The 288358-nt window shown below is 32.2% G+C and overlaps 13 protein-coding genes, 2 long non-coding RNA genes and 1 other non-coding gene across 24 annotated transcripts; 11 read left to right on the forward strand and 5 right to left on the reverse strand.

Moving 5' to 3' along the window:
- The first annotated feature begins 1896 nt into the window (after positions 1–1896).
- On the forward strand, positions 1897–17876 carry LOC111000993 (endo-1,4-beta-xylanase C). Of its 5 annotated transcripts, none has more exons than XM_045631343.1 (6): positions 7747–7832; positions 8596–8663; positions 15763–15897; positions 16107–16613; positions 16734–16839; positions 17749–17876. In XM_045631343.1, the coding sequence occupies exons 1-6, from the start codon at positions 7762–7764 to the stop codon at positions 17801–17803; spliced, it is 942 nt and encodes a 313-aa protein (XP_045487299.1). In that variant the 5' UTR covers positions 7747–7761; the 3' UTR covers positions 17804–17876. The 5 variants fall into 5 exon arrangements, with proteins under 5 accessions (XP_022126327.2, XP_022126328.2, XP_045487299.1 ...); XM_045631342.1 differs by having other exon boundaries at positions 16107–16339; positions 16376–16839; XM_022270635.2 differs by lacking the exon at positions 7747–7832 and adding an exon at positions 1897–1981 and having other exon boundaries at positions 16107–16839.
- LOC123689779 lies at positions 12782–13085 on the forward strand. The gene is made up of 2 exons (XR_006750669.1): positions 12782–12897; positions 12982–13085. It is a non-coding gene; the product is annotated as an uncharacterized LOC123689779 (long non-coding RNA).
- Positions 17877–17927: 51 nt separating the features above from the next.
- On the reverse strand, positions 17928–23293 carry LOC111000996 (lysophospholipid acyltransferase 7). Its single transcript, XM_022270642.2, has 7 exons — positions 22964–23293; positions 22481–22809; positions 22039–22190; positions 20716–20927; positions 20226–20399; positions 19167–19305; positions 17928–18799 (listed from the first exon to the last, which is right to left on the reverse strand). Exons 1-7 carry the CDS (start codon positions 23191–23193, stop codon positions 18593–18595), a joined length of 1443 nt encoding a protein of 480 aa, XP_022126334.2. The 5' UTR covers positions 23194–23293; the 3' UTR covers positions 17928–18592.
- Positions 23294–23628: 335 nt separating this feature from the next.
- LOC111000992 (RAD50-interacting protein 1) lies at positions 23629–34295 on the forward strand. Its single transcript, XM_022270634.2, has 14 exons — positions 23629–23898; positions 24131–24372; positions 24783–24938; positions 25219–25394; positions 25917–26131; positions 27079–27316; positions 27603–27780; positions 28902–29091; positions 29829–29964; positions 30992–31110; positions 31317–31501; positions 32458–32632; positions 33084–33211; positions 33595–34295. The coding sequence occupies exons 1-14, from the start codon at positions 23755–23757 to the stop codon at positions 33803–33805; spliced, it is 2493 nt and encodes an 830-aa protein (XP_022126326.2). The 5' UTR covers positions 23629–23754; the 3' UTR covers positions 33806–34295.
- Positions 34296–34407: 112 nt separating this feature from the next.
- Positions 34408–70045, reverse strand: LOC111000995 (putative inorganic phosphate cotransporter). Of its 2 annotated transcripts, none has more exons than XM_022270639.2 (8): positions 69864–70045; positions 49922–50106; positions 42290–42529; positions 41811–42020; positions 41257–41421; positions 39972–40188; positions 37356–37594; positions 34408–36222 (listed from the first exon to the last, which is right to left on the reverse strand). In XM_022270639.2, exons 1-8 carry the CDS (start codon positions 69982–69984, stop codon positions 36040–36042), a joined length of 1560 nt encoding a protein of 519 aa, XP_022126331.1. In that variant the 5' UTR covers positions 69985–70045; the 3' UTR covers positions 34408–36039. The 2 variants fall into 2 exon arrangements, with proteins under 2 accessions (XP_022126331.1, XP_022126332.1); XM_022270640.2 differs by lacking the exon at positions 69864–70045 and adding an exon at positions 59530–59679.
- Positions 70046–70700: 655 nt separating this feature from the next.
- Positions 70701–89971, forward strand: LOC111000994. The gene is made up of 20 exons (XM_045631517.1): positions 70701–70706; positions 73007–73166; positions 73425–73617; positions 75250–75422; positions 75737–75996; positions 76150–76240; positions 77859–78046; positions 78473–78580; positions 78920–79086; positions 79541–79773; positions 81366–81517; positions 82014–82155; positions 82496–82688; positions 84633–84805; positions 85482–85720; positions 85950–86043; positions 86684–86871; positions 87246–87356; positions 88645–88811; positions 89504–89971. The coding sequence occupies exons 1-20, from the start codon at positions 70701–70703 to the stop codon at positions 89730–89732; spliced, it is 3267 nt and encodes a 1088-aa protein (XP_045487473.1). The 3' UTR covers positions 89733–89971.
- A 1040-nt stretch (positions 89972–91011) lies between these two features.
- LOC111000989 lies at positions 91012–92559 on the forward strand. The gene is made up of 4 exons (XM_022270630.2): positions 91012–91111; positions 91652–91782; positions 92074–92203; positions 92323–92559. The coding sequence occupies exons 1-4, from the start codon at positions 91057–91059 to the stop codon at positions 92481–92483; spliced, it is 477 nt and encodes a 158-aa protein (XP_022126322.2). The 5' UTR covers positions 91012–91056; the 3' UTR covers positions 92484–92559.
- A 329-nt stretch (positions 92560–92888) lies between these two features.
- LOC111000990 (inositol polyphosphate 5-phosphatase E) lies at positions 92889–101694 on the forward strand. The gene is made up of 10 exons (XM_045631437.1): positions 92889–93627; positions 93696–93812; positions 94146–94274; positions 94680–94837; positions 95227–95499; positions 96425–96525; positions 97735–97860; positions 98232–98349; positions 99043–99181; positions 100417–101694. The coding sequence occupies exons 1-10, from the start codon at positions 92972–92974 to the stop codon at positions 100529–100531; spliced, it is 1932 nt and encodes a 643-aa protein (XP_045487393.1). The 5' UTR covers positions 92889–92971; the 3' UTR covers positions 100532–101694.
- Positions 101695–105101: 3407 nt separating this feature from the next.
- LOC110996610 lies at positions 105102–111826 on the reverse strand. The gene is made up of 9 exons (XM_022264367.2): positions 111564–111826; positions 110528–110641; positions 109679–109786; positions 108570–108724; positions 108051–108209; positions 107162–107268; positions 106349–106460; positions 105800–105930; positions 105102–105284 (listed from the first exon to the last, which is right to left on the reverse strand). The coding sequence occupies exons 1-9, from the start codon at positions 111720–111722 to the stop codon at positions 105118–105120; spliced, it is 1212 nt and encodes a 403-aa protein (XP_022120059.2). The 5' UTR covers positions 111723–111826; the 3' UTR covers positions 105102–105117.
- Positions 111827–112338: 512 nt separating this feature from the next.
- LOC110996611 (26S proteasome non-ATPase regulatory subunit 12) lies at positions 112339–118606 on the reverse strand. Its single transcript, XM_022264369.2, has 10 exons — positions 118449–118606; positions 118284–118358; positions 118055–118171; positions 117651–117763; positions 117050–117278; positions 116634–116783; positions 116029–116252; positions 115181–115337; positions 114031–114194; positions 112339–112517 (listed from the first exon to the last, which is right to left on the reverse strand). Exons 2-10 carry the CDS (start codon positions 118341–118343, stop codon positions 112379–112381), a joined length of 1353 nt encoding a protein of 450 aa, XP_022120061.1. The 5' UTR covers positions 118344–118358; positions 118449–118606; the 3' UTR covers positions 112339–112378.
- An 840-nt stretch (positions 118607–119446) lies between these two features.
- On the forward strand, positions 119447–134614 carry LOC110996612 (meiosis regulator and mRNA stability factor 1). Of its 2 annotated transcripts, none has more exons than XM_022264370.2 (17): positions 119447–119856; positions 119989–120146; positions 120502–120645; positions 121133–121293; positions 121973–122090; positions 122354–122541; positions 125405–125573; positions 125758–125890; positions 126694–126884; positions 127053–127633; positions 127790–127959; positions 128510–128630; positions 129272–129377; positions 129603–130635; positions 131009–131190; positions 131853–131955; positions 132774–134614. In XM_022264370.2, exons 1-17 carry the CDS (start codon positions 119706–119708, stop codon positions 132809–132811), a joined length of 3747 nt encoding a protein of 1248 aa, XP_022120062.2. In that variant the 5' UTR covers positions 119447–119705; the 3' UTR covers positions 132812–134614. The 2 variants fall into 2 exon arrangements, with proteins under 2 accessions (XP_022120062.2, XP_022120063.2); XM_022264371.2 differs by having other exon boundaries at positions 127419–127633.
- Positions 134615–134843: 229 nt separating this feature from the next.
- On the reverse strand, positions 134844–135976 carry LOC110996613 (NADH dehydrogenase [ubiquinone] 1 beta subcomplex subunit 10). The gene is made up of 4 exons (XM_022264372.2): positions 135790–135976; positions 135583–135718; positions 135263–135402; positions 134844–135013 (listed from the first exon to the last, which is right to left on the reverse strand). Exons 1-4 carry the CDS (start codon positions 135872–135874, stop codon positions 134907–134909), a joined length of 468 nt encoding a protein of 155 aa, XP_022120064.2. The 5' UTR covers positions 135875–135976; the 3' UTR covers positions 134844–134906.
- Positions 135977–138208: 2232 nt separating this feature from the next.
- LOC110996625 lies at positions 138209–179694 on the forward strand. Its single transcript, XM_022264387.2, has 8 exons — positions 138209–138615; positions 149132–149232; positions 172526–172679; positions 173488–173673; positions 175031–175254; positions 175903–176119; positions 176984–177187; positions 177464–179694. The coding sequence occupies exons 1-8, from the start codon at positions 138442–138444 to the stop codon at positions 177599–177601; spliced, it is 1398 nt and encodes a 465-aa protein (XP_022120079.2). The 5' UTR covers positions 138209–138441; the 3' UTR covers positions 177602–179694.
- A 16613-nt stretch (positions 179695–196307) lies between these two features.
- LOC110996620 (aldo-keto reductase AKR2E4) lies at positions 196308–208561 on the forward strand. Of its 3 annotated transcripts, none has more exons than XM_022264381.2 (7): positions 196308–196418; positions 198309–198401; positions 199001–199183; positions 199686–199802; positions 206297–206464; positions 206840–207037; positions 208082–208561. In XM_022264381.2, the coding sequence occupies exons 1-7, from the start codon at positions 196368–196370 to the stop codon at positions 208319–208321; spliced, it is 1050 nt and encodes a 349-aa protein (XP_022120073.2). In that variant the 5' UTR covers positions 196308–196367; the 3' UTR covers positions 208322–208561. The 3 variants fall into 3 exon arrangements, with proteins under 3 accessions (XP_022120073.2, XP_022120074.2, XP_045487421.1); XM_022264382.2 differs by having other exon boundaries at positions 208069–208316; XM_045631465.1 differs by lacking the exon at positions 206840–207037.
- Positions 204156–204584, forward strand: LOC123689818. Its single transcript, XR_006750697.1, has 2 exons — positions 204156–204216; positions 204336–204584. It is a non-coding gene; the product is annotated as an uncharacterized LOC123689818 (long non-coding RNA).
- Positions 208562–240908: 32347 nt separating the features above from the next.
- Trnak-uuu lies at positions 240909–240981 on the forward strand. The gene has a single exon. It is a non-coding gene; the product is annotated as a tRNA-Lys (tRNA).
- Positions 240982–288358: the final 47377 nt, after the last annotated feature.

The raw sequence follows: 288358 nt of genomic DNA on the forward strand, positions 1-288358 counted from the left end.
GATCCAGCACATGGTCTACAATAACACAATGATAACAAAACTTTTTTTTAATTTGATCGCAGCGCTAACTGTCGGGACAGACTAAAATTAAAATTCGAATATTATTTAAAATTTGACAGTGCGATGGTAGCGCCGTCTGTCGGATCCAATGTAAAACATTCCAAAATCAACAACTACTAATTAATTTAAAAAAACATTGTCCAGCGGACAAAATTGTGAATCTAAACCATTCTCGAATCTCCACGAACACACACAAAAAATTTCATCAAAATTGGTCCAGTCGTTTAGGAGGAGTTCAGTCACATACACACGCACACAAGAAATATATATATTAAGATATATATACTTTTGATGAAAATGAAAAGTATTTTATAGATATTATGTACTAAGAGTTTATTTTTATCCTAGACAATTGGAAAGATGTCCGATCTTTCATTCGGTCATCGTAGATAGTATAGGCGACACTTATAAAGATAGTATGTGTGCTTGGTAAGATGCAAATTATTTTTCCATCAGTATTTTCTTATGACGATATCACGTTCAACTATCGTCAGTAAACCGAGTTTACAGACAACCGTTTTTTTATTATTACAGTACAGTCTTTATAAAAGTGTAATATTCCGCACAACAGAAAAATATAAATTCTTTATTTTAATCTGAATATCCAACAAAAGTTGTTTATTACAGAGACCTCAAGAAAACAGTCTACTAAATATTAGATAGTTTATAAGCACTAAAACAAAGTTTGATCAGCTCTTACTACTATCATAGGATACTATAAACAGACAGAGAATATATCACTAGGTCTCAACTTCCGTGCAATATTACTCACAAACTCCAGTTACAACAACATACATATTACATACATTATATTAATTTCGCAATCTCGCAAGGTTCCGCAGTCGGAGTCTGAAACTTAGGCAATATTCAAGGCACGTTCGCACCAACTATGATAACAGGAGTGGAGGAAAGACTAACGCAACAAAACTTATGATATTTTCTTAGCTGTTTTAAAGAAATTTGTGTTTTATTGGCCCTAGAATTAATATTTTAGTCTTGTTTAGTAAATAGTAGTAGTATTGGCCTAACTTACAAGTGTTAATTTTTAAAACATCCAAAATCTTCAAATCATATTATATATAAATAATAATTATTTAAATTGTAGGCCTCGCTTATTAATTGATTTCATTATACGAGTTATAAGGATAAAAAGTTACCTAGTTGCTATTTCTTGCAGACACGTTAATCGACCTATTTTGAATATACATAATTATATAGGTAGGTATTAATTATCCAACTTCGAGTTGGTTCTCTTTTATGGTGTTATAGGACAATGAAAGAATAATTAATAAGTACAATTTTATTGTTTGTTTACTTTTTATTTATCGTATATAAGTAAGTGTCATATTAGATAACAGTTGTAGTCTAGGGTGAATATATGTATATACACTTTTGTAACGAATAAGACCAAGAAGTTTAACGTGTAACAATTATTGTTTACTTTACAAACGCTGCTTATGAAAAGGAATTAATATCTAAGTAATCGTGAATCGCCGTGTGAATCGTGATACCATTCTATGGGGTAGCCCCAAGCTGGAGCTAGCTGTAGTAAACACCACAAAATCGATGTACCCAGGGGATTAAGCTGATTGTATGAAATTGAGAGTGTGTCGACAAATTTAGTATAATTACAAATAAATATATATACAACACTGTTAAGGCATCTTGACTATGCTCTCAGTTAGAAACGCTCATTTTAGTTTTGAAAGTATAATATTATAAATTGGTTCAAACTCCAGATGAGGAAATATAGCATAGTAGCATAGCTGTGGCAGCAAATAGCAATAATATTAAAAAGTATTGTCAAAACTGACACTAGCAACTATGAGTTGAACTTGACAAATGACAACTGCATGCTCAGCTCACAGTTGTTGCGTATGTTCCATGTTTAGACTGTAGTGTTTACTGTTGAGTGTGAACTGTGAGTAATTAATAATAATTTTAATTTAATTATGTTATAAGTTTTATAAATATCGCGAGCCTTTCACTTGTAATTTTATGTAAGCTTCATTTAGAAAGTACATTAGGAAAATTTATCCAGGACCACGGTTTTGTAAGTGTTTATCTTATATAGTGTAAACAGCTTTTACTACAGAAACCAAAGCATTGATTACAACCACTCTATTGTATCCATGAATACTGACCTTGTAAAATGACTTAGAACTTTTCAGAGTCAAAGGAAACTATGTTTTGACCGTTTATCCTTAAACCCGCTAATTATAAATGAATTTTGTATGTGAAAGAATAATACTTCTTGTTTATTTGATTCAACAGATCATTAAACTTTAGTCATATAAGTATGCAGAAATTCCTTTTAGATGACACAATATAATTTTCCTTTATAAATAATGCGTATTTGAAAAGTATATATTCTGTACTAAAGGAAGTTAAATATTATAATACTAAATTATTGTGTTTCAAACCTTCACACATGGCCTTAAATTTAGAACCTCTTTTTTTAATCCATTGAATCATCAATAAAAACAGAACCCTATAATGTATTTTTAAGAACCATATGTGCATTAATAATATAAAATTAAATCTGTAACTTTATTATATAAGTTATATTGGTCCCATAATATCCTACAGAGGTAAGAGGTCAGGTACATATCTGTTACACTTTTGTTGTTGTAAATAGTCTGTCTTCTGTGTCATATACCATGCTTATTTAATAAACCACCTCTTTACTCATTTTCAAAATCTCATTGATCTCTGTACAAATTTTAATCTTTTTTCAATGTTCAATGGCTATCCATGTTACATTTGACCAGTGACTCATCAAATTACTGAAATAGTTTGTTAAATATGTAAATAGTAGAAAAAAATTCTGTCTGCCTCTAATTACCTTGTATATTTTATAAAGTATCCTTAAAAAATCAATACAAATCATGGTTGTGTAGAACTCTGTTATTACTCATAAGTAATAACAGAGTTGTTATGTTATATATAATCTAGTTTTTTCTCACATAATTTCAAGGATGTTCGTAACATCATAATTTGTTGTGTAACCAGTTCTTTATGGAGTTTTATGTTTTTCTGGGTTCTTGAACTTTAATGCATAAAGGTCTTCTTTAGTGCTTCAAAGTTAATTTCTTGTGTTACTTATTTTTGTGGAATATATTGAGAGAGTGCAGATCAATTTAGCGAAATTATTTTATATTATAATTCAGACGTCTATTGTCTAAAATAAATCTGTTGATCATTTCAGTAAAGTATGTTATACACATCATATTAGTACTAGAAATAAAGATCAAATTCCTCAACTGTCTTGGCCAAACTAGAAACCTTTTATGCCGTACCATGTTTAATGTTACAAAAAAGTACCTCGTGACATAATATTAAAACTAAACTAAACAATATTTAAAACTTTTATTAAAAATACACTTTGTAGACAAGTTACAATTAATCAAAAGTAATACAAATATTTAAAATAAAAATGCTTGTCTGAAATGAATCATGATGCTTTTGCTCCATTGGACAATCAAACTAGATAAAAACACCTGGGTTGCTAATCTAGTTGACTTTCAAAAGTGCCTTTTTTATAAGGCCTGACTGAAATATATTTTTTTATGAATGTGTCTTTTATATAACGATAATTGAAATAAATGCTTTTGACTTTGGTTTGATGGAATTAGTTGCTAATTTATATTTGTTTATATGACTTATTATTGTACCGAATATTGATATATATTCGATATAAATTATTTAAGGGGCTTCTGTTTACGATATTCCTATGTAGATAAAGATTCTGGCATAAACTAGCAAAACAAATATTACGCAGTCACAATGATCTCATTTGAAAATACCCAAGCTTATCTGTAATATTATCAGAAATGCCAAACATCGTTAATGTTGTATTATGCTTGTTTTATTTATCAAAATCATTAGAATTTTTTTAAATATTGTGAATATAAATTTACCATGTATGCAAAAGAAAGCCAATTGAGCAATAGTCGTAGTTATTTGAGATAGAGGAAATCCAATTTTATCCCGACATCGTTCTCTGTGCACGAAGTGTGAACTCTGAAGATTTCGTTCGATATTTAAATCCCCGTAAGTCGTAACCCGACACCGTTGCTTTACGTGGCGCTCTTACGAGAATTCGTAGATCTATGAGCTTTCTGAGATGCATCACGTCTGGAATTCGAATATACGGAATCATATGGAATGCGAATACGTATTTTGTAACCTTATCGCTGCCTTTTATGGAGCTTTGCCATGAAATTTCATGATTTAAATGTAAAATAAAACGGTGTGTAAACGCTCGAAAAATACACAAAGGTTCGTCAAGAGGTATGGTATGTGAAACGGAGTTGACAGGCAGGCCGTTAGCGCTACGGACACGAGTGATATATGGAGCTGCGAAGTGGATATCCGAATTGCAAAAAGATAAAAACGATTTCGAATTTCGAATCGCAAGTGGTCTGCCGGAAATAGCAAATGCCGAGTGTGACTTTTTATGTTGACTCTTTATGGTCGGTGTCATCCATAACCGGAAATTATGTTTGAAAATATATTACCAAAATAAAATCAAAACACATATATATATGTGTGTGTATATATATAATGTTGTTATGTGTAACATAAGAAGACAGTCATAAGTTAAGCTGTATGAGACTAGAACTATTGATTAAATAAATATCAAATTGTTATTGCAATAATATTTTTATAAACAATTTTAAGTCAACGTTTATCGTTTATTGAGTCAGGGTCGGTAATGATTAGAATTTCGTAAGAACCGAATTCATAGTTACAGTGATAATATTTTATAACTCTAAGCATATTATTTCCTACAAACTTAGTAACACCAATTAATTATTAAAACAAACTGAATAACATTATATATATATCAGATTTGTATAATTCGAAATCAAAAAAGCTTAATATATCTTCCATTAGTTTTGATATGTTTATCATCAATACTCCAAACAAGTCGAACGCATCAGGTCATATTTACAAATAAAAGCTGTTTTTAATTCAGTTCGCATTCAGGAATTCGAAATATGTTTTATTTATTTTATTTATTTATTATGTTTATGTTGTTTAATAAAATTCACCTTCACCGCCCGATACGCGAAACAATTAAAGCACAGGCCTTTGTTTTAACAAAGCTCGGACCACCGATCATAAAAACCTTTTTGATTATAATTACTGGTAATATATTATATAATATGAATTAATTCTAGAAATTCATCCGATATATACTTGTTATTTTGCTAAATCAAGCGACGAGAAAATGGTCTTAAAAGGCGTAAGGAAGTCGAGAACAGTATAAGATTATTAATAATCATTTATTTAAGCAGATAATCATAAGTCCATATGTTCTGTCTGTCCTAAATATTTATTTATTTATAAAAATAATGCTGCCTTAACAAGTGACCCTAAATTGACAAGAGTAAACAATTATAAGGATACACACCGTACATCCTAAAATTCATGTTCCTCAAAAATATTATATTAGTAGGCTAGTATTAAAGTATATTCAAACGTAAAATAATTAGAACAACACGAAAATCTTTTTTTTAACGACATACCCCATGAAAGAGCCAACCAGCGTTCCCGCTATTATTGATACCCTCGTTTTGTTTTAAAAGCCCTATGTCCCATCGGAAAGTTGTCGATAGGACGTGCAATAATAAATACTATATGATATTTATTGGTTTAAAATTCTATTCTACTTGCCAAATAGAATATTAAACCGATTTAATATTTTAGCTATCATCGTTATAAGTATTTCTTATTACTGTTGGCTATAGCCTATCCAGTTTAGAAAATTATAAAGGTCCTAGCACTCTTTTAAAATGGCTTCTATTTGTAACGTTTCAACCAGAAAAATAACCATAATTTGTCTTGCTCCATGTCATGATATAAATGACAACGCAGCATCTCGTGGGTTAACTTGCCAAGACTTTTCCGGAAAATGGTTTAATACAATTTTCTCTTTTACAAAGTTTTTAAATATACTTTAGTATGGTTTCGCTGCTTCCGTTCTTATTACTTTCTTATCTTTACTAGTGGTCTGCACCAGCTTCGCACTAGGCACTAATAAATATAGGAAATAAATGATACCACTTTTAAAAATAGTTTAAAATGTTACTATTAAATTACTGTATCGTATATACACGCGACTAAAATTGATACATTAGGGAAGTCCAGCGGATTGTCTAAATGAGATTGTAATTATTATTTATTAACTATGTTGTCCTGTATGATAGTTCAGGATATTAAACAAAGTATGTAAGAACCGAACAGCGCCATCTGCCGGGCTGATTTGTGAACCATCCAGGGCGCAACCCAAACGCATACAAAAACTTCATTTAAATCGCTTTAGCCGTTTATGAGGAGTTCCGTGACATACACACGTACAGTAAAATTATATATACAATTATTAAATATTTCAATAAAGTTATAATGTTGTTATAACGTCTGCTCAGTGTGTAATCTGTATGACAAATGTGTAATTAATTTAGAAGATAAGGTATAATAGAGAACTTAATATTCATAAACTATAACGCAGTGTAAATTATCTAGGGAATTAAGTTGGGTTGAGACATGCTTGGCCTCTCACCTTTGACCTCCTAAACAGAACCTCCCTTAACATGCCATCCGTAAATGGACTAATTTTTGTAATCTTATTACGCAATTATTTCTTGATATCGCTTTGTCTACAATTAAGTTTTAAACTACCTTTTATTACTTAATCGTGTCTTCGGATTTCGGCATTTATAAGCAAATTGCTCATCTTCTGTCGTTTATGTATGAAAAACATTTTCATTTTCGTACGGTTTCTTTCATATTTATCAACATAGTAATTGCGCACGAAACTAGAAAAATAATACTGGGTTCACGTTTCACGACCTCAAGATTAAGAATAGCAATCTTCACCACTAGCCAACGTTGCTTCACATAGTTCCATCTATGTCTCTTCAATGTTGATTATAAATGACGTTTAACGCCCGAACCCAATCCAAAATCTCAAATCTGAGATCAGACCATGACCATCGATCGATCTCCTACGAAGACAATCTAGACAATCAAAATTTTTGGCGACGGATATGATAATCAATATAAACCAAATAAAGTAAATAAAACCGTACAAATAATATTAAAATATACATGTCTATGTTTAAAACATATCAAATAGCTTTTTAATTATTTTAAAATCTGGTGTAAGTTAAAATCTTAAGATATTGCCACAGTTGAACTGTCAATTTCATACAAAGGTTTGTCCACATACACCGAACCGACCTACATGCATAGATTGTATCGACAGAAGGCTATTAGGCTGTCGTTTATTTATTTGCACACTTTTATCAATATTTGGATTAAGCGACGTCTATCTCAGATTGTCAAAAATGGATTGAGATAGGTTATTAGGTTATGGCGTTAATGTGTTGTTATACATGAGTCATATATCTAACCACTCTAGTGAACTCTGTAGAACCGATTTCCATTCATTTGTACCTGGGTACTAAAATATCACCACGTAGTTATTTCAGTATGTACTCAGGAGGTCTCGAAGAATATATAAGTCATCATTTATAATCTTACGACAAACCGTTAAAAGAACACTTCAGTAGAAAGTTGCACCTCAACAAAGTCCACAGTTTTCAATAAATTCAATACTAACTTTTGCTATAATCCCCAAAACGCTCACCTACGCTCCGTAACTAGCTTATTCGGGTGAAATTGCTTTGGGGAATGTTGCTGGATGTCATAAAGTTGAAACTGGTGACGTGCTGTACATGTGTCGAGTTATACCACGCTATACGGTGCGCACTTTAGCTTTATTAAGACGCCGCATTGTTTTAGTTAGTGCTCATTAACAGTGGCAAATGGTTCAGTACTTTTGAAGATTTATTAACATTTTTCTATTTGTATATTAATATTGTCTTTATTTACAACATATAAGTTAAGTCTTCATTACCAGATATAAGTATAATTAAATATTGATAACACGATCAAATAATCGTGGTCATCGAGAATCCACTGATTGGTGAAGTTTTTAAAGAGTTTCATTTAAATATGTTGTGTTTTGTTTTTCTTTGTAGCATTTTCTTAGTGGCATCGATCGGCTCAACTAGCTTTTGAATTAAAACAAACCCATGACTTCCTTTTTTATTTAAGAAATCTAATAATAATAAGAATGATTTTTTATTTTCTTACAAAACTTCATACATGATAAGTTACAACTATTTATTTATGTATAAATAATAATATATAATACTACATTGCGCTTGGTTAACAACCTACATAGAGTCCACATTTGTAGAATGGGAAATGCCTCATGACTAACTGATTATTTGGTCTATTTCGTGGTACTATTAATGCAGTACAGTATTTAAATACATACAGTAAAGGTCGGTATTCAATACGCCTATATGCGTATGGTAAAACATCCAATTTAATGAAGAAACATTTTAATTAAAACTATCTTTTACTATGCTTTAACTTTTAAGGAACAGTGACCGTAATTTGTAAAGCGAAATGTGCTACAGTAAATGTGTGTAGTTTTAACGAGCAATTTCTTTCCAGATTAACTATGGACTGGAGGACGGTTTTAATGACGCTGTCGGTGCTGTACCACGTTGATGGCTTCTCAAGTAAGTTGCATTACTGCAAAGCTACTTTGCAGTAACGTTTCACGTGAGATATTAAGAATTATATATGAAGACGAAAAGTTGCTATGAAATTGAAAATAATTATGAATTTTTGTCTTACCCTCAATTGGCTTAGCTATAAATAAGAATTTGGCAAATTATATAAATGACTGAAATTCTTAATTGTTAACAAGGTGCCTTTGTCTTTGAATAGAAGTTTTTTAGTTCGCAATTATTAATAAAGTCCCTTTCTATCATATAACCTTTAATTTCTAAATTCAAATTGATATGTCGTTTTATAAATTATAACATTTAGCAGCGCTATTATTTCTTGGTAATTACTTAAATATTTCCGAACCAATTCGACTTGACGGGTCCTTCAAGAAAAGAGAGTACCAATTCTTAAAAGGCCGGCAACGCACTCGCGAGCCCTATGACATTGAGAGTGTCCATGGGCGGTGGAATCACATAACATCAGGTGAGCCTCCTGACCGTTTGCCCCCTGTTCTATAAAAAAAATCGGACACAGAAGTGACCACAAAAGCGGAAATAAAATCTATAAATACTACAATGAAAGGAAAATACAACAATTGTACATGCTCACAGCACTGTAAGTGGCAAGAATTTATAATTTCCTGTTATTACGTTTATACAAATTGCGTCTGCTCGTTCAAGATCGGCTTGAATGACCTTTTATGTAACCTTCATGTATTAGCATCCCGTCCCAGCTATATCCGCTACATACCTTAATAAAAAGTAAATACATATTACATAATACATATTATTATATACTAGCTGCCCCCGCGAACTTCGTTTCACAAAATGAATTTAATTTATACTTTAGCCTCAATAACACGTGGTAATCATGATATTGAATTGTAGCTTATACATATAACACGTTTCTCGGTTTACAATAGCAGTGCCATCCATTGATTACTTACTCAATCCAGTCGAGAAGTATCGACATCTGTTAGAATCTTTTGGAGTTAACAGATAATTGTGACTGTCAATTAATTTTAGATAAATAATTTGCAATAAAATAAAATTGCGACTTTAATTAAAGATCTAAGCTATCCTATCTCTTAAGTTGGACCAGACTGCTCACGGTGTGCTAATTGAACTTAAAATCGGTAAAGTAGTGTAGGAGTCCATCGCGGACAAACATCGTGACAGGAGATTTATATATATTAAGATTTGCAGAAAGTGGTATCAGAAACTGCTGCATCGATTTTGAAAATTAATGCCTTCACCATTCCTGGAGTGTCAGTAATCAAATCTTAAAGGCGTATTAACTTTTAATTTCATCCGCAGAACTTTGATAGTTAAACGATTGCCACGGTTCAATTTACACATCTTGTACGAACCAGCGAACTGTGGGATCTTCCCTAGGAGATATGACACCCAATTGTTTAAAAAAATCATATAATACTCTAAAGACTAAATTGCGTCTCGTAGGCTCGTTTGCCTCACTATCCAATAGGATATCAAACATCTTTCTTTTTTAAACTTTTGACTTGTGACATATTGATTATTCGTTTTCTCACATAGACGAAGTCGAGGTGCTATAGCTATAAGTACACGTATAGTCGAAGTATTTTATCTACCAAATTGATATTTGATACATTTTTATTGCAGTCACGGCCATCGCAAGAGACGAATATTTATGTAATATAAATGGACATTACAATACAATTTTATAGCTGTAGTAAATAGTCGTTTTACATGTCATAATTGTTTCGCTGTAAATGAAAAGAAATTTGAACAATGTAAATATCTTCGCAATAATTTTTAATACCGATGTGGGACAGACATACTCGTTAATCGTTTTATTTAAAGTACAGTAGAGCTTTATGCTCGTCGATGTTGGAAGCTTAAATATATATATACTTTATACTGTCACAAATCCCCTGTTTTTATTCATTGTAGAACAAACATTGATTGCTCGCTTATAATGAAATTGTTCACCGCTGGTATCATATAGCTAGGTTGACTCAATCGTGAAAAGCCCTTCAAAAATACAACAAAACAATAAGTTATACTCCTCAAACTTTTATTTCTTTTTATTGCCTCCGAAGAGGCACTTGCCGGGTTGCAAATTATATCCCATACCTACGATTCCTTATTCTTGCACTCTGCTTAAAACATTTTCGTAGTAAAGTATTTGCTTTTTTTACGTCTTTATGAGAATTTTATTACTTACAGCGGGAATATTACTTTGACGGAAAGTTATTATACGTAATGGACTACTTAGAAATATGACTCGTACTTATTGAAATGAAAGTCAGACATGGGCATGTTAATACTAAAGTTATCGATTAGCAAGATACTGTCTTACAGAACAATGTTACGATAGTGGTCTGAATAAAACGTTTTTAGTTAAATACGACTTCAGCTAGTTTTAAGGGAGCTATGTTATTATAAAAGCAAAAAATCTAAATCTAGGTAAATATCTAATGAAAGATGGCCCTAGTAAAATGTAATATAAATATTGTTAGGCGTGTGTGTGTATGAGAGAGTATGGGTGACTGTTTAGTTTCTTTTACATAATTGCTGTTACAAAAAACGTCAAATAAAATTTATATCAACGCATGTTTGTTATATTAAAGTATTTAAGACAGGGTCTTTGATCTAATTTCTTTGTCACCAAATATTCTTGTACTTACTATTAGATAAAGTCATGTATGCAACGTCTATGTTTGTATTTAGATGAAAAATCAATGGGATTATAAGTATAACAATTTTTTTATTTAATGCTTAGGTAAACGTCATGACGATGTCCAAAAAACTTTAATTCCTATTGAATTATATATCACTCGTAAATATGTGCGAGCATTACACGAACTTATGTACACGCGTTAGACGTTATACTTCTTAGACGTAACAAGATAAACTTCTTTATAAAAAATCTTTCGCCTTATTCTACCTTTGTAAAAAAAACGACACTAACGATAGAAAAAAGGTATTAAATACATTGAAAGTGTTAGCACTAACTAGTTTAATAAAGTTTATTTCAATATCAAAAATAAATGTTTACAAAATTACAGAAACGGACATTTTTTTATTTTAAAATGTTGACTAACTTCAGGGTGTCGATTTTGTGTCAGTGAGCGCGCGCAACGTAAATATGTACTGTCATCATATTTCCCTAATGCGCCAAAAGAACTTCAAAAAAACAGTGGTACTACTACTACTTGAACACACAGTTCCTTACGATATTTTCCTGCACCGTATGACCAAATGGGAAATGCACATATAGATTGTCTATTAATGCACTGATCAATAACTAAAATTGTATTATATCCTTTAACCATTTTGAAGAAATATCTATTCTATGTTTCGGTTTGTTATTGATGAAAATATAACGCAGCTACATCAAATTCAAAACAGGCCAAACTTGTTCTTCAAACTTATTGGAAAGTCGAGACTATTCAAAGAAAGGGCACGTGAAAAACAATTTCATAGGAAAACTTTACCACTCGTATATTACGTGTGATACCGAACACAGTGAACCCAATCCAAGTATATTATAATCCTATGTATGTAAATGAGCTATCCCTTTACAAGCGAATTCTTTCTGTCACGCCCGGGTTATAAAAAGGGCACACAAAATATTCATGTGAGCATATATATTTTTTACTAGCTGTCCCCGCGAACTTCGTTTCGTCTTTATATGATTTTTTACTTACCGTTTTAGTAGCTCCCATATTTTCCTATGCTACCTCATAGAAACTGTTCGCTTTCCGAGAATAAAATCCTAATTATTACGAAGACGCGCTAAGCGATTCAAAACATCGGCACCGTGATGTTAGCTATAGTCAACCTTTTTAGGGCCAGTTTTTTGATCCGTAGTAAAAAGTGGTATGACCATTTGTTACTTTAACTATAGTTAAATGACTAACCAGTAGTAAAATCGTAAATGCGTTTTTCAATGTCTATTTTAACTATAGTCAAACTTAACAATTGGTCAATTTATTGCCAGTGCAATGAACAATGACATCCCAATAAAAATGTTTTTTATTTGTGGGGAATATTTATTTTGTATGACAACACTAGACAAACTGAGTGAATGATATCCATTTTTGACATCTTCATTCGTTATTTGTTCTTGAAAAGTTTGAAGTGTCAATTAATCAAAATAAAAATAAAGTTGTTTTTCTCTGTTTTTATACGGTTTACACCTATAACGATACTAAAATATATAAATAACGATGTCAGCAAGCAGCCAACGGGCAAACAAGTAAGTACAAACATATTTTCGTGTTATTTATTCCGGGTTATCTTGTGTTTCGTAAAAAAGTAATACATTTATGTCTTGTTAAAGGGACCGTACTAACTTGGCTCAAAAAGAAACCGCCAAATTGATGATGCTACTCAAGGATTACCCAGTCCTAACCTGAAAAGAAACGGATCACTCCAGCTATCTATGAAAATGAAAAACAAAAAGGGAGATCGTGATTTGCCGAATTATGCTAAGGAAGAGAATCGAAAACATTTGCTGCACAAAGAAGCATAATCTCGTACGGGATTTTACTGTGGGGTCGGGCTGCTGACATTGAATCCATTTTTATTTTTCAAAAGAAAGCTGTCAGAGCCAGTTATAAACTTTGTTGTTACGAATCTGTTAGACATAATTTCATTACTAGAAATAAAGATGAAGTAGCTGAACCATCATTCAGATTAGCCAAAATTCAAACATCATTTATGGGGTATATTGGGTTAAAAGTTACAGTAAAATACCCTGTGACATTAAAACTCCTCAATAAGTGAAAATTTACATTTGTAAACAAGTATATTACAAATTAGAGGATTATATTCAAGATAAGAATGCTGTGAAATATACTGGTCCTGCTTCATAGGATAATCATAGAGCCTTCACAAAATCAACTGGTTGCAGATCTTAATTTACATGTTTAACTTTAATGTATAATATTCTATGGTTTCAATATTTGTAAATATGTGAGGAACATGTATGTATACTAACTACAATAAATACCTGTATAGTGATATTATTTTAGGAGTAAATTGTCTTCACATATAATTATTTAACTTATGTATACAAATATTCTAAATTTTATTTTAAAATAAAGAGTAAATGTGGACTTTCTTGCCCATTCTTCTCCACATGAAACTACCTTTTGGAAGCGGCAACTAGAATAATCTTTATTCAGAAGTGCCATTTTAGGTGGTCTAATTGGAATAAATGATTTGATTTGAAGCCCACCAAAAATCCATGCAAGTGAAATGCAAGAAGAAACAATTAGGTAGAAAATATTAAATTGCTGCTTTAAGGTTTCATGTAAATATTGTATTTTTTTTTTAAATAAAAATTGTTTGTATTTATGTTATAATTAAACATTTTATTAATCTAGTCACATGTTTCATTTAAAATTTCTTGTCATAAAGTAGATTAATGCTAACTCATATATGTAATAGAAAGCCTTGAAGAATATCCTAGGTCGCTAACTAGTGTATAGATGTAGTTCATTGCAAGTATGTAGGTACATGAGTTAATATTATAGGTTTTTAAAGAGATGATGAATTTAATATTATTTATTAATATACTTCATTATTTACTACCGCGGTTCTGTAGCTAGTAATGATTCTAATGCTGTGCTAAAATTCTAGTTATTTCAACTTTTAACCATACACAGTTTACCTTTTCAAACTGCATTACTGGTAACGGTATTGTAATATTGTATTGTTTTTTTTAATAAAAATTGTTTGTATTTATGTTATAATTAAACATTGTATTAATCTAGTCACATGTTCATTTAAAATGTCTTGTAATAAAGTAGATTGATGCTAACTCATATTATATGTAATAGAAAGTACTAAAGAATATCTTAGGTCGCTAACTGTCGTATAGCTGTAGTTCATTGCAAGTATATAGGTACAATGTACCTATGAGTTAATATTATAGGCTTTTAAATACATGATGAATTTTATATTATTTATTAATATACATTCATTATTTACTACCGCGGTTCTGTAGCTAGTAATGATTCTAATGATCTGCTAAATCTCTGCTATGGAAGGTAAAGTGTAGAATTTCCATCGTTTTTGGCAGATATTCCATCTTTTATATAAATATATTATGCAATACACAACAATGATAGCCTGTACATTTTTTAAAGCCACCCTTAATTGTGACCCTATGCAGGGAAACCTTCTTTTCCACACTCTAAATGCTCTTTCCACCACATTTTACTTAATTTTATGCTTTTTCTTATAATAAATGTATTTATCATAGCTTGATTTCTGTGAAAATCAGCTGTTACTTTATGAATAACCAGCGGCCATCTTGTTTAACCCTGCTATACTGAGTAGTTAACTTTTTTGACTAATGGTTAGATATTTGACCATTAGTAACTCTAACCACGGATCAAAAAACGCATTTTGCTGAATTTTAACTATTAGTAACGATATTTAACCAATAGTTGAGTTAACTACGGATCTAAAAACTGGCCCTTAGTTTTTCTATTGTTAGTATCGTTTTTTCTACAATCGTAGAATAAGGCAAAAGATAAAAAAATTATCTTGTTACGCCAAACAAGTATAACTTCTAACGCGTGTACATATGTAAACATACGTTTTCTTCTTTAAAATGTTTCTCTTTATAAAAATGGAATAAATAATTAAAAAATACTCAAACCAGTTGCAGCTCTTCGATTTTAAGCTTAGCAACATATTTTGCTATTCATTTTTATTTATATAGATTTGAACACGTTGACTTGAAAATTAGGTAAGAACTATAAAAAAAGTACATGAACTTCCAAGACGAAGAGTCTTATTATTCGATGAAAAATACTCGTGGTCATAGCGGCCCAATCTCGTTGTCGAGTGTCAAACGACGTCTTCGACTATCTTCGACTAAATTTCAGTGCATAATAAGACCCCTGAAAACCGCCATACTGTCACTATCTCCCGGTCTAAAACACAGCCTAATCGGTCGTACTTTTTTGGATACTTGGAAAGCGAGAGGGGCAGCAGTCATTTTTCTATGAGCATCTATCAAATCCGTCATTACCGACTGATTAATTTGAAATTTAAAACACATTTTTGTAACATTTAGTAAAGATTTGTTATTGAATGATGTTTACAGAATATGGTCGTACATGCAAGGACATCGGATGTCTGAACAGCGAGGTTTGCGTGTTAGCAGAAGATCCCTGTTCATATGGGCACAGCTCCAACTGTGGCACATATCCTACATGCAAGAAGAAGTCCCAAGTGGAAGGTACGTCGGTCTTAAAAAAAATATTGATAGAGATTATTCTATTAGTTCCGTCTCGCTCATGACCTTGACTTGTTATTCTTAACACACGTTTCAAAGATTTTATCAGTACTACAAAACGTGCTGTTTTCTCGGCTATATGTGTTTAGTATATTTGTTACTCTATAATTAGCAACACAATTAAATTAATGATTAAATCAATACTGTTACAGGTTCTCATTCAGAACCAGCAAAACCAGTTATGCCCAGACCGACTCCACAGTCGCCTACTAGAGATTTTGATTCACCACCGCACTATCCGGCTCCTGCACCGCCTTCAAACAACGGTGGAAACTCACATTACGGTGGAAGTTCACCATATGGCGGGAACAACCCTTCTCCCTATGGCGGGAGCAACCCTAGCTCTCCATATGGTGGGAGCAACCCTAGCTCTCCATATGGTGGCAGCTCTCCTTATGGAGGGAACTCTCCTTATGGTGGAAGCTCTCCATACGGAGGAAATTCTCCTTCTGGCGGCAATTCCCCATACGGTGGTAACAACTCTCCCAATGGTGGAAACAGAGGAGGCAGTCCATATGGAGGATCCAATCCTAGCTCCGGCTTTGGTTCTGGCGGAAAGAGCCCTCTAGATAGCATTTACAACACAATAAACAGCTTCGCGAACGGCCAAGGAGGTGCAGGTGGTCAAGGCTTATCAAACATCTTTGGCAATATTCTGGGTAATTTGTCCAAGAGTGGAGGGTTAAACGGCCTCTTCAACACTCGACCGTTGATGGAGAATCCAAATTACTCATCGTACAGCTCAAACTCGCGCTCTAACCCTCAACCTTATCCATCAGGAAACCCAGCTTATCAGACGCCGAACCAAAATAAGCAATATGGCCAAAACACTCGCCATAACGCAGCTACGACGAACAAACCAGTGTCCTATGGGTGGAACATTGGGTAAATATTGACCTATTAGCTTCAGTCGTGTAGTCTATACTCAAAGAATTAACTGAGCATTTACCACTCTCATCACACTTTATCTTCCTTACCAAAGTATTGTATATAAAAATGACCCAAGACTAATCAGAAGTTTCAAAGTTATTTTTAAAATACATAAAACCCCCCTTAAACCCTTAAAACGTTAATACTGTTACAGTAAAACTCATCTTTCTCTTTCTGTCAAATTGTGTTCACTTTGTAATAGAAAGTGATGGACATTCTTTTATAATAGTAAAATAAGGCAGCGTTTAAACTGCCATTTTTGCGCCTTCAAGAAAATCTAATTTGATGAGAGTATGCTCAGTCTTTATTTTCTTAGCCTTTTCACTTAGCTTTTTATAACACTACTTGCACATAATATTTTTTCGCCGTTTTTCTGTATAATTTGCTTTTTTTAGCTAATTAAATAACATATTGGGCCCACGGTTTAACAATCTTGGAATACGATTTACCCAGTGTTCTAATCCATAAATAACTTTATAAAGATTATAACGTGCATGAATAGGCATTTGGTACGTCTTTTTATTTCTTTATGTTAATTGTAGCATTTCACTCAGCATTTTATTATTTAAGCTAAATGTAAATACAAAATAGTTGCCATATTTAGTTTAAGAATGCATGTTTAAAAATTGTGGATCCTTCCCAGATGACATTTTCTATTTTTTAAGCAATTTATTATATTCTAAGCGTATTTATTCCGCGCTTCCAGCTTAGTGTTGTATAAGAAATTACTAAGAATACTCACATATATTACAATAACTCTTTAATATTGTTAGATCTGATAACCATACTAAAAAAAAAAATTAAGTCACTAGATAATCCAGAATTTGTTTTTTTACTTATAAGTCGTTATACTTTTTCTTTCAGTGCTATTATGATGACATACCTGTTACACCAATACATCAACAATGTGATATATTGATATTTAAGACCATTTTAGAATTGGAAATACACTAATCATATGTTTTTCTAATAAATATATATTTTTTTGTTAAGACTGTGTTTTTTCTTAGCCTAAGGCGAAATAAAACGATTGATCAGATCTTTAATTTTATTAACAAACATATACAGAAAAAAATTCTTATAAAGAGATTCAAGTTTCATTTGAATCTGTCAGATACAAAATGTCCTCTAAGATTACAAATATAAATGCAACTGCTAAGAAAGATTACAAAATAACAATTATTACAAGTCAAAATCCTTAACAAACAGATGCTAATAGTACAATTATAGATAAGGCCATAAAACAAAATTAGTAATTACACCATGTCTAAATGTATTTGACTAAGTTTCCAATAGATGGCGCTAAATTATAATTCAGATATTTAAATTTGTTAATTGTTCTGAATATGTATGTATGTATCTTTTATTGCAGTGCATTTTTATTCTACAAATCTGTTAATATACCTCTTGGATTACTTGCTCAAATAATAAATCCAATATTAAAGTAATTATTAAATTGAGATTCTAAATTACAAAATATTTCTAAATAAATTCTTACTTATACATTTAAACCCAATATTTTGCAGATCAAAATTTCATACCAAACTAACCGACTAAAAATCAATGTATCTTATTTAGTTGATATGTACAAAATAATATGAATTCCCAGTACACAAAAAATGTATGGAAATCCACACAATATGATATTCATGAATAAAATGATCCCATCAATAATTGACAAAACTAAAATTACTAAAAAAAACTTAAATTACTCAGTCTTTTTATTCATTTTATGTATTTGGTTCAAAATTATTCCCAATATGAGGAAGACAAGCCATACTCCATACCAATAGAAGTAGACTGATGAATAATAAATCCATATTCTATCAAAGGTGAGTAGCAGGAAGGCAGCGGCCTGATATGACTCTGAATGTGATCGAAGGAACCACATTATGAAACCGATTATCTTTTTTTTCTGAAAATATAACATATTTATTCATTATTAATATAAAAATCAGTTTAGTATATGAGTGCATTAGTAAATGAATAATAATAATCTATGACAAAAACTATGAGAATGATTTAAAGTTTTTGTTTCTGTTTTTGGCAAAGATTTTTTTTATTTTAGTTATAACATGAGACAGGAGGATCAAGCTATGTTAATTGATACTACCGATGGTTGAGATTGGCCTAAGGCTCGCAAGTGCGATGCCGGCCTATTAAGAATTGCTGCGCACTTTTCTTAAAGGTTATTTTAGAATAACGTCGTAAATACGACAGTGTTTTTAAACAAAAGCTAAATTTTAGAATTAAAACAGCGTTTTATTATAATGGAAACTTACCAATCCAGTCGCTTCCTTATAGTACAACTTGTAATAAATGTCTTCAGCCATCAAATAGAACGGACAGAAGTAAATACAGAAGAAATAACCAGCGTGAAAGCCGTGCCATATCACTGATACGAAAAGTGCTGCGTGCACCCTGAAAGTATATTTAAGAAAACAACGAACTTATTATGAGTAGTGTTGGCCTAGTGGCTTGAGCGTGCGACTCTCATACCAAAGGTCGTAGGTTCGATCCCGGCTGTGAACCAATGGACTTTCTTTCTATGTGCGCATTTAACATTTGCTCGAACGGTGAAGGAAAACATCGTGCGGAAACCGACATGTCTTAGACCGAAAAAATCAACGATGTGTATCAGGCATTTGAGGCTGATCACCTACTTGTCTTTTACATTTAAAAATGATCATGAAACAGATTCAGAAATCTGAGGCTAAAACCTAAAGAGGTAGCACCACTGATTTTTTTTTTATGAACTTATTATATATAATTTCTCAGCAGCTTTGTTACTATCTCACGGCTGTGTTCTAGGCCTCGTGTTTGATATAATGGTCTGGTGTTTTAAAATGTTGATTTTAGACAGAAAGAGACGAAGAAGAGACCTTTAATTACATTTTTATGTCAGGTGTTTATCATCTTGGTTTAATTTTCTTAATAACTTTAAGCCTGAGACCACTTGCATAAGGGAACTTTTAAGTATTACGTCACGCAATTTTAGTAATACCATTATTAGGTGAAAATTATATGAATGATCCCTAAATATATTGCATATTTAGGGAACATTCATACTATGATTTCTTGAGTCACACATAAATGACCGAATTTTGTTAACCACCAAGGTGATTATTATTAGGTATTTTTAGCACCTAGCTTTTATAATAAAAGTACAAAAAGTTTAAAACTAAACAAAAAATTTACTCAATTTTTCAATATATAAGCGATTGGTAAGAGACCCTCTTACCAAAAGTCTAGAGTAATTGGAATTAATAAAACAGGTACTATACAATTTATTTGAGAATAGTATATATGTATCTATATCTGTATTAAAATATGACACTCACTTGAGAGGTTTAATAGGAAACCGCTTATAAACAACCATGGCCACCCAATACTGCACAGCTTTGTTCCATACTTTCATTGAGTCCCTTAGAGTCACTACAGACTCACATTGCCATACCTCCATAGACTCTACAGTTATGAAGTCATATTCTGTTGCCTTTGCTTCATCTTCTGACCTACAATATTTTAATGAATTGTTGACAACTACATAATATTATATTCATTTATTTGGCAACATATTTGAAACTAAATTATAACAAACAGTAGCACAACTTGAGTCTTACTGGAATCCAACAACCATATAATCCATAGAGGCTGGCAAAACACCAATATGCGTCACGGAATTGCAGATGTCCATGCCTGGACGTTAGCACTATATTTTAAGAGAACTACATAAATTTTAACTAGCTCATTTTGAGGCTTCCAATAACAAATATTCAGTAAGCATAATACAAAAGGAAAATTTTACACAACACCCAAAATTCAACATACATTTCTTTCAATTGTAAGTACCCAACAGTTGGACCATGTCCGGTCCTATTCTTGCCTTGTATTGGGTATGCCCCAAGGCCTGCAGAAGTGCACACACTCTCAGCTAATGTCATGCCTGCATAAATTCTTTGTCTAAATGCAGCAAATAACACCCATGGATACATCATTCGATAAAGAAAGCTCCTGTTATTATGCTCCTCAGTTAACACATACTGTAAGTCAAATTCGAAGACTAAAATTTATATTGTTACGAAGACGGGTCAACTGCAATGTTTTTAGATTTTTCCACTACTTAGAGAACTTTTTAGGCTGAAATATGATTTATGACCGTTTCGGGAGAGGGTCAATCACATATTAGAAAATCGAAATTTACATAATGTTGCCGTAGTTTTCAGGAGGCTGAAACATTTTTTCAGTCGGTTTCAGAACACGTATAGACGAATGGTACACTTTTCAGCAGACCCGTTTTCAGGCGTTTTCAGGCCTGGTTATAGCCCTTCGATGAAGGAATATTCTAGAACGAATTTTCTAGGTGTGGGACAAGCACTGTTTGATACGCGAAAGAGAGAAAAGATAAGAACCTTCTCGAAGCTAGACCGAGAACTCTAGAACGCCGTACGACAAGCACGTAGCAGTGTGCGAAAGAGATAGCAAGTACGCGCGTTCTAGAATTAGGCGATCGCTACTCAGTAGCGCTCCCGCCTAGAAAGTTCTCGTAAACATCGGAAACATCGTTCGAGATTCTTCCCAGGGATATATAAGCGAGCCAAAACGCGATCACTCAGTTCAGTTTTGAATGCGATTCCAAGCGATAAACAGCGAAGAGAAAAAGTGCGATTAAGTGATACCAGTGATAAAGTACTGAGTGATTTAAGTGATTAGTGACAGTGTTTCATTGTGTGTGTTATTAGTGCTTTTCTGTGCGTAATTTCAAGATATTAGTGTAAACGAATTCCTCGTAGATTTTATTAAAATAAACCCTTGAATTCATCGACGGCAGTTTCTATGCTCGTAACAATATTATATATACTTCTAGTCTTTTATTTGTCGATAGTAACTTACATGATGTCTATAGTTAGTTACTAACTCACATGCAGTTCAATAAAATAGGACAACAAAATGTAAAGCTAAACCCTCAATATATAAAGCATATTCATTTGTATTTTAAATAATAACAATACATATTAGAAATAAAATCGATTATGACAGTGCAAATTAATATATTTTTTGGGCACACAGAGTTTAGATGATATGTTTTTATTTGTATCAATCAACTTCTAGCCAAATATATTTTATAATATCATATAATATTTATATGCTTACCTCCAATGGGCATATATAAGAAAAAGCCAAATATAGTGAGATATACAAAGGTACAGCTTTGAGGGTATATATTGTTGATCCAAAACAATCAGCATGTTTGCTGAATGGCAAGTAGAAATAATCATTAAAGGTGCGATATCTGTAGTATGGACCTGTAAATAACTTGTGTTTCAATAAAAAATACCTGTGATCAATCAATCAGTTAAATATTATATTAATTTAATGGACTCAATCCTGGGTTAGATGGAGATTTCTGTTCTTTTCAAAATCACACAAAGATGACCTAAAACAATATTGTTTTTTTTGCAATATATATTAATAACCTTGTATATACATTGTGTATATTTACAAGAAGGTTTAAGACTTGGCATACTTAATTAGCTACCATTTTAAATTATCTAAAAAAAATAGCTTTAAATTTTTTTGACTCCCTAGTAATTACCTGTTAGTAATCCAATGTAACTGAAGGAATAGTGAATTAAGTCAATAAAATCTGGATTGATTAACTCAAGAAACTCATTATCTCTTTCTTCCTTCTTGCAAGCACCCTCTATGTTTTCAGATTTAACTAATTCATCATTTTTTTTCTTGGCTTTTGCCATTGCTAGCCAGGATCCATTCATTTCAAAGGCAACACCAACAACTCGCAAAACAATGATCATCTCAATTAGATTTGTTTGGCCAGAGGATAAAGAGAACCCAAATTTGTCAGCTAAGCGAAAGAAGAATAAGTAACCAAACATCAAAAAAAAGGTTACAATATGGCAATATCTAGAACAAAAACATTATTATAATAACACTAATATTGGCTTATTAGGTATGTTCATAAAACTTATAAATAGATAAAATTTATAATTAGATAAAAAAATTTTTTAAGATTTATGTGCATTCCGTATTACAGAATATTATTGCAGGTAAGACTTACTTTATAGTTGCAACCTTTATGGCTAATATACCTAAGGAAGCTGATAAAATAGGATGTATAGCACTATACCCAGACACAATAATAATTAAAATTAAACCTAAAATAGTTCCACCCCATTTTTTAGTCTCAACTGTTTTAAGTTTTCTGTAATATGGTCCAATGACAACACTAAATAAAAGGAGTGAGAGATATATGATGTCATTTTTATTTTTTTCTATAAGTGACCACATTATATTGAAATTTCTAATAGAATAACAAGCATTCGCTATTTATTTTTCACTTTTAGGAATTTATATTGCTTTTTTGCTAATACATTATATGAATAAAAATACATTAACATATAACAGACACAGCTGTTTTATGTCGAAAGAACTTTGACATAACAGATAACACATAATAGTAAAATAACATAAATAATTTAGGGATTAGTTATCGTTCTAATTTGTAAACCTTCTAGGTAATCATTATTCTTAACTGTATAATATTTTGACTAAAGAGTTAATTCATTCTTATTGGAATCAAACATTAAAAAAATATATTTAAAAGACGACTTGCTGTTGTTTACATCTCTGTAATAGGCAGATAAAATAAATAAACGTCAACGTTTTAACTTTGTCCTTCGGTTTTTTAGATGTCGGTAATCGAAATGAAATGTGTCAATGTACCGCCTTCGGTTACTGTATTCCTAGTCTGTGATTGCCGATTGGATAAATAAAAATCATACACATAATTTATTGTGAATACAAATTTTAAAACATAATTGTGAAAAAAATATTAATTATAAAAACATAATGAAAGCTAATCTTAAGGATGATACTAAGAAAGAAATATTACAGGACTTAAATATAAAACTTGGTGGTGATATAAATAATTTACAGGCAGCCTTAGATTTACAAAATGAGCTGGCCAATAAAAGAGATCGTCTTGAAAATTCCGTTAGTATACTTACTTATTTTCTTATTTAATATATTACTCTTTTTATAATTTAATATAATATGTTAGGTGTATGGTTATACAATATCTATTTAATATTATTGTTTGGTGTTTAATATGTTAAACTTTTCCTGGTTACATTGTTGTTTGTTGTTTTAGTACAACCTAATTTAAAGTTTACTTTTGATTTAAGATATCAAACATAATTTTAATGTTTATTTTGGTTCTCTTCAGCTGAGTGCTGCTAATGACGAGGTGCCAACAAAGCTAACATCAGCTATTAATAAGGCAGAGCTTAACTCAAAGCAAATTGAAACCCTTAAAATCAAAAGTGATGACTTTAAGAAGAGAGTTGAGGACTTTTTAAGTAGAACACAACCACTGCTCAGTGAATTAGATAAAAGATTTATGGCGATTAGTAAACTGGAAAAAGTTTTGGAGTATTTTAAGTCTTATGCAAAGATTCAAGATTTAAGGTATATGTGTTTATTATAAGAATTATAAGCTTTTACTTATTCAAGCTTCTCTTAATCCACACAATTTTTTATAGTTAAGCAACAAGTTATGTTATGTTTATATTATTTATGTAGTTATGTGTATTACGCTTTCCATGAGAAAGGGTGATTAACAGTTTTAATAAATTAAATTACTTTTACTGAGAGTTCTATAATTTTGAAGTAGAGTCCATTCTATCTCAATTTAAGATATATGTGACTTCACTGCTGAGGAAATTATATATGCCTTAGTACTGACAACAAATAAAGCCTTGATTATATGGACACCTCACATGGTCTTATAGTAGTATATATTTATCACCAAGTTCTGATACTTCAACTATAAATAACCATTACTTGCATTGCTAGATAATATCAATATAAAATTACAGTGAGCAGATGATGAATTGTAAAGATGATGAACAGCTGGTCTTGATGTATAGTGACATGAAAAAAATGTGTCAACAATACAAAAACTCACACCAAGCTAATTATGCTAAAGAATATACACATTATTGGCACAATATCCTTAAGGACAATTTAATAAAGTGTGTATAAAGGTTTTTTTAATGTTTTATTAGTGTAAACAAAATGTAATATTATATAGCCTGAAAAGGAATTTTACATACATATTAAAATTAGTTATGGAAAATATTATTAGCAAACATAATATGTTGTTACTTTCATAACTATTAAATTTAATAAATTGGGTAGTGTGAATATTACATTTAAAAAATAATATAAATTTATAGCATACTATGGCAATCAAAAATTTTATGAATTATTCCCTAATTTATATGTGCCCTCTATATGAATTTATATCTTTAGGCATTATGATGATGTACTCAAATTAATTAAATGGCCACTAACAAGCGGAACTGACATCTCACAAGTTTCAAAAGAGGTTCTAAGCAAATTCAGCAATTTGACAAGAAATCTGTTTCTTATTCAGGAGCCTGAGAATTTGTTAGCTAAAGCTGCCATAACTGGAGATTTTTCAACAGGTATACCTCTAAACATATTGTATAGTTTGAAAATAATTGAGTTACTTTATTTTAGAATTCTTATTTTTTATTCATCTGATAAGTCTAGAAGAGACTAGTCAGAACTAATTATAAAAATATCATAAAAGCTTTTAATAGGCATATTTATGTGTTTATTACCTAATAATAATTATTTCCAAAAATAAATGTATTACAGAACAATTTTCTGATTTTTTTGTTTTTGTTTTGTTTTATTATACTATTGAATTTTCTTCCTTGTAGGTAACTAGATTTCTTATAAACTATAACATGTGCTGTAAAATAAATAAAATATGTTTATTTTGGAACATAATATCATCAATCATCACTTACTCCACACCACTAAATTTGAACCTGTAGGCATCCCTACTCTTTTAAAAAAGCAAATCATGAAACAATACTTATTTGAAATCCAAAACAAAAGCAAAGATGAAAGCTACTCTTCAATTCAAATATTTTAAACTCTTTTCAAAGTGATGCACAATATTTTTATTTAAATTGCAGTACAAGAACCCTCTCTACCAATAAAGGTTTTGCTCCGGCCTCTAAAGAAGCGCTTTGCGTTTCACTTCACTGGTTCTCGGCAAACTGCAAGAATTGATAGACCGGAGTGGTTCCTTACACAAACATTAACCTGGATCAAAGATCATCAGATATTTATCAAGAATAATGTGCAACCAATTGCCGATAAACTTGAATTGAAAAATGTGAATGCTTTGGTAAGTGTATTTGTTATGATCTTAATTGTGTATTTCTGATAAACATCAAGAATCATAATTTTAAAAGATAATTGTCTTATTTTAATACATTATATTATATCATACATTTGTTTTATAATATATCCTTACTTATGTTTCATTATAATATAAGTGTAAAAATCTTTTGGTCCTGGGTGTTGTGAAAGTCTCCTGATTCATTTAAAATGTCTGTTTAATCCAAATAATCCAATCCAATAAATCCCAATATTGGATGACATTGAAAAGACGATTCCACATTGATTCATAATTCTTATAAATTGATCGATTTTAGAATATAAAACATGCCGGTTTCCCAACGATGTTTTCCTATACTCTATGAATAAGTGAATTGCTATCTTAAAAATGTTATATTCTCATAATTAAAATCATTCACACTAACACTGGACAGCATTTAACTCCCGAGAATAATATTAGCCACTACTTCACTAATGCTGCTTAAAGCTCTTCAATACAGGCTGTATTGAAGAGCTTTAAGCAGCCACCAAACGGTTCTTACAAATCAAATCAAATCAAAAAGCATATATTCATATAGGTAACGTAATGTACACTTCTGAACGTCAAAAAAAAGAAATATACAGTAATAGCTTCTAATTTTACATTAACTGCCAGTTCTCAAATCAAGGGTGTAGAACGGAAGAGAAGAACTGGCAATAATCTCTCCGCCACTCTTTTTAATCGCCAAGTTTTTTCTTTTACACAACGTTTGTAAGGAGCTGCAACCATTACACCATGTTCCATATGATATCGTGAGTAATAAAGAATTACGCAGCCCTCAAGCAATCGAATATGGCGGCGTTTAATGTTACCCTTGTGTGTTTATAATTTATAGAAACTTCCCTCAACTAATAAATAAATCAACAAAACAAAACATCATAAAATACTTGATTTAATTAAAATAACAATTACAGGACGAATTCAATGAAGGCCTTGTAGCGTTGGCGGCTGAGAGGTTACACACAGTACTAGGGTTGTATCACAGTCAAAATAATATAGTGGATGTCGATTCAGCATTTGCTCATGCGGTAGATGAGACTCTAGGTTTTCATAAGGAATTAACAGAGATAACGGGGTATGAGTCAAATAGTGTGTTGTCAGTGTTGACCAAGGCGGAGACTTTTGTGCGGTGGTTGGCTGTTGAGAAGAAATGTGAGTTTTTTTTTTAATTTAGGGTCTAGTCTAATCTTTGTTGCTTTCTTATAATCGATACAAATATAATCAAAATTGTTTAACTTGTACTATAAGATTTATTTTTAATTGTAATAAATTTTTTAAAAACAGTTCCCGAGATTGTCAGTACTACTTATTTATTTATATATTAACTATATGTTTATCCAATATTTTAACTGGAAGAAATACTTGGGGAGAGGGTTTTTCTTGAAGCTTGTACATATATAATATAAAGACATTGTTTTATATCCATAATAATTTTCAGATGCCCTTTCAAAGATGGATGAAATGCTAGACAATGAGCAATGGTTTGAGCCAGTGGCAGCCGGCGTAGGGGCAGCAGTGGGATCTTTCGTGTGGGTACCGCGTGGATCTGATTGGTTTGTGGCATTACTGAAAACCATAGAAGAAAGATACGCGATCCTACCACAGCCTGGGCATCGGTAAGACTTTAAAAACAATGCTTTTTTTTTAAATACTTAATTTCAAGCGAAAAGGAAAGAGTAAGTTTTGATAAGTTTTATTTCTCTAGTCAGTTATGATAACCAAATAACTGAATCTTTATTATCTTTCCTAGTAAAATGATAATTTTAATCGATTTTTAAATCATTAGCAGATCTGAAAGACAATGTTTTATTTACATGTCTAAAATAAAAATATAAAAAAAATTACAGAAATTATCCGCATACATTATCCTTACTGACTGCCAATGCGACAATATCTAGATTAAATAATATAAATTCATCTGATTGTAAATCGTAACCATTCTCGAATCTTTGAATACAAACAAATTTTCAGCAAAATCCTGCAAACATTTTCTGACTCCGAGAGGTCAAATGATATCCAGATAGTCTTGTCTTTAGATTTTCTGGGCCAAACTCCTACAAACAACACCGATTGAAAAAACCAATCTCAAATTGGTTTCTTCAAAATCTTTTAGTCGATACCAACTCCGGGGAAATAAATACAGATAACACAACATTTTCTGCAGCTGTAATACTTTTTGACATTTAACACCTTTGTCTTCAGTCACCGTGACCACGCACGCTGTAAAGCACGCGAAACGTCGGTTTAAATTTAAAATTATGTACAAATAATTAAAAAAAAAAAAAAAAAGTATTTTATTGAATCACAAACATTAACATACATGTAAAATTGAGGTAGCCCCAGTAAGTTAAATAATACTTGTGATGGAGCAACCTCGCAACTTCCCTTAAATTATAGATTACAATGTTTGGACCAAAACAACTGAAATATGACTTGACAAACTTAGTTACAAAATATATTATTTTTCTATTTATTTATTTTTGAATTAAAAACTAACTAAATTAAACAAATAATAACGCACGGTCTTTGCGTGCGTGCGTGTGAGTGCGTGCATGTGTGTTTGTGTGTGTGTGTGTGTGTGTGTGTTTGTGTGTGCGTGTGTGTGTGTGTGTGTGTGTGTGTGTGTGAGTGTGTGTGTGTGTGTGTGCGTGCGTGCAATTAATAATTATAAGTTTAAATATAATAATACATATCTATAATCCGTTAAAAAAGTGTTTTTCTTCAAATTGTCTTCCAGAATACAATTCCTTGAGCTACAATTGGAATTGATCGAGGAATGGCGGGTGCGCCTCACCCAAATAATGAGTGCGGCTGTGGACAGTTTGAAACCAGACAGCTTTTTAGTCGCTGGACCTCATCCCCTCATAGCCATCGTCAACACCGCACACCACACCAGGAGCGTATTGCTGCAATGGGCTCATTCTCTGGTAAGTGCTTTATGATCTACTGTCATATGTTTTTTTAAATAATTCATTGGAGATACGCGACTGCTTTTAGAGGATCATTATTTTGTAGGGTCCATGACAATTGATATGCCTTTGTCAGGTATCTTTACCCTTTTTCTTCCACCGTACATGTACTTTGGTAAAACAGTCTTGGGTTTTGAGGTGTTAGCAGTTCTAAATTATTATTTTTATGTTGAAAAAACTGTTATCTCATTGTTCGACAGTAGTCACCTTAATAATATAAAAGAACATATTTCATTATATGGTAAAAGAAATCGTTTCATAGTCTGAGATCGCCCCAATTTTGAATCCTGATGGGTAAGTTTTGAACGTTTTACGCAAACTACTCTTGCGATTTTATTGGATTCAGAAAATTCGAAGGACCATTTTTACTAAACTATAAATGCAATGTATTCTCTTATGTATGCATATTTGGTTTTCCGCTTGTTTTTTATAGTTTTCATTTTCTGTCAAGTAATGTTTAATATACCTAATTTTTTAGTATATCAACTATTTAATTGTATGTAAATAAAAATAACTTGGCTACTGAAAATAACAATTTAAATGTTCTTGTGCTGAATACTCTATTTCGACAATCTACGGCTACAATCACTGCGATGACGTCATATTCTGAATCATGCCAAACTCACTCATGTCAACTTTGTGCTCAACTCAATTCTGTACTCCGAAATTTATTAAAATGTTTTTTTCATATTCAGCATTATCTACAACTATACTACTATAGACGTCAGTTCCATCAATTCACTCAACAACAGCACAGCAGCGGACAAGAGAGTGAGTCGTCAACCAGTTCAGAAGACGAAGATGAGACCGATGAAGAGACGTTCAGAGATGGTAAGCGCTCTTACGTAAAATATTTATTTCTTTTATATAAAATCTACTTTATAATTCAAATTAAATACAGCCAAAATCTGTTATAACGACATCGAACCGGGTCCCGTTTATAGTACTTAGTGCATTTTAAAGTAGTGATAATATTTTTTGTGATAGATATTAGCCATAAGATTATTACGATAATGTTATTATAGCAAAATTTATTAAAATAACAAAATGTTTGCAATTCAACATTATAATTAAATTTACAATTGTTACAAACTTCGAAAGTTAAATACACCAGAATGAATGAGACACTTGAGCTTGAATTTGGAATCCATCCAAATTTGGATTAATTCCACTGATACAAAGACGTAAAGAATTTTCCAAAAAATCGTCCGTGAGTCTCATACGATGTGTTGATTTATGGATTCTCATCAATGAAAAGAACTGTTTGCATTTATAAGTACAGCCAATCGCACAAATCAATCTTCTTGCGAATTTTCTAAGCTGCTGAAAATTGTCTTTTTCTAGGTATTTTTTTATTATTTATTAGACGGATAACAAGCAACAATAACTTAACTAACTTGACATTAAATACAATGAAAGTATATGGAACAATTGTGAGCTTTAAATTTTCTCAACCATATTTTTTATATAATAATAAATAGATTTGAATAAAACTGTAAATTCAGTAAATCTTGGACACTGCGTTTTTTGTAGAAATCTTTTGACGTGTCGCTCGTGAGTATAATGTAATATTTTTTTAATTGGGTTCAAAATGTCCCACGGGTCGAATATTATCTCACAGCGGGCCGGTGGTTGCCCTTATATGTTATAAACGATGTCGTCGTAAGGGGTTTTGACTCTAATTGTATCAGTTTCTTTGACTAAAAACTAGTTTCATGGTGGAATGTCCCGTTGTAGTTATGTAGATTTGCGGACAAGTACTTAACGTTCCTGGGTTTGACTTCAACATATACAACTATACTCCGTTCAACGTTCAAACAAGTAATATTTGACAATAAAGATTCTTAATTTATTTTAGAAAGCGAAAACGAAAAGGAGGGTTCGATATGTCTGGAAGATGTGGAGACACGAGCTAAAGATCTAGCTTTGAAGGAAGTTATTAAACGGCATTCGATCATCGATCCAAATCAATATGATGTAAGTATATTAAAAAAAATATTCTAAAAGGTAACAGAATTTACACTTATGAACGTCAAAAAAAGAAATATACATTAAATGCTTCTAATTTTACATTTACTGCCAGTTCTCAAATCAATGTCGTCGAACGAAAGAGAAGATCGCCATCTGCAACCATTACAGAATGTTCCACATGATATATATATATTTATTTTTGTACCTTACAGGTTAGGCACATAGCAAACCCGGCTGTGGCAGAACCGCTACCAGAAGGTGATGGTGGTGAAGATGGCGGTGTCTTCGGTGATGCACCAGCTCTGTTACATCACCTTCGGCAAGCAGGTCTTACGGCCCTGGTCCAATTCATCGTTGTCGAGTTCAGGGACCATTTACATGATTATAAATCTTTGAAGTACGTATTTTTAGATTTAATTATTTTTAATAATACATGTACAATGCTATTTAATGTAGGCTTTGTCACGGCGCCATGTTTCGTAATTAGTTATAGTCACATGTTTCGTCTGTCTCGCTCTTACCTATCCTACATCCTATGAGGTTTCGCGTATCTCTTTCTAAAGATACCTAGATATATTTCTTTCACATTAATTTATTTTATATTCATATATCACACATCAACTTTTCCGAGTTAAATTTATGGGTCAGTTTCAAAGTAATATTCTGAGTTATTTTATAAATGCGTATATAAGTATGTGTGCAAATGTTTTCAATAAATGAATATAAACTATACACATGTACGTATCTATGTATGTACCATTGCCTGTAATGACTTCCCGATATAATGATGAAATTAGAGTTCCTCCCTCATCGTGGTTATAAGCGAAATCACTGGACTTATTATTAGTGACGTGACAACGTCTTATGATTCGATGGAGCCGGCTGCACGCACGAAAAAACATGACGTATACGGCGTTACCTCGCTCTGAGGCGTTCCACTTAAGGCTTGAAGTGCAAACGAGAGCGCGAAACGAGCGACAAAGAGGCACAATCGGCCTTTCGTTCGGCAGCGTTCGTTCATTAAAAAAATGACATAATTGTATTTATGCGTACAAATAAACGTAACTTGATTAATCCAAATGTGATTTCCATTCACCTCCTCTATATCCATACAAAATATCTATCAAACAATTAAAATTAAAATTGTAGTATTTTCTTATGACTTTGTCACGTTCAACAAAAGACAGTAAACCGAATTTACAGACAATCGATTTTTTTTAACCTTTTTGTAAATATTATCTAATTCATCTTTGCGTCTTTAAGATAATTGTGTTGTATTCTAATTTATATTAGCAATACAAAATAAATAAACTAAATTTTGATGATAAACTTAGCATTTCACGTATATTCCAGATGGCACGCCATGTTAACAGTTGAGCAAAGGGCTCTATCTGTATCCAGTTCTTTGGGCAGGCCATTATCGACGCTATGCACTAGATTGGTCACGTTGACTGAGGCCCTCCCGCCTCATATTAATCAATTGTTCAAAAACGAGTTGGCTTTGCAGCTCGATAACTGCTTGTTTCGGGTGAGTAGAGTTTCCTTCCAAATTCTTCCACTTCTCTCACCTCTTTTCCTTTATTTTGAAAATATTTTATTTGTGGAAGAATTTACAATAAATCGTATCGTTTGATTTGTTTATTCTGATAATGTTAATGCTATGCATTTCTCAACGTAGTATTAATGACGTCGAAGATTGTTCTGAAAATTTAAACATTTTATCATTATTTTAACAGTCAATGCCGAAGGCCAACCAATGGCGATGTGGCAGTTATCCAAGCCAATTCATGTTTTTTTGTATAAGAATAAATTGTCAACTATAATGATGTACAGTGTTGCCAACATAACAAAAAAGAACTAACAAAACTACTCTTTCCGCAAAGATTCAATGACTAAAAAGGCCGTATTTGTATAAATACTATGTAAATATGTATGATGATATTTTTATTTATGATAATAATAAAAGAAATGGTTTTTAGGAGGTGGTATTATGCAACTGGTTCAACACTGGTGGAACTATCCAATTCACGCATGACGTCATGAGAAATATCTTGCCGGCTTTTGCGGGATTCGAGAACAAGATTCTGGAAGGTATTCCTGTGCCGAGGTAAGATGACTAAACAATTTTATATTAAATAATCATTTATTTAATATACAATTACAATACAATATAAACAATTTTAGATTTTTAAAATGAATGATTTTTTTTCCTATGATGTTGAGTGACGTGTTCTTAAAATTTTTCTATTTCATTAAGTTGTGTAGCGCCATTTATGAAACCTTCATTTTACTCTTGTATAATGGTTATGTAATTGTTTTGGGTTCGATCCGGGGAAAAACAATTCTTTCGACCGCAAAATCTTAAGGCGTAAACATCATCGCTTCGTTTTAATGATTGACAACGATAAAATTATCCATGAAAAAGACCGAAAAATGTGTCCAAAAATTTGTGTGTCGCAAAAATTTTGACAAATAATTTATCATCTGCAGATTGGCTGAGTCCTGTATGCTTCTCAACTTGGACTATGATGACGCGCGTCGTATCCGAGCGGGCTTAGCCAAAAATGATCCAGATACGGTGAACGGACTCATCACCATGGGCATCGTCACCATCACCACGGCTGAGGCACTTCAGCTCCTCAACCAAAGGACTGATCTCGCTGACGCGTCATCACCTACTTCGGTGATGGAGCTGTTCTAAAACAAAGGCCGGTCCGCAGTCTCTTAAATATCTTTCACGGTAGATTTTATTTATGGTCGGAGAGAAAAAATATTTATGTTCGGTAGAGAAGCCGTGGTGGTGTAACTACCAAGTTAAAAGACACAATTCTATCAAAATGTAAGAAATATAAAGATACCTAGTGTTTAGGTATATAATATTTATAGAAGTCGTAAAAAAAAATCAGGCATTTGTAAGTCTTAGTGTTAGTAGAACTAAAAAAATTCTACATCTACATGTGCTGAGACTTATGTCTTTATTCTTTCAGACCATTTTTTTTGTAATGTTTGACATATTTGACAGCGCTCAAAGCGAGATTTTAACTTAGACCATAGATAATGATTCAGTGTCAAAACATAGGCATAGGTCCCGAATGTGAAATCCAACGGGTTTCTGATTCTAGTACGCTACTTATTTTATAATTAATTTTATTTATGTTTATTTTACTTAAAATAATATTTAAATGAAGTGTTTATTATAGTCAAGTGTGGTTTTTTTAATTTTAAGTTCATTGTTTTTATGTAAGGAGATTTTATATATATTTTTGTTATATCATTTTTATAATTTTATAATAAAAAAACGTGTTAAATTAAATTATTTATTAAAACAGTATAATACATTCCTTATAACTATTTTCATATAACAACAGATCGTTCAAATGGCACAAATTTTTCAAACTTTGTGTTAATCTAATAAATTTTGTTCACAGCCTTTTCTTGTTTTACTGATATTAACAAAAAAAAATACAGTTAAATTTAACATTACTGTAACATCGTGGTTTAATTGAGACTATCGGTTGATAATTTTGTGTTACATTTTTTCAATTACTATTAACATTTAACTGATGCTATAACAAAATTTTAACAAAGGCATACGGTTAATATTCGCGCCATCTAGTATAACTTTTAAATACTACACTTCCATTCATACCTATTTACAAACACATTCAGTAATGTACAATGCCACATAAAAAAGTTTGAGATGACAACTGTGTTATTATAATAATGTTTCACATATGCATATTTTAAAAAAACAAGTGAACTCATGTTTTTACCTATAATTATAGAAAATCAGTTAAATATGTACAAATTTTACTTGTGTGGCGGGATAATTACCACTTATATAATAGACGAGACAAAAATGTCTTTCCTGTTTCAGAATTATAAAAAGTCATAAACGCTTCAAACTATATATAAAGTATTTCATTACAATTATCGACATTCCAATAAAATCAACAACATTATTCATTGAATTGTCTCTTAATAGTATTTGACAAATGACAACGTCGAATCCGAATTAAAATTGTATAAAAAGAATGATTCAGGAGCGGGGATCTGGGAGTGAGAGACGCGACGCGTCACGTTCCGTGTTCCCGTTTGAACAATCATACGAAATGACTCGTTCGTCTTTTGTTTTATATCCCCTATATTAAACAAAATTCCCATGTAACAATCGCTTTGCAATTTCAATATTATCTATTAGTTTCTATTCATAATTTACTATCACATCACTGGCAGTTGATTCTTACTGAACTCCAAAACGTGACTATCGCTTGGTTTTAATATCTCGTTAAACGTTAATCAACAATCGTAGTTGTTTTCTTTATTATAGCTGCAGTATGTGTAGTAATTGATGATTAATGACTTTATTTGGTGCCTACGTATGGTGAATTACGTTTTGGTATTCAGAAAGAATCAATGTTTAAAATACTTTTTGTACTTTTAACTTCTATTCCAAAGAGTTCAGTTAACAAGACTTATTGATTATTAATTAGCATGATTTTTGTATATTTGTGTAATGTTTGTATAAAATTATAATACATAATGATTGTGAATAATATTTTAACTAGGGATGCAACTCGGTGATACTTTGGGTTTGCCGATATATCAAAATCAAAAATTTTATGTAGACACGCATCTTGTTTGATCTAGTGCGTTGCAAACGAGACATGAATTATAGTAGTAATTTTTCGATACCAAATTAGATACAATACAGAAATACAAAAATCTTGATTTTATTATATTAAATGATTACTCTTAATTCTGAATTTTAATTACGTATACTAAACAAAACTTGATATATTTTACCTGAAATTAATTTTAATTCAATGAGCGTTGGTATCGATATCGGCAATATTTCTGTAACAGCATCGGTATCGGTATAATTTTAACGACAATTTGTTATCTGAACTCTTTGGACACTAACCAATTAAAAAGCTACGCCTGAGCCTTAACGTCAGTATTAACGGAACCGGAAGCCTCTGTCTGCTTTTTCGCTTCTTGAGGTGTGCTGTTCCACCACTGTTCATCGCCGGATGCCCACGCCACGAATACTAAATTCGTAACGATAAATACCGCTAGGGTGATCCAAAATACTAGACGCCATTGTACGAGAGTGCTCTGTAACGACATAAGTGATTGTTATTCATGAGAAGAATATAAGAATGGGTATAAAATATATGATCAAGTAATAGTACGAGATTCGGCTGCAGGATTAGTGCGTTCATCGGTTATTTGCTAAAAACCAAATTTTTATAAGTAGGAGAATATAACTTACCAAGTCGCCTATCAAAATTTCGCTGCTAGTATTTTTATTTTATCTTTGGGATTTTTTTAAAACTTTATGTAAATTCCCGTAATTAAGACAATATTTTATATAAAAAAAGTGAACTAATTTTTTTCCTAAAAATCAATTTCAAATGCTAGCGGTCAAATTTAGATAGGCAACTTGGTAGATATATATAATGATAAATATACATATTTTTTTAAGCAAATAACCGACTACGCACCGAATCTGAGACTATAATAACTGTCTTATACAGCCAATTTTTTAAGAGTAAATCATTATCTAGGTATATACCTAGAATTACTAATAATTAATTGCCGTGACAATACTTTATGGAATTTGCCGAGTTCCTCGAAATTGTTGATAAATTTATATTTATAATTTATATTTTGTTATGTTTACTGAGATTGCTTCCCGGCGTCCGCATCCATGACTTAGTTAATGAAGAAGCAAAGTTCGATTTCAGGTAATACAAAACATTTAGTTTGGAAGGCACGGCTGGTAACTTCAAATACATTTATGGAACTAGCTTGCCCCATTCCTTATTGGTGCCCTTGTAGGGCTTTAAACGACAATAGAATTTGCCAAATGTGAAACGTTGTCTAATCCATGTCCATTGCTAAAGCTGTTTTAAATTGTTTTAAGATTTATTTTTACCTATTCACATACGTGGAGCAATAACATACTCCATTGGTATAGGTTATCATGCATTCATATATTTAAACTTGTTTATCATGCCCTTAATGAGTTTTAAGTTTTCATTTAGTTTATTTATGTTATATTTATTATATATGTATTATTTATAGTTATTGTAATTTTTTTTATCCTTTTGGTTTTATCAATTTTTGATTTTTGATTGTGTTTGTTTTAATTTTCTCCTTTAATAGATAACTTTCATTCTTATATAATTAATGATTTAGAATTTTAAATAAATAAATACTAATTATTTACTGATTGTTATACTTACATCAGGTGTTAACAGTCCAACCAAGAAAGGCGCTATTATTCCTGTAATAGCTCCAATACCGTTCACAATAGCCATTATGGTACCGGCGTAGTTACTGCTAAGATCCAGAGCGTTCACTTTCATTCCTGGATAAAAGGCTCCCATGAGACCCATGGAAGCCGTGAATAATATGACAACTGTCTCAGTATTACAGCCGGAGTATGACGCCAGGATCATGCAGATACCGGGGCCGACAGACGCTGGAAATAAAAATAATAAACAGTTATAAAAACATACTACCAGTGTCATTGAAATGAAATTGTTTTACAAGTTTAAAGTATAATTAGTTCATAAGCTATCCTAATGTATTGTTGATTGAATGTTGTACTATTCTTAATGAGAAATAAATGTCTTAAACCTTGCCACAGTGCCTTTTTTACTACAAATACTTCGTCAACTTTATGGTATAAGACAGTAACCCCAATAAAAATTTGGTTTTAAGCAAATAACAATATTTATTTCGTTTGTTAATATCGTTTGTCACATCCTGATTTGACAACCTGAACTAGAATGTATTCTATGCTATTATAACTAAGGAAGGAACTATTTCCTCAGGTATAATTACTTAGGTTATGGTATAAATACTTAGGCAACATCTTAAGAAACTTAGCTGGACCGAAGAGTTATTAACCTTGTAGGCTAGACAATTTGCTCTTCGGTTTATTAATAACAAATAACTATGCATCAGTGAAGACAGCTTTAGACTTTAATTACATATATGGGCGCATTTAACAATCGCTCGAACGGTGAAAGATGCCCATACAGTCGACGTCGTGTGTCAGAAACAGGAGACTGATCACCTTCTTGCTTTATTAGATTGACATAATATGATCATGATACAGAAATCGAAAGAAAATAAGGTTCAGACCAAAAAGGTTTTAGCGCCACTTATTTATTTACGGCAATGATTTAAAATATTATGAGTTGGAAACGTTAATGCTTTGTACTTTAAAAAATAAAATCTTCCCTAAAACATATTTTCGGTCTTGACACAATAAGTAAGTCTATGAAGCTGTTAGCTGAATTTCTTTTCACAGTTCAGTGGCGTAGAAAAGTGGGGGAGGCGGGGGCGGCCCGCACCGGGTGCCACTTTTTAAGGGGTGACACCCACCAGGTCTCTCAAATTTAAGAACAACGTTCAAAGAATAAAAAAAATCGCTAGCATATACATTTCTTATTTACAGACTAGCTATCTTTTAATAAATGATCCATGTCCTTTCTCATATACCTAAAATTTATTGCTTTTTACTTTCGATGCGGTGACACCACCAACTTCCTCACCGGGTGCCACCCAAAGTAGCTACGCCACTGACAGTGTTCGACCTTTTAAATGTCAGAAAATTTTCCATATTATTTAAGTTTTGAATAAAGTATTAATTATTATTTGATAATAATGTGGTTCGTTACAATTAATATCTAATTGAACTGCATTCTTGTGGTGTCAATTAATTGAATCCGCCGGAATATACCACGTGTCCATCGCTTTTCCTTTTATCATAATTATTCTCATAAGTAATGCGGATCTTAGTTTTACAATCGAAAATCATGTGAGTTTATCGGAAATTTAAAGTATATTTACAGTGTAAATAACGTTAAAAGACATCATTATTAGATCGTACGATCTGTACATTGATCGCGAGCCATGCTTGCTTCAACCTCAATTTAAAATTTACATAAATAATTACTAATATAAAATTGAAAAAGAAGTGAAATTAAAAGTAATCAATGCAGGGTTCGCTACTATATATTTTATTAAATAAATAGTACCCGTTAGAAAATACCACTTTAAAAATTTATTGGTTAGTTATTTCATATGTATAGCATACAGTTCGTAGAACCTGAAGACTACGCCATCAAATTAAAAATATTTGCTTTGGATTGAAAGACACTAGTCACCTATGTTTACATCGTAACTCAATATTATAGAACGTGTTACGCTAAACAAAAATCTATATCTGCAAAGTTGTTTGCTTATATCTACGTCAAAGTGTAGAAGTAATACAAATAAAATATATTTAACCAGATGTGATCCGGGTAAAGATTAGAGAAAATTTCCATTATACCTTAACAGTTGAATTACATTATTGCAATATTATTTACTCTTTTCTCGGTTAATACAAATAAGAATAACTTTCTTTATAATGCTATAAATATAATTTGTGCCCTATGTAATTATTTATTTTTTCAATTTAATTTACAATTAACAATATATTATTAAGTTATTAGTCACATATACTCTCACACTCATAAACACATAAATACACACAGTCACAACAATAGGTATTATACTTTAGTAGGGTTGACCATTCATGTTCATATTAATTACTATACATTTGGTTTGTACCTTTGGTTGCTACCTTAATAAAAAAAAATTCAATGGATATCTATAAAATATTGACATTAAATCCAGCAGTTATACAGTGAAAGTTATTTAATTCTTGCCCTTGAAATAAAATACGTGGAAACGTATCGCATCAAACATTAAAATTGAACATAAATCACTAGTCCAAAATTATTTCAAAAACACATGAAGCGCCTGCCTGAAAGACGGAAAACAAAACACATATCAAAACTTACCGATTGTCGTAAAAGTCTTTCTAGCATTAGTGACAGTCATCCATTGCCTCTTCACAATCTTATCACACAGCCAGCCGAATATGATTGAACTTATCCACATCACAATATAAGGCAACGCAGCCAACGTTCCCGTTCTGTGGATGTCGAATTTCAGGACGCCGGTCATATACTTTGGTAAGTCCGTCACCATTGTGAAGTAGCCGTAATCATGGCCAATCTGAAAGTTATTATATATGAGTAATGCAGTGTGGGACGAACCATGAGGCCGTCAACCCTGGCTGCAGCAATCTAGCTAATATCGATAACGTATATCAGGTACAGAAAGCCTGTTAAGAAAAGTAAATGGGGATGGAACTGAACAAAATATTATTATTAGAAGACCTAAGGATTTGCCCAACATATTCATGTTGTGGGATCACACAAAACAAAATATGGTGCCTTGATCTACAAGGTTCAAGAAATTGTTGGTACTAAATTAATCTTTATTCTATTAAAATACGTCAGAAAAATCATCAGTGACGACTTCCGAAAACGTGTTCCTATGGATGCTTACTCCTAACTATAAAATTGTTCAAATTGTAGTGTGTAGTGTACAACTTATACCTTTTAAATTATTGCTATTACTGGAACAAAATATTTGGATTTCGTCATCCAAGGAAATGAATATAGACTGACAATACAATTCATTATTGACAACATTCACGGTTCAATGAGGAAGTACCAATTGATTTGTATTTACTATTAATAAAATTTACCTATTTGTTTATTTATTGCTTGCTAGGAACGTGTATTTTACGTTAGCAATATTTCAAAAGTGAGGAATACAAGACGGGCGTGTTTTGTTACTGTCAATTAGAAAAACAAATGAATAATTATTAATTTATGTAAAAATAGAATATGCTTTTGTCTCTTTAATAATGCTATTCATATACATATTATTATAACATTCTATAAAATCAATTCGAATGATTATTATGTCATTTATTTTTTATCTTTTAAATAATTGGATAACTTATGATGTATATAACAATATTAATCGTTGTTATAATAGCTTTATGACAAATCTAAAGCCAAATGCATCATCATGGTTAGCTAATGGTTAGTTTCTGGGTTCATCTTGACTAGGACCAAACATAACTTTGCATAATAGTAGCTCTTATGTTAATTTATTTTCATTATTTATACTCCTTCACGTCGTGAACAAAACGGTTATAACAAAGAGTGTTAGAAATACGATTTAAATATTTACAATTATTGCCCGCTTCTATATAATTAAATGTTTTACCTGTGCACACACAAGGGCCCATAGCGGAACCGACATAAAGATAGCTTTCCACGGAATAGCTGATGGCTGGCTATTACGATGTCTACCAAGCGCTTCTTCCAGGTATTTCTTCTCTTTGTCAGATATGTATGGATGAGATTCAGGGTCGTTGTAACAAAGTAGAGCCTGAAACATGCAATTATTAACGATGACAAAGGTTCTCACGCTATTGTGAACAAGACAATACTTTTCTCTATATTCTAATAGAATCGGTGTCTATAGTTCAGTACATTTTGTTTATAGAATGACGTGATTTGTTAATCTCGCTACTAAAAAAACAAATGAATATAATAATAATGATATTCGTATATATATTAATATAACATCGTATAAAATCAATTAGAATGATTATTATGTCATTTACTTTTATCTTTTAAATGATTGGATAACTTATGATATTGTGTATAACAATATAAATATATCAATCATTGTTATATGTAAAGGGAAAGATATAATTTAAACTAGTAATAACAATATATTCTCAGCATAATAAGCTACATATTAATACTACGTACCCATAAAATGAACCACAAAATTCCAATACTGCCGAAGAGATAGAATACAGACTCCCAGTCACCAGTCTCTTTAATGACTAATCCAGAGAAATACGTTCCAGCAATATTTCCTATTTGAGCTCCTCCAAACACAAGGGAACCCATTCTTCCTCTCTCAGATACTGGAGCCCATCGGGCAAGCATTGCATTTAATGCGGGGAACGTTGTACCCTGAAAAATATTTATTTTAGTGGTTTGTTTTACAAAATATGAACGTTTATCCTATCAAGTGTATCGAGCTATCGGGTATGCGAAACTCCTATACATAGAGTATAGCTGATATTTAAAAGGAACGACAATAACTAAGTTAAGGCAGAGATTCAGAATGAAAGAAACTGATTCTCTTAGTAACTTATTCTCTTTCGTATCTCTTAGAATTACTAAACAACAGCTACAGTATATTTGGTTGGTTTAAACAACAAATCGTATAGAATCCTTACCTCCCCGAGTCCTTCCAAGACTCGTAAGATAATGAGGCCAGTGGCGCCACCTATGTTCACTGTCCATGGCGTGAGAAGAGTGAAAATAGCTGTACTAAGTACTCCAAACCCAAGAGAGTATTTCCCGCCAAATCTCTCAGCTAACATCCCACCAGGTAAGTGCGTTACAATGTATCCGTAATAGAATGCACTCAAAATTATGCCTTGAGTCTCTTCATCCCAATCGTATCCACTGATTTCCTAAAAATGTAAGTCAATGTTAAATTAGTAGCGAAGTGCGCCCCTCAAGTCTTATAAGATGTGTAGCAATAAAGTTTATTCCTAGTTTCCCGCGTACGTTCGTACGGTGGAGGAAAAACCTTTGACCAAAAAATGTCAAGTACAGAAGGCCGACTGGTACCCAATTTTTGGATATGCTACGTTCAATATATATATTGCATCACGTCACTGTGGCCGAATGAACTACTTGTTTTTTTTTAAAGGTGAACATAAAAATTTTAGGGTCTTTTACAGGCTATTTAAGTAAACGGTATTTGTGATTGAGTTAGATTTGTAGGGCAGGAAACCATTATTTTCCAAGGCTATAGTTCAATGCTATAGTGGTGGAGATAAAAAAATCAGACATAAAATACAATTTTAATTTTATTTTGTTAATAATTTATTCAATCGATTTCCGATTAAAACTCATAAATAACATTTTTTGGTTTGTTATGCACATTTAACCTTCGCAGACGTATTTTATGGCTTTATCTGATTAATCAAAATGCTTAGCCCAAAACGTCCTTTAATATATGTATATAAAATATTTCAATAGCTACTTGAGTGGGTTATAAAAACTGTTGAGTTAGACACACACACACACACAAAATGTAAATTAACATGTAAAAATGTCACCCCATAATACTACTAAATTGACTGCAGATTTTGTTAATATGAAGGTCACGACATTTAATTCTAATATATATTTTTATTTTTTATTTTATTTATTTAAGTATTCCTATAGCTAATACATTAAACAATAACCAAACAATTACATTACACACAAAAGCCAAAACGGAATACACATATAAACAGAAACATAACATAACAGTTTTACAAAGCACAGAATCGAGATGGTAAATCAAAACACATATTCAACATGAAACAACAAACAAAGCCATTATTAGTAAAAGTTACCTGAATTTTTTAAAATATTTTTTTAAGAATTTTTTAGTCACATTAAATATATCGATTTGCTGGTAATTTATGTTGTAATCTGTAGGTATGCGATACATAACCGAGTTTCGTAAATAGTTGGTCTTAGAACGAGGAATCTCGAATAATTGGATTTGCCTTGTATTGGGTGATGAAGGGGTCTTAAATAGTAAAAGCGATAACAAGTCAGGGCAGTCAATAAAACCATTGCAAATAGCATGTAAAAATATAAGGTCGCACTGTTTACGTCTACATTCAAGGGATTCAATACCAAAGTACTTGCAGGAATCCAAGTAGCTACTAAACTTTTGGAAATCCTTAAAACTTAAAAACTTAAGGAACTTTTTTTGAATGTTTTCTATTGCTTCAATGTATTTCTTGTAACTGGGGGACCAAACAGTGCTTGCATATTCTAGTGTACTCCTAACAAAAGCAAAGTATAGACATTTTATACAATTTATGTTATTGAAAGATTTGCATACACGTTTGACGAAGCCAAGTTGTTTATATGCTTTTTCTGTCATATTATCTATATGATTAGAGAAACACATTTTATCATCTATTAGTATCCCCAAGTCTCTAACTAAATTCACTTCTTTAATTGTTCTATCTCTTAATTTATAACAAAATTGTATTTTCTTATGTTTGCGAGTAAAAGTAATTTTACTACATTTTCCAATATTCAAAGAAAGTTTATTTTTTCTGTAATAGTTTTCCAATCTACTAAGATCTTGCTGAAGCTGAACACAGTTATCCATAGATTTAATTTTTAGAAATATTTTTTTGTCGTCTGCAAACATGAGAAATTGTGAATACTTGAAACAACTTTTTATATCATATAGATAAGCGTTGAATAACAACGGACCCAGTATGGACCCTTGAGGTACACCAGATGTCACATTTATAAATGTGCTCTTATGCCCCCCCGTAACTACCGCCTGCCTTCTATTGGTTACATATGATTTGATCCACCTGTATAGATCTCCACGAATTCCTAGTGCTAATAACTTATGGAGGAGAATGACATGATCGACCCGATCGAAAGCTTTTTCGAAGTCCGTATAAATAGCATCTACTTGTTCTCCTTCGTCCATTCCCTTTAATATATACTCGGTAAAAACAGTCAGGTTGCTGACAGTTGACCGATTTTTCGTAAAACCATGCTGCTGTTGTGGTAGTTGTTTTAGGATAAGGGGACTTAACGTTTTACTAACTAATTTTTCAAATAATTTGCCAAATGAATTTAGAATCGAAATTGGTCGATAATGTTCTATTTTATTTCTAGATCCTTTTTTGTGGATTGGAACAATGTGGGCTTCTTTCCATTTGGATGGAAAACTACAAAATATATTAAGGGACTGATTAAATATATTTGTCAAAGGTTTTGAGAGTTGTCTATAGCATTTTTGTACAAAAATTGAAGGTATTCCATCGCTGCCTGAACCTCTATTAATATTTAAAGATTTCAACTCTCTACAGACTTCATCCTCAGTTAGTACTACTTTGTTGCATATGTCGTCAGATTCAGGAAGGTGTTGAAGATTGTAATTAACATCAGGGGCTTGGAAAACGCTTCTAAAAAACTTGTTGAACCCTTCGCAAGCTTCTGCTTCAGTGTAGTACACTTCATCTCCGAGAATCATTGTGCTGGGGTAGCCTGGGCTGCATTGGCGTTTATTTCTCAGATATGACCACAAAGCTTTGGGATCCTTACTCAAATTATTTTGGATACTCTTCTCAAACATATCTAAGCACTTTTTGGATACAAGTTTTTGCCTAGCGCGTAACAGCGAAAATTCATCGTAGTCTCTTGGATTCCTATAAGTTTTCCACCGTTTGTGAGCTTTTAATTTATCTTTTATTATATGAATCAAAGACCTTGAGTACCAAATAGGAAATTTACTTTTACTAATATTCCGGCTCTTAGGAACAGAACTTGAAATTATTTTATTTAAAATTACATAAAAATTATCTGTCACTTCATCAATAGTATCTCCAATTAAAACATTTACCCAATCAATATTCGACAACGCTTTATTAATATCCTCATAGTTAGCGCGACGAAAGTTATATTTTATTCGTGCTTTTGGGATGGTTTCACGTAAAACTAAGTCGGTAGCATCGATTTTTAAGCAAGGATGATATATGTCAGATTTTACTAGGGCTATATCAGTTATTGAACAGTCGATGGAAACGTTACTTAAAATTAAATCTAAGACATTATTACTACTATTAGGCGACAAATTATGTTGTTTTAGGCCGGAAATATAAATTTCATTTAAAAACATTTCGGAAATATTTTGTATTTTAGAGGTTCCTTTTTTTAATAGAATGGGCCCCAAAGGCGTCCAATTAATATTTGAGAGGTTAAAGTCACCGGCTATTATAAAGTTATCGTTTAAATTTGTGTCTATTATGCGGCTATACGAGGAAATAAACGTTTCAAGTCTTTCAGCCTGCATAGAATCTGGAGGTATGTAGACAAGGCCGATGTGGAGATTGCGCCGGCTATTGACTGCCAATGAATTATGGGGTATAGTTATCCAGAGTGTTTCAACATTATTGCAGTTCCACTCAGGCCTTTCATATGCTTTCAATTGACAAGACACATAGATGAGTAGCCCTCCCCCTATATTTTTACCGGAAGTTTCTTTCGTTCTGTCACGTCGAAACAACTGGTATCCATCACTGCACAGTTCATTGTCATAAAAACTGCTATTAAGCCATGACTCGGTTATCAAAATAATATCAAAAGTACAAGTAAGAAGATTTTGATAAAATTCATTTGTTTTTGTACGCAAGCCACGAACGTTTTGATAAAAAAAGGTTAAACTTTTGTCAACCATTGGAATACATAGAGATTGTACTAACTTTAATGTAGACTTTTAATAGAAATTTGTTATTTGGCTTTGTTATTACGCTGTTAAAACTATATTTTAATGACCAATTCAATCCAAGTCGAAATGAATAATTTAAGTAATCTACAAAACTAATAGTGAATTTATACACCGTTAATATCATAACAAAATATTGGTTCATATGGAACCAGGAAATCTCGTCTAGTAATTTTAAGAAGCAAAAACAAAGGAAGTAGTTTAAGTCTAACATGAAATACATAACAACTCTCAAATGGTACATACGAATAATACATAGTAGTAGGTTTAACGAACTATTTTTGCCAAATCCCGTTCGCAATTTATGGTTATAGCAGGGGACTCTTCGTTTCGGCGTAAAAAAATTCCACAGTTACGAACCCATACGTATTTAAAACCTTTATCGATTGCCAGCGCTTTCGCCTCCTTAAGAAGATGCTTATTATCTGGGGTCAAATGCTCATTTACGTAGAATCTTTTCGAGTCTCCTGACATCCCTATATCAGATGTATGGATTCCCCGTTTTTTACGTAGGCCAGATAATATTTTGTCTTTTACTTCGCGTGTCTTCAAGCGCACCACGATTGTTTTTGATTTGCCAGGCATAGATTGCTTCGGCTGTACACGATTGGCGAATTCAATATCGCCCGGTTGCAAATCCACATCAGCATGTTTTGCGATTTTTTGTATTAGTGAGCGTGTCGACTCGTTACTAGTTTGAGGTAAACCTACAATCTCTAAATTATTCATCCGGTTCCACTGTTGCTGCTTCCCGATTTGAGATTTTAGTTCACCTACCAAGGCATTGCAATTCAAAAGATCATTCTTAAGTAGACTCAATTCCTCCCTCAGAGATTTTGTCTCTTCGACGTATGGAATAATGAAAGACTTGATTTCTTCTCGGAATTCCACAATAAGAGAAGCTTTTAGAGTTTCAATCAGTTTATTCTGTATATAACCTAGTTTAGTGTCGATTGCCTGGTTTATTCCCTCTGTAATTACCTTCTGCAAGTCATCCCTTGACAAGTGCTTGTCGCTTTGTCCTAGATCCTTTTTATGACGCCGCGTGGAGGCTTGCTGCTTTTCAGGCGATGCATCAGGGCAGCGCAGTCCTCTTCGCATACAAGGTGGGCATATCCAAGTATCACTCGATTCCTCCATTGTAAGTCCTGTACATTTACTGTGGCAACCTCTAAAGCACTGTTTGCATTGAATCTGCGTGCTTACGTCTAGGTCTTTAGAGCATGCAATGCATTTAAGCATTTTATCTAATAGTTTATTCTTTTTTCTTTATTATATATGGAAGAAAAATAAAAAAAAAATGAAAAAATGTAATGCAAGTTTAACAATATGTGTATGTGTTCTCGTCGCTCGGAATCGAACTGGCCTCTGTTACACACTGCGATACGAGCTTCATGCACAGAGCCACGACGTCCGTGACGGCATTGCTGAATATATCTTATAGTATTAAGAATTTAATTTTCGTGAAGATCAATGACTAATAATATTAATTAATATATAAAATAATTGTATTTCTAGTCACGCACTCACTTTGACAGTACTGACCTTGCACTAAATCACTTCATGTATCCACAATATAACTGATTGTAGGTAAATTTAATTCACTGTATTCACTGTATTCTTCCGAGAAGATCTAACATGCACTTTTTCTGCTTTTTAGCGGCTGATAATGTTTGACAAGATAGTTCCTCAATAACACAACTCGATCATCACATTTAATTTGATTATTTCCGTTTATATTAATATTTAAATATTAAATTTATTGAGACGATGCGTGTCGACGCGGACGCTACCCTCAACGTGACGTAAAAAAATAAAATAAAAATAAAATATATATATATTATCTAATATTACAAATAATATAAAGATCAATTTTTTAATTCAATCCAAAGTCATTTATTCATTTAGGTAACTTAATGTACACTTATAAACGTCAAAAAAAAGAAATATACATTAAATGCTTCTAATTTTACATTGCCAGTTCTCAAATCAAGGGCAGGGGAAGAACTGGCAATAAACTCTCCGCCACTCTTTTTAATCGATGAATGTATAAATATCCATTTTCATATATTCTGATATAGAGTTGAAGATTTACAAACATTTTGTACCTTTTAACAACAAATGGATTCAAATATAGTAAAGTTAAATGATTATTCAAAGATACGGGACAGAGACTAACAAAATTTCATAAAAAAATTTAATATTAATTTAGGAAACTTATTTTATTATTTTTTATACTAGATAATAATGCGACGTGGTTTAGTTTACATTGCGCTTAGTTCGGTTTTTTATTCATCGGGTCAACCACAGCTCAAGATATGTTGGTCAGGGCCGAAACTTTCAACTAAACTATGATAATTAAGTGTACATTTTAATTTGCAACATCGCAAATAAGGATATAACTATGATATATATCTTCTTACACCCAAACCTAATTACCTATTTCAATCCATTTTTGATCTGAGATAGACATATTAATCCAAATATTTATAAAAGTGTGCCAATAACCAATCGCCGGATGGTAATAGCTATCTGTCGATACAATCGGTGTATGTGGATAGACCTTTGTATAAAAACTACAGTTCAACTGTGCTATCTTACGTTTTTAAAATAATTAAAAAGCTATTTGATATGTTTTTAACATAGACATGTATATTTTAATTTTATTTATACGGTTTTATTTACTTTATGTGGTTTAAATTGATATCAAATGTTAGAGTAAAGAGCGAAGAGGTTGCATTTTATCCGTCGCTAAAATGTCTTCGTAGGGTTTGGTTATTGGGATGCAGATAGGAGATCCATCGATTGCCACAGTCTGATCTTAGATTGCTTTCAATCTGAAATTGTGGATACATTATTGGATTCGGGCGTTAGCCACTAACTGTGGTTTTATGTAGAATACTACCGAAATAGTTTATCTGCATAGCCAAGGTCGCATTTATTTCGTACAACGAACTAAACGTATGTTTCTTTCGAAATTATTACACTCATTAGCCGATAACTTTGTCTAATTTAAAAAAAAATCTTTTAATGATTTTATGATATCGTCAAAGGAGGTGAAATTCATGATTTCTCACTAATCAATGACTATATATATAAACAGGAAGGATTATATTTGGGAATTACTCTAAAAATTTATCGCAAATTAAAAAAAATATAATTTAAATATATTACTAGTAGGTACTACTATTCTTCATTAATTTAAAATAAATATAAATTTCATTCCGTGTTTTTAATTTAACTTACTTATTAAACCTATTTAACCCCAATGATTATGGTTTAAATAATAAAAAGATATTTTTTTATCCTTTGACGTGCCATTTTCGGTTGTCCCATTTATAAATTTAGCAAGCTGCTTTTTGCTTTATTTATTTATTATTTACAGTTACTTCCCATTTAGTACAGTTGACTGTATGTATCTATACAATTTCCGGTACATTTTTCGTGTATTTGTTTTGTGTACCGGTCTTATTATACCCTGTATTACAATATTTAAAAAAATTACTCAAATTTATTCAAACTACTTTTATCAATTTTTACTTACAGAGGTCTCGGATAGAGCTTCCTCAACTTCAGCAGGACAGGATCCATCTTCATACGCCGCTGATGGTGCATGCCGCCTCACCATCTGAGTGATGGCTATATTCAGACACACACGCATTGTGTATGCATTGGCCACCGCCAGAAATCCCATGATGGCCATTACCCATCGTTGTGGGATAATGAAAACTGAAACAAAATATAGTTTGGGTTATTTTTTTTATAAAGTAGGGCACCTGATGGGGACGCCAGAAAACTCGATGATACGATGGAAATCCAGCCCATTAACACCAATTTAAGAGCGAGCTGCCGGCTTTTGAGGGAGGACTTTTCCCTTTTTTTATATTTAATATTTTATATAAAGAAAATCAGTTGTGAAGCGAAGCGAACTACAATTAATATCGCTTAAAAAGAACATTGCCTATGGTGTCGCATTTTTGTATCTCTTTTCTCGGTATTTCTAAATACCGCCGTTAGATCCCAGACGTACTTGTTTACCTACGTGATCTTCCTTCCAAGTAGATATTACAAAGTGTAAGCTTATTCATTGCACAGAGGAAGAGGAAATTCCAATACAGCAAAATGTTACGAAAGAACGACCTCAAAGTTTCGTCTATGTTACACGAGGCACACGGGCAGGGGACTCACATAATGTTAAGTGATAACGCCGCCCATGGACACTCTTAATTTCAGAGACTCGCAAGTGCGATGCCAGCCTTTTTAGAAGTGGTACGCTCATTTCTTGAAGGACCCTAAGTTGAATTGAATCGGAAATACTGGTTCCACATAGTGGTGGTGCGGGCGGAATTTTGTATTTGCCTCGAACTCCGATGATGATACATTACTCTATCCTTCTCTCCGACTCAAACTTGGGGTTTTAATACTTATTTATAATACGGACGAGGCTCGAATCCTCGATGCTTTAGGTATCAATGACATCCTGAATATGTCAATCACAAAGAACACGCATGTCTTACAATGTTAGAATGCTATCCATGCCCCATTATAAGAATAGATTTGTTTACTAAAAATAATAATATTTCTAAGAAAAACTACGCATGAAAATGATCTGAAATACAGAAGTTTGGTCTAAATCGGACCAGTCCATGTATATACATTATACTATACACGATTTTCATTTGTTATCAAGTTTTGCTTATTAAAAAAGGTTTACTTTAAATTTCAGCAAAATTAAGAAACAAAAGAGGAGCGTTGGCGTAGTGGTATAAGCCGTTAATACTACTTGTCTGTTAGAAAAAACAAATGACGACGAAACAGAAGCTGAGGCCTAGACCTTAAAGGAACGAGATAGGTTTAAACGTCATTTTCCTTTAGCATTATATTCAAGTAACGAATTTGTTGTACTTCCTTAAATGTATTTTAAATTCTAAGATTTTCGCGTGACAATTTTCACAATTATACGGCTCACTTTGTCTTTTTGTTTGATAGCCCAGCCACGGACATATTAGATTTTATCTTACCCAGCTATATATGTTTTATGTGTGTAACGATGGTTTACTTATATAAATCACGTGAAACTTGCGTTTCGTTGATGCTTTTTAAGATACTACTGGGGTTTATTATACGTATTTTAATGTCAAATCAAAAAAATAATAATTCCCAAGAAATATAAAATAATGATCGACTGGGTGGACCAGTTCTTGAATAAATGAAACATATTTAATAAGACCTACCTCCATAGAAACCCGTCAAGCCTTTAATACTAAAATACTGTGATACTAAAATTTTATTTAGTTAAATTTTAATTGACATGTGGTTGTGATCATTCTCTTGCTTAAGTGAATGAATTATTCTAAACAACTTCTAGAAGCAATGTGCATAATGAATGAAAATGATTAGCATTCATAGGACGTTTACAATTACATTAGACGCAAAATACAGACTAATCAACTATAATAAATAATCGAACTTATACAGTTCAAATAAAATGCTTTTAATTTTTTTAGGTTATCGCTTTTTATAATCAATAAATCCTATTCCTTTATTTGCAAGCGTCATGAGCGAATACAATATTTAATATAATAATAGTTTTATGTATTTCAAGATAACAATTATACAAAGCCACGCCACCACACTAAACACTCTTTAGTGGTATTTATCGTTTATGAATGAGACAGTATTAGTTTCCTTCAATTCAAATTTTGAATCATACCTCTGATTAATAATAATATCGACGTCTCCAGTGATCCGGTATTTTTACTCTTTATTCTATCGTAAATTTATTCGAATCAAAAAACTTTCAGTTGCCAGATAATGTTAGGAACGAGAACTTAGACACGGCTCCTGAAAAAATGTCATGTAATTTTTTTTATGTGTCATACATGTGTTCAACAAGCCGTAACTTATGTGAACTGATCAAAGCGTGTTCTTGGATGATATTATGCAAGAATGAATCTAAGCAATCAAAGAGTAATTACTAGACAGTAATTACTACTGGTAATATGCATGCCTAGATAATTATATTCATACTATCCTTGCTATTCAGGTTACATTTTAATTATAATTTATGCATTAAATCATTGCTTAGAAGAGTAGCACAATTGCCGCTTTCCACTACCTATATTTTATATAGCAATGATTTATGAAGTCGCTAGTCGCTAGTTTGGGATGTTTTCACCGCACTGAAGCGAACAAACGTGTATATTTGGAGTAGTTAAGGTTCTAAACAACGACCTTGGTTTGAGTATCGCTTTCTTAAATACTACGTTAAAAACCTTGATATCCTATTCTGCTGCTTTCTCGACGAATCTTACATCTTCTGCAACGCTATCAAATTCAAACTTCTCGCCTCAACCCGCCGTTTTCTATTTTAAATCTCTACTTTATTAGCTATTAATTACGTATTCCTAACTTAAGAAGTAATTGTTATTCTTATCTAATATTTTTAATAAATGAAAAACCGAATCAGTGGCGCTACACTATTTTTAGCTCTGGGCCTCAGATTTCTGTGTCTATTTCATGATCATTTGTGAATCTAATAAGCAAATAGTTGATCAGCCTCCTGTGCATGACGACTGTTTGGTTTACGGCATGCACAGGTGAATGTTAAGGGCGTACAAGAAAAAAAGTTCATTGGTGCACAACCGGGGATCGAACCTACGTGTTCGGGGATGACAGTCGCACACCGAAACCACTAGGCCAACTGCTTAATAATTTCTCTTCTTTTATAACATTTTTTTCTTAATTTTTAAAATTATTTATGATGTCTCTGGTATGTTTCCTTATTCATAAATAAGTAAAAAAATTCCTCGGGAAACTAACTAACTTCTAACACTTGTTCATCGCAAGTTTTATGGTTTAAGCAAAATTAACATGTGTTTAACATAAACGTAATTATCATTTAGTTAGTGATTCTGTTGACACAGTAATTACAAATCCGTGTTAAGGCGCGCTTAAAACTTTCTTTACGAGATAAGCATAAGTTAATTTCCAACCAAAACTTCTAATAACTTTTACATGCAACTTAGTTCTGAGCTCTTGCTCAGGGTAAGAACGTCTTCATTCTTTTTAATTTTTTGTGTGAAATTCTTTAATATTTAACCTACCAATTAAGTACTATTCAATCTTATCGTAAAACCTGATCAAATATATAGGATATTGCTTGTATTAGATGCAAAAGTCGACGACGTATGTTAGGCACAGAATGTAGGCAAGGCAGGTAAACAAAAACAGTATGTTAGGCCGGTCTGTAGACGGAAAAAAATATCGAAATAACCGACCCTAGCCTATAAAGGGTTCCACAGCATAATTATTTGCTTTATATTAACTTCTACTCTCGTTGCGTTTTTATTAATTTTAGACTGTGGCATATACGTTCTTACGATGTTTATTGATACGTTATATTTATTTAGAACAATAGATGATATAAACTACCTACAGAAATGGACTGCATACTTCCGCTTTGTTCAACTCCAGAATAATAAATGAGTTATAGCCCCGTTAAAATTCCCGTTGACGAATTAAAGACCGAATTGTCTTTCCATTTACGATAACGAGAAATACTGAGCCGTGTTACTTAAAATGGTATCGGGATTGAGAAACTCGTTAGTAGTTTTTATCGAGAAGATTTCTATTGAATCGTGCTGCATTCCGACGTCGTACGATCCTCGTCGGCTAATGGCTCTCGTTCCTCCGGCAGACAGGCTGGCGTTGGTAATTTCATTGCAATTTTATGCCATAATAACTTTGATGTTTCCAGGAAGAGTCGTTTGACGAACCGCTTTTCTTTTAAAGGTATTAACCGCGACGTGTGTGGCATATAAACTTAAAGGTTAGTAAAAGGTACTTAAAAGATTGAAGAAACTCATTATTAAATCACGAGCAATTGATATTTAGCCAGTTTCCATTATTAACTTATAATTGATTTTTTTCTATATATAGTATAGTAGTATAGTATAGTTACGTAAAATGCATTTATTAGCTTTATTAGCAAAAATAAAGTTCCTAAAAATGCCCACTTGTGGCCTTAGCACAAACTTTATGATTCATTAACATCAAAACAATAAAATGAGTCTCTGTTTTCTTCCTGAGTTAATTTTTGTTGCATGTTCATACAATGGTTTAGTTCTAAACTGAACGAGACTTCTATAGGTAATTTATTGCTGTATAAACAATTACATTTTACGGATTTTACGCTCTGACATTCCTTACATCCCATAGATCAACTCGCATCTACACCAACACACATCGCATGCGCAAATGGAAATACTAAACAATACCCAACTGTCAAGAAAAATGTGTAAAGAATTTAAAAAATTATCACGCTCGCGTAAGATGTCAATTGACGCAATATATTTTGACGTGAAACGTTAGATTATTAAAAATTTCCTGCATTCCTTAAAGTAAATACGTCATTTATCTTGCAATTACCTAGACTTAGACTCCCTTTCACTTCAATATTTATTGTGGAACAAAGCATTCCACAACTCGAGTGTTACTCTAATAAGTTGCACTTGTCTAACGAGAATAGTGATCTACCTTTCACCAGAGGCTGTTAATCAAGTCGGTTGTCATGACTACGGCTACAGAAAATTATATACTAATTTCCACATTTCAAAAAGTGTTCAGGACTAACACGGAGTTATTTTTTTTATATAGCAGAATCATTAAATGACTTATTGCCGGCTGTCCTTCAGCGGGAGTTCTTAAAGAAAGCAAAGTACGAGTATCTTACTAAAGTTAATTTACGGGTTAAGCGTAACTTACTACACAAAACTTTCAATTTTTATTTTTTATTAAATATTAATCTATAATTTATTGATAAGGTGACAGACGTCTTAAATACAAAAAAGTCATGTATAAAAATAGAAACAATTCTGTTTGAACGCACAAAATTCGGTCGTTTTAGAGTTTAATGACACACTCAGCGAAGATTACATACAAAAGATGAAAACGCTGTAAAACAAGTTGGAGCTACATTAGGACAAACACGATTCCTTATTTAATTCTTAATAAGCAGCATGATCAGGGAACGAATGAAAAATATTTTTTTTATAGAACAGGGGGCAAACTGGCAGGAGGCTCACCTGATGTTAAGTGATACCGCCGCCGCTTATAGATACTCTCAATGCCAGAGGGCTCGCGAGTGCGTTGCCGACCTTTTAAGAATTGGTACGCTCTTAATGATTGTCGAATCGAGAACTAAACGTAGGACACTCGTATACCATAAAATTTCTCAAAAAAATGGGTTGAATACAGTTCACCATATATTTTTAGGTTAATTACATACATACCTCTAATGAGTTGTTAAATTATTGTTCCATTGAGATGCAATGTCACGGTCGATTAAATACATTTTATTATATTAAAATAATTAGTCACTAGTACGGAATAAATAATTAAGGTTAATTTATTCCGTACTAGTGACTAATTAGGTACAATTTAGTTTAAATTGCCCACTGGCTCCGATTTTGTACCGGTACAATACAGCTGAGACAATTCCATAATATGTATCATTTGTAATGAATGCTGTCAAAATTCGGCGCCTCATTAATACTGGCCATTTGCGCAGGAGGTTAAGAAACTTTACGACTTTGAAAACCTTTCAAATTCAATAAAACTGCACCGTATGCGACAAGATCCTCACAATTATTGTGCCATGTACGAAGTACTTACATAATTCGCCAATGTTTTGGGTTTTGTCTAACTGTGATACTAATTATGAAGATTTTGATATTCTACACCTCGCCAAAGAGGGAGTGAGGATATGATTGAAGAGGTGGGAAGATTTTGACGTTGTTTAGCATTTCTAGTTTTTTCTATAGAATATTAAGTTATATTAATTGTCATTTGTGTAAAGTCAAATTTAACTAATATTTTTTTACGTTTTAATCTATTAATTACTGAGACAGAAAGTATAAGTTATATTAACTTATACTTTCTGTCTTATATTTGTTTATCTATGTTATCATTTGTTTTATAATAAATTTGTTAGCTGTAATATTTCTAATAAATAAATAAAAAATGTATAGTGTATGGAGTTTCATTTTTATTATTTTTGTTTTGGCCATTTGGAGTTTTCTGTAGGATCCTATTGTTGCAATGTTTATTTCATGCTACAGTGGTAACCATGGCAACAAACACGCGATATACACGTTTTATAAGGCCGTAAGAATGTAAAAGAATTATACTGTTTACTATAACATTATTATCGTAATATAATTCATATTATGCAATTGTTCAGTTACATAAAGCCTCCACTTAGGTCAAAAATCTGTATCTTAAGACATGTTTAAATATAGATACCGAATTTATAAGTAGGTAAGTATGTCAGAAAAAAAATTTTTTTAATGTATTACAAAATGCTATTGTTCATAATGAAATGATGGCCTTGTGATATTTATGACATTTTTACGATTGAGAGTCTTTGACCGCTTTCAAAGTTTCCTTATAATTACATTGTACAAAAAAAATAATTTAAATATATTACTTTACTTATTTATTGTCTAATATAAGAGTATTTCTAAAGTATTTTGGCTTTTGATTACTATTACTAACACTGTTAACTTTAACTATTATTTATTATTTTTTGTATCAGTAATATTACATTCTTTTTAATTTTTACTGACTGCAGCGCAAACTAGCTGCTATGATCTCAGGCAGATTGACCAGCGCTGTGGAACAGTCTGCTCCTCAGCATAATGCTGAGCCAGGGTCAATTACAGCCACAGCACACACGCATTACATGCTTAAAATTAACCTTGTTCTTTAAAGAAAAAAATATGTTATCTCTCGTTGTGTATATGTGTTTCTTTGTGTGTGTTTTTGTTAGTAATAACATACTGACATAATACACAAAATGTATACTATGACGATCTTGGCAAACTATGACTTAAAGATTTAGTTATTTTAAAATGATTAGATTACATTAATGTTAAGAAGTATGTGTGAAGTGATAATGCATGGATTAAAAGAGAACGAAGTGACAATACAAAAGGGATTCCACAGGCGGTTGGACCTTTGACCCTGTGAACAGGATGAATGAGGAGCGACTCACGAGTACGATATACTAGGCAACCAATGATGGTGATGTCGGATCTTGTGGTGCGTAGGCCTTGTCTAAACCAAAGCCAGGATGAGAGAAGGGTCAGTTAAAAAGCCACCCAAACATGCATGGTGAATCTTATAAAAGAGGATTAAGAGAGACAAGTATGTAAGGACCATTCTATGCCTTCTGGCATAGAATCTTTGGTCCATTCCGTTAGGAAAAAGATCTGTTTATAAATATAGCTTAATGCGATAATGACGTAATTTTGGTTTGTTAATGGAGTCAAATCATTTTACTAACTTATCTTTGTAACTGTAATTTAATGCAGTTAAGTGTCGATAAGGTTAAATAACTCGTTCAAGTGCAACAATCGTAAATGCTCCGTGTAAAGAGAATTCCAAAGCGATTTTATTTTACACGAATATTTCTGTATAAAATAAAATACCTATTTGTTTTGTAAAGATATAGTCTATTAACACGAAATAATTGTAAAATTGTGACAGAGGAGAGACATTGTGAAGAGAGGTGGAATTAAGCACATTGCCGTATTGACAGTTGAACAGAAACAAACACGAATCAATCAAATAGAATTCCCTGTGTACAAATCGTATGGACAATACATTTGAACTGTCAAACTGTGACGTTATGACGTTACTGACATATACTTGACGTAACTAAATAAATATGTTTAATATAGGATAGGTAAGTTTTGGAACGACGGACGTCGAGATGATACGGGTGGAATTTCGTATTGTGCCTCGACGTCCGATGATGAAACTCAGCCGAACACTCTCTATTGGAAATGCCGTAGTAGATAGAAACTTACTACTCAAAGATGTATTTAAACGCGAAGGCGTAAATGATGTTTTTTTTTTAAATAATGTTTGAAAAATGTATGATACGCGTGATACATATGTACGTACATACTATAGATACAATGCCTTAGATGTGATATATGATCTTTTCGTCTGGTGAAGAATTATATTTACATTTGTGCTTTAAACAATTTTTTTATTACCGATACTGAACCAACTTAATTAAATTACACTATGTATTAATTTAAAAGCGAAATATGTAGTTGTAATACTATACTTTTTATTGTGTATGTAATAACTTAATTATTTTTAATCCGAGCAAATAATTCCTTAATTATAATGTCATGTAAAAAAAGTTGTGGCCTTAAATATTCGAATAGCAAATAAAACACAGTACCGGCTGATTAAAGACAATTAAAACGTAAAAAGACAAAAGCAAAAATATATCAGTAATATAGAAAAATCATATTTATGCTTGTTACATAATTTGAATTCCATAGAATAAACCACATATGAAGGCTACGACACACATACCTACTTATGGAAAATATTACATCTTTATACAATTAATTCATTTATTGTTATCGAGTGTTGAATCGATTCTATTATCTTTCCGCGTATTTATCTGAAACCTCGTGTTTGTAATTTTTTTTTCTAATTAACAATTTAAAGTAGTTTTAAGTTGTGCTAAATTGATTTTTATTTATATTTTTTTTAATTAGCCATACCAGGCTCCCATAATATTGCAGGTGTCTACAAACGATGGCAAACGAGCGGCTTTTTATTAGCGCTACCTAATTCGCGTTTCAAGTATTTATTGAATAAACTTATTAGAATATATAAATTCAATCCGATAATGAACAAATATGTCTAAACATTTTATCCCTCGTTAAACTTATAATTATCCTAAATACATTAAACATTTATGCGGAATTTAAAGCGAATATTATGTAAATCTGACAAGTCGATAATTTTTTCATAACACATTTTAAACACGAGTGATTTTTTAAAATAAATATTTTATACTCAAGCAATATATATCTTACACGCCTTATTTTAAATAAGCTTTGTTTCTTGGACCAGAAAAAGAGAAGAAAGAAGAGGAAATCGCTCTGAGTACTTTGGTTCTTCAAAGTTGGTCTGATTGTACTTTAATATTGAAGTAATTTTTAAAGGAGGTTTAGTAAAATGGCTGAATATAAATTGTTAAAAAAAATAAAATAAAGCGCGATTATCAACATGTATATACTTAAAATAAACAAATTTTTTTTCCTACGTTAAAAAACTTACATTTTGACAATAACAAATGCCAGCCGGTCAACATGATGAATTTTCACAATTTTCAAACAGCACTATAACCGTAATCACAACAGTATTTATCGATTTAAATGAGATCGATTAGATCGATCTCTCACAACGCGTTCGTCATTCGCAACTCCCGCGCAGCCTGCAATTAAGCGCGCGCGTACCACTCGCGCCTCTATATACCGAGCGACCTGTTCAAATAGTTAATGATATTCTTCATACTAATCCGAGTGAATGACATCAAATTAATTACTCAAAATCTCTTTAATAGATACGTAATGATTAACCCACTAAGACTTGTAATTAAATAATTATAGTTATGTCACTGACATATATCTGAGCCGGTTTGTACAATTGCAAAATGGTCAAGTTTATTGTGGTACCCGGACGTATGAATTCTATTTTCAGCCAACAATTGCCAAATTCAAAGGTAGGGCACGTATAATAGTTATTGAATTCCTATTAGCCTCTTTAGCTAGATATTTATTGTTGAGTCGAGGAGAAAATATACTGGTATAATAGGAAAAAAAGTTAAGATAATGTGAACAAAACTGTACTTATATTTTTTTCAGTTACTTAAAAGTTCGTATAATACTATAATCCTTGACTTAAACGAATAATAAAATTTCTTTATTATGATTTACTTTCCTACTAATATTTTGCAAGAAATTTTTATGCTTAATTAGTAATACGTATACACATTACAAATAATTTACCGTAAGATTTTTTACATCATCTTTTTCACTGGCTTTTCATACTTAATAATTATTATAGATTATAACACAACATCTGGGTACGTATAATATTCTAATTTTAGTAACTTTTTGACTGTTTTAATATTTATAGTGAACGCATAGTTTCCTTCCTCTCTTTGCCCTTCAAAAAGAAGGCGCGCGCATTTTTATTCAGAGGTCAATAACATTACAAAATCTTAGTTTCGCCTAAAATTTAGAGGTCAATCAGGTAAAAGTAAAGTATAAGCATTGCTTTATATAATTATGAATATTTTATATTAAAAGTAATTTTGAGATCGTCTTCATATATATCGTCTTAATGTCCTTTTAACGTTTGGGTGTTACTACGAGTAATGTTATATTATATTACTTTTTATATATTACAATATCTAAAAAGTAATGAATAATGTACATGAATTAGGAAGATACAGTATTAAACTTACAAAGTATGTATGCTAAAAATTGTAGAGTATTAAAAACTTAATTTTGATATAACTGTAATCCTTAATTCAAAAGCTATTTTTGTTAATTTTATAGAGCTGAAAAAGAATTAGGAAAAAATATGTTTTTGTTTGAAAACTCGAATACTCGAAGGACCATTTCGAGTAGGAACAAAAATTTAAACATTTCAATTTCACCGAACAGTCTCTATGAAGTAACAATATGTTACATATGTTGGTATGTAGCTACTAAAAAGGTAGGCAAAGTAAAACCTTCATAGAAAGGTGTTACGAAGTTTGCGAAGGCAGCTAGTATTAAATAAAATAAATATTCAACCGTTCGAAGCTGGGACGCTGAAAGCAAACGCAAAAAAAAAACGCCATCACAACGGGTCACGTGATAATCTGGCTGATATGCTTTAAAAATTAAAATATTCCTAGTCGACATCACAGGAGAACGAAGAGCTGGCAGCTACCTCGCACAAAGAATTAGTTAGCTATTCACAGGGGGAACGCTACCAGTATCTTCGGAACCTTGCCTAAAGGGACTCCTTTTAATAATATTTTTTAATAAATAGAATTGACTGGACAATGAAGACATGTTATTTTTGTATAACGCACGTACATTACACAAAAATAAATAAGCCATTTTAAATTGTAATTAATATTTTAATGAATTTTGAGAACTATTATTAATTACTTGTTAATAGAAAGTCTTTATCTCTCGAAAAAACATGTTTAAGAAGTCGACGATTATTAAAAAAAATGTAATTGTAAAAATAATTGTAAAGAACCAATTGCTGATAATTGCTACTCAGTATTAATATTGGCTTTTTATTTCTTATCGCCTCACCAAGTAATTTCCGACTCGATTCCAAATACAATTTTCAGTTTTCGTAACAGCTAATTCCAAGTTATCATCAGCGTCAACACTAATCGTGTTGCCATAAAAATTAAAATATATATTTCAATAAATTATGCGGTCAATTATTTAGAAATAAGTATCTTTTTGACCTAAAACATCAGCATCTTAGGCTCTCTGTGGTGCTTGACTTTTTGATGTGGTGAAATATGAACTAAACGGAAATTGGGAACAAAAAATCATCACTGAAATTGCTATTGGAAGTTACCAACAAGTATTCGTTAATATATATATATATATTTTTTTATTTAAATACTCATATCAAAACACATTCTCGTAAAGGCCTAATATATAAAATGTGAACTACAGATAGTATTTGTTACTGTTACAATATTACTTCATATAAAAATGACAACTATGAAAAGAACAATTATGTCAGTCCGTCTATTTTTAAAGTATGTACTGATTGTGATCAAATGCAAAACCAAATCTAATAAAAGCGCTATTTTAGGTATTACAAAAAATCGAAGAAAATATTTAGAAACCTGTATTCGGAGAAAATAAATTGTGCATTGTATTTTCGGGAGCGTATTTATATATAGTAATGTTCAACAGGGTATGAAGTCAACTTAATTTAAAAGAGAAGTTTTTTAACAAATAATCTTCTACTTATAACTTTAAACAATCACGAACAAAATGTATTTCAAATTATTGACTCATTTACTTACGTTTCTCTACAATTTCATTTAGAAATTATAACAATATTGATCAACGTTTACTTAATAAACAACAATAGTCGTAGTTATTCCACTTACCGGTGTCATAAGAATTAGTTTCCTTTGAGAAATCGCGATCATGGCAAGGTTATAGTACTGGCCCTGACAGTGTTACACAGTCAAATTAATTCAATTTCTATTAAACGTATTAAGAGTTTTTAAAACCTGCAAATTGACTTCGTGAACCGCCTCCATGGCAGTTATCCGAAGAAATTTGTATCTCTACACTTATTTGAGTGAGCAATTTAGCTTCGTATAAAAACCTTTCTTATAAATAAGCACAGATTAATTATTATAATCCACCCTTCTGGATCTGACGCAATTTATTTGGGTAATGTTTGCCTTCACTAAGTGTTAATCGTCCACATAGATAGAAAATACCATCGGTGCATAGATGTGATTCGAACGCCGTTAATAGTTGCACGCATAAGGGTGGTTACATTCTAGCGTTTTTATGCGCGTATAAGCTCGTCTTTGGAATCACGAGGCCTTAATAGGCACGTAGAGGCTCGCCTTTAAGCATTAGTGCAAGTCGTACAAGAGTTGATACACATCTAAGCTCATATAAGTTCTTCTTTTTGGGTAGAATATATTAAAGTGACTTGTTTTCTATCGATAAAACATAAGATCTTTTTCGTCTTTTCGGCAAATAAGTAACGCAACGTATCTTTATCAGAATCCATGTTGATACTGACACGACGCCACTACCGGTTCGAGCACACCGAAATTTAACGTCGAAACGTCCGCATACGCGCAGAAAAATACGCTAGTCTGAAACCATCCTAAGTCACTAGGCCAACTAATAACTAACATTTTGAGTCCAACACTGCTACTATAAAAATATAAACAGTTTCATGATTTTTATATCATAATTATATGAACGAAACTACCAAAAGCAAAGAGCATAATTCAAAAGGTAAATAACGCTGTTATTTCGTGGAATTATATTTATTGATATAAGCGCGCGATCGCGCGATCCAATAAAATATTTCTCAGAATTATTTACCAGATGTAGTCATTAGCAGTTGGATTTTTGAAGTTTTTATAGTTCCAAATTAACAATACAGAGATAAATGAATAAATGTAAGGTATGTTTCGAGATGTACCTTACATCTCTCATTTTATACTATAAACGCGACGGTTTGTATGTCATGAGTAAACTTTAACTCAAATTTATAACACTAAAGAATCAGTTAAAATGAAAAACCAATTTCGATAAGGAAAGTAGTCTTAACTAATATTAATATTAAGGACATTGTCAAATTTGGTCCGAGTTTTATACAGAGGATACCAACAGGTTCATTTGTCTTTATAAATTATCGATCACATATTTTCCTCAATAAATACAATCGCGAGTTCAAGGTCGCAATGCAATCCTTTTGTACACAATTTTCAATGGCAATGCGAATTTTTTACAAGGAAATTGTAACCACGTACAACGGAAACAAATATTTCAGAATTGCGTTACTTCCGCCACATTTGGTATTCAAGTAAATCGGAAAACACATCTAAAATTCTAATTAACTTTTGACTATAGCAAGTCTTATAAACTTCTATATATTTGTCTTCGTGGTTCAGGACAAACGCTAGCCGAGATGAGAATATGCCTTGATGTTACCCGTTTTAGAGGGTAGGCACATAGTAGTATACGGTATGCTTAACGGCATTTCACACTAATAAAACACATGAAAACCGGAAATCAAATTGTCATGTAATATTTGATACTTAAATGGTTCAACCAGGCTCCAAACATAAGAAATTTGATTCAAAATTGTGCGTGAAACTAATATGTTTCATTAAAGAAGGGAAAACTAAGTAATTACGAGTAACTCGTAATAATAACACATTAGTTTACGTAATTTCTGTGCGACTTCTTCATTTTTAACGTTTTGTATATGTTAAAATAATATATTATATATATAGAGAGAGAGAGAGAAAGAGAAAACTTAGCATAACTGGTAATGTAGCAATTAATAAACCGATATTGGTGAATATTTATGAAACATACAAAAAACCTAAATCCATGCACGCCACATAAAACTGGCAGTTAATGGTAAGCTAGTGTCAGTAGAAACTAGAAATTCTCTTTGTCCATAAAAGAATCCTTTTATACAATATTTTAATCGCTTTAAAGCTGTATTCTAATTTTTAATGCGAATAATACCCGTATAACGCTTGACAACAATTCTCAGAAACCTGCGTAAATTTATTCATAAATCTCTTGGAAAATTTATCAAATCGTGTATTTTAAAGACCTATATTATTTTAAAAGGTCGTTGACCTCGCGAATAACATTCAATTACGGGTACCTCCTAAACTTCATAGTAGTAATATTACTTTTTTTTATTAATTAATTTCAATCCTGTGGCAACATTTCTTCGATGTTGACTTATTCCTTGAGCAATAATAGGCCAAGCAAGGGTCACATCACAAGAGGGTACTATCTAAGTATGTTTTAAAGTCGGAGGTTTTCTATAAAACATTATTAGCAGCGAATTAACAACATATTCCACGTTTCGAATACTAACGAACTAACGAAGGAAAATATCGCGATGAAACTCGTATTCGTCTAGAGTCTAGACGACGACGCGTCTATCTTCTTGCCTAAAAATATTGGATTGCTTTTGTTTGTTATTTACAATTATGTTATTCATTAAATACATGATACATAATAGCATATTATATGATAATAATATTATATCCAAACAAATAACGCTAAACTTAAAAAAAAAATTAAAGATGTCTTAGTAAATAGAGATTATTTATTATTTTCAATTCCATATAATTACAAAGTTTTTCCTTAAAATATGTTTCGGCTTATTTGGAAACGAGGTAGCTTTATATATTCACCACTAACCTGCATTTAAAGCAATTACCTAAGCGGCCAAGGATAAACCAGTTAGTATCCTGTGAATTTTAATCTCATGAATTAATTGAATGTGGATAAAATACTGAGTCATGGAGTATGAAAACCAATCAAGCTTCGAAAGCATACTAAGAACTAAGTTTATTCATACACAAATGTATTTTAAAGTGATAAAAGCAAAAAAGGTGATATTCCCTTTTAAGTGACATTTTGTGTATTAGCGAGAAATGAAACTGTAATCAACTAAAATATTGTACATATAACAATGTTTGTTTGTATGATATAATTTAATAATAAACGATGAATATATGCATAATATATTTTAAGCTAACTTCAAAAACCTGCTCTCAAAAGGTGAAGGATGTTCTAAAGATATCTTATAACAAGGTCATGGACCCTTAACAATCATTGAATAAAATCATTAAAAGTAAGTAATATTTAAACAGGACAGAAATATCTTATTTATACAAAAAACTCGTCTTTGAACAATCAATAACGTGTTGAGGCCCAATGTAAAAATGTCAATCATAAAATAGTTGGCTGCTATCAAATTTATATTTGAACGGTTCTCCCTTTTAATAAAATTCCCAGTCTTCGCTGGTCGTATAGTATGGTCTAGTCCAAATGGTCAGATTATATAAATCAACAATAATTTTTAACAGCTACACGATAAATCGTAGAATAGTTTCCCATAATCATGTTTACAGATTTTTTTAAATAACGGGCTCTTTTCTTGAAGAGCCGAATTGGTTCCGAATTCCTCAATCGGTAGTTGATTTCATCAAAACTTTACGAATTTAGAGTTACGTATCACCGCCTCGAAGGCCGATGAAAACAAAAGTCCATGGTAGATGCGGTAGAAGATGCGGAGTGACCACACATCTCTGCGCATCGCCAAAGAAACAAACCGCTTGGAAAATGACTGCTAGTCGACGATTCGATCGCTTCTCGTTGAATTCGGTTCAATTCGGTTCGGGTTGAAGTGGCAGGAGCTCTTAAGTTGCTTTTTGATGAGTAGAGGACAAATGTAATTAAAAGGATTATACACCCGAGTAAGCGAAGTACCGAAACACGTGTAATTTATGCCACACTACTTAAAATTCAACAACAACTATAGGTATTTAACAAAATAAATGTATTTTATATGTTCAAAAATGAAACGATCAATTCCATGACCGGACAATGGCATCTAATTTAAATTATGAATACGACAGATATAAAATAACGGTATTTTATTGCCCAATTAACATATCTTATTATGTGATTAAGATCTATCATATGATTATTAGTATTATTACCAAACGCGAAATGAACAAAATGATTCGTATTTTGACTGTCTAGAGATTCAATTATCTCTCTGATTTAACTGCTTTAGTGCGACATATAGATTATATAGATATGGCTGTCAAATGGAGTACTGGAGCTAGTAATAACAATTAATTCAATTGATTGACATCTTTAACATAGTTCACGATGTCTCAAACAGTAATGATTAAAGTTCTGGAACAAAACCAGATGGAATATGTCTTTGAAAGAAACACTGTATAATGCTTTCAATCTTCTACCACGTCTACACACGTCACACGAAATCTTATGAATTCATATGTTTGTTTTGAATTATAATTTTAGTTTTTATCATAATTAAAGATTGATATTTAAAAATCTATTTAAATCAAAAATTAATTAAAAGAAAAGTCTAAACTACACTTAGGTAGATAAAGTCTATTATACATATTAATAATTATAAAAGTATTTTTATCAAAATTAATCATTGATATTAAACTTAGTAGTTAAGATTATTCATCTCATTTGTCTCATCTTGAAACAAAACATTCTGAAGGTTCCACTTCTACCACGAGTGATGCACACATGTTTTATTTATTTTTTTTATATAACGGGGGAAAGTGGGCAGGAAACTCATTTAATGTAAAATGATACCGCTACCAATAGACACCTGGAGCGTCGGCAATTCAAGAATTGCTATTCACATCATATATACCAGAATTGTTCCATTGACTATGCAGTCTGATACTGGTTCTTTAACCTTGAGTTTAAAGGTCATGAAAATAAGATGATAATTTTCTCACAAATATTTTCGTAACTATGGTGTTTGTTAAGTATGTTAACACCAGTTATATTTCTTAAGAATGCCCTGAATTAGGTGCTACCTTAGTTCAACATTGCTCCTCATATATTGATACATTATAAAAAATTATCAAAACTAGTTAGTAATTCCCTACTACTACTACAGCTAGTTGATACATTACGCAGGTCCTTATAGAAATTTATTGAAAAAACTTAGTTTTAATTTTAATGTTTTTTGGCAGTTTAAAAAAAACATTAGATTTAATGTCACAGATGCGTTATGCTGACAAAACGCTAAACTATATATTGAAATATTTAATTTAACTTTAAATAATACTTTTACTATAGTTTATACTGATGTTACTACATCAGTTAGAAAATTTAAAAAAGGATAATTAATAAGAATCAACTATTTGCTTCATACGGAAACTGTGGATTTTATTAATCACATATTTTATAACCAACAAAATATCGTGAAATCTATGTATCAATAATATAATGAAATTATATAAAACTAAATATAAGCATTTCAGAAGTCTTTGCTGTTTTCATTTCTTGGACCAATGTGCTAACCTATGTTCTCAGATGTAATGCGATATTATTGGCGTCGTTACATAATTTAAATACAAACATTGATTCATGACAGATATAAAGTTTAATGTAATAAATGTTGCATATTATGCATTAATACGAGGCAATATGTCAAAGTTGTTGCACTAGTCTTGCGTGGAAAGTAACTTCGGATATGCACTTTTAGGGAAGTATTGGTCGTGAATAAATTGCCGTAGAGCAGGTTAATCATACAGTTAAGGAGTGGTCGAGTTTCCATAATAACGAGTCAGACCGCCATAAAGTGTAGCCAGGCTGTCTGCCGCGCCTACCGCCATTAGTGTACCAGAAAGCGCTCATTTGCAAACCCTTCAAGATTCCGTAACATATATTAGAAAGTTGCAATGTATAGTCGTATACTTTAGTTATTTAGACTTTGACATTTTTTTATTTTTTTTTGATAGATCAGGGGGCAAACGGGCAGGAGGCTCACCTGATGTTAAGTGATATCGCCGCCCATGGACACTCTTAATGCCAGAGGGCTCGAGGTTTTGCATTAATTAATTGAGATATGAAAGTAAATAATTAATAATATGGTTTGTACATGAATATCTGCGTCAGATTACATTGGATTACGATGTGGTCTAACGATTGAACCGATACACACAAAATAAAAATAAATTTGATGCACAGCCGGGATTCGAAGACACAATCGTAGAGAATAAGATGTGCATAGAGGACAAATAGTATAGAGGATAAATTCGTCGGGTTTTGTTCAATGTTGCAGTGCACATACAAATTATGTTATAACTTATTTATGACGGTATCTATAAAAAATATTTCCTGTTCTAAATATAAACTGTCCCTCGCCACGCTAAACAGAGTTTATAAAATAGCACGAATAAAATATTGTAAGGCCATTTTAGATAACAACAGTTAATATTCAAAGATAAAAAATGCAATGGTGATCGTGGCATCTTTATGCTTAAACCGCTGAAGCGCTTCACAATATAAGTACCTATAAGAAAAAGCATTTTCCTTGCATTGGAATATCCCATGTTTAATATTGTTATACCCTATAAGACTAAATATGGCCGCTGGCGTTATAACTGGAGGGGGCCACTCCACAGTTTTCAAGGTTAAAAGATTACAACTATTAAAAAAATAAAAATTGCTTATTATGCTGCGAAGTGATATATTTTATAAAATACCGCAATGTTGTTGATCGTTTAGGAAGTACCGATGCGAATTGAAAAAATATTCATGTGTTCTATTGATTATATAGTCTACATACCATTAGGCCATTAGGTACGTAGTTAGTATAAAAATATTTACGTCATCTGAGTTCTCCTTAATCTAAAATGATCAAATATTGAAGGACTTCATATTTGTATGTTCTCGCTAACATAAGTGTATTGGATTAGGGACATGTATGGTATCTATACAAATCAATAATGGAAATTTTGGGGTTGGTAAGCGTTAAGCGATTTTCGACCCTAACTTTGTGTATTTAAATCTTATTTCTCCTTTGCAATTTACATTGTCGTACCGTCAAGTAAAATATTGGAAAAATTGTGAATCTACAAAACGCAGTTATTGGATACGAAAATATTGAAAATTGTAATGACCCATATTTAATACTTAATCTCTTTCTTATCATGGCCCGTTATCGTAATGCGTAATATTTGTTTATATATTTTAATCTTCATTCTTGGATTATTTTAGAGGTTTTAAATTCACACGATTGTAAAAGAATCAACGTAGCAAATAGATTAACAAAGCAATGAACACGACAATATTTACAAACATATTTTGTTTTAAAACAAAACCAGATTATTTAAAAAAAAAAGGCATCATATGATTTTAGTTGAACTATTTTTGTCTAATTATTTCGTGCTGTTTTCAATTAAAAATCATATTATAAGGTAAACGTATAATTAAACTTATTAACTTATGTCACGTTCTATAGAAAAATATAGGCAAGTTAAAAATGTAAACAATACTCACATGTATCAGGATTACCCAACAACGGAGTCCATTCCGATGCGACCCTAGAACGTTTGCTATATGTACTACTGTCGTAAGATGTACTAGCTAAAATCACCTTATCAATCATATAATTCATCATTTTGCACAGCAGACTTCACTTTGCGTTTTATACCGACAAAGACGCATTCCGAACTAAACTGTATCAGGGACCAATAATTGTAATAATTTAACGATGCGCATACGTACTTCGTGATAAAACTATAGGGTATTATTAGATAGTGAACTAGTGGAAAAGTACCTTTGCCGGTGTAAACAAATCGTAGGCAATTTTAATACTTAATAGGGTCGTCCATACATCGGGATAATGAACTTCGAGATAACGAACGTAGGAATGGTTGGAATAATCGCTGCCATTAATTAATTTATTTATTTTATATTGTATAAAGGATAAAAAAATTGTTGAACTGAAGTTGAAACTTAGTCCAAATCAAAATCAATTGATTTCTCTTAATTTTGTTACAATACATATTAATTTAAACTCGGCTTATTTATTAGTAACCTTAAAGTACCAACTAAGTGTTCTGTTTTACAATATGTAATTTTAATAAACCCTTAGACAATATAGAAAGCCAAAACATATACTTATTACATATATAAACAAACATCAACTACATTAATAGACAAATATGTATATTAAAAACTAATTAAAACAATTACAACAACAAATAATAAATTATACAAAGAATAAACCTGATTGTTACTGCTTAAACAAAGTCAGTCATCCCGCGTCTTCAAATATGTAAGCACTAATAACTCTTTGGCGAGATGGAAAATATCAATTAACATTAGTGAATTATGCAGGTAATTCACATGTTGTTGTTTGAAGTTCGTATCATTGGAGGAGGAGGAGGGATTCTAAGATAAATTAATGACAACAAATAGGGCTTAAATGCACTCTTCATTTTTTAAGATTATATATTAAATTGTAATTGAACCTATTAAATATATATTATTATATATATTTAATAGGTTCGCTCCATGCATCAAAATAACGAACTTGGTCAGAATGTTTAGAAAAAATTGAAAGATTAAATACCGCTTCATTTTATTTATAACAAATACAAACTTGCAGATTTTATAAGAGGTATTTTTAATGTAGAAGACAGTAGACAATTTCCTACTAATTTATATTGTGTGTCGTTTTTTTTTAAGATTTAAATAAACGTACATTTATTTTTAGCTTAGCTTAGACTTTGTAGAAATTCTACAAATTTGTCTGAGCTAAGTATTTAGTTTCATAATAAATCAAATAATATACCAAAATACTGATTGCATTTCCGTTATAATAGAAAATTGATCATAAATCATAAATTCAGCCTACAATTTGCAGTGAAACCATCGGTACCCATAATTTATTAACGAAGCGAATATTCGTGAAAGTGGTTTAACAAGATTGGCCAATTTATTGTTTAAACATTTCTTGGCTCCTATGAAAATTCAGTACAAGGAAATCATGAGAGTGCTTCTTTTGATAGTTGTATGTATCATTGCAAAGAAATGTTTTGCAGAACATTTAAATACAGACTTAATTTTAGATCTGAGAAACGAGTTTGGAAAACGGTATTCGTTGGTATTTTTGGATTGTTATAACGAAGGTATTTGAATACAATATAGCTAAATTTAATATCAAGGTAAATGACTTATTGAGAAGCCAAAGAAGTACCGTATATGTATTTACTTGATATTTTTCTATAAACAAGTAGATTTTTAGCAATATAATAATAATTAATTAATTTAGCTGTTTATTATCCTAAATAATATTTTTTTACTAAAATGTACATAAACAGCTGTATAATAAATAAAGTGTTTATTCATTTAAAGTAGGCACATTTTCATTCCTAGGTGTAAGATTTGGTAACCCTTTTAAGTAAAAAATAACTGTGTCAGGGTTCCCAGCTCTTATATAAACAAACTTAATCCTTAAATCCTTAAAATAACGTATTAATATTTAATATCTCATCTTCACTTGTGGTTAAGAGTTAGTCTTCTATCATCCTCTTGCGTCGATTAAATTAAATTAAGTTTACACTACACTGTAGTTGATAAGACAGCTCCAGAAATTGTTATTATCATAAAGTCAAGAGCCAGAAAGAGATTGACTCTCCAATGGTGTATAGTTGGTCATCTGCCTTCTTTGTCTCACACCGCTAGCTTGGAGAGCCATACTGAGTCCTGGCCTCCGAAGCATGGATCTTCGACATCTGGCTTTCAGATACAGCAGTTCCTTTTCCAATTTCAATGATACTTATTATGTCGACTACCTTCACTGCCTAATCTTCGTTTATGAGCCTAATGTGCCCCAGTCACTGGTACGGGCATTGTAGTTTTTTTTCGGAATCATATCCTGCCTGATTTTAGCCTGGCTTTCTTAATTTTGTCGTGTTAATTATTCGGAAAACATTTAAAAGTCCACGAGTTTCACGACCTTGACTTGAGTTTCACGAAGTTAGAATTGCACGTTATGTTATCCACATGTTAGTTTTAGTAACATAAATATCAATCTTTCAGATGAACTACGTAAAATGAGTTTGGACATTACTAAGAAAACGGATGAACCAATAACGGTGCAATTTATGAATAATAAAATGAACAATGTCAAACAAAATATAATGTTTATTGCGGATGTCGGATGTTCAAATATAAAACAATCTTTCGTCACGGTGTTAGATGAATTGCGTGTAAAACATCGTTTCTCTAATACGTTTTACGTAAGTTTAATAAATAAACCATATTATTAGTTTACAAACCATAAACTTGTTCATTTAATATATTAACTGCATTGTGTATCTGTCTATACGTAAATAAAATAAATCAGTGGTTCTACATCCTTCTTCTGGTCTGGGCCTCAGATTTCTGAGTTTTCCTTCACAGTTTGAGTAAATGTTAAATGCCCATATAGACAGAAAGTCCATTTTTGCACAGCTGGAGTTGGAACCTACGACCTCAGAGATAAGAGTCATTCGCCCTTGTGTGTCCATGGCGGTATCACTTACCATCAAAAACAACTAAAAAAATATTTGAGTAAATAGAATGTATAAAATATACATCGATCCATACATACTCTGTGAAAGTAGTCGTTCTTACAAGTTGTTTGTATTAAGGATGAAGCGAAAAAACTCTTTCGACCGCCATTCAAATGGATATTTCTAAATAAGCAACATTTAAATCTAAGCGACTCGGTTCTGGGCGCTGGAAACGTTCAACTAGATGAAGACGTTGTGTTGATAACTAAAAGGAAAGATATATATCAAATCAGCTTTGGTATGTTTATATGTCCATTTACTTACAGAAATAATAATTTAAGCGATTTCATAATAGTTATTTTCGCCTTGATTTGAAATAAAGTTTCACCCGTAAAGTTACGATACTCACCCATATAATTTTCTATGACATTGAATCAGAATACATGACAAAAAACGACAACTAAAATACTGTTGAACTAGAGAAATGTTTATTTATGATATGTATTAATTCCTCTTAGTATGGCAGGAATCTTCTAATACATATTATAATTTACAGTTTACAAAATCACCAACATTTCTAACTGGAAAGTTGAGCGATTTGGAGAATGGAGCGCAAAATTTGGTTTAAAGAAAAACCCAGAGTGGATAGATGTTACATCTCTACGACGAAAAAATTTAGGATTAAATACCATTAATGTGTGCTTCGTGATAACAGACAACGACAGTATCTATCATCTAACGGATGGAAAGTTAGTAAAATTTGTTGTTTCACTACAGTTGCCGTGGACAAATAATAGTTCGGGAATATAGTAGAAGTAAATTAATTAGTAATAAATAAAACCATGCCTTAAACTTCCTTAAAAAACACTCAAATTCGTGAAATTATCTTTATTAATAATTACATAATATATTCGAGCAGATCACTTTAAATAAAGTGATCCGACACCTGCGACATCCGGTGGCTTACAGGAAATTATACCAGGGGATCACGATAGGATAGATTCTTCGGTCACGTATCTCGGCGTGGTGATCAGTCCTTAGAACGCCTTGTCGTCCAGGGGAAGGTGGAAGACGCTAGACCGCGCGCCAGGTCACCTACACGATAGACTGATCAGATTAAGTCCGCCCGTAGGAGAAACACTGAATCAGTGCAGCAGGGTGACCTCCAATAGGCAGCGGTGGCGGAGCGTCGTGAAGCGCATCACATCTGCGCCTTCTACTTCTACTATATAGCGATCACGACCGCTCTGGCAAGAGCGTACCGAATGAGAAGAAGAATCACGATAGGCTTTGAGTAATGCGTCATTTTATAAAAGTATTGTGGTTTTCCAGTAGCAGACACATGTGTTTCAATGATCATTGTTAAGGTGTCTTCTTCACCAATCTGAAACAATATTATTTTTGGAAATTAAGTTCACTAGGTTTTGAAGACTTCTCTATCTAAGACTAGATATTATTTTTTTAATATCATATAATTGTCGCTATTTCAAACACACAGATATACAGTATTTACAATATTCTTAATGTACAGAGTGATAATATTAAAAATGGATAATTAGAGATTGTAAAAACTAATCTTAAAATGTAATAACTAAAATATATTATTAAAAGGAGACCCTTTAGGTAATGTTCCGATGATACTGGCTGCGTTCCCCCTTTGAATAGCTAAAATATATTTTTTTAATTATGTTTATTATTACTTTGTAGGTGAAGATAGTTGTAAATACAGTGTACTAGATGTTAATCCATATAACTATTGATATGACTATTATTTATATTCTATATAACAATTTATTTATTTTTAAATGACTACGCAAATTTACAAATAGCATTGTAACGCTTCAGTGCATTTAGATTTCAAATTATCGCAATCATAAGGTTATTTCCCTACTTTTTATAAACCAATCTATAAATATCTCTGTTTTGTGGTCAATGTTTATATTATAAGATCAAATCCAGACTGAAATAGTTTAAAATCGCAATGCTATAGTACTATTAAACAAATAAATATTATTAAGTAAGTTATCTACTACTTTTCTTTTAAACAAAGAACTGAATTGTACTGAATTTATTTAAATAGCTTCTTTGGCCTAAGGGCATAAGTCGCCGGGTAGGTAGACAAGAAAAAAAACCTAAAGTGCCAAAGCATGATAACTTTATCCGATTATAATGAATTATAATTATAGGCAAGATTTCAATAATTAAATCAAAAATTCTGCCCGTTTGCCTCCTGTTATATAAAAAAAACTTTACCAGGTCAATCCTTTCACATGGCGGGTATGGTGAAATATATATGGTCTAAATTCTATCCTTAAACAAACATATAACAATTATTCAAATAGATACCATGTCTTAATATTTGAAATACAAACCTGTTTCAGAAATGATCACATTGATACTATTACCAAAGTTAACTATCCGACTATAAATCATCTATTGGATTATTTGAATGCCAGCAAGAATTATATATTTACTGATACATGGGGATATAAAAATAATAATTCCTGGAATGGTATGACTGGATACTTGGTTAGAGGCGAGGTTGATATCGGAGGTAAAGAACTAGAAACACCGATGGAAGAATAAGGTTACTTCACTTCACGTTTCCGAACCAATTCGACTTAGGGTCCATCAAGAAAAGCGCGTACCAATTCTTAAAAGACCGGCAACGCACTTGCGAGCCCTTTGGCATTGAGAGTGTCCATGGGCGGCGGTATCACTTAACATCAGGTGAGCCTCTTGTCCGTTTACCCCCTTGTCTGTAAAAAAACAAAATAGATAGCATGTATGATGACACATGATCACGAAACAGACATCAAAACAAGTGACACTGATTTAACACTACTTTAAGTCACTGATTTCTTACAGGTTCTCCAATGTTTTTTACGAGCCAGCGTATGTCCGTGGTCGAATACATATCCAGTCCAACTCCAACTCGGTCCAAGTTTGTTTTTCGACAGCCAAAGCTATCCTACGAAAATAATCTCTTTTTATTATCCTTTCATAAATATCTATGGTACGGTTCTGTTTCTTTGTTAACAATTTTATTCATTGCTTTGTTTTTCATTACGCTCTGGGAATGGAAGAAGACACGTCCGGAAAGTTCTATTGTAAGTACATTTATTGATGTTACCTGTCTATGTATACCTGTCATGTATCTGTATAGAATTATTGAACCAAAAGCTGGCACGTGAATTTTACATGTTTACTAGTACATTTACACGGGAAATCCGCAGAGAATTCGATAATTATATTTTAAACTGAACACTTTTCAGAGCCAGGATTCTACTGTCCTCCGTCCAAATGTATCAGACATTGCGATTTTGATATTTGCAGCAACTTGTCAACAAGGTAGCCATACAGAACTAAAAGGTATTTAAAATAACTTAATAAACTCATTTCATGATTCAAAGTAGACGTCTTTATGTTTATAGATAAGTGAAAATTACATATTTGTCGAGCACATTTTTAGATCTTTAAAAGAGAAGTGATGACATTCCTGATATTGAGACATATCTTGAATATTTCCGAACTATTTTAACTTATGGACCTTCACGAAAAGAGCGTACAATTGTAAATGTAGCAGCAATAACCTCGCGAGCCCTCTGGCGTTGAGTGTCCATGGGCGGCACCACTTAACATCAGCTGGGCTCGTCGCCCATTTGCTGTTCAATACAAAAAATATTGACGTGGTTCAATGCACTAAAACACTCGGTTTTTAAATCTAGGTCATTGGAATAAAACGTGGGACATAGCGTTATCTATGTAATTATGTAAATAGCATTGTAAATTATAGTTGACTGTTAATGAAATATCCAGGTTCGTGCGAGTTTATTTTTCCATCTTATCATTAAAATAGGATGTTGATGAGGAGAGTTATTTGGTTACGGAGGGAGTGATTTTAAGATATATCTTATCTATAAAAAAGTGGTTTACCATGTGCCTCAAAGGTAGCGCGTCAGTCCATTATGAGGATTATGTGGATCAGATTTTCTTTCTCTTTCCGCAATAAACTCCTACGATATAAGAAAATATCGTGAAGAACGTCGTCGTATCGTATTGACGCTCAAAAAAATAATTACTAACACACGAAACTTTCATATAAATGTTATCAATGCACGAGGCGAGTCGTCCCCATGCCCCATTGGGGTTACGGTGCTTTTACATTACTAACTTCATCATTATCAAACGTTTTTTGTTGATAACGAGGTGATTTGCGTTGATTTTCTATGAAAACTTGTTTCGCAGTCTGCTAAGTGGAATAGCATCTACCTAATACAGATTAAATACATGTGTACAGGAAATAATTAAGTGCTCGTCATTAGGCTGGTTTTCACCGAGCACAAGCTCCCATATTTGTTTAAAGCTATTTGTTTTGTTATCGTTAATTATCGGAACTTTCCGAACAACTTATATCGTATTACTTAGGCTATTAGCATGAAAACAATACGAAATTACCTTAAATGCTAACATTTTACTGATCATTATATCATTTTAACTACATATTTAAATCAATTACTAACCTTAAAATATAATATTATTAAAACGAGTCCCTTTAGGCAAGGTTCCGAAGATACTGGCAGCGTTTCTATTGTGAATAGCTAGAATAAATCTTTGTCCGAGGTACCTACCAGCTCTTCGGTCTCCTGTGATATCAACTAACCTTTGTTTCATTTATAAGGCAAGAACGATACGTAAAATTAAACAGCCATCGTAATAGGGGACGTTTTTATAACTAAAAAAAGTTCAAACATGCATCGAAAATACTATTGTAATATTCGAGCTAAGCCACCATGTTATCAGAACTATAAATGTAATTATAAATTATAAATGTGATAAATTCAATGTTGCCTTGCTATTGTTCCGATACCTAGATTAATGTACCGCCCTTAAAATTCCCATTTTTTTTAAATCTACTAGTTTTCTATATCCATATCATTGCCAAAGTGATTTTCGTTTAAAACAATAAATAATATTATTTCCATTTCAGGTTCCCTCGGCCGTGTTGTCTTACTGCTGCTTTTCATCTTCTTAACATTCCTTTACACATCGTATTCAGCCAACATCGTGGCTCTCTTGCAGTCCAGCTCCTCACAGATAAAGAGTTTGGACGATTTATTGCATTCCAGACTTAGTTTTGGTGTACATGACACTGTTTTCAACAGATACTATTTTTCGGTAAACGTTAGCTTCTATCTTATATATAAAATTCTTGTGTCACGGCGTTAGTAACCGAACTCCTCCGAAAAGGCTTGACCAATTCTCATGAAATTTCATTCATGAAAAACAAGCAATAGTTCGTCGAACCCAAGGCAAACATTTATTATTTGAACAAAATATATATATGTATATATATATATATATATTTGCATGATTATTATTAAAAATTCAATCTGTATTTGCACGTTATATCAAATAATAAATATTTTAAACAACTGAAATTTAACCTAAGTTGTGTTTGTAGTTTTTAGTTTGGCTTGGAAGAGATCGCTTGAAAGCGCAAAAATAATTAGAAACGACATATATATTACGTCATATAAATGAGGAATGTATATTAGTAAATAAAAATATTGTACAGTTAGACTTAAAGTTTGTTGATTTTAGATTGAATCCGAACCAATTCGAAAGACAATATATGAAACAAAAATTGCGCCATCTGGTGGCAAATCCCGTTACATGACGATTGATGAAGGAATAAAGAAAATGCAGATGGTACTTATCAGAAATATCTAAAGAACAATCCACTAAACGTTAGTGGAAAATAAATTAATTGATAGCATATTGTGTCAGAAGTTCCTTTACTAATAATATTTTTGTGCTCAAATACACATATTTAAATTAAATTAAATGATACATCATATTAAATTCTTTTAACTAGATAGATTTCGACGAATACTATTATTTATATATTTTATAACTGTTATTATCATCCTATACATTAAAATTTTATCAAGTACAAAGAAAAAAAACATCATAATTATATTTCTAACTGATGTTGATGCTTCATATTAGTGAAATATTGAGTAATATAGATTATAATCCTATGTTTAGGGCCTTTTCGCTTTCCATATGGAAACCGGTGTGGGTTACAAGTTCGTGAGCAAATATTTTGAAGAAGGTGAAAAATGTGGCCTCAAAGAGATCCAATATTTACAAGTGATTGACCCTTGGCTCGCAGTCCAAAAGGATTCGCCTTTCGTGGAGTTGTTTAAAATTGGGTAATTAAATATTTGGCATAATAATTGCTGTATATTATATTTAAATTTCATATGTCATGAATATCACATTAGTTCAATTAAAATTACAATACATGCCAATAGTTATAACATAAAATGTATTTTTTGACATTTAATCCAGTAAACTAAGTACTATAACTTTTCTAACTAATGAATTCTAATAAATGCATAAATATATAAATCCCATAATACAAAGGGGACATAGTAGTCATTAATAATTTTGTATTATTATTGTTCTGCCCCTAAATACTTGTACACCGGCAATGGAAGCCAAGATATACGCAACAACATCTAAGGTCGGCAACGCACGCGCGAGCCCTCTGGCATTGAAAGCGTCCATGGGCGGCGGTATTACTTAACATCAGATGAGCCCGTTTACCCCCGGTTCTAAAAAAAACATATGTTGCAGATTCTAATTGATTTTATTATTTTCAAGTACAAAGCGGCTTCAAGAGCACGGTCTGCAGCAAAGGGAAAATCGATTGCTTTACGAGAAACGTCCGAAATGTTTAAGCAGACAAGATAATTTTGTATCTGTGAGCATGGTCGATTGCTATCCGGCATTACTGATTCTATCCTATGGATCTCTTTTGGCATTGACATTTTTAATTTTGGAAATCTTTTACGAAAAGAAGAAACAATCGCTTAAAACCTTCATGCAAAAAAATAGTAAAAATGCTTCGCATAGAAAAGCAGCAATTCTCGAGTAGTTCATTAACCCTAGTTAATATATATAGTAGTTGTTAGTATAGTAGTAGTTGTTTTCGAATAACTTTTTACGGTAGAACTGAATTGCGAGTCTGTTATTTTACTTACTATTATGGCATATATTTTTGCTCGAAAATACTACGGGGAAAGTTATTTGAATATCAAGTGGAAGGCTGTAGATATAGTTAAATGTTATATGGAGAAATAAAGCTATAATTTTTTACCACAATTGTTAAGTGACTAATTCATCAAAATATGTTTTAGATGTGAACTGCACCGTCTTATGAAAACCTCATTGGTTTATTATTTTTACTTACTTCTCTTATGTAGTGCCTTTAATTTCTATGATCAAATTGAATAAGATGTAACTTTCGTATGTAACTTACATAAATAATTATTTTCATACAAGTTCCTCCCACATCCTACGAAGCACAATTACGAACCTAATAATTATCGTTTAGCATAGAAAGCCACATAATACACCGATTAGTATAACTATTAACAATGATACCACTGTAATAAATGAGCCAGTTATTATAGCTAATGATATGGCAAGCTACAATTATTGTACCGATTCTATTAGATCGCAACGCGCCCCGACTTTGCATTTTCAATCTACATGAATGCTTAGAAATAAAAGTCGAATAGAAATGAATGTCTTTTATTTAAAACAGTTCCACGTTCAGAAAATGTTATAAAAAAGTATTCTCAGTTGTTGTTTAAGGGTTAGGCAGAGACTACGGTTCTTACATACCTCTCTTGCTTCTTCCACTATCATATCATCATACATTCTTCATCAAAATTTGATAACACGATTCGCTTTAAAAGGTTTATATGTTTTTTTTAATTGAAGATGTGATGTATGATATATGATTTTCCTCTACTTACGGTCAAGGAATTGTGAAGAAACTGTCATGTCTCATATTATATCGAAAATGCGTGAGGCCAACATGCCTAAAATTTCATAGGAGAGTTTTTTGGTATCCAGATCTTTGCAACTTAAATAGTTACATATGCCACTCACATGTATCCCGCTTCTATACAGAACGATCAATTTAATTTATTATTAGATAAATACATGTACCAGGCATATTGCTTTCATACTTGTCAATAGACAGAAACTAACCACTCACAAACTGTCCACTCAAGGGAACAGTTAATGGAAACAAAACTAACAATGCAATTTAAAGTCTTGTTTTTATTTTTATTTTTTAAAAGTAGTTTGTCTATCAACTTAAATGAGATAAAGATGACAGTGGATTTAGTAAAATCTTTTAACAAACCTACCGCAATTTTTGCTTTCATTTGTGAATATAAACGTAAGAAATTGTTATTTACATTAAAATATTTTTTTAAGCTGGTTGTTGTACGTATCACCTATATATAGCTAGAAAGCCTGATAGAACGTAAAGCATTTGCTTATTTTTTTCATGATAAGGTTGCTTTTAAAACCATATAAGCATTGTCCATCAGCTAAAAGCTAATTTTAAAGTAATTTTCAATGGTTAAAATATTTAACGAACTAAATATATTAACACTTTTTCATAATTTAGAAAACGAAATTGTACAGATGGCAAAATTGTTGAGCCAACATTCGCTCTGTTATGTTTTTAATAGTGATGATTTTAACAAAATTCCTCAAAATAAAGATGTGTTTATAATAGTCGATTTGAACTGCCCAGCAAGTAAATCTCTGTTACAAATGGTAAGTTTATACACACGTGTACACACTACACACCACATATATACCATAATCAAATTTATATATTCATGATGCAATTGTAGTATGAGGGTGTGACCCGTATAATCCCGGTCAATTTAGACATTCGAAGGTAAGTACATAAAGTCCGAACAAGCTGAAAATCAGTAAAACTGTTCAAGACATAATTATAAATAATATTTAAAAGGTCCCCATTAATCTCGAGTATGGAATTTTTTTACAGCACATTTATAAAAATTAATCAGCCTGAACGTACTATTTTAAGTAAAAAAATATTCCTGTCAAATTATGTTACTGTTGTAAGAAAAATGCAAAAGTACGTACCTACGTACCTCATAAGGTACGTAGGGGGATCGAAAATGGGCTGAACTGTTTTGAGAAATGGACGGCCGAGCCAGTTTTCTTCTTTACTTAGCCATCTGATGTTCTTGTTAAGAAAAAGCACCTACGCCTACCTTGTATAAATTACCTTTTTTTCTAGGCAAATGATACACATAAATTCCGAAACCCATCACGATGGTTTATCATCGAACAAGTTGAGAAACTGGGAAATTACAATTTTTTGTTCGACTCTAATGTTATCGTTGCTGAAAGGAAAGAAAAACTATATAGCTTGTCCGTTAGTAAGTAAAACTTTTAAAGCTTTTTGTTATTGAAGTCCGTTTAGCTTACATTAACTGTTTACATTGTTTATACACATTGAACTCTATTTTTGGATATTTCACCATGAAGGTTCTTTCTCACTCTTAATTTGAAATGTATTCTAATTTTTATTATAACTTTTTCGCATGGTTAGTCTGTGGGGTTCATTGCAAAGAGCATTGTATATGTTAAGCCTAATTATACAATTGATATTTTCAATATAATATAATTTAAATTTCGAAAACATGTACCAATTATAATACCTCATTAAACAAATAATATATACTGTATACTTTTCATTAATTAAAATTTCTCTTATAGTTTACAAATCACATAATCACGGCGTGCTAATAAAAGAATCGTTTGGCACTTGGACAGCGTCGAAAAGCTTAAACAAATCTAGGGAAATGGATAAACCAGCTTCAATGCGACGCAAAAATCTCATGGGCCTACCCATAGCGGCTTCAATTGTTATAAGTGATAATAGAACAAAGACCGAAATTATGACTTTAAGGTGAGGTTAAAAAAACAGCACTGTATACACTATTATATATAGTCATCATTTTTTTATTATTATTTTTTATGCACAAAATCATCAGCTTTTTAGCTTGATATAAATAGGTACATAATAATGCTTATATACTAATACAAAAAATACCTATAAATATATAACTATAACTATTTAGGTTCAGGCCTCAGATTTTAGATATTTGTTTTGTGACTTTCGTAATAGGTGCATGGGGCATGCATTAGACCCAAATAGTCGTTTAGTCGCGATGTTTTCATATCATCGTACGAGCAGAATTTGTTGGTCGAGCGGACTTGGTGCACAGCAAATGATCGAAGCCTCAGATTGAAACCACTGAGCCAAACACCAATACTAAAAACTGAATTTTAAAGTAACTTACAAAATAACTTCAAGAAAAGAGCGTACCAATTCTTAAAAGGCCGGCAACGCACTCGCGAGCCCTCTGGCATTGAGGGTGTCCATGGGCGGCGGTATCACTTAACATCAGGTGAGCCTCCTGCCCGTTTGCCCCCTGTTCTATAAAAAAATAAATAAATAAATAAATAAAATCATATATATGTCTATATTACGATATTAAGATAATATTTAATTTAATCAAATGCGTCACAGTTCATAAAATAAATTAACGTTATCAGTTAAAGGACATAACCTGCCCGTTGAGTTGTATATTGGCTATTTACGTAACTACTCATTGTTTTAAACTAAACGGTAATTGTAAGTAACTTGGCTTTGACGTACGAATGTGGGTCATATTTTAGCTGTTTTCGCCTGATGTCAATGTTTAGTTAACATACACAATTTTGTACCCTTTACCTTTATATATTTTGCAAGCTAATGCCGACGGATACATTATAAATAACATTATAAATAAGACGGATACATGATAAATCATTAATTCCGTTCCGAGCTCGTCTATATTGTATGCTTTCCTCAACGAATGTGATAGTGTGGTTTTGAAGAATAGCGCGTGCATTATTTTGAGTGAATAAAATACCTTGAAATTTGGAAAAAAAAATACCACTGAGACGTGGGACGCGACATTGACGTCACGACCTTGATGATCTTATGTTCGAAAATAAACGTATTTTATTATTTTTTCTTTTTAAACGCGTGTACATATAATATATACTAACTTACATTATGGGATTGGATCGCTTTGCAGATCGCAGTTTACTTATGTATGATTGTATGTATGTAGGTCGCTCTTTCATGGTAGTTGAGGAGGCGGGAAACGAAATTAATACATTTCCCTCAACCATTGGTGAAAACAGCAATAAATTGACATGTCCAATTTGGAAAAATACTTTAATAATGTCGATAATTATATTTAAGTTATTAGATTACATTTTTAGTTTAGGAAAACAAATATTAAAAGTGGGTGATAAATACAAAATAAATTGGCATTCAACGAAAAAATACTTATAACACTTAGGCGTTATTTAGTTTTAATTCCACTAAAGTAAATTGAAAAGATTTTCAGTTGAATGTATTTTTCATATTACCACCTTATATATTGAAAATATTTACTATCCGGCTCGCGACTTAATTTACTTAGATCTTATTATCACATGAGTATATACGCAATAAAATATAAGAAACTTCTCTGTTAGCCTTTTGAAATTATGTTTAAAATAATTGTAAATAGATATTTTTATTTGAATTTATAACGGTCAATTTTCTTAGCATTCAGTTTTTCAGAATTTAAATCACCATTAAACTAGTCATAAATTGCGTCAGATATTTTTAAAAGTTATATTCGAAGATCTGAAGTTACGTATTTAACTTTAGTTTTGTGAATTTAAAATTGATCGTAAAAAAAGAGTACATAGATGGGTGAATTTTATGTTTTTTTTTTCATTTAAATCACACAATTATTAAGTGCTTTGAGTTTTAATTTTCCCATATTAAAATAAAATTAAAATATTATAGGAACATCTTCGTGGATACAGTAGCAAAATCGGGGTACCGTCAAATTTGTCCACTGTACGACTTCTTGAACGCGTCGATGGTGACCATGTATACTGACACTTGGGGATATCAAACTAACGGAACGTTTAACGGAATGGTCGGAGATTTGGTTCTGGGAAAAGCAGAACTTGCTGGTAACGTTTACCGTATTTATCTATAAATTCGATTAAGTAATATCAAAATATAATTTATCCAAGCAACCATGAATGTCAGACAAAAATTAATGCTTCTAAATGTACATTTATGCCAGTTCTCAAATCAAGGGCCTGGCGAAAAGAACTGGCAATAAACTCTCCGTCACACCTTTGTAACTCCAAGGCTTGTTACAAAATGTCTGTTACCCGCAACCATTACATCATACTCCTCATCACATTTTAAAACAGTATATGAGTAGTAAATGTGGAACATATACTTACATTATTATGTTACATAGAACAACACGCACACACGAAGTAGCCAGGTATATCTTAATTCTTAATATACTAATTTTACATTTCAAGATATGTAGAGAAACATATGATTATATATTTTAATAATATATACATTTGATAAGTAACCATGGGCGAATAGTGAAGTTGTGGGGAACTGGGCTATTACCGGGGACTTTCCCGTTCAGACGTACACGCAAAAAAAAAATGGCCGAAAACAACCGACGCGGAAATTCCCCGAACAGTTTGATACACGCGTATCGTATATTAATCTCCCGGATTCCAGACTATTTCAAATTAATGATATTCTTTTAGTTAAAATATCGCTATTTTCGGTGGCGACTGGGAGCGCCCCAGTAGTTGACATGTAATTTTTCTACAGGTACAATGATATTCATAACAAAATCGCGGCTGGATGTACTAGAATATTTGGCGTACCCTTCTCCACCCACTACCAAATTCGTATTTCGTCAGCCCTCTTTGTCCTATCAAAACAATCTTTTCATATTACCGTTCAGGCCCAAAGTGTGGTTATGTATTCTTGGACTCATTATACTATTAACAACTATTCTACTTATCAACGCGTATTGGGAATATGAGAAGTTGGACATCCGGAACAATGTATGTATTTTTTAAAGGTTAATATTATATATATTATATTATTATATATCAATAATTCTGAAATTTAATAGCTAAGTTATCTTTTCTTAGAATATTTAACGTTAGGTTCTTTTGCGTTTGAATAATATAAATACTAAATATGATACATACCACACAAAACTGATGTTTTCTTATTCGAGTTTATTTCTCAACAAATTACTGATTAAAACCTATTCCTATCATGTTCTAGAACGATCAAACAGTGTTGCGTCCAAATATAAGCGATATTTCTATTTTGGTTATAAGTGCTATTTCTCAACAAGGAAGCTTCACCGAACTGAAAGGTTAGTACTAGACTTATCTCATTAATCTGACAATTATTCTATTTTCCTCTGGTCATTTTTAAAGCGGTAATAATTATGTTGTATTACAACATCTTTATTGTTTCCTTAGCTTGTTTTACGTTAAGAAAATGTATATACCAAATGTTATAGATATTATACCAAACTACAAAAATATGTACTGGGATTGAAGAATTTTGTTGTTAAATAGTTTTATTGTACATTACCAAATGTAACTAACACTAATTACTCGTTTCAAAGGTAACCTCGCCATATCGCCAAATCAGGTGCCAAGTTGATTTGTACGTGTAGTAACTAAGTTAGTCAACTCAAATGCTCAATGTAGTAACAAATTAAAAGCAGCTCAGCCATTTATTTTTTTATTTTTTTCTTATTCAATTACCGAATGAAACTAGATTAGTCAACACAGTGCAGTGAAAACCCTTTTAAGCGTCCAAATAGATCTACGGATTATATTTGTAAACTTGAATTAAATTGTCGACTCTTTCCTATAATTTTTAGGTTCATATATTACTAATATAACACATATTATAGTAAAGGAATTAATTAGTACTCTTAAGGTTTATTTCCTTACAATATTTGTGCATATATTAAATTAAAATTGCGTTATTAATGATTACAGGTACCCTTGGACGCGTGGTAATGTTTCTATTATTTTTCGCGTTCGTGTTTCTGTATACCTCCTATTCAGCAAATATCGTAGCGTTGTTGCAGTCCAACTCTAACAAGATAAGGACTCTATCTGACCTTCTGAACTCTCGGCTTGAACTTGGCGTCGAGGATACGACGTACAATCGACATCATTTCTCGGTAAATTTCGATACAATATATAAGATTTGAGGCTAGATTTTAAAGTCATTTAGTTTTTTGGTTTTTCAAAGTTTTGGGGTTTCTTTTAATTTAATATGTTCCCCTTAAGACACACAACCGTAAGAAAGAGGAATATATTCCAATTAAACCCCTTCTTGATTTCCCCAAATATATTTTAAGACGATTATAAATTCTGCAGTTTTTCAGAATCAATCGGTGCGATTTATGATTTGGCGTTTAAGTTACGTTTTAATGCATACTGTTGCGTTGATGAAAGTAATTTTACTTAAAAAACTTTTCATTTCCTTAGTTTCTTTTTAAATTGTGTTACAAAACTCAAAAATCTAAACGAGGTGAACAATGTATTTTTACAGATTGCCAGTGACCCAATAAGGAAAGCCATATATCAAACTAAAATAGCGCCTCAAGGATCGAAAGACGCCAACTTTATGAGTTTAGAGGAAGGAGTAAAAAAGTTACAAACGGTAATAAATAAATAGTCATACTTCCGCTAAAATATATAAACACAGGAAAATTTACACATTTTCCTTTTTCCGACGAATATGTTGTTTGTTTAGATGAAATAATGATAATCGTCTTTTAAATGCATACAATACCTTAGTAATGTGCAAAACCTCGAGACGACTAAGGGTATAAATAATGTATGTTTTACAAATAGGAAAGTGCAATATAATGTTTAAAGAACTTTATTTCTCATTACAAAACAGAAATATTTTATTTACATGAGAAACTTAATATTAATATGTATATATTATATACGAGCGAGATACACGTCGCCATTAACCGTAACAATTTTAGTCAGCTATGTTCATTCTAACATGCATCTTTAATGCCTTTTTGAATTTGTCAAACACTCCAATATTACGAATTTGAGATGGTAATTGGTTAAATAATTGCACACCTTCATACCTAATAGATTTCTTCAAATAATTTGTACGCGGCTTCGGTAAGATAAGCAAACTCGCTCGACGAGTATTGCGTGTCGTTGTGTGTTTGATTTTTTTAAACGACAAGCAACTATGGATTGAGTTATTTAAATTTTTTTTTATCAAGATACAGGTGCTATATACATACAGTTGTTTAATTGTCATAATTTTGGTTTCTTGGTAGATTTTATTAGTCGGTGTTAAAAAATTGTATCTAAATAATGATTTTATTAATTTATTTTGTAGTGTTTGTAAGTTAGAAATTATGTTTTTACATGCCGTACCCCATATTTCAATTAGATATATGAAATGTGGCTTGACTAAACAATTATAAATTAAATGACGTACGGATTGAGGAATACATTTTGATATTGACCAAAATCTGCCTATAAGTGATTTTAGTTTGGTAATTATGTGTGATATATGAAAGTTCCACTTTAAATATGTATCTATTCTAAGACCCATATATTAGAAACCCTTTAATAAATGAGTTAACTTGTGTTAAAGTTATAATTAATGAAATTTTCGAAGTAACATCTGTGTAGTGTGTATGTAATTGTTTCTTATTCATTTAAATAAAGATATGTTTATTTCTTTAATAATAATTAATACACCATTCACTTGAAACTGGCAAAGAACTATTTCCATAAAAAAAATTAAAAAATGCTAAATAAATTAATAAATACTTAGTAATTAATTAACTAGGTTGCAATAACTTATAGCGGGTTGTTTTTGCCGAATCACTTATTAGGATTTTTTTTAGGATATTTATTTATTAATATAGTTAAGAATGTTTACTGTAATTATGATTATTTTTCTACTGTAGAAGCCATTCGCCTTTAATATGAACTTAGGAACTGGCTATAAGTTGGTTGAAAGATATTTTCACGAACACGAAAAATGTGGTCTTCAAGAGATTCAGTATATTCAGGAATCAAAAGCTTGGCAAACGTGTCGAAAAAATTCGCCATACAAAGAAATTTTTAAAATTGGGTAAGTCTATTGTTTTTGGCGCATCATTTTGGAATACTTTCTAATTTTAAGTTGACCGTCATTTATTAAACGTTATATCTCAGTATGATATCATCTATATGCATTATATAATAAAAGCCTCTACAGATGGAAAGCTTTTTTCCATACCTACAGAAATATTTTCTTATGACTAAAATGAAATAAACTTGGCGTATGTTTTTTCTTAACCCCTTTAATAATGAATAATAATAGCCTTTATTCAGATACATTTTATATGTACATTTAAACAAATTTCCATTTTAATCCTCTTCTAGTGTTATTTGGCTTTTTGGCAAAGGCCTACTACAAATCCCGCCATTCCTCTCTGCACTGTGCCACTCGCTGCCATGTACCACCTGCTGTTTCTTTAATGAGGTCAATCCACCTTCTCAGTTGTCTCCATCTTTGCGTTTGCTGTTCCTTGCTTCAATAATTAAGGGTTCTTAAATCTGTGACACTTTAATACGAGTGTATTCGACCTTTTTGGACATTATCGGAAACAAGAACGTTATATTTATGAGTGAGGAAAAAAAGGACTAAAAGGCACATTTTGGTTTCAAGTGTGCGATGATTGCTATCATTTGGTTTACACTTCTAATTATTTACTAAAATAAATATGTAAATTAAATTATATTAGGGTACACATCTTGTGCAAGGTATTATTTTTTGTTCAGATTGATCAGGAATCAAGAACATGGTCTGAACGATCGAGTTAATCGGCTAGTGTACACGAAGAAACCTGCCTGCGCTTTCCGTGGTAGCAGCTTCGATTCCGTCAACATGATCGACTTTTACCCAGCATTACTTCTACTGCTGTATGGAATGTTGTTTGCTATCCTCTCTCTTCTTATAGAAATTGTTTATCATAAGCGAGTCATGCGTATTTCTAAAAATTATGAATAATTCAAATAACCCTATGGAAGATAATGGGAGGGATTATGCTGTGTTTTTAGTTAAAGGAAACATAGATTTTTAATTAATAAAAGTAATTATTTAAAAAAAAATATTTCTATGCGAATGTTCAAAGAGAAACGATTGTAGTAAGGTAATGTAAAAATCAATTTTTCATAAGCACAAGTCAAAACAAAAATAATAATATTTTACGAAGTTTTTAAGATAGTGATGTATTTGAGCAATAAACATTTAACTCAATTTGGTGTTTGTTTTTTGTTTTTCTCGACACAATAAAATAAGAATGATCACTAACATAAGAACTGATAACGTCTGAAATTAAAGGTATGTATGGTTTAAATTCAAAGCAAGACCGCTATGAGTCTTACGTATGGATTTTGACATAATACGTCAGTCTTTCGCATGAGCTAATAACATAGTCGCCCGTTAAATTTCGAAATGATAACATCTGAAAATTTTGAATGCCAATGATGTAAGAAAAAATAATATAGGAATTCGTTTAGAAATAACCAATCTGTGTTTATAATTTTTATACTCCTCTCATTAAACAGTAGCAGCACTTAGCTTTGCTATTGAGTTTTTATTAGGCACATCTGAAAGTAAGGACAGAGAGTTTATCTCCTGACATTTAACCATACTGCCTGTGGAAAAAAGATGTTGTGCGCTTTCTCCAACTTAAGCAGAGTATCCTCGACTAGACTGAACAGGTGCCTCTAGATCGGAAGTCAGCCCGTGCATGTTGGACTTAAGGGCCTTTACGACTCAGACCGGCCTCTTTTGGCGAGCGTAGTTCGGCTTGAAGTTGCTCTTTCCTGCGACTACCACAACGGCTTCCACTGCTGGTTTCTAAAGTTTATAAAGGAAAAATAACGTGGAATAAGGATCTGCGTCCAGTCTTACCTCTGAGTAGATAGCCTGAAGGCTCCGATGGCTAAGGTAAATAAAATTGTATATTTGTCTAGCGATCGGAATTGTTTTACGCCCGATCCCAATAATTAATCAACAATAGATATTATCAATCACAATCTCATGTTTGTATGCTTGGATTGTAGGGGTTAATACATCAAAATAATATTTGTTAATAAATTGAAAATGTTACTACTATATGTGGAGATGAAAATGTACTTATTCAATTTGTGTTACTTTGGATGGAAGATTTTTTATTTTTATACTCACATCGCATTAATCAAAGGACTTTTACCGTGATTCTATATGATAATATGCGGTGCCGATTAATAATGATAAGATAATATTGATTTGTCGATTGGAATGATAATTATTGCTTCAGTTTTTGTTTTTCAGTGAGTAAAACAATATGTATTTAAAAGTACTCTTTGTGATTGTATCAATATGTCTACAATATACTACAGGTATTGTTATAGTGTTTAGTTTCGGAAATTCTACGCTTCCAAATGTTCTTAAAATAAAACTATCATGCTCAATAAAAATATTATTGTATGTCTCATACTAATAGGTCTTGCAGCCCTGCGTCTGATTCTTGACCCAAAATGATTCTTTACCCGGGAATCCAATTTTGTACTCGATAAACCGTATGCAAAAAACCTTAGTAGTAGTAAGCTATTGAAATAAATTAAGTAATTAGACGATTGGCCTTCTGTACGAAAAAATATTTGTTTACCATGAATCTAGCTAGTGCGCATTGGACAAAACAAATGGCAGTGTAGCAATATTTTTGTATTTTGTCTATAATGTGCTTGCATACAGCAATATGTTTTTTATGTTGATCAACAAAATACGTTGTATACTTAGATGTAATCGCATTAGTCATAATGGTTAACAGAATTATTATATAGGAAATAATAAAACAAATAAATCGAAGCACTGTTGCTTTTAATATTAAGACTGTAAATTTCAAGTAATGAAAAGAAATTTATCAAAAATGCTTTCAGCTCAACTAGTATGCTACGCTTGCAGCTTTTCATCAGTTGACACTGACAGGTCATGCATGACAATAACTAATAGCACTCCAGTCGTGAATTGTATACATAAATATTGTACAATAATGAGACAGGAATTTCGGGTAACTATTTCCTTTAAAAATAAAGCCCTACTGCAGCTGATACTAATTCAAAGAGTATTTTGTTAGGATTATAACTTGTTAGATATTAAATTCTTAATGAACGCTCTATTTAAAAATGCGTATTTTGAATCGTTTTCTCAATAATGGTAGTCAAAAGCGAAACCTAAAATGTCAATAACTCGCGAAAACAACAAATACAGATTATCAAAGTTTTTATGTATTTTGTTAAGTATTCTGTGATCGCGATTGTTTTCCAGGAACATATTAAATCAAGCAAATGATATCTTTCAGGACCCATCTGGAGTAATTGCTAGTTTCACCCGTAGTTGTCTAAGTGATCCCGATTTTTTAAATCATGAGGTAGAGGATCCAACTTTTAGAACGTTTTATAGAGCTTGTACCATCAACCGTTGTAATATAGGTAAGTAAAAATGCACAACAATTATATTTGAAAAAGTACAGTAGTAGCAAGTTATAAACAACAAAAATGTTTATAGCTTTCTAGTTTGCTTACTACTGTATTACATTGATGCTTTTTAGGTGATGGTATACAGTCTGTCACGGGAAGCAATTTATCTCCAAGACCGGAAACAAATGCTACTAATTTACTAGTCCCCGGGACCGGAGGATCTTTCAGTCTGAAATCTAACTATCTGGTGACGATGCTCACTATACTTGGAATATTTATTAATTTCCAATAGTTATGAAAGCGAAGAGCAAAATTATGTTTGTCTTTATTTAGGTACAGGTCCAATAAATTATTATTTTATAAAATAAGTTATTTGTTTCAATATTATGAAAACCACTAATTTTAATTATTTCGCGCCATTCGTTAGCAAAAACTTAATTTTGAAATGGCCGCCATCAAAATTCAAATTGTTGTCATAGTTACAATGTTTGTATTTTTTTGTGAATTGTGAAACAATCCAAAATTATTGTGTATGGTTAAAAAACATTATAAATTAAAAGTGATTATATATTGTATGTATATAATCATACCTCTTTGGATTATGAGTTTTACAGAAAAGTGCTAAAACTGACATTGACGTAAGCTGTTACCTATAGCAATATTGACATTTTTTTCATATTCGTAATTCAATGAATTTTAGGTTATGTTTTCCATATAAAAAAAATCATAAAAATGTAATTATTAACTTAAAATGATCATCTAAGTGGTTTTAAACCAAATATGACAACTTCTCCAACCAGGACCAAACAAAAATTGTCTCTACGAAAGCGGTTATTTGTTAAAAAATCGCCAAAAGTTGGTTGCTATGTTGATACTGATTCTAATGATGAATTCAATCAGTCATCATCACGTCCAATGTCTCCAGCAGATCCATTCCTTGCACAAAGTGCTAACAATATTGAGACTAACGTAGACAATTCGAAAAGTTGTAAAACAGCTGGCTGTGAACAATCTTCTCCTGAAGCTCATATAAGCGCTGATGATCTCCAAAACGACGACGAAAAAAACTCGAAATGTTGCAGGAAACTCTTTAGACGTTCCCGCCCAAAAAGTCTGGTCGAGGCTCATACCCTAAAAGACGAGACACATTCAAGACCAGATAGTCCTGTTAATAATTCTAGCAATAGTTTAAGTGACCATACTCTATCTTGTACTAAAAGTGAGGAGATACCTAAAGCAACTGTGTGTTTTCCTAAATGTGATGATTCAAAGAAAAGTTTTGAACATTCAGGTTCATTTGAGGGTATTAAGCCTAAAAGTAAGTTATTTGTAAAAAGGTTATCAGCTGATCACTTAATATCAAGTGATACAAAACCATTGTACCATTCTTCTTCACCTGAAAGTGATAGAAGCAGTTCATTGGACCGTAAAAGGAGGTAAGTAGTCTTTTTATTTTATCATTGGGGCACTAAATCTATTTTAAAATGTATCATAATTTGTCTAGAGCCAAGTCAACAATCACAAGGTCATCACACACTGGAAGCACAGATAGCTTGGCTCGTAATTCATTGCTTGCCGCACAAGTGCTACGTCTCATACCAACACAAGAAGCAAAGCAAAGGTTGGGTCTTTTCTGATCTATTAACTCAAATGTAATCCCTTAGAAATCTCTTCCTCACATACCACTTAAATTTAACTTATGTATGATCTTAATATATTACTTATGAATTTAACTTATTAAGATGTTTAATCTATGACAGTAATTTTATCTAATAATTTTCAAATTTGCTTAGTTTAGTAAAAAGTATGATCTACAGAAAGTAACCAAAGAAAACCACATAAATGTTTATTATATAAGATTGGTTGGTGGACTCAGTTTATACACGAAGACACTCCTGGGTCCATTGTGCATATTGTTTGTTTCATTGTTGTAATTGTTAATTTAATTTTACAGGAATTATTTATATGGAAGGTTAGCATCCAATTCACTTTTAGGCACAGCAGAATTGGAGCATGTGTTTCCAGATCGAGAGGTAAAGATTTTTGTTGGAACATGGAATATGAATGGGCAATCACCACCAAGGTAACTAATTAAACTTAAGTAAAACTATTGTGTTAACAAAAGTATTGCTAGTATTTTTAATTGATGTATGATTTTTCTCTTTGTGTTTGTTATAAGTGCTTGTCACATTAAACCTTTTGCTAGCACCAAGCTTTTGTTAATAAGCCTTTCTAAAATTCTTGTGACCCCTCCCATGTAACATACTTTATTTTAAATATTAAAAAATTGAATTTGTTTACTCAATAAATAGTTTGAAGAAGAAATTACTAGTAAATTGTTAATGAAACACAGTAAGGTAATTTTGAAAAAAGGAAATATGAAATCATTTTAATGAATTTTCGAATGCAATCAAATTCCTGTTGGACGTGGGCCCCATGTTGGGAAACACTGATCTAATGTAATAATTAAAAATCTGAATTTTTCCAGAGAACTTGCAGATTTTATATTTCCGGATGAAGTTAAGCATGTGCCTGACATTTTTGCAATTGGAACACAAGAATCATATTCAGAAAGGACTGAATGGGAAATTACAATACAAGAGGTTTTGGGTCCATCACATTTGTTATTACACTCTTATTACTTAGGTAGGTATGATATGTTTTTGGCACACACATTTTGTAAAATCTAGAAGTTGTACATCTAGTTGTTGTGTGTTTTTGTAATCAAAAATACACGACCAATAAATATCTTTAAACATTATAGCATTTAAGTCAATTTTCTTTTAATTTTCACAACAGAAGAAAAATATTTTTCATGTTAAATAATTTCAAATTAACTACTCTCTATGATGGACATATATATGTCCATCATAGAGAGTAGTTAATTGTATATACACATATATACTAAATAGAATCTCTGTTCAAATTATGCTTTATAGGTATTAAAGTTCCTTTTAATGAAATCATAAAAAGTTTATGAGGTCTATTTACACTTTGTATGTATGTATGTTTAATAAACTATTGATGCATTTCAGGTACAATACACTTGACAATTTTTATACGAAGAGACCTTATATGGTTCTGTTCGTTGCCTGAAGATGCTAGTCTCTCTGTCCGTCCGGGAACAGCATTTCGTACCAAGGGTGCTGTGGCTATATCGTTTGCGCTTTTTGGCTCCACTTTTCTCTTTGTAACCGCCCATTTGACAGCCCATCAGGAGAAAGTGAAAGAAAGGTTGTCAGACATCAAAAGGATTATACGTTCGATAGATTTACCAAAGAATTTGCCTTGTCGGCATAGAAGTAAAGGTAAATGCTTATTTAATAAGAGTGTATTATAGAACAGTAGTTTAAAAAATTTTTTAGCAATGTGTGTTTGTAAATATATTTTTTTTTCTAATGTTTTTTCGCGTGAAAATTTTACTTTTGTTTTATATATGTGGTTGATGCTTATAAATTATAAAGGATTTTATTTAACAAATAAGCTATTCTGCGAGTGAATAAGAAAGGTTTATATGGGTTTCTGATAGGAAATACACATTTTTTTGCTTTGTTTTTGCTTGTTGGACTGATATATTGATAAACTGGTTTAGTTCTTGTACTGGTTTTAAAGGGGCCGTTCAAATATTACGTAAGCAGGTTTACTGCAATTTATCTCCTGTCAGCAAAAGTTTGCAAAGCTCCGAAAAATAATAGTACATAAAAGTAATAATTTTTTGTAGGAATCGTCGAATATGCATGTCATTTCCAAGCATAGACAAATTGTGGGTAATATATGTAATTATAAGAAAGTAAATAACTTCTGTTGACATAATCACCCATTAAAAAATCAAACCCTCCACCTATAGTGCTTGCGTAATACTTACACGGCACCAAACGGCTATAAAAAGATAATATTATATCTCTTTTATCATTAAAATCGACCTCTCTACAATTCTTAAAGCCCACTTATTAAAAAGCTTTGAAGAATTATTCCATTTGATCGTTCATAATTATTGAATTTCTTTAAGAACATTTTTATTAGTGTCTTTTAAGATTATTGCGGTCAATCGTAAAAGAATAACAAACAGTGACATGTATTATTATATATATATATATATATTTTTTTATATATAATATATATAAATTTTCACTACTTCCCTGCCATAGGGTCCAGGGACTTAATATATCTCTTTTTTTTTCAACAAACTTTTTTTGTATTATTATATTAAGAAATATATATGGTTTTTTTCAGATGTAACAAACAATTTTGATTATGTATTTTGGTGTGGGGACTTGAACTTCAGACTGGGGGAGCCGAGAGCTGCTGTTTTAAGATGGATCGAACAAACACAGGTAATATTTAGAAAGAAAGAAATAACTTTATTAGACACAAAATACATTAATTGTTTCTATAAAGTAGGAGAAAATATTTTATTTCCATATTTACTGATAACATTGAGGCATTAGACAGTTTCATTTATATTTGCAACGTAATTCATCTGCACTTTTTTATGTTACGGGGCAGATGGGCAGGAGGCTCATCTGGTGTTAAGTGATACCGCCGCCTATAGACACATTGCCAAAGCTCTCGCAAGTGCGTTCGCGGCCTTTTAAGACAAGAGTACTTGATTTCTAGTGAAACATTTTTTGGTGTGGATTTACTGTCTTGTGATAACAGAATGCGGAAATATTTCTACCCCATGCAGCATTAGGCTGTTATTCAAAATCAAAAGTGATCAAATCATGAAACATTAGCGTTCTATTTCGAAGATATCTTAGATCGATAATACTTGTAAATGTACATACATTTACAAGTATTATTAACCTCTTACACATTTCAAGTATTTTTTCAAGCTGTTATTTACGTAAATACGTTATTTTTTTCTAATTGGAAGCAAATTGCTGGTTTTTGCCAAATTATTTAGTCAAAATATTTTAGTTAGATTGAATAGTTAACGTTAAAATTAAATCCATCTAACTTAAACTTACTTAACTTTTTTAACACACGTTATTTTTTTTAATTATGTTTATTTTTTAAGTTCTGAGTGTTTAAAAAAATACTAATTGTAATTCCGATTTTATGGAATATTTTTTTCAATATCCCGCTTTGCAATTTGTATAGATACCTTTTTGGTTAGAAAATAAATTTAGAAAAACATCTATGGTACTAAAAATTTGGACCAACTATAGAATCGTTCAAACGTTATTATGCACGTGAAGAGTTTTATTTCTTTTCTACAAAATTAATTATATTATATTAATAATATTATTTTAGAGGAAGTAGGGACGTTATTTATTTATTTATCCTTTATTGCCTTATACAAAAACACACATAACAAAAATTAAAAAAAAAAAAACCAGTTACAAAAGATATTAGGCAAAGGGCGGAAATCGCTTCCAAGCGATTTCTTCCAGGCAACCCTAATGAGAAACAACGTTAAAGAAACATCATCAGAGGGTAGAGTACAAAAAATTAAAAACAAAAAACTTAAAACAAGCGTTAGTATAACTAATTGAATATAATAAAACAAACTATAGGGATTAATAAATGTTTTATTTCAGTTTCCCCTCCCACCTCACTTACCCCACGGGCTATTACACGCAGATCAACTTACGGTCGTTTTGGAAGACGGAGCTGCCTTTAGAGACTTTAGAGAGGCACCAATCAGATTTCCGCCTACGTATAAGGTATTTATTTATATACTTAGTTGCAGATATATAATATAACTTAATGAAAAGGAGGGCAACTAGCTGCCTTATCTCTTTCTTTTAACTAATGTTTTTATATTTCTAATAATAATAATAATCTTTATTCAAAATATGGTTATGACGAAATTGTCCTGAAATCTTTCTTTAGTCGTATTTGCCTTATGGCGTCTCTGATACTTCTTTCTAGGGTCGTAGGTTTGAACCCTGCACTACACCAGTGGACTTTATGTGCGCATTTAAAACTCCCTCAGTGTAGTAAAATATCTTAAGGAAAACGCTATTTATACCAAACAATGTATGGGTTGTGCCACTGTTCATGTCTAATTTAATAATAATTATTATATTTTCAGTATGATCCGGGCAGTCAAAAGTTTGACACGTCAAGTAAGCAACGGGCACCGGCGTATACTGACAGAATTTTGTTCAAAGCAAAGTCTATGACTGGAAATTCGTCGGCTGGTTTTGCAGGTACTTACATTATATATCTAAATTTATATATATATACTAGCTGACCCGGCAAACGTTGTTTTGCCATGTTTTTGTGCCAAAAAAATTAAAGTTTATAATTAACAAAAAAAACATAAGGGATGATTGTAGAGGGGTGAAAATTTAGGGTTGCATGTATTTTTGTATGGTGTATCGTAAAAAAATAAAAACTAAAAATTTTGTCTAAAAAATTAATAAAAAAATTTAGGGGTGGACCACCCTTAAAATTTAGGGGGATGAAAAATAGATGTTGTTCGATTCTCAGACTTACCCAATACGCACACAAAATTTCATGAGAATCAGTCGAACCGTTTCGGAGGAGTTCGTTTACTAACCCCGTGACACAAAATTTTTATATATTAGATGTAATTTTTACTTACCTTTAGTAGGTACATACCAACATATTAAACATTTTTATGATCTTCCCCAAACAGACGGAATAAAAACCTAAGTATGAATAAAACAAAAACTTAGTATTGTCTTTAATTAACATAACTTTTACACATTTAAAGAAAAACACTTTTTAACGGATTGAAGTTATGTATTATTGTAAACTTATAATTATTTAAACATCATTTTAAATTTAACCTCACCGTCTAACATAGAGGTTTTAGCGTCACTGGTTTGTCTATAGTCTATGTCTAAGTTTAATCTTTTTTTTTTTAATTTTTTCAGGTCTTCGACGGCTCAGTGCAATGCCGGTTACAGCTAGTTTAAAATGTATAGCATACAATTCCGTTCAATCAATATGCACCAGCGACCACAAACCCGTTTGGGGGCTGTTCTCCGCTGCGCTTAGACCTGGCACCGATGTGTATGTATTAACAACATAAATTAACTTAAAGAAATTTTTTTTACATCGTAAAAATTTTTTACGTAACACACAAAAAATATATAACTTCAAAAGCGCTGATTTGTGATTTTCAGATAGTAAGGTACATAAAAACTAATTTACATCATATTTTAATATTTTATGTCGCAGCGTATAAGCTTAATTTGCCGTTTAATTAACAGCCTAGCCTTTTAACTAACAGTCTGAAAGACAATCAGCCATAGCGTTTGTTTCAACATTTAATAAACTGGCTGGCTTTGGCTCTATGTACGATAGTCATTATTTGGCAGAAATATAAAAAAGGAAAGATATCACATAAAAATATCTCTTCTAAAATTAATTTGCTTAAGCCAATTTCATATTATTTTTGTCACGACTCTCTTTCATTGTACTTGTGGTTTGCCGACGCCATATTGACAGTTTTAAAGTTTTATTTCGAGTTTGAGAGAGTTAAATTTAAATTAACAGTCAACAGTCTAGGCAAGTAAACATCATCGATCGAAGTATATGCCTAGCTGTTTGATCAATTGGCTGAACATCTTTCAGGCCGATAGTTAACGGCTATTACTTGATTAGTTCAATCAACAACCTAGCTTCTTTACATTTATCACTGTCCAACTAACTGCCTGAATGATATACAGTGACAACATTTAATCTGGCTATTCGTTCAATAGGTTTTTTTTACTTCGATTAACCGATTTAATAACAAATAAAACACAACAGAGTATATTTCGATATTAGACGAGCGCAATCTTTAAATGTATTTAAAAAGCTTCTTTTTGATCATTTTCTTTCTACCTCGTAACTAGTTCTGCTTATATATATTTATTTTTATAGGTTAACCTTTTTATTGGCTTTTAAATTTTTGTCTATAATTATTTTTATTTATTATTATTGCTATTTTTTCTTTGATTTTGTTTTATTATATTCAATTAGTTATAGTAACGCTTGTTTTAAGTTTTTAGTTTTTTTTTTTGTTTTTAGTTTTTGTTGTTTTTTATTTTTTGTACTCTACCCTCTGATGGTGTTTCTTTAACGTTGTTTCTCGTTGTAGGGTTGCCTGGAAGAAATCGCTTGTAAGCGATTTCCGCCCTTTGCCTTATATCTTTTGTAACTGTTTATTTTTTTATTATTTTTGTTATGTGTGTTTTTGTATAAGGCAATAAAGGATAAATAAATAAATAAATATTTTTTAAGTGAAACTCTGACATTTTCAGAGTGCCCTTAGCAGCTGGTCTTTTCAATCGGGAAGTCTATCTCGAGGGAATCAAACGTCGACGAGCGCTTCTGGACCACGCCCCGGGTACTTCAGCAGTATGTTCCATACAGTGACATTTCATAGGATATTTTATTATTCCTTACTTTTAGTATAATTATAGTGAAATAATTGACATATATATATATACATAACCAACACAACTTAATAGTTAAGAACTATTATTTTCATTTTTTTTAATGTGTCGTCGAAAGTACAGAAATTGAGTTTTAACTGTGACTATATTTTTTTGCTTTGACAGAACTAAAATATGTTGCAAGATCTATATTTTTATACCATAAAGACAATGCAGTCTATAAATGACAATAGACAAAAAATATTCATTGATTGAATTACTATATTTATCTAGTCAAGATTCAGTTTTAACAGTATTTTATAAGTGTGAAAAAGTCATTAGAGTAATATTTATTACAACAAATTAGGGCAATGGACATTTTAGTGTGTAACAGAGTAATTTGCTTTTTGTTTATGGTTCTTGAGCAAAAAGTTTTTAATAGATACAGATTGTATACGATTCCAACCATTATATGCAACACAAATGTGAACTCTTACCCATAACTTACCTCTGAAAATGTCCATTCTCTGTCCCGCCCGTTCATTTGCAATGAGAAAAGGATAGAAATATCAGGTTACATCAGTATTAGTAATATTTTGCTTTAATTGTAGGTTACTTTGCACTGAGTGTATCGCACTTAAGTTTGCCCTTGGCATTAGTAAGCTAGGTTGTGATTTTTGTTGCTTACTTAAGTAAGTTGCACTTATATTGTTGTTATTGCACGTCATAATTTTTCGTTGTTTAACTCGTCTTTCGCACAATTGCGCTTCGTATAAGATAAGATTGCGACATAGCGGTACGTCTCACTCCCGTATGTCAAAAATATGTTCGATTTTGACATACGGGAGTAATGATTCGTTCTAGGTTTTTTTTTATTAGGTCCATATTCTAATTCGTCAGAATTTCGTCTCTAAGGGCTGCCGGCTCTTGAAACTAGACTTAAGTTCGATTGAGTTCTAGTATACGGGCCTTATTAACTCTACAGATGGAATTCTGTTTTATTTTAAATAAAAAAAAAAACATCGCATAGCGGGTCTTTTTGTCCTGACATCGTTAAATACATATTCTATATCCAATATATGTATAGTTAAATTTGATTTAAATTAGTAAATTTACCCCTTATAATCAAATCATATTTTTTGGCGCGTTTTGTATAATTGAAAAAGAACATGTCAGCATTCACTAGTTTTTTTTTTTCTTAAAAATATTTTATTAAAGTTATTACTGTGTTTGCATGGTTACGATTTTTTTTATTTAAAATGGAATATCATGGCAGCAAAATCTGTACGTGTAAGCGTACATACCATCAGTTAAGTATTACTTCCATAAACTACACGAAAACTATTGTTTATATCGTAAAACACTTGCATGCTATTTAACCCGTCAATGATATTTAAAATAGTTAGATTTTTCTAGTGAATGTTCTAGATACAATGCGAGAGTATTCTTCAGTGATACTTAGGGTTAAGTACTTATAATGTATGTACTTAAAAACTTGGGTATTGCGTTATTTTATTAATACCAAAAGTATGCTAGTCTTATTCATTCCAAATAGATTTTAAATTTATATGGGACCTTAAATTAGGGGTAGTATGTTTCTATGTGATTGTAGTTATAGATAAGAAACATCAATATATTGTTACGCTCGAATATCTAAAAGTATGTCAAATATTTTCTAAACTAGGTTAATAACTACTGTGTATTTGGAAAAATCGCTGACAAATAACAAAAAAATCGCCAAATATGGCTTAAATAATCTACTAACAATATTTTTACATGGGCTTGAGATATTGACTGTGAATACAATTTCCTGTAGCGGCAGTAGGTTACGCCTGTCGCAAAGTGAATTTGTCTCAGCCGCTGTTCATAGATTTCACAACGTCGTAGTGTAAAACAACTTGAACATGTCAAGTATTGACCCTTGTCAATGTCAAATGTCGCAGATTGGTTATGGTTGCCTTTATAGCAAAACTGATTATTCCAATTCTTGCTAATCTCGGCTATTTAAATTGTGTCTTTAACGCTGTGTATTAAGGTGCATTTTACAATTACATGTATAAATGCTTTAAAATGTATTGTTATGGCATATTGGCCTTAGGAAATGTCAAGGTGGAAAATGTATATGAATAAATATCTTCTAATTAGAATCGAAGTTCATTGATTTAAATTATTCGTTGTATTGTCTATTTAATAAAGTGTATATACATATATACGCGCTGTAGAAATTATACTTCTTACAACGTGTAACAAAATCTTACTATCAGAAAAAATACTTTCGCATTTTTCTACGTTTGTAGAAAAAACAACACTAACACAAAAAACTAAAATGTTGACTTTTTGTGTCGGTTTTGTGACTGATTACGCGCGAATCGTAAAAATTTACACTCATAATTTTTCCGTAAAACGCCAAAAGAAGTATAACTTCAAAAATATATATGTATGTATTCTGTGCAAAGGTGGATTATTGAAGACCTCCAGTTATATTTATTAAATGCGATTATTGAATCAAAAATGATAAGTTTTATTCACGATTAAGCTTCATTTTAAGGATCTTTATTTGTCATGTAGACGTAAGTTTCATTGACAAGTTTTCGAAATAATACTAAATAGAAAAAAACACATGAAACATTTGCCAAAAATGTGTCAATTATCTTTATAGCCATGTATCTGTCGCGTAGAAAATCTTAAATGTACTAGACTCATTATGAAAGTCATATAAAATGTATTCATACATACGTTCGACTACTGCGCGTTATTTAAATTTGTTATCGCATCACTATTGTGTGGGTTGCCACTGAAGTATTTCGGAAAAAATACGCCTTAGGGAGACGACTGCTTCAAGAAAAAAGCGTACCAATTCTTAACAGGCCGACAACGCATTCGCGAGCCTTCTGGAATTGAGTATCCATGCTGGTATCTCTTAACATCGGTTTGAGTCGTATTCTATAAAAAAGTCAGAAATCGTACAATTATTTTTCAACGAGCTTTCGTGCCCGTCAAATAGTATGAAAAAACTTTACCTGGTTGCGCAAAACATAAGATTTCTCACTACGAGCCATGACTTTGTGACTCAAGTATATTTAAAATTATTCATACTTGTACCATGTATGAAATAGATCGATTTAGGATTTGACAGTGTACTAGAAAGTTAGAATGTGCGTAGAGTTGTAATTTTAATATGGACCGATTTTATCAAATCTCTTACCTTAGTCTCTAGCAAGCAAGGCAATTATTAATTGCGCCCCCGTGATCCGCTTTCATATTCTTTTATATGGAACATTATCAACTATTTGAAAAATATATTTGTCTACCATTTCTAGTGCGGTGTTAACTAAGCGCCACGCCACTCAAAATATGTATAACGTACGTATATGCACGTATACGCAAAAAACAAAATCCTATTTGTTTTAAATATCAGAAAAAAAACCTTTCATACTGGCTATTGGCAGTTTTTCAAGTGTATACGTCTGCAATATGTAATTCATATTTTTATCAAGATAGGACTATGACCGCTTTACTAATGTATTAAAGAATGCTTCGACGGTAAAAAAAATTATATCATAGTGCTGTTCGTGTATAGAAAAGAAATTTAGATAATAGTCTCTACATGAACTCATTTTCGCATGTTACGACTTTAGTCCCAAAAAAAGTTTAAATATCTGTTAAATAAAATAAAGTATTGTAATGTTCTTTTTACGAAATAAGGAATTGTTTTGGACCTTTCATGGTCTAACCTACATTCCGTTCTGAATAGAAAAATTACATTTTGATCACGACGTAAAGTACTATTATCTATGGTCCATCGTAATCTTATGAAATAGACAATGATATGGGGCTGTTATACTTTCTTAGCACACTAGATTAATCTATTTTAATATGTACTTTTCAAAGTTAGTGTATGTAGTACACCTATGAAGTATGTACCTAATGATAAATAGAACTATGCATATTATTTCAATTGTTAATTGATGTTAAGCTATGGCTACCAAAGAGAATAAGTTACCATGGTAACCAAGGTTTTGGTATGCGGAAAGCAGAAATGTAGTGTCGTTGTCTCTGTCTAAGGATATTTGCGTTCCATGTAAGAGAGAGTAATAAAATAGTTTCTCTATTAGTTACTCTGTCTATGCGTACATGGCTATGTCATGTAATTGCTTTTGACATATTTTCAAATAGGAGAAAGAAATATATTTTTAAATACCTATTACCTACTATAGCATATTTTATAAGCAATGTTGTGAGCATACTAGTCCATTATTACTAATGAATTGTTTCAATTTAATGTTTCGCTGAAATAAACTTTTGATGCTGTAAATTTGTTTTATTTATTCCATACGAATCTTTCATTCAGGGACGAAACTTCGTGGTAAGTCGAATTCCGTACGTAAAAATTGTATTGAATTTTGACAAACAGGACTCACAGTTCGAGTTCTGAATTTTGCCCTTATATATTTGAACCAAGGAATATCTGTCGAGGTATAAATTTTTGTGTACTATATTTTTAATATTTTAAAGGAAAATGTTTGTATACAAATAAATTCAGATTTAAATAGGCAGTAAATAATAAGACATTTATTATTATTTTCTTTATTTTGATACGACATTATTGTAATGCCATTCAACACAAGCGCGGCCAGTCAATCCGTTCACTTCTACGTCACACCATTTTTCATAAAATTTCGCTTCCCTATCTTTTCCAATGTAAAAACTAACTTCATCCTTATCTTGTATTTTTACGGTGTAAGATACGCCACCTAGAAACAGGGTAAAAATATAAAAACCTATATGACATTATACACTTTGAATTTTTTTTACATCGACTTTAAATTATATAACTACTGTCGATTATCATTTATCTATGTATTTCGGTATTGTCATGTCATAAAGTGCTCAGTGGCAACATTGTTAATGTCAAAATAAAGAAAACGGAATTACTTTCGGTAGAAAATTACATGAAAGAATGGCGCCAAAATTTAACATGTCGCGCTTGTTCTATTTGCCATAGATGCACAAATCTTACATTTACAACGATAGGTAGGTACATAATATAAAAAGTCTTTTGGCATATATATATATATATATATATATATATAGAACCGAGAAATAGTCTAGTCTTAATTTTCATAAATAAAATTAACAATTATTTCAAACATATACTATCCCCAATCTATAAGAAATATTCGATTACATTATTTACTTGGAACTGTTTTTCTAACAATTACCGTATCGGAACACCGGAATCATTCAAACACTTTTACAACTTTATTACCTGCTTCAAAGCTAAATCCATAATCCTTTGGAATTATCTGATTTTCTGCATGTTGGTATAACTGGAAATCGGAAGAGTCGATAGCTGTCATTGAGTGGTTTTCCTTAGAGTAATAATATCCAATAGTAAGACTGGAAAATACAGTTTTTGAGTTATTATGGATAATTTTTTAACTTGGTATTCTATTTTATCGGACTGCAACTAGCTGTCATTACTGCCTTATATTCCAAATCTGGTAAGAAATAATATCTAAAGAACAATTTTAGCAAATGACTACAGACTGTTAGTCGGTGCGCAAAGGTTCCTAGTTTTCAAGGTTTCTTTAGTTTAAATAGTACACGGATAAACTTTACTCCACCATTTCAATATATAGAAGGTAAAAGTTTAAGAGATGAAACGTGACGAATAGATAATTGTGACTTATTAGAAATGTCCACAGTTTATGCGTAACATTACTAACTTTTTTTTCTGAAATCGCATCCGGGTCATTAATAGAGCCTGCTGAGAGAGAGCATAATGGCACTGTAAAGAAATAATAGGAATACTTACTGAGACAAAATACTCGGTTGTGAAACACTTCCGGCAGCGATAAAATCGCCGTTATCGAGAAATATGAAGTGATACACGTATCGGTGAAAGTTACGCCATTCGCGTAATGTTCCTGTATGAACAAAAATACATTTATAAATTAAATATCGTCAAAGAATCATCTCTATCATTCCGTTTTAATCAATATAAAATCGATACACAATTAAATACGTAGATAATTTACAATTTATATCAGTGAACTAACTCACGATGAAGCTTATGGAATGTGTCAAAATTTATTCAATAAATGAACATCTAAAAATTAATATTCCAATTTGTAAATGAAGTCATAAAGTTGTATAGAACGCCAAACATGTCATAATAATATGTCGTTTGATAGATCTAGAAACTAAAACTAATTTTAGTTTGGTTGACATGCTATAAGGGGCTAAATCCTTGATCACCTTGCCTTGGTCACGCATGCCGAAGAGTGATTATGTCTAAACCCCAGGGGGTTCTTAAATCTATTTTTTATCACTAACACTACATAGTATAAAACAAAGTCGCTTTCTCTGTCCCTATGTCCCTTTGTATGCTTAAAACTTTGAAACAACGCAACGGATTTTGATGCGGTTTTTTTAATAGATAGTGATTCAAGAGGAAGGTTCCGTGATGGCATATGTCTATCTCTTATGGATAACCCACATTTTTATATACAACGTTCACAGATTTTCTGTAGTGTATTTAGTATCAGCATTGCACCCGTGCGAAGCCGGAGCAGGTCGCTAGTTATTTATATTTTAAATGTTCAATATGGTTGGATTATTTACTTACCAAAACTGTGATCCCTCACACAAGGCATGTGAATTTCATATTTTTTGTGATTGACTATTACAGTACCAGCCAAGTAACCCACTTGTTCGTAATGTGTTTGATGGTATCTGTAATAAAATAAATAACTTTCTTTCACGGATTAGTTAAGAAGGTTCGATGGGCTGTGGAATTATTCGAAATCTTGGCTTCAGATTTCTGAATCTGTTTCATGATCAATTTTTAGAGGCAAGTAGGTGATCAGCCTCCAGTGCCTGACACACGTCGTCGACTTTTTAAATCTAAGACATGTCGGTTTCCTCACGATGTTTCCTTCACCGTTCGAGGAAATGTTAAATGCGCACATAGAAAAAAAGTCCATTGGTGCACAGCCGGGGATGGAACCTACGACCTCAGGTATGAGAGTCGCACGCTGGAGCCACTAGGGCAACACTGCTCACACGCAAACAGAACCAACATCAAACGTAAACATAATCTATGACTGTGTATTGCTTAATTATTTAATACTTTTAATAAGTAGACCACATAAAAATAAATAATAATAAAAAGTGTTTATTCAGTTCAAAGTACATGTGCATTCCTATGTGAAAGATTTGGGAACCCTTTTAAGTAAAAAATACCTACCAGGGTTCCCAGCTCTTCCATAACTCACATCCTGTATTTTTTCAACCGTTATCCACACGCCTGAGTGCATGAGTGAGTGTGTAGGTGCAAATGTGTGAGTGAGTGCATAGGATGTGCTTATAAGCCTAATATATTTACTATATTAATTTCTATTCTTAGAAATATAAGTTTTAGAAGTATATATAGAAGTTTTGCGAGTTTTTTTGGTAAAACGTGGTAATCTCAATAACTGCTTTTTATAACACATAAAATATTTCAATAAACATACTTCTTGAGCAATTTAAAGTAGTCAGCTGACCAGTACTCCCTCGCCATATCGTTAGCCATACTCCAAGCAGACATCTGTATGTCAAAGTTGAATGGGTTCGAAGAAGCACTCCAAGTTAAGTTCGCTTCTACCTTTATCTTAGTATCGTCGCCTCGACGCCTGAAATGATGACATTTAGTATATATTTGATTATTTTAACAGTGTTTTGTAGTGAACATACTATACATAATTTGGTTGGAGTTTATTTTAAAAGACTAAGAGAACTTCTCCACGCAACACCAGGCTTACGAAACAATAATGTGTACCTAGGCACATACGTCACTAGTTCTTAGAATAATTGTTTAATCCTTAGAATTTTTTTCCGTCTGTTGTTAACACCAGGTTTATTCATAAAATATTTATAATAATATTATATGTGGAAATGCGATGCTAGTTTTCACCTGTTCATGCTATTACAATAATTCTATGAATTTAACGTACCCAGAGTAGTAAGCTAATTTTTTTAAGTATAAAACTCACTTCATTTCGCCGTTGTATTTTAACTTCCAAGTTCGCATCGGTACAAAGTTCGTAATTGTTAAGCCTTGTACATCATGACCTTCATCATCTTCGCTTGACTTCTTCAAATGTGTATCTGGAAGACTTGGAGTTAACAGTACATCTTCGCCGTCGAGCTGTGTATTAAAATATACAGATTATAATCATATTAGAATTTGCCTGCGCATTGTTAAACACGGGGTTAAAGAAGGAGTGTCTCAACCCTTAACTTGCGTGGTTAAAACGAGAAATAAATATTTATGTAATCAAATATTTATTCCAATTTATTTTAGAATTTTTTATTTTATTTATTTTAGAATTTACAATGGTAATTGTTAAAGAGGGTTTAAGTTAAATAAAACAGATTGCCAGACATTCGTACTGGCATAAAATGTTGTCTAATAATCCATAATTATTTGTAATTGTATACTAGTTCTGGTTGAAAGCTTTCTTTATTGGACCTCGAATTCAGTTGTAAAATATGTTCTTATTCAATTTTACCATTACAAATCTTAAGTATAGAGATAGACAAAACATTTATAACAAACAAAACACACATACACAGAAACACACAAAATAACTATCATAAAAAAAGGGAAAGAAATGAGAGATAAATTTTTTTTTAAGGACAAGGTATGTTTTACATATGTGTGTAATGCGTGTACGCTGTGGTTGTAATTGACCCTGGCTCAGTATAATTCTCAGGAGCAGAGAGTTCCACAGCGCTGGTCATTCTGCCAGAGACCACAGCAGCTAGTATACTGGTTTAGCAACACCTATAATCACTACGAGACACTAATTCAGGGTTATTAATGAAATGCGCACATCAAGCAATTCCGGTCGCTAACGATACAACTTCCCGTCATTAGCAACTGGGCCCTTCGGATGTCTACAGCCATTTAAGGCCGACGCCCTTTCACATAATTATAAGCTAAGGCTTTCCAGTTTTATTCGTTTTGATTACAATTTACTTACCACTTACCCCTCATTAATAAACAACGTATAATAATAATAACAGTTAAGATATAAAAACTACGATCAGTCAGTTTACGATACTTACGTCTAGTAGGAATAATATGCATTTAAATTACCTTAAGGTATAGGAAGGCATCACAAGCACGTTGAGGACGTCTTGCCAATCCACAAATCAGAGCCTCAACCGTCTCTGACATTCCATTGAAGTAGACTCCATCAACTGACTGAAACAAAACAGTATTAAGAAAAAGCCAATTAAATTACACTGTTTATAAATAAGATACTTTACAGCAAAGCCTAGGGACAGTCAACTGCTGAAATTAATAAAAATATTACGTGTGGGTAGGTATTAACTAAAACTGAAATGTTTATGCTGAAACAAAAATTATAAAACTGTCACATCATTTTGCGTGCTTTACACAAGGTAAGTGATAGTGACGAGTTCTGCAAAATAATTCACGATTGGAATTCTGCTAAATATATAAACCTCGTCTAACGCTCGAACCCAATAATCAATCCACAATCTGAGATCAGACCGTGACGTCGATCTATCTGCATCCCAATAACCAGACCCTACGAAGACAATCCATTTTTGGCGACGGATAGAATGCAATCTCTTCGCTCTTTACACTCATATTTGATAATCTATACACAAACATACGATATATGTCTATTTTTAATACATATCAAATAGCTTTTTTATTATTTTAAAACTGATGTAAGTAAAATCTTATGGACACTCTCGATGCTAGAGGGCTCGCGAGTGCCTTGCCGGCCTTTTAAGAATTTGTACGCTCGTTCCAAACTAGTAGATCATTCAGAATGATTCCTAAAGGTATGATTTAAATCGAAACTGAGCACAAACTATGACTCCCCTATGTCAAAATCAAATACGTTTTTGACAGAAGTCTCGGTTTTTAATAATAACCTTAATATTGCTTATTGTTTTAGTAAGAATTACTCACCTTCGGATAATCACCTAAATCATAACATTTTTCAATGCTCACATCATGTTCTTGAACGTGTATTTCACTTTCACTCTTTAATTCAGTCGGTAGACGCGTCAGGTAAACTTTTAACTAAAAAATATTGAGGTTAATTGTGATAAGAGTATCGATTCTACGAAGGATACTATAATTACGCTTTAATAGATGTCTATTATTACTTATTTAACCTACTATTAACAGTATATTTTTTTATTTATTTGGAAACAAAACACAAACATCTTTACAATAAAAATATAGTTAAAAATAAAACATAAAATAAACACATTGGATGTATCCACAATAGGTTTCACTAATATAAGAATATATATATATGGGAATACACGACATGGGAAATAAAAAACCGTGTAGGTCAAAATCTCAACCACATCGAAGAGACTACTCATATTTGGTGGTAAAGTCGTAACAAAGGCGACAAACCTAATACAGTATAATAGCCGGGACCTTTGATTTTGGTTAATATTACCAGTATGTTGTTCCTAACGATGTCGTCAACGATTATGACTGTATTTAGTTAAAAAAAATATAATATTAAATTTCAATACCAATAAAAAAGTAATAATTCAAATAAATTATTAAAACGAGACCCTTTAGGCAAGGTTCCGAAGATACTGGCAGCGTTCCCCCTTTGAATAGCTGGACTAATTATTTGTCCGACGTAGCTCTTCGGTCTCCAGTAATGTCGACTAACCTTTTTGATATTTCCCTAAAATGCCTTATAGCGGTTTCTCTCCTTTAAAACCGGCCATGGAGCATATCGAAGGCGGGAAGCGACAATTTTTTTTTGTATTATAAAGGTATTAATATTATAACATTTGTTTTTCATTATTTTTATTATAAACTTTCCTCTTAAGTAATTATTGATGGGATCGTACAAACCGATATATGCATACATAATATATGAAAACTTATAATGTACAAAACGCTCTAAATTTACTTATTCCACAATTACTTGTCTATATTCGCATCCAATACAAATTTAATTCTAGTTACTAACCTGCCTTAACTTTAATACAACATACATAAATATGAACTTAAGCCAATACGATTTATTTTTCTGTTGATAAATCCCAAAAATCGCCGGTTTGTTTTTCGTATTTATGAAACGAAATATAACGAAAAGCACTGGTATGATTAAATAAATGATATGTATCATTTTGGACGTGCACTCTATCAGATATCCTTAACTTACTGAACAATTAAAAATACTATGAAAATTATCTTATCATTTTTAACTGGAAGTGACCTTTAGTTCCAACGGCTAAAGTTATTCAACCAGTAGGCAGATACTAAATCATACACAATTTATTATCACGAGTATTATTATAATTTTTAATTAGATAAAAATCGTTGCAAGACACAAGCGATAAAAACTAAAAAGCCGAAACTTATAGAATTAATTCATGTCACAATCTTTACCTGAGACTTTTTTTCGAATTTTAATAAAAAAAGTCAAATTTGTTATAAAAATGCAAAAAAAAATATAACTCTGCAGGGGTTGAGCTGAAGTACCTAGCGTAGAACAATTTTTTGCAGCTGATGACCCCATATAACCCCTAGTTGCGTTTTATTCACGACATTTAGGCCACCCTGTATATAACTTCTCAAGATTAGCCTTCGGGCTAGATATCGGTTTAGACAAGTCAAAAATCCAACCGATCTCTTTCTCAGAAGGAAGAGAGGCACCTTCTCCACACGTTTATTTATTTGAAAAATAATATGAAATATTTCCTTACATATATATGTATTTATTCGACGAAATAAAACCCTTATTAATATATGAAATATGTATTTCTAGACTTAAAATAAAATTTATTCGACCGTGGCCAACAAATGTTTATGAACACATTCTTCCTTGTTAATAAGATGCGTTGTCTTGTTCACCAGTTGCATCAACGTATTTAAGTTCGACGACCACTCATTCAGTCGGTCGGAGGAGTCCATGTTTAATCTGAAATAAACATAAAACATTAAAAAGTTTCCTCAGTAGAGAGTGGGGCAGACAGTTCTGAATCTTTTATTGACGTTTTTGAACTGAAACTTCGAATGCAACTTCCTACAAGGTTGCGTTAAACGTTTAACATGGAGGGGGAATAGAAAAAACAGAAAGTAGAAGAGAGAAAGAGAGTGAGTCGGTAAATGCAGTGCACATGCAGTTTTCTTGATATTCGATGTAAACAGCATGAATTTAGTTGAAATACGTACTTGTTTTTCTATTTTAATAAATATTATTATTTTATTTAAAAAGTTTCGATCAATTGTTAATTGTGATCAATGTTAATATAGTTTGTCTTAAAAAAACAATATAATTTCACTAAAAATCACATTCTACCCCATCCTATTTTCATTTCCACATTACGAAGTTTCACTTCTTCCGCGTGCTTTTTTTAGTAAGTATATTTATACTTAAGTGAATTTTCACTTAATAATAACTAGAGGTGAAAGTGGGCGACACTTTCGACACGACATTAAGAAGACACTGAGCTATACTACTTAGCTAGCTATATTACTTTTATACGTCCTCGAAGCGCTACAATCGTCAATCGATTTAATCAATTAAACTTAACTCTGATTTTTAATTCCCTAGAATTGTGAGAACTATAATTTTTTGACATGTCAGAGATGGCAAACCTTTTCGGCTGGGCACATTTTTAAATTTCAATACGAGTTTAAACATCTGAGTCTATACATACATTTGTTTGTGAACCATTTTATTAAGGTGCTCCATACCAAACGTGGTTACCGGCGAGTTATAATTACATCTCTTTTCATCACAAATAGAAAAAAAATGCACAGGTAAAGAAAATATTTTATTTTTTGAAAAAGGTTTACAAAACCCGGAATTAGTAGACAGTGATGCCAGTTAAAGAATAAAATAATTAAAGCTAATTCAATATATTGTTCGTCATTTTGAAATGGGTCAAATTTGTCCCTTTTTTGTTGGAGAACTTTTTAGTAGCAACACTTATGAAATGTCATTATACGAAATGACAAATGAGAGTATCACTACATAGTATAAAACAAAGTCGCTTTCTCTGTCCCTATGTCGCTTTGTATGCTTCAATCTTTGAAACTACGCAACGGATTTTGATGCGGTTTTTTTAATAGATAGAGTGATTCAAGAAGAAGGTTTATATGTATAATAACATCCATTAAATAGTGGAAAAGTACTGTTATTTTTGAGGTTTCTAATGTGATGTCGTAAATAATTACATTTTTTTCGCTTACATTACAAACGCAGGCTGAACCGTACGAGTTTTATCAAAATAATGTACTAAGTATTGTACACATTGAAAAGATCTACAGAAAAGTCCGTGATGGTATATGTCTATATGTTATATGTCGCGTATATTATCGGAGTTTTCCAGCGACGGAAATAACAATACATAATAAAGACCTGCTTTTCTTCAGCATTGCACCAGTGCGAAGCTGGGGCGGGTCACTAGTATAAAAATAAATCTCACCTGAAATGAACAACACCGGCCGGTCGATCAATCTTGGCCTTTACAACGCTGCTAACGACCAATTGGCTCAGGGCCTCTTCCGTCTCAGTCACACTCAGGCCAAGCAGCTCGCTCATACGCTGCATCGTGATACGAGTGTAGTACATCGACATAATACGGATATTCTGTAACAAAATAAAACATTTTCTTATATTTTTCTAAAAAAAAAATTAAAAAAAAAAATATTTTTTTTTTATTTTTTTTCTAAACATAATATTATAAGCATCATCATGTTTAAAGAGTTGAAATTCATTGTTCAATTATAATACATACAAAAAACATGTCTGATTTCAACATTGCAACTAAATTACGCATTTATACCATTAAAAATGATTTACACAACTCTAAGAGGCTTCATAACTTTATGCAAAGTTATACCGTGGAATCTCTATAACTCGAATATCAAGAGAAATGCAAAAATTTCGAGATAAAAATGATTCAACTGGTGAATTTTCGAATAACAGAGGCACGATTTATTTATATATTTTTTTTTGCAGAGTTTATGTGTATTTTATAAACATAATGTACACAGTAATGTTTCTTAAAAAGTTTTGTAAATGCATTAATGCGTACAAGACAAAAACAATAAAATAAAAGCTCCGAACCCGAACATTCATGTTCGATTTTATTGTTATATTTCGGGGAATTACAAATAATACGTCATTATATTTTACTAGCTACGACTTACGAAGTCTCAGTATTGAAATTCGAGTTAATAAGAATAAATATGTATTATAAATACTTCGTAGTAAACAATTTGTTCAAGTTAGTCTAAATATTTTGAGATACTGCGTATTTAAGGGTTCAGCAAATCAAATCAAATTTATTAATGTAGGTAACACAATGTACAATTATGAACGTTAAAAAATAATAATAAATGAAATGCTTCTAATTTTTTTTATAGAAAAGGAGGCAAACGGGCAGGAGGCTCACTACTTAGTGAAAGAGAATGACAATTTTTTTCAGTGATACCACTGTTCTTTAAAAATTGCTTAAGAAACTTAACCATACAACGCCCAAGTTCCTCACAACCCAACAGAGACAAAAATTGGATGCAAATTCAGCCTTTTCATACACCATCCAAAAGCAGAAGAACATTAAGCCTACTTACGTGCTCCACAACTCTATTCTTCAGGTCACCCCATCTCTCTTGTCCCATCTCATCAGAACATTTGAAGAATGGTGTCATCCTCAGCATCTTCTCATATGATGAACACAAGGTGTTCCATCTTATTATCTCTGGATTCATGAAGAGACCCAACAGTTGTCTGAAAACAAGATTCATTTTTATTTACATACAATTGAAACGCGAAAAAAACAATTAAAAAATATAAATTTTAATAAAACACTTTTTTACGGATTACAGTTATGTATTATTGTATTTAAACTTATAATTATTTGGACATAATTTTAAATTTAAACCGACGTTTCGCGTGCTTTTTAAAATTATGTCCAAATAATTATAAGTTTAAATACAATAATACATAACTATAATCCGTAAAAAAGTGTTTTATTAAATGTGTAAAAGTTATGTTAATAAAAGACAATAATATAAATTGTATTGTTTGTTTTAATGTAGTGTAGTTTTTTTTATTAACAGTTACTTGCAGAATAGAATACAATTGACGTAATTAAATGAAAACGAAGCCAACTGGCGGCCTTTTCGCTTTTGGGCGATCTCTTTGAGCCAACCATTTTTAGTTAATTTATTTTACAATGTCGGAGTATTATATGTTTTACAAACAATAAATTTTAATATAATTAATCAGTTTTTACTTTATTTTTGAATAGAATGTTTATCATGTCATGTTAATAGTATACATGAGAAAATATCTAAATTTTATTTGATACAATCGCAAATTACAACATACGAAAACATTTAAGTATTAAAACATTATCAAGTAAAACTTGATAAATTTTAATTAAGTTAATTGTAGTCATTGAATAAATTTAACTTACTTGTATTCAGGCAATTTATCAAGTTCCTTATCCTCTTTGAGCCTATGGGTCAAGTCAGCCTGTTCATTGTCGTATGGTGCTAAAATAAGGAACACCACACTTCCGATTAACGCCTCATTTCCGCCTGCTTGACCCAACGCCCGGAAGTGACGGCACACAGACAAATACGCGCCATTATGTTGGTCAACAGCTATCATCAAGCGGTAGAACTTTTCTTTCAGTTCCTGTGAATAAAAATACTTATTAATTTTAAGCTATATATACGGGTTCTCTGAACAAACATTGCTTCTTTGCTTATAATAAAGGTATGTTTGTTCATACCTACCATATACAAGTATACTTCTTTTGTTAGAAGTTGAAACTAGAATCTGTATGGTTAATAGGTGTGTTATATCACTAATACACAGAGGCCGCATTAATAATTGGTGTGAATATAGACAATGAGAATTAAAATAACACTGTAATAATGTCTGTTTGTACAGCGAAATCATTCAACAAGTAGATACTATAAGCTATTGAGAAATAAAAGATATATCATAATTACTGATTCCAAAGTTAGAAAAGTACTAAGAATAGACTGAATTGAGAGTTATTTTTATCCTTACCAGTGTATTTTCTTCTTCAAAGAATTTAGTGTTTATTTTTTTGGAAATAATTTGAGTACGAATGTAATCCTTGATTGCAAGGCACAGCCTCATTTGCTCCAGAATAAGTTCCACTTTCTCTCTTTTATCCATTGAACCATATGTTTCAACCTGTAATTTTAAATGTTTAATAAGAATAACTCAATGTCATAATGCAGAAAATTATAAATCTTATAAATTTTTAGTTTTAAAGATTAACACAAAAATTATATGACTTATAGCATTATATTAACATTTGATTTTGTAATAAATTAATAATAATAAAACTTTTTATGAAACCTTGAAACTAAAATAAAGAGGAGTTTGTCTAAAGTACTTTCTATGCTGAAGAGTGAAGAAAACTGTATTATTTCTTCCAAATATAAATTAGTACCAACCTGCAGTTCTTGTATAATTTTAGCAGCTTCAGCAACATTGTTCTCTTCTTCACGAATCTTAGCCAAAATATGGGTAAGCCTTGCTCTCTCTACTTCCACATAAATCTTTCCTTCGGTTATGGTTCTTAAGGTCTCTATTAATTTGATTTTTGTCTCTTTATCTGGTGTCTTATCCACATAAGTACAACACTCTTGAACCATCTTTACCACAGCTTGCTTAAGTTGAGACCTAAAAATCAAATAAACCAATCAGTTGATTATCAGTAGCTGATTTTACACAAGATCTGAAAAGAAAATCAAAAAAACTCAATAGTATAATTGTAACAAAACAGATATAAAACCCAAAACAGACAGACACCCTTACTGAATATACAAATTTAAGGATTTAAAATCTATAAATTAATTAATATGGTTAAATTATCATTTATTCCCTACACAAGGTCTTGTGCTTCTTAATAATTATTTTACAATGAATAAATCCTACTTCCTGGTAAAATTTATTCAAAAACCTATAACTTGATTTATTCAGATTTCATATAGTGACGCAAAGTTTCTTGACTATAATACATGCTGAACCAGTTAGTAAAAAGATAAATAATACCTTCTCTTTGATAGCAGAACAATGTGGTCATTGAGGGCTGACCAATTTTTGGCCTCATAACATATTTGAACAATTGTTACTAAAATCCTTGCAGTGGAAGCCATGTCAGCACCCTGTTAAAGAATAAAAAATAAATAGAATAGGACAATAGAAAAATACTTATTTTGAAGGGCAAGCTTAACAAGCTAAACAAATAATATAAATTTAAAAATATAATAAATTTATATTTAACTCAAGAATTATTTATAAATGAAATGAATTAAATCAAACAAAAACTAAAATTTAATATATTCCCATGAATGTCTTCAATCATAAGCTGTCACTTCTCACAGTAAGTTTTTAAGTATTAATAAAAATTAATCTCATACAACTACAATAAGCACTGCAATTTTTTAGAAACTTACTGTTCTGGTTTGTTTTTCCAATGCCAATAATTGGTCAATGGCCTCTTGAACTCTACCACTAGATGCCCAGGACTTCCATAGTGGTATTTTTTCATCACAAGTTATACTATAGTCGACCTATAGAAATAAATAATTAACAGAATCTGTGTACAAATGCATTATACAATAAAAACTTTATGTTACTACAATGGATATGTCAGTGGGCATTTTTGTACAATAACTCACATACCTCCATTTTAATAATTTTGCCACTAGCATTCAGGCCTTCCAAATCACCGTTGGTAGTCATTTTATGATATAAATTCTGTAAGTTAAGAAAAATATATTATAGAGGTTCATATGCACATACAATTCGATGTTTAAGGTATGACGAATGTGTGTTTAAAACACTTACAATAATTAATGTTCTATTTAAACTGTAGTACAATATACCTAAGGAATACTAAGAAATATTTATATTTTGCACGAATTTAGTTTCTTTAGATTTTGAAGGTAAATGCAAGCTCACTCTTCTTGACAAATTAAAATTTGACGCAAGACCAACAGTAATAGACAATACACCTGCAGTTACAGATTAGACAACAGGCTGCAGTTATGATAGACTATAATTTACCAACGAAGCAATAAGCCCGGTTAATCAACGATTGCCAAGACGATGCACGTTTTTACGAAGTTGGTGAATTTTTCTATATGGTTATACATTTCAACTTTACGTTTATATCACGGGGCCAAGGCCAAGGCCAAGTAGGAGGCTCCCCCCTTCCCGACTAAAAATGCTCGCAGGAGGCCCCGACACATTCTAACGGATCCGGATGATCCAATCACATTAGCAAACAACAAATTAAAAGCCGCCCGCGCGGCCAGAAATAATAACAGTAGCAATAAACAGACTAGGGTTAAAAATCGCCTTGACCGGGAAAGGCGAGGACCTTTACTTCGTACTTCGCTCACTCCAGTGAGCTTCCGTCCTGCCCTTCAGGCGATTTACCCCCCCGCGACGGCCCAAGCCGAGGTTCGAGTCTCACAGGAGATACCCTTGCGCGAGTCGCTGTGTGTTACCGCCTCCTATGGGTAATGGGACAGCCATATTGCCAGAAGTGCTTCGCCAACCTTTTAAGAATTTGAACTATTTTGTTGAAGGATATAATTTGATATATAGTGAACTTCTTTCACCCATACGACCTTATTTTTTTCTAAATTCAATTTTTTTTAAATAAAACTTTATAATATCATGTAAATATATATTTAAGACGGATTTACGGCAACGCATTGTACATTTTTAATTGACGGACACAGAATCTTAATGCTTTTAGACCACAGAGTACTTATATTCTTATTGTGTACACTTCTATTTTCTATACATTCAAATTTCACAAGATGTGATTTGTTTGTTATCTTTGGTGGGAAGTAGAAGAATGGGAATATGGCGTAGATGTGTTGATATGTTTTTACATTTTGTAAATACCTAATTTTGATATTTATCCGACGCAAATCTATTCGATTTAAGCATTTATTTTTAAGTGTGACATTTTGTGCAATTGATTCTTTGTTGTGTGATAGTGACTATTGAATATAACGGTAGCCTACTTTCCATGGTAAATTTTCACAAGTCCATGAGTAAAGGCAGCATTTATTATTATTACAGTAGACAATGTTGTGTGCAATGAGTTTAATAAGTGACGATATGGATAAGGAGACATCTTCTCAAAACTCCATAGGCCTACGTAGTCATTCAGCTCAAGGCGTAGGCAATAATTCTAGTCCTTTAAAAATACCGTTGCCACCTCGATTATGGATAACAGGTAAGTCTTATTATGCAATGAACATATGCTAGTTAGAATTTCTAATTTTGTAGATAAATATTTTGATGACTTTAATATATTATTTTATAAACTTTGGTGAACTTACTTCAGCTATTGTTATTATGTCTATAGATATAGAAGATGACTCTTCAGATGATATGAGTAGTTCTAGAGAAGATGGAGTTGTACATGTCGAAAGATCACGAATGCGGTCTCGTTTTAGACATCATAAGCGGGGGACATCCAACTGTATACCCCTTGGAATATTTTGGGATATTGAAAATTGTCAAGTAAGCAGTTTAGACATAAATAATATATTGATATTTACATTGGTCTGGTATATAAAAAAAGTAAAGCTTTATTATTATTATTTAATAAGCATTGAAATATTTGTTTCACTTTATTTCATTTGTATATAATTAGTTAATTAATTAAATTATATTATTATTAATTAATTATGAAATTATTACAAAACTTATCCTTTGTTTAATAAACTATTGCAATTCAATAATTCTTGAGTCATAGTTAATTATAATTCAATGTTATAGACTAGTATTTAAGCGATATATTCATAAAATATAAATACATTGTCACATTACATTTCAGGTCTTGTTTCTTGGTCTTATCAATTTATTTTTGTATCAGGTACCTCGTGGATGTTCAGCTATTGATGTGGTAGCAGCAATAAGAGCAAAATTCTTAGTTGGCAGAAGGGAAGCTGACTTTGTTGTTGTATGTGATGTTAGGAAAGAATTGCCAAATAGACTACAGGAACTCAATGATTCTCAGGTGGGTGCTAGAGCTACATAATGAATTGAAAAGATAGTGTAAACTCCATATAACATCTCTCAATTTAACAACAAACCCCCTTAAATCATCTAAATTACTTGGCTTTGTTGGTCTAGCTTGTCTTTTATAAAATGATACACTCTACATATAGTATTACACCCACCCTTAATAATGACAATATGTTATCATATTCTTAGTGGCTATCAAACATTTGAGAATTGTTTACACTGATAAAAAACTATAATTAATTCATATAATGTTTTTCTGGTTGTTTCCTGTGTAAATTTAATTAGTAATAATTGCTTATATTTATATACAGTGATAACTAAGTAGGTTAAAATAATACACTAAACAATATATAATAGTTTGGTGAGAACTACTTTTTTTATTGAAAACATTTAAAGCTTTGATTGGGATTTGAAATCAAGTAGTTAGATGATTTCAAATAATCTAATATGATCCAAAGTATTGAAAACACTGTTTTTAGGTAAACTTAATACATGTATGTGGAACTCAAAAAAATGCAGCTGATGAGAAATTGAGGCAATGTATGCGACGGTTTGGAGAATTACACCCTGCCCCAGCCTCTTTACTGTTAATTTCTGGGGATATTAACTTTGCAGCTGACTTAAGTGACTTTAGACATAGGTAAGTAACACAAAAGTGGGGCCTACATTCTGTTATTAGACTTTAGTTACTGGTGTTTTTTGATTAAATTCAAGGAGAAAACTAAATTGTCTTAATAATAAATCTGAGTAATATTTATAATTGAAATAGCAGAATTGGGCCTTTATATATGCATCATCCATTATTGCTTGATCTATGCTAATTAATTTATCAACTAAACTTAGATTTTTCAAACATCGTAATAATTTGTGAGACAGGTGTCCAGTGGTTTATACTAACTATATTTTATACATCATAGGTATTTATTATTTAAACTAACAAGCCTGACTTATAAATATAGTATATAGTATAGGTGGCCTTTATCTTGCCCTATTCTGTTTACAGATAAGTAAATATTTTTAGAGAGTTGTAATTAAACTAATTCATTTGTAATTGTTATTTAAAAAAAACTGGGGGCAAACAACATTGATGCATTATAATTTTGATTAATACTTAAGTCAGCAATAAGTATCACAAACAACTTAATAGGTACATTCCAATAAGATAAAAGTAATACGTGTATTATTACATAATTATGTAACTTTGTAAAAATTTGCACATCATATGATTTTTAGTACTTGGCCCGACTTTAGTGTATCTTTTATGGTTGAAAAATCAGATTCTTTAAAGGCTATATTTAATAATATGTACTGGTCATTAGGAAAAATATGGAAGTGATCTTGGTGCATAAACAGAACACCTCGGCTGCATTAATTACTTGTGCCTCCTCACACTTTTGTTATAATGAGCTGACCGCACATCTCCCAAGGAATCCTAAGGTATCATCAAGTCATGGTTGTTCAATTCTTAATTTTGTAGCAATGTCAAACCTATTTAACCCAAACTAATCATATAATCTATTGATTTAATATATTAACCAAATGTACAAGATGCATTTACATACAAGTTGCAATCCATGTTTATATTGTTAATTTATAACACTTTCATACTACACAAACATAAATTACTTATTTAATAAACTTTTGAAATATATATATAAAACAAATTCTAGGTATAAATAATTAATAAAAATTGCAAATAGGTAAGCCAAACAGAAGAAGATGAGGAGCCAACATGCGAAATGGAAGTTATAAACTTACCAGTGGACCAACCACCTGAAAGAGTGTCAAGACGGTTGAGGAGGCTGGCAGATAATTGTGGGGGTAAAGTCCTAAGAGTGACAGCGTCCACAGCAATGATGAAATTTCCTACTCCAGATCATACATCCCGGTAAGTCCCTTTCATTAATCACTCCTTTTTTTTATTTGCTCTGCAATTTTGTTCATTGAAACTACTTCTTCATATTATAAATGTATTTTTGGGTAATTTGTGTAAACCCAAAGATGGTTGCTAGATTTTCTTTAAAATAATATAGTATTGGTACCTTAGTAGTTTTCTGCACAGACATAATCTTTTAATTCTGATTTACATTTACATAAATAATATGTATATTTAATGCGCCGTAAATAAATAAGGATAATATTAATTATCAAGTATATAATTTTTTTTTTATTTAAGTAATCAAATTTTATCAAAATTAAATTTACTTGTATTATACTAAAATACATCGTTCAATATTGAAAAACATACATTTTATTTATCATGTAGCTTTTTCTAAATTATTTCTTAAAATATGTCTTGTAAGTAGAGAATGACGTAGGTTATATAGATAAATCTTAATTACACGATGTATTTGTAATTTCAACCTTTGATTTATTTCTGGTTTTATTTCAAAGCAGCATCCCAAAACATCTAGCTTTGTTTATTGTTTTCATTGTCTATGGTAAGGAGTTTCATATCCAATAGTGTATCCGATTTTACAATTATAGCCATTTCGTTAATATTTTGTATCTACCTTCAATTTCGTTAAGAATTGAAAACAATCGTTCGATATTCTTAATCTTTCATTGCAATGTCAGGCACAAACGGGCACACACCAAGTTTTTTAACTTAATTCAATTATAATATAATTATTCTTAATAAATAGTCATTTATATATTATTTGTAGCTTCGAAAGCATTTAATGTTAGGTAGTGTTAGAATATAATAAAAATGATGTTAAGCAGGTGAGTTTTTTAATTTTATTACAAATCCACGTCGCGTTTTTTCTGTATTTTATTATTTTATAATTTATTATTTTAAAACAGAACTTTAGTTCTGTTTTAAATTATACACAAGCACGTATAATTTGCACAAAATAATAATACTAAACTCACAATAACTTTTATACTTATATTTGCTTATATAAAAGGCCCAATCAATATAATATTATTCATCTGATTACGTTTAATTGAATAAATTCTTGATGTCAGCAGCGAGCTTATTGGTTTCTTCGTTTTACGATTTTTCTTTGTTCCACGATGACTCATAATTTAACGGTCACTGAAAGCCTACGTAGCACGATTTCCTTTCGAAAAATGGCAGATGATTTTAGATGTTAAATAATTTAACTATTTCTGTCATTATAAGATTAATAGAAACGTTTTAATCTTTTGCTTACTTATTTTTCTAGTATGATCGGATTTTTACAGCCGTTTTCAGTCTGTCCCAGAGAGATAACGTTTTCACAAACAATTTAGTAAATATTTGTATATCTTTGGAAGCTATAAAAGGTTTTTAATTCTCTATGCTTTCTTAAATCACCCGTGAATAATAGAATATCGGTCATCAAATTTTGTACTTTTATCACACCAATTGATTGACATGAATTTAAACTATACACCATCACATACTTTCGATTGAATACAGTCGTTAGCTTATATTATAAATAAGCCATAAAAACCGTGAAAATAAAACTTTTTTCTTTTAAACAAGGTTGTTGGTGAGGAAGTAGGAAGTAGGTATTAGCAAGGTGGCGTACTTGTTCCGTAAAATGAATTTGCTACGCTGTTTTACTTGTTCTCTAAGAAAGTAGGTCGTTGTGCGGTATTTATTAAACCCAATACTAGTATTAAGCAAGTTAATTATACAAAATAATTATGATATAAAAATACTATAAGAATACATGCTTCAATATATGTCATTATAATTATATTATAATAGTATGCAATTTAAAGTAAACTTAAAACGTACATATATGTCATTTATTTATTTCGATGAGTTTTTTTACTTTCAATGAGTATTCCTCGCTGACGTTGCTTTGCCATATTTAGATAAAGATATTTATAATATAAAGATTTGAGAGGTTGACTATATTTCTAACTAGGAAATATAATCTTGAACATTAATTTTCTGTCTGAGAAATAATTTGTTATTCTATCAATAAAGTTGATGTTTTGTAGGATTGATACAAATTAAAAAAAAATCAACAAACAAGAACTGAATTGAAATGTTGTACTAATGTATTAATTTGTAATTGATCCCAAAGAAACTAAGCACAGCTTTGCGACTGTTTTTTAATATAGTTTAATATAAACGTACACTCTGATATAAAAATTCATACAGTATTATTGTGTTTTAATTAAAGTAGTAGTAGTCATTTATCTGTTTTCAATTTAGTTATAAATAAATGATATATGCCTGCAATAACTGTTCTAATTAATTAAGATTTTGTTGAATAAGGTTAATAAGGGTTTCTTTGATACTTATACCTATATGTGACCAAATATTTAGGACTTGTTTGATACCTTTTTATAAGCAGTGTTGTGTTGGCCTAGTCTTCACTGCGAATATCATTCGTATAGTTGCACTTTCTAATTCCGCTTGTACATAATTGGACTTTCTGTTTCGCTTGTACGGTGAAGGACACAAATGATATCGAAACTGATACAATATAAAGTGATTATAATATGTAGTGTATTTTTGCTATATCTATATTGTATCTATATTGCGAATTGTACTTAGGTGTAATTTTATCGTTTTATTTACATATCTTCTTTATAGGATCTAAACGCGAATTTATTAAATTATTAACTTTACTAGTCAGTAATTAGTAAACACTAAAAGTCAATAGTCATTAAGATTTATTGAGTTATGTAAATATTGTTAAAAATTTGCATTTAAATTCGTTAAAGTTTTATTTAAATGTTTTGCACTCGATATAAACAAAAGCATTGTGACAAATATTACCAACATTTTTTAATTTTTTTTCCAGTGCATTGAAACGTATGGAGGGCGAAGACGTCTTCGGACGTAAAATAAGTACGCGTTACGTACGCAGTGCGTTGCAACCCGCATATTCCAGTGACGAGGGCTATTGTACTGCGCCTCCTAGTCAGCCTACCATGTTACCACAGCCTCCAACTCACTTTGTGCTCCCTCAGGTAATATCTATTTCAAGCTTTTAAAATTTTGAAACTTACTTGATAGCTTTTGGTGCACTATTTGTGAATAGATTTACATGAATATTTCAAGAAAATTATTGAAAAAAAAAAAATTCAATTTAAACGTTTGACATAACTTTTAACGTAAATTTCATTAGACCTAACTACATAAGATAACATTTAGGTACCACAAGTGGCCATGGAGAGGGAACAGGTGGCGAATGAATGGGCGTTAGCTTTGAAGCAACTACCGGTGCCTGCCGTGCCATTGGAGTATTGCCCTCCTCCCAAACCCAGGAAGATTAGGGGCAGGCATGGTATGTATTTGTGCAAATAAGTTATACTTGGCTATTGTTGATAAATTTTTAAATTAACTGTAGTAATAGACATGCGATAAATTATTAGGATGACGTCTATTTCATTATCTTGGGGATGCGGGGGTTTGAGGTAAAAATGCGGGGCGGGGATTGAATTATGCGTTGATGTTAATATTATTTTTGACTTTCTCATACTTTACATGGGGGGGGGGGGGGGTCCAAACAGACATGTCCAAAAATTTCGTAACGTAATACTTGTACGCTACCTTAAGCTAATACGGTATTTTTAGCTTCCCATCAGATCACTGGTGACATGTTATATTTCAGCTGTTGTTTGACGTTCTTCTGTTAATTAAATATTGGTATATCTGAAAAAGAAGTGTCAGCCTATTGACTTCATCGTCTTTTACACTCATCCCTGAGGTCGTATGCCAAGATCTATAGAGCGCACTTACACTTTGATCAGACTTAACTTTCGAGTTAAGTCATGGGTAGAACCCTGGCTGTGCACCAATAGACTTTCTGTCTAAGCGCGTATTTAATCCGCTCAAACGGTGAAGAAACTTTCGCGAGGAAACTGATTTGCCTTAGACTCAAAAAGTCGACGGCGTGTGTCAGGCACAGGAGACTGATCACATACTTTGTCCATTGACAAATGACCACGAAACAGATACAGAAATCTGAGGATCAGACCTAAAAGGTTGAAGTGTCACTGATTTATTTATCTCTGATAAATGTAATTTGTAAAATGCTTAATCGACAACCGGTGTGGATATATTGGGTAAAGCAGCTGAATATCGCAGGATCGGCAAGCCTGGATCAATCGGCGTGCTCTTCAAGCAATTGTAGCGCTGAAGACAGCCGACTTGGCCTCGGTCGTTCGATGTCTCCGTGGAACTCGTCCGCCAGCTTCAGCGATCAGAGCGAGACTGAGGACTCTGTTACGGAGTTAACTGTGGCCAATCTACCACCACATGATCCGAATGTATTGCAGGTAAGATATTTTATTTCTGCATTACGATGTTCCAGCTTGCATATCCATGGTTTCTTTAAGGTAAGTTTTTGTTCTATTTTTGGTTCTCTTTATTGACGCGCCAACGTCCAATTTCAATCTTACTTTTAGCTTTTTGACATCATTTTTCCATCATGACTTCATTTACAGGACATGGTTCTAAAGCTACTAAACCAACACGTGCCCGTATTACGCGTAACCGTTTGGTCCAGTGGGGAAGGGCCAGTCGCGACCGTCCTCCTCCGATCCGAGGGGGACGCACGTCTCGCGATAGCCCGTATCCACAAACGCCGGCTCGATAACATCTGGGCGGGTCGCAGGCTCGACCTTTCCCTCGGCAGGCCCTCCCCGGCACCAAGTCTAGACGTCCTAAGGGCGCGTCTACGGGCTATCCTCCTAGAGCACAGAGGACATACGCTGCCCCTCGTACGTCTACGTGACGCGTACGCGAGCAGGCATTCGTGTGCCATAACAACATCGGATATAGCTAAGATTCGTGACACGGTGGTGATTCAGGAGGGTTTCGGGCGTATGGTGCAGTTGGTGGACTTCTCGCCGGCGTCCAGTGCCGAAATGGAGGAAGCGCCTTGGAGGTGCAACGTACACGCGACGTTTACGGGGCACGACGACGGGAGTAGGATATTGCAACCGGTGTTTATGAAGATATCGGTGCTGACGGAGAATATAAGGATTTTGTTGGAGGGGCATAATGGCATTTTGCCTCTCTTGAGGTGAGTTTTTTCATTTGATCATCAATGTATTTAGCGTTTTACCATGGATTTATTTAAATCAAACCTGGAACATATATGTTCATATATACATATATAGCTCTTAGCGACAACGACAGCGGTGCTACAAATTTTTTAAACATTGGGATTTTTTCTCAGTTTTGTGGAGTGTTACGAGTCAATGTTCCCGCCGCTAGTATGTGACCCACGGTACGGCGTATCCCTAGAGCTTCTCCTTCGCAGCATTCCCTGTGTTGCTGTGAAGGACAGTCCATCACGCCACCTTGCCTGGGCCGAACCGCCGGTTCTTCCTCCACCATTTGATAGTTGTAAGTTAAAACACCAACAAAAAATAATAAGCCAACAACAATAGTATAAATTAAAAAATAACAAACTTCTGTTTTAAATTTAATTCACACGTTGAAATTTTTGAAAGCAAGAAATATAAACAAGGATTAGTGGCTTCAACGTGCGACTCTTCCCTGGGGAAGCACACACACACATATACGTAGCAAGGCCTTTCCCCTGACTAGTCAATTAGAAAAAAAAACTGAAATCCTCATTCACTAAGCTTCAACCAGACTAATGGTCAAAGCACACATCCACTCTGAAAGGATTGTTACCGTATTATCTCGAATAGTTCAGTATCGTTTATATAATACTCCCTGCTGCAACGTACGTACGTACACTAATCGGAATCGTAACGTATACGCCTCACCTCGGAACAGGCTTCGAACCGCAATACGTTGACGATTTCTTTCCGAGTTGATATGTGTGCTTTGACCTTTAAAAGGTTGTAGTGCCAATGGTGAATAAAAATCGCATTGTGGGTAAAAATTTACTGGAAATAAAAATAAATAAATAAATAAATATTTGCAGGTGATATATCTCGAGTCCGTGGACGCACTGCGCCAGCATTGGAACCGATGTTAGCTTTAATTGAAAAGGAACTTTTGGACCTGCTACGGGCCCAACCCAAATGCTCTATACAATTCAGCAAGTAAGAGACTTTAGTCAATAATTACTAAATGCTCTTTATTTATAATAAAAAAAACAATGTTAGTAATAAGTGCATAAAATTAATTCACCTTTTTTAAAGGTAAATTTAAAATAAAAAAAGAAAATAAAAAAATACTATACTTAATAATATAAAAATAACTTTCTTAAAATTTAAAAAGTTCTTCATAGATTTGTTTATAAATTTTCTTGGGTACCTTGGAAATGTTCTGTATAATAAAATAAATCTTATAATACCAATTGTATTATATGATTTATTGTGTGTACATAACTATAGTTTATTTCAAAATGTCACTTTACTCACAACCTGTATTAAAACAATTTGGTTTGTATTAGGGATTTGCTACCGATTTTAGTGCAGATTTTATAATTTTATTAAGATTTTCATTAAGATGAATAATACTTGGGGGGCTATTCATTATTTGAGTCTTCGAACTAAATATAGATTTGAATTAACTTTAAATAATGAATCTATGGTTTTCTAATCTAACACAGAGTACAAATTACTGCTTTATTTAAATTTAAAGAATACATAGAATACTGATAATAAATGCTCAAGGTCAAGCCATAGTTACAAAACATAATCCAGCTACATCATTTTGTTAAATAATTATTTGTCTACAGGTTGATTCCAGCCTTCCACCACCATTTTGGTCGTCAATGCCGAGTAGCTGACTATGGATTCACCAAGCTACCTGATCTCCTCGCAGCTTTGAATAAGAGTATAGTGGTATGTAACTCTCGTATGAGCCTATGTCCCCCATATGTTGTTGTCTTTGTTTGGTACTGTATTAAGGTAATTCATTGTATTGAATTTATTTTTGTGTTGGAAACCTTGTGCTTTGGCATTGTCTGGTACAAAAATACTTAAAAAAAAATGTAAATATGATGTCTTTATTCTAACCTCTTTTCCATATTTAACATTGATTTATTTGTATGATTTTTTTTCTTACAGGTCCTCGGTTCGGGGTCATATCGTATCATAACTATTTCCGCCTCCGCCCAAAGTCGTCGTTGGACATCTGATGTATTAAAAATTCTGAACTCTCATTTGGGTCAACCGATACATGTCCACAACTTCGCCCAATACTACCAAGCCGTCTTATCCAGGCCCTTCTCTCCAGTAGACTACGGCGTTTGCACTTTTGATGAACTTCTGCAAAAAACCTTACCCGGTTGTATCACCGTCGGCCCCGATGGCTCCATATCCCTGCCCGTGCACCCTCACGTAAGGGAACCGCAAGAAGCTTCTAGAATCCTGGAATTCGCGGCTCAAACTGTCGAAATTCTCTGCCACACGCCGAACTTCCAGATGGAGTTTTCCCGCTTCGTTCCGATGTACCACACGTACTATGGCAAACAGTTGCGCGTCGCGCATTTCAGTTGTGCCAAATTGATGGATCTCTTCGAAATAATATCCCAAGTGGTGACCGTACACAACGGGCCAAATGGGGAACGTATGCTGAAATTGGGCACGCACATTGCCCGTCCAATGTTCTCGCAGCGTTTGAAGTGTATGACACCGTTGGAGTTGGCCACTTTTCCAATGCGCTATACAGCTCAGTATGGGGCGCCCCCTCAGCCGGCCATTTTGGAAGTTAAGACTATTGAAGATATGGTTTTAGATGCATCGAGCAGGATCGAATGGGGGTACATTTACTCCACGGGCGATAACGCTATTTGGGTGAATGCAGCGCTAACCGCGTGTTCCGTTTTATCTGCTGACCGTAGTGTTGCGCGTGGGTCGTCCGAAGAGTATTTTGTTACGGCCTATACTCAGTTGAAGGGCTCCCCGCCACAAGTCATTCAGCTCCAAGTTTTGGGGGTACTTGAAGTGTCAAATCGCTATGTGCGCCTGGCTGCCTTGTGGCGCACAATATGGAGGGTTGTGATGATCCTCGCAGATCACCAACACCCAGTTCCGGCTATGGAGGTCTTCTTGGAGTATACTAAGCGATTCGGACCCACATTCCCGAAGGCTGAGTTAGGTGAGTCTATTTATGTGATAATAGATATGTATGTGATAATGGGCTTTGTTTTCAAGGTTGATTTATTAAATATTTATTAAATTAAATATACATGGTAAAATTTATTTAAAAGTTCTACTTTTGTTTGTCACAATTCTAATATTATGTTAATATAGCTCATAAATTATCCTTTATGTCTAAACTCAAATAAGCCAGAAAAAACTATGACAATAAAAGACAATAAAACCTTATACAAAAATTATTTAAAGCAAGAGCTATTTAAAAATAAATTAACAGATCTTGCCAAATTTTACTGGTGATAAACTTATCTAAAAATTAATAATTATTATTATATTATTATTGATTTATATATATTATATATGTTCGATTTTAGGTCTTGAAGCAGTAGTAGCTTTCCTAAAGGAAAACGAAGCCGTATTCAAACCTGTGTCCTCTGCGGAGGGTCCAACATGGCACCTTGGTGAGGGAGTTTTCCCACCTCAGATGAGGGAGCTCGTCAAGCATTGCAAGGTCTCTGAGGACTACTCTAAATATGATACTCCGCCTGGACAGAAGGTAATTAATTTTTAATTAAATTATAAGATTGTCAAATTTTTGATATATGTATGTATGTACTATTAAAAAATTGAAGGAACACTATTTATCGAAGAAAATCTTGCCGACTAGCTGTTGTAGTGTTGTTGATTTTTTTAAATAGATTCAGTAGCTATTGAGTTATGTAGATTTTTCCTTCATATTTTTAATCAACTAAATAATATTTAACATTATTAGCTCAAAAATAAATAAGCCTATTAGACATACCGTTTTTTTTTTAATTTTTGTTAACTCGCATTAGTACATAATATAATATATTAGTAGTTTAGTATATCTAATAGTATAAATTCTCCTGATCCTATATAGAAGTTATAGATCACTGCCTACACGGCTACAATGCTTTTAGGGGATTTAAATTTTTAAATGCAAGGTGTCATAACGTGGGCGAGAATTTGGACCATAACTTTGGCAACAATTTATTATAAACACCTTAATTTATTATTATTAAATTGTGTTGATCTTATTATTATGACTCAATGAAAATTAATATGACATTTGCATGCCCATTTTTATAATTTATCGATCTAAATGTACCACAATCTTGAATTTATTGATTTATTATTATAGTAAATATGAGTACTTTAGATGTACCTAGTACATTTCAATAGTTATTTATATCTCAGGGTTCTCGCGTGTTCGAGTCTCCAAAGAGATTTGCGGGAAGCATCTGGTCTCCTCCCGCTAGCTCTGTGCCGCTACCAGATGGGCTGATCGGTCAGGACAAACGTGAGTAACATTCTACAATTTTTTTAAAATTACTCTTGCAAACCAATGAACATATTTGTTGTATCTAGTAGTTTTTACTACACAATAACCCTGTGATGTTGGAGGGGAATTTCTGGATTTGAGTAGAAACTTGTTTAGAACCCACAGAAAGATGATTAACAAAAATAACATATCATAGACACAAAAATATAAAGTAACCCAGACAAGTCATTAAAACTATTTTTGAACCTAGTAATTATATAATAATCTGTGGTCATAAGTCAGACAATGATAAGTACATTGTTTCTGAGTGTCATATTCTGCAGTGATGCCAACTTGGGGGTTTTCCCCCCTAATTTAGGGGGAAATTATTCCGGGTTTTTTACCCGGAATTATTTTTTGTAGGGGGTACATTTATTCAAGAAATTGACTGAAACGCAGAAAATGTCTGCCAAGAATATAAATAAGAATAACTGAATTTGAAGAAAGAAAAGTAAAGAAATAAAAAAATAAGAATTGTTTCATCTCATTGTTATTATCATTAATATTATTTGGTCATTGATTATCATAAATATGTAAAATGATTTCACATAATTACAACAGCTATTTTTACTACTTTAAGGTATTTTTAATTCATATTTGAAATTATCTCTCAAACCAAGGGTACGACTAAAACTGTATGGGATTTTGATCGACATTTAGGGTTATTTGAAGATGGTCCTAGGGGAACATTTTGTAGGAGTTGGCATCACTGATATTCTGACCTATGGCCACAGATATATATTAACATATTTGTATCTGATATTATAAAATATATTTTTATTTGGACTTGTTTACAGGTCGCATCCGCCTTGCAGCCCAGTTTGATTCAGTGTGATAAATCATTCCCAATGTATTATTAAGGGTAAGAACACATTCCATTCCCACACTTCATCCGGAGTGTACATGTGTTCCAACGAATTTCCAAATCTTATACGTCTCCTATGTGATGTTAAACAATAATATTTTAGATTGTGTATTTTTGTGTGTTTATTAATTATAAGAAATGCATTCGCTAAGTGTTACAGTGCTGTACATATATGGACTTAACTCTGTTAATTTTATAGTTATTTATAGTATTTGAGAAATATAAAAGCAACAAAATTCAGGAAGTTTTTTTGAATGGGGTAAGGAAATTTTTATAGAGTTAATGTTCCAAGGACTTGTCTAAAGTACTACTCTAAAATATGGCAATCAATATTTTACCTTTTGACACTGACTTAATAGATAGGCCCTAAGTATATTTTGTATAATAAACTCACTATACATATCCTTTCAAACGCTCAATGTTTTAGATAAGCACTGGTAACATTAAACGAATGTTCACATAAAAGTACAATAATCATGATTTATTTATAAGAGAAAATCATTGAGAATATGATCTCGATTATTTCTATAAATGCTTTATTTAATATTGGCTTTAAATGACTTATTCAATGACTGTTGTTAAAGTTCCAATATATAGAATACCATTCGAATTTATAATTTTAGATGGAACTTATATTTTTATCTTCAAAATGTTTATATTTCCTGTTAATGAGTTGTACGCGTGTTTGAGACTTAGCGTCCGGTAATTGTTGCACAAAACTACATAATAATTTTGTACATATTTAAATTATTCTGTTGTACCTTAGAAAATATTTTTTGTTGTAATAACTTTACGGATGGAACTAGACACTTGCCACAAAATTAAGTCAATTATACATTTTGAGGTTTTGATTGTCTATTCAGACCTGTGCAATTTTTACGACAAATCTAAAGCAAAGTCCACATTACACCTGAGTTAATTTTATAAGAATTTTTTAATAAGTTATTTTAAGTGATTGAAAGCGGACAGCCTAATATGTGTTCAAAATGGCTGTCTGTTGGCGTCCAAAAAATTAGTATAATGATAAGTTCTTGACTCAGCCTAATTAGCATAAGTAATTAATTTAAGGATCAGTTTTGTTATGTTTTGAATTTTTTTTGTAAATAAATGTGTATGAAGTAACAATTGTGAATTGAAGCTACAATTTATTCTGTGATATTATAATCTTTATGTCTCTATGTATAAAATGTACATACTATATTCGATTGCTACTAGTAATTTACACATTTATTTACATCAATTATATTTCAGGTGGAAATGTGGATTTTGATTATTTTGTAAGCGGGCCCTTGCTTTATAAGTTATATACTGCCAGTTTGCATTTTAGAGTGAATAACCATTAAAGCAAATTAAAGAAACCAGAAAATAAAATGTTTCCAAAGATTAAGACTGCTTTAACGGGTACAAACTCAAACTTCTTAAAGGTAAGTGGGTTTTAAATCTGATTCTTTTATAGAGAATGAATAGAGATTTTTTAATTGGATTTCGAGGATTTTATCGTCATGACTTATTTGGATTATTGTACTTATAAATTAGCGAAATAGCAGTTTGTTAAAAATTTAATCTGAAACAAAATGTTAAAGCCAATGTTTTTATTTTATGACCAAGTAAACTTAAATTTCAATATTAAGATAAGATTTTTGAAGTACAGCAAGAAAAGATGTTTGTATTTTATTACATCTTCGATATTCTGTGATTATTGTTTTTTGTTATAAATTCATTGGTGTATGTGTGTATCATAATGCATGATAAAATCTTATATTTTTAAATAAAGTTCGTTTTATTTTGAAAAATCAAACCCTAAAATAGTTTTTATCTATTGCAGCAAGCTTTTTTGGTTTTTTTTAGAACCAAAAAGTTTAAGAAACCTGTCTCCTATGGTTTATTACAAATGAAACAACACATCAGTATTTAAAAAAGTTGATAACCCCAGTTAGTTCCATAAACTAATTATTTTGAATCATTACAAGTGTATAATGAAACTGTATTAATTAAAATGGACTTGCAGTTTAATAATTTATTGCAATCAGAATATTACATTCCTACTTAGTATTTATTTGTTATATCACTTTGTCTGCTCAGACAGAGGTCCATGACGTTTCTCCCAAATCATGCGGTGTTTTTGCTTCATGTAAGCTTTACGAGCATCACCAAATGCTCCCAAATCACCATCTAGAAGTTTATTGAAACATTAGCATACCTATCTACAACTCTTAAATGCCGTAATTTAAGAAGATCTAATGGTCTGAACTTTAAGGTAGGATAATATGAAAATAAAATCGAGTTCAAATCAAAAATGTTAGCTTAAATTGATTACATACTTCTAATCAATTTAAGCTAACATTTTTGATTTGAATATTAAATTTATTAAATATTATAAGACATTTAAACACTCTCATGTATATTTAATAATATACATACATTTAATGAACCAGGCTTCTTCGGCATCCTTGTATTTGTCCCAAAGTGGCTTGCATTTGGTAAGATGATCAGGGGCTTCATAGATCATGCAGTCCTCGAATCTCATACGAAGAATATTTAAAATTTCAGAATCCACCATCCTAAAAATAAATGTTTGCTGAAAAATTATATTTTTAAAGGCACAAAAGTAAACAAACATCCAAATATACTTATAAAATAATTTTAGGGATATATTTAGTGGTATTCTTTACCATTTTAGTGAAAGAAATATTAGCAAGGCACATACTGTTCTTGCTATAAAAATAAAAATTTTAAAGAACCTGTCTCGTTTGAATTGAGAGTTTGCTTCGAAGTCGCAGACTGGATCATCGCTATAACATTGATCAATTGTTGGAACGCGACGGAACTGCTGATGATACCACGGATACTTTTTCTGGTTGGGCTCAACTACCTTTTCTGCAGCAGAGAAATAACCATGAATCGCTTACATAACAATATTTGTATTTTTGTTTAACAAAGACACATACCTCTAAACCATGTAACTGGGGAATCTACAGTTCTATACAAAGCGCTAAAAAAAGATCTAAAGGCATTATCATCCTCTGCACCCATGTTTGCAATGGTTTATAAAGTAAATTGGAAAATACAAAATTAAATTTAATGTGGAACGATGTCAGTTGGGTTCATACTTTACTGTAATCTATAGTAAACTTTGACAGTTAAGAGAAATCCTTCACTTTTTTGAGAGTGTCAGTGATTTGACTACTGACATATTAAGGAAAGGACAATATCAAATGGTCCTCTATCTGTGAGTGAGTAAGATTAATATTGTCTAAAACACAGAGAACAGACTAGTCACTAGTGTGCACTAGTAACTTAGCAATAGTAACTTGTTATAATTTTTTGAATTGTTTATATATTTTTTCTCGCGTTTAGTTTCCCTAGATTTTACTTAAAACTGGCATAAAGTTATAACTAAGCCATGATATAACAAAAACTTATTATAACAACATTTCATTTTGCAACTTTATTGAAAATGGCACACATAAATGTACAACTTTTTTGTTTTGTTACCTTACCCCTATGAAAAGGGCTAAGCTTTTTAAAATAAATAGATGTAATATCATAGACTCCATCGTTGTTTTTCTAACATTAAATAATTTAGGTTTGTAATCAGCTTGTTTTTTTTAGTTTTTACAATATGTATACCAATTTTAAAAAGAATATAATCACAATCATACATTAAGCATAATTAGGATTTACAGTAAGCATATAATAAACTTAAGTCGGAAAAGAACCATTATCAGATTTGTAAAGTTGTAGAAGAATAATGCTTATTTACGAATTTAAAGTTACGACACTAATTATACTGTCCAGGCGTAAGCATAATATGCTGGTTTTGGGAATATGGTTAGTGGCGTAAGCATGTACCATTCAATCGTGAGGTCGATTGTTCTATTCACGGCTGAGCAGCAATAGCGTACCAATTCTTAAAAGGCCGGCAACGCACTCGCGCCAGAGGGCGCATTGAGAGTGTCCATGGGCGGCGGTATCACTTAACATCAGATGAGCCTCCTGAGTCCTGCCCGTTTGCCCCCTGTTCTATACATATAAAAAGACATTATCACGAAACGAACGTAAGTTTAGAAATCTATGGACCAGAGCATAATGGTTGAAGCTGGTTTTATTTAGTAATTAATTATATTCATTACAAACAATAATGGAAAAATTGGTGTAGGTATCTATTTAAGATACTGTAAAACTAAACGCCTAGTGGGAACCGATATTTATTTGCTATGCGCAATTATTATCGATAAAATGTATTTGTTTAAAAATATAATACTTTATATAAATTAAATTAGTAATTAGCCAAGCTCATAAGCGTCTCTAAAATATAATGGTTAAATATAAGTAAATTTTCTTAAAACGGTTCAGCACTTTAGGTTTGAAAGAATAACACTATATTAAACGTAAGGCGCTATTTCGTTTAGATACCGGGTTAATAGTTTAATATACCTAACATTGTCCAAGTTCAGCTTCAGTCTGGGAAATCTGAAAATACGCCTTTTGTTAAGCAATAGTACCCGTCCAAAACTTTTTGGACAGCGAAACAATAATTGTCTGGTATCAGGGGGAAAAGCCGATTTTAATAAATTAATTTGATTGATTTTAGGAATTGATTTAAAGGAACTTAAATCATCAGCTGTATTTTAACCATGTATTCTGCTTGTACAATAATGGGGTTCCTACAAATTATATTATTTAAGTATACTAAAATCTTACCAAGCTAGCTAATAATACAATAAAATAATGTAATAGTAAATATTACCTAGTAGTAAATATGATATATATAGTAGCAAATATTATATAAGTAGTATATTAATAACAATAAATAAAATAGTTACAGGTAAATAATGTAGAAAATAAATAAAAATAAGATGGTATTAATTTTAATTAGATAAGTAAGCGTTTGGAGATGGGCCAATGTAAAAAGTTATATTTGTAGGAAATAAAAAGGCTTTTTTATTTATTTTATTTTTATTTTATTTATTTATTTTATTCTGCTTGTTATAAAGAAATATGCTTAAATTAGTTACAATAAAAGTTTATATTTATAAATTTAATATGATTTTACATATTGAACAGTATGTAAGCTATTGAATGGAACCGAAATCACAATGTGTATCAGGGTGTCACGAGGAAATTATGCGAAAATTGTAAACCGCTTGGTTCACTCATTGAACGAGGGCGGGCGGCGCGCATGCGCAATAGAATCACATGGAGGGTTGCTACATCTATTTTACCACACTTGCACGCTATTTATAATCGAGATGCTACATCCAGTTCAATTATATTTGTAATATAGAATCTTGTGTTCTAGTATAAATACAATAACAGTATCAGTTTACGTTTTGCATTTTTGTGGGTTATCTGAGAATTTTGATAAAATTTGTATTCACTTTAATGTCTATGTACTGGCGTTTGGAATTCCCGTGTCTTGCAACCCAGCCCGGTGTCAAGACTGTCATTGCATAGTGCGTCACAGCAGTGTGTGGTGTGGTGCGTTGTTGTGATGCGCGGCTCGCGCGGGACGCCGCAGCCTTGGTGACCGTGGTTCCTTGTTTTTGTGACACAGTGGTGTCGTGTATTCCGACGCTCATGCAAGCTCAATCGGCAAGATGCGATGGCGGGCGCGAGCGGCCCCATCACGCGCGAAAGAACGCGCCAACATCAGCTTTTTCATATTTATAATGTTCTTCGCTGTGTTTGGTGTAATAGTCCTTACTGAACTGCTGTTTTTGGAGCGGCCCCCGAGTAATGCTCCTCGATCCCGCTACATAGAAAGCTTACAGGTGAGATTATTGAACGCTCGAGATTTTTTATGCATATAATAAATTATTTACGAGAGCCCGCTTGTTGCCTTTGTTTATCGTAGGTGAAGAAAGGAGGTTTCCGCCTGACTGGTTTTTATGAACAGATAACGTTTATGTAAAACAATTAAACGCCAATTATAAGTGTAACATTAAAACATGTTGACGATATTAATTTAAGCGTTTACGAACACCCAAGGTTAATGAATATTAATGTTAGACAATTTTTTATTTTCAAGGATTTCGTCGGGTAATTGGTAACAAAAAGAAGATTTATATTTTTCTGTAATGAATAAGTTTTCACATTTTTTTAAATCTTTTAAATTAGCTTAAAATAAATCCGCTTATAACATTAGTCCGCACACATGTAAAAATACAGGAAAGGTTAGGGGTTACCGAAATATATTAATGCTATGACTACTCAATATAAGCCAAAAACAGAAAGTCATTTATTAAATGGATCTTTTTTCGAATACCTTTTTGAGAATTTATAAGCATTCAAAAATAATCGCCAAAAATAAAATTTGATTTTACGCGAAGGAAGTATAAGTTATTGATATTGGATAGATACTGATACATTATACGTGGTAAATTCCTAATAAAAGTCATTATCCCATGAAATTGAGTTTATTTAATTTGGTTTAAGGTTTTGCAGAATGGATGTTTTCCAGACGAAAAATGCGATTTACCGATAAGATCTAAGTTTTTTTTAACCTTGTATTTGACGTGAAAAATAAATGGAATCCATGTGAAACAAAATATAAAACGATGGAGGGTTTCGTTTGACCATGATTGGTCAATCAGAAATACGTTTCACGTTATGAGTGGATTAGGCATTTGACTTAATAAGTTCACTTGAAACGCACGTGCGTTTTGTTTTTTGTTTTATATTCTTAGCGCCCGTTTTTTGTTGTATAACTGCTGTAAAAACAAAAATCTATTTTTGTATGTCACCAATACATTGTATGTGGTCTCTTCAATATCACTTCATAGTATAAAACAAAGTCCCTATGCCCCTTTGTATGCTTAAATCTTTGAAACTACGCAACGGATTTTGATGCGGTTTTAAATAGATAGAGTGATTCAAGAGGAAGGTTTATATGTATAATTACATCCAATAATATAATAAATAGTGGAGAAATAGCGATCGAACGCGTATATTATCGGAGCTTTCCAGCGACGGAAATAACAATACATAATAAAAACCTGCTTTTCATCAGCATTGCAAGTGGGGCGGGTCACTAGTTTAAAATAAATTATTACGTGGTTCCAAATTTCTCATACACTGTCCTATATTTATTTATATTACTTCAGATAGTATACGCAAATATCGTATTGTGAAACAATTGTTAATTTTATGTCAGTATTTAGTGTTTAACATTCTAGACTAGTGTACTGACCTATGTAGGAGTTTGCCGAGTTAGCACATCGAAGTTGAACGGGAGTTCTAATACGTTTGTAGATTCTTAGTATGTTCGGAACTTGTACTGTAAGTTTAATTTACATAAAAATGAACTCTTGTCACTGAAAGAGAAATCCCTCTTTAAAGTCACTTAAAATACATTAATGATTAATTTAATAAAGATGGCGCTGTTAAACGACATTTGTATTATAGCGAAAGCGATAAGTTGGAGGTGCCTTCGTGACTTGTTAGGCGTATTCAGTTCGCGGGTAAAATATTACCTCATTGTGAATGTAAGGTAACCCTGTCACACAAAAGAAGCACTGAAGTAGTGAAAAGCTTAAACCGAATTCGCAATACTAGCAAAATATGTACCTGTTGCTCACATCTACGTACTTATTTACATTAACAGTTTAAGGTTAATAAATTTTTTAATCTTATATATAAATTTCTCGTATCACGGTGTTTGTAATTAAATTTCTCCGAAATGGTTCGACCAATTTTCGTGACATTTTGTGTGCATATCGGTAGGGTCTGAAAATTGGACGACATCTATTTTCCATTTCCCTAAAGGTTAAGGGTGGTTCCCTAAATTTTTGTTTTTATTTTTTTATGATACATCGTACAAAAATACATACAACCCTTAATTTTCACTTAATAAAAGAAAACCAGTTTTCCAGAAAACCAAACAGTCTTTGTGGTAGCATAGCTTTCGTGTTAGAATATACTGAAAAGGTAGGCTAAGTAAGATCAAGAAATGACACGACTCAAAAGACAGAAAAAACGAAGTTTGCGGGGGCAGCTAGCAATACTATAAATAGGCATATCGGTAGAGGGAGTGTAAATGCATATATTTTTTCCCCTCAAGCCGTAAGTTGATAACAATGAACACAAAACATGATATACTTAATTTTTACGTTATAATAACAGTTATATAACCAAAGTAGCATTATTATGAATATGACATTTGAATAAATTATAGGATATCAAGAAGATTACTCCCAACTGTATTGACGTAACAGTGTTGTCAATTTAACAAAGGTAATTTGCGCAATTTACAGTTTGGCACTGCAGCTACCTCAAATCTCACGATGATTCTCTTTCCGCACAGACTAGCAAGTATTAATAACAGTTATACTAAAATAAACGATGTTTCTTATGTGTACTATATTAACAAATTGTTTTCTTACGTTAGCTTGAAAGGTCATTTGTTAGACATAAATCACCTGTTGCATTCAAAATATTAATAAATGAAAGAGGAATCAATATCGGATGTACCCTATATGATCATAACTATGACATTATTTATATTCTTTTTTTAAATTATTTATGTCGATGGCGAAGGGACTCTAAGCAATTCCGACAACTTTGTTAAAAAAGATTTAGTGATAAATGAATCTACGAATTCCTTTGAGGGCGTTCTTGTCTCAACTTTCGCGTAACAAAGTTTTCATAAAATCACTTATAAGTTCTCTTCTTATTACACAAAAATGTTTTTTATTAGCTAAAATTATTTTCCTGTTTACTCAACCGGAAAACGTGAGGTTTCCTGTTTTGAGGTGACAAATATATTGTTCACATTCTGCTATCAAAGTAGAAACTCGATAAGTTAAAGTCCAAGGGAAACTCAAAATATATAATAGAGGTTTTGAGTTATCAAGGGTTTATTTTAGGGATAGGGTAAAGGGTAACGGTATAGAAGTAGGTATGTACCCTTATTCCTATTTTTACTCGAATGCGTCAGAAGAATTGGTTCAATAAAATACAGAAATTTAAATAATTCTAATTATTAATTCACATTACATAAAAATAAAACAACAATTAAAGGTTTAGTCTATTTAATAAAGTCTGTGATTTTGAAACAATATAAAGTACTACTATGTACTACTACTACTACTACTACTACTTCGTTTCGTATCGTTATACATGAGCATAAAGTATTATATTTTACCTATGCTATCTACGTTTGGTTTTAACTTTCCTTCTTTGATAAAGATCAAAGAAGGAATCTCTTCAGGTAAAGAGATGTCTGCTACAAAATACTGATTTTATAAAGAATTTTAAGTGCGTTCTTGGGTTTTTCATTACAAAATAACTTTTGTTTATACGTTAAGATCATATAAAAATATAATTCATCATGTTATATTTCAAACTATAAATGTAGCGACATATAAATAATACCTACTTTTATTTAATACCTTTCGTCCATTTTCTATCGGTAATCAGTAAAATAGGCAGCAACAAACTCAACAATCGGGATTTATTTAGTGGTGGATTTATTATTATTACCCAAAATAATCTTAATTTTATTAGTATGAAAAGGTCCCTCATCCTTGTACCACATTATTAACGCAAAGTTTTTTACAACGATTTCCCTTGTAACTAATGATAAATAAATAATGATATCGGATACGGTATAAATCATTTTAGTTAATGAACATAGAATATGATGTTCAATTCCTACCCGCTAATAATACTAGTTTAAAAAAAATAATAAGCATATGTCTGCCTCATATGGACATTATGACAAAAAACAACAGTAATGACCCTCTTGCACAATTTCTCTCTAAATGATTTTTAAAATAAACCAAATATTTTAGACCTACTAATGCCACGAATTGTATCTATTTTATCAACTTAGAAATATTCAAGTTTCACGTAAGTAATTACGTTTAAGTTTCTATACTTACATCTGAAAACTAATTACGAGTTTGAAAGTCGTCTTATGCTTAATACTGTATAAAATGTTTTATTCTTTCCAGAACTTAAAAGAAGAATATATAAACTTCGTCCTTATGGTAAATTAATGATGTCTAGAATTCTTCCTAAGCGACAAAGTTTTAATATTTTATAAGAAACGTAGAATGTTTGAGAGTTGTGTCTTAAAGTTTTATACAAAGCTTATAGGACCCTTAAACAAGAAGCTGAATTATACAATACATTACCTATAAAAGATTCGGAAAAAAGTATTAAAGTCCTGATACGGTTTTCATTAAATATATTCTGAAATAATCATATTTCATAATATTTTAACGGTTTTATTTTAATTAAGGTCAACACTTCTCTCTCCATACATCCCCTAACAAAAAATGAGTGCAAGAAGACGGTTACAGTGTGGCTATTGGACTTAAACTATGAGGTTACCGAGAAAATGCTTATCATAACTAAATAGTTGAGCATAAAGTTTGACACAAATTTTATGTAAATTTTAGTTAATAATTATGTAGAGTATAATTGTGCAATTTTTTTACGTCAATTATTCAGAACACACACACACAGACACACATACACAAACACACACACACACAAACACACATGCATACCATGTGGTTTCCTTATAATTAATATAATTGTCTATTCTTTACATATAATCATTTTGTGGTTCCGAAGTGGTGGAGGCCTGATGACCTGTAACACAGGTGCACAACCTTTAACAGGCATCAGTCTCACTTAAGCAATAGCAGTGCTACAAAGAAGAATGACAATTATTGTATATGTTTTTGTGAGAAATAAAATAAATATATTATTATATTATTAATTAAGGTTTTATGAAATATATAACACTGTTATGCAGAATTATATTTTATGAATCTTTCTAAGTTTTAAGTGGTAATTATCATATACACGCATATAATTGAAATCATATAAATAGATCTTAATATTTATCTTTATATTTTATTTTTACTGCGGCTTAGTTTATAAAAAGCTTCTAGTGTTTTCTTTAAGTAATTAGAGCGAGTTGTGAAAGCCTACATTTTCAATTGACACAGTAATTTTCCTTGGAAAAATTATGGAAAAGGTGTTTAATGAGCACTTTTTGAAGCCTAGCTTTGATATAAGTTTGAATATTAAAATGTCTCAAAGCCTGGTATTATGTGACCAATTTGTCTCACTTGGATTTCATTAAATTTATTTGAAAAGCGATCTGTGCCGCACCCTTTGAAACAACTGACATTCAATATTTGCCCTTTTGTATTTGGCTTTGTAATGCTCTCTATCGCTGAAGTTTAGAAACTGTGACCCGAACGTGTCCAATTAAATAAAAGTATATTTATTGAACGTAAATTATAAATCAGATAAGGCTCGAAGCTACTTATAATAATTTTTCGCTGTTTTATTTATTTTTATTCTGTTCTAAATAAATAAGCAATTTATAGAAAAAGTTCCATAATATAAGTTGATGCAGTATGCATATAAAAATAATTAAAATGTTATAACAAGAGATAAATGTATATGAGTATATTTATGAAAAATTGGCAGACACATTACAGAATCCTTTCTCTATAATTTTTGTAACGATAAGATTTTTCAGTAGTAATTTTTCCGTAGTAAATTTGATTTGAACAATGTGATTAAACAAAGGCTTTGTTTATTCAAAATCAGATAATCGCAAAGTAGTTATCATTTAATTAAAACCAGAATACAGTCAAAAGGCACACAGAGGGCTTTTCTTCTAATTCCAAAGATATAAGCTGTGGTTATCAGTTATAAAACTATATTTAACTTTCACATATTTTTACTTTTACAAAACACATCTTAAATATATAGATTTGCTTGTACCAATGCTTTATAATAAAATTATTTTCTAATAACATTTTAATCACAAAGTGTATATCGATAATTATCAGTTAATTATTTCCCTTCTTGTACCAACCAACTAATTAAGTTGTTATTATTAGCACTCGAAATACTTCATCTCATAAACAACGTATCAAGGTTATAAAATATACACAACATGTCTTTTGAAAGTTAGTGCTTACTGAAATCGTATTAATTTAATGCTATTATCGCCATCAATGTGTTAGCCAGCCTACGCTTAAATCTCGTAACCACCAGCTCATTTAATACAAAGGACTAGCCGAGAAAGTATTTAGTTTAGCCTTCTACAAAAGATCTTCTTTTTTATCCCTACTACTATTAAAATATTCCCAAGAGATGGAAAGAGAAATAGAGGTAGACCATAAAGGTGGGACCACATTAGACAAGTCGCGAGAACAACATGGGGTAGGGTGGCATTAGAAAGGCCAGAATGGAGTAGATTGGAGGAGGCCTTTGTCACCTGGCAAACGGACACGCAAAAGTGGAAGAAAAAAACAATCTACGAAAAATAATAATAATAATGTTATGTCCGAAAAAAGGCTATTATCTACTATTAAAATAAACAATTTTACCGTTATTAGTTGAAATTAAAATATCTATGTCTTTACTTCTATTCATCACAGCGAAAACACGCCGTGACAAAAACAAAAGAGTAATTAATCCGATTTTGCGTGTAAAAATTACGGTCTTGAAAAATATATAATCGCAATAAGATGAGTAGTCTGTAAAGAAATCTATAAGGAATTTTTGAAACGTCTACGGAACTTGTATGGCGTTAAAGAGGAAGTATTGATTCCCCTATAACCGTTCTTGGCTCACTGGGCATAAGTGTTTGCAAACTTGTGAATCCAATAAGCTTAGTTGTTTTGACGTTAAATGAAGCGGCTCAGACATTGATAAGGCTCAGGATTAATTCATTTGATCTTAGTTTAATTGCTTCTAATATTGTCTTTGAAGAATTTCGAACCAATCAATTGTACATGTAAAACAATTACTTCTACAAATATATCAAACAGTTTAAGAGATCTCGTATTTCTTCAGTAAATTGTGCCTTTTTTGTTATTATATAAAACTAAAATAAATATAAAAAGGTTATTACAGCAATAATCATTTCGAATAACATTTTGAACTTTAAGTGGTAAGACCAAAATAATTGCAAGAATTGCACGAGCTACATTTATGGGTATTAAAATTATTACAAAACAACTTAAACTTTAATTTACCATAAAAAAAAAACATTTTTAATGCTTCAAAGGTCGATTACAACAAAAAAGGACCATTTTTTTCTATGATTTTGGTAGCTTAGAACCCTGCGGAGTTTTTAAAGTTAGCCAGAAGATAGGGAAACTTTTTTGTATTTTTTTAATAGAAGTCGAATGTTTGGGTAAATCCAGCTATAAACTAAACTTAAATCATTTTTTGAGTACCTTTAACTAAATTTAGGAATTTAAGATTTTTTTAAATATAAACAACATTTAAAACAATCATTTCACAGAATAAAATCTGCAAAATACCTATAACAAAAAAAGATATGAATTTTCAAAACCTCGCTGGCAGAAAACATTAAAAACTTTAAATATAATATAACTGAAAACTACGAAAAATCGCAGACCATACATGTGGTATTTTCCACACTAGTTGGACCACACTGTATATATACTTCTATATACATATATCTAAACAGATATTATAAAAAGGTTAGATTATTAGTTCTGTATGTTTGCAATGAGTAAAATAACTACTGGAATGATTTCAAAAATTGTCATTCACCTAAAATGTCATTAATAATAATAGATTATCAGTCTTACTAAGCCGAAAAGGGAAAGGGAAAAATTAACTTTTTAAAATAGTAGCATATTTTAAAAAGTTAATTACTGCAAAATAGCTTTAAAGGCAATATCTTAAATCTATCTGAATCTGTTTGAAGTAGAAAAAAATATACTCTTGTTTTGAAAACTTACCAAAATATCTTTGAAATTTCTAACCTATTATTCAGCAAAGCTAGGGTAATGAAATTGTACGTCGTGTCAGCTCAGCGGGGATAAAACGCGTGAAGGAGTGGCGGCATCGTGTGTCAGAAAAGACTTATAGTTTCGAAATGGAGCTTCAAGCGCTTTTTGTTTCCGAAGAGGAAAGTGGAAATGATAGGAATTTTGAGTAAAACTTTTCCTTTGTACACTAGCTAATAGATATATGGCCTATAGCTTTCATCAAGAAATAGTTTCTAGTTTGGCACAATTATTTTATTATTGTACTCTTCAGATTTATCTTTAAACGAGCAATTCTTATATATATAAGAATTCCGAGAATCCAATTATATTATATATATATATCAGTTTCAACGATTTTCATGAAATGTTTTGTCAACTTATACATAGAATAAGTCGTTTAAAGATGTCAGTCAAATAAAAACTTAAATATGAATATAATTTTCTTATGATTATCTTTATTCGATTATTATATTCATCTTTCATCATTTTATTAGTATGTAATTCGTACTTAAATATAATTTCCAAAATCAAATTACATTATTTTTTTATTATTTATTTATCCAGCTACTAATATTATTATTGTTCCTGTGCTACAAGCAGTCGCTGATTATTTTTCTTCTGTACTTATTTTATATGACAATCTTTATTTTCTTAACTATATTTTCTTTTACCACACACAAAGACTCGTTCACAAAATATCACGTTTATACTTTCGTAGACGAACTATAACAACAGACAGCGTTTATTTATATTATAACTGTAGCCAAACAGTGATACGTCGCCGTTAAATTCTATACCAACATTGCCTTGAAAAATTAAGTGAATTACCCAACGAATATTTCGTTTTTTACCTTTTATACAGACTAATAAATTAATAGATAACCTTATGGTTTTCTACAGAGAACATATAAAGGAGGTGGCCTTCCTTTATATGTTCTGTGGTTTTACACTACATTTGTCATAACTAATTTGTCTATTAAAACTGTTGTAGCCGCCAGTTATTACGATAGTCCTTAATCTCTTTGAGTCGACGCTCCATAGAATTGGTATAAAAATCGATAGGAACAAACTAGTATTATGTGTTATACTAAGTATAGTTGAACACCAGGGGGGAGAAGGGGGAGTACAGTTAAAAACAAATCAAAATAAAGTTAAGAACAGTACAACACTAACATTCACCAGTAATATCGAAACAATTCTGCTCATAACAGACGCTCTATTCCAAAGTTAATTAAGAAAAAATATCCTGAATCAAAGTTAACTCATATTAGTTTTAATATTAAGTTGTTACGAAAAATAGAAATAATTAATAATAAGATTTGAAGTACATGATTTCGCCCTTAATATTTCTTCCCGTATATATAACAATATCTTTATCATATACAATGTGCATATAATACTACAAACCCAATTACTGAAACAGAACACAATTATCTGTGTAAATTGTGTCAGAAGTGGCAAACTTCATGGTGTGAAATGATTTGACAGTTCTTGAAGCTCAAGTTCCATTACGTTCTAGAATACGAACTGAATTACAAACTTTTGGTTGCTGTAAGGTATACAACAAACTTTGTTCAGAATTAAACTTAACTTAACTTTTTGTAAATGATAGATGTTCATAGGCGTTCGAATTTCAAATTAAATCAATCAAAAATCATCATATAATATATCAATCATTTATATAGGTAACATAATGTATACTTATAAACGTCAAAAAAGAAATATACATTAAATATAACTGAAATCAAGGGCGTAGAACGGAAGAGAAGAACTGGCAATAAACTCTCCGCCACTCTTTTTCTTAACCCGGTCTTGCAGAAGTAGATTTCATGCAATTTGCTATAGCAAAGGAAAAGAAAACAAACTAATTATTGCAATTGATATACGGAAGCCATACTTAGCGCACAGTATCGCCTCTGATTTGGCTTTAAAAAGAAGGTAATAACTTGAAAAAAAGATAATTGCAATCTAAAACAAAAACTCATATTGCAGCCTTATTGTTTTTGTTTGTGTTCTTCCTTCAATTTCATTATTATGGGTTTTAAATCCAGAGCCGTTCGACCTTACAAAATTAGTCATTCAACAATACCAATTCAGGTATTGATCTACTGATGACTATTTCGTTCTAGGTTAATTGCATTCGTGACACACGTTGACACATTGATTTTGTTTGGTTTTAATCATAAGATGGCGTCGAATCACTTGTAATTGCATTAATAAACTTTGGACATGTACATGCGCTGGATAATAAATGAACTTTATATCGAAATGATTACAGTTTTGCCAGTTTTATGGTTGAGTCTTTTGTGGTTAAATAATACAGAGTTTATTATATTCGAAATTCAATTTAAATTGAAGTCTTTTGTTTCTGGTGGCAAAAAGAGTGTTTATATTTTTAAGGCATGTCAGGGACGCGTGCTCATGTACATATCAATAATACATGAACAACAGTAATGGAACACATTAGCATATAATAACTCTAATATTATATTTAATTTGGTTTCAGGGTTGGGAAGGACGAACGGATAATGGTGGGGATGGAGCGGAACCGCCACAGCCTGCGCACGGGCCACTTGATGCTGTTTGGCAGCCAGTTGCTGGAACCAGGTAAATAAATCCACCTTCACCTATGTATGTATGACATAACATATAATTATAATATATTATTTATAAAGTAACTACTCATATTATTGCTTGTTAATCTAGTTCTTAGGGTAGGAAATTAAACATTGCAACAATGATTTTTTATTCACTTACTGACTTTACTTAAACTATATAAGTTCAAACTTATGCCAAGGTATTGCCCGTGCGCATGTGCTACAAAATATTGTGCTAATTTATAATCCCTACTCCGACTGGACCATCCCACTTCGGGGAGATGTTCGAGTCAATTCGTAACAATATGTAAACTACCGAAAAGACCAACTATGGCACATGATTTTTAAGAATATGTATGTAATAAGCTTATTATATACCACTCCTTCTCGAAATAAAAACTCAGTTGGGTTTCTGCAATAAAAACAGAAAACAACATTAAAAGTTTTTACTCCAGGTGATTTACTTATTATTCCTTATTAAAATTAATAACCTTTAAACCAATAATTGAAATCTTCAATGTTCGATATTTTTAGGTTAGAATTCCGACCATCGAGTATTCATGTTTTACCAATCGATACCATCGATAACCCGAGTCTATCACTCTGTGCGAAACGCGGCAAATTCAAACATAAAGATGATTACGTCTCATATAAATGAGAGTCGTTATTTTCTTTATATGTATCATAAAAAAAATGTCTAGGTCAACAAATATTAAAAGCTAACACCATGGGTTTCTGATTATTTGAGGTCGTGACTAACGTTACTGTAACGGGGCATGGTGGAGATTTGGATAGATTTATCAAATCAAAATCCTTTATTGATTCACACACTTCTGAACGTAATATAATACAGAAATAGGAAATACATACATATTAAATACTAAACGAACGTCAATAAGGACGCTCCAAGGGTTTTTAAGAGACTTAATGCCGCCATGGCAGTCAGAGCAGGCCATGTCCATAAAGAGTTGAGGTCTTCAGCAAGTCTGGAACGTTGGCTTTGTGACCAGGATCCTGCTGAAAAGTCAACAGTATATTTTATGAAAATGAACAATTCCTTTATTAAGTGTGAAGTCCTGAACAAGATATATAAAATCTTTTTTCATTTCATAATCCCATATTAAAACGTTTAAATGTTAATAAATAAGACACAAAATTTTTTCTTTCTTGATTTTTTGTATAGCACAAATGCTACTGATTATGTTTTACTTATCTATTGTACAGCCAATATTCAATACCCACAGAATAGGGAATTACAGTTTTGCAAAAGACTAACATTGTCATTAAATGCACTATAGAAAACGTTTAAATATTGATAAATAAAAGGGACACAACATTATTTGATTCATCTGTGATTTTTTATATAAATCAAATGCTACAGATTATATTTTTATTTATCTATGGTATAGCCAATATTCAATACCCACAGAATAGGGAATCTAAATTTGAGTTTTGCAAAAGACTAACATTTGCACTAAATGCACTATAGAAAACGTTTAAATGCTAATAAATAAAAAGGAAAACGCATTTTTCTCTTATCAAGGAAATAACAGGTCCTGCGGCGTTAAAGGTATAAACGAGGTTAAGTGTTCATTTACATATTTAATGTATTTAAATGAATACAGTTTTTACAGGATTATATCGTTATTTATTACGCATTTTAACTGGAGTTATGTTTACTTACTTGACGTGAAGTTATGCGACATGTAACTTTTTTATTAAAAAATCTATTTGACTTTAATTTTTTTTTTATATTTAAAAACGCTCCTGGTCTTTTTATTTAAAATATGAAATACTTTACTTACTCCGCCGGCGTAGCGGCCTAAAGTGAGATTTGGCCTCTGAAAACGAACGTCAAATTTATTTAGCTACGTAAAAAGGATTTGTTCTTTTAAAAGAATTACGACGTTTTAACACATTAAATCTTCTTTTGCCTACTCGGATCCGTGCGAGCGTCCCGTTTCTTTTTTGAAACCATTGCCATCCGTAGCTCTCGCATCCGAGTATAAGGCCCCCGATGTGTTGTATGCCGATTGCCGACCACTCGGATCCGATAAATGTTTTTTTTTTAAATATTAATTTACATTCATAGATATTTTCAAACATACATACTTACTTAGTTAATCATAATTCGCCATAAAAAGTTTTACTTTGAATTCATTGTTTAAGCATTCAATGTGTTAGGGCCTGTTTCACAATGTATGGATAAAGTACCAAATAGCTATGCAACACATAAATTATTCGAAAGATAAAAGTTCCGAATAAGATACTTCACATTTCATGTCGAAAAGCGCTATCGACAGTCGTGAAATGCAAAAATACTGTTTATCCTACCAATAAGTAATAAATAGCTTATTTAGAACTTATCCGGACATTGTGAAACAGGCCCTTAGTCTCATATATTTTATCCGTTCCCTTATTGTGAAATCTGCCGATGTCAGGTTCAAGTTCAACTAGCAGGCGACGCGACGTCTTCCTAAAAATAATTTTGGCTCAGGCCGGGGCTCGTGTTATACCAAATATTTATTGTACTTTTCACTTTAAATCTATTGTTATACTTTATTTATGCTTTGGTTTATTCTGGCAAAGCTTCTCAGAGTTGCCAACTTTAATTTACATAATTTCAGACGTTTTCTCAAAGTTTCTCTTATTATGAAATATTGACTTTCTAATTTGTTGAAACGAGAAGTGATTTAAGATTATTGTGAACACAGCAGAGTAGATGGGAAATAATACTATGAACTATTATTAGTAGTTTACGTTATGTGCTTAATAACATAATGTTTCATATACATATGTGTATTGAATGTGATAGTTATATAAAAAAAATAATCTTCAGGGCCTAAAAGTATAAACAAAAAGAAGTATTTCTTAAAAAAAATCAAGGGTGCTTTAAAAAATATATGAAACGTTGCACGTTGACACCACTAGGTCAACACTGATCAGTATTCAATCTATATTATGTGCTATTAATAAGAAGAAAAAACGTCATGAGGAAATAATAAAAACATTAAAAGCCAGAAATCGACGGAGCGCGTCAGATAGTACCATTTTATTTGTGATCGTGTCGCTAAACATATCGTCGAAAACTCTCGAACGAATGCAGTAAGGATTTTTCTGTTCGTCACATTATGACAAGGTTGGTAGAAATGAAAATTTGTAATCTTCAATATATTGAGAAAGATTACAGATTGCGTTGATTCAACTTAAAGTATTAACTCGTGAATTGATAATGTAGATTTATTAGATACTTCGTTTACGCAAAAGAGATGTCATCTGTGACATACTATATTCACTCGTCTATTCTCGATGGTTAGCCAGTTTTGAATACAAACGGGCGCATTAGGAATTACTTTAGATTACAAAGGCAATAATTTATTCGTAAGTGTCTGCGTTAAATCGAAAAGCTTAAATATTGCTATTAAAACCGCCAACGGGCCGCGTTGGCTTGTTGCCAGCGATTTGGGCGCCCTTGCTTTTGCATTATTTGGTCTATCTTTTCAAAAACGAGCAACTACCAAAAGTATAGTGTTTGAACCTCTACGGAATACATTTCAACTTAGGGTCCTTCAAGTAATATGGTCCTAATTCATTCGCGAGCCTTATTAATCATGTTCTATATTTTATCTCTCCGCAACCCTCCAACCAAAAATAGAAAAGAGAAAGGACAAGAAAGAAAACAAAAACTAAAAAAAACAATAAGAGACGAGTGGCAGGAGTGATGTGAAACAGGCCAAAGAAAGGCATGAATGGAAATGGTTGGAGGAGGCCTTTGCCGGTTGGCAAACAGATCTGCAAAAGCAGCAAGATACAAATATTAGAATAGTTTTTTTTCTTAACTGTCTTAGTTTCAACGTAATCTATGTTTATATGTGTACTTAAAAAGTTGATCTACAAGGCTATATTATTATTATTATTATATTTTATCTCTTAATATAATTTTATGTTTTACTAAAGAAATACAAGTTACAGTATTGTTCACAAAATCTGATGAAACGAAGTTGCTTAATGGTAGAATAAAGAGAATTTGTTCTGGTTTACTTATGGTAATTTTGCATCAGGCTTTCTGTACCTGTTTCTGTTTCTGTTGAATCACTCTGATAATAGAACTCAGTTACTCCAAATACACCCTAAGTGGTAGTAATTGAAATATTTGCAGTAGTATTGAGACGTAATAATAAAGAGTTTAGGCGGCCTTTAAATATTAAACTGTTCCGTTACAAATGACGATTTACACGAAAAATCGATTTGTATTAAAAATGCAGTGATCATGGATGCATTCTCATAAAACTTTAAACTAATTCGCTCAATCGTGACGTGATCAATTTTATTAAAAGGTTTTTTGTTTGAAAGGTTGTCTTATAATGCATAGTGGAAATATTAAATTGACTCGTATAGGAAATTTAATTTTTGTATTACTGTACAGTGGGTTAGTTAATGCGATTGATAGGGGTAGATAGACCTTATATATAATACCGAAGTATGTAAAGTTAAATAATAAAAAAACAACTGAACGTCTAAAAATATGAACCCGTATTGGGATATTGGGACACACTTCTATTTTTGTTTCATTCATAATATTTATTTATAGGCACGGTATTAAGAGAAATCATACAAAAGATTATTACAAATAAATATTACATCAGATACTTATACTCACGGGCGACACATGAAAAGATTTAGTGCTTCTCAATTATTCTAAACAATTTTATTCAAAATTTCTTTTAAAATTATTATTATCTCTACTCCCATGCCATCGTGTCCAGGGACTTTTTTATCTCACAATTTTTTTCAAAAAAAAAAAATCTCTATTTCACGAATGACGTGTTACGCGTCGAGAAGTACGCCCCCACTACATCGGTAATATTTTTTTATTCTTACAATGTTCATGGGTGATTCGATGGGATATTCTAGATTATTCCCTCATTTTGCCTGTTTAAGAGGCTGGATGGCACGAACGTTAGTCCGGTTTTATTTGAGCTGTCAGTGTGCAGTCAGGAGTCGAAAACTTGACTTTAGGAGGATGAATCACTAGGCAGATCAATAATATCACTTCAAGGTCACTTCAAGATCATCACAACCTTATGACAACCGGTAAATGAAGTCACTGTAGGAGACTATCACAGTTTTGAATTTTAAATTGTAAAAATACTCCGCTACTATATTTTTTTTTCAAACATCAAATCAATTTTACTTGTATGCAAGTGATATAAAATTGTAATAGGCTTTAAATTAGCTAGAGGATATCCAAGTATCATAAGAATTACTAGTATTTGAGATATTATGATACACGCGTTTGTCGCGGCTAGTGTATATCGAATTTTTTTGTGAGTAGTATTATCCTACTAGATTAAGTGGGCGATACTCCGGTAGTTTGGTTCGATCCCCCGAGCACCAATTGATTTTCTGTCTATGTACATCAGACGTTAGCTTATATATTTTATGTATTAAAAGAAAAAAAATGATTACGTAACAGATACAAGAATCTGAGGCCCAGACGCAAAACGTAGAAGCAGTATTTTTCTCTAGTCGTTTTAAACGTTTGATAGCCAACGACATATCAATTGTTTTCAGCAAAGAACTTATCGTGCGTATAAACTTGTCGACAATAGAAAAACGCGATGCAATTTAATCCCGTACATTTGCTCAGGTTTTCAATAGCTACCAGTTAACCCAGTTTTGTACTCGGACGTATGTGACTTTTATTATTTCACGTGAGCGAGTGCGATGGAATCTAATAGATTGCAATTCCTAACTATTATCATGTATTTTTTAAAATCTTAACTTGGTCGTATATTATTATAGCCTCTTTAAATTTTAATTTTAATAGAAAAAACTAGTGATACAATAATAACTTAGAATATAATGTTAATGTCAAAGGGCTCAAAGCGGTCGACAAGACCAAAAAGACCTAGGATTGTCAAGTGATTTCAGGCGCAATTGTAAATATCACCTTTGGAAATCCTACCTTTTCCGGCAGGATTTTCAAAGGTGATATTTATTTTTTTCAACGAAGAGCGGTTCGAATCGTCTACGACCATTGATCGATTGATTGATCCTTTGAATTGCGTAGAGATGTGGGGTCACTCTGCATCTTCTATCGCATTTACCATTGAGAGAGTTCAGAGGAGTTGTTCGGATTAATACCTGCAGCTGTGTTTCATCATTGGACATCGAGGCAGAATACGAAATTCCACCCGTATCACCTAGACGTCCGCCGTTCCACAACTGCGCGTTTTTCAAGGCACTTTTGCCGCGTACCACCACTTTGTGGAATCTTCAAGTCAATCGTCAGTATTTCAAGAAAAAAGCGTACCAATTCTTAAAAGGCCGGCAACGCACTCGCGAGCCCTCTCGCAATGAGGGTGTCCATGGGCGGCGGTATCACTTAACATCAGGTGAGCATCCTGCCCGTTTGCCCCCTGTTCTATAAAAAAAGGTAAAGTTTACTTATTAGAAACGTAAACCATACCATCAATTCTTTGGAACTCACTAGATCAAGAAAAAATATAATTACCGCTCTCTCAAAAGGTGAAGTTATCTTGAAAATACTACATGGCTTTGTTCTCGCAATATTAGCTAAAAAAATACTTTTTAAAAAACAAAGAAACAAAATGGCAATTTGTTGGTTAAAACGTTAATAAGAAAAGTGAAAAATGTTTCGTAATACGTTTCAACTTTTCTTGTGGGATTCTTTCTGAAAAGCAATTTATTTGGAATGGCGTGAAAATTAATTAAGCAGTTGAAATTACAAAAAGGGTATATAACCTTATCTTTCTTTTTACAAATTTAAATAAAACCTTTTTAATAAATTCAATTTTCTTATATTCTTTGTATGAACGTTTTGAATGTTTTTCAGCGATGACCACGATTGGTCAACGCTAGTCTAATTGTCAAGTTGACAGATTGTAATTTAATTGTTAAAATTAAATTATTTCTAGCGTTTAGTTTCCCTAGCTTGTACTTGAAACAGGCATTACGTTATATCTATTGCCATTATATATTAAGAAAAATTAAATTACTACATTAACTCCATGTATTATTGCGAAGTTGCTATTTAAAATATTCTGATTTATAAAAAAAAACATACTCTTTATTTTGTATTTCAATGTAATCGTCACGTCAGTTTCGCGTGTATACCTACTTTTTGTAATCAGATGTATCATAATATTATGAATCAATGTAGGCATTTTAACATTTCTTTCCAAGATGTCAATCAATGGGATTTTAGTTTAGACATATAAGAAAATGTGTTCTAACTAGACATATTTTCTGCATTTTGTTTATACAGTTTGTAACCGTTTACCCGTTGAGCAAATATTTGCATACCTAAAGCAATATATATTGATGAAGTATATTAATAGAAACACAGGCTGAATATCTTTTTTTTATCTTTGCATAACACTGGACTAATAAAGGGAAAAGAGTCAGTAAAGCGGTAATATTACGTTCATTTTCCTATGTCATTAAGTATTGTTTTAGAGTTTAGACCCAATAACTAAGTTTGGAAAATTCTGGAATTAGAACCTAAGCCACAGCTATTTGTAATATTATTCCATTATTATTACTTCATATTCTCGTGAATTTGATGCTTCAAATTTGAGAAAGTTTCAGGCATCAGGGGCCTTTTTGAAAAATGGCTTTATTGTGTTATAATTATAACTCTTGTATTAATTTGTACACACTTGGAATAAAGGTTTAACTCGTTTGTTCAGGTTCAGGCTTATTTTTGGACCCCCCTTAACAATCTAATTTAATATAATATTTTGTATTACTTCTGAGATACACTGTCTTTTTATGCGATTGACAAGTCCTATTTATTTAAAATATTTTTAATTTTGATATATTCATTATAACATGAAATAAGAGATTAATTAGACTAACTTAAGACACAAGGTCCCTTAACTGACTGAAAAAAATAACCGGTTATTACATGGAACTTTTTACAGTAGAAGTTGTTTTCTTTCGTTTTCTTACATGCTCTTGATAGGTTAACATGTACACTTTAACGTCAAAAAAACAAATTAAATTAATTGTAAATTTACATTTACAACCAGTTAGCAAGTCAAGGGCGTAGAGCGGGTAAGAAGAACTGGCAAGAAACTTTCCGCCACTCTTTTCAATCGCCAAGTTTTTAATATAAATTGTTTGAACTGGAGCAAATTAAAACAAGATCAGGATCATTTAAGTATTCGTCACATTTATAAAAGGCTTTATTAATTAATTTACTTGTAACCAATCGAACAATTACGGAAGAATTCCTAGTTTCCATTTAAAACTTTTTTTATTTGCCGCCATTTTCCGGTATCGTTACAAAGTAAGCCATAATTAGAAATTCCCGGGAGATGAATGGTGGCTGACGAGTTAATTGATTTGCGCAAGTCTACTTGGACGTGGAGAGCTCTCTGTGAGACCATAGGGCACAAAAGGGCTCTCATTTCACAACACTCTATTTTCTAAGGCTGTCGTTCTAGTTATTTCACGCGTCATATACCAATGATACATCTACTATAAAATTTAGATTAATAAAACATGGTATATAAAAGCTTAGGAGAGTTATATTTTTCTTCTACAGTAGTTTTTTAGCACGAACAATACATACAATTTATTTTATTTTTAAAGTAACACTGTTTTTTAATTTGTTTTACGTTGAGTGTTCTGTGTGTGTGTCGTGTATCTACTGAGCTTTCTACAATAACACAGTTTTTGTACCAGTTAAAATTATTCTATTCTAGTAATTATAAAGTTAAAACTAAGTAATGAAACAACAGAAACATTTTATATCCTATAGAAAAACGAACGGAAGTTTAACCAACATTTAAATTTCGAATAAATATTATCGCGCCGCAAAAATTACAAAAATAATGTTTTACTGTTTGAAAAATTGCATGTCTTTATAACAGTTTCCGCAACAATATATTCCGGTCTCCCAGCTTTAACGGGAAAACTATTTGTAGCCTCCATTCAATTTCAGATAAGCTGCCTAAGTTAGGTGTTCGGGTAATAATAATAACTTGCTAAAATATTATACGCTAGGCATGACACGAGAAAATCCTGGGGGCGGCGGTGTCACTGTTACGGTCACTGTCACGGTGTCCATACACTCTCAATGCCTGAGGGTTGGCGAGTGCATTGTCGGCCTTTTAAAAATGGGTACGTTTTTTATTGAGGGACCAAAAGTCAAATTGGTTCGGAAATACTTCAGTGGGCAGCTGGTTCCACAAAGTGGTGGTGCGCGGCAATAACTGCCTTGAAACACGCTTAGTTGTGGAACGGCGGACATCGTCGACGAATTCCACCCCTATCACCTATACGGGTCGAATTTCGTATTCTCTCTCGATTTTTTTATAAGATTATTGGTAGTTAGTATTTAAAATATAAACCGAATAAATAACATTTGCACCTATGTTCAAACAAAATTTTTAATGAGTGTTGACTTTTAGTGAAGATTAAAAATTAATTAAACTTTTTATATATAATTTAAATAAAATATCATCAAAATAAATAGACAATTTTGCTTAATATCGTTAAAATATATAACGACTTTTATATAAGTAATCTTGGAGCTAAAATGTATAATATCGCAGGCTCCATTTTAATCTAAATTTTCTTCGCTCAAGGAAATCGGTTCATTACTTTCCAACGCCTGATCAGATTTTTACACTTAAATAGCTTAAGCTTTGGTTAAAATTCATAGGACGTCGCGAACGCTGTATATTTGTCAGTAAAACTGAACTCTCCGTTTATTTCAAATTCCTATGTATGAAAATGCATGTTTGCATTTAATTCTCGCTATATTTAACAAACGGCGAAATTAAATCCGGAGCTAATTTGACCGTCAAAGCAGGAATGATAATCAAAATAATGTACTAAGTATTGTACACATTGAAAAGGTCTACAGAAAAGTCCGTGATGGTATATGTCTGTCTCTTATGGATAACCCACATACAACCCTATATACAACGTTCACAGATTTTCTGTAGTGTATTTAGTATCAGCATTGCACCCGTGCGAAGCCGGGGCGGGTCGCTAGTTGAATAATAAGGACAATCATATAACTTGTATTTGTATCGTGCAGCCCGGATATACAAAGACCACTATTTAAGCCTTGACTTGTTTAGGCTATCGCAGAATGTGGTTAAAAAGTGTATTAAGAATATCCATAGCGCCAAATCACCTGCATCATGAACACACCCCACATACACACCATCACGTACTTTTACACCGTCACACAACACAACCAAATTAGGCTTAGTTAAATAAATTGATCACAATATTAGTTTAATGTATTGAATACTTATTGTTTGTTTGGTCCCTTTTGTAAATCTTTTTGTAGTAAAATGTATGATGAATTCCATCTTTGGCTATATTTTCAGTGTATTTGTTTGTAATTATATATAATTTATGTAAGCAGTAGGATTACGAAATAAAAAAGGAAATCACAATATGATAAAACAGCTGAAAAAGAGAACAAGAGAAGAAGTCAAGGACTGTATGGGTGGTCTTACTGTTATAATATAAGTATAGTATGCTAAATTAACAATAAAGACGTTGTTCCGATCCAGAGATTTTAGAGAAATAAACTTGCCAAAGTGTTTTCACAGTTTTCACACGGATATCACATTTTATTAAAATCAACGTATAACCACAGACTAAAATAAAAACAATTTAAAAAATCCTTACGTCGTTTCCATAATAAAAAGCGCTGGACCGAAGCGGTTATAATTGCTAGAATTCCAAATATGAAAAGAGGAATTTCAGCGCATTTTTAGGATTTTGCAATGTCACGTTAATAAAATGGGATAAGAGCGATTGACGCAGGAATTGCATCGAAAACCGGCGTTCGCTTTCAAAATGCATCTGAATTCCGCTTGAAATTACGAAATTTCCGACTCTCTGATCAAGTTGCAAACATTTCAAATCGAATATAGTGCTTTAGCAATAAGAAGTTTTTATGACGGCTACATTCAATGGTCAACAATTATTTTATTGACTTTAGTTTATTTTCTCATGTCTCGATTTCGCTTTCAAACGATTTTCTCTCATCCTCTGCACCATTTTCCTATCTTTCCTTACTTTTATTTCATATTCCTAGGTGGACGGTGTTGTTCAAACACAACGTAAAATTTACGTAGTACTTAAGCTAATCGGCGGTATTACAGTAATAATTATAAAGATTTGTCGATATCTTTATATTCACGTACACGATGCCACGGTTATCAGTATACATTACAGTAAATAAATAGGAAAAAGCATGCAGTAATAGTCATATTTACCGGCCTTAATGTTTATTCGCTTTGATAGAGTTTGTGTCATTAAATATTGAATTTTTTTTGCTGTTCGTTGGAGTTTGAGTTTTTCGATAGTTTTGTAGACTTATTTGTGAAGCTAGTGTTTGTGATAGCGGATTAATGAAAACTGTTGTGTATATTTGTATTTGAAGATAAACTAAAGTGCCATTAAATTAGAACTTTGCGCGAATCCATGCTTGAATTATTGCAGTGTAATTAAACTGTGAAATAACATCAATAAAAAAATGCGACCAATAAAAATGTCGGTCCCTTCTTTCAACGATTTATCTTTGTCCAAGATGTTGTAAAACTATATAGTTAAGATACAGATTTCTTGTGGTTTTTTACTCACTCAACTGAGATACATATCACTCTGTTTAAGATAGCCATGATTATAAATGTAATGTAAGAAAAGATGTGCTATTTTTAAACTGGCATTTATGCTACCAGCTTACATATTTTATACCGCCACTGCCTTCATAAAGTGATGTGGGCTTTTGTTTGTAGCTGAGAATCATGTTTCATTTCGTCATACAAAGATTTAACATTTTGGATGAGAATTTTCGTATTGTGACAGTAAAAACAGAGAACAGTGAAGTTGGAGTTTTCTTAACCAGAGACAGGTTCGCAGGTTAACACCGTATACAATCGTTCTATGCATTAATAGCTTTGGAAGAAAAATATATCAATAAAACATAAACAATAACTATCCCTCAAAAGAAGAATGACAATTATTTACATAGATTAATAAATAGTTGTAATTTATCAAGTTTGAAGTTTTGTGAGAAAATAAATAAATAAAGATAAAAATATCTAGAAATTATGAGGCCAAGACCGAAAGTTTGTCCCACTAGATATGGAATCTCACGAATAAAGTATTACCTGCATGAATAATTATTACTATGCGCACACACGGTAACTCATAAAACAGTCAAGAGTACTCAGGGCCCTAGGATATTCAATAAGATTTGCTGTCTCAATGGAATTTAATTAGTGTCTTGGAATTTGCATTTGACTCAACGTAGTTTACTATTGACGAATATTGCTTCTCCCTTCATAATAAACGCCTGGGGGTACAATATATCAAATGTGAACTTGCCCGATATTATCTGTTTTAGTATTCTAAGCGGAATATTAAATGAAAGTGGTCTTTAGCTGGATTGTGTAATCTGTTTTGTATATAATACTACTATTATGTAGTAATAAACTGCAACTGATATAAATGTATTGAAGTTTGAAAAAAATAGGTTATTATTAACTGAAATCAGTGTGTTAGCGAGCAGTGGTGGCCTAGTTGCTTCCGCGTGCGACTCTTATACCCGAGGTCGTAGTTTCTATCCTCGGTTATGCACCAATGGAGTTTCTTTCTATGTGCGCATTTAATTGCTCAACGGTGAAGGTAAACATCGTGAGGAAACCGACATGTCTTAGACCCAAACAGTCGACGGCGTGTGTCAGGCACTGGAGGCTGATCACCTACTTGCCTATTAGATTTATAAATGATCATGAAACAGATTCAAAAATCTGAGGCCAAGACCTAAAGAGGTTTTAGTGCCACTGATTTATTATTTATTAACTGAAATCTAGTAAGTCTGTTGAAAGCGAAATGCTTGAAAAAAGCGATCATTTGGGTCGAAAATATTTTTTTATTATATTCAATAGATACTTAAATTGAAAAAGTATTATCAAATGTTTTTGGAATATTTTCAGTATGTTGATTGTATTTGTATGAGAGTAGTGTTGGCCTAGTGGCTTGAGGGTGCGTGCATTCTCTTAACCCTGAGTCCGGGAGTTCGAATCTGATCACGCGTTAGAGGAAAATATCTTTCGAATAGCATGAGTATCCCTCTACAATATTTTCTCACTTACTTGCCTATTAGAAAAACAATTGATCAAGAAACAGATCCACGAATTAGGCCCTAAGTTTTTGCTTAATATGTATTTACGTAACAAATAATAGCAGAAAGTACATTAAATATGTTATTTTCTGTTTTATATTAACATGTATACTTTTCATATTTTATCTATGTAGCCACTTAACATCGCAGATAACGTATCAAAAACGTTAATTAATTTCATCACCGTGAAAAACATACGAATATAAGGCACATAAATTTTGTGCCTATTCTGTTATGATTTTTATTTAATTTTAATCTTCTTACGGCTTGCGTAAAAAGTCGACAGCTCACAGAGTGGTATTTGCACGATCTACGCGGCCAAAAATATTTTTATGCTGAATTTGTATCTAAATAATGCAAATAAGTAAAAAAACAATTTTTCACAAGAGTATATATACACTTAAGTGTACATATGTTTACAAATATACACTTATTACTATATATATATATATAACTGTATATATGTTTACAAAAAAACGGAATAATACAATTTTCTGTCTGTACAAAGGAAAATAACGTAAAAATGCTAGTTTATGGGCATTCTTCTTCACTCTCCGATGAACTTTTTGATATATTGTGGTCTGCAGTTGCAGACATGGCCTTAGTTTCAGGTAGATATGTACCAGTATTCCTTTTTTTACAGTCCTCATGCAACTTAGCATAGGATCAGAAGTAAATGGAATGCGATTAAAAATATCCTGATTACAGCTTTTTCTTTAAATGCAGAAAATTCTGCAAAAGGCTGCAAAATTCACTTCTCTTGAGTAGTCAAATTTATTGAAATCTTCCGAAGTTGCTCCACAAATATAGCACCTACTTGTGGATTTTGTGCCTGTGGCGGCATTGCAGACCTTCCCTTTTTGGTCAGTTCAAATGTGTGCTTTATTAAGAATTTTTTCTCCACAATATCTGTTGGGACTAATGAGTTGTTAATAGCGTTTTTAATATATCTTATTTCCTCTTCAACATCTGTTGTTTCCTTCCTGCCGCGGCGTGTATCAAGCACATATGTTTCATATATAATTTTATTATATACAAAAATCTGAGGCCCAGTACTAAAATGTTTGTGGCGATACGATGATAGTTTCAACAAGAACATCAACATTTTGTAAAGATTTTAATGATATTTCACACTTCTCAGGCGTAAAAAATTAGGAATTTCTGAATAGTAAAAATCACTAAAGCTGTTACTTAAAATATAAAGTAGAAGCAGTCAACGTATTTACATAATGAGCATTTAATAGGAGATGGTCGTTCCGTCTCAAAGCACGTCGCTTGTTTTGTAAAGAGATCCGAAAGTAATCCAATTTTGTTTAATTTTTAGTATTCGTTCAATTGGAATTAACACAGTTAAACTTATAATTAAAGCTGCAAGTCGGGCTGGGTTTAGATTAACTTCAGGTAATTAAGGTTAAAGAGAAAGTTTGAATAGTTTCAATATGTATAGGGTGAATACAATTATTTAACTGCATTTAGTATATATATATAAATATATATATTTACGCAATTGGTTGACTAAGGTTGACAGTATATTATGACAGTTCGGGCCGCAAGGTAGGATTATTGTATTTGGTAAGACCTTGTCATGCGCCGGAGGTACTGGTTCGTCGTGGAAGATTAGTTAAGCCATCAATAATGCTATTCCAGGCGATGGTGTCTCCTCGCAAACATCTCTTAGGCTTGCAACGACGGCGACGTGGACCGGGCGCGCGGAAACCGAATTGAGTATCAGCCAAATCTGGCCCATACGTTGCAAGGTTTACTATGCGGGCTACTAGCACCCGCTTGATAAATCAATTAGCCTATAGGATATGGGGATTTCTTTAATAATACAAGTTTTCCCGTCTTTCAGCTACTTGGGATGTGGCCGTTCTGTAAAATATAGGTGAGCAACTCCCGAAACCTCGTTAAGGACATGCAACCAGACTTTTCCGTGAACACCATCTAGTCTGGGTGCTGTCTTTTTTGAGCTGAGCTGTTATTCTTCGGCCGCCACTTCTTGAACTTCCTTTTCATAGGGATGTCATCGCGAGTTATTAGTTGCTAACTGTTAGCCGGGAATAGCGCGGAGACCGTATATGGGAATAAAAAAGAAAAAGAAGAAGTTTTACAGTATATGTTCTGCTCTGCAAAAATGATATAGAGCTCTTAAAACCTGCCGAAAATGTCCAAATATTTTTAGATACGCCATCAATCACTATATCAAAGTAATTACATTGATCTATCGGGTTCTACTGTTTTGTATTTTAGTACCAAAATATGACAATATTTTATTTAATACTATGTGGCAACGCGTTAAAATAAAACACGTTTTATTTAAGTTTTATCTGTTTTTCATTAGACTTTATTTATATTTACTAACATTTATATCCTCATTTTTATAATATATTTATATACGTATTATCTGGGATATATTTTAAATGGAAATACGTAACATACTAAGAGATTGTATTAAAAATACAATGTATTCTCGAAAACATCTCAATGCATTTCGAATGAATGCATCTAGACTGCATAGACGCCACATTTTATCTAAATCGTCGGAAGAGACATTTTATATTTTTAGTACTAAATGAGAATGCACCCACAAAGGTCATATGCTCAGTGTCATATTCTTCTAATTACCTACTTGACACAAGTTTGTTGCTCAGTTCTATACTTTAGAGCAAGCCTATTTTTATTTTTCTGATCCATATTCTATTCCATATCTCAAGTAACAATCAAATCTTGAGCGCTGTCAAATACATCAAACTTCATACGAAAATAATGGTATGATAGCATTTGAATCTATCTTTGAGGACCCGGTTAATTACGACTTCGACCACGGAGCTTGTAGTGTGGTTTTAGTGGAGGCCCTTGCATTTTTCGGGGGCAGGGGGATGCGCAAATGATTTTTTTTTAAGTTCTTGAAAATAATATAATAGAATACGGACTTAAATGCTGGAAAGAATGCTTAGGGAGAGACTATATGCCTCCGGACAACTTGAAACAAAAAGGATTTCACTGGATTTTAAAGGAAATTAAAGGTCTACGAGTGATAAATATTGTTGCTTTGGTCACATTCTGAACCACTGTTTGCCGTGCAAATAAAAAAACATCTAGGTTCTCTTTAATGTCATCTTCATGTACCAGGTTCTATTGTTCGGAATTTGAAGTATCAGTGAAAAAGAAACATGTGATAAAGGGTTATTCAAAATCCAATATCGTGTGACCTTCAAACGTTATCTTCACATTTGCCAGCCCTATTGTAATTTTCCCGTCCAATATCGAGAAAATAGAAAATAATTTTCCCTCGCAACATCCGGGTGTAATCATTTTGACGTGAGTGCGATGACATTACCCAGCAATGTTAAGTACGAATTCTTGTTATGGTTGAGAAATCCCTTTGGGAACAGTATATTCTTTACATTTTTGTATTTCGCAAATAATTTTGTTGGTGATCTTTTATTATCATTCGAGTAGTTTGGGGCCTAAGTATAGGCGACTCAATCCTGAGCTTTAAACGGACTGCTCTTTGTATGGGCCTCAATTTTGAAGGGAAACATTTAGTGTAAAATCTTATATAAAAAATCTACTTCTGTCTCAGACTCTATACACACACACACACACACATATATATATATATACACACGCATGAGGGTCAATCACATATTATACAATCGTAATTTACAGAATGTTACCCTAGTTTTCAGGAGCCTGAAAAAAAATCTGACAGTTTCAGGGCCAGTTATACCACTTTGATAAAGGAATATTCTAGAACGAAATTTCTAGGTGGGAGAATATAACGAAATGATACGCCAGAGAGAGTGAAAATTGGAAGATTCTCGAAGCCAGGCTGAACACACTAGATCTAGAAAGTCGTACGACAAGGACGGAACAATGTGTGAAAGAGATAGAGAGTATGTCGTTTCAATAAAAATTTTAATTAAAAAAATATTATTTAAATGAAGAAAACATGTTTTAAACAGGAGTTTTGCGTGTTGAACGTTGGCGTCTTGTAAACCATAATTTAATTGATAAACTTATTGTACTTCACAGTTTCGCCTGCGTTAATTGGGTCATAGCGTTGTAATTAGCCATCCTCAATGGAAATATATATTTCAATAGGATGAAGTATGGACCTCTTCGTTATGTTTAGCGTGATTTTTAGCGTGCAGCGTTGATCTGAGGTAGTTAATAAACCTGTAATAACATGCACCTAATAAAAAAAAGAAATTTCACCAACATCACCTTGATGGCTGGAAATCTTCCACAGTCTGTTTCACAAGGCATTTTCTTTTGCGAACTTGCGAACTGTGGAATCGACTACCGGCGGGCTCTTCCCTGGGAGATACGACTCACAACTATTCGAAATTCGAGCGTACTCCTCCCTTAAAGGCCGGCAACGCAGCCACTAAAAATGGGTGTATTTGGGCTGCGATGACTGCCTCTTTGCGTCCCAAGCAAGCTCGTTTGTCGTTTGTTATTATATATATTTAAAAAGTCGTGCCGCCAGAAGCTTGAATTTTAGTATCTGTTTCGTTTTTTTGTTTTTCGTTGCAAATTATCAGCCTTCTGTGCCTGACACAACTTTTTGGTTCCAATGCATGCTGGTTTGCCTCACCATGTTTTGCACAGTACAAGTGAGTGTTTAATGTGTGCTAAAAGTCCATTGAAGCCAAACCACGTACAGATGTGTCGGTTACAAAACGCTGATCACCCACTTGTCTATAAAATAAAGAGCTAAGAAACACAAACATTCTGAGGCCAAGATTATATTTTTTTTTATATTGTGATAGATATTTTGTTAACAATAGTTTCAATGACGTAACGTTTCGTACAAATAAAGTACTATTTTTAGTCTTTATTGAACTAGGGAACTTCAACCGTTGGATATTAACTACGTGGGTATTCCCGAAGGATTGAGATATTTCAGGGATAAAGGTAGCTTATGCCTTTTTCCGACCCTTCTGATTTATATTTATAAAGACAGTCGAACATATTTAAAGTTGTTTTATCTCATATAGATATACATAGGTATTTTTAGTTAGCTCTAATTTACATATGGCGAGAGTCAAAATAGACTATATTTTATTTTTTCAAAAATTTTAGGATTGAAAATATTATATCAATTTTTATATGAAACTGACTAATGGCATCTACAAACATGTCGATAATTTAGAACCGTGTTATTCTAAACGTACTGATGATGATTCTCATACCGAGATGCCTTAGAACTCTGTGCATTGATAAATTCTACTTCGATATTAGTTTAAGCTTAATTATGAGTGTATCTTAAAGTGTACATCGTTAAAACCGGTCATATGGTTAGATTCTAAGTTGATTATTGACACACTGCAGTCATACATATTAATCGACTATGAATCACATAATTGCCTATAAAAAAAGGATCATAATATATGCCTAAGCTATACTTCAAATGTGTACATATGGTACGACCTTAACAGTCGATTGAATATTGCACAGGTTAAAACATCAAGCGAAGGAATTTGACACGGGCTTTTAAGCCTGAATTAAAAATTACACAGCATTTAATCCCTCTATAAAAACTCTATATTCGTAATTCGTATGTTCAAACTACTGAAATCAATATTGCGGTAGAGTTTTTTTTATAAAAAGATTTATCGGTGTACGCGGGCAGCCATCAATCTATTCTCTCCACGTGACGAGAGGGGCTTTTATTAAAGCTGAAAAATCACGGAAATGTTTTTCATCATTTTCAATAGATTTTGTGGCTTAATAGATTTTATGATAACCGCGTTATGGGTATAAAAGAATATGCGGAGATAGAGTGTGTTATTGTACAATAACTTATGAACGACAGATTTAATTTGTTAACTCTAAACATTTTTTGCAAGTCACGGGCGTAGAAAGTATGAAAACTGGCAAGATTTTAAGACGCTTGTAAGCTTGAATCATTGTTGTTTGACGGTACATCGTTAATATATAGGGTTATATAAAGGTGGTACACTTCGAGTTTTTGCTAAAAACATTTTATATCAGCCATATTTTTTTATGAGAATGCAAACGAGCAGGCACTTTGAATGAAGTCTAATCGTCCTGCAAACGCCTTGGGGGTCTTTCGTTGTATTTCCGATTTTTCAGTGAGAAAATGCGCTGTTTTCATGAAGGCATTATGTCGCTTCGGTTTGAAAATACCTTTGCTGTCAGTTAAGTATTCTTCGTGCATTATTTAATTATAAAAAAAAACCTGTAATTACAGGCAACTAATGATAGGTAATTACAATGTATAGGACAATTTGTCACGCTTACAGTGTAAATGTTATCTTTTGTCATGATACAGATCGTATCAGTTTGTTTTATTACACAGGAAATTCATTCAAATAGTTGTAGCTATTATGTAGTGTTATATCGCCCCAACTAACAAAACTGTGTTCTATAAAAGGCTGCCTCGTGGTGAAATAAGAAGGTGCACTTACAAAAGTGACGCAATTATAAGTATGCCATATATCGTTGAATTAACAGATACGCAATCATAATTTTGTATATGGAATTTCAGATTTTAAGTAATTCGATAAATGGTGAAGATGATGTGTGATGTTTAATAGGTTATAGCTTTTGTGATACTTGATTAATATAAAATATAATGGTCCAATGAAAACCGGTAGCTTCTTAATTAAGGCATTCTCTTAGGCTGTATATTCTAAATTCAAAATCATTTATTCATGTTGGTAAAATAATGTACACTTATGAACGTCAAAATAAAGAAATTTAATGTATTTAAATGATCCTAATTTTACATTTACTCCCAATTCTCAAATCAAGGGCGTAGAACGGAAGAGAAGAACTGGCAATAAAGTCTCCGGCAATCTTTTTAATCGCCAAGTTTTTTCGTTTACACGACGTTTCTAAGGAGCTGCAACCATTACACCATGTTCCATATGACATCTTGAGTAATAAAGAATAATAAAACAAATTAAAAATAAAGATTTGTCCTCTATCAGCAGGAGACATGGTGAAATAGGAGCACGCACTTACATACTCGTAAGAACAACAGGCAAATACGTAGTAGAAACAACTAATATCACCGCATACACGAATTCAAGTACGACCAGTCACCACAAGTAGCACCGGTTCACGAATATGACGCATGGCCAGCCATCGGCCCTATTTTATGAATTGGCAATATTATGAATAATACGTTACATTTTGGAAAAATATAGAAGATGCATTAAATATTCAAAGTTGCTCACCTCATAGTAATTAATTTGAGTTTATTATTTTCTTGTTTAATATTCTATATCCATTTTAATGTTAGGTATTTTTGTGTGACATTTAAGCAGTATATTTTATTTTCATCTTCATAATCCATGTATAAGTTTGCAAAGCGTTGGCAAGATTAGATAAAAATAGTCATAAGCTGATGAGTTTTATATAAAAAAACCCGTTTTATTACATATATTTCGCGTTGAGAGATTAGCGCATCCGAACCATTTTTTCCGGCCTTATAAAACGAGTCGAGTCTTAGTAAAGATTTGACTTACGGGAGACATAATTAGGAGCCTTTACTCTGAATCTTCTCTTAGTAATTCTAAATTTTTATACGTCGTAACCATGGTAACAACAAGGAATACTAATTAATACGTTTTATATGGCCGTTTATAATATTTGTAGAGAGTTCCCACTCTTTTTTGCTGAAATGGAGTTGTTGCCAATGAATGAACTGCATCCGAATTAACGAGCTCTATAAAGCGTCTTTTTCCGCGTTTAATATTCGTCAGTAGTCTCATTATATCCCAAGTGTTCTCGACCTGAATGAAAGAGTCCAACAAGCAACAATGGAACTCGGATATTAGGAAATGCTGACGTCGGAAAAGTTTCGTTTATGTTTTTCTCATGCTTAGAAGTTCATTTTCAGTTGAAAACAACAATTTCCTCCAAGTTTCCTATCATTGGATGGCGTATTTTCCATTTCCCGTCGCTATGACGTCATCTAATGGATAGTTGGAGCGTAAAATGGTCTGACGATGACCTATGATGATTTATCGCAAATGATCGACAGTGTCAATTTAAATTGAAAAAATATGCAAATGAATGTGTATTTTCAATATATTTTTTGACATTAATAACAGTAATTGTTTATCTAGATGAGTAAAGATATTTTGTTGTTGTTGTTGTTATTATATTAAATGAATATTGTTTTATTATTTACACAGTTTTCAACATATTTAACAATTATTTATTTGATATAAGTCTGCCCTTACTTTGACTATCAATTTCGAATTCGCGAAAAACATAAAAACACAACCTTAATGGTAAAAAGTATCTTCAAACCTTGTTTGAGGCTCACAAAATAACAGTCACAGAAGGCCTGGGTAAAGGAAAAAAGCGTAATAATACCTGATACTTCTAAATGTTAGTTGCCTCTCAAGTAATTGTCATTGAGAAATTATAAAGAGGTATTATTGATTATTTATTACAGAAATACATACATTATCCTTACAGACTATGCATATACGATATTGTCGAGAAACATTAAATAACAAAAAAGTAAGTACATATATAATATTAAAAACATAATATACACAATATCGCTACTGTGAATTCACTCTGAAAAGATATAAGTATGTCGATAGTGTCGGTTCTTGATTTCAGATTATTAATTTATACATAAATGATTATAGTGCTTTTTTACAAACCCGGGCCCGTACGAAGACGAGGTTGCATTTGGTTGTTTCTACAACGTATTTGCGTGTTGTTCTCACGAGTATGTAAGTGCGTGCTCCTATTTCATCATGCCTCCAGCTGATAGAGGACAAATCTTTGTTTTTAATTTATTTTATTATTATTACTCAAGATGTCATATGGAACATGGTGTAATGGTTGCAGCTTCTTTCAGAGTGGCGGTGAATTTATTGCCAGTTCTTATCTTCCATCCTGCGCCCTTGATTTGAGAACTGGCAGTAAAGCATTTAGTATATATTTCTTTTTTGACGTTCATAAGTATACATTATGTTACATATATGAATAAATAATTTTTGAATTATTGCACTTTTTATATTCCAACGGTAGTTTTTAAAATTTTGGCCCTATTTGTAACGACGTTGCTTGGCGTATATCAACTAACTGTATAACATTCGTCACGATGCTAAATCGTATAATTCATAAAATGCAACAGGCTCTAGTGGTAGGAACATGTGCACCGAATGGCGGACGACAGAACCCATTATTATTATTAATTAAAGTCTAGCCTTAGACGTTGTCGTGACTAATTCAATTCACATGGGCACTGTTATTTTATTGCTATTTACGTAGATTTTCGGTTATGAGAAAGGCTAAGGTAATTATTAAGTATCAAGCCTAATGAAATATAAAATAATTTATTAAGGATTTAATTGAAACTCAGAAAGATTTAGCAAAGGCGCTAATCTTTAAGTTTTTATTAAATTTAAATAGTTTTTTTTGTATCACATTTTTCATGTAGAAAGAGGTAAAAACAAATTTCTAAAAGTATTCTCCTTATAGGTATGATATCAGTTTAATCCCGACTTCACACGGGATGTTTATTTGAGTTGTACATTAAAAAAACTTCATAAAAATCGATCCAGCCGTTTAGAAGGACTTTAATTACAAACAAACGCACAGAAGATCTAGTTTGTCACATGGGGTCGTGGGTTTGTAGACGTGTTATAGTTCTCTGTTTCTATTGTGTACTCGATACGATATACAGATTTTTATTGGTCTTTTATCACACCTTGAATTGTAGTTTCCATACGGGAGCCTCGCTGGTTTTTTAAATATTTTATAGCCTAAGCTCATCAGGAATAATGTAAGATCCTTAAAAAATTTAAACCAGTCCAGTACTTTTTTAGTCTCTTTTACAATCAAATATTTCCACTTAGTATTGTCTTTTATTAACATAACTTTTACAGATTTAAATAAAAACACTTTTTTAACGGATTGAAGTTATGTAGTATTTAAACTTATAATTATTAAAAATGATGTTTCAATAATTATAAGTTTAAATACAATAAATAATACGTAACTTTAATCCGTTAAAAAAGTGTTTTTCTTTAAAAATATTTCCACTGTATATAAGTGTGTATTTTATTGGGAGCTTTATTTTTACTTTAACCATGACTAATAATTTCAGGTTTAGATTCTACGTGTACTCAGCCTATGTGGAGCGTCGGACTGTACCATCAGTCCGCGTCATTGCTGCTACGAAAACTCGCGGCGCTGATCCCGTCGTATGCCGGCTTTGGCTGCCAGACAACCGTACATTTACGCTCAAAGCTAGAGTCAAGGTATGTTACTACTATTATAGGCACGTAAATCTAGCGCTGGCCGATACGTGGAGGGGATTGTTGCGCATGTGTACTGTGGTGCGGGGGCCGGAATGCGACTGGAGAGCCAATCGACGCTCTTCATTCTGCTAGCCCCCCTCAGTTACCTTATTTTTTTACATCTGCACAATAACGGTCAGCGCTAGAGTTTCGTGCCGCTACTTGTATTTACAGGTTTTCCTAAATGTTGATTTGCTATTTTATAAGAGTACCAAAGTTTGTAGCGTGCCTACATGAATTCAGTTTTCAAAGTCAGTCGTATGCGGACCGCGTTGAAGAATAAATTTTATTAATTAATGAAGCATTTTTAGTGATACTATCCTGATAACTTAACAGTGTTTTCGCCAGCTTTTTCACTCGTCATACACCCTCTGTCTTGGCCGATAAGTAGGGATGCCCATTAAAATTTAATAACGTGTTATAAGTGATAACTGTATTGTATATTTCTATTTTTTTTGTCTGGGTTGATTTTTCTACATTAATTGTATAAACGTAAATAAGGAGAGGGTCTATTGCTTCACACGTGGTAAAGCCTGCTTGTAAGACCGCTCATTTACACCCCTTTTCCCTTTGATCACCTGTTACGTACATAAACTGTTTGTGTTTTATTACTTTCTCCCGACTTCCTCCCCGGAAGAGATAATATCAATAATGCAGTAGAGAAACCTTTGGAAACGATTGGTTCGTTGACTTTGTCACGACCTCAGTTTTAGTCCCTCGTTAAGCCTAACTACTCTTTATTATATTCTCGAAATATCTTGATTTTCAGCCGATACGTGAAAATTGGAACTTAAAATACAGCGCCACGTACGTGCTCTGTCTTCTTCGCGATACAGGAGTGAAGCCGCACGAAACAGTTGGCGCGTCTATATCAATAGCAGCTGCCGTCTCTCCTAACAGAACTCCTACCAACCTTCTTACTGTACTTGACACCGAGCCTAAGAGCGGGATTGAGGTGAATATGTTTTATAGGAGTATTTTGTACTGTGTTTAGGATTACGAACTATGGAATAGACTCCCAATTTGGAACATCCCTAAGTGGTACGACCTCCAACTATTCAAAATTAGAGTGTAATCATCCCTCAAAAGCCGGCAACGCACCCACTAAGAATAGGTGTCCATGGACTGTGATGACTGCCCTTTATACCGTAGGCTCGTTTTCCCCACTAAAAACGATAAAGCAATGCTATCTATATGAAGATGGCCAAGATTGTATTTGTATTTGATTTGACATCCGATAACTCCAAACAACTAACTTATTATATATTGTACATTAAGTTTAAGGTTAAATTGCTTAAACTATATTTTTTTGTAATACAGATGCATATATACCATGTATATATCAAAAATATATATTAATATTGATTACATTAACATATATGTGGATGTAATGTCTAGAAAACTTTGTAAAAATAATGAACCACCAAGGTAGTAAAAAGTTTTATGTAAAATAAGCTTATAAATTGGCCTATTATTATATGTTTTCGGTAATTTTATGTTTAATGTAATTGGTATAAAGAACCTGAAAACTTTGTACTGAAGTCATTAAATAACCAAACGATAACGAACTTGAACTTGAACATGCAATAAGCACAGTCTATTAGCCCCCGTAGTTTCCTTAGGCCATGAAGCAGATCTTTTTTATATCACAAGGTAAACAGGTAGGAGTGATATGATAGATAGACCTGATATGATACTGCTTAAATGGAATCATGCGTTGAGGCCTTTAAAGAGATGGTACCCTTTTCCTGAAGGAAGAAGTCAAATTGCTTCATATTTTATAAGTCCTTTTTATTAGTGATTTTTGAAGCACATCTGAAGGCACTTTGAACATCAGTACACGACCTTTATAATAAAGGTATAAATATAAAAACATATTTTTCGCAACCCTAAAGTACGTGACAGCCCAAATTAATTACCCCAATTTAGTCTGACAGTTTTTAAATTTCCGTCCGTTGTAAGCTATTTAACTAAATGACTTTAATCTTCGTTATCAAAGAATCTAGTTTAATAATATTTTTATAGTATATGCAGTAATTATTATTGATATAATTTTATATATACAAAACGATAATTCTCTATTACTTTATTTAAATTAATATCGATTCACCAATACAAAAAGCTAGTATGATAGACGAAAATAATTTATAAATGCACTAATATATGTAGAACAATACGGTGTAGTAGGGCTGCCAAAACGTCAAAATACTTCTTTTTTTTATAGAACAGGGGGCAAACGGGCAGGAGGCTCACCTGATGTTAAGTGATACCGCCTTATATACTTTTATGGAAAATATTTTTACTTTTTCCAGGAAACACTACACGTATGTGTTAAACCATTCCACTTCTCATACTCGCGGGACGAGTGGCTCATGGAATGGTTTGAGTTGAACAGGCTACTTGGTGCGAGTCACTTCTATATGTACAACGAGTCGTTGAGCGCACCAGTCGCTTGCCTACTCGAGCATTATAGAAAACAAGGCTTGGTTACCCTGTTGCCATGGAAACTGCCTATAGTTTCCAAAATTGAAATCAGGTACGTTATTTTAATTTGGATTGATTTAATATTTTAAAGCAGGGTTTACACCTACATTTTACCTTTGATTTACAAAGATTCACGTAGGATTAACACAGAAAGTAGGTATATAAATAATTTACCCGTCAAATATATTCTATATACTAACTTTTAAAACTCTGCGTCTTTGATGATATAAGGAACTGGTGTCTGGTGTCAATTATCCGTAATGTGTTATTATAAGGAAAAATTAAATCATATTTCTTTCTATATTTATACCTTGTATTTATTCTCTTTAATATTGTATGCGATGTGTTGATAAAGTCGTGTTGGAAATTTCGGTGTACAATTACCCTTTTTCTTAAGTTGACAACAGTAATGAAATTTCAACAGTAATCAACCTGATACTTAATAGAAAAAAACAATATCGGCACAGACTGAGAATGAGGAATTATGACAACAGGGGACTAGAAGGGACAATACCTGAGCTTAATCACGGAATATTTAAAGATTGTCACATATTTAATATATACGTTTAAAATATTTCTTTAAAAAGAATACGTTACTTAGTTTAAAACTTGTATTCCTAATCAAATTAAAAAATACTATAATAATGCGCGTTTTTTACGTCATTTTACGTGAATATTAAGAAGGTTTAATAAATTCCAGGACGGAAGGGCAGTTCGCCGCATTCAACGATTGTCTCTACCGGTCAATGTCATCAGCGGGGTGGCTGGTAGTGATTGATGTTGATGAAGTGATTTTGCCTCGAAGGGAAAGGACTCTTGTAGCCCTCCTAACAGCCCTTCGTGCCGCGTACAACCCTCCGTCAAAGGCGCCCTCTGCATTTCTCTTTAGGAACGCGTTCTTCTATCTGCGATGGGAGGTAATTTAGTATTTCTTTACATATTAAAGGATTTACGGTTTTCAAAAAACTTGAAGCATAAACGGTATATATATATTTAAGTACTAAAAAGATTAAATTAAACAAAAGCTTATTTCTTAATACTGCTACGATTTTTTTAATATATATAAATATTTTATTGTTCTCAAGTATTAGTAGTATTATAGGCATTTAGGACGTAAATAATTATTTCTAGTAACTCTAGACCTACAGGAAGGGAAAATGTTGTGAGAAATTCTGTATGAGAGTCTTTAAGGAATCGCCAGTAACTACGTCAAAATACGATACATAATATATATTTAGAAAATACAACAATTATGAGAAATGTTTTATCAAAAAAAAAAACGACCAAATGCAGAAAATTCTACGGCAGTAGCAATTACGATTAGTATCTTGGATCTCTCTAGATCTTGGTTTCTACCAAGCGTAAACAGAAAAAGGATGAATTCAGGGTAGTTAAACATTTGAATTCGGCATAGGCATCTCAGAGTAGACAATTACACGGTACCAAGAAAGCGTTGAAGTTACTAACCAAAACCATATTAATATTTTAATCAATTGCAAATGGAATACGAGCATATTTAAAAAAAAATTACTTCAATAAAAGATTTCTTTAGCTCTTGTGATATTCTTAAAGTTAACAGCACATCCATGACGTCGATATTGACAATTTAAATTATCAATAATCGAAATGAAATTTTCTTATAACAAACATAAACATTAACAATTACTCCAAAGAAGAATGACAATTATTTAGATACTTTACTGTAACATATCATGTTATAACTTTTGTAAGTTTTTGTGAGAAATAAATAAATATTATTATTATTATTATCTTGATTTCAGGACGACGTAGAAGCGCCCGCGCCATTAGTAACAGCTCGCAAAACACGCCGCTGGGCGGCGCCACACGCCCTCAAGAATCGGAGCAAGTACGCGTTACGACCTCACGATGCAGTTGAATTGGGGAACCATTTCCTATGGGAACTTGCTCCAGGGGCCAGTTCCGTGGGCGTCCCTTCTGAAAGGGGATTGCTGCACCACTATAGAGTGAGTATTCTAGTGCTGTAAATAACCGATTTTAACTAAGATTATATAATTACATCCGTACAGAGTACTTTTTCGTTTCTTTATTTATTTATTTGGAAACAAAACATATACATCTTTACAATAAAAATAAAGTTAAAAATATACTTTCTGTATAATTGAGTTAATGCTCCGATGAGAAATAACAGACTTAAGTCAAAAGAATGCCATTAGGCTTGATTGGTTAATTATGAATAAATAAAATTTACCTAGGTTTAAAAAATAAAATCCTTTTTTCAGATCGCCTGTGAGTACGGAGGCATGCAATGCCTAACAGTCCCCTCAACAGTAGACCGAACAGCTCATCGATGGGCTGAGGAACTGATGCAGCGAGTCTCCGCAGAAAAAGAGATATTATCAGGAACATGCCCCACGTAAACCATATCAACTATGGATGCTTTGTTGAAGATGTCGTTACAGTCCCAGTATTTTTTATCCGCTGAATACAGATAGCTCGATATACAGATAGCTATACTAGATCTGCACAGACTAGAATTTACAACTGAACATAATTTTACCGTAAGGCAAGAAGTGTTATAGAAGACACACGATTAATAATATGAACCTTATTTACACGTTTTGCCTTGAATAATAGAAATTTTATTTATCGGGACGTGTTTTAAATGAGCTTTGAAATATTTAGAATATAATTTTTTATGTAGGGAAACGAAAATATTAGAAATAAATCGGGCATCTAATATTAGTAAACCAAACAAATTTAAAGCTACGTATTATACTAAATAAGTTAGAAATCTTCGACAAAGCATCATACCCACACCCAAATGTACAAAATTAATTGTTTGTAATAAATCGTAGTCATATTCAACTTAGTGTAAATTTTCCTACTCTGTTGTGAACTTAGCATAAGTCTACGTAAATATTTTATGTCCAATTTGTTCAAAGATCTCATAACAATATTCATGTTTCGTTTTTCATAAGTACAAGAAACAAACATGGATTTTCATAGAAATGTAACGACGCACAATTTCAAATACAATAATTGTTTAAACTCGACTGCAAATATTTGGCGTGAATGTAAACTAAAAAAAAATAGTTTTCATTTTATAATAAAATATTGTTAACACGATAATTATTTTTATAATTTATAAATTAGTTCGTTTAAAATTAATTCAAGAGTAATTTTCGGATCGCATTGTAAAAAATTGCCATATTTGCAAACTGCCTTCATCGCGGCTTACATTTACTTCATATACACACGGTTACACAAAGTTTAGAATTTTATTTTATTTTTATATACGGTATAGATAATCAATTTTAATGAAAATGGGCGCCTTTCATAGTAAAACTCTGAACGGACAAAAAATAACCACGTCAGTTATACGAATTAACATATGGACGAAATAACATGACAACTGTCAAACGTCGTAACAGTGCTGTCAACATGATATAAAAGGTATTTTAGCACTACATCCATCCCAAGACATAGCTTGGACGTACATACAAAACTCTGAGAATTAAAAGCACAACTATTTTTTTTATCTGCCAAGAATCGATAAAGTTTGGCTACAACATTACCCATCCTAGCTTATTGATAAGTTCTGTGTAATTTCTTGGTCTTTCTGCCACACGTTGGTAGAAAATTGCCCCAAATAAAATATTTTTATGAAATGAATCCACCACACACATAAAATTAGATGTACTATCTCTAGGTAATATCGCTTTTGTAAATCTCTTTTCTTGCTCAAACCATGAAACTGTTCAGTATTAAATTCAAATTTTATATACTTAAAACGTTTTATACAGTGTTTATTTATTATGAAATATAATTTGCTATTACATTCTATGTAAATACAATTAATTGTTAAGGTAATATTGAAGTACTGCTAACGGCGCCAAGTATAATAATTACGTATTTTTCATAAATTATAGAAGTACACCTAAAATAATTATATATTATCTGTCATGAAAATTATAACGCTAAAATCTATGCGATAGTTCAGAACTTTATAGCTAGATGGCGCAAATTAATATTAGTAAGGCGAAGGTATTTTCCTATATAATTTTATTTAGTATCCTTTCAATAAATATGTAATAGCTCAAAATTCTATTTGCTACAATTTTCTATGGAAGTTCTGTCAAACGCAGAGCGTAAAAGTAAAAATTATTATGAATCTTCACTAGCTTTTTCTTTCGAAACGTTAGATGTCGCTGCAAATGTTCCTATTTCAATTGTTTAAATTGTTTTTACTGTTGTTAATAATTTGTTTATAAATATTAAAAACAAAAACGAAAGATAAATATTTATAATAAAATTACAATACATAAATAAATTTCTAGGCATTAAAATTGTAAATAGCTGTCTTAACATAATTTTAGTAAATATATTTTGTGTCTATATTTTACCTGTGATGTCTATATAAAAGTGAGCGTAACTTATCTAATTAAATTGATGTATTGTAGGTTAAACGCTGGCAGGTGATTTTTGTAAAATAAACATATTATGAAATTAATTTGTTTCTTTAACATCCACTATTTTCTGGTAGAAATGATAAAAGGATTTAGCGTTAATGGATGGTCTTACAATTTTTACCAAAGATCAATTGCAGGCCTATTCTAGGCTTTTTTAATTTTTTTTATTTATTTCATTTAAAGTAATCTAACAGTTTATTATATAATGCAAATTATAAGATAGAACACTAAGACAATACAGAAAGCGATATCAGATTACATAGATAAACAATATAAAAACAAGCAACTACATTAATGGACAAAGATGAATTAACAAAAAAAGTAAATTGAAATTTAACATTTAACTATATATAGATAATTTTGTGTATTTTGTTGCATAAGGAGGTAGGATTTTCAAAGAAATTAACGATAGCGAATTGGTGGCTATCTATCCTCCCATTAAGAAAAAAAAATGTAAAAATAAAAAATAGCAAGTCTTGCTGACGCTTTTATAAATGTGACGAATACTTAAATGATCCTAATACTTGGGATTGATTTGCTCCAGTTCAAACAATTTATATTAATAACTTGGCGATTGAAGAGAGTGTTGGAAGTTTTCTTGCTAGTTCTTCAGCAAGTTAAATGTAAATTTACAATTAATTTAATTTGTTTTTTTTTTGACGTTCATATTATATGTTTATCTATATGAATAAAGTTATTTTTGAATTTAGGTTTTTTAACTCCGATCTGCTGTCTTCCGCGCTTTACATGTGGGTGGCGCCGGGAACCGTGTTACGCCTGTGGACTTGCAGGGGATCAGCGCCACTGACACCCGCTGCTCAACGGCCTAGAGCGGCCCTGGGCCTCGTAGGTGCTGCAGAGCGTCTTCGCTCTCGCAGCACTAGTTATTGTGTGTCGGTGGGGCTGGGGATAATATTTACTGTTGAAATGTGTTCGAAGTCCCGAAACAACCCAAAAGATGGCGGCAGCGGAGTAAATTCTTCTCATTGATAATACGTTTTGAGGCATCAGTTAACTTTAAATCCTTTACCCAACAAATAACACAGGAATCAAACTTAAGAACTCATGCTCGGATGATTATTTATATTTATCTACTGTATTATTTTATTTATAAAAAAACTAATACGTGTAATCAATAACAAGATTTAATATATGATTTAAACGGGTGAAACGTGCAGGAGGCTCATCTGATGTGGAGTGATACCGCCCCTTTGACCCATTGACACTCTTGTGCCAGTGCCAGAGAACTCGCGAGTGTGTTACCGGCCTGTTAGGAATTAAAATGCTCTTTCCTTGAAGGGCCGTAAGTCAGATTTGTTCGTCAATAAAACGTATTGTAATATTAGACATGTTGAGCGACATTTATTGTTCCAATAGCATAATAGTAGTCATGATTCATTCCATATACATTCATGACAGGTTATCTTCTCAAGAAAAATACTATTCGGAAGAACTACAACTTAGGCTAGAAAACGTTATAACCCTTATTGTTTGAAATAATCTGTATTGTTGTATTTTAGCTAAAGTACTTATCCGTCTCTATTCATTAAACTAAGCTTGACAGAAAAAGACGAAAGAGGATTTAAGTTAGTTCAATTAGGCTGATTTAGTTTTTATCAAAGGTAAACTAACATAAAAACCATAAAATCACATACAAAATCTTTATGCAGTTTATGTTGTGAATTTCTTATAGTTTAAATTGAGACAAAAACTAATTGCTTTTAAGATAAGTCCTTGATCGATCGCTGTGCCACTCCAACTTTCAGGCTGACTTCAGTTCATGCATCATTTAGCAATTTCATTACAATATTAAAGTGGCTTGGCTAGCCATTTAATGGATGGCAAACTTGACATGGTTTTTTTCGTGTATTTCACGTCTACGGGACGGAAAATATAGTCACGATATATTCAAAACATTTCGTCATAATATCTAAAAGTAAAAACTTTGGGCTGGGTAGGTAGGTAGGTAGGTAAATGTCCGTCCACTTAGACTTACTTTACGCAATTAGACTCAAATTTGGTCCGTTTTGCGTAAAGTCCTAGCTAATTTAGGCAGCCTAACTCCTTCCAGAAGCACAGAAGTCTCCTGGGCACTTCACAGGCTTCACGGAGTGACCTCACTGTTCCGAGGATTTCCGTACGTTGCTTAACCACAGCCTTGCATTCCAGGACTACGTGGGTGACTGATTCCTCTGCGCTGAAACAACCTCTGCGCATTGGGCTATCCGTCGCGCCTAGGACAAAAAGGTGTTTATTAAGAAGACAATGGCCCATATTTTCCCTGTCATTGTTTTGAGATTGGGTTGGTGTTACTGCCACTTGAAAAATATTTATTAAATACAGCGTTATGTTTTGAAACGACAAATATAACTAATGAAGGGCGTACAGTGTCGATTGTTTGTTTTAATGACATTTCAAATCAAATTAAATTTGATTAATTCGAATTGTATATATCGGCGCAAATTTATATATTGTTACGAAAAATATTAATAATGTTTGGGATTCATATTTTATGATAGTCTGTAGTAATTTTATATTCTTTATTATTTATGTTACAGCAATGGCGTGTTAGTGTCAGCTGCCACTGTCATTATCATTTAATGACATCGAAGTCAAATCTCTTTAAAACCGTTAATATGACTAGTTCATTTAACTTGTCAATGTTGCTAGATCTTATAATTAATCACTATTCAATGATCGATAATAATTCTGACTCCATAGTCATAATTATTATTATGGAAAGTTATTTATCATAATTTTAAATATTGGAGACTAGATAACAATAAATATTAAAGTAATCTTTGACACTCGTTCTTATGACTCTGTTTGACTCTGTGGTCTATTCGGGTTCGGTCGTGGAACGAGTACCCGAAATGTTACGAAGCTTGTTTATTACAAATTCTGGTTGTTATAAATACAGGAACTGATTGGTGCGAGCCTCAGTTCGATTGAGCGGTCGAACCAAGCAGAAGCCTTTAAAGTGTAGACTCTAATGTCGAAATTAAATGGCAGATGCCAACAAACTAATCTATGACACCAGTATTACTGACGTCATTATCTTCAATAATTTAATGACAGCTTTAATTAATCTGGATTCGTTATTTACAGGTGCTTCGCGCCGACATATACATATGGTAACTTTGTACACTTTCCAACGACAATATTAAAAATGCGGTTCTTAACTTACATTTTCTACCAGTTTCTAAAACAGGGTCAAAAAGCGGGTAATATAATTTTTGGTTTAAAAAGATATTGTCAGAAACTACAGCCATTGTCACCAAGCTTATCGTTGAGCTTCGTGCTTCACTTAACATATTGAAATAAACTGAAATAATAACGAACGCTTAGCATAAACAGGCAATTGATACGGCATAGATGCCAAACAACACTAACAAATTTTATAACTACTTTAAAAACAACTTACGTTTGTCTCTGTCTTCTAAACCAGTCACAAATAAATCCAGTTCTGGTGCAGAACTGAGGAAACGGTTCAGTAGCGGAATCATATACGGCATTGGCGTAGGACAGTTTGTGAGCTGGGTAATCGGTTTGTCTTCAAGATCTTAAATAATTTTCAGGCACGTCTTAGAAGTACTGGAAGTAAGTCCATTCAGTCTGTTCTATCCCTCAAAACTTTTGGTGGAATGGGAAGCGTCCTCTTCTATAGGACATGTTTTTTTAAATAATACACGTTCGTATTTCAAAGATTCACGAAAATCAAACATAATTTTATGTCCTTTTATTTTATGCTCTCTGCACCTAGATATATATTCTTTTATATTGTAAAATATATATGTCCTATAATTGTATATTGAGCCGAAATCCAATATTCATGTTTGTGCGCCAATTTTATAATTGTAGTAATGAAACTACCATTGTTTTGCGAAAGATATAGTAGGTAGTAGTTACTAACCTAACATTAAGTGCTCTTTTCTCGGATCCGAAAAATGTTTTACTTAAAAAATAATATACATTTCAAAAATTCCAATTTACTTAACCAAATTCGCCATAAAAAGCTTTGGTTTCCGGCTATTACTTTGTATCTATCGTTGAAGCATTCAACGTGTTAAAATAATCGTCGATCCATAAATTGTAATATACATATACATTATGTATTAATAATAATGTTGGTGCGGTGTCACAAATCATATGATAACGGGCCAAGTGACCGTACAGCCGGCGTGAGTAATGTACACAATTAGGCCGGGATTGGGTCAAAAGCCCTCTTTTATTGCCAAATTGCCAATGCGCTGATTTTCATTAATACTGTAGCATTTCATTTTTAATATTTGGCTCATAGATAGAGCATAAACTGTTTTTATACTAATTAAATTGTCTATGCGATGCGAAATAAATTTTAGTCACTCTTTTGACCTTTATAGTTTTAACATATCACTTCTTACAGGACGTGTTAAATCGTACTGTGAATATTAAAGTTGAATGAATAATAATTTTCATAAAACAATGTATTATTACGATACGAATCAAATGTAAAACGTTTTCTATGCGACATATATTTTTTAGGTCGGAAAAAGTCAATAAATATTCTATTTAGATTATCAGTGACACGCTATGTAATTAATAAATACCTCAATTATTATCGTATGTTCACGTGTTGATGAGCATTTTTCATAACATTGATAGTATTTTAATAACTTTAAATTGTATCTGTATTATATTTGAATGAGAATATTCCATTTAATTTAAAATTCCCCCGATTTTATCTAATTAAAAAAGGAAAAGATATAATAAAAACATTTGCTCTGATTAAAGTAAACAAAAAATACAATTAAAAAAAATTTGGCACCACAACCGTTTTAGGTGTTGCCCTCAGATACAGATTCTAGTTCATGATCATCAGTCAATATATGTGTAGGTGATCCGCTTCCAGTGCCTGACACACGCCGTCGACTTTTTGTCCGGTTTCCGGTTTCCTCACGATGTTTTCCTTCAACGTTCGAGCGAATGTAATATTCGCAAAAAGTCTATTGCTGCACAGCCGGGAATCGAACCTACGGCCTCAGAGATGAGAGTCGCACGCTTATGTCACTAGGCTAACACTGCTCCACAAAACAACAAACCGCGACTACTTTAACTAAAATCAATATAATATAATAAAAGTATCAAAAATCAATTTACAATCTAGCTTAGATCTTTACTTCTTACTTATCTTCATGGCTTATGCGAGTTGTATATAGCTGGTTCTGAGCCAATCATACAAAAATGTCAGAATCCTTATCGCTATACGATTTCGGGTTAAATATCGCAGTAGGCTCAACCATATTTACAGAAATAATCAACAAAACAGATGAAGATCACCTCATACATATATATGTGTGTTGTTACCATGTTTTGTCTATGGGCGGTGGGATGGTATCGCTTACCATTATGAGAGTGAAACAGTCGGGCTGTTACAAAAAAATACTTTTTATTTTCGTATTTATATATATTTTGCTAAAACACTAAAATGGCGATGCAAAGATTATCGAAAGGATATGGATTTCTTATATGCTATAATATTATCTGTACATAACGGAAAGTAAAAATAAATATAATCGTCCAACGTCGATTTTATTTCCTTTGGAGTAGAGACTTGGGCCGTGGGGTTCAAGTACACGGGCGCTTATTAAAGATTAAAGTTGGCGCCTGGTAGATAGAACCGGTGACCCTAGAGCTGGTGGTTTCGTGTTTCTAAGTATATATATATACTTAGAAACACGGTATATATATATTCCTCGGTATATATATATATATATTACTGTGTACGTGAAGAACATTATAAATAATGTTTCGTCAAAAAAGTTATGTTGTATTAATGAACACGAAGTACTCGCATCTCATATTTATATATTGGCAAGCACAAAATACTTCACCCCAATATAATATTTTCTATAGCTCGTGAAACGATGTAAAATTTAGTTTAGAACGTGTTACTGACACATCAATAACAGACTTCAGTTAACCGCGGCCATCGAATTTAATTTTAGTCAAATATTTACTTACATCATACACTAAACAAACGCTTCAGAATTAATTACTTTATGCCTAGCCAAAATTTTGGCCGCGAAATTAAAACGGGATTTCCGTCTATACAAATACGTCTAAATATTATTATTCTGATGCAATCTGAATATGTATTGTTTTTTGTTTTTTGCCAAGAACCTTTCGATATCATCAAGTTTAGAGATACGGTTAAACTTTATGAAAATCGCTTGATTGTGATTGGTCAATTGGAGTTATATCAATCTATATACATACTATACAAATATCGTATAGTAATTATTGAACTAGACATGCTGTTAAATATATCGACTGAAACTATTCCTCTTTCGTTGAACTTTTTACCACAGCGGTATCTTTACGAATCTGGTTATACCAAAAAATTTATTGGTTTTATAAATCAACGAATAAGTAATAACAATAGATACGGTTTTTAATGTTTATAGTAGAGATTGTCAGAGGGTTTTTCACCCAATGTTCATAGAATATATTGAAAAACTCAACATTAATATCAAACCAAACAATCTTATAAAATATTGTATATCATTTTATATTGTAATAGTAATTAATTGTTTAAATGAATACCGATCATATACATCGAAATATCGAATTATTTCTGCAAATGAAAAACATATCAACAAAAACACGTAACTAATTAATGTATACACAATGAAAATGTCGTTAAAGTTTTCCCGAACTTACTCGATACATTTTCCATTCGATCCATTGTAAATGAAAAATGTTATGATTTACGAGCAAGTATTAATTAATCGCAGTGATTTCATGATTTTAATTATTTTAAATCAGATTCTATTATTTAATGGTTCATAAATTCACATTGCGTACATTTAATGTACGCTATAAGTAATTAAGCAGTAAGTACTTACTGATGCGTGGCTATGGGTTTTTAACGATGTATAAAATTACTTAAAAATGTGTATAATAAATCGTTCGTACGTACAATTTAACGGCGAATAAACTCTACGAAACTTTAAAGAAAAACGTAAACATTGTTGAGCAACTCGTGCCTTATGTAGTTGAATTGAAAATAACAAGCAGATGTTGCCTCGAACGATTCCAGAAGTTTAATAGATTCATAATAACTACAAGCGTACAATCAAAATAAATGTTCCTTATAACGAGGGAGGTAGCAATAAGCGGTGAAGTTGGGGCTTCAGTCGCGTCCATGAAACTTTGACCATAACACAGGCCGTTCACGATTAAAGTAATATCCCTGAGACAAGTTGGAAGTGCACCCTCCAGGCAACAGTAATGTCTGCTAGATTCCTCGTAAACTACTTCGCAAGTATCGCGCTGATGCCATAAAACATCGGTGGCCCTCTTAACTGCGCTCACCTTGCTTTTAATAAAACTTTCTACGAGAATTTGTAACTTGAAACGAGTGTACAGTTTAAAAATTAATATTGCAATTTCTTTGAGCGCTTAACTTGTGATTACTTTGCTTTTGAAATACCTTCGTAAATATAAGAAAATCAAATTTAATCCTTGAAAATTGACCTACATTCATTGTTCTCGAATCTGCGAAAATAAATAGAGCGCTTGATAATTTTTTCGCAGTGTTGCAATATAATAACTCATACAAAACGAACAAAGGCACGGATTAATACTGGCCATACAATATGGTATCATTCATCTCATCTTTATTAATCGTACGTACAATTCTCTTTAATGAAACGAGTTATTTTATAAGGGGGTAACAACATTACTATCACTGTGAAATATGATATCAATTTGACAACGGAACGTGTAATATGTAGCCAATGAAAAAAGATCAACCAGTCCACTCGGTTTTTAATATCTCAGGTCAAAGGCAGTTGGGCGGATCGAAGGTATACGTCAATCGTTCTTTTGATTGATACGAGATAATTACTATGCGGTTCCCGTTCTGAATTATATGATGCGAACGTAAATTCATAACGCGATGCACAGTTTCACCTGAGGCTCCGGAGTAAACGTGAGAAATTGGAAATTTTAGTTATGTGTTATTTTATTTTTTTAACAATTTTTTTAATTTTATATAATTTTTATTATATGTCTCTGATTTTATCCTTTTTACCTTTGGTTTTATTATGAAATTTGTATAAATATTTTATATCATCGTCGATTTCCAACTGTTATGAGGCCATATCCAATATTTTCTGCCGTTGCGATATAAAACAAAAACAAAACAAAAATATCTTTATTCATATGTGTAAACAAGTATGAACGTCAAAAAATGAAATTAATTGCGAATTTACATTTACTGCCAGTTCTCAAATCAAGGGCGTAGAACTTAAGAGTAGAACTGGCAATAAACTCTCCGCCACTCTTTTTAATCGCCAAGTTTTTAACACAATGGATTCAAGGATTTCAAGGATTCGTGAGTTTTGAAATTTAAATCCGTAGCAGGATAGAATTTAGTAGACTCTACATGCTGTAGGTATTCCTTCTTTGTAAGAAGCTGGTGCCTAGAAAATGCATATAGAAGTCTTGGTAACTGGTCACCAGTCTTCCATCGCGGACAGAAAATATTTGAAAAGATGGTTGGATTTATACTGGATGGATTTATACTATTGGTAACAAATTTTCTGACGGACAAATCGAACAAAGTTGACGTTGAGAAGGATCATATACAGTCAATATTTATTAAATTTCATAAATATTTTCTTCACTTGTTGCCAGTTTTAGCTAACACATATAATGAATATTGTAAAATCAGTGAAAAAGATTTTTATTTCCAGTCCACCTAATGTTGATTCAGGCCGTTCGCTTCCTCATAATCGTGTCTGGGTTTTAACAATTTAATACAAAAGATTTTTATTCCGTGTATATATGAACGATTATTTTATCTACTCATGTTTGAATTGAGGCTAAATTATAATTATTTTTTGGCGTATTATGCGCGGGACGTTACGAGAGTTTATGCAGACTGTTTAATTACGGAAAGTCACCAACTCTTTTTGCGTCATCGTTGATACAAATTGTCGTAGCTTATAATGATGGGTAAAGTTGAAGTAGTAAAGGTAAAGTAGAAGAAAGAAGTAGTTATAGAACGTACGACATCGGACCCGATTTTTTTTGCAATTTTGACAAGCGCAAAATTCAAGTTTAACCTTTTTTAGATTCAAGAAAAACCCGGAAATTTAAGTTGTCAACCACCAATCTTTTGTAATAAAGTGGCTCCTGAAGAAAATAAGAAATATTATTCATAATGTAAGTCAATATGAAGCAAAGTATACCTTGCCTTTTAGCCTTAGGGCCCTTTATTCGAGAGGAAACATTGTCCGTGGTTTACTTATGCAAGCTATAACATTAGGTATTATTCAAGTTAAGATATTATTCTTACAAATGAACATAAGTAGATTAGTGGGTCAAAATATAAGATTTATATATGTTAAGTATGACTTTGTTTAATATCCGAGGGTATAGAATTGCCAAGAGCTTGCGCTGAGAATAGTACTAGGCTAAAACTGTAGCCATTCAAGATATAATTGAACTAATGAAACTTCATAGCTGTACAGCTGGTATTTTTATAAATATTGATACAATTATTAACTTCATCTTCTTCATTAAAAGTCTCGTCTCTGACAATATTTTTTTTAATTGCAGATTGTGCATATAGCTTCATCCCCAGAAGAGAAAACTGTACCAAATGTATTAGAGACAAATATTTCTTAAGTAGGTGAGAGGATAAATAAATTTATTTTCAAACGTTAGTTATTTTCTTTAAAAGATAATGACATTTGCGTATATACCTTAAAATTCACGTATATTGGCTTTGTATACCAGATCTATAATTCAGTATAACCTTCTATCCCTCCCTGTCAAATCCATTAATACACATCAGTGCTTATGCCATTTTCCCCTAAAGCTATACTAAAATGTATTTCCTTTACCAAATAGCGTTGCATTTCGTAACCTTTTCAATTAACGACATTGAATAGGAATATTTTTGTATCTTTTAATATGTACGCCTTTATCATTAAACAAATTTGGCACTTCAATCTGCAATTAAAAAAGGAACTGTGTGAGGGATTTTCAACTATTAGGTGGAAAATTAAAATCGACCCAATCTACAAGACAAGAAAATGGACCCTGCTTGTACAAACCTTTCTTGTTTTGTAGTTTTGAAGTTGTGTGAAGTCGCGTGAGAGTAAAATTTTTACGGAACGTCACAAAGATGTGCAGCGTTTGTGTCGATGAAACGGGAGAGAGAGAGAGAGACTGAGAAAGAGGGATTTAAAATACACGCTATAGTTGATGTATTATAGTTTGTATTAGAACTTTAGATGGAATTCTCTCGCATTACAAGATAATTGTGCAGTTAACGCAAAGTTTTTATTTATTTATATTATCATTAGCATATATACAGTAAACAGTGTGAATATAGATATAACTACACGTAGTGATCATATACTGGTACATGATCTATTGGGGCTTTTACCATAGAAATACTTAATTTAAAAAGAAGGTTCACTTCTGGCATGTACTTATGTACTTTGTACGCATGCACTTTTTTATGTAATCAACATTCGCTAGTTTTAGTTTTATTAGAAAAACACTTTTTATACGAAACAGAAAAGACTTATATTTATAATCAACTAGCATAGTTCAATTTGCTCATCAAATTAGTTCCTGATATGGTATAAATATATCTAGTTATACAATTTAAATGATTCGTTTTGCTTCATAAATATTGTTGAGCTGGTTTCAAGAAATCACGTTCAACTAAGTCCCAAGTGAATCTAGAATTAACTTTACTAGACATGCGAGTTATATGTATCAAGTTTCATCGAATGTAAGCGTTTTCCCAGATCTTGCAAATTGCATCGTCAGCTTGCATTCTACATAGTTGCCGGTACATTTGTAAATAGTTTGCGATTCACGGTTAAATGCAAGTCTGATGTTACCGAGTTGACTGCGCTTTCCTCTCCTGTTTGATCTTGTACCACATATATCGTTCAAACTTAATAGTTAATAGATCTTGCTACTAACCAAGTGATAAACTAATGTGAATTAATTATAAGTTGGGATAATAGTATAATTTATTTGTCAAATTTCGACTTTTGAATTATTTATTTTTTCTATAAACATCGAGAATTCGAAATTTCGCCCGTTTCACCTCGACGTCCGTTGTTCCACAACTGAGCCTAATAAAGGCATTTTTTTTTGCGTTCTACCACTATGTGGAACCAGCTACTTACTTAAATATTTCCTAAAAGATTTTCAGTAATTCTTAAAAGACCGGCAACGCACGCAGTCCTATAGCATCGATCAACGATCACCTACTGCGCGTTTGCCCCCTATATATTATATATAAGACGTTTACCAAATTAAAATGCGTTATTGATATCAACGAAATAAAAACCTCATAAAACCCATTACGTAGTGTAAAAGGTAGCGTACTGACGACAGGAAGCGTTTGATTATTTCTTTATAGACTGTTTTTTAATTTTATTAAGTTATATAATCACCAAATATATATTTTTAACTATTTTAAAAGAGTAAGTAAGGAGATTCTTTTCCAATTTTCTCCATATGAAACTACCTTTTGGAAGGGGCAACTAGAGTAATTCTATTTTTAATTTGTAATTATGACTTTCAAAAGTCCCTTTTTAATTGGGCAAATTGAAATAAATGATTTATCTTCCGAGTTAATGTCGGCAAATCAAGTAATCTGGAATTCCATTTTTGAATTTTTAATACTTTCGTAAACTTCCGTCAATTGAAATGGCATTCACTTAGGAAAAGCAATTGGATACATTCGGAGAAAGAAGCACGCCCCGTATGAATAACAACCTCGTTTACCTGTAAAGCGATATTGAAAATCCGTTGGCCGATTCTTTTTACTCTACATTTTTTATTATTGGAACGTTTCACTCGTTCCACATTGTTGACTCTGCGTTCAGTCTTTTTTATACCTCTGAAATTGAATGACGTATTTATCAAAGAAATTTTTCATGAAAAATATTTTGTTATCCCCAGACTCGTTATGCACGCCCGATGAGGGATGAGATTTTGAGTGACAAAAGGGCCGCACGAATTTATTTCTGAGATAATTGCAGTTTAGCCATGAATAGAACAAAAGGCAGATGATCGAACGATACTATTATTTATTTTAAATTTATATTAATATTAATAATTTTCAACAGAAGCTCTTTAGTGTATATAACCAGAAACCAACTTCTTTTCCACGTAGAAAAAAAATATTCATTTTCTGATGTCGGATGTCATATAATATTCGTATAATAAAAGAAGTGTTTGATTTTTATACACAATTGACACTATGATGTAATCCTAATTTTGTTAGTCAAAATTTAGAGAAATTACTTTATTTCATATTTACAGCTATTTTTTATTTTTTTGTCCCATGCTTCTGTATAAAGGTGTATTTTTAAAATCCTCTATTTATAAACAAACTCTTTTTACGTTGTAAAATGTGTACCTATACGTTATGCCAGACAGATGAGTAATATGACTGTAATCTTTATAATTATGAAAGTACATTAATCTATTTTAAAATATTTAAAATGTAATCACAATCAACGACCACTAAAGAAAATATGAATGGAAGTGATACGGGTATTTCGTACGGGTGTTTCGTACATGCATTTGCCATGATCGGGCATTTTATGAACATATAAGATTGTTCGTGTAATTTGCGCCAGTGTTCAGTGAAGTGTTACATCACTAATTGGCCGTAGGACAGTGACAGTGGCCTGATGAATGGAGCAAGCAGAGAATTCAGTACGCGGAAAAAGCTAGACATTTAGTAAATTAAAAGTGTAGTTGGAATCTTATTTGCCTTTGAATCGTTTATTTTTCATTAAATATTTCATTCAGAGTCTACATATAAAAAAACTTGTATACAATATAGATTTTCACGATAATTTTGTAAAATTTAAGTTACTACGTATTGAAGTAATATTTTTTATTATTCGTTAACATTAATAACATTTATTATTTTTATATTGATACTTTAGTTTTTTTGTGTACTAACTGACATTAACATTATATATAAGGATCAAATTATAACAAACTAAAACTCCATATGGATTTGATTTGAAATAGTTGTTTGATTATTTGCTATTGAAAAAGTGTACCGAGAGTTATTACGCCGGCTTTTTCTCTCGGCCTACACCACCTGTCTTCTTTGCCGATGAGTAGGGATGTCCACCGATTCAAATTTAATGACGTGGAATAAGTGATACCTGTATCTTATATTCCAAAGTAAGCGTTTTTGATTTTATTTTAATAACTAATTAATTACTATATTTTTATTAATATAATAATTATTTGTGTGTGAGCAGTGTATTCTTCAGGTCCTAGGTTCCGACCCCGGCTGTGAGCCAATGAATTTTCTGCCTATGTGAGCATTTAATAGACGCTCTTACTGAGAGGAAACCAGGATTCCTTGAACCTAATAAAATTATTACCTTGAAACCGTTTAATTGCTGGGTTTTAACTCAAATCTTCAAATCTTCTTTTATAACAGCGTTACCACAACCTGACAGATACTCTCGAAAGGTATATTTTAAAAGATCCAAAAAGGATAATTTGTTTTAAGTACGAGAGAGTTAAAATAGTAAAATAGTATTGGCTACACTAACTCAACTCATGTTAGGATTGTTAAAACTAAAGTCGAAACATGTCATAGTCTTCTAATTGCAATAATTATTAAAAGCTGTCGAATTCTGTCAATTACTAAGTTCATTATTGGTTTCATTATTGTCATCGTATTGATTGCTACATTGTACCAGAATACAGTAGAACTTCGCCAATCAAAATTTAACAATTGTATTTGCTATTTCACATTTTCACTTTCAATGTAAGGTAAGTTACAGCGGCCTGCATTATAGATGGCGTCATCGTGTGATTTTAGCTGAAGTCGGCGGTCCGACCAATTGTGCACCAATGAACTATCTGTATAAGTGCGCAACAGTGAAGGAAAATATCGTATGGAAACCGGCTTGTCTAAGACCCAAATAGTGGACCGCGTGTGTCAGACACAGGAAACTGATCACCTACTTGCCTATTTGATTGACAAATGGTTATGAAACAGATAATGAAGACATAAGAATCTAGTAGTGCCACTGATTATTTTATAACTACGAAAAGAAATGTGTTATGAAGCACTAAATCCAATTGTACATTAAACAAGTTTATAGAGAATATGGTTTCAGAGAAACTAATAAGAAAAGTTAAGATGTGCACATAAAAGAAACTATTGAATGAACACGATTTAGTGTGACCCCTGGAGAGCAATAGATTTTAACTTTTGTATTCGCTTAAACGAATTGCGAGGGAGCTGGGCCGGATAGTTTAGTTATGTAAAACAGACCAATTTCTGCTCGAAACGATACATTAACCAATAGAAGCTCAACCACGAAAGGGTGTAATTTATTATTCACATGATATAAGTGGCAATATCGGTATAGTTCCGGGATTAGACCAACACATTTGTGCTTTGATATCGATTTGGACAAAAATATAACGGATTTCGCTCGGATTCGCAAGCTGCAGTACAGAATTGCATTTCATTTGAAGATTTCAACTTTGATATGACATTTATGAGATTGCTAGTTTAGAATAGATGGAAAAGATGTTCTACTTTCTTTAGATGTGGCGACATCTGTGTATATGTTGAGTTAAATTGTATGGTTGACATTGCGATTGCGGTGCATAATCACCTGAAGGGATGTTTATAATAATATTTAATGTAGTTTGCATTCAATTCAATTGCAATGATAAAGTAATAATAGAAATGATCACTTTATCATTTAAATAATGTCATTATACCTTGAAAATTTTTAGAAAATGAAAAAACGGCTTATTGTTGGAAGTTGAAGGGGAAGACACTGTGTTCTTGTGTAAATTTTTTTGTAAATATTGCTTTAAATGAACATATTTAAACTCTTCGAAAGCTTTCATAAAACGGCAGCGGGTGCGTGCCACATAAAATTGGCAGATAACTATTTCATATTATGATTAGAGTCTATTAAAACGTTGCTATATTGGTACTTAAAGTCAATACCTTATTGAATTCTGTACTTTATAGGTGAAATATTATAATTATCTATTAATAATGTCATGAAGAAAGATTTAAGAGCATATAATATAGATTTAAGGCATGCTTTGTTATACTTAAATCTATTCATAAATGTTTAATCTTATTACTAGATACATCATTTATTCATTACATTTGCTTTGGCTTCACGTTGCAAAAAAGACATTCAAATCCAACAGTCTCTGTAAGTATCATAACATTTCTTATATAATAATTCCTTTAAGAAATAAATAAATGCAATAAATTGCTGATAATGTGACATATTCGTGACAGATAAAAACAAGCATTATACAAACAAATAAAATCCTTCCATATAACGATACATATACGGGCTTCCCGAAACATATACGAGTCCCAGGGGTATGTACGCAGAAACAAAGAAGCAATCGTACATTCGAATAACTGCTGCGCACCAATTGTATTTTCTTTCTATGTGCGCTATTAGCATTTGTTCCTAAGGCAAAAATCGTAACAAAACTGGCGTAAACCCAAAAAATCACTGATCATCCTACTTGTCTATGAAATAATTGAGAAACGGATGCAATTTGAGTTCAAGACCTATTTGGAGTTAGTGGTGCGTTATCAAATCAAATCTAAATATCATATATTTATGTAAGTATAAATTAATGAACATTAAGATAACAATAACCGTTCACAATCAATTTCGTAGAACGGACGAGAAGAACAAGCAATCTCCGTCACTAATTTAAATTGCCAAGGTATTTTTATAAATACAAGTCAAAGAAGTTAATTATGATAATTAAATGAAAAATAATTAATATCTATGAAAAGCAAAAGTTTCACTTAGAAGCGCGGTGAATTAGAAGTATGCACTGACATTACTGTGGGAACACCACGCAAACTCGTATCAGGGTGAATAAAGGCATTTAGATACGTACACTTGAAATAGTTACATAAAACTGGCTTGTACATATTCAATACTATTTTTTTATAGAACAGAGGGCAAAAGGGCAGGAGGCACACCTGATTCTAAGTGACACCGCTGCCCATGGACACTCTAAATACCAGAGAGCTCGCGAGTGCGTTGCCGGCCTTTTAAGAATTGGTACGCTCTTTCCTTGAAGGACCCTAATTATTCTGGTATTATAGAAAAATAAACACTATAATTAAGTAAATAAGAATATAATACGAACTTCAAATACAAGTGTTTTAAGTGGGAAAATAATTTCATGTGATGAAATAGTGCATGAAATACAAAATCTTTATAAATTTAGTTTTTCTGTAATAACAGTTCTATTTGGGTTTTAATATCACTCAATTCCCTCAGGTCATGAGCTCATAGAATGTATAATAGTTGACCTTTATTATAAATTCAAAACAATGATAACGTTAAGAAAACCATAATGAAGAGTCATAACATTCACCTGTATTAGACAAAATTGATTCATTAAATACATTAAAACTATCCTTTCAATACCACTTTAGCACTGTCGTCTGTAAAATTCATAAAAAACATACACACACAAAACACGTCTAACGCCGCGCAAATATACAAAAATATCGACGCAAGATAGCAATAAGTAGGCGTAATTTCTCTCTGAGCATCTTACAATATGATAATGAGTTAATTTGACACCAATACTACTTTAATGCATTGTTTTAGTTTGTGTAAGATTATCGACGAAAATGGACGTACACTGGCTTTACTATGCGTTTGTTTTTCACAAAGTTGTTTCGGTGAGAATAAATCACATTTAGCTTTGTTTTGTGAATAAATGACCACTTTGTTGAGTGTTTTTGTATAGCATGTGTAATTGCTTCGTCGTTTATCGTTTTTACGAGTCAACTCTACAGTTAAGTTGTGCGCTAAATTGGTTGTAAACTGTTTTGCTAGTGACTTTAATTTAGTGGTTGTTTTATCTTTAAGTACTGTATTCTAGATGGCATATTCTAATTTACTGAATGTAGAGATTAAGTTTGAGCGTTTTTTGTCATTTAGGTGAGGTCCTGAGTTTAAAATTTTGTTTTTTATATGGTATATATTTATATGTTACCGGAAATATGTAAAATAAATTATATAAAACATTTCCTATGAAATCTATACATTGTCTAAATAGCAATCGGAAAAAAGCTTCGGAATTATATATTTCCTAGTATTTGTATACAATACATAGATTTCTTACATTTCCGGTAACATAATATATACGTATTAGCATTTTGTGGGCTCATAAGATCTTCCTCTCTTCAGTAGGTAGCTTATGTATGAGTGTTGTGGTCAACAAGGACACCTATAGTGTACAATCTAGGTAAAACTTAGTACATTTTTAGTCAAACATAATTAAAATTATTAACACAAACTTTTTGTATTGACCTTTATATTCAGATGCAATCTATGCAAATGAATCAAAACTGGATTTGGACTTGATAATATGTCTGTTAAAAAATTAAACTATTCACAGTGTTTCAACTAAATCTAATCACCTTACATCAGGTGAGCCTCCTGCCCGTTTGCCCCCTGTTCTATAAAAAAAACTATCCCTAATTTATATAATAGTTATTAATTCGCTTGGCACATTGTAGTTATCCCCTTACAGTATTTTAGTCTTATAAGTTCTTAACTCTGTATGAGTTCAATCTCGCATTACCATGGTTTTGAATATCGGTAATTCGACGAATTTATTGAAAGGTTAAGTGTTTGGTTAGCAAAGTTTATTTGCAAGTAATTATGTGCTTAAACTAGTGTTTGGAAGTTGATAGACTCAGAGATAATGGAGTTTTATAGTCTATAAATAACAATTCTTGGTATTTTATTGTTCATTTCTCAAACCTATGGTAGAGGACAGTATTATAAAATTATTATACATTTTTTAAAATCATTATTAATTATTATCTATTTAGTAAATGCGAACTCATGTTTACACTCACTTATCGCAATGTCCATTTATTATGAATTGATTTTAAATGTAAACAAACTTTAGCGTGACGGAAAATCACGATTGTTATTATGTACTATCATTAAGAAGTTGGATTATATATTAATCTAATAGAGTAAAAAAAGTACCCAGTTTTTACGGTAAATATCACAGTCGTCACCTTGAAAAATACAGATTAAAAATAAAATACCTGTTTGATATTTAAAATATTATAATACCTTTGAAACATCATAAGGACGTAATCAAAGAACTGGCTTATATGGCATCTTTGAATTTTCATAAATTCTATTTTTAAATAATATTATTGTTTAGTAATCGGCTGCCTACTTATCCATTAAAGGTTATATATTAATACAGAACATATACAAATAAAGTCTATCGATGTTCGTAATGTACGTGTGGTAAATATATTACAATGTACATTTGTGTTAGAAATAAATGATTATAAACATTGCACCTTCTCAACCTTCATATCTCACTATAGCATTCATGCTATGATTTATGATTGCACATCACTTCCATATCTTCACCTTGTCTCTGGTTTAAAAGTATGCTACATTTATTTACCTCTCAATTAATTCAGAATAAATGGACTATATGATATACAGAATAATGGAATATGGAATAGATCGGAACCATAAATGATTAACCAAAAACGAACGATTTTCTACATATTTATCAAATTTTGCTGCAGGTATACTCAGGAGAAATTTTGCTGTATTCTTTAAATGATGGCAACAAAATACCAGCTGTAGCATTGGGAACCAGCTTAGGGCATTTGGCAGACGTAAGTATCAAAGATCACTTGAATAGCTAAGTTTTTTAGTACGATTCCCGGTGGAACCATAATTGTTGGAAAATATATATTTTGCGGTATTTATATTTACCTGCGGGACGCTCCAAAAAGGCAGTCATTGCAGCCCATAGACACCCATTTTTAGTGGGTGTGTTGCCGGCCTTTAAGGGGGGAGAACGCTCGAATTTTGAATAGTTGGATGTCGTATCTCTCAGGGAAGACCCTCGCCGGTAGTCGATTCCAAAGTCCGTTAGTACGCAAAAAAAATACCTTGTGAAACGGACTGTGGAAGATTTCCAGCCATCAAGGTGATGTTGGTGAAATTTAGAATGCATACGGCTCGCACGATGCTGAAACGAGTCAGGAGGGATATATAACCTACTAAACCTGTCAAATGTTTCATAAAAATATAAGAGCAAAGAATAACACAAAATATAATTCATATAATCCTTTAAATAATTACCAAGCAAAGCGACCTAACCAAAGAAACGGTATATCATTGTGTTTTGTCCTATACCGTTTGTTACGAGACCAAATACACAGAACAAGGACATAATATATGTAAAGTGTATAGTCGTTATTATATTCAGGGTACGAGAGTTCTTCCTGTGAATCACTCGTTGGCACAAGCCGTACAATGGGCTCTAGAGGATGGCTATAGACATATAGACACTGCGTCCCTGTACAAAGTTGAAGACGAGGTCGGCCTTGGCATACGAAATTATGTCAGAGATTCCCGCGTCGATAGACGAGACATATACGTGACTACTAAAGTGAGTAACAACTAGAAATTCTAGCGTCTACAATATATGTAAAGCATTTTATTCTAATCAGTTTTCTTTATTCTTATACAATAGAGGTTATGTTACGGACGAAATAAATGTTTATCTCAGACATAGGTTAAAAGGAATGGATTCATTGTTAAACACATTTCTAATGATTCCCAATATTTCTTGATTTGGTTTGAAGTGGCAATTTTGTATTTTTATACAATTTCAAAAATATTTTCATTTAAGTAATAAAACGATTTCTTTCGTGATCTCTTTTAAGAAATGCATAGAAACGTATTTATCTTGCGTGTCATTAAGAATATCAATATCTGTAATCTATGGGAAAGTACATTTTTTTTATATGTGGCCGCATCCGCACGCTTTGCACGTTTAGGAGATTTCATTTATGAAATAATCTTAAAACTAAAATATTTAAATAAAACAATTGTATTTCATTATGCGTGGTTGCATTCATGCATAATAAGGAGTTTTAATATAATTTTAGCTGTGGAATGATGCCCATGAGCGCGATGAGGTTAGACCCGCTTTAAAAAAATCTTTGGAAGAGCTGGGACTGGATTATGTGGATCTTTATTTAATGCACTATCCTATGGCCTATAAGGTAAGTCATGTACCTAATATATAAAATTCTTGGGTCACGATGTTTGTAATTAAACTCCTCCGAAATGTCTCGACCGATTTTCCTCTAATTTATTAGGTCTGCGAATCGGAGATCTATTTTTCATCCCCCTAAATATTGTTTTAGACAATTTTTTTCACTTTTATTTTTTAAGATGCAGCGTACAAAAATAGATACAACCCTTAGTTTTCAACCCCTCGCTACGTTTAAACCATTAGTATATTTGTAATTTAAAAAAAACATATGTGCAATTCACACATTTCAATTAATCATTTTTCACTCTCGAAATGTATAAATCTTTTCATTAAAAACTTTCATATATTTTAACGATAAATTTATCAATTAGACAAAAACGAAAGTTTGAAATTCGATTAAATGAAAAAGCGGCAGTAAAAAGAGGCTGTATAATGCCTCCTATCTCATTTTCTCCCACGTTAAATCTTATGAATATATGTTTCTGTCTCTCTTTACTGTCGCTTTTTCCGTTGCATCCGGTTTGAAATCACATCGATTCTAAAGAAGTTTCACTTCAAAAGGTATGACTAAAACCCTGAGGTTTATATAGAGAAAAATTCACAGAAAAACCTAAAAGTTTTAATTCCAAAAAACCGAACAAATCTGGGGTAGTATAACAAATTTTTTCATCTTGTTCATCTCAAATATAGACTAAATACATTAAGAAGAAACTGCTAGGGCATCTAGTGTGTTTACGTGGGTAACACTAAAAATGTTTAAAACTGGCCAGTTAGAAACATTGCTAATGAAAACTTTTTTAAATTTCAATTTTAGAACTCTTTGGTAACCTAAAGTAGTATCATTGCATTCATTTGTTATTTGTCTTTGAGAATTGGCGGCAAATCTAAAACTCTTGTTCACACATGATAATGAACGTAACGCGAGAAAATTACTTCGATAAACCTTAAAAGTATTTATACTTTCTACATTACGCCGTTTTTCATTCTGTAAACATTTTCAGTATTACCCAGGTATCGTTAAAATTATTTCACATTAACAAAATAAATTTGCAGGAAAATCGTAAATATTATTAATATTTAAAAAGATGAGAATTAACATTTTAACGGTGGATATGACAAAGTTGTATTATTATGATATCTTTTAAATTAAAGTTGCATTTATTCTATCAAATAAGTATGTATGTAGTATCATAGTCATATGTATATAAGCGATGTATTGGACCAAAACAAATTTTCTTACTGTATTAAAGAAATATTAATACTTTTATTGCAAAGACGAATAGAACGGAGGGAATACTTGAAACAAAATTCAACCGTAAATAAAGATTCACATAAATATTAATACAGATAAAATCCTACTTAAGCATCTTACTTCCCATTCATAATGCAAAAACAGATTGCACTATACAAACGTAGTGAAAGCATTTTTACATTTTCTAGAATCTAGTCTATTATTAATATGAAAAAATTCGCATTCGAGCGGAAGCGGCAGTGACAATGAAAAGAGTTTTTCAATGTCAGTCGTGTTTTACTTACCTACATATGAAATGTTACATCTCTTTGTTTTCCATACTTTTATTGAAATTAAATATTTTACGCCTGCATATTCATGTATCTTTTTTGTTGGACCAGGGCGTAAACGAGTAGACCGGTCACCTGACTTAAGTGACAACCGGCGCTCGTAGACACCTTCAATGCCAGCAACCTTGCAAGTGTTGCCAGAATTTAAAGAATTGGTTGCTTGGCGTGGTTTTTTTCTTAAATACCCTTGTTGTAAAGTCAAGTCAAGTCGAAAATAATTTATTCATATAGGTAACATAATGTACACTTATGAACGTCAAAAAAAGAAAAGAAATATAAAATGATTTACACATTTGACATTTACTGCCAGTTCTCAAATCAAGGGCGTAGAAAGGAAGAGAAGAACTGGCAATAAAGCCTTGGATATACCTGAAAAGGCAGCTGGTTACAAGCTCTTAAGCGAATGAAGTGTAAATTCTGATTAGAAAAATGATTGATATATGGCAGAACTATGAGCCTTATGTAATTTAAAGTGTGTTGTAAAAAAAATATATAATACAAGAACGGAAAGAGACGGTTGTTTCTATCATTATTGTAACTCAATAGGGCTTTTTAGTGTAATACTTACGACATATTTCTTGATAAAATTCTTCACACCATTAAGGCCCTATCCCAGCATGAATTGCTGTGTCAGTGTCTCAGGGTTGTGGTGAGGAATGGAGAGCGGGAGCGCGCCGGCCCGTAATAACAATTAGTTATGTAAAACATTAAATAAATGTGATTTTATAATTTTTTTCTGAAATGGATTGCTTGGCTTACAATAAAATATATCGTGTAAATTTCAAAATCATATTCTACAAAAATTTTCGGCATAAAATGAATTCAAAGTGTCAAAAATTGGCTTTTTTGATTTTTTCTATCGATCAAAAGTATATAAATCGTGTATCTTTCATAATGGATACTTAAAGTACTCAACTCCACCGTATATTTTTTTCCATTTGCCTTACTTTATGAAACGATGATAATAAAATGAAAAATATACTTTTTTTGGAGTTTGGAGACCAGATAGGTCCTTAATATAAATATTAATTTGGCAGAGACATGTCTTGTTACACAGTCTAGATTTGAACGCACCACCTCATGCTTTGTACGCATCACTTCTTAAAAATATAGCTAAAACATTTACTGTATAACTAAATTTATAGTAAACTATGGATACTATATTAATAAAAATTTAAAACCTCTAATAGGAATAGTTGCAATAAACAAACTTCAGAGAATCGGCAACTTCTGACCATTATCTATGCGGCAACTTCAGTGCAAACTTTAAAACATTTTTCAGACCACAATAATGATACTTGCATCATATGAAAAATTTATGAAGCACAACTGTGTATATTTCATGGCGACTACAAGAGTTCTCAACTAGATAAGGCACTCCGCAAAATTGAAATTGTGCGTAATAAATTTCTTAAATAGATGCACTAAATTTTACCAAGTTGTTCGTTTATTCTTTTAAAAGAGTTTTTAAATTTATACGGATTGCACTCAGATAGTGAACAATAATGTTATTATTTTTGTCATTATATATTATATTATATATTCAAGTAGTGAGTAGCGTTTTCTATACCACAGTCTTGAAAAACTATAAAAAAATGCTTAATAACACTTCTTCGTATTAATTTATTTATACTTAATCTAGTCAATCGTGTGTTATTACATTGAATGAAAGTAGATAAAATTTCTTTAGAGCGTATAAACGCGAATTTATTACATTTAATCAACGAGAGATAGAGCCTCAATTGCTGTAATCGAAACGTCGAGTTATGTATAGGCTGGAAAACAAATGAATAACCCCGCTATATGGCGGTGAATCAGTGAAACTAATTTCTTCAATTGACAACAATCTTTAGTGTCGTTATTGATTGTCATTGTTAATAGTCATCTGTCAATTATGCTGTCGTGTCGATTAAACCGATTTTTACCCTTAAAAACTGACGCCCTCCCCTCCCCACCCTCAGATCGCCCGTAAATTATTGTTCCTTTCATTTTTATAGTATTCTCTTTTTTTCCAATAGATTTCGCATAGCATTTTTAAAGGCTTCTACCCTTGTCTAAAATATTCCGAAAATTATACAAAGCTAGGTTAGAAAAGTTATTTATAAAACACCGGAATATTGGTCGGAAAGTAAGTCTGACGGAATGGATTCTATAAATAGAATTGAAGTGTTGATTTTCAAGACTATATTAATTAGGGTTGCTATAAATCAGACAATATTTACTCAATTTTGTAGATATATTTATGTTTAACAATATCTTTATTTGTTTTAATTATGTCCTAAGTACCTTAATAATCTTTACACATTTAAGTTTAAAAATTATCGTTTTAATAATAACAAATGAGCAGTGTTGGCCTAGTGACTCCAGCGTGCGACTCTCACACCTGAGGTCGTAGATTCGATCCCCGGTCTTGCACCATTGGACTTTCTGTGTGCGCAATTAACATTTGCTCGAACGGTGAACAACAACAACGAAGAAAACATCGTGAACCGACATGTCTTAGACCCAATAGTATACTAAGTGTGTCAGGCATGGAGGCACTGGAGACTGATCACCTACTTGGCTATAGGTTGTCATGTGTAAGTTGGCGTGTGGCAGAAAAAGGTACTAATTTTGACAGTTGTGTTGACAGTTCTAACAGCTTGGTAGCCTCACGTGTGTCGGTGCTAATAATTTGTGTTTTAAAGTGTAAAAATCATTACGAAACATGCCAAAAGTAGTGCGGAGTGCAGCTAGAGAAATTATTCTAGCTGTAAAACGTTTTTGTGAAGAGGAGAAACGTAACAATGGGCCGATTATTCCATTTCAACAAGTGAATGCTCGAACAGCGGCTTTGACAGGTAAAGTATTGCCAGTTAAAAGTGATATTTATATCCCCAAATTTAGGGAAAAATAATAATTGCTTTTGAAAGTAAATGTGATTGATGGATAACTTAAAATATTTTTTGTTTTATTTAAGGTGTTTCTGAAAGAACCGTGAACCGTATAGTTTCAGAGGGAAAAATCATGGAAAGTAATTTTACAGCGAGAACTGAAGTCCCTAATCAAGCAGCTCAAGGACCTTCCACATCCACAGCTTGTGATGACAATTCCACACCAGAGAACACTACTTCCGAGGCTAAGACGATAAAACTAGTCACTCCAGGTAAAAGTAGAAAAAGAAAATTAACTGTTTCTGATTTGGATGACTTTGATCTTTGTGTTATTAGACGCAAAATCCAATCTTATTATTTAAATAGTTCCGTCCCTACTCTCAGAAAATTACATTGTGATCTAAAGGCAGACATCAATTTCAAGGGTAGTATAGAATCTCTCAGAAAAATACTACACAAGTTGGGATTTAGTTATAAAAAGAATAAATCCAAAAGGATGGTTCTCATGGAGCGATATGATGTTGTTGCCTGGCGATCAAGATTTTTACGAGAAATAGACAATAATAGAAGGAGTGACAATCCGAGGCCAATCGTTTATTTGGACGAGACTTATTTACACCCTGGCTATAAAGTTAAAAAATGTTGGCAGTCTGAGGAAACTGAAGGTGTCCTTACAGAAGTCTCAGAAGGTCAGAGATGGATCATAGTGAATGCCGGAAGTGAGAAAGGTTTTATCCCCAATAGTCTTTTGTGTTTCAAATCTAAGACCAAAAGTGGAGATTATCACGACGAGATGAATGGAGATAACTTCAGTAAATGGCTACAAGAAAAGCTTATCCCAAACTTAGAGCCCAATTCATTAATAGTGATGGACAATGCGTCATATCACTGTATTAAAATAAATAAACGCGTGACAATGAACAGTAAGAAACAAGAGATGCAAGATTTCATAAAAAAAAACAATCTTTCATACTTGGAAACCATGAAAAAAGCAGAATTGTATGAAATTATAAAAACAATCAATCAGGAGAATGTCTACTTAATTGATGAAATATTAAAGAAACATGGTCATAAGGCTGTAAGACTTCCGCCTTATCATTGTGACTTTAATGCAATAGAATTCATTTGGAGTTCGTTCAAAAGAATATTTGCAGACACAAATGTTACTGGCCTCTCTGAAAACATGGAACAGAGAATCCATAGTGCATTTTCCAAAATAACTGCTGAAGAATGGCAGAAACACTGTAATCACGTTATAAATGTTGAAAATAATTATCGTATGACAGACAACCGCCTTGAAACAGTAATGGAACCATTTTTAATTGATTTGAATAGCAGCGACTCAGATTCTTCTGACATAGATGACTCTGAAGAATTCATGGAAGGAATAATGCCTCTAACAGACCATAATTACCATAAAAAATAATTTTTTGTTATTAAGTTTTTTATTTACCTTTAATGTAATATCTAAGAATATCCATCAATCCAAACTAAACAAAAAAAGTGGCAACACAGAGGGTTGTAGGAGGCGCCGCCACTGGAACGCCAACTTATACTTGACAGTCTATATTACATTTAAATATGACACAGATACAGAAATCTGAAGCCAAGACCTAAAGAGGTTGTAGTGCTACTGATTTATTTTATTTAATAATAAGAAATATTGGATCTAGTCGATAAAGTCTATCTACGTTTGTTTAATTTATAATGAAATCATTTATATGGCCTATATCTATAAAAAAATATAAGCATTTTTGCTCAGACTCATATAATCCCGTTTTCAGTACTAATTTATTAACAGTATCTAATTATTAAAAAATGTGTTTTAATCTATATACTTTAAGCTATTCTGTAGTATTTTTTTCATAACTGTAGTTATTATATTTCAATAGATATAATGGTCGTTGTTGGGATAGTCCTTGTAGTCTGTACAACGACTATCACTGGTGACGTGAAAACAGTCGTGCAGCCCTACGTTAGAGTGGCTATGACTGTCAAACCAAGACCATAAAATAAAAGTTAGACTTACTTTAGCTCTTCTTCGCAGAAAGACGGTAATATTAGTCAAACGGACTACGTGGAAACTTGGAAGGGTTTAGAAAACGTGAAGGAAGCTAATCTTACCAAATCTATTGGCGTGTCAAATTTCAACTTATCGCAAATGCAACGACTCTGGGAACGCAGTAGAATCAAGCCAGCCGTTTTGCAAATAGAGGTATGAATTCTTATTAATTTCTTAGCTAACACGTTTTTATTCATTAGCATTAGAAACTCCACATAGATGAATATATGAATGTAGTTGTTAGTTTTGATTCGTCTGCAAAACTTTTTCTTTTACCAATATAATATATATCTGTCTATATTATTGAATAGTTTAATAAATCTGGACCGGACGTAAAAAATCATCTTTCGAAGGGCTTTTGATCGATTTTAATACAGAAGTTGTTTTAATTAAAAAGTTTCTTGACCTATAATTTCGGTGTCATTATCTGATAACTTTTTATATGCAGGTAGATGATTAGCCTTCTGTTTCGTGTTTATTATGATTTAGAAATAGGTTTTTGTAAAATCAGGTTATTATCGTTTACAGGTAAACCCTACAATAACCCAAAATGAGTTAGTGAATTGGTGCAATGATCGTGGGGTCGTGGTGATGGCTTACAGCCCATTTGGCGCCATATTGGGGCGAAAGAAAGATGCCCCACCACCACGTGCGGATGATCCGATATTGATGAAAATTGCAGAGAAATATAATAAAACGGTCCCTCAGGTTTTACTCAGATATTTGGTGAGATTTTCTTTCATAAACCCAAGATTATTCTTCTTCTTTTTTTATCATACCCTAAGCAAGTGGAATGGGTAAAGATGGTATGTGGTCTTATGATGCATGATCTATTTTTTATTTAATGTTCATTTAAATTGTAGGTACTTACGTATTAACATCACCGCGGCAAACATTTAATGGTTAGCGTGGACAACCTAAACCAACAACCTAAACTAATAATTTATTTATTTAAATAAAATCTTTTTGATTAATTTTAATATTTATCGTTCATCACTAATGCATTCTATTTATTCTTTTCCATGCGCCAAAGAAGTATAACTTCTAACGCGTGGACATAAGTATACACACACTTTTTTTTTATATGAAACATAATATTTTCCTCATTTTTGTGACGGAAAAGTGCCAGTAGACGCTAGTTTAAAAAATTAACGAACTGGAAAACTTCTCTTTATATTTTTCTTTATCTATACGAAGCAAAGTGTTCTCTCGTATATAATTTAATTTTCATGTAAAATTAATTTTTAATACACTGTATTCTTGAATATGGTAAAAATCTAATATCCCACTTCCGAATTTTTAGCTCGAATCAACCTGCTTTAAATCCAATCCCAGATTCTTGCCGGGAATAAAAATAAAACTTTTAAAATTACTATGTTTTACAATTTAGAAAATTTTATTGTTACTTTACTAGATAAAGCTTTTATTATTTATTTAATATTAGCTGTACTAATTTCGCACGGGTGTAAATTTTTATACAAGGACAAAGAAGATACCACTTCCATTTATCTTTAGAACTAAAGCCGTAACAGGAAGCAACATGAACAACAAAGAGCTCCGCAAAAGAGCTCAATAAAAGAAATATGTTATTGAATTTAATGAAAAACTTATTCACGCAATACGTTTAAAATAATAGTACTATTGTGGTACCTTATCATATAAGAAATTAATTCTAATTATATATTTAATTAATAAACGATTCAGTTTATGGGAATTCGATCTACAAAAGATTAAAACTGTGCTAAATCATTTAACAGTTATTTTTTTCAGTTGGACCGAAAGCTGGTTGCTATTCCACGGTCGACGAACAAAGATCGTATCAAGCAAAACATCGACCTAATGGATTTTTCACTCACTTCTGAAGAAGTTGAGGAGCTGTCAAGTTTTAACAGTAATTACAGACTCCGGACACCAGCTAAGTGGTATCCGCACCCACATTTCCCATTCGAGAGAAAGAACCTTACTTCAATTGAAATAGAACACATAATCGCGAACAGTAAAGATGACTGAGATAAAAGAAATCTTTGATTTCCACATTCGAATTACAATATTGCGGTAAAAAAGTTTTGATTGGTGATAATTGAACCCGGATTTTCCATTAAGCAGTCTTATATTTTACGAGCACAAATATTACAAAGTTTGCCTTTGTTGGCGTACTTTTGAAATTTTCTGTTTAATGAATTTGTTTTATGTGACGTTTATTTTAATAAGATTTCTGTATAATATTGTGATTAATTTTCTCTAAATTTAGTCATGTGGTTTTACTTTAAAATTTCTTACTTTTCCGTGCAAGGCCAAGGTTTAAATGGAATATCTCTAGGACTTGAGAATGCATCAATGTTAAATTTAAGCGACCAAATTAAACTCGCAATACGTTCCGATATAATTAATAAAAAATAAATTAAGTTAGAAAAAATCGTAATAATTTGGTTAATAATTACGTACCTAATATAACGAAGTATTCAGGAAAGAATATAATGTAATCTTTTAATGTGGGCTGTAAATTATCCTCAGCTAATCAATTTATAATTACGAATTTAATAACTTTCCCAAGTACTTTTTGTCTCTTTCTGTCAAATTGTGTTAACAGTGTGATGAAAAGAAAAACAAACTCTACAAGGAGCAGTTGTTGGCTTCAGCGTGCGACTCTCATACCTGAGATCGTAGGTTCGATCCCCGGCTGTGCACCAATTCAATTCTTTCTATGTGCGCATTTAACATTTGCTCGAACGGTTAAGACAGAAACCGACATGTCTGAGACCCAAAAAGTCGACGACGTGTGTCAGGCACTGGAGGCTGATCTCCTACTTCCCTATTAGATTTAAAAATGATCATGAAACAGATTCAGAAATCTGAAGCCAAGACCTAAAGAGGTTGTAGTGCTACTGATTTATTTTATTTTATTTACTTTAGTTAAAGGTTGGTTTTAATATTATCCAGCTCTAAAACTGACAAAACTAATCATTATTATAAGAATTTTTAAATTACTTTTAGTTTTTCTCTTCTTTTCTAACGTCTGCGTTTGAACAATATTCAATTATTGGAAAATTAATTAAGTTACAAGCTACCTTTCAAGCAATAAGAAATAATTATTTATTAAATTCCTCATTTTGTATGTGGAAAATATGAACAACAGATGTATGCAATTTATGTTATATATGTAAGGAATAGCGACTTTTATTATTATTATTATTATTTTAAATAATATTTTAGCTATGGTTGTCGAAGCTGTTGACTGATGAATTAATTAATTAGTGAGCCTCGAGGCATGAGCATCACTGCGGAAAGAATATAACAGAAGGATGCTCACACACACAGAAGAAGAAGAAGGTTGACCAATAAAACGCCAATGTATTCGGCTGTATTCTGCTGTATTTTCAAAAATGAACTACTCTTTGTAATAGATTTTTCAAGACTTAAAGATACTGCGACCAACCACAGTTAACCAACGTGATGTGATAGTTTTTAAGTATATTATATCTCCACCTATATACTAAATATACTTCTCACAAGTGTCGCTTCTCTATCATTTTATACAGTATATATATCTATTGTACAATATAATATTTAACTAAGGGGGCATTTAGTATTATCTTTTATTAACATAGCTTTTACATATTCAAAAAAACCCTTTTTACCGGATTGAAGCTGTGTATTATAAACCTTATAATTATGTAATACATATTATTAAATTTTTCCAAAATCGAATCATTTTTAGCAGTCAGCGCCCTAAACGCATACACATTCAATGAGGTTTTATATAACACAAAAAGTTTAGACAAAAAATACAACGTAAAACGAAATACACATTACTAATGTTTTAGTTTAATATAAAAGCTACGTCTCTTCGAATTAATAGCAAATGAAATCGCTCCTTTGAAGTAGCAGAGTAGGACATAATATAGAATGATTAAATACTTACCTTAAAGGAGCTGACTTAGTCTTTTTAATCTTCTTACTCTATGTACAAACTAATTGAATTCCTTTAACCGAGCTTATAAAGAGTGCCGCTTTCTTTAAAGCTTTGAAACTCGTCGCTTAATTGTTAGAAGAAGGTACCGCGTGTTTATTTTAATATTCAACCAAGCCCATGGCCTAATAGCCAAGTGCTTTGTTTGTTAACCTGGCAGTTCGAGTCTCATAGAAATAATGTTTAAATTTCGAACATATAACATTAACATTTCATAAATGGATGTGATGGAACTCTACTACGCCTAAATGTGCGAAATTCTTCTCATTTTGGCCGTGTGGTCACCGCAGTCACTGCAACAGTACTAGCTTTTAATAATCCTAGCCTCATGTAAACAAAACTAGCGGCTCCAAGCCAGGATAGTACCAGCTTGCTATCCTACCTTAAAAAACCAATACTACATCTTCACTATAATGTACTTAAGCGTTCCCAACTCATGGGATAAACTTTTGATAATATGTAACCTCATTGTTTTAAAAACAATCTCATCTCTGTGATTATTAAATAATAAAACAATACAATCCAAGTAATAAGTGTAAGTGTCCCACACTAGAGGCGAACAATATTTCCCTCGACCGTAGAGGTTCACATTCCAAATTACTTTATAATGCCCTGAGCTATCGTTTCATTTCTTCACTGCGAAGCACTAAAAATACAATTCTTTTAAAGTAACATAAGCTCTTCTGAGAAACCGCAATATGATTCTAGTCTTCCGAAGCGGGATTCGTCTCGGAATATTAATGAAAGCAAAATCATTCGGATATTAGTATTCGGAAGGGAATCGATCGCATTTTTATTCGTTGCGAATAAATCGAAGCTGAATTCTTAATGTGTATTAATTAGGAGGATGCCTTTACGGATTGAATGTCTTAATGTTGGCTGTGGGGCGTGTATCAATAGACTTTCTGATTACTTGATGTAATTGGCTAATTTGTTGTCTCCGCTGATGTTCTTCTTTTATCGATATTTACGTGAATCTAATAAATATGTATTTGTTTGCGACTGTTAAAATTTATTACCTTACACCCTATGCATGGCCAAACTCAGACTAAAAACCACAATAAAATACAATTATTTCATTAAAAGTTATCTGACGCTTATATATATTTAATGACAATCGATGATAAAAATATATATTGTTAGAGGCATTTTGCGTGCTGACTACATCATCTGATATCAAGTTTTATGGTCAGTTTGCTTATATTGTATGCTCACACGTGAATACTTTTATATTCGGGTACTTGGACTCGACAGATCATGAAATATCATCTTCTATTGATTTGTTTACTTAATTACATACGTAAGTGAAGATTCCTGTTCTTAATGTGACATTCAAATCTTAGTGCTAGACTCCCATATGTCGAAGAAAATCATCAGATGAGCTTCCTGTGCCTGAGGCAAGTCTGGACTTTTTTGGTCTTAGGCTAGCCGGTTTCTTCACGATGTTTTCCGTTCATAATTTGTTGATAAAATCAAAAGAAACAATTTATTAAACAAATTTTTTTTTTCTTTTTTTACTTATAACTTTTAGAATTTTGGATTTCTGATAAAAACACAAAGAAATAATTGTAGGCAAAGCAATTTTCTACAAAATGTGTCCTGAATTTTTTATTGTTTGATGGATAGTTCAGGAGACATAGCCGTAAAAACGTATTATCACCCCTTTTTCCAAGATGGCGACCAGGGGACAAGGGCGCCAACCCCACAAACATGAGTTTAAGCTTGTATCGTATCGTACCTACATGCCCCATAAATAAAATTGCGTCCTCTAACTAAGTTTGGCCCTCAAATTGTAACTTTTTGTGAAGTATGTATATACTGGTGAAGTATGTATATACTGGCATAAAAGAAGTTGCCATGGCAACAAACCTATTATAAGAAAAATGTAGTAAAGTTGTCATGTTGATTTAAAATATGTCTTACAGAAAAGTATTGTATTTCCCTATAATTAATAAAAACTTTATAAAACTGATCTATCTTTCGAGTCGACCTGTTTAAAAACTTTACATGGTAGCAGAGCGTGGTTTCGATCCACGGACCTCTGGGTTATGGGCCCAGCACGCTTCCACTGCGCAGTGGAAGCGTGCTGGGCCCATAACCCAGAGGTCCGTGGTTCATAAAGAAAAAAAAAAGAAAAAGCGAAACACAAAATGTCGATCGCAAGAATAGATCCTCTTACAAAAGAAAACTATGATACATGGGTAATACAGGCTGAAGCAGTCTTAGTAAGAAACAAATTATGGAAATACATTGAAACTCCTTTGAGTAAAGATCCAAGTGCAGCAGAAACAGAAGGTGACAGACAAGCTAGATCGGAACTAATTCTTATGATATCTCCCTCTGAGCTTAACCAAATTAAAAAATGCCTATCTGCAAAAGCCGTTTGGAGTACACTAAAAGACATTTATGCAAGCAAAGGACCTGCCCGTAAAGCCTTTTTACTGAAACAACTAATTCTAACTAAATTAGATGGTCATGAAATACAAAGTCATTTAAACAAATTCATGGATATAGTTAACAAACTGGCAGACATGGACATAATTATCAACGAAGACCTTTTAACAATATTAATGCTATACAGCCTCTCCAAAGAATACGAGAACTTCAGAGTCGCTATTGAATCACGAAATGTTCTTCCTAAGCCTGAAGAGCTGAAAATTAAAATACTCGAAGAATATGAAGCTCGTCATAATCACAATATAACCAATGACGTCGAACCTGAATCCTCTTTTCAAGAAGAAGCTTTATATGCATCGTGTAAAGTTTGTAAACGAAGAGGTAATATCTTTAAACACAAACACCATAAAATTTGTTCAAACTGCTGGAAGGAAAATAAAGGTAAACAGGCTAAGAAATTTGATTCTTTCCATAAAAATAATTACATAATGCAGTGTTTTTTTACAAATAATAAGAAACTTAAAAACAACATATGGGTTTTAGACAGTGGTTGCACGTCTCATATGACTTATCAACGAGACTTATTTAAAACATTAGATAGTACATCCAGAAAACTTAACTTTGCGACGGACGAATACACTGCAGAGATTAAAGGAAAAGGAATAGTTTCCTTTATAACAAAAAACGGCAACAGTAAGGTAATAACACGCTTACAAGATACTTTATACGTACCGAACCTTTGTACTAATTTACTGTCCGTAAGTAAGATGACAGATGCTGGTTGCTCAGTGCTATTTACTAAAAATAAAGCTATTGTAACTAACCCTAAAAAGAAAATAAATATAACTGCATATAAACAAAAAGACGGTCTTTACTATGTGTATCCAGATCAACATGAAAGGAACTGTTTAGTCAATGATGATGAGGTTACAAGTTCTCTTCCGAAGAAAATAACAACTTCATCAAGTATTAATGACTGGCATAGAAAATTGGGTCACATGAACGTAAATGATCTGAAATATGCACGTAGACATGAAAACTTAATTGGCTTAAATTTTGATGCATCGGAAGATTTGAATGACTGTGAAGTATGCATACAAGCAAAACTGCACCGTGAACCTGTTCCTCGTAATAAAACAACTCAAAGAACGACAGAATGTTTACAAATCATTCACAGCGATGTGTGTGGTCCTATTCAAACGCCCACCATAAGCGGAAATAAATACTTTGTTACTTTTATAGATGACTATAGTCGATACTGTAGAATTTATCTAATGAAAAATAAGAGCGAAGTACTTGAAAAATTTAAAGAGTTCAAAGAGTTAGCGGAAACACACACAGGTAACAAAATTAAGTTTTTACAATCTGATAACGGGACTGAATACATTAATAAGCAGTTTGACACCTACTTAAAACAGTGTGGCATTCAAAGACGTCTTACCGCACCTTATACTCCACACCAAAACGGAGTTGCTGAACGTAAAAACCGTACCCTATTAGAAAAAGCTAGAGCATTGATGATAGATGCAAATGTACCATTGAAACTTTGGGGCGAGGCAGTGGCTACATCAAATTATTTGGCAAATAGAAACATAAATAATGCCATTGAAAATCAAACACCATTTGAACGATGGGTTGGTAGAAAGCCCTGTGTAAATCATCTATACATATTTGGTAGTAAGACTTTTGTTTTGAAAAAGGGATATAATTTTTTTTTTTTTTTTTTTTTTTTTTTTTTTTATTGTTTCTCAAATTTTTAACATCAATTAAATGAGTATGAGACAACCCCCGTAAGTAGTCAAGAGACACTTGTGTTGGGGTTGGCTCGCTACTTCCCTTAACTAAACAAACTTTAACTAAATCTAAATCTAAATTAACTTAATCTATGAATGTGTGAATGTGTGTGTGTATGTGTGCATGTGTGTGCTGTGTGTGAGCGAGTGTGCACGCTGTCAAGTTCATAATACGGCCCGTCTCAAACTAGCGAATTCGCACCAAAATGTGCTCAGTTTCCTCGTATGTTAGAGTTCTCAGCCACCCTGCTACAACCTTTTTACAATCATACAAAACTCTATGATGAAGTCGGAGTTTAGAGTTCAATTGGTTGTAAATATATGCAGACTGACTCACGTACTGACGGCTGGCAAAATTTGAATGGACCATTACGGAGCGGGCCACATTACCACTCCGTCTTCTATCCTGGCTAGCAGAATTAAAAGGAACACATTTATGCAGATATAAGGTGACATTTAAAAGATATAATTGCCTTACCGATAACAATCCACTTGATCTGTACAAGTTAACTGTGGGATATCGATATGGTTTAAAATACATCACTTTTATTAGAGATTATAATGGTCACAAATTTGCACCTAAAGCAATTCCAGGGATGTTTGTGGGATACTCTGAAACGTCAAAAGCTTTCAGAATCTACGTTCCTTCGAAAAATCATATCATTACTTCAAAAGATATACGAGTAATGAAATGCATGTACTACGAACAAAGCAAGTACGAACTTTCACCACTTTATAATGAAATTGAGTCTACAGCAAAACCTAAACAATTGTCATCACAACAAACACTACAAAAGAAAATTACTATGACGCTTGATGACAATAATAAATATGACAATAATGTTGATACACAAAATGATAACAATAATGACAATGTAGAAACCGCATCCGTTCAAATAAGGTCCCTAAGAAGTAGATCAAATATCACAGCTCCTAGGCGATACGATGATTTTATCTTAGCCGCAGCAGAAGAAATTGAAAATATTCACAAACCTAAAGAACTCAATTGGGTTTAAAGAATTTATTTACATAAATTCTTTAAAAAAAACTAAAGAGGGTGTGAAGTATGTATATACTGGTGAAGTATGTATATACTGGCATAAAAGAAGTTGCCATGGCAACAAACCTATTATAAGAAAAATGTAGTAAAGTTGTCATGTTGATTTAAAATATGTCTTACAGAAAAGTATTGTATTTCCCTATAATTAATAAAAACTTTATAAAACTGATCTATCTTTCGAGTCGACCTGTTTAAAAACTTTACACTTTTCAATGGACTAATAAATCTTATTAAAAATCGTTTAATTTAACAGGATTGATCGCCCCAACGCTTATGTTTTGCTTGCCGGAAGCTATTGAAAATTTACATAAAAAAATGATAAATTTGCAATAAAAGATCTAAAGATTTGTTTTAATCTAATTAATATTGTACTCTATTGTTTTCTAGTGTAATATGTAGTGTTGAGCCGAACTAATGTGTTGCCGGCGCGTGGCTGCCGTATTAATGTCGGAGCTCAGGGGTAGTGTGGCCTCATATAAATGATACACCTACTTGTAGCTTGTAATCTTCTGTACTAAGCTGTTGTATAAATTATACGTCGTATATATTCGCTATTCACTTGTTTTATCAATTATACAGTGTTGTTTTCTATCGGGGCTTAATGTTATACGCATAAATGCGTTATGTATTTTGTTAATGGCAAATGAGTATCTGCGGTTTTCTATATCAATCACGGGTTAATTTTTTCACTTCGAAGAAGACGGTTAACACAACTAAAAGTAAGTACTAAGTTAAAAAAATTGGTTGCCTGTAAAGTCGGTATACGGGCGAAAGTTTTACGTGACAACGACTTTGAGTGGTAAAATAATTTTAATGTTTTTATGTCTGTCTCTCTCGCTCTTAGGCGGGCTAACCATGCCCGAGTGGAAGGGACGCGTGCCTCTCACTCGCTCTCATTGTGAGCGCATAACGTGAGCGGAGCGTAACGCAGTTTCTTGAAGTGTCACCTGGCAAACCAATTTATAAGACGTTGTCACGTCAAAAAAAGAATAACTTTATTTCTCATAAGAATTATAAACAAAATTCGCTTACTGAGAAACAATATACTTAAACTAAGATTAATAATTATGAACGCACAGATGTAGGTACGTATATGAAATTACAAAACAAAACAGCAACAAAAATGTAGGTAGACATAGTAGACTGGATCGGTCAACCAAGCAAAAACATAGATGTTCGGATTGGATATTTTAGTAGATTTTTAATATTTTAAGAAGATTTAAAGAGTGTAAATTTTTTTAAGGTTACGTTTGGGTTTTGTCAACCTAAACCATATAAACACTTATTTTACACATAATGTATCGTCTGTCCGCTGTCATCACTGAAAATTAACAATAGTTAGTTTTGTAAAGTTACTTTTAATGTGTAAAACAATAAGGGTACTAAGGGCATCAAAACATATGAATCTAATGAATGTTTATCCTTTCAGAAACACTGCCGGGAGTTATAATAGTTTTTCTTCATTGTGATTGGTTTATGCGACTGTTAGAAACTTCTTTGACGTAAAATAAACGATATTTTACAGTATTTGCACAACTAGATGTTTGACATACTTAACAAAAGTCGTTTTCGTCGAAACAAGTACTTTTCACTGAAGTCTTCCGAGCCATCAACTCAGGGACCTTTAAGAAACGGACGGACCAATTTTTGAAAGGCCGCCAACGCACTCGCGAGTGCGAATATTTGTACAACTAGATATTTTACATACTTTACCAACGTCCTTATTATCTAAAGTTAGAAACACTTTTTTACTGAATTATTTCCAAACCAATTCAACTCAGAGTCCTTAAATAAACGAGCGTACCAATTCTTAAAAGACCGGCAGCGCACTTTCGACCACTCTAGTATTGAGACTGCCCATGGGCGTTCGTATCACTTAACGCCGCGTTTGACCCGTTCAATAAAAAATGAATAATAGTTACTAGATATACTATAATCAATTTCTTTCGTTGTAAATAAAATACAAGCCCACCTGAGAAGAACGATATATTTCTGATATTATCTTCTCCTCCCATGTTACCGACATATACCCATATGACATATATACCCAGTCTCAAATAGTATATAATAATCAAGCTTAGCTATTTTCCATTATTTTATCTTTATTACGAGAGACACACCGTACGGGTTACGGAATACGTTGGATAATCCACAGCTTGAGCTAATGAAATAGAAAATGTTTTGCTGAAATTTTGTTTTGTTTTTAGTGCAATAAAAACTGTATATTCTTATCAATCAATATTGTTGTTTGTACACTGGTTAAGCGTAGTTTTTGCCGGTTAAAGATTGACACTTGTTAGCATAATTAAGGACAAAGATGGCGACGCATACACAAAACCGATGTAGATTAAATATGTAATACTGATTCGTTTTGTGCTCGTAAGTTGAGTTGCAAGATGTTCCATATTCAAATTTACGAATATACGTTGCTCATACATTTTTAATTACGTCTTTAATTCGCCACAGATATAACTTGGCAATACGCAATCAATACGCAATATCTTTAAACGTATACTGTTGATACACAAGTGTACGAATAGTTCTGGAATTCTCTTTATTTCCCCCCTCATTGTGCTCGTCAAGAACCTACTCAAAATTCAGGATGCCCTTTGTTGTTCCGTCTTCTATTCAAGATTCACGAGGCACTAGACAACATCTAGTTAGGTACAATCTATCCGCAGACGTAAATATTTGTCTATTTTAGTACGGTTCAGTTGGAAGTAGCAAAGAAACGTTAAGGTTTTATAAAGGAAAATATGGGTATTAAATAGGTTTTGTATATTTTTAAAAACGGAATGTCTATTATGTACAATGTTTTATTTTTAATTAAGTTGCGAGAATTTTTCTTAGAGGGCCATTTATTCATATCCTTATATCAAATTAATAAGTACTTAATAAAAAATTTATATGCCGCCCAAATTTTTTTCTGAATGTGTATTAAAAATACTTTATATAAGATCAGTGCTTAGCTGGTAGGTTCGACCCTTGTGCACGAATAAACTTTATATGTACGTATTTAAAATTCGCTATTACACTGAAAGAAAACATCTTGAGAAGGATTGCTTAGACCGAAAAGTCGTGTCTTACACACAGAGGCACCTAAAAGTTGACCCCGAAGACCTCGAAGTTTGTGATATACCTTTGACGAAAAAGTCAACGCGTGTCAACTGTCAAATAAATCATCACGTAAAAGATACAGAAAGGATACCAAAAAGCTTCTACTGTTTCTTCTTTTTATATAGAACAGGTGGCAAACGGGCAGGAGGCTCACTTGATGTTAAGTGATACCGCCGCCCATGGACACTCGATTCTAGAGGGCTCGCGAGTGCGTTGCCGGCCTTTTAAGAATTTGTACGCTCTTTTCTTGAAGTCGAATTGCTTCGGAAATACTTCTGCTGTACTTAAATTTTTTTATTAATTCATTAACTAGATAAACGAATGAGTTTTAGGTTAAAAAAAACTGGCGCCTTAACAAAATAAATAAATAGTGCGGCATCACCAGTATTCTTTATCATTACATTTAAATGTAAAGAAAAATCAGTAGCAGAATTATTTAGTACCAAACCCGAATGAATAAAATAACAGCTGAAACTTTTTGATAACCGTAAAAAATCCAACATACAATCCATTGGCGACACTTTATTGACTGAAATGGTGATAATAAGGATAGTGTGTGTTGAAGCTTAAAATTTAGTGGGGAACATTCCTAAACTCCGCCCTTGGAGTATGATCACGTTCGGCAAATGTTTGCTATTCGAACACATACGGATACTGTAATAGAAAGACAATTCAAAGTTTGACTTATGAAATTTTAGTACTTGAAATTAATTCTTAGTCATAAACAAATATATATATTACTTTTTTTTGAACTTTTTTCGAGATGACATAAAAAAACGAGTGGAGCACGACATACAGACTCTGTACATCGAGAGCATACAACGTATATGGCGAGAGAACGTTGCGGTATTTGCTACCGCGGCTAATAAAATACCCGATCAGATAATAGATAGCCTAATACTAACCAACATAAACTCTAAATTTAAAAACTACTTTTAGATGCATTTGTCGCGCTAAACAAGACTGCTATGATTACATTAATACAAACCACAGCGGTTTTCTAATGTAATATATTGTGTATATACTATATTATTTGGTAAAATAACTAGTGACCCGCCTCAGCTTCGCACGGGTACAATGCTGATGAAAAGCAGGTTTTTATTATGTATTGTTATTTCCGTTGCTCCGATAATATACGCGACATATACCATATAGACATGGTATATGTCACGATATCAATATCACGGACTTTTCTGTAGACCATCTCAATGTAATAATAATACTGACGTCAAAAAATCTTAGCTTCAATCGGAAATCAATACTACACTAGGAATCAAAGACCCTTGCAGCCACGGTGACCTAAGTCATCTTAGATTTTATATCAAATCAATTATAAGATAATTATATTTTCCTCATAAGGTTCATCAAACAAAAGACCACACTATATGACCACTGTGTGGAACCAGCTGCCCGATGAAGTATCTCCGAACCAATTCGACCTACATTCCTACAAGAAAAGAGCGTCCCCTTACTAGAGGGACGGCAACGAACTTGGGGGCCTTCTGCCCGTTTGTTTCGTTTATATAAAAAAGAGACGTTCGTATTTTTTACTGACAGTAAGTCATATTTTGTATTTTTAAGTATGATAAAGTATAAGTTATAATAACTTAACTTATTTCTATATAGGCAATTTCTCTTTGACAAAAAAATTACAATTTTCCAACCGGTCAGATTCCAGAACTGCATTAGCCTAGGCATAAAAATATAAAACCTTACCTCGTTTCTCGCCTTAATAATGGCCGTTCCTATTTATAGGCTACGCTTTGGTCTTAAGTAGGCAACATTCAACAGCACTGTAAAAGGCAAGTTACTGTTTAACCTAGTTTTTATAAAAAACGATATTATCCGCTAGATGCCGCTAGGTACAGAGTTAATTAAGTCATGTCAAAGTTTATAAAATACACCCGAGTTCTCACTTACTTTAAGATAACAAAATTAAGTATGAAAAACTTTCTGGAGTCTTAAAGTTGTACGGGTTCACACTTTTGAACGGTGACCCAGACTTTGTATACTTAAAAATTAAATCAAAGTTGAACGTGAGGCACGTACGTCAAAGTGAAATACGGAAAGCAAATTTCAGTAAGTACAGATGTTATTTAATTAATATTATGAATTCATTTTGCCCTCGCATTTTAATTTCGAGCGGTTGGGGTACCAAAAAGCTTTACATTTCGCATTAAATTAGAAATATGCTGCTATAACATAGAATATCGGAGGAATAGAATTTTAATAGAAACTAAAATACACTTTATTTTCATAATTCAGCCCATACTAATCATAAATGTGACAGAATACTATTTAAAGAAATATTTAATTTTATTTTGAATTTTCTTATATTTCGCGTATAGCAACTTTTTACCTATTGTAGACAGAGATTTTTTGATTCTTGACACCTACTTTTTAGATTTGTACTTCGTCTCTTGACTCAATATAATTAATGATAATAATAAACATATAAAATATCATTTTTTTAATAATGATATACCCTTTTATTTCCTTATCTTTAAGATACACTTCAAATGTTCTTACTAGTATTTTTACCTCCTTTTCAGATTTACTTATCTTTGCCCATAGTCTACCTGTTCTTGCATAGACTAGACATAGACATAGCACATACCATTTAACATATATATATATCTTAATATATATATTTCTTGTGTGCGTGTGTATGTGACTGAACTCCTCCTAAACGGCTGGACCGATTTAGACGAAATTTTTTGTGTGTGTTCAAGGGGATCTGGGAATGGTTTAGATTCACAATTTTGTCCGCTGGACAATGTTTTTTTAATTAATTTTCAATTTATTAGTTGTTGTTGATTTTGGAATGTTTTACATTGGGTCCGACAGACGGCGCTACCATCGCAGTGTCAAATTTTAAATAATATTCGAATTTTAATTTTTGTCTGTCCCGAAATTTAAAAAAAGTTTTGTTATCATTGTGTTATATCGTGTGTGACCATGTGCTGGATCGTTAGATATTGTCATAACATTTGAATAATAATTTTCATCAAAATGGCTTATTAAAAATTGAAATTTTGAAATTAAAGACGTGTAGACAGGACAACGTCTGTCGGATCCGCTAGTATATATATATATATATATATATATATATTGAACATTGAGAATGGCATTGTATATTTTATGTATATATTAGTGCAGACAGACTGTAAGCCAGCTTATATACGTAAAGTTCGTGACTAACCATTAAAAACATCAACCCAGGAACGTAGTCATTCACTATACAATAATTGTTATGGAATAATTTTAACATACATTTAAACATCAGCCGTACAAAATTTGTGCGAACTCCCGAAAGACTTTGATATATTAAAGCTACTCGAATATATGCTAAAATGCACCGTTTACGAGTTTAAAATGCACTTGCTGAGCGTCCATTTGGAAAAATCCTTGCGCTGTTTCTTCATTGTGCACTCGTATGTTGTACGACAGAGATATTTGCCGGGATTCACTGAAGCACTCCGCTTTCGATAAAACGAAACTATTCACTCACTTCCCTATGATTATTCTTGTAGAAACTTTCCAACATTTTCAGCTTTAACTCTGACTTTTCGTTATATGCAATTGCTGTTTATTTTTTTTTATATCGAATATTCAATATCGATAGTAGCAGTTAGCTATAAAATTATTAAGAGGCAAGCTAAGCCAAAATCTCAAGTACTTTATCAGAGGCTTTCAAAAGTCACTAGTCCTTCTGCCGTCGGGTCGGCAAACCGACAAGGAGACAGCTCACAAACCATCTTTGACCTACCATGTAATATCTGTTTCAGGTGCTTATAAGGCCTAAACAACTCATCAGACGGGAAGAAGAACAACGTTTTTCTTTCTTCAACGTAATAACATTCTGACCAGGAATCAAACCAATCCCCCTAGGCGTTAGGTGGTTCTTGTATAGATCTGCTTAGCCATGAAGTCCTCACAGTAGTGGTTAAGCATTCGAAACTAGATTAAGCTATTTGAGATATACGTAAGTAATTAAAATTTGCTCATACAAAAACGTGAAAACAGGCTTAAACCACAAAATTGGTCACCGAAGATTTTTCTAAAATAAGACATCAAATGTTTTACCAAGATTAAGGGATCCAAAATACAATACTACCCTAAATTCTTAACATCAACGTGACACAGCAAATCATATTAAAGTTTTTCATGATTGTTTAATACGTGCCTGAAAGATAATTTAAAACTCAATTCGTTATCAAATTTCGCTTAGTAATTATCCAATATTGTAATTTTATCATCTTTGTTTCTGTGTAAGTTCAAAGGGTTTTCTTTGAACTTTACTTTGAGAGGGTTGTGTATTTAGAAGATTAATCTCTTTAAATCGACCCTTTTAAATATATCACAACGGATGGTAATGTTTGAATTCTTGTCTTTTTTTAATTTACTTAATGTTCCATAAAACATATTCAAACAGATTCGTAAAGATATTTTACACATATATATTAAATCAAATTATTAATAATTCGTTTATTCAGTTAAGATGTGTCTTAGGGCATGCTTATGAATGTCAAAAACGTTTACAAAATTCGCGAAAGAGCAAAATTACCAGGAGGCCTTGTTTTGAGAAGAACAAGATATCTGTATGAACACTGGACAAAGTTTTCTTTGCGATAAAATTGTACGTACTTAAAAAAGTATTTTGTTAGATTAAATTAACTGCTAGCACCATTTATAGACCTGCGGTCGAATCTGTCGCTAGCCAACTATACCTTGCCAATATTTTCTATAAATATCTAAAACCCACGCAGATCGTGACGTTTTCTGGTATTGCCGATTTAGATGAAATCTCCTTTAATACTTATCAAGTTACTTTGCAGTAATATACTGTACATATATTGTGATTTTTATCATAGTTATGAAATAAAATATGTTTATTATGGAACATAAGATAGACAGGTATCACTTTTTCCACGTCATGAAATATATATAGAGGCATCCCTACTCATCGGTATTATATTTTTTATCATACTAGTTTTAATTATGTTCCAGCAGTGTGTTTCCAATTTCCAGAGCGAGGCTTAATACTCGAGGTCGTGCATTCGTATTACGGCTCCAATGGATTTATTTGTAAGCGCGCTTTTAATACTATCTGTGACGGAGACGCGAGGAAACCGTCGTGCTATAGACCCAGTGAGTGTCAGGCGCAAAAGGCTGATCCACTACTCGTCAATTGAGGAAAAACTTATCAAAATGGATATAGAAATCTGGGACCAAGATCAAGCATTGCACCGCCTCAATAAGGGTAAGTGGTGGCTGTAATTGTTTTACTGAATATTCTGGAAATATGTAGTAAATTTATTTGTAAATAATTTTGAGTTAATGGTTTGACTCAAAAACTATTAACCCTCCAACCAAAAATAGAAAAAAAGAACAAGAAGGAAAACAAGAACCCAAGAAAAGTTTAGAGTAATAGATAACAATGAAAAACAATATCAAAAATGACAACAAAAACTATTATGACGAGACGAGTGGCAGGAGTGGTGTGGAACAGAGTGGCCCAAGAAAGGTATGAATGGAAAAGGTTAGAGAAGGCCTTTGTCGACTGGCAAACAGATCTGCCAAAAACCAGCAAGATGCAAATATTAGAATAGTTTTTTCTTAACTTCCTAATACTTAGTTTAATGTAATCTATGTTTATATGTGTACCTAAAAAGCCTATCTGAATAAAAGGCTATATTATTATACTTATATTTTAAGTAACGTGCTGTGATAAATATATAAACGACAAATAAAATTTCATATTCATAAACAAATATTTCTGCATCAGCACTGATCTTCCTCTTTCATCACGGAGGCACAATGTGAAAATACGAATGATAGTAGAAAAAAATACAAGTGTAGTCATGATGGTTATTTACAAGGTTATTAGAAAAACACGAAAAACTTTTATTATACAGTCTTCCACAATTTATAAGTTCCTCAATTAAAGTGAAAACATCTCTATTTCTCGTTTGTTAAAACGAGGCGTACTGTTGCAGATGAGACAAGGAGGTCCAGACTAAAAATACGGAACTCAAATCCCAGCACCGATAGAGATAGAGAATCACCGTGGTCTCTTAACCTCATCTAGGTGACACATTTAGGGCCTGTTTCACAATGTCCGGATAAGTTCCAAATAAGCTATTTATTACTTATTGGTGGGCTAAACAGTACTTTTGCGTTTCACGACTGTCAGATAGCGCTATTCGTCATGAAACGCGATGTATCTTATTCGGAACTATTTGTCTAATAATTTATGTGTTGTATAGCTATTTGGCACTTTATCCATACATTGTGAAGCAGGCCCTTAATATGATATGATATTCATTAATTCAATTGAATGGTTCTAATTTTAAAAATTAAACAATTCATTCTTTAACATTATAAGAATCTTGTACCACTTCAAGACGGTAATATAGGCTGTCTTAGGTCAACTAGATCTTGGCTAAGCACTATCGCACGCGTGACTTGACTCACACTTGACCGATAAGGACTCTGAGTAGAGGAGGAGCAATTAGCAATGTTTAAATGAAATACGGCTTTAAGGCGTACCACAAAAGTTTGAATTTAAAATAAAGTTGAGTTATTTTAATATATCTTAAATGTCACTTTTTGTGTGTAATTTAGAAAATAGTATACTACTCCGTGAGTCATGGTGTCGTCTGAAAACTCTAAGTTTCATTCCAGGGCAAACAATTTTTTTTTATCGCTGTTTGGGATACAATATCAGTCACCTCTATAATTCGTATCAATTGAAGAATGTCTGATTTAATTTGATATTCTACTTGTATTAAATCGTAGTACAGTACGCTTGATATATAACACTACTAAAACGTATTTTAAAGTAAAACATTGTGGAAGCCATTATTTGGGGATATCTATTCATATACATGATTTGCGGTTTATTTTAACTGTCAAGGTGTGTTTCTAAAAGGTAACATGATTAATGATGCAGAAATCGAAAGCCAAGATCTATGTATCTATATATGTTGTATTGTTGATCTATGTATCTTGTAACTATTTAGTATTGAGACAAAATCATCAACTACAGTTCCTATAAGCGTATTATTTTAATAACATTGCAAACAACACAGTCACGGAACTCTTACTTCGTTTTTTTATTGTTTAAAACAGCCCTGTAATATAAAATACTTTAAACATTTGTAAATTGAGAATGGAATTTCTAGACGTTTACATAAGTCGAGAAAATTTCCTAAGTGTACTCTCTTGGAGTTTAAAGCGAAACCTCTCTATAAACTCCATTAAGCTAAGCGGGATGCTATGTTTCGATAAAAGTACCGCACACCGACTGTCTGCAAGAGATTGAAAATTCGTGTTGAAAAACTTACTTATTCACTATTTCCGTTACAAAATATATGTATTAAATTTGTAACTTCTACAGCTTATTTCTATAATGTAATAATAATCATAAAGTGGTGTGATTAAAACCTTAATTGAATAAAATTGATCGCGATGGCTTGACTTTTTTTTCTTTACCCGCACCAGGCGTCAACTTAAATCTTTCTCTTGTGCCACATGCTTCGAGATTAATTGCTCAAGACTATAAAAATATCGTTTATCTAGACAATTACATTGACATATTAACTTATATCATCGTAAAACCACCACTTATCACTTTGGCTGTTTTATACATAATATGATAAAAATACTTCAGAAAGTTTTTATTAAAATGATAAATATAATTTATAATAATGTGATTACTATCTTTAAAAGTATGAAAGAAAGTTCAGAATGTTAAAAAAAATATTTTGCTTGCCATAATGGCGCAAACATTAATTACATTGAGTTAAATGTGCCAGGCTCGGTCCAGTATGCTTAGCGTCTATTTGAATGCACAAGTTTTCGTTTAAGTTTGTATTTAATAGTATTTAGGAAGTCCAGTGCTATTGTGATGTATAAAACTAATGGTGTAATATGGGCATTCAATGTGTAATAGTACTGAAACATTCCTACAATGTATCACTGTGCGTAGTTTTGATAACAAATCCAAAGGAATACAAATTAATTTTTTTTTATGTTACCAGAGGCTCATCTGTTGTTAAGTGACACCGCCGCCCATTGACATACGCACTGGCAGAAGGCTCGCAAGCGCGCTGACGGCCTTTTAAGAATCAGTACGCTCTTTTCTTGAAGGACCCTAAGTCGAATTGGTTCGGAAATTCTTCACTGGGCAGCTGGTTCCACATCGTGATGGTGCGTGGCAGATATTGCCGTAAGAATCGCTTAGTTGTGAAACGACGGACGTCAAGGTGATACGGATGGTATTTTGTATTCTGCCTTGACGTCCGATGATGAAACTCAGGTGCAGGTGCAACAACTCCTCCGAACACTCTCCATGGTAAATGCGGTAGAAGATGCAGAGAGATCCCACATCTCGGAAGTCGCTCGGAAAGTGACGGGTCGTCGACGATTCGAATCGCTCTTCGTTGAATCCGAATTAGGATTGGACCTAACAAGTTAGAATTGTTAGTTAGGTCCAATACTTTTAATCTCTTCATAGATTTAAAATTTACAGCGTATTACATAAGCGAGTTTATTTTAATAGAAAATAATTTATAAATTGAATATAATTTTGTAATATATTCTAGGCGTAAATACGTCAAGTTCTACCCACGCTTGACAGTTCCCTTTATAGATTTTAGTATCGCTATTTTTGGTTGAAGTTGCACCCAAAAATAGCGGTTTCTATTTTAATTTTCTATTTATTATTATTATCATTACTATGTTGGTTAAGTTTTAATTAACGCTCATAATATTGATTAAATTTTTGGTAAGGTTGTAAAGAGTGAACACAACAAAACGACTGAATTGGTATCTGATCGATGTACCTCTTTGTAATATAGTCTAATTTTAATTCTAAGTTAGTAATTTACATTTAATATTTTATTACTATGTACGTATTTATATAGCACTAGCATTCACATTTCCTTATAGCCTGATAGTGCCGTCTCAAAGCTTCTGTTTCAAATAACAAACAGTACTGAAACCAAGCAAATTGGAGTTAATGTTGGAATTAGTTAGACGCGTTTCTTAGGGTACAAAGAAGCAAATTCTCATGGAAATTGTAATCTTGATACCAGAGGCACTATAAAGTGCAGTTCCTTTTCGAATTCATTTAAATACAATAAAACGTTACAATACGGACGTTATTAATGTAGGTTTTTTTGTGAATTGGGCTCAAGGAAAAAGTAAGAATATCCTAAGCGGTTTAAGCATAAACGCAAGCTTAAACTAATTTAGGTATCGATATTAAATTTTATGCAAATTAAAAGCTAATAAAGTGTACAGTTAATTCTTCTTATCCACTACACTCTTGACAAAACGGTCGTGATCTTTATGTAGTAATGGTAATAGAAGGGGCAGTTAATAAATAGCCTCAAATGTTAGTTAGTACACGTATAAGCTATCAGTAAGTTTATAAATAAGTTAAGAAATTTGATATTATTTATTTCTTTTAAAATCCACCTCCTTATTATAAGATTTTATAAACACATTTTTGTACAGTTTTCATGAACACATTTCGTGCTGCAATGAATAGCATCGTTTTATTTGTTGTCATGACGTGATCATACTTTAATCGCACCATAACAGCGTTACATAGAACATCATTTTATTTTATTTGGATTATATTTTAATTGGATGAATAGAATAAATTAATTTAATTATGTTCAAATAACAGTCTGGATCCCAGGGCCATAAAATATTGGCCATTGGAAATCATAGTAGCATGTTCATAAAATATTTCAGAAATCCTATTGGGCAGACTGAAATATATGACAACTGCTTTATATCTGAAAAACGTTCTTGATTATCATAAACAATTTAAATAGAATAAAGGGCGAAGTTACAGATAATATATATTAACTGTAGTGAAAGACAACTTAAACAAATACAAATTATAAAAACGTACGCATTAAGTACGATTTAAAATGTTTATTAACATAGATAATGTTAGCATTAAACATTTTAAACCAGCCGCTAATTTCGATTCATGAATCCGACAATTAAATTTCTCTTATGTGGATTCGACTTTCGCAATGAATGGCAGCACATTATTTACACCGACTTTGATATAGTATACCTGAATGGAAACCTAAATAATGTATTCACCGAGAAATAAGTTTCCACTTTTATTTTCTTTCGAGTTGGACAGAAACAAATGACTGTAGGAAACGACGAAACATCGATTGAAAAGAGTTTAAGTTGTTACGTTCTTTTGTTATTCTTGTAACAACCGCCGAGGGAATTTCGTTGAGTGATTATTGTTAATGTTTATGTGAGAATGTGTTTAGGAAAAAATTGTTGTGTATATGAAAAAAAATATATATTTTACTATTCCAAGTATAAGAGGAACTGTCAAGAACTGTTAAACGATAATTTTTTTTTTTTTGGTTTGGTTTTGGTTGAAAAACGTTCAGAAATATCAGTCGTGGTCTATTATATATAACGTACAAATATTTTTCGCCTTATTTTATGGCGTTCTAAGTATAGGATTGTTCAACGTTCCTCAAATATTAGTGCTTAAATATGTTAGTAAGTAAGCAGAAAATTCGCTTGTAAAATAACAAATACGTTTATTTTGGAACATAAGATCATCATGGTATCACTTACTTTATAGTAAGCCTTTTTACACAGCTTTTCTTTTCTTTACATTTCTTAAATTTAATAAAAGCGCCTCTGGGATTTTATAAAAGAGTTAGATTATGTAAGCTAAAATATTGCACGAATAAAAACAACCTACCTCTGCGGTCAATATAATAATAGTTTGATAACTGAATGTTTGTATTCGAATTACCCAAAAACGATTTCAACAAGCGTAAAATTAATAACGAAGGGCTAATGAATTTTCAATGTGAGTCAACATCAGATTGAGTTAAATCGCCTGTGCGGGAGCTTTCATAGCTATTATCAGGCAATGCCAGTGAGAAAGCATATAGTAAAAGCTACGTGAAGCTTTCTGTATAAATAAAATGCCTCTATGGCTTTATATAATGATAAACTTATTAGGCTTGTCACCAAATACGTAATCTTATCATAGTTTTGTTGCTGAGTATTGTTATAAATTTAAATTCAAATACTATATCCATCAAGTATAGGTAAACAACTCTAGGCGAAGATAAATATATTCTGTTTGAAGTCGTGGCGGAAAACCATGAAGATATTGACAGAGGCCTGCCTTGTACAATACGTAAATAGGCTTTATTAACTATTTAACTCATAAGCACAATAATACATTTTATTATTTATAATCCAGATTTTTTATAATTGTTACATTACACGTTTTGTATATTATCTTGGTGATAGTAATGTTATGTACATATAGTCTTTCCTTGACATTTTAGAGATGAATAATTTGTTGTACAAAATTCTTATCGACATGTATTTTTTAAATATATTAACAACAAATAGAAGCAATATCCGGCATTAAGCCGGGACTTAGAAATTTAAATTTCGTATTTCTGTGTAAGCCGATTTTTTTCCCTCTTGTGTGAATCTTGAATCTTGTGTGTCAAATATAATATGAGATATTGAAATACAGACGTAGTTAAGATATATTAACTTGCACGTGGCAAATCAATTACATTTTTGACATATACGAGTCACAATTATCTTAAGTTTCAAATCTGGATGTTTGTGCCTAACTATTTAGACACAAACATCCAGATATGATAGATTGATATCGTTGTCTATACAACGACAATCAAGGTCTAGGAGGTCCCAGAGTCCTTAAATCTCAGATCTCTTTTCACTCACGACTACTCTGGCATTCAGAGTGACTCTTAACCTCAAAAAGATAAAAAATGTGTCATTCGGGGACTGCCGCGGTAAAGCTATTGCATAGATTTTTTTGTCAACTTATGCAAATATAATTATTAATTTATTTTCTATTTCTGTAGTATTTATTTTCATTTATATTAATTCAATCTATCACTCTACAAGACTCACACTAAGACATCTATATAGTCCGTCTCACTCAAACCGTACCGGCTGCACCGGCCGCGCTTACGCTACGTCACCGAACTCGTCAGAGAGATGCGAATACACAGTATGCGTTCTGTCCCACTCTAACGCACCTGCGCTACGTCATCGATCACGCCAGACCGTTGTGAGACGCAGTATGCGTTCTGTTCCGCCCTAAAGCGTATTGGCGTTATTTTGATCTAATTGTGCATTATATTTTGCAGATTTACTATTTTCTTAAAATATAGTGAATAGTATGTGAAAGGTTAAGCCATAAACTACATCAGACTTCACTACTCTGTCAACGATAAGTGTGTATTAGCTGTTATTGTGCCACTGTTTGCTTTAATACGGGATCCGAATTAATGAACTGAAGACAATGAAACTTATGGCAGCAAAAGTGTATTGGAGATGACAATTTTTATTGCGAAAAGCCAGCAATCGACGACTTGGCAGATCTTCAAAATTCCCTTTGTTATGTCATATATTGTTGCATGACTATGTATTCTAGACAAGCGGTAGTATTGTGTATTGCTTTCGCGTTTCTTAATTCTAAAATAATACTATAATGTTATTCAATAGCGATAGTAGAATTATTTTATATATACAGTCAAGACCGTTATGACGTCATCGCTTAAGACTCAGACAAAATAGCGGTTAAATTGACTAAAATCTAGTGCGGCCGAATTCTATTGTATTAGGTTCTTAATAATTACGTCATCGGCTGTTACGACAATCGGTTGTGTATATTTCCTTCGATGTCGTTATAACAGATTTTGACTGTATTTGATAGTTAGTTATGAAGCATTAACGTGCAGTTTTTAATTAGATTGTTTTTGTTTTGAATTGTTTAGTCTCGTTACAGAACACTGTTGGCTGAACAAAAATTTCGTGTTAAACAATATTTTTAACTGTTGTAATTTAACTTAAAAAAACTTGGCGATTAAAAAGAGTGGCGGAGAGGCTATTGCCAGTTCTTCTCTTCCGTTCTTATGTTTTTACGTGTTACTTATATGAATAAATGATTTTTGATTTGATTGGGTATCTGATTAGAAAAATCAGATTTTATAAAGACCTAAATGGTTCATAGTATATTTGAACAGTAAAAATACACTGGACATCCAAATCGAAATCGATAAAATATTACATAGTGAGAATATTTCGTTTATTCCGGTTTATATTTTCATTGCTTAATTTAACTGTACTAAGAGAGTTTATTATCTGTATATAATATTTTGTATGGCAACACTGTAAAGAATATTTGGTTTAGTCTTGTTCTGACATTTAAAACAGCTTTCGTTTTTATATGGACAGTAAACGTACACGTCACTTCATAGTTTTAACACATTTTATTTATTTAATTATAAGTAATCTAACAGCTTACTTAATACATATTATTATACAAAATACTAATATAATACAGAAATCCAAAACAGATTACTTAAAGTAAACACATTAAAAGACAAAGATACATTAAAAAAAAACAAAAGAATAAAATTAAATAAAAGTTTGTCTTTTTTGTTTGTCTCCTTTGATCTGTTTGTACACAGGAAATACAGATATACACTATCTACATTTTCCAATACCTAGTTAATCTCTGCTTGTGGTATAGCCATTTTTAATTTAGGAATGCCATACGTTATATCACGTCACGAGACCCGAATTCAAATGAACGTTAAGCTGAAAAGTTCGTATAACTTTTTATACAGTAAAATTCATCCGACTACCAGAATTTTATTCTACGCGACGAATAATTGTAGCATTGCATTTATATATTAGTTGCATTCGTAATCTGTAGTAGTAGTATGTCAAAATACATATATTTATACGGGTGTCATACGCTAACACTACATTATGTTAAATAACATAAGTTTAATTATTTGATTTATTTATTTCAGAAATCCACACATTATCTTTACAGCCTATGTTAATACGGATACAATGTTTTATAAATGTTGTTTTATGTTGCAAACATTTAATAAAATATAATAATGTACATAAAAATTAGACACACACAATAATGCTACTGTGAATTCACTCTGCGAAGATAGTAATGATGAATTTATTTATAATTATGATAGTATGTTATTCGTTAAGTTATCTATATTAGAAATGGTTACAAGTTTTAATGATAACAAAATATATTCAAGCAAAACTATATAAACATATACAAATATAAACCTGCTTCAAATTCAATGTAATTAAAAATGAAGGAACAAATATAGGCAGTTCTTCTCCACAGGTGAAAAATAACGTAATAACCGATTTCTACCAAATTTGCACACCATGTGAAGTTTGATCTAACTTAAAAGATGGGAAAACAGCTTACATATATATAATTCAACTGTTCGAGTGAATGTTACTCAACTCCTCTTAAACGGCTTACCAGCTACCTGTTTGAGTGATTTTTTTGTATGGGTTCGGGTGGAGCCCTTGATGGTTCAGATTCACAAATCAAGCCTGGCATGTGGTCGGTACTTTCATAGTTTGTTTAATATCCTAAACGCTTGAAATATCATGCAGGACCACGTCTATCGGCTCCGCTAGTATACCATAATATACCTGATACTAAAAATATCATAGAAAATATTATCGAAATATTAAAATATAGAAAATTCATGTAGATTTATACGTAAATTTAATATACTCTGTTTTATTCTTGTCTCACGGGAATTGAAGCGAAATTTTCAAGAAACATTCTATGAAGACGAAAATAAGCAAGTTCGTGGATTTTAAATTGATTCAGAAAGTTGTATAAGTCAGGTGGTCTTAAGGATTGAAATACGTTTGCATCGTAGTGTAACGCCCCGGGGAATGCAGCCAACATTGTTACACGATAACTTATATCGATTCTGTAATAGAATAAACTTTAGGATAAAACGAAAAATCGGAAATTTTACATTCCATGTACCGTTGCCTATTTAACCCTAGAAAGATAGTCTGCGTAAAATTTACGCATGCGTTTTCGAAAAATTGCTCTCACTTTCTAATTAGCGCGAATCCATAGCTGTGCGTTTAGGACATTTCATTCGTCGTTGGGAGCTACCACGTGCCGTAAGTGTCAATGAGGTAAGTGCCACCGATTTTGAAATATAACGACCGCGTGAGTCAAAATTACGCATGATTATCTTTATCGTGACTTTTATGATTTTGGCGTATATGACAGTTTTATTGTGTTTCGTAACTTTTAATACTTTATATCATAACTAATATTGTTATTTCATTTTTAAAGATATTGAGGCAAATATATAACTCAATGGAGAGTACCAATTTAAACGAACACGAAATCCTGGCCGCTACTATGCAAAGTGATGATGCTTCCGTGTGAGGACACCGACAGTAAAGTAGCGGACCACGACAGTGAAGATGAAGTGCAGAGTGACACAGAAGAAGGGTTTGTAGACGAGATACAAGAAGAACAGCCGACCCCAAGCGGAAGTAATATCTTAGAAGAGCAAAGCAGTACTGAGCAACCAATCTCCACATCGGCCTTTCGTAGGATCGTAGCCTTGCAACAGAGTACAATTGGTTTACCTCAATCCCTTTGGCGACAAGCTTGCTCCAAGAACCTTATAAGTTAACCATTGTGGGAACCATACGATCAAACAAACGTGCGATACCGGAAGAGCTAAAAAACAGTCGCTCCAGGCTAGTGGGGACATCGATGTTTTGTTTTGACGGACCCCTTACTCTCGTCTCCTACAAACCGACACCGGCAAAAATTGTTTATTTGTTATTATCTTGTGAGGAGAATGCTACTATCAACGAAGGTACTGGAAAATCAGAAATGATAATATATTATAATCAAACAAAAGGTGGCGTTGACACGCTAGACCAAATGTGTTCTCTGATGTCCTGTAGTAGAAAGACAAATACATGGCCTATGGCTTTATTCTATGGAATTTGCCTGCCTTAAAATTGCCTGCATTAATGCATATGTAAGTTACAGCCATAATGTTAATCGTAAAGGAGAAAAGCCTCTGATTCGCAAAAGATTTATGAAAAATCTTAGCTTGGGACTGTCTTTTTTGTTTATGCGTAGACGTACCTACTTTGAAGAGATATTTGCGAGATAAAATCTCTAATTTGTTGGCAATTAAAGTGCCTGTTACATCCGAAGACTATAGCAATGAGCCAGTAGCAAAAAAAAGGATTTATTGTTCTTTTTGCCCTTCTAAAAAAAGGAGAAAGGCAAATGCGTCCTGCAAAAAATGTAAAAAAGTTATATGTCGTGAGCATAATACTAATATGTGCCAAAGCTGTTTGTAACTTACTTTTATGTAAATGTATGTTCCTAAATTATAAGAAAAGCTTACTGTTGATTTTCTACTTAAAATGAGTCAGATTATTAGAATAAAAAATAAGCTTTCATTAGGAAGAGTAAGTGTTATACTATTTTATTGACTTATAGAAGACGTTTAAAGTTTTGTTTATTTTTTAAATACAAATAAAGAAGTTTAACAAATTATCTGCATTATTAATTAATTTAATATATGAGTATATATAATAACATAGAATTCATTAAAATAAACTATTAAACCTAAACCTACAACTAATTCAAATTCATGCGTAAATTTTACGCATGATTATCTTTTCCGTATTACAAAATATGATTATCTTTCTAGGGTTAAGTTTTCATGCGTGTTCGATTTATTTCGAGAGACTTTCTTGCATGGCTTGAGTCTCTTGAGTCTTGTCTTTATCGATTCTGACTGCATATCGAAAACAACTAGATTCAGATAAAACTCCGGATTAATAATTTAAAATCCCTCCTGTGTATGCGACAAGATACTCAAAAATGTTCAGTGTGCCTCGTACGAAGTCGAATTACCTGCATAATTCGCCAATGTTTCGGGTTTTATCTAACTATGACAACACTTATCAGGACATTGATCTTTTCCACCTCAAAAAGAGAGATGTCAAGAAATACTTGAAGAAGCGGGAAGACTCTGATTTTGTTTAAGTAATAGTTTTAAATTCTAAATATTATTTGTTGTTTTAAATCTTAAATTTCAGTTTAATTTGGTTTTGTTCTTTTGTTTTTTTTAAATGTATCTTTATCTATTAATGCACTTGCATGTTTTTTATACATAAATTGTTTATCTATGTAATCTGTTTTGGCTTTCTGTATTGTCTTAGTGTTTTGTATAATAATATGTATAAGTGTAAGCTGTTAGATTACTTATAATTAAATAAATAAATAATGATTACTTTTATACAATTTGTTTTTTTTTTAAATAAAACAGTGGGCAAACGGGCAGGACGCTCGGGACGGGATTGCAAATGCCGGCCTTTTTAGGTACGTTCTTCTCTTGAACGTCTCAAATTCGAATTGGTTCCGTGGGCAGCGGGTTGCACATAGTCGTGGGGCGTGGCAGAAACTGCATTAAAAACGCGAGTACTGCAACGACGGACCTCGAGATCCATACGGGTGGAATTTCATAGACATAGACATAACATTTATTACTAACCAAACACACACTTACACAAAATAACAATACTCACAGAAAAAGAAAACAATATAAATAAGTATGAGAGATAACAATTTTTTTTAATAAGGTACCTACGTTTTAAGTGTGTAATGCGTGTGTGTTGTGGTTGTAATTGGTCCTGGCTCAGGATTATGCTGAGGAGCAGACTGTTCCACTGCTCTGGTCATTCAGCCAGAGACCACAGCAGCTAATTAAAAGTAATAAATTTCGTATTTTATTTATAATAATTTATATGTATTATTATTTATATAGTAATCGTTATACTTTTAAACAAAACCATATAATTAGTAAAAACCATAAAAAACAGTTTAGCAGTTTTTAACTTTATCTGATTCAAACAGACAAAGGCATGTGTTTCCGGCGCACATGGACACAGCCAAGCCCCAATTATTGATGACAAAAGATCTTTATAAAATGTATAATATCTCGCCTAAGCGAAATAGCGTTTAATTATTGATATGACAACCCCAAAAATCATTTGGTTAACAGCGCCTTATTGTCAAATGTATTTAGCATTTGTAATGTAATGTTAGTAATAACAATGATTATACTGTCAGTTCTGTTTGAGTAGATTAAGCGGAATACCGTGGCTTATTGTTGAATCGCGTGGTTATGCTTAGGTAAATGGCGGCTAAGGTAATTACTAATTAGCAACAGACCTGGATAGATAGCGTGCATTCACTAAATTTATTGCGAAATAAAATAACCGAAAGTTTCAAGGAAGAGGTTTAAGGGATTTAAAGCGAAATGTTTAAAGTTCCTGCGAAATCTATGTACCGGATGTAAATTGCTACATGCACACTTTAAACTATTTAGTGGGATGAGTTTCTTCTAAAATTGTCTAACCTACTTTCTGCAAACCTCTAAATATGGCAATAGATTTACTTATACGAGAATCATATGAACGCGTATAAGACTTGGGAATTTTTTATCACACTACTTAGTTTGGTAGTGTTGGCGACTCTCATACCTGAGGTCGTAGGTTCGATTCCCGGCTTAAACATTCGCTCAAATGAAAAAGGAAAACGTCAAACGTGAGTAAACCGGCTTGCCTTAGACCAAAAACGTTGTCGGAGTTTGTGCGGCAAATGGAGTTGATGAAACAGAACTAGACCTAAAAAAGGTTGTAGTGTCACTGTGTTATAAGACTTTTAATTATATTGTATAATCTGACTGTAGTCAGCGGTGTATTAAAGGGGGCACATTGTCCTGGTCATGTCCAGCCATGACATGTCATGTCATCATAATGTGGGGCTAACGATCCTTACAAGGTTGCTCACAAAAACATTACCAAGAAATCTGATACCTATAAAACTAAAGAATGTCTGATCATGTTAAAAGTCTCAAAATCGTATCTGAATATGCGATACATTCAAGGAAACTTACTTTTTTACCTGGTTTGTTAATATTCCTTTACTACACCAAGTATCTAGGGGAATGTTGAATAAAATAGTTATCAAAGTGTTAACACATTGCTGAAACCACAACATGGCTAGTTTGTTGTTATAATTCCGGTTACCATAGTTGCGATCTCGTAATAGACAAACACAGATTCCATTATAGTAATAGCCGTTTTAAACGCAGTACGGCGAGTTTAAGTTAGTTCATGAATATTGAACGATCTGAATGTTCGGATAATGCGATGGTCTTGATAAGACGAATCACTAATTTTACACGAACAATTTATTTATAGAGGTCTGATTGTTTTTTTGCAACACTCAAAATGAGCAATGTTAGCAAACTCTCTTATCTACTCAATATGTAAATTTTCCTTTAATTCATTATTTTATTTGTTCAGGCGTGTGTTTTTATTTCAATAAAGGCTATTATTACATTATAATATAGTACATCTATATATTATACTAGTATTCAAGATTTCATTCATTTGTTTTTTTTTAATTTGCATTTATACCATACCCTGTCTAGAATCCAATTGAAAGCGATGGCTTATTTTTAATATTATGAGTTAAGCATTTTAACTCTTGCTTATTTATTGCGTATATATTATATACGCAATCATAAGACTAGTACGGTGAAGAAAAATAACATAATTATAGAAGGAAACATTCATTCACAAATTAACACATTAATAAAGAACTAACTAAATGTAACAAAAAATATGTGATATGTGTGATAGCGGCATGTAAAACATGTGGTCTATTAAATTATGAAAGACTAATTGATGATCGGCTCAAACACACATAGAAATGTGTTTGTTTCAAATGTTGAAAAATTTGATACAATAATTACTACATATCATAATTAAATGATTTGTAGTTAGTAAACTCGCACGTCCCAATAGAATATCTTAATTTCATGAGCGTCGGAATGAATCTTAAGTCGCATATGTAGCGCAGTCCAGTTTATTGGATTGCATTTGCAAATCCATAGCGAAATAGAATAAGAGATGTAATACGGATAGAGAGAATTCAGTTAAATCCCTCGGGATATTAAAACCATAATCCACTTGAACAATATCGATATATTTCAAATTCCATAATGATTACATTCAGTGGAGCTTATCGAAAAATTGAAGCATGAGTAAAGGGATTTTGTAATCATTACTCAAGACTTTTATTGGAGGAAAATGTATGCCATAAAAATAACAGCCAGCCAATAGGTAGTAAAGTGTAGACAATTTCCGTACTTGGATCTTTGGTCTGCTGTGCGTTTGGCTAATTAAACCAGTCTAGCTCCTTCTAGAAACTCAGATATTTCCTGGCACTCGCATGCTTCATGAGAGACCACACTGTTCCGAGGATTTCCGCTCATAGGAAAACACAGCCACGCATTTCTGGAGTACCTGGGTGGCTGATTCTTCTACGCCGATGGAGCCTCTGTGCAAAGGACAAAGAGATGTTTATTTAAGAGACAGTGGCCCGCAAATGAATCCATATTTTGAAATTATGATGTGGCTTTGCTACTAGCGGATTAAGTGCCGGTATTGCCATTTTGGACTGTCTGCACTCCGCGTTTTGCAATTGAGACAATGGGTATTACCGGTATTTAAAAAAGCAATAAACCGACCTGCTAAAGCTGAGCCCAGCATAACTTTTAAAGATTTGTATGTGAGTGATAGTGACTTGTAATTATTTTATAAAATTCTTAAGATTTAAGCGTGCATGAAATCAGATATTTTTTTGTACATTTTACGACTTACTGAAACCAGAACAATGTCAACTGTTTCTTCGCATATTTTACAGAGAGCATTGTCCTTCTAAATTCAAAATAAACCAAAGCTGAATTTATTGTAATTCTACACGTTTTGTTCTTGTCAGGTGTATTTTTATAAATAACCTCATATTAAATTTTATATATCTTATGTTTAATACATGGGTGAAAACTCAGGTGCAATGAAACATTTTTATTTTGTATTAATCTATATTACACACCATATTTAAATATGTATTTGGTTTAATGAGTATGGTACTAATTTATGTTATGAATAAAAATTACTAACAGAATTTATAAAATTGTTTTAAATCTTACTAACTTTGGGTGAATGTTTTTATAATGATTTATACACAGACAAAAAATACAATACATTATGATAGCAGGAAATAAAAAGTAGGCTCATAACTATTAAGAGAAGAAGCAAAGAGGTTTTATTAAAACAGAATGTCTCTCGCAATCTAATAACAACGGAATATCTATCGGGGGAAGAAATTGACGTGTTTTGACAAGCGTTTGACAAGGCGCTGATCAAAGGTATGTATTATTAATGAAAAATGTTGCCATATATATTTCTTTTACGTTGATAATTTTATTTATAGTAAAATAATATCTTCTATTTACTTAGATACTTTATAAAACTTGATCTTATAAAAGTTGGTTTATTTTACTGATTGCGTAAAATGAATAAAGCATGCTCAATTAAATATGATCCTAAAACCGAGATAACTGTTTGACGTTTTGACATTAGTTATTAAAAAATTAATAACAACCATAGATATTAGATGGTGTGTTATGGTATCTTTGGTATTGAATGGTGATAATATAGCTGCGTTAATGCTAAGATGGTTACTGATATCCACATTGTTCCGTCCTTTACCTCAATTCTTTTGCTATTGCAACAAAAAGTAGATTAAATTTCAGCTCTATAAAATACAGTAATGAAAAGCTAAAATGAATGGAATAGTGACGTCGGTATAAAACGGTATTAAAGCTATCTCAGATTTCGATTCTGTTCTATGCGAAATATTTTAATCTTTGTGGGATCTTCTGGAAAGTACACATATTAATTTAAACATGAAATGGCGTATCACTGTATAAACAAGATGGCGGATTTCTCTAGCAGCTCATTCATCGGCTTATTTTTGAATAGTTTACTTATAATTTATTTAAAATTATCTTGTATATTATAACTATGAAAGTAGACGAGGAGACAACTTTTAAAAATACTCTAACGAAAATGTAGCATATTTACTAGAATACTATAAAAATAAGTCAGTATATTATCACCGTTCTACTACTTTCTAATACTAGATATTTTTTTTGTCTCTTTTTATAAAACTATGTTTGCACCGTGACGAGAAGAGACGGACTAATTCTTTACTTAAGAGAGTACAATTTGATTGATTTAGGTTTATGAATAAAATGTTAGTTACCCTTTCATATTAGGGAGTTATCGTCGCTTTCTGCGTGTATATAGTTGATTAGCTAAACAACTATTTGTTCAATAGAAATAAAACTACAACAAGATTGCTTGACTGTGTCAATGTGTGTGTGTGTGACGCTCGAAGGTCAAATTCCTATACATTTTGTTAAATAAAACATATTTGACAGAGCCCGGATAGCTCAGTCGGTAGAGCATTGGACTTTTAATCCAAGGGTCCAGGGTTCAAGTCCCTGTTCGGGCGTTTATTTTTTATATTTAATAATTAAAAATATTTTATTATTATAATACGAGTAAAATTAGTTAGATTTTGAAACAGCTTGAATGAATAGAACGGAATATTTTTCAAGGTTGTCCGTTGTCATGTTAATAGCGTTAAGTCAATTATTGTGGTAATTAAACCTCGGTTTTCAAGAAAAATTAAAATAAATTACAATATTTTCTACAGGGTTCAAATTTTGTATCCAATTTAAAGATAAATGTAATGATTTATAAAATCCTATTTTTATATTTTTTGCCGATTCGAAAAAGAAGTTTCTCAATTACCTTTTTATGTTACTAACTAAAGTACTTGAAGACGTCTGGATCAATTTCGACTTTTTTGTTTAAACGGCATACTTCCCAACTGGCCCGTTGGTGAGGTCAGGAACGGCCTATAGAAATTAAAAGGAGTTCTTTAAATTTTGTAAGTAAACTTTTAAAGGTTTCAACAAAATGGTGACTCGTGTATTTGCTATCAGCAAAATATGGTAAATTAGAACTTAATTTAAAACTTAAAAAAAAGACTTTTGTAAATTAATTTATTAAAATGTGTTAATTTGGTCACGACATTCAAAATAAGAATAATTTATTTAATCATGATTTTATTTAAATATTTGATATTTTAGACTAATAAACAAATTCATTATTGTAAAAAGTTATGATGCAAGGACGTAAAACTAACGCGAATTCCATGCACATTTTATTTTACATACATGCGAGAGCCCGGTAATAATTTTAGATTCAGCTAAGCCATCGGAACAATATGCCCAATTTATCTATCCATATAAAAATATTCTAACCTTATAAATAAAATCGTTGAGAACTTTTATCATAACTAATAAAATAATGTTCGTAAGCCATCGACAAACTTTAAAAAATTCTCTTGAGTATACAGAATAATGTAACTTTTCTAAATATACGGTAAACGCTTATACGCTTTCTTAACGCTTCGATTCTCCCACAGCATGACTAGTTCTAGTCCAAGTCTATGGGCTTTGGCTTGACAGAATACAGTGGTGAAATGATTCTTGCCAGTTCTCCTTTCCCGCTCTACCCACTTGACTTAACTGGTAGGTAGTAAATTTAGAAGCAATTTAACATTAGATATAAGATATAAGATATAAGATAAGAGTTAATTTTTAAGGCTGGGTAATGCGCACTGGTCCATGAAAATTAGCTCCAAGTTAAGAAAATTAGCGCTAGACTGATTGGCTAGCGACCTTATTTATAAATAATGTCCAAATGCACGATGCACCTTCTGATAGAAACCCTTGCCAATGCATTCCAGTAATTATCTCTTGTTCTGCCTTCGAGGCCTGGACCTGAACTAATTGCTAATAATTGCTCTCTGCTGCTACCATCATATATATTCTTATGTCAAACGGATTTAAATACAGAGAGCTCGCGAGTGTTTCTGGAATTTTAAGAATTGGTACCATCATTTTTGAAGGAACCTAAGTCATATTGAATCAGAAATATATGAGTGGATAACTGGTTTCACATAGTGCGTGTCAAAAAGTGTCAATTCCGGAATGACGGACGTCGAATGGAATTTCGTTGGCGTCCAGTGATAAAACTTGGTTGCACAGATATTAATCCGAACAGCTACTCTGAAAATCGTAAAATACCGTGGTCCCTTAAAAAGTAATAAAAGCAGACCAAACATTAGTTAGAGTACTTGGCCTGCCTTAAATCAAAGCAAAATACACATAAAATGGGACAATGAAGAGGAAATAAAATCGTAACAATCATTCTTTGTTATTACTGTTCAGGTGTGTTCCAATGATATATCGTGACAAATGGTATCGTTTTTGCGGTCGTAATTTCTACATTAGATTACATCTACTAAGATTTTGGTAGAATTTCAATTATATGTCGTTCTATGGTTTTCTGATTAAAAAAAGTGTCTGCGTACAGTGTACACATTTCAGGAGTGAAACTTCTTTTTAAATTAATTATTACTCAGGTAAGGTAGATGATCATGTACCAGTATGATAACTCTATGTATTTGTATATTTATATTTATTCTGTTTACACACTGTATATATGCTAATGATATAAATAAATAAAAAAATCTGCGTTTACTGCCCAAGACGTTATGCGACAGAAATACCATCTAAAGTTCTAATACCTACTAAACGATTACGGTCGATGTATTTTTTCTCGATCTCTCTTTTTCACTTTTTCTCAATTGATTACAATCACTCTCTCTTTTCTTCGGCAAAAACGCCGCACATCTTCTCATGCACCTAAAGAAGTTTCACGTCAAAAAGTACTTACATACAAACATGTACAATAGCTGACTTTGAAAAGAGATTCAATCTAATTGCGCTTTTTTAACTAAGCCATATTGTCTCGTTCTGTCAAATTATATTTATACCGTGGTGAAAAGGGATAGGTGAGTTCTTCATTGGTAAACTTAGATATTTGTAGGAAAGCGTGTTGACTGGATTACTACGCTTGTATTTATCAAGTTTATAGAAAATATTTAACATTTAATAGTTAGCCATAAATTATTGTGTTACAAAAAACAACAGAAACAGTAACTAAATTATAAGATTTGTCAATTACACATACAACAGCTGAAAATTATACCAAATGCTATGGCAGCTAGTAAGTATACATTTTCACCTGCTCTACTATCGATGTCACCTACATTATATTCAGAAAATTGCGAAACAGTTGGACATATAATTTATCCACTACGTCAAGATCCACATTAAGGATGACACTTGAAACGTTGGACACGAGTGTATAAACGACGTTGGTGACAGCCCTCGCTGTGCGCCCCTTATTGCCTTTCAACTTATAAGAGGGGTGTTTTTCTGTTCGAAATTCGAACGTGACTCAAGTCACATTTCTTGTATGTAAGCATAGTGAATAGACTATGGGATTTTAATCTAACCGTCAAATACTGATAAATGTAAAATTAGGTTACATTTAAAGTAGCTTTGAATACAAAAATACATGTATCATATACATACACGATCAACCCTTATTTTTTATTTGTTAATTATAAACCTTAATCTTTTGGCAAAATTTTTTATTTTTATTTTGTGATGACAATAAAAAAATTCATGTCTCTCTCAATTTTCACTCTTTTACGATCGACCCCTATTTTTACATACCCATTTTTATTTATGCACAGTTACGAAATAAGGTTGCAAGATGGCAATCAAATATTATAATTGTAGTAGAATTAAAAATATGTTTCCTAGAAATAACATACATGGCAAAACAATGTTTGCCGGTTCAGCTAGTAAGTATAGAATAATGTAGACGATCAAGAAGCTGGTGTCTAATACGAAATAATAAGATAATATTTACATTGATATTAACTAAATTTCGTTAATAACTAAAAATAACATAAAATGTAATTTACAAGATTGTCAATGAAGGCTATATATCATTGTCATGGTAATGTATAAATTCGCGTTTATTATTGCAAAAAACTGTCTTAACAGAACACATCAGAAACAAACATTTGACAAATTTAGATTCTGTGGCCACACAAGCAAATATTTACCTATAGACTACAGATATCGAATGACATACGTACAAATGAGTGGGAACTAGTTTGTTGGTGTTGATATAAGGTTTGGAGGCTTTACGCACATTACGTGCAGCCGTTACGGCGGTGATACAACCGATTTATTGTACTGTTATAGATTTGGTGGCCGTCTTCAGAACTTATTGCTTCAAGAATTGTGCTACTGGTGTTATGAAGAACCTACTAAAAGGAAGGGGAAGTTTTCTAAATTGGTTTTAAGGATTTTAGCATTTGGTATACCTTATTTAATTTAGAGACTTACATAATCACACACACAGATAAAATACTTAATGTTCAGTCACGTTTAGAGTATATTATATGAACATATGGATATAAGCATGTGATATTTTTACGTATGTTATTGAACTGAAACTTCTTTTTCGGCGTGTCACATTTATCGGTTACGCGTCACATTTTTTCGTTACGCGCCATCTTAAACAATATATGTATTTTATATTTTAGTTACTATAAGCTAATTATAAAAAAAATATAGTAATGATAACAATGATATTTTCTAATGAAATTCTGTAATATAATGGTAGTAATAAGGTAAAATGAAATTATTTTATTATTTGAATCCATGTCCATAAAAATCTTTATCTAATTTATTTTTGTTCAACCTATTTCTGTCAAGTTGCATATAGTAGATCATTTTTCGAAAAATAAGGTCATAAAGAAGTTTCACTTCTTACGTGTGTATTATTATGTGTGTTATATTAGTATACACATATTTTTATTGTTTAACGTATGTTTTTTTCTAATCCGTTAAAATTTATGTATCAATTAAACGCATTATCATCGAAATAAACAAATACCTACATTAGGAATTGTGCGTACAATCTTAACGGAGGAGAAATCCTATTAATTTGCGAAACATGTTTCGGGACAATAACGTTTAAACACATTCCCATGTTGCTTCTGTCTCCTGTTTCCGCAACTTGTCTCGAGTTGAACACCAAGTGAATAATAATTGCTAATTGAATCTATTAGGCTCCCCTTCCTACAAACATATCAATCTTTCCAACGCAACTATGGTAGTGTGTTTTGAAGCAAAATAGATTTTGAATTTGGAATATATTCCGCGAGTTCAAAATTTAGTTTCATTGTTCAAATGGATTCGAGAATGGTCTAGATTTACAATTAGATGATTTGTTGTTTTTCTTTTATTTAAAACGTGTAATTCAGTAAAAATGTTTTCTATTTATTATGTTTGTTGTCGTAAAATACCTAGAAGTGGATTCTACAGATAGGAGTTAGATCATAAGTTAAGAAATTCAATATATAATAATACACATATTGATGCTGTTTGGTTTAATTATGGGTTTACAAAGAACTTATACATAATTGTTTAATGACACAATTTTAATTTAAGCACTACATATACGACCGTTAAATTTAACATATATGGGGAGGCAGTTCTAATCTCAGTGCTTGTTTATCTGTTGTTTTATAAATAACGTGAAAATGTTTTAATAAAATCAGCAATCGTAGTCACTTTATTAAGCAGCCAATATATGCGTACACTTGATTTGAAAGGCTATTGAGCTCAGAAAAAAACTAATCGAAATAGTGCAGAAACAAGTTCATCAGAGCGGAAATATAGATGTATAAATTAATACCATTTATAGAAAAACTAATCTGTTCCATTAGCAAATGAAAATCTAAATAAACATTGAAAAGGCAAGCGATGAATAGGTTTCTTGAGTTAATATTCGCAAAGCTTTGATAAAATAAATAGGCACCGAGCTAGGCGTTTCAGAAATCACCTGAGCCAGTCGTGCATCAGAGGCAGGCATTTATTAGACAGAGTGCAGACGATATACGTACCACTGTTGTAATAAATTCAGAAAACGATGCAATGTTTCCAAGTGTACGAAAAACTTGAAGCCGCAGTTGTGTAACTTTTGTTCTAAGTCAAAGTTTTAGTTGAAAGACATTGGCTTTATGAAAATCGTGTATTTAATTAAGGACAAAGCTGCGTAGAACTTAAATTGTTTTGTGGTTTGTGTAAGAGAATCATCAAGAATTTGTATAGCACATTACAAAATACATACAATACATAAAAAATATACATATATAAATTTGTTAAGTTAAGTTAAGTTTTTATTCGTTACTAGTATGTGACAGATATAGTAATGATATTTTAATGCAGAGCTATACTATTTAAGATGAATATATTAAAATCAGCGTAATCAGCTTAAGCGTAATGCGTATATAACTTACTTACTTGGCTTACTTATGGGCAAAACAGAAAAACGAGTACTTTCTGGAAATTATCTAATATATGAAATATAATAATAATATTTCACCATTGCTTGATGTTAGTTTTCAATACAACTACAAATAAATCAGATACGGAACTTGAAATTCGTTGTTGTTATTTGTAAGTTTTAATATTTTTCAGACTTTGTGAGATAACTTATTCTTCTATCTTTATTTACTCTCATAATGTTTTTATTCCTTGAAACAACCTCAAAATACATTGTATTTGAAGCATACAAGCAATACTAATGAACGCACTCAAAAGCATTCTGATTACCGATTTCTATGCTCTGTGGTTTTGTGTTGGTGCAGAATTGCAAATCTATGCATGGCTACCAAATCCCATAGATTGAGGTTTTAGTACTAAAAATATCGACTATACTCAAAGTCATTTGATTGGGTTCGGGAGTTTAATATGTGATATTTGAATACGTAAAAATGTCGCGGGCTGGATAACATTTAATTTTTATTTGTGGATGAGATGTATTTTGTAATTTTGTAAATCGTTTCGTTGACGTTGTTAGTTTTTCAGTAATGTCTCAAAATGGTTGTAGTTTACGAGTTAATAAAATGCAAATTTTCAATGGAGTTCAAAGTTTTAGGACGACGATTTAAATTATAAGGTTTGGCTTGGCTTGTAGTTCAAGTTGCGGGTTTTGTAGATAAAAAGTTATATTATTTATATAATAGTAATTTTTAAACTATCTTTGGCTTTTAGATGTTAAAAATTTGCATATTAAAATTAACTATGTTACCTATATGTTATGTTTAATCTTCTACCGATATCTACAGACAAGAATAATATTTCAATATTTATCCTATATCATATATCAGGTTTGTAAATTTTTGTATCCATGTGAAAACCCTGGAAAACGATGCGATACCTATGGTATTATATTTCCACATTTTAGTACTATAAATATAAAAAAATAAACGTCTCAAGGTTTATGTGAAGTTTAATCTCAAACCTTTAGGGTTGTTAAAAATAACTCAAAAGCCCTTTGGCAATTAGTCTTTAAGTCAAAATACTCGTAAATTAAGCGGGCATTTTTAAATTGCAAAGGCGCTAATGGCACAAAGGAAGTTTTGTCCATTTGTTGTAGAGTTGCTGAATTCAATTGTTGTCATGCTGGAATAGGTACCCACTATCTCAAAATTTGATTATGCTAGCTCGCTGAACAATCACTGTGTACCGGCTAAAGTGTACCGAACTGACTTCTGACTGCTTTCCTCCAAATAAGATGTCTATAATAAAGTTGATTTTACAGTTCGCTACGCGTGAATAAAATGATTTTTTTTTGTAATATTAAATTTCACCAAGAATAAAATAAACAAATCCCGTGAATAATAATTAATTAATTGTAATGAATTGCTTACTTTAAGTAAGTTAAAATATGCGAATTATTAAATTATAATCTTATATGTAAAATTCTCGTCGGGCTGTTTGTAATTAAACTCCTCGAAATGGCTTGACCGATTTTCGTGATATTTTGTGTGCATATCAGTTAGGTCAGCTCATTTGGCCTCCTATGCTTTAAAAAAGACAAAACACAAAACATACCTATAAAAACGGTAAACACATATAGTACAGAAATATGCCATGGCATGCCATGATTTAGTTGTGTAATATTGACTCTTATTGACTGGCTGTCGAGATGCTGTTACTAGTTTAACATAGGTAGCTATCCTTTTATCGAACGAAAGAACTCTTGTAAAATTCATATTGTACATTTTCTACATCATAATATTTACTAAGTAGTAAATCATAAAAATAGTGATTCAAAATAATATCATTGAGGTTCAACTTGACCGTCTCTAATGGGTAAGTAAACATTCTGTGACCTAATAAATGTGGTTCGTGTGTTTAAGTATATACACATGTATAGATTATAACGAATTTATCGATTACAATCTAATTAAATATTGACAAGACGGTGATGGTATTTCAACTAACGTCTAGATCATTTTTAAACATCTTATTATAGTATTAAATATATTATAATTATATGAGCATCGATGCAGTTATATTGTATAGATTGCTTAACCTAGTTTTAATCTCCGGTTGATAACAAAGTATAACAATTATGACTATAGAAATAAAAAAACAGTAAATTATCTAAATAACCAAGTAATATTTAAAACATCTAAATCAGTGTTATGCACTAATGCACATCGGTTCCTTTTTCGCAAAAATAATTTGAGAAACACATCGCTAATGTAAATAGAGTGTATTTAAACTGATTTTATTTGTATGGGAGTATACAAATATACGGATTCATGCGGTTTTAATAAATAAACAGAGTGATTTAGTAATTCAATTTTCTATGTAAATCACTTCAATATCTTAGTCTTTCATCTTTTCTATTCCTAAACGAAATTAGTTTAGATTGTCTCGTCTTGCACAGTATATACAAGACAGAAATATAAATTATTTTATTAGAAAAACATAAGATTGTTAAACGGGTCAAATTTTATAAATAGATATTACGAAATTTGAATTTCGAATTCATTAAATCCGACAATGATATTATGATACCGTGGAATTAGAGATTTTAGAATTCCTGATGAAGTAAACGTCTTCGGAGATGAAATTTCGTTATGACAATATGCTTAATGGATCTATAAATATGCGGCCTCGGTAGACTCTGTAATAGGCTTTGCTGATTGCAAATTGTGCTTACTGCTGAATACAAAATGTAAGTGAATTTCTTCTAAGTTAATTTACGAACATGGAATTGAACTACAGCTCTTTGTTATGTACGAAAATGTACGAAATTTCGTAGCAAATCTGAATTATTAAATAAATTACGTTACAATGTAAAATTCGTAGGACTATTCGAAATTTATTCTAACAAGCTAAACTCGCTTGAAGCGTTTATATGATTTAGGTATTTGAAGTCTTTTTGTTTAGATTTTGAATGACAAATTTCATGACGCATGTCCTATGAATGTGACTATTATTGTGTACGGCGCGAAGGGCATGGGTTAAATAACTTTATCGCTGAACGATAAACCTGATTTAAAAAAAGGAACGTATGTATGCATGTCTTTTACTGTTGGGATATTTATGTATGATCCATTTAGACATCCAAGTGCTAAATTTCAAAAAGTATCAAGAAATTTCTGTGATATATCGACATTATCGAATTTATTTCCAATGTTATGTTTTGTAACTTAGGTCAAAGATTTATTAAATTCGGTTCTTTAGTTTTGGAGAAAAGTGTATTTTGGAATTATTTTGTTATGTCTACTAAGTATACCATGTTGTGTAAAAAAATGAACATGCTTATTATTTAAACTGTAATTTTCTTCACAGTCTTTTACCACATTGTAATAAAAAATAAGTTATAAAATTAGGTGTCCCAGTGTCTATGAACGCTATTAACTCAAAACTAACCGAATCGTTTACGGCTTTCGCGCATAGATCGTGAGATTAAGAATGGTTAAAATTTATTATTTTACGTAAATTTACTAAAACATAATAAGTAATTAATGTCACAGAACAATCAAGCCAAATTACACGCCATGGCTAGTTACAAGTTGTGTTATGATTTTTGTAGTCATATTATCAAAATAATAAATGAAATAGCCGAGGAAGGATATCATTAAAGTAAAATCAAACCGACTTCTTATCATGCTGGTTTCGGGTAAAATTATAATAGTTTGAGGAGATTGCGCAGCGAGATAGGACATGTTCCGAATGCGTGCTTCAGACAGATCGTATGTGATCTCAACCGTGAGTACGCAACCCTTGACCTGTCCAATACAGATAACGGACGTATCATCTTCTAGCAATAGTTTAGTCAATCGGTCAACAAGATGGCGCTGATTTCAAAATTGAAAAAATCAAATAATGTTATTTTATCTTTCTCATATTTCAATACGCGGTTATAAATTGGTAGGCATATTAAGACGTATGGGTGACAGAGCAAAAGGCTAAGAAGCTTGTTGCAGCAAGGCGAGACGGTACTTCACTTCGGGCCACCGCTTGCAACTTTAAAAAGCGCAAATTTAGCCTCACATGAAGAATTGTTTTCATCTTATTTTATTTATTTATTTACACTTCGTTGCTAAAGAAACACAGATAACACAATATATATAAATTACAAGGGATGCAACGGGCGGCCTTATCGCTAACAAGCGATCTCTTCCAGGCAACCCTAGTAAGAAAAGAAATAAATAAAAAAAAGGATGGGCAATGATGAATCATCTCAGCCAGGAACTCCTACTTTTTACTAGCTACTAGCTTTTTCCACTTGACCATATTCCACAAAGAGAAAGAGAAATAAATCATCTTCAGTGTTGCGAAGAGATGTGGGGTCTCTCTTTATCTTCTACCGCATTACCTACGGTACGATAAATACCTGCAGCTGAGTTTTATCATCAGTCATCGAGTCCACAGCGATTTTAAGGCAATTTTTAACTACCACTATGTGGAACCAGTTGCTCACCCAAGTATTACCGAATCGATTCGATATATTGCTCATCAAAAAGAGAGCGTATCGATTCTTATCAATAAACTGCAATCAGTATTTGGACAATAATTTCAACATCAAACACCCTATACATTTACATAAAACTTTACTTAAAAAACGCTAGAAACTACTGCTAGTTAATTATTAATTAGAATTAGTCTAGCTATTTAAAGGGGGAACGCTGTCAGTATCTTTGGAACCTTGCCTAAAGGGAATCTTTTTAATAATGTATTATAGTAATTTATTTTTTAAGGTTAGTTATTTTTCTTTGTTTTATTAATTTATGTTAGCTGAAGGAATAATTTATATATGTTAACTAAAATAGTTTAAAATAAAAAATAATAAATGAACTAAGAGAGTCACTATTGTAATAATGAAAACTACGTCAGAATAATTTAGTATATTTAGGTTAATTATCAATTCACATTTTCCGAATATAATATCTTGCTTCGTTTCTAATTATTACATTCACAGCGAAATGAGACGAGATTTGTTTTTCATTAGGGCCTCGTGTTTGACTTTCCCACGATTTTCCATTCAGTTACACTTCTATCATCGTCTTGGAAAAGCGTGTTTTCGTGTACAGTTCAGCGTAAAATATTTTCTTTGCGTACTAAACAAGCCAAATGGCGAACTCAGACAAAGAGGCGCAAATGGTGCGAACGCTTCATCAATACCTCTTCAAATTCAATTTAACACTGAAATAAAATTTGGAAATGTTGGAGAGATTTGGATATATTTCCGTTATAAGGTTTTTTTCTGTTCTATGATAAAGAATGTACACTAATATAGAGATTTTTTGTTGGATACTATTGAAATTAATTTTTAAAATGTGTTGATTTTTTACAATTAACATAAGAGCCGGATATGCGTGTTTTGAAATTTTTTTTGTAATTATTTCTATGTAAGTATTTTATTGGTATCGTTACGGTATCAGATTTTTTTTTATAGGACAGGGGGCAAACGGGCAGGAGGCTCACCTGATGTTAAGTGATACCGCCGCCCATGGACATTCTCGATGCTAGAAGGCTCGCGAGTGCGTTGCCGGCCTTTTAAAAATTTGTACGCTCTTTTCTTGAATGACCCTAAGTTAAAGTAAAAAACTGCCTTGAAAAACGCGCAGTTGTGGAACGGCGGACGTCGAGGTGATACGGGTGGAATTTCGTATTCTGCTTCGACGTCCGATGATGAAACTCAGCTGCAGGTATTAATCCGAACAACTCCTCTGAACACTCTCCATGATAAATGCGGTAGAAGATGCAGAGTGACCCCACATCTCTACGCAACGCCAAAGGATCTGCTGATTAGTGATATTACGCCCATAGACACACTCATAGCCAGAGGGCTCGCAAGCGCGTTGCCGGCCTCTAAAGAATTGGTACGCCGTTTTCTTGTTTAAAAATATTACGGGATCCCCTTTTTAATTATATTGGGGGAATTGTAATCATATTGAAACTATCGGAAATAATATGCCGTTTCGTGTCATCGAAAAGGTGATTTTTTATATTATATTACACTATGGGGACAAGTCCAACTTCCCTATTTTTGCGTAATATATAACATAGCTACCACAACGATAAGAGAATATGAATAAATGTTCGCTTCCCTTGAGTTTTGCTTCATATTGGATTTCCTTATTATTTTTAACAACTAGACTTGGGGAGGAAACTCGCAGGTACAATTTACTAATGTTGTATTATGTTTGAGCTTTGTTGATGATTTCTATAAAATTATGTAACACACTATTTTCATATTCTACAAATACTAAAACATTAAGGAGAAATTTAGGTTCGGTAAAAATTGTTTATTATTTATTTATGAAGTAATATACTTTACAGACGAAAAACAAAAAAGAAACATGAAATTACATAATAAAAAATACAAGAAATTTAGTAACTACTATAGGCACTAACAAATAATATAACTTTTGCTAGCTCACTCAACGGACAATGAAAAAGGTTCATTAACCTATGTACGAGTATTTAGTTAAGTAAATTAATACACCGAATATATGTGCCCTTTGCAGATTTAGTCCTAGCTGTGGGCACATGAAGTAACGGCGAAGGATGTCGCTTTCTGACGTACCCATCAGGCACATTGAAGATAAGGTACTACATATAATAATTATGTTGTGATTAATGGTAATACACAATAAGTTATACGGACAGAAAATTTGTTTTTTCACAATTGGCGGTCATCAGTAGTAATAAACAAAAAGGAATCGCACGATAAAAGTTAATTTTTTAAATTAAATTTTATCTCTGCCTTTTATTAAATTTAAGAAATGTATTAAATAAAAGCTGTGTAAAAAGGCTTACTATAAAGTTAGTGATTATCTAGTTGATAAAAGGTCCTGGGACTAGTGAGCAGGCTACTTCTACTTAATTTGATATATTTGTTTTAAATATTGTAGAATTGTTTGAGAATTTGCTTTTTAAAAGAGTACCGAGAGTTTTTTACGCCGGCTTTTTCTCTCGGCCAACACCCTCTGTCTTTGCCGATGAGTAGGTATGACAACAGGCTCGAATTTAATGACGTGGAATGATACCATGATGATCTTATGTTCCAAAATAAACGTATTTTCTTTTCTTTAAAACAAAGTGAGAGCTTGTCACAATACTGCTAATATTAAAAAGACATAATGAAACTAAGTGCTCGTAAACAATTGTGAAATCCTCCAAGCAGTGACGTTATAAGCCAGCGAAGACGGCGCGGGCGTCTGGCCTCCTGAGGCCTGACTTGTCATTTGTTAGACCCAGAAATTACTCAATTAACACATGCTCGTACGGCTATTTATTTATTTTTTGCCAACGCTCGTCAAACTGATAAATTGGTCAAGAATAATACAATACAACTTTTTTTTTATAATAGTGGGCAAACGAGCCTGCGGGCCGCCCGAAAAGATTTCCATTTTTAGTGGGTGCGTTGCCGGCCTTTATGGAGGAGTACGCTCGAATTTTGAATTGTTGGAGGTCGTATCTCTAAAGGAAGACCCCCGCCGGTAGTTGATTTCACACTTTAATGTGACAAACATAGAAAACATAGAAAATCGATTTTAAAATGTGATGGGAGCAACTATGGTACAAAACGGATTCTCAAGCATAGAAGGCTTTCTAATCGAATATAATATATATCGAAAATAAACAGTAAAATTGGCGTTATGCCTTTGCATTAAATAACATTTAAAATTTAAACAAAGATTCAAGGAATTAAAAATTATGGCGATCCTTTAAAGCTAGTATCGGATAAAAAACTCTTGACTATCATTGGATGCCGTACTATATCAGGTATGTATCTTTAAAGACCTTTAGCAATTGGTGTGGGTGTTTCTAGGGACAAGAGCGGATCGAAAGGTTAATAAACAATCGAGTTTGATTTATAGCCCGAAGACTGGACACTTAAGAGCCCCGGGGCCCTGACAACTTTAATTACGTCACTGCTTTCAGGATCGCGGTCTGGAGCCTTTGATAACAAAGCCTCGCCGTCCGCGTAATTTTATTCGGCCTTCTGGACAATAAAACGTTATTTACAATTAAAAATCTCATTAAGTCTTCAGAATCGTTCAGAAAATAAGTTACTCTTTAATTTGGATTTCATTTATACCGTAACAAGTGTGTGTTTTTGTTTTTACTTTTTTAATTCGTGTTAATTACTTCTGCGTATAAGTAGGTTTGTATCCAGGGTCTGTCATTCAATTACGAAATAAAGTAAATATTAGGGATAAATCGATACGCCTTTTTGCCGACACGATACTGTTACCGATATTCTTATATAAATATCATCGATACCGATACCGATGCCTAGTGAATTTTAATGAAATTAAGGTAAAATATGTTAAGTTAGATAAGAGTTTTCTTTTTTATTACCAATTTTTCAAATTTTTTAAACTTTCACAAACTAATGTTAAATATAAGACCATATAGTATTTTTACCAATTTTTAAAAGGCTGGCAACGCATGCCTTCTGGCATTGAGAGTGTCCTGCCCGTTTGCCCCTGTTCTATAAAAAAAAATAAGTGAATAAAATTAAGGGTTTAGTTAATTAAATTTAAGAATTAAGTTAATAATTAAATTGGAATAAAATATATAACTGTTAATAATTCAAATTAATATTAACAAGATTTGGGTTTAAAAAAGCAGAGCATTCTCAAGTTCTGTTTGTCTGTATAAGACCTGCAGTGGAGAAGAATCTCTCCAATGCAATAGACATCATTTAAAATCCATATAATATGGGTATCAAAACCTCTTGGAATTATCAAATGCAAAAGCTGAAAAAAATAAAAGAAATTTAAAAAGTATCGTTATATCGGCAATTATAATGTTGCCGATGCCGATAATCGGGATCGGTATTTGATGCATCTAGGGAAAGGTGTAAATAAACAACATATAAAAATACAGCTTATAGAATGAACGACTCGGCTATATGCAATAATATTACAAACCAGAAGTATTTCAATGCAGTATGGATCTCATCTGTAAAAGGAAATAGAGGAATAATAAATAAAATTTCAATAATGAAAAGCTTATTTGGGTTTTCGCGGTCAGTAAATTCGAAAGGGTTACCGGAAAACTTGATTTACAGCAAAGTGGCTTCGAGAAGGGTATTATGAAAATTATCTCTACAAATCCCCAGCTAAACGCCTCGAATATTATATTAGCTATTCGAAGTTTTATAACTATTTAATACAACGGTTGTGAACAGTCACCGTAGTAATTAGTAAAGCAATTGGATGGTCATTTAAATTAAACTGAATGGGTGAGTGGGTGTAAAATTGTCGCATTAACTCAGGGGGAAACCGCCTAATGAATCGTGGTTGCGCCTATGAATGGGCACAGAAATGCTAGTGCAAGGAATGTTGGCACTATCGTAAAAAACGAAGCAGTGTAGATAGTGGATATTTCAAGACTCATTAGGCTGTATTTGTGTGTGTGTGTTCTTGTTGTATATAAGTGCTTCTATTTCACTGCTTTACAAGCTTGTTGGGCAAAACAGAAATAATGGCGAAGATATTTTTTCTTAAAGGAAATGAAGTTTAACATTCTTATACCTAGTTAACACTGAAAATGTTTAGAAAATGAAAAACGGCTTAATGTATAAAGTTGACAGTACTTTTATTGTTTTTCGAAGTAATCTCCGATGGACCACTAAAAATAGCAGTGGGCCCATTCTTCTATGGCATTTTCGTATAATTTCACCTTAGGGCTTCCAATCTTCAGGGCTCGTAAAGCGAATACCTTAAATTTTATCTTTAGTTCTTGGGAATAAATGAAAGTCACAGGGCGCCAGGCCAGGACTGTATGGCTGATGACCTATATCTCGACACCAGCCATAGTAAAATATTCAACAGTACGTTTTGCGGAGTGAGCTACACCATAGTCGTGGTAAATGAATGAATCCTTTGAGAACGCTTCAGTCGATTTTTTTCAAGACATAGGTCACTCTCATATCTTCCTCTATTATGCGTCGCACAGCACTGATGTTATCTCCAGTAGTCGCTGTTAAAGGACGTCCCTCACGCGAATCATCATTGAGATTGTTACGTCCACGTTTAAACTCGTTAACCTTATCGGGGCTTCATTAAGAAATGCTAATGGCAACCTATCATAGCTTTGTTGTTGAGTAAGCCCACATCGAAAGTCATAATATATCTTTGACCGAAAATTTTCGTGCGTTAGGTTAATTTTCACATGGAGCAAGAATTTTAGATTTGCCGCCAAAAAAACAAATGACAAATAAATGCAATAACATTAGGTTACCAAAGAGTTCTTAAATTGAAATTTAAAAACTTGTTATTAGCAATGTTTCTAACCAGCCAGTTCTAAACATTTTTAGGGTTACTCACGTATACTAAGGCTTTGTTCATGAACAGTAATTTTTAATTCATTCTAAATTATATTCGCGATCTTCACCAATCCAAACAGCTAATTGTACAAAATTTGAGCAAAATATGACGAGGCTGGGATTAATACGGACATATTCTATGTGAAATTTAGCTTTTATCTAAATAAGTAAATACAATGATTAAATTTTGGAAATTACTAACATGATAAAACCTTATGTACATTAAAGATTTATACAAAGTCATCCCTATGACGCGTTTGGCTGACACATTTCTTTGGCTGTATTAATGTGATTCTCCTGTATAGGCTGGTTACTTTCTTTACGTATGCGCTAACAGTAATATCTAATTGTATAATATATTATTGCTCGTGTAAGGCCCGATCACAATGGGCCGAAAAATATGTTGTAAAAATATGGTTATCATAATTAAAGAAACCCGTTAAATTACATAAAACCTCAACAAAAGCTTAACAAAAGCTCATCATTTAATTTCATTAAAACCGCACTTTATTTTAATAATTTTTCAAAAACTAATTACGTAGCATTAAAACAAATATTTAATATACTAACAACCCTTAAAGTTAGTAAACTTTGTGAGAGGAAAAATTAAAAGGATTTCATATTTTATTTAATTAACTCGAATTGATAGTTAATTTTAGAGGAAAACTTCCGAATCTACACTTCAAAGAGAACCTTGCTTAGTTAGCCTGGATTACCATGTACAAGGTATAAGCCGCATTGCTGTTAAATCGCGGGTTTTAACTGCTTACAGAAATCGATAGAAGCGCCCACACTAGATGTATACACAAATGTGCAATAATGTAATAGTGCCCGTATTCTATTTAATATTCTAAATATACATTCGTATGATCAATTAAACTTATCGCGCCAGACTCGTTATGCGATAACTGACACGTGATTTGCTAGTTATGAATAATGAAAAATAGAATAAAATTGAAATTGCAAATAAATAAAATCATAAACATATAAAAGTAATGAGGAAAGGATATTATAAAATACTGTAGTATTTCGCGTGTAATTGTTTTCGTTTAAAAATCGCAGTGCGGCTACCCTTAAAAGCGGTCTTTATAGACACAACGTCGTCGTTTGAAAATACAGATCCTTACTGCAGACTAGACATACGGGTCTAGTGTGCATTATAAGGAAGACCAGTCTTTGCAGCTTTGGACGCCGAAAACTTAATTGGATATGGCATAAATCTATTCTTCATTTATTGAAGTCTTATCCATTATTGCCTCATACTTGCGCAACAGTATACATAAAGGTCCTTATTTGCTTTATAATAGGAAAATTATTATTTCGTCGAAATTTAAACCTAGCCCGCGGTTAATAGACCAGTGTCGATAATTTTTAAAACCAAAAAAAATTACAGTAGGATGAAACCCATTAGAAATGCAGGGGAATATGATCAAAATGAAAGGAAAAATAAATTACGGTCGATCCGAGTTCGGGAAGTGGGAGGGGGGTGACTTTTAAGGGGGAAAAATTGTTTATCTTGATTTCCGGCGAAACTACCAGTCCTATGGAAAAAAGTTAAATGGCAAAGTTGTAGGTCATAAAAAGATCTACAACTTTGGTACTTACAATTTTTTCACATAACCTCAAAATTTAGGTGAAAAATTCAAAAAACCAAGTTTTTGGTTTTTTATTTATATCTTTTTTAAAAAGTTTTTTTTTTCTACGAAATTTGGTGAAAACTTACCTTATTATGTCCCAAATATACTGTAATTTATTTGATTAAAAATATTTATTTTTTCGCCTCATTTTAACTTAATATCAAAAAAGCACCCTAATTTTCAATCGAAAATTCTGACGTCAAAATTTCAGCTTTTTTCAAAAAGTTTGGGGGCTTTTTGTTCGTTGAAATATCTACTTTCTGATGGTGTAAAAAAAAATATACATTACTGTAGGAAATATTATTAGAAAATGCAAAAAATTGAAAAAACCTCAAATTCGAAAATTTTCTTTTAATTATGTACAATTTTGAGGTATTTATTAAAATTTACACTTTAATTACTCAAAAAACGTAAGATTTCATGCTTCATTGATAAACGAAAAAATTGCAAATTAAAATATACTTCTATAATTAACAAACAAATAAGTTAATAAAGTTAATATTTAATAAGACATCTACAATATTTTGAAAAAGTTGTAGAATCTTCTGTAAATAATATTTGTAGATGCCTATTTATTGCTGTTTTAAGATAATTTATATACCTGAGTGACCTTCGGTGAATTTTAGCCCAGTGTAAGTTATTTCATTGAGAAGTGGAGATGGACCTAGGAGGGTCTGGGCCTTACTGCTACCTGCTATTTCGTAGCAGCTGTAAAAACCGTTAGCCAGTATTCGAGATACAGAGTAGTGTACAACATCGTTTTTAAAAATACACCTGCAGGCTGGGTTACTCTAAGTGATTTGTGAGAAATTTACTTTATTCAAAGAAAAATTCAAAATTTTGAAGGTCACTCAGGTTTTCACCAAATTTCGTAGAAAAAAAAAACTTTTTAAAAAAGATATAAATAAAAAACCAAAAACTTGGTTTTTTGAATTTTTCACCTAAATTTTGAGGTTATGTGAAAAAATTGTAAGTACCAAAGTTGTAGATCTTTTTATGACCTACAACTTTGCCATTTAACTTTTTTCCATAGGACTGGTAGTTTCGCCGGAAATCAAGATAAACAATTTTTCCCCCTTAAAAGTCACCCCCCTCCCACTTCCCGAACTCGGATCGACCGTAATTTATTTTTCCTTTCATTTTGATCATATTCCCCTGCATTTCTAATTGGTTTCATCCTACTGTAATTTTTTTTCATTTTTTACTATTTTTGAAGGCTTCGGCACTGGTCTATAATTCAATTTTTAAATTCTAAATATATGTTTAAAAATACCAGAAATATATGTTATAAACCATACACAAAGTAATATTATTTTATTTCAACTGTACTATATTTGTTTGATTGAACAATTACGAGTATAATTATTATGTGAAATAGGAACTCGTAGGAACCAATTTCCCGTCTAGATTCTCGTAACGTGATAGATTTAAATGATGTTATCCTAAACTCGCCTGTCCCCGCTTTACCGCCAATTAGTAATCAGGTCTTAACTAATTTTAGAGTTTACAACTGAGTTATCTAGATTCCCAAAGCTTGACAATATTTATCGATAATTCAGGATAGCTTTTCTCAGACAGTGTAGTTTCTAGTATTTTGTTGTCGTATAACGGGCATTGTTTCTGGTTATGCTCTTTCACAAATTTTGTAAACGTTTTTGACATTCATAAGCATGCCTTAAGTCGCATCTAAACTGAATAAACAAATTTTGATTGATTGATTGATTAATTCGATAAGTATTAAATAAAAAATATATATATATTGATCTTAAAGACACAGAATAGTGTATAAATTTCTTTAACATACCTACTTATATTTTCAAAACGCAAATCAAAAATCATTCCGAAGTCAAGCGTAAAAATATGTACCTAATACTTCTGTTATTTTACTTTAATTTGTCAAGACACGAGATAAGTATTTAAATGTAGGCTTGTCTATCTGTTAACATTTTCTTCTATTGTATATATGTACAAGTGGTTCAAGCATATCATTGGTCCAAATATCACATTTGAAATTTATCTGTACCGAATTTATTTGCTCCTAGTGGGTGAGTCATGCGAGATAAGTGGCATGTTTAAGCCTTAAATTTTTACTTTATTACTTTAAATAAATGTTTTTATTTAAATTAATGAAATAAACAGGTACAATCTGAGGCCAAGACATGTTATAAAAATAATTTTTCTAATTAAAAAAAATCATTTCTAATGTTAACGAAACACAATCTATTTCTAAAGATGACCGACAGAACACCCTTTTCCTTAATAAAAGTTTCCGTCACAGATAGCGTATGTAACAAAAAGTTACCATCAAAACTGAGTTATAGCCCGCGGCTACGAGAGATGTGTGGATGGAATATCTGGCTTTTTGTAAACCTACTTAGCGCAACGTTCACTGAATCTATAACGACCTGGTTTCATATTACGGATGGTTAGTCTAAATGCGAATAACAGTTACAGAGGCATCGTTAAATAGTCTGTGGATATCCTTAAAGCTTAATGTTCATTTGACGTATTCAAAAGAACGTTTTGGAGTATTATCGGAGTACAAGTCGAGAATAAAAATGAGTATGTAAATATTACAAAATTTCTTATGGCTATAACGTAAGAAAACGTATTGTATCATCATCGCCATATATACTTAATAATACTCTTTGCCTGTGCTTGAATCGGCATTAAAAATACCCAAAACTCAGCTTGGTAAGATTAAGGACTTTTCTTGAGCTCTTGACCTCCAATATATCTGAAAAATTTAAGCCTGAAGTCTGAGAAATTATAAAAATAATGAATATTTTAAATTAAGAATGTCCGTGTATATAATCTATGATTTATAAATATGCTTATACCAATAGATCAATAGAAACATAAAAAAAGGTTTTAATATGTCGAATCTCCTAGATTTATTTAAGTTCTAACTCTGCATAGAATTGAAATAATTAATTGTAATACCGAAGGCTGTATTTTTCTGCTGAGGCCGGCTTTTCTTATCCTAATAGTCGCGACGACCTTGAAAATCGTTTTATCCTCGAATCTTTTCCCACTCTCTAAGTTTGACTATCTTTCGCGAGTACAAAATGATAATTTATATTTAAATCCCAACCACGGAATTTCATCTTACAATTTACATTGTTTTTATACAATCATAATATTATATGTATAATATACATATAATAATAGAAATTATACGTCTAAAATTAGATTCTCTTTCTACATTACAGATCAATGTTTTTAATTGGAGATCATAATAATGTGACGTTTGAATAACGTAGTGTTCCGGTACCGGTATGAAGAACTGTCTAACAGAAATATGAATTCCAATTTCAAAGTGAACCTCACACAATAATATTATCATAAAAATATAGAAAATAAATCTATTATTATTAGTATTAATTTACACATTTTAGCATGTAAGAAAGCAAATCATATAAAACTCGGCAATTAATCTGAAGGCTATAGAAAAAGGGGAAGGGAACTTAGAAGGTGGATTGAGAAAATTGAAAAGAAACAGCATGTTAGAGAGTGCAGAGAGGAATTGTGAGATTTGGAAAAGGCTTTTGCCAAAAAAAGGTCACACAGATACCTATATTAAGATCGAAATAGAAACGTGTTTAAATATAAATGTATCAGAATGAAAAGACTATTATGATTAATGTTCCATTTGTCCCTCTTTTCCGTAGAACCAAGAATCCAGATTAAGTATTCTGATAAACGAGCTAGGTCTGGATGGCCATAGTTGCTATGGTTAGTTTAAGTTTAGTTTTTTTTTTAAACAGGGCAAACGGGCAGGAGGCTCACCTAATATTAAGTGATACCGCCGCCCATGGACACTTAATCTTTGTTCCCTTTAATGTTTGTTTTGTTTAATATTTGTATCAAATCAAATCAAAATTCATTTATTCAGTTAAGATGCGTCTTAGGGCATGCTTATGAATGTCAAAAACGTTTACAAAATTCGCGAAAGAGCAAAACTACGCCATCCGTTCGCAAAACTACTAGGAGGCCTTGTTCTGAGAAGAACGGGCAAGAAACTCGCGAAGCCATTTTTACCCTCCCTCTACATAACAATAATTCAAAGGAAAATGTCATACACCATAACGTCATTTAAGTTACATAAGTTAAAAATAAAATAAAAATCTGTTCTGTGATTTACCACATTCACCATTACATACATATTGACAACACTTCTAAGATAATAATGTATGATCACTTCGTCTGTCATGTTTGCCTTTCATCAATAAATAAATAAAATAGTACTGCAAATAAATTTTGCTAAATCTAAAACATTATTCTACACCTTCTTAATTTCTTACCTTCAAACTTAACAAAAATGTATGTATTGTACAAAAAATGTCTAATCCAATGAAATTCTATTTTGTATTTCGAATTTCATTAAATTAGTTTTATGTGAATTTATCGTAAACATAAAGTGAATTTATTAAGTGGATAATGAGTATTTGGAGATACTGACGTTTTTATTAGAATCGTAAAAGAGCCTATTGCAACCATTACGTGCCATTCTGTTTTACCGAGTGCTTAATGCCGGATAATGGACTCTCTTACTATTAATTTCGCCTTTGTTAATGAAAAGCAGTGGATTATTAAAAAACGCTTTGGTAAGTGGTAACGTAGGATCTGCATGGTCACACAGTATCAGGCTACATCACTTGTTTTTACGTCTATTTATTGTTAAGTCTTTAGACTCCATACAAATAAATAATTATATATTTTTCAAAAATATTTTAAAACGGCTTAGTCAGTCAGCTTCTTAGACGGTATTTACTATGGATAGTGTTCAGAGGACTTGTTCGTATTAATTCCAGAAGCTACGTTTCATCATCGGATGTCACACCCGTCGTTCCACAACCGAGCAATTTTGAGCAGCGCAAAAACTTGGAACCAGTTACCCGCTGAAATATTTCCGAACCAATTCGACTTAGGGTCCTTCAACAAAAGAGCTTATCAATTCTTAAAAAGTCGGCAACGCACTCGCGAGCCCTCTGGCATTGACAGTTACCATATCACTTAACAGCACGTGAGCCTGCTGTTTCTGCCATGCCCGTTTGTCCCGTGATCTATAAAAGCCGACTGATTTCAATTTAACTTTGGGGAGATTAATTAATTATAGATTATTTATTATTAATGTATAGTATTCAAGTAAGTAAAGTACTCTCTTAAAATTTTGGTCGATCAAGTCATCCCCATCGCAGTGAAATAAAAGTGATAATAATAATTGTAATGAAATTGTAACATGTTGAACAGTCAGAAAAATTAAAATAAAGATCTTTCCGATAACGTAGAATAATTTTGCTTGTTTTCCGTAATTAAAAAGTATACGGATATAAAAAAATATTTTACTTAATAAAGCAGATATTATAAATACGAAGCTTAAAACAAAACCCGAGCAACACAATTTACAAGCCACAAATTGTTCACTTTCCTTATTAGGGTTTCATTGGAAACTTTTTGGTTTTACATGGATTCGAAATCAAAAATATATTATTTCACAAGAAAATGTTGCAATGCTGAAATATTTCTGTTGTTCATTCATTAAAGTATTCAAACTTTTAAATATGTTTTATTTTCCTATTTGTCCATTTTAAATTGTTATTTTCTTACTAAGTAGTTAAAGAATTTGTGTATTGGAAATAAATTATTAGTACTTACTTACTTACTTACTTACTTATAATATTATATAGATAAGTAAACATGCAATCACTCCGCAATAGACACTGCTTTATCGACATTATATTTGCTTACAAAATTTTAAATAACTTGGTAGATTTACCTATTTGGTTGTATTGCTCCTCTACACACAGCTCTATAGGCATTGGACGACTCTGAGTACATGGGACACAGATCTATTTAATGTCAGTCTCCATGTCTTTAGGCGTAAGATGCTGCAGCCACTGTTGATCCGTGACCAATAGTGACAATTACCAAGTAGAAATATTTTTTTAATCGCACATTTGTATGTTTTAATCTAGTTTTATAATGTTTAAGTTATCATAATTTTTACCACTAAATGTTGTGCACCCTTGTCATTGATGCACATGCATGTACATTGTTTGTGTATGTCACGTGTTCTCTATGTCTGTATGAGCTTCGTTAGTGTGCGATTTAAAAAATAATAATAATAAATAAATTGTCCATACATCTCAGCAGTTGCCAATTGAATTACTATGTTTGTTTGTATTTGCTAATATAAGTATTTAAATTTAAAAGCTAAGGACTTTGTGTGAGGTGTATCAAAAAAGGTATAGCTCTGTTTTTAAATCTATCGGATTTCGAGGTATATTTGTCATTTTTGTAACGATAAAGTTGAAGTATTGGAAACATGGACTTTTCAGCAATATGGACTTGTAGCGGTGTAATTATGCCTATATCTAGAAATTTCATTACCTATAAATGTATATAGTATCATTATTTAGTAATTCTATTTTGTTCGTGGATCAGGTCCGTCGCCCCAAAACCACCATGTAATACAGTGCTTACAATAAAGGCAGTGAATGCCTATTTCGGTTTTTCATTTGTGTACCTTAACTACTATAGACTTAATATTTATATTTTAGTACACTCAAATCATAATTTATTTCTGTTAATGCGATGTTTTTTTACTAAGTAATATTTAAGATAAAAAGTCTAATATATATTAGTCAATTACAATTCCAACACCAATTTAAATAATTTATTGCCCTTCTTGATCAAATGTTTCAAGTCAAGAACGTCGAACATAATCATACTCAAATATTGATGGAACGTGGTTATGAAGATGTTACATGGGATCACTTGGAACTCGAGTCATATAAGAGTATATTACTATGAAAATTCAGCTTATGGTTTATTTAAAAAAATTGTATTACGTAGCAAATTGAATAAAAATCCCTTTACCTATAGAGCCTAGATCGAGTATTAGAGACTTTCCTGATATGACTTGAATCAATTCTGAAAGAGAGAGATGGTTTTGCTGGTAACAATTTAATTTGTTCCGTTACTGTATTTACCACTGTACTTGCTAATTAAGAGATATTATGATATCTGTTTATGCTTCTTTATATAAAGTTTCTAATATTATATTTGCAATTTTAAATAGGGACTATCGAGCAATCGGCCTGGTCTCTGAAAGGGCTAGCAATACAATTAGGTTTATTATCCTTGCTAAACTAATTATTTAGGCAGACAAACAAAACACACTAAATTACAATAATCAATGAAAAAATAAAATTGAGATTTTTTTTATTGTATAAATAATCTTAAATTGTAGAAGTTTGTATGGTGGAAACATAAACTGAACACAGTTTTTCTATCCACCAGGACGTCGAAAATATTTAGTTAATTATAATTAAACTTAATAAAGTGACATAATATACAACAAAACACGTTTACCCTCAAAAATTGCACAAACAACGCACTAAAACAATCGAAACACCGTCGCTTCATACATAGCCGATGCAAGAAACCTGTTCTTGACGAGAATTCTCAATATCAGAAACAAACAAAAAGATATCAAAAACAATAAAAAAAAATATTTTCTTATTCGGCTCGTTTCAAATATGTTATGCGTGTGTGCTGTGCTTGTAATTGGCCCTGTCTCAGCATTATGCTGAGGAGCACAGTGTTCCACAGCGCTGGTCATTCTGCCAGAGACCACAGCAGCTAGTTTTATTTATTTAGGTTACCATCAGAGTCAAACATTATTAAAAAAATTTAGAAAAATGGTACAGAGAAAAGTATCGTTATCGATAATATAAAATTAAAATTTATAACTATTATATATTAGCTTTCATGTTCTGTCTAGAAAGAGCTTTACCGTTTTTAAAATACACTTTACGGCTTAACCTAGCTAACGAAAGTCCCGAAGGTAATTCCTATAAATAAATCGTTACGATGTGTCGTTAATCTGAATTAGCGTGTAGCCGTGACATAAAGTGTGGTTTGTTGCTGCTCATAAAAGGTTAAAAAAGTTTATATCAGAAACAGTTACATACATATTTTATAAAGAAGTAAGTTATTAGACCAACAGACTAATCATTATTAAAATCAGTTACAATCTACTCATATTTCTCTTTTCATCATAGCGTACAGAAGAGCTGCAAGTTTTAATCCGATCAACTCCTACGAACACACACACACTGGTAATTGCATTGCATGTGTGTACATGGAAAGTGGCTGGTCATCGACGATTTTAATCTATCTTTGTTCAATTCTGCCAAGCGTGTTGAAAGCGGTTAGCCGGTGTGCAGTATCGTCTCTATTCGATTAAATTGCATAATAGGATACGCTAAGCCAACGCGAAACCATTTTTTTTATTCAAATCAAATCAAAATATCTTTATTCATATATGTAAACATGTACACTTATGAATGTCAAGAAAAACAAATTAAATTAACTATAACTTTACATTGACAACCAGTATTGAACTCTGTACCCCGGTTGGACAAAGAATGTGCGATTAAGACTCCATACATAATATTATTACGATATAAAATTATTTATATTCGTGCACCTAACAAAGGTTACCAACAAACCAGTTAACAAAGAGCCGATGAAATAGATAAAACACATAACCGTTCATATCGAACGCGATTAGGGTAAACGACTGAAGGAGATATATCGTGGCAGTGCGCGGAGCGTGGCGCGATGGACCAACAAATTATTGTCGCTCTGGGAGCATGGAATATCGGCCCGTGCACGTCCGACAACGTAGGCAGGGATTCTTCACCTTTTGTTAAACCTCAATTCCAATGAGTCGAGACCGGCTCTTTAAGTAGATTCTTTTGAGGACTAATTGTAAGGCAGTTTGGGTTCAAGTATTAAGTACGCTCCTTAGGTCTTTGATTTTCTTATTTCCTGATTACGTATACAGTAATTATTTAATTTACATATAGCCCACACATTGTCTATGCTTTAATGAAATGCTTGGATTCTAACAAAAAAATAATACTAATATGTACTATGGTTTTTGATAGCTTTGCGTACTTTGCTTAAAAAGAGGAACGGGGGCATAAATTCAGTAAATCTGCTTACGTTATATTTGAATGGCCCCTTTATATTTATAGATTGTCACATGTATCATTGTATCATTTATATCATTTGTATCATTGTATCTGTAACAGAAAAAAAACTAAAATAATCTAATTGTACTGTTTTATCTAAAATCTCAAGCGTTTTCCCTGTCAAAGTATATTTACGAGATTTTTATATTAAGGAAAACAACTGCACTGTAAACTGTTGCATCTAAAAAAAAGTGCGTACAAAGTACACATATCAGAAGTGAAACTTTACTTATTACTAAAAGACCCAAAGATGCACCAGTGTATGATCACTGTATGTATTTGTATATCTATATTCACACTGTATACTTACTAATGATAATATAGATAAATAAAATATATTTACTTTACTACCCAAGGCGTTATACGACATAATTGACATCTAAACTTCTAAAATGTATAAACGAAGATATCAACGAATAGCGTGTATTATTTCTCGATCTACCTTCCATTCTCTCGATCGGTCACAATCGCTCTCACCCTTTTCTTCGACAAAAACGCTGCATAATTTCGTGACGATCCATAAAAACACCCTCATGCGCCTAAAGAAGTTTCATTTCAATAAAAAGTCCTTATATTAAGATTAAGATTTGTGTGCAACATACGTACATTTTGGGATGAGATGTGAGTGTTGGGAATTTGTAGAAGAAATATTTTAGTACGACTTTTAAACATTAATTGAGTTTAGACCCGAGGTTAAGCAGCCCTGAACTAAAGGCACACATATCTACACTCTTACAAGCCAACTCGCAGAATATAAAGTACTTTGAGAATTTTTTACAACTTCGTTATCGCAAGGTTGGGTTTATGTAACTGTATTGTCCTTAAAGAGATTGCTTTTTCTATCTAAATTTGAGTTTACGGAAATTAGATTTCTATCGTAAAATATGGATTATATGGAAAAACTTAATTTCACTTCTTCACTTCTCTCGTGGTTAAGTTTTTGAAGGAAACTAAAAATAATGTGATATTTTCAAAAAATTGCCAGCTATAGTCATCAGATATATCTGTCTCTGGTAAGTGTCATAAATTAGAGAAGGAGATTGTTAGCTACATACATACAAGTGCACTTAAATATAACCTACATACATAATCTCAATAGAGATAAATGGGGCCTGGAAAACATCATTTTTATTTTATTTCTGTCAATTGTAGCAAAAAATCTACACTAATATTATAAATAGATGTAGGATCCTTTGTATAGTAATGCAATTAAAAAACATATTATTTTTAGAGCCTACATTATGACTTATAATAATAAATATAGATTGTGTATATTATTTGTAATTTTCCGTTTTCACTCCAAGATCACAATTGAAATGTAAGACAGCACAGTTGTATCAGATTACAAGTTGTCTTTTTAAAATCATTAAAGTTAAATTTATAATAACACACCTTTTCCAACGTTTTGAGATAAAAGAGGCTCGGTAAACATTTATTTTTTAATTCTGTCAAGTGTAGCTAAGCTATTATTATACAAATATAAAAATTGTAGGATCCTTTGAATAATAATTCAACCTATATTATGATATATAATAATAAACATAGATTTTGTATATTATTTGTAATTTCCCCTTTACAAAAATTAATAACAAACCTTCTCTTTTTCAGTCGCGCTCTTAATTTCTGTTCAGCACAATTTTCTCCACGTCTTCCACTTTCGTCTGGTGATGGAAATACCAGTCAATGCATTAAATAAATCTGAGGCCCAGACAAAAAAGAAAACTGAGTATTAATAAATATAATTTCACATACATTGTTTTAACTACTATACTTATTTGTCACTTTTCATCAAAGCGTAAACACCAATTTGTCAAAAAGAGACAATCATCTCATTTTAGATAAAGTCCATTATTTTTTTCATTCCTTATATTCTTTAGTATATATTAGGGAAAGCAAATAATTAAAATCCGATAGAAAATAATATCCTTTGACCAAAACAAGTTGTGACCTAAATATAATGTAGCTGACCGAAAAACAATTAATGTGCACTGTAATGAAATTCTTGTTCGCGGAACGAATTTAATACCCACATAGGTTTATGTTGCCATTCTATATCTAGTAGACTTTAAAGTGTACGGAATTATTTAACATTTAAAAACTGTTTAAAATGTTGTAAATTTTCTTAAAAAAATACGAAGAAACTTTTTCTCCAACCTAATATAAAGATGGCTTTATTTATCTAAAATAATTAATAAAACCTGCTATTGTTCTTGCATTATTTTACAGACATAGAATGTTTTTATATTTTTATATTAGTAGAGCTATTTGACAATTTCTAATACGATAGACATTGAATTATATAGTGGCGGGAGTGTTTGTAACTACATGAATGTAATAGTTTGAATATGACATCGTAGGTCATAAAAGAGATGTTTCTAAATCTATATAATAATACACGTTAATTTTAAAATGGCAAAGTCTTGGAGAAAAACTATCCTAAGCCAGTTTAAGAACGCGCCTACTACACATACCTGCCTACTACGCCTACAACTACATAGATGTTAATAGCATAACTGCGTCGATGGTTTTAAATCTGCAATATATGGAATGAATTGCATCTAATCCCTCAGTAAGCTCGGTTTAATGATGTATCTGAGCAATTAGTGCCGGTTCCCGTCAAAGGAATATTGGTGAATAAAATGTGGAGGCATTGTCAGGAACGGTATATCACAGCTCGCGGAAATTCAAAGGGCAGGAAGTACTTGATTTATGGGAGCAGTGTGTGCTCAGAGTATTAAAAATTTCATAAAAAGTTCTTTATGGATATATTTCATTGAAGATAACCTTTACTAAAAGGTCTTTTTATAGTAAGCGGTTTCGTACGATATCACTATAACTCGATTTGGTGGAAAATATAACCTTCTAGAAATTACGCTACCATTTTTTTCGTTTCATCATTTGTTTTATTAATAGGCAAGTTGTTGATAAGCCTTCTGATATATTCTTTAAAATTTTGGGCCTAAGGCATCCATTTCCTAACGATGTTTCCTTCGTCGTAGTGACGAGTGTCATCGAAATGACAGCACATAAAATGTGTATTCCACATTAGTGAACAAACGTAATTCGAACACTTAATCAGGGTTGAGAGGCGATTGCTCAAGCTACAAGGCCCTCACTCTATATATCGAGTATAATTGGATATTTGATGCACTTCATAGACCATTATTATATTCCTTACATGCATTTTATTTTCATACTTTCAATTTGAGTTGCTAGAAAGATATCGAACCATTACTAAGATTTATTATTTATGCATTAAAATCTTATATGGTAATTGTAGGTACTCTCCTCAAAAAAAAATTCTTAATAACATTATCGGACTGAAATTGATAGTCTAATTTCTTTCTATTCTATTTCTAAAATTCTTTTACCATTATAGTGCTACAACATCGCTAACATAGACATCGAATTCTAAATAAATGTAAATAAATGTCGTAAATAAATCTAAATAAATGTCGGCTACAAGATCACTAGTAACTTATATATTCACTGAAACAGCTTCTAATAATTATAATTCGTATTCCGAATGAGGTAATTTGCAAAGACCGGTGTTTGAACTCATATGGTTGAATGAAGAAATGAAAAAAGATGAATTTACCTTTGTGGGCGGCCAATTCGAACCTAAACTTTTGTTTTACATACAGTAAAAGGAATATTTCCAACGGTCGGTTAGTCATGCGGGGCCTTACATGCGTACTTTGTGAATAATTTGCAAGAGCGGCGCGGGCACGGGTGAAGGCGTGGAAGAGTTATTATGAATGTACAATCGCTAAATTGCTGTTATTTCTTCGGAATCGTAGTCACATGTATTCTTAGCACTCATCCATTTGATCCATTGTGTGTCATGTCCTGGCTAATAACGGGAGCCTATCTTCCAGAAGCTTAGAAGTTTTCTGGAACCTTCGCTGGCTTCACGACCTCAAACCTCCGAGGATGTCACATGTAAAATACTGTTTATATACATTTATTAAACATCTGTGCTCTAATAATTGTACCAATTCCTAACTGGGTTGGCAGTCCTCCTTATCAATTCTTTCGCTCCATATTGATTATTAAGTTTCACATAAATACCCTACTTACTGGGGGCCTGAGATTCAGCTAAGCCAAGCATCATTGATAATTGCAATGCTGGTGTATTTAAAAGATCTGATTAAAAAAACACCAAAGTTCTGTAGGAATTCTAATAACATTGGGTACTATTTTTGATTATGCACAAAATATCTTCAAAACGTCAAAAGTAGCCAGTCGTACGATCGGTTGCGTAATAACCCTATCGTGTAGGCGTCGGGGTGAGGCCCAAGGGAGGTGGGGGAGGGGTGAAGTAACAGGATTTAATGGGCAGAGGATTGCTGGCCGTTGGAGATATCCACATCGAGGATAACCACTATTACGATTTAGCGGCTTCACAAATTCGCGGCCAATTAGAATTAGGGATATCAAACGGAATTCTGAAAACTCATTTAAATTGAACGCCGTTAGAAATCATATGGTTAATTGCGTCGTTTCATGTTTCCGACTGCTTTTATCATATGTAACTTGCCTCGCATATACTTAAAGCTTATAAATTATAACTCAAAATTAGGAAAAATTGGTTGTGCAACATCCCTCTGCCTGCCTCGTGTGATCATTTGCTGGTTACCCAAGGGTGTTTCCTAAGCAGTGCAACAGAAAGAACATTCCAGCAGCACAGCCGTGATTCAAATTTCAGAGATAAGGGTAAAAACCACAAACCTGGTAAGCCACAAGCCTGGTAAGCCGCTGCATGAACTCTCCTTCTCTGTTTCTCATAACCCAAACTAAGAGTTGACATAAAAGGTAATCTATAAATTATATTTTTAAACGGCCCAAGCGGAGGTCCGAGGCTCGCAGGAGACGCCTTTGCGCTAGTCGCGGGAAAACGCTTAGCTACGCTCGTCAAAACAGCCCGAGCTGAGCTGTAAAGGCCCTTAAGGCCAATAGGGAGATTTCAATAAAAATATATTTTATTATAAATGTTAGATGGCACACAAAGCAACTACGAGTATTTATTAATAAAAACTCCAGATTCTTGGAACTCAAGTTAAATTTTACGACACATTAGATCTTTTAAACTGAATTAAAAAAAAAATAATAACCAATTCGACTTTGGGTCCTTCAAGAAAAGAGCGTTTAGTTCTTAAAAGGCTGGCAACGCACTCGCAAACCCTCTGGCATCGAGTGTCCATGGGCGGCGGTATCACTTAACATCAGGTGAACCTCCTGCCCGTTTGCCCCCTTTTTTTATGTCTATAAAATAATAAATATAAATAAACAAAACAAATAAATTAATTAAAAACTTCCTCTGAAATCTCAACCCTACCATACAAACTTTGTCCCCATTGAACACATGTAATAAATCCCAAACAGTTTTGTATCGTGATTTGCATAGCTTAAAGATTTGCGATTAGAGAGGTATGGAACAAACTTTAGCATAACTCTCAGTGTTAAGTAAATAAGTAACTTCCAAGTTTGAGGCGAATGCTATTAACTGTTTAGTAGTTTAAGAAACGGCTTCCCTTGATATAATCTAGTTTACGCTTAATCAAAATTCCGGGTCAGGCTCAATATAACACACATAGTGGTTATACTCACTACGCTAAATTAACTCTTTGGAAACCTTGATGAAGGCTGTGAAAGCTAGATGGTTGTGAAAGCAAAATACTTTTGAAGAATAAATGGTAAAATATTAACGGTCATTTTGAAAGAAATTCCTTATAAAAACGAAGACGCAAGTGGTTTCGTAAGATTGTGATTATGTTAAAGAATAAACCATGCATTTCGTTTATTTACGATGATTATGTTTCGATAATCCATATATGTTTACTAGGTCTACTTATCTTCAGCATTTTTCATAAATATAACAATAATTTTTGAAACTGTTTTATCTTAAAAAATCTTAAAGCTTTCTCTAAATTACTTGATACTTTATAATATGATAAAGCTATGTTTGTTTCATATAATTAAATAGTTCATTACTTATTGTAAATAAAATTTAAAATGACAAATTGTTATTTATTTGAACAAAAAACAAATTTTATGGATTACAATCATGTATACAGTATATTCAATTTTCTCTACTTACAAAGTAAAAGAAAATTAAGACAAATGTAAAAAAAATATAAAAAGTTTTCTCCACACTAGTTTAACTTTCTCCAAACCGCAAAAACATCAACAAAAAGTGAGTCATAGAAGTATACGCACGAACTACGGCTAAAAATGTTTACTTACGAAGGCGCGCAGCAATATAATAAACAACAGACAAGTATAAAAAAATACTTCTTTTATATATTCAAATCCAGGCTGGGTGAATATGTGAAACAAAATTACTTTTAATTTCATTTTCTAACAATTGGTTTTTATTCGTGTGTCTTTGGTTACCTCTACTTTTAGGTTTGTTGCATGTACGGTTTGTGATTATTTGAGAACGACCACAATGTTATGTCTACCTGAAGTATTGTTCTCATGTAAGTGGCATTTTTGCCTTTTTTGAGAAAATAAAGTCTTTAAACCTAAGAAGTTTGGTTGCTTTGGCATTGTAAATCAAATCAAATATATCTTTCAGGGGCGTAGCTACCGCCGTATTTGCCGTATCAATTATACGGGGCCCCCGGGCCATGGGGGCCCCCAAAGTGTGTAAGGAAAAAGAATAAAAACTTTCTAATTTATTTTATTTTACAAATGACAAAATTCTATAAAGCAATTCCTTTTTTTCCCGCCTTAAGCGTGCGTTCAAAAGTTGGCAACACTACATCGTTATGGTGGGCTGCGGGACTTCCCCGTTTTACTTACTTCATCTTCAACTCAGCGGGGAATCCCCGGGAATCCTTCATCGATATCGCGATGTACGTGTACGTAAATAATGACTTACAGAAATCTAGTATTTTATTAAGTAATCTTTTTATAATAGACTGTGCCAATTAAGAAATCAGAATTCATTTAATAGTTTGCTAAATGAATCCAAAGATTTAGCAAAAAAGTGGGGGGTAACAACTGTTTTTAAAAACAGTAGGCGAAAGATAACGAAGCGTTTTTTTGATGAGTTATCACAAAATGAGAGAATTTCCGACCCGGAATCCTATTTCAAAGTCAATGTATACTATTGCTGTTTAGATATATTAATTTCTTAAACTAAAGAAAGATTTCAGAGCCTTTGCAACCTGAGTAGTATATTCGAAATATTACAACCGGAAACTCCTATCTTCTTCAAGCGAAGAGATATTAAACGCTTCCGGAAAACTGTCTGCTAAATACAGTAAAGACATGTCACTTAATCTTTGTGACCAATTAAAGGCTCTAAAAACATGCTTAAATTCTGAAATAAAAAAAAATTATTCCATTAAAGAACTCATTGAATTATTGCAAGTAAAATTCAATAGCCTTGCATCCAGTTTTCCCAAGGCAATCACAGCATGCTTTTTATTCTTGACCCTTCCAGTTACAACCGCGACGGCAGAAAGAAGTTTTTCAAAATTAAAACTAATAAAACATTACTTAAGAACTTCGATGGGACAAGAACGGCTGTCAGACATCTCACTATTGTCCATAGAGGCAGAAACTTTAGAAAAACTAAAATCATCATCAGCCATAAATGATTTAATAAATCAGTTTGCCGATAAAAAGGCAAGGAGAGTGAATATTTAAAATTCGATTTTTATTTGTAAAATGGGTAAATTATGTGATAAATAAATATTACTTCTCACAATATTTTTTTCTTTTGTGAAAAATCTTTACCTCCATATAAGGGCCTCCAAAAAAATTTTTATACGGGGCCCCGACAAGGCACGCTACGCCACTGATATCTTTATTCATATAGGTAAACATGTACACTTATGAACGTCAAGAAAAACAAATTTAATTCGCCACAAACCAGTTCGCAAGTCAAGGGCGTAGAGCGGGTAAGAAGAACTGGCAAGAAACTTTCCGCCACTCTTTTCAATCGCCAAGTTTTTAATACAAATTGTTTGAACTGGAGCCAATCAATCCCAAGGATGAAGATCATTTAAGTATTCGTCACATTTTAAAAGGGTTTTTTATTAATGATTTTCTTTTAACATTGAATTTATTTAGTGATAGTTCTCTCATTTCGCTTGTGAGTTTGTTGTAAAAACGAATACAATTTCCATATAAGGAGTAGTTTATCTCCTGGAGCCTGGTTGGTCGCACACTCAAATTAGTTCTATTACGCGTATTATACTGGTGAAAGTCACCATTTGTTTTAAAATCGACCGAATACCTTTAACGTTGACAGCATTTCCTCGCTGTATTACGATATTTATTCGTTGACAATTGTACCACCTTGACATTTTGTACCATATTCGTGCAATGAATAAATTATTATTATTATTATTATTAAAGAACCAGCTCTGGTGTTACCGGTACTATCTACCAGGCGACAATTTCAATCTTTAATAATCTTTCACATTTCAGATCAAGAACATCGCGATTGAATGAAAAGGTGAATATTTTATAAAGATATTTTAAAAAGGCAACTCTAAAGTACTCAATTGAGTTAACACCTTTTAAAGGTTGTAAGGCAGTATCGTGCAGTAATCTCTTTTTCCCATTTGCTCATGATTGTAAATAGCCTTTATTATTTCATAGCCACAGGTAACCTGTTATAGTTGAAATATTAATACTTACCACAAAATTAAATCTTTCATCGGAACATGGATTTACAGTTTTAATTAGTATTTATCCGACTAGTTGGTCGGAAATAAAATGATAATCATAACGTATATGATCATCAATCATAATATATATATAACTATATATATATATATATATATATAGTTATATATATAACTATATATATATATATATATATAGTTATATATATATTACGTACGTACGTACGTACGTTACGTACGTACGAATGATCTAATTGTAACCTTTAAATCCTTTATAAAAACATACCATTAAATATTATCAATAATTAGTCAAAGAACACAATAAGTTATTATTTTGTTTGTTTGTTGAATTTATGTTGTAAACTGTCAAAGTGCTGTTATAAACTGTCAAAGATTTTTTTAATTTGATAATCGATATTTCGAGAGACTGATAGAATATTATATTTGAAATTATGCTTTTTCATTTATTTAAGTACACTTTGTACAGTTCAAAGTACTAAAATTACCAAAAAAAAAGGGATATAACCCAGAATCCAGATTATATACGGCAAAAATTTGCACGGCACAGAGCGGCGTGCTGTTTAAATTTTCAAGAGCGGAGCGGGCGGGTGAAGTATCACGAGTTCATAAATTAGTTACTTTACGAGGGAAAGGTCGCGTCCCCGTGGCCCGTGTATAATTTTCATTTAAACACGAGCAGCCACAGGTCCCAGTCGTAAATCAGCTCTGAATGGTCACCCTTTTGAATCTCGGCGGTGACGCGCGTCCGCGGCCATCGCTCAACAATGTAAAGATGTAATACAATCTTTTATTTCCACGTACCATTTTGCACGTAAATGGGCGAGCTCTGTTTAGATTACCTTATTTATATTGGAATTAATCTCGTGAGAATTGAACAATGTCTTGCAAAGAAATTGCAAACGTGACATATTTTGTAGGTATAACCACAAATATTTATTTATTTATTTCCAGTAAATTTTCCTATCTTAACAGTTACAACTAATGCGATAGAATTCCATTATATTACCCACACCAACTAACCTACATACAAACATTAAAAAAATTAAACTTAAATTCCTAAATCTTATAACTAACAATATATAAATAGAATTACGTAAAAAACAGTTTAAAAAATTTAAACAAAAGATTTCGCCAAATACTAAATTATTTAATCTTGTATAAAAATACCCACCTGCTAATTTTTAACCCAAAACGTTTATTACAAAACCCTTTAATCTGATTTTCCTAAATTCTCAATTAACAGCATTAAGATAAATGTTAGAGATAAACATCAGGAAAATGGTATGTATCAGACCTAATATCGATGTAGCAGGCACAGAAGAATGACCTACTTCTCTGTAAAGTATAAAAAAGACAAATCTACTTTAAAACTCATTAAGGGTTATGCATCTTAATGATTAATGTTTAGAAAACTTTAGTTCTCATTACAAAAAAAATATTGTATTTACATGTGAAACTTAATATTAATATGTACCTATATATCTAGGTAACTAGCGAGATACACGTCGCCATTAGCCGTCTCAATTTTAGTCAACTGTGTTCACTCTAACATGCATCTTTAATGCCCTTTTGAATTTGTCAAACACACCAATATTGCGAATTTTAGATGGTAATTGATTACATAATTGCACACCCCCATACCTAATAGAGTTCTTCAAATAATTTGTACGCGGCTTCGGCAAGATAAGCAAACTCGCTCGACGAGTATTGCGTGTAAAAAAAATCAAATACACAACGTATTTTATTTTTTTATATATATAATTATAGTCGTACTTTGTACAGCAGAACTTGTATTTTTTTAACGATTTAGTATCTTTTTAACGATTAAACATGCCAATTTCACGAAGTTACAGTAAATAGCATCTTCGAGAGTAGATTGGACATGCAGACTTTGGCGTGAACGACAATCAACAAAGTTCATGCGGGACCAAGCTGTAAAGCATCCGAAACATAATTGAGACAATACAGCTCAACTGAGAACTATGACGAAATAAGAAATAATCACATGAAATAGACAAAATAGATATGTATATGATTCACATATTCTACGTTTTAGGGAGTGTATACTCCTATATCACCGTGCCGTGAAGATATGAGACTCATATTGGGTTGACATGGATATGTTGTTATGTTAAAATTTAACAATTTTTTTTTGTAAATTCATATGAGAAATAAAATTATTCTTACCGTAAATTTTATTACAATTCCTTCACTAATTAATCGAAAGAAACTTCGCTCCATCCGGGTGTCCCTTGACACCTCTCAAGTTTTTTTTTATAGAACTGGCAGGTGAGCCAAGTAATACCGTCGCCCAAGTCACTCTCAATGCCAAAGGCTCGCGAGTGCGTTGCCGGCCAATGTTTTAACTTGGATTTCTATCGCTAATCTTTATTTCTTGTTCTTCTTGAAAGATAAGAACACAATTGCTGAAAATGCCATAAGCTGTTTAACGCGCACCTGGGAAATTGTCTGTAACATTATTAAGATGAAAATAGTACGAACGGATTCATGAACGAGCACCTGACTGAAAGTGGATTGACACTGGAGATCTGGTGTACAGTCTACAGAAGAACGAGACTCTGCAACGACATGCTATCGAAGAGTTCTGGCGTACTTTGCCCGTAGCGAACCAGATAGCCTGGGTAAGATGGTGGCAAAAGGCCGCGGAGTAGATCGCCACCCGCACGTTTGAACTTACAGTGCCGCAACCTTAAGCAATGAAGAATACGACTCCGAAGAACTAAAATATTCTTACATCTCTTACTGTGAAATCATATTTGCGCTCTCATACAATTGTAACGTTGTACTTTAGTTACGGTTCAATAACACTGTATAATTGACTTGCGAACTTGTAGTAAATGTAATTTTAGAATCAATTTAACATCTTTTGATGACGTTAATTCTAAAATTTTAAAACTACAATAACTGTACGTGTTTTAGGCAAATGTGAGCGATAAATACTGTTCATTTAAATATTTTGACACTTCCATTATTCTATAATAGGGCATTGCTTGTGACGTAATATCCCTAAATATGCAAATTCCATTTCACGAAACTTCAGCGAAATATTGCGAAAGTTTAGAAAAATATTTAGAAAATCGGTTCCCGTAAAGGCACCCTTGTTAGTTGGTGAATGGGGTTTTGGATTATAAAAGTACTTTCGGTATGGATACTTCATTTGTTTTCCGCATTTTCATTACGAGTCAAAGTCAAAGTTAAAAATCATTTATATTCATAGGTATGTACACTTATGAATGTAAAAAAAAACATTAAATGCTTCTAATTTTACATTGACTGCCAGTTCTCAAATCAAGGGCGTAGAACGGAAGAGAAGAACTTAAACTTTCCGCCTCTCTTTATAATCGCCCAGTATTTAGTTTTAGAAAAGGTTTGTAAGGAGCTGCAACTATTACACCACGTTTCACATGACACCTTAAGTAATAAATAATAATAAAATAAATTAAAAACAAAGATTTGTCCTCCATCAGCATGGTGAAATGGGAGCACGCACTTACATTCTGTAACGGGTGAAATAGCACATACATTCTCGTGGGAGAGTGTAGAAGATATTATAGAAATTGGCATCTCCATGCGAATATTATATCGAAAGCTTTCACACTCAATCCCACACATACACTCCATTACAGAGTCATTATATTCATTATCATTTTGCCGTTTGGACGGTAATAAATCAATTAACAGATATAGCGGCCCCTGTCTGTGAATTTGGGTGGAACTGGACATGAGCACTTTTGTTCTGGTAATATATCTACTCACTTTTTAGTGGCTAATATTGCCGCTACAAAATAGTTACATTCTTTAATAAAACTTTTCAAATATTTGAAATATGAATTACCAGGTTTTGTGCACTATTTCGGTTGCGTGTAAACGTATAGAAAGTTTCGTTTACATTTTCGATACAAATAAATTAGTTTTCTTTTTAGTACTACTTCCTCTAATATTAGTGTAGATTTCCTTCCTTCATGACATGTTAGCGAACGAGGTTGTAAATTAATACTGATGTGAGAATCCAAAGTCGAATTAAACTTTGAAATGATATACCATGGCCATAAATAATAATTTAACAGCACATTAGGGGGCGGATGGTCCACTCAATTTTGTAATTTGTCCCTCAACTCATTACCTCCTCAACCAAGAACCAACATTTACAATATTCACGAAGGCAACATTATAAGTTTTGCACAAAGTTATCCAATTTAAAATTAAAATCTCTTATTATTTAACTTACAACTGAGGATTTAACTGAACGTTTCTCAGATTTCGTATACAAATAAATGGACATTTCACTATGATAAATATGATTAATTATTATTGTTTTACTTGATTTGATGTGTTTTGCTATGCAAACATAGGGCCTCTATATCTTGTGTAGGTCTGTATGTATATAAATGAAACAAAGGTAGGCAATTTCAAAAGTAAGCCGATGAAATCATGGAAATGTCTGGAAAGACTAAGACATGGACGAGATTGGTATACAAGGATAAATGGAGGACAAAGTGGGTGGCCTTTACCTGTGTAATGTATTTGTATTTCTGATATAAGGCTAAATAAAAAAATGTTATAAGTTGTTAGTAAGTAATAAGTACTTTCTACACCTTAAATAGTTTTCTTTAATATCTGATGGCTGATATTTACTGACAACTAGAAATATTAATAAGAGTACACCTCTATAACATCCTGAAGATTATAAATTCCATTCCCAGTAAAATAATATTTTAAGGCCTTGAGAAGTGGGGAATCCATAAATACTTTTCTACAGAAATAAACAAGAACACTGTTTATTCACGTAAAATATTGTACATAAGAAACCTCATTATATACAACCTCGTTACCCGCAAATAAAAAGCTTTCCGGGTCTAAGTAAATATTTAAAAGCGACCGGCCGAGATGGCATCTCTAATGTGCTATTAACTCCGCAACCGCGTGTTTCAGACGCAACTAGTACACGTGGTATAAGCGAAATTTTACACACACATACATATACATACTTTATAGAAAACTAGGGTCTTTCAACTACTAAAACTATTACACTATTACTAAACTATTATAGCATTACAATGTGGATTTTTGAACTCAGGCCTCTAGTTTTGTTGTTAATTCATTGCCAATATGTACATATCTATATTTATATTATATTAGTATAGATAGAAAGCCATAGAAGTGAAGTAACAAACTGTACACAACAGAAAACATGTCAAATGTCTTTTTAGAAATAGGTAATTTGTATATTGATTTATATATTAAGATAAGTTTAGATTTCTTTAACCTTTGTTTAATTTACCACTTAAACTAGAAACATTTGATTTAATTAAAATTATCGATTTACGCCTTAAAATTACCTAAATACATAATTAAAATAAGCGTAACCAAGCGGTGTTGGCCTAGTGGCTACAGCGTGGACTCTCAACTCTAAGGTCGTAGGTTCGTTAAAAAATAAATAAATCAGGGCAATCAATACAACCTCTTCAGGTTTGGGTCTCTAATTTCTGAATCTGTTTCATGATAATTTATCAATCTAATAGACAGGTGATCAGCCTCTAGTGCCTAACACACGCCGTCGAGTTTTTAGGTTTAAGATATGTCGGTTTCCTCACGATGTTTTCCTTCACCGTTCGAGCAAATGTTAAATGCGCACATAGAAAGAAAGTCCATTGGTGCACACCTCAGGATCGAACCTACGACCTCAGGTACGAGAGTCGCACGCTGAAGCCACTAGAAACTCTGCTCTATTATATTCAATATAATATTAATGACGTACAGCCAAAAGTCGCTCTCACTGTAAACACATTATGAAATTTAAAATCTAGAGAAAATCGAATATTCTGATACACGAGTTTTCAGGATGGCAACTTTAATTACTTCCTGGCAGACTGGCGGCAACATTAATGCCCATTAGTGCGGGCTTTTTAAATTTCCCAGTACATATTGGACACGTATGTGGTTAGACTGCGGGGAATGCACTTTACTAGTAATCACTTTTCGTGTTGTTTTTAAACAAACAGCTTTAGTCGTTTTTGAAAATGTAAAGAATAAGAGAGATGCTTTGCTTTGTTCATTTTTAAATTATACTTGAATTTATAAAAGTATTTGTTGTGTATACCTGATAGTTGTCTAATGTATTAATAATTGTGAAATAAAAATATATGCTACTGCGTTTTGATTTTGTTATTTATTTACATACATGATATTTAAATCTTTCTTTCGTTCTTTAGGTTCGCAATACTTTACAAAATTGTTATATGAGGGTAATGAAGATGATGAAATCACGTAACCCTCCAATTGAGATATGAAAATTTGGATTGTATATTATGTTGTGTTGTCAAGTGCCCGTACCTGACAGACGTCATATATGTTAGGGGCTTCACTAAGATATTTTTGTACACCGTAGAAGGCGCTCATACTAGTTTAAATCCTTTTGTTACTAAGATTATCTTATATATAAAATTCTTGTGTCACGGGGTTAGTAAACGAACTCCTCCGAAACGGCTCGACCGATTCTCATGAAATTTTGTGTGCGTATTAGGTAAGTCTGAGAATCGAACAACATCTATTTTTCATCCCCCTAAATGTTAAGCGTGGTCCACCCCTAAATTTTTTTATTTATTTTTTAGACAAAATTTTTCGTTTTTATACGAATTTTATTTGATACACCATACAAAAATACACCCACCTCTAAATTTTCACCCCCCTACAATCATCCCTTATGTTTTTTTTGTTAATTATAAACTTAAATTTTTTGGCACAAAAACATGGCAAAGCAACGTTTGCCGGGTCAGCTAGTATAGTATATATTTATTCTTTATTCTTTATTTGCCTTGAATAAATATATTTGTATAATAATACTACCTAAAGTCTATTTTATCTTATCAATAAACACAGCGTTAATTCGATTACCAATTTGGGGCAGCGATTCAAACAATTGTCAGTAATAGTAATTACTTAGTACGTTTATCGTCAAAAGACAGTCATTACGCCTGCTATTACAGAAATGGACAATAAAGGAAAAGTCAGAGGCGGTAACGAGGCGAGAAGTTGGTCGCTTAGTGACTAACGGGTCACGTACTGCTAATATTTGAGAGGCAGTAGTTGCATTTGCGAACATTGAAACGCACGTAATAGAAACCATTTAAATTGATAGCTGTTTTGTTACTGTATTTAATAGAAATCCCAAAGTTACAGAAATGTAAACATAAGTTTTTATTTAATTTATTTATTTTTTTAACACTTCGTTACATAAAAAAATTAAACATAATTTGAGTGAAAAGCAACTGGCGGCCTTATCGCTTTAGAGCGATTTCTTCCAGACAACCACTGCTTTTTATTGCTTTTGAATACCATCAGTTAGTGTTAGTGCCTTGAAGAATACGTTTAATTGATATTTTTATACACTTGGAAATAAATAAGTAGCAAAAACTTATAGTTATAATTCACAAACTAAGATTGCGAAATCAACATCTCCCAGTTGCATTAAATGTTAGGATTTTTTAATAAAGAAACATACATTTGCAAAAACGAAAAACCCGTATTATGGTAGGTAGGTGGACTCATTTTCCAACTAGACTCAAATTTGGGCCATTCTGCGTAAAACCCTGGCTAATTTAGCCAGCCTAGCTCCTTCCAGAAGCACAGAAGTCTCCTGGGCACTTCACAGGCTTCACGGAGCGACGTCACTGTTCCGAGGATTTCCGTACGTTTAGCTACAGCCTCGCATTCCAATTTCCAGGACTACGTGGGTGACTGATTCCTCTGCGCTGAAACAACCTCTGCACATGAGGCTGTCCGTCGCGCATAGGACAAACCCGTAATATGACGACGTATTTAAAATGCGAAGCGAATGTATGAATTTCTTGTATACCATTTTCTCATACATACAAACTATGTGAAATCTATACTGATTGTAAAGATATGAATTCCGCCGACTATCGCCATCCTAATCCCTTTTATTAAATATTTATATCCAGCTTCTGAAACACTATGGTTGCAGACATAAGTAATTGCTATTTTTAACATGTCTGCGAACTAAATTTAATTATTTACCAAACACTTTACATTTTGGCAACCTCGTATCTCCTGTCAAAGTTTATAACGCAAATAATAATTAATTACCCGACCACGACCTTTGTATGAAACTCTTTAACGTTGTGTTCTACCACAAATTAAACAATAGACCTAAATTAAAATACAGTTTAAAACAGGTTTATTACAGCCAGGATTGTGATTAAATAATCGTGATCAAAATACTTATAAAACTTGATCTTTTGCGTAATATCAAAGGTCTTTTTCCCCATCTAAACGACTAAAATAACATAATACGCCTGCATACAACTATAGCTAGAATTGGCAAATTTCCGGACTCTGCCCGACCACGGTTATATCTGTAGGATATATTATAGATCTTAACTGAATGTTTTTTATCGATGTCTATATAAAAAATAAATCAGTGGTGCTATAACCTCTTTAGGTCCTGGCCTCAGATTTCTGAATCTGTTACATGATATTTTTTTTTCTTAAATCTAATAGAAAAGTGAACAGCCTCCATTGCCTGACACACGTTGACTTTTTGGGTCTAAGATATGCCAGTTTCCTCACGATGTTTTCCTTCACCGTTCGAGTAAATGTTAAATGCGCAAATAGAAAGAAAGTCCATTGGTGCACAGCCTCGATCGAACCTACGACCTCAGCCGAAGGACAACACTGATCGATGTCTACATACTTCGATCATTTACATTGCAAATAAATTTATACAATATCAATAGGCTACGATCGGAAGCAATAACTTACACTAATAAAGCAATACCTAACTCATTTACATACCCCATTATAGCTAATAAAAAGGCAATATTCGCAAGTTTTTGCAAGTTTTGTCTGCAAATTGAAGTTCGTGCGCAAATAATTGTCTATTTTCCATTGTTCGTTTATAGTTGTGAGTCATAAGCTGGCTTGGCGCCACCTGGCATGTTCCTACGATCAGCCTAAAGTATAAAGCCTTAACTTTGTAGAAAATAACTGTCCTTAACAGACTCACGAACTGGAAGAAATAAAATATAGCGTATTTCGTTGTGTCGTGAATTATAATTGTGCTTACCGTTAGGTTAGTTACAAACATTTAACTTTTGTTATCTAAGCCACTAATAGAAGATTCTTCTTCTTATTCGGTACACCGTCACGATGTAAGTACACTTTACTCACTCACTCATTCATTCTCTCACACATTTACACCCACACACTTAAGCATGCACTCTGGTGTGATGATAACGCTTTAAAAAGGAAAAATAAAAAGGAATCGGTTAAAAAAATAGGTTAAATAATGTAAATATTTAAAGTAATTAAGTTTGTTTATGGAAGAGCTGGGAACCCTAACACTGGTATTTTTTACTTAAAAGGGTTGCCAAATCTTACACTTTGAAAAGAAAATGTACTTAAAATGAATAAAGACTTTTTATTATTATTATTTATTTACATTACGCTCTTGAAAGAGCGGTCGTGATCTGTATGTGGTAATAGAAGGCGCAGATGTTATGCACTTCACGACGTTCTGCCATCGTTGCCTATTGGAGGTCATCCTGCTACACCGATTCAGCGATTCTCCTACGGCAGACTTAATCTGATCAGTCCAGCCGGTGTGGGTGACCTGGCGCGCGTCCCCTGGAAGATAATATAAGGTAATCAGTGTATAATTGTAAGTTAGATGTCTTGAATCTTGCGAGAGAGTACTAAGAATCATATAATAAGCGAAACTGTAATTTGATTCTTCCCGAGCTCTTATTCATATTTATTTATTATTATTATTAATTGGCGAAATTCTTCACGAGGCGCAAGTTGAGGATTGTATGAACGTCTTAAAACCGTATATTTACCTTATATGTACTTTTATACACTGGCTTTTGAGAGTTGACATATTATATATAAAAATATTTGAGCAAGTTGTATTCGTTAAGTATTAAATTAATTCGTTAACTATTAAAACGATAGATAAGACATTAAATTTAAAACTGTCCTTATCACACTGAAATTGAAGCTTACTTCACAACTGCTTAAGGTAAAAAATTGTGAAATGCATTAAAATATCCTATTTCAGCTACCATTTTCACGAAAATATTTTTCCTTGGATGCTATCAAAACTTTTTCATACTGAAAATGCAAATGACCAGACTTAACACCAAATCCAGGTAGGTATCTGAAAGTTTCTTAACTTTTGAGTAGCATTTAAAGGATTTTCACCGCCTGCAGTGAAGATAGCGACCACCGTAATAGATATTTAGGGAAAATTATAATGGTTTTTCTGTTCTAAACAATGATGTCAGGTAGCCTACTTGTTTTGAATAATTATCGTCAGATACATGGATGGCGAGTGCGTCATCGACCTTAAAGATTTCTTATTCATTCAACAATGAAGCTTTTGTAATATAATATTATAATTGCAGCGTTTCCTTAGTTTTTGTGCCTTCAAACCATGCGAACTTCGAAAGAAGTTATTCTCTATATTTATTTATAAACCTGCTCACCTTTTTTTATAGAACAGGGGCAAACTGGCAGAAGTCTCACCTGATGTTAAGTGATACCGCGGCCCATGAACAATCTCGATGCCAGAGGGCTCGCGAGTGCGTTGCTGGCCTTTAAAGAATTGGTACGCTCTAACCCTAAGTCGAATTGGTTCGGAAATACTTCAGTGGGCGGGCAGCTGGTTCCACAAAATGCCTTGAAAAACGCGCAATTATGGAACGGCGGACGTCGAGGTGATACGAGAAATATATAATATACTAATAAAATAAGACTAAACAAACATAGAAATGTGTCTTCCGCTTACTGAACGTTAAGGGGTATACGTACAATAATTTTATAAGGTAATCCTATACAAATACAAATGTAGGACAATCAAATTAATCTAATTTACAAGTTGGGTACACAATTATAATCCTAAGCCAGTATTTGCATCATGTACTCGTAGTTATGTCATTAGCCTGGTGTTAACTAGTTATGTAAAGGGGTATTATTGTTGGTTATGCTACATACATTCTTAGTTATCATGATAATAGACCACACCGATTATCCTACATAAAAACATTAAGGTTAATATACCTAAATCTTATAACTAACAATAAAGCATGTTTTTCGTTTGGAGGCCAAGCCATGTTTTGGGTCGTAGAGTCAGTGGAGTTAATAAGTGTTTTCTTCTTTAGAATTGAACTCAGACCTTTACAGAATACAGAAAGTCCATAATCTACTGACTAAGAAAGCTTTGCTTAAAACTATATGGTATTAGAATAGACGATAAGTTATTCTTTATTATCTTAATCCCCTATTTTAATTGGTGGATTATGTATTTTACGCTTATTCTTGCGCTTTATACTTGAAAGTAATCTTTGTTTATAGAGTTTTATTATTTACATGTTATGCTAGATATAAATTTTAGTTAGTGTAATTTTATTTGTTAAACTAAACTAAATCATCGCGTATTTTTATCCAAAACCTCATAAAACCTCTCTGGTCATTTTATTGATATTATCATCGAAGTTGTATAAATATATAATGTATATTTATAATGCATATATAGTATATGTAGTTGTTCGGACTAATACCTGCAGCTGAGTTTCATCATCGGACGTCAAGGCAGAATACAAAATATCATCCATATCACCTTCACGTCCGTCGTTCCACAACTAAGCGATTCTTAAGGCAATTTCTGCCGCGCACCACCACTATGTGGAACCAGCTGTCGAAGTATTTCCGAACCAATTCGACTAAGGGTCCTTCAAGAAAAGAGTGTAGCAATTCTTAAAAGACCGGCAGCACTTGCGAGCCTCCGGGCGGCGGTGTCACTTAACATCAGGTGAGCCTTCTGCCCGTCTGCCTCCTGTAAT

The sequence above is a fragment of the Pieris rapae genome, chromosome 15 (assembly GCF_905147795.1).
Source record: "Pieris rapae chromosome 15, ilPieRapa1.1, whole genome shotgun sequence".
In the NCBI taxonomy this organism is placed as follows: Eukaryota; Metazoa; Arthropoda; class Insecta; order Lepidoptera; family Pieridae; genus Pieris; species Pieris rapae.

Coding starts and splice junctions, on each gene's coding strand:
- LOC111000994 (XM_045631517.1), top strand. Junction 78,047..78,472: donor TCAACAGATACTATTTTTCG/GTAAACGTTAGC, acceptor TGTTGATTTTAG/ATTGAATCCGAACCAATTCG. Junction 82,689..84,632: donor ACCGAAATTATGACTTTAAG/GTGAGGTTAAAA, acceptor AAAATATTATAG/GAACATCTTCGTGGATACAG.
- LOC110996612 (XM_022264370.2), top strand. CDS start 119,706: ATGTTGTGTGCAATGAGTTTAATAAGTGACGATATGGATAAGGAGACA. Junction 125,891..126,693: donor GAAGATTAGGGGCAGGCATG/GTATGTATTTGT, acceptor TGAATATCGCAG/GATCGGCAAGCCTGGATCAA. Junction 131,191..131,852: donor ATACTCCGCCTGGACAGAAG/GTAATTAATTTT, acceptor TTTATATCTCAG/GGTTCTCGCGTGTTCGAGTC.
- LOC111000993 (XM_045631340.1), top strand. CDS start 7,762: ATGTTGCTGGATGTCATAAAGTTGAAACTGGTGACGTGCTGTACATGT. Junction 7,833..8,595: donor GAGTTATACCACGCTATACG/GTGCGCACTTTA, acceptor ATTTCTTTCCAG/ATTAACTATGGACTGGAGGA. Junction 8,664..15,762: donor CCACGTTGATGGCTTCTCAA/GTAAGTTGCATT, acceptor TGATGTTTACAG/AATATGGTCGTACATGCAAG.
- LOC111000996 (XM_022270642.2), bottom strand. CDS start 23,193: ATGTGGTCACTTATAGAAAAAAATAAAAATGACATCATATATCTCTCA. Junction 20,400..20,715: donor TACTTACAATTGAAAGAAAT/GTATGTTGAATT, acceptor AAAATATTGTAG/GTCAGAAGATGAAGCAAAGG. Junction 18,800..19,166: donor ATAAGGAAGCGACTGGATTG/GTAAGTTTCCAT, acceptor TTATATTTTCAG/AAAAAAAAGATAATCGGTTT.
- LOC110996613 (XM_022264372.2), bottom strand. CDS start 135,874: ATGGGTGCAGAGGATGATAATGCCTTTAGATCTTTTTTTAGCGCTTTG. Junction 135,403..135,582: donor TCTCAATTCAAACGAGACAG/GTTCTTTAAAAT, acceptor ATTTATTTTTAG/GATGGTGGATTCTGAAATTT. Junction 135,014..135,262: donor AGAAGCCTGGTTCATTAAAT/GTATGTATATTA, acceptor ATAAACTTCTAG/ATGGTGATTTGGGAGCATTT.
- LOC110996611 (XM_022264369.2), bottom strand. CDS start 118,343: ATGACTACCAACGGTGATTTGGAAGGCCTGAATGCTAGTGGCAAAATT. Junction 118,172..118,283: donor GCAAAATTATTAAAATGGAG/GTATGTGAGTTA, acceptor TTATTTCTATAG/GTCGACTATAGTATAACTTG. Junction 116,253..116,633: donor TTGAAGAAGAAAATACACTG/GTAAGGATAAAA, acceptor TTTTATTCACAG/GAACTGAAAGAAAAGTTCTA.
- LOC111000990 (XM_045631437.1), top strand. CDS start 92,972: ATGACAACTTCTCCAACCAGGACCAAACAAAAATTGTCTCTACGAAAG. Junction 93,813..94,145: donor ACACAAGAAGCAAAGCAAAG/GTTGGGTCTTTT, acceptor TTAATTTTACAG/GAATTATTTATATGGAAGGT. Junction 94,838..95,226: donor ATTACACTCTTATTACTTAG/GTAGGTATGATA, acceptor GATGCATTTCAG/GTACAATACACTTGACAATT.
- LOC110996610 (XM_022264367.2), bottom strand. CDS start 111,722: ATGATACATATCATTTATTTAATCATACCAGTGCTTTTCGTTATATTT. Junction 110,642..111,563: donor TTGTATTAAAGTTAAGGCAG/GTTAGTAACTAG, acceptor AATATTTTTTAG/TTAAAAGTTTACCTGACGCG. Junction 107,269..108,050: donor TACTTTAAATTGCTCAAGAA/GTATGTTTATTG, acceptor ATTTTATTACAG/ATACCATCAAACACATTACG.
- LOC110996625 (XM_022264387.2), top strand. CDS start 138,442: ATGCGATGGCGGGCGCGAGCGGCCCCATCACGCGCGAAAGAACGCGCC. Junction 149,233..172,525: donor CAGCCAGTTGCTGGAACCAG/GTAAATAAATCC, acceptor TAATAATTTCAG/GTTTAGATTCTACGTGTACT. Junction 177,188..177,463: donor GATTGCTGCACCACTATAGA/GTGAGTATTCTA, acceptor TCCTTTTTTCAG/ATCGCCTGTGAGTACGGAGG.
- LOC111000995 (XM_022270639.2), bottom strand. CDS start 69,984: ATGATGAATTATATGATTGATAAGGTGATTTTAGCTAGTACATCTTAC. Junction 42,530..49,921: donor AAGCTCTATCCGAGACCTCT/GTAAGTAAAAAT, acceptor TTACATTTTTAG/GAAATCAGTGGATACGATTG. Junction 41,422..41,810: donor TTTTGTGGTTCATTTTATGG/GTACGTAGTATT, acceptor TGCATGTTTCAG/GCTCTACTTTGTTACAACGA.
- LOC111000989 (XM_022270630.2), top strand. CDS start 91,057: ATGTATTTAAAAGTACTCTTTGTGATTGTATCAATATGTCTACAATAT. Junction 91,112..91,651: donor ATGTCTACAATATACTACAG/GTATTGTTATAG, acceptor AAATGCTTTCAG/CTCAACTAGTATGCTACGCT. Junction 92,204..92,322: donor CATCAACCGTTGTAATATAG/GTAAGTAAAAAT, acceptor GATGCTTTTTAG/GTGATGGTATACAGTCTGTC.
- LOC110996620 (XM_022264381.2), top strand. CDS start 196,368: ATGGACGTACACTGGCTTTACTATGCGTTTGTTTTTCACAAAGTTGTT. Junction 199,184..199,685: donor ACATATACGTGACTACTAAA/GTGAGTAACAAC, acceptor ATATAATTTTAG/CTGTGGAATGATGCCCATGA. Junction 207,038..208,081: donor AGGTTTTACTCAGATATTTG/GTGAGATTTTCT, acceptor TATTTTTTTCAG/TTGGACCGAAAGCTGGTTGC.
- LOC111000992 (XM_022270634.2), top strand. CDS start 23,755: ATGAAAGCTAATCTTAAGGATGATACTAAGAAAGAAATATTACAGGAC. Junction 24,939..25,218: donor CTTAAGGACAATTTAATAAA/GTGTGTATAAAG, acceptor TTATATCTTTAG/GCATTATGATGATGTACTCA. Junction 29,092..29,828: donor TGCAATGGGCTCATTCTCTG/GTAAGTGCTTTA, acceptor TTTCATATTCAG/CATTATCTACAACTATACTA.